The sequence below is a fragment of the Bubalus bubalis genome, chromosome 1 (assembly GCF_019923935.1).
Source record: "Bubalus bubalis isolate 160015118507 breed Murrah chromosome 1, NDDB_SH_1, whole genome shotgun sequence".
NCBI classification, from domain to species: domain Eukaryota; kingdom Metazoa; phylum Chordata; class Mammalia; order Artiodactyla; family Bovidae; genus Bubalus; species Bubalus bubalis.
The window spans coordinates 67,638,585-67,896,405 of NC_059157.1; the positions used below are offsets into that span (position 1 = coordinate 67,638,585).

The window sequence follows — 257,821 nt, forward strand, 5'->3', positions numbered from 1 at the left end:
AACCAGTTACAATGGGAGTATTCACTCCATATAAATTTGAAAATGCTAATATAAGGACCTTTTGCCCCATGGAAATCCAGTTGTTAACTACTTTTCACCATATTACCAATTATGACTGGCATAAGCCTTTGGAATAATAGTCTAATTTTCTTTTTTTGCAAATCAGCATACAATAATCTGTTCAAGTTCTCACAGTGAATTAATAGCAGAATTAGTACTATAATCTTGTTCTCTGAATCTTAGGCCAAGAGCTTTTAACTTTAACACTTTGCCAGGGAAATTATCTGCTGCTTGTTTTAAATCCCCAAACTCTTGACCTATGTGTCAAGTTCAGGATGAAGCCACAGGTGAAAGGATGCCTATTTGATCAATTCTGTCAATATTTACTGTCAAATAAAGCAGGAATTAATCACAATTATCTATTTATACTGGGAAAACTTGCTTTAGATTGGGCTTCCCCCAGGTTTTTCAGACGGTAAAGAATCTGCTCGCAATGTGGGAGACCTGGGTTCAATCCCTGGGTTGGGAAGATCCCCTGGAGAAGGGAATGGCAACCCATTCCAGTATTCTTGCCTGGAGAATTCCATGGACAGAGGAGCCTGACAGGCTCCAGTCCATGGGGTCACAAGGAGTCAGACACGACTGAGAGGTTAACACTTCCTACACTGTATCTGACCCAGGGAATGTGTGATTTCAGAACTCCAGTCCCTTTTCTATTTTCTGCTAATGATTTCTCACAGGATGTTGACTCTGTCTTATATTTTAAAGAACTGTAATTCTTCCTGCGTGCAGCTGCATCTTAGTTGGGAAAGAATCTCTCTGCTTTCTGATCACCATTATAATCCCTTCCAATCTCTCTAGAAGCTACCAGGGATTCTCGTTTTCATGGTTCAGTTGCTAAGTCATGCCTGACTCTTTGCAGCCCCAAGGACTGCAGCACACTAGGCTTCTCTGCTACCAGGGAGATACATATATATATATATTTTTTTTTCTTTTTCCTTTTCAATCTTTCTATTATTCTCAATCACAATCCTGGCCAACAAGGGAATTTAATTTCTAGACTTTTCTTCAAGGCTCTGTGATTTGGAGGTTTACCTTCTATCAAGTTTCACCATTAAAAATTGAAGTGTACACAAAAGTAACATTTTTCTTGTTGCTGTTAAGACTCAGTTTTCCAGGTATTTCCCCAATGCTGATCTGATAGACCTGGCATGGGACAAGGATGACACATTTTGTAAAGCTACCAAGATGGTGTGATCACTCACCTAGAGCCAGACACCCTGAAATGTGAAGTCAAGTGGGCCTTAGGAAGCATCACTATGAACAAAGCTAGTGGAGGTGATGGCATTCCAGTTGAGCTATTGCAAATCCTAAAACAGATGATGCTGTTAAAGTGCTGTACTCAATATGCCAGCAAATTTGGAAAATTCAGCAGTGGCCACAGGACTGGAAAATGTCAGTTTTCATTCCAGTCCCAAAGAAAGGCAATGCCAAAGAATGCTCAAACTACTGCACAATTGCACTCATCTCACACACTAGTAAAGTAATGCTCAAAATTCTCCAAGCCAGGCTTCAACAGTATGTGAACTTCCAGATGTTCAAGCTGGATTTAGAAAAGGCATAGGAACCAGAGATCAAATTGCCAACATCCATTGGATCATCAAGAAAGCAAGAGAGTTTCATAAAAACATCACTTCTGCTTTATTGACTATGCCAAAGCTTTTGACTGTGTGGATCACAACAAACTATGGAAAATTCTCCAAGAGATGGGAATACCAGGCCACCTGACCTGCCTCCTGAGAAATCTGTATGCAGATCAAGAAGCAGCAGTTAAGAAAGCTATGGTACATATACACAATGGAGTATTACTCAGCCATTAAAAAGAATACATTTGAATCAGTTCTAATGAGGTGGATGAAACTGGAGCCTATTATACAGAGTGAAGTAAGCCAGAAAGAAAAGCACCAATACAGTATACTAACGCATATATATGGAATTTAGAAAGATGGTAACAATAACCCTGTGTACGAGACAGCAAAAGAGACACTGATGTATAGAACAGTCTTATGGACTCTGTGGAAGAGGGAGAGGGTGGGAAGATTTGGGAGAATGGCATTGAAACATGTAAAATATCATGTATGAAACGAGTTGCCAGTCCAGGTTCGATGCACGATACTGGATGCTTGGGGCTGGTGCACTGGGACAACCCAGAGGGATGGTATGGGGAGGGAGGAGGGAGGAGGGTTCAGGATGGGGAACATATGTATACCTGTGGCAGATTCATTTTGATATTTGGAAAAACTAATACAATTATGTAAAGTTTAAAAATAAAATAAAATTTTAAAAAAACTCATAAAAAAAAAAAAGAAGCAACAGTTATAACTGGACATGAAATAACAGACCTATTCCAAATTGTGAAAGGATTAGGTCAAGGCTGTATATTGTCACTCTGCTTATTTTCACTTATATGCAGAGTACATCATGAGAAACGCTGGGCTGGAAGAAGCACAAGCTAGAATCATTTGTTGGGAGAAATATCAATAACCTCAGATATGCAGATGACACCACCTTTATGGCGGAAAGTGAAGAAGAACTAAAGAGCTTCTTGATGAAAGTGAAAGAGGAGAGTGAAAAAATTGGCTCAAAACTCAACATTCAGAAAAGTAAGATCATGGCATCCAGTCCCATCACTTCATGGCAAATAGATAGGGAAACAATGGAAACAGTGAGAGACTTTATTTTGGGGGGCTCCAAAATCACTGCAGATAGTGACTGCAGCTATGAAATTAAAAGACACTTGGTCCTTGGAAGAAAAGCTATGACCAGACTAGACAGAATATTAAAACAGAGGTATTACTTTATCAGCAAAGGTTCATCTTGTCAAAGCTATGGATTTTCCAGTAGTCATATATGGATGTGAGAGTTGGACTATAAAGAAAGCTAAGTGCCGAAGAATCAATGCTTATGAGCTGTGATGTTGGAGAAGACTCTTGAGAGTCCCTTGGACTGCTAGGAGACCCAACTAGTCCATCCTAAAGGAAATCAGTCCTGAATATTCATTGGAAGGACTGATGTTGAAGCTGAAACTCTAATACTTTGGCCATCTGATGTGAAGAACTGACTCATTGGAAAATACCCTGAACCTGGGAAAGATCGAAGGCAGGAGGAGAAGGGGATGACAGAATATGAGATGGTTGGATGGCATCACCGACACAATGGTCATGAGTTTGAACAGGCTCAGGGAGCTGGTGATGGACAGGGAAGCTTGGCGTGCTGCAGTCCATGGGGTCGCAGAGAGTTGGACACAACTGAGCAACTGAACTGAACTGAAGCCCTCCAGGTGATTCTGACAAAGGTGGTCAAAGATTTACTCCTTAGGAAACTCTGCCTTTTAGGTACTCCGCAGTAGATGGTTCCAAGATGGATAAGCAGATAGCTCACATAAACGGAGAAGTCTGAGTCACCATGAAGTGAACCAGATATTTGGACCTTCTATCATCTCACTTTATACCAAGTCTCAGTGTAGAAAGGATGAAGTGTGTACACAAATGGAAGTTTGACAGTTCGATCTGTAATGAGGAATTAAGATTTGCATGGTTTTCCAATATATTTAAACTAGAAGTAAAGAAAAAATGACTTGAGAAAAGGAAGTCTTTGAAATAATAAAAAATGACTTTCCTAGTTGTCTTTCATGTTGATTTTCATGTCTATTTCTTATATGTTATTTTATTAGTCTATAATTCTAATTAACTTCTAGAGTTTCAATTAAAATTGAGTGAAAATACTCATTTCAATGAAAACCTAAAGAACAATAGTTTTTTTTTAATATTTACTTATAATGTAAATAATATAGATATTTTTTAATCTTTAGTAATTTAATACACTTCCACTATGCTTTATTTAGCTTAGTTAAGTCAATACTTTTTCACTTTGAATCTAATAAGTACTTGAAGTCTTTAAGTCCTCAGATGACACTATGATAATAATAATATCAATAAGTATTGCATTTTTGTATGAAACACCTGACCTGTCTGGTAGATACGTGGACAAAAATAAATTATAAGCATAAGCTATGCATTGTTGTTGTTTAGTTACTAAGTTGTGTCTGATTCTTTTACAATTCTGGGGACTGTAGCACTCCAGGGTCCTCTGCGCATGGGATTTTCCCTGGCACGAATATTGGAATGGGTTGCCATTTCCTTCTCCAGGGGATCTTCCTGACCCAGGGATCAAACCTGCACATTCTGCTTGGCAGGTAGACTCTCTACTTGGTACAAAGTGAAGTGATATAAATTATAAATATCTGGCTCACTTCTGTAGAACACTTCTCTACACTGAGCCACCAGGGAAACCCAAAGTTGTGGATATTCTTCAGCTGTTCAAAAGGTGTCAGCCTTTCAAAAGGTATCACACACTTGGTGAAGCTAAATATTCTTATTATGTAATCTGAAAAATGAAAATGATTGTTAATGAACCAACAAATCTAAATATTAGAACATATGAAACCACAAAATAAAGTAAGTTGGTAGATTAGGTCACTCATTTTAAACACCCCTTTATAGGTGCTTCCCAAGTGGCTCAGTGGTAAAGAATCTCCCTACCAAAGCAGGAGATACAGGGGTTGGGAAGATCTCGATGGGCATGAGTTTGAGCAAGCTCCGGGAGTTGGTGATGGGCAGGGAAGCCTGAGGCGCAGCAGTCAATGGGGTGGCAGAGTAGGACACAACGGGACGACTGAACCGAACTGAATACTGTATCTAAGTGCCTCCTACAGGCCGTGGTAGTGACTGCTACTGTATAAATAGCCCCTGGACAAGTTAGTCCGGGCCTCTCAGCATTTCTGACAGAAAGCTCCTTGAGCACAGGTATTCCTTTTCTAGTACTGTATCGAGCACCTCATCAGAGACCGTCCATAAATATTCAGGAAATAACGAGAACATATAAAGGGGAGTCAACTATGGCATCCCCCAGGGGTGCTAAAGGCCCAAGTCTTGTTTACTTATGACTTCAACCAGAGTAAAATTGCTCTGTATAATTTCCATTTAAGTAAATTTATTTATTTAAGACATTTATTGAGAGTTTTGGGTTTCCATAGAATTGCAAAGGTAACTAAGACTTGCTCCCTCTCTTGAGGTATTTGACAAGCTGGTGTACTGACTAATGTAGCAGAAAATTACATCAGGATTATCTACTGAGGGAAAATACCTGGCCTTTTAGATGCAGTAAATTAGATGATGCTGCAGTGGCCACAACATTTACTTCAGGCCTATTTCAACTCAGACTACCCCAGATCATTTGCAACCATACCCGGAATTCTTTCCTCCTTAGGCATTCTACCACAAAGCTTGGGATAATTCCCTACTCCAGAATATCTAGAGTTGGTGAAAACATTCAACACCTTTCTACAAGCAACTTTCTATTCTCCCTAGATGCAGGTTCAGGATTGGCCAGACCTAATTGATATAAAAGCACTATTCCTTTTAATCCTTTAAGACAGGTTATATATCATTTGATGGTCAGGAGCTGCATTTGAAATAATGGTCACATGTATTTGGCTATATGCCCAGAAATTTGGGCACTACCAGAGATGCGTGTTGCAATAATGACCCCTTCCTGGCCATGGATTCTAATCGCAAGTGTCTGTAACATAATCTGAACATAGGTCAAAAGATTTCTGGGTGAAGTTTTCATAGGGTAATTTTCTTTTCCTGGCCATGATCAAAACTTTCCAATTGTACCTAACTGCTGCTGCTGCCGCCAAGTCACTTCAGTCGTGTCCGACTCCACGCGACCCCATAGACAGCAGCCCACCAGGCTCCCCGTCCCTGGGATTTTCAAGGCAAGAACACTGGAGTGGGTTGCCATTGCCTTCTCCAATGCATGAAAGCTAAGAGTGAAAGTGAAGTCACTCAGTTGTGTCCGACTCCCAGCAACCCCATGGACCGCAGCCTACCAGGCTCCTCCTTCCATGGGATTTTCCAGGCAAAAGTACTGGAATTGAATGCCATTGCCTTCTCCGTTGTACCTAACTAGAGAATATGATTTTTGAGTGATCAAGGTTTAAGTAAGTTTTAAGATCATTACTAACAAAACACATATCACCTGTGACCTAAACTTAGTTGAGACCTATAATTCTTCCAGGTAAGAAACGAGTTTGCAAACTTATTTTAACTGCTAGGAACTTTACAACAAAGTTTTTTAATATTAAATTTGAAATTAGATGGATAGAGTAGTAATTCTTAGTAGGAACTGCTTGGCTAACTCTGTGTCTCACAGAAAATTTATACCCTAATTTTTAGCTTTTGGCTAATGTTTATTCTATGAGTGAGATATAAGTTCTGTTTTTATAAGGGCCCATATTGAATGGTAGAAACGGCCATGGGAGGGTCCAATTCTTATTGACCCTTTGCATACTTTATGTAAGCTGAAATATAACTTGAGATAAAGTGACAAAATATTAGGAAAGAGAGAGAGTTTAATGTATAATGTTACCTTCTGCAAGAAATAGAGTATTTACCCTGTTTTTATAATCATGCAAAGAACCAACACAGGTGTTTCTAAATGATGTTTAGTTCAACAAAGAATGTGTTCCTTTAATAGCGAGAGCCATATTTTTGTCTTACGCTGGCTCACTACACATTTAAAATTGACATACATTGGAGCACTTCAAATTCATATCTTCATTTCAACCATTCATTTAGTAGGTCAAATCATCATTATATTTCACCAGTATGGTGGATTTTAATTCATTTAACATTTTAATCTTTCATCAGTTTTTCATTTAAGAGGATTTCACAGCATATATGGGATTTGTATAAATTTGTGTGCAGTAAATTTATTCTTTTAACAGTTTTATTCTTTCATCAGAAATTCATTTAAATGGATTCCACTATATATCACTTCTACTTCCAGTGCAGCTTTAGGTCAGGCTGTAATTGATGCAAAAGCAATGAGGTATTAAAAGAGATAGGAAATATCTGAAATTGGAAAGAGTTCAAGAAGTGGCCCATTGTAAGAGCATTACACTCCTCAGATAAAGTGGGGAGGGAGAATAATACAGCATTTTGATCTGAAGCCTTGCATGCTTTATAATTTCAATTCTCAACAAAGTCAAAAAGATCTATTTTATCTAAGCCTGTGTCTTTAAAGCGAAATTAACTGCTCCAGTGCTCTAAAACAGCCCCCATATGGCCATGTGAATGTGTGTGCTTGTCTTTACCATCCATTTGAATTAATGGCACCACTTCTTTCAGTGAACATTCTATCTCTTCCCTCCCCTCTGCCGACATTCATTAAATGACATCCAAGTGATAAACATTAATATAATAAATACAGTAGCTATGAAAATAACCCAGGGAAGAGGGGCATTCTATCATGTTTTCATATAGAAGTAGATGAAAATCACCAGTAGTGCATTATAGTTGGTGACAGAAAACTGCAGTATGAGAGATGCCTTTACCCAAGAACAGAGGTGCTAGTGTTTGCTTTGTGTGCATCAGGAAAGTAGAAGGTGACCTTGAGAAAAGTCCTCCTTGCTCTCCAGATCTCTGCAAAGGGAGTGACTGCTTTTATGATGCCTGTTTTAAGAGGGCATTGGTGTCAATTGGTGAGTGCTAGAGAAGATGCTAGAGAAATGATATTGGTGCAAATCAACATTTACTTGAATTTGCTAATGTCTCTTTAAGAAGACCATGCCCCAGGAAGAAATGTTCTCACCAAACTCACACACACATAATGGTAGTTTTGAGAGATAGTGTATGTATTTACCAACCCTATTGGGATAATTATTTCACATTTATGTGTGTGTGTGTGTGTGTGTGTGTTAAGTCGCTCAGTTGTGTCTGACTCTTTGAGATCCCATAGACTGTAGCCCAACAGGCTCCTTTGTCCATGTAATTCTCCAGGCAAGAATACTGGAGTGGGTAGCCTATCCCTTCTCCAGGGGATCTTCCTGACGCAGGGATCAAACCCAGGTCTCGTGCATTGAAGGGAGATTGTTAACCATCTGAGCTACCAGTATCAAATCACACTGTATACCTTAAACTTATACAATGTTATATGTCAATCATATCTCAGTAAAGCTGGGGTGTGTAGAAAAAAAGAAAGAAGGAAGGAAGGAAGGAAAGGAAGGAAAAAAGAAAACAAGGAAGAAAGAGGAGAGAGGGATATATCTTGCGATATTGTTGTTTTCAATATCCTCCTCTATGAGACTGACATCAACTTCTGTCTTCTGGTTTATTGACTCTGTGAATTGTCACGTCAAATGCCCAATTAATGTTTATAAAATTGAATTGAACTGTACTGAATTGAAAGAAAAAATTTTAAATACTGGGAAAGATGATCCAACTCCATCATCCTCTCTCTCCCATCCCCCCACAAACTCATAGCATAATCCAGAGTTAGAAATATGAAATCAGTTTAGTTTATCACACTGTTCATAGTGCGTGTCCATTTTCTGCATCTGGTTAGGGAGAGAATATAATTGAGAGAAAAAAGATTGCTCTCAGACTAAGTGTCTAAATTAGTTATTTCTAATGAGATTGATGATTGGTCATGAAAGATTGCAGGAGGGTTGTGGGAGAGTCATACCTCCACTTTAATATCATGTCAAGCTTTCTTGTGCCTCCTCTTATAAAATTATGGAAGGCTCAGTCCTGATCCATTTATAGATCTATGGCAGTTTTCATATAGGAGTTTATGAGTGAGTTGGGGGCAATCCCTGGATTTCTCTGTAGGTTCAATGTATCTGTCATGAGTTCTAGATCCCACAGGGCATCCTAGAATGGGCTGAAATATAGAAAGTCTAGAATATTTCCACTTATGCTTAGAGAAAAGCTTCATTTTTCTACAATGGTCTAGGGGAGAAAAGGAGAAGGTAAGGGACACATTTATTTTTCTCTCCAAGATTTCCAGCACTTCAGTGGATTGCATGCTGGAAAGTTCAGTCAACAGTTTTTGCAGGTCCATTTGGGTGAAGCTTCTTGTCCTCCAAAGGATATCTTATATGAAGTGAAATTGCTCAGTCATGTCCAACTCTACAATCCCATGAACTGTAGCCTACCAGGCTCCTCCGTCCATGGAATTTTCCAGGCAAGAGTACTGGAGTGGTCGCCATTTTCTTCTCCAGGGGATCTTCCCGACCCAGGGATCAAACCCAGGTCTCCCGCATTGCAGGCAGATGGTTTACTGTCTGAGCCACCAGAGAAGCCCATCTTATGTACCAGGAAGTTTATTACAGTAATGTGAAAGCCTCTTGCATGTGTGCATGTGGCACTAAGTCGCTTCAGTCCTGTCCAACTCTTTGCCACCCTATGGACTGTACCCTGCCAGACTCCTCTGTCCATGGGATTCTCCAGGCAAGAACACTGAAGTGGGTTGCCATGCCTTCCTCCAGGGGAACCTTTCCAACCCAGGGATCCAGCCCATGTCTCTTAGGTCTCCTGCCTTGGCAGGCGGGTTCTTTACCACTTGTGCCACCTGGGAAGCCTGAAAGCATCTTACTGAAGGCTAATTTTATTTGGATATAACTTATCAACCTGGCTGTCAAACTACAAGTGGAAAGGTGAATTTCATTGTCTGGACAATTTTATAGCCTTTCAAATGATAATTTCCTGAATTTTTATGCAGACATATATTGATGGAAATGAACAGATATTGAAAAGAGTAGAGCCACAAGCCACACCACAGAACTGAGGATGAAAATTATCTTCCTGCTTGTCTCTCCTCTCTTGCTATTTTTGTAATGCATCAAAGCTTTCTTTCAAATGCAAAATATGAAGCTGAGCTCTTATTTATCTAACTGATCTTGCATACGTGTTTCCTTTAGCTTTGGCTGCTCTTTGGACCAGCAACCTCCTGCCAGCAATTTCTTATCAGTATGTTCATCTAGATGATTTTCTAGTTATTACTCTTCTGTTTAATATTGGTAAGATCTGGACTTAATACTTGAGTAATTTGGTTCAGGAAGAACTAAAAAAGTCTGCAAATCTGTAATCATCAATTAGTTACACAAAGTCTGAGCCCCACAATATATTAGACTATTTGAGCACTGTTGAGTATGTTAATAAACACATAAAGAACTCTCTCTAAATCTTCATTTTAAACTCATGTCTGCATGGAATATCTTTTCCCATCCCTTTACTTTCAACCTGCCTAGGTTGTTTCAGAAGTGAATATCTTATAGACAGTATATATTTGGGTCATGCTTTTCTCTCTGCTCCACCAATTCTTTCTTCTAATTGCTGTACTTAGATCAATTATATTACAGGTTATTTTTGATATGATAGGGCTTAAGTCTTCCATGGAGAAGGAAATGGCAACCCACTCCAGTGTTCTTGCCTGGAGAATCCCAGGGATGGGGGAGCCTGGTGGGCTGCCGTCTATGGGGTCACACAGAGTCGGACACGACTGAAGCGACTTAGCAGCAGCAGCAGCAAGTCTTCCATATTACTTGTTTGCTGTTTTTGTTTCTCTCTGTTTTCCATCTCTCTCTTTTTTCTTGCCTTCTGTGAGTTACTTGACCATTTTTTTAGGATACCACTTTGACTTTTAATGACTTTGAATATATGTCTTTATATCATTTTCTTAGTGATCATTCTAGATGTTATAATATACATATGTAAGCTATTAACAGTGTACTAGTCTTCAAGTTTTACTACTTCCAGTGAGGTATAGAAATATTGTTTTCGTTTCAGTCTCTTAATCCTCCAACTTTGACTCTATATATTAAATATAGGGTCTTTGCTTCAGTGATCAAACGTTATTTTTTTAAAATTATGCTGAGGAAAATAGTCTTACCATATTTTTGCCCTTTGCTTTGTTTATCTTTCTCTTCTGGAATTCCTAATCTCATCTCGTCATTTTCATTCTATTTAGAAATCTCTTCAGCCATTCTTTAAAGGTACTTCTGCTCATTAATAAATTCTTTTAAATCTCCTCTGTCTGAAAATGACTTTATTTTCTCTTCATACTCAAAGGATATAGTTGAGGTTAACAGTTCTTTTCTTTAAGTGATTGAAAAATGTCATTTAACTTCTTCCCAGCCTCTATGGTTTCAGATGAGAAAAATATCTGTAGTCTCCCCATAAATAATATGTTGTTTGGCTACTTTTTCTGTGTTTGCTTTCAAAGTTTTGTCAAAAATAAATAAAACCTTAATTTTAATATATCTTGGTATAGACCTTTTTGAGTTTATTCTTTTTATATTTGAAATTTGCTCAGCTTCTTGAATCTATAGTTTATTTCTTCCATCAAATTTAGGAAGATTTTAATCATTATTTCTTCAAATATTTCTTCAGCTCTATTCTCTTTCTCCTCTTCTTCTGGGACTCTGATGACATAAATATTTGATCTTTTATTATTGTCCCACAAATTTATCAGGATTTATATGTGTGTGTATGTGTGTAGTCTGTTTTGTCTGTTGTTCAGATTAGCTTATTCTATCCTCAAGTTTGGAGAAGGCAATGGCACCCCACTCCAGTACTGTTGCCTGGAAAATCCCATGGACAGAGGAGCCTAGTAGGCTGCAGTCCATGAGATCGCTAAGAGTTGGACACGACTGAGTGACTTCACTTTGACTTTTCACTTTCATGCATTGGAGAAGGAAATGGCAACCCACTCGAGTGTTTACTGAATTTTTCCTTTGTCATACTCATTCTGCTATTGAGCCCCTCCATTGAATTTTTAATTTGTTATTGTATTCTTCATTTCCACAATTTCCATTTGGTCTTTTTAATTTTTGATGAAATTTTACTTTTTTCCTGCTGTTTCGAGGGCATTCATAATTGCTTATAGAAGCATTTTTATGTTGACTATGGTAAAATCCTTGTCAGATAATTCCAGTATCCTATTTATCTTAGTGTTGTCATCTGATGTCTTTTCTCATTAAAGTTGTGATTTTTCTGTTTTTTGTTATGGCAAATGATTTTCAAATGTCTCCTGGAAATTTTCATTATTATTTTGAGATATTCTGGGTCCTAATGAAGTTTTCTGCTTTATCAGTCATCCTTATCATGTCTGCTGTCATCTGTGGTTTTCTTTATCTTATGTCTTATTCTCAGGTTTATCATGTAGCACAAGACCTACATTTTGTGGGCTATAGTTGCACTGCCAGTTTAGTTTTCTGAATGTTTTTAGTCTATTTAATCTCTTTGGTTTGCTTAGTGCCATTTGGTATCCTCATGATTCTTTTTGATACCAGCTACCATATCAACCACCCAGAGTCTTTAGGGGAGAGAAGGGAGACTCTTGCTCACGGGATTGAGAAATTTCCATGTGTCTCCTACTGTTGGCAGGAATCCCACTCAATCCTTGCTTGAAAAGACTGCCTTGTGACTTTGAGCTTGGGTGTAGGGGAGAGTCGTAGCCATAGGGGCAGAGAACAATTCTCCAGGTGAATTGTTTCTGGTGGTACACTTTTTCAATCTGGCGAAGGAATCAACATACCTGAACCATGTTCATCTCTTAGGTTAGGAATCAGCAGAAGCTAGATCTAGTTTACCTTCTGCTGGAGCAGTAAGGGGCAGGAGGATGTGAGAAGATCTTAGGCCTCTGTGTTGTCTATTCATCCCTGGGGTCTCTAGCTAGCCTATCTTCTCTTTCCCTTTCAGGGTTCCCTGTTGGATAATTTTCAGAGTTTTAACCTGTATTTAGTAAGGAGGAAGAAAGAATGATGTCTTACATCATCTTGTTTCCCTTTTGCATTTTTAAGTGAACATATATTTTGAGGACTTCCCTGAGGGCTCAACAGTAAAGAACATGCCCGAAAATGCAGGAGACACAGGCTCAATCCCAGGTTGGGAAGATTCCTTGGAGGAAGAAATGGTAACCCACTCCAGTATTCTTGCCTGGGAAATCCCACAGACATAGGAGTCTAGTGGGCTACAGTCCATGGGGTTGCAAAAGAGTCAGACATGACTTAGGGACAGCAACAACAATGTTTTTTGAAAATATATTTTGATAAGTAAGATGTAATCTTCTATGTTGTCATTATAAATCCCTGGGCTTTTATATACTTTTGTGTGATTGTTGTTCAGTCGTGTCCAACTCTTTGAGACCCCATGGACTGGGGCCCACCAAGTTCCACTATCCATGGAATTCTCCTGGCAAGAACACTGGAGTGGGTTGCCAAATCTTTCTCTAAGGGATCTTCCTGATTCAGGGACCAAACCCAGGTGTCCCACACTATAGGCAGATTGTTTACCGTTTGAACCTAGGGCTCTTTATGTACTTAGTAACTTTATTAAATATGAAGAATAAATTTATTAGAAAAAAATAAGAGGAAAACCAAAAATGTGTAGTGATTTCCTTCTGATTGATAAGATTATGAGTCACTCTTATTTTCTTCTCTATTATTTTTTGTATTTTCTACTTTCTTAAATCTATGTACAATATTGTTTATTAAGAAACTGTTATTGATCAAAGAAGAAAAAAGATGCATGAGAACAAGACATGTATTAAGCATGGCTAGACTATAAATCACTAAAGAATAGTAGAAATAATAGTATCAACATTTTTTATTTCTAGGAAGTGGATTCATGGCTTTCTATGCATCAATGCATACTGGATAACATCATCAGAATTCTCATTAACAGTTCAAAAAGATAATAGACCTCTAAAATCACAATGAAAGTAGTCCTAGAAAGCAATGGGAAAGGGTGGTTATTTTAATAAATGGTGTTGGGTCAACTGACTATCCTTCCATAGGAAAACGCACATATCTCAACTCATATCTCTCACTACACATAAAAGTCAACTCTAGATGATCTACAGATCTGCATATAAAAGGGAAAACGATAAATCTTTTGGAAGAAGCATAGGAAAATATCTTCATTTTCCTAAAATATGGAAATATTTCCTAAATATATCTTAAGAATCAATAACCATAAAAGAAAAATTATTAAACTTTTAAGAATGTCCATAAAACTACCATTTAGAGAATATCAATCTGTAGATTGGGAGAAAATACTTGTGAATCAATAAGAAAAATACAGAAAACCCAAACAAAAAAATAAGCAGGTATCCAGAAAAGAGGATGTCAAAATGACCAATAAATGTATGGTAGAATATTAAGCTTTTTTAGGTTTTAGAAAAATGCAAATTAAAATCACAGTTAGTACAACTGCATTCTCACCAGAATAGCTGAAGTAAAAAACACACAATATCAAATATTGGTGTGAATATAGAGTTAATAAACTCTTGTATATTGCTGGAGGGAGTGTCCATTCATACAACAATTTGGAAAATATTTGACTCTTCTTATTTAAGTTGAACATGGATATATCCTATCCCAACAGTTTTAATCTCATTTATATATTCAAGAGAAATAGTTACATATATTCACTGCAAGATATATAAAAACTTTTATTACAGCTCTACACAAATAACTTCAAACTGGAAACTAACCAAATATCCATCAATTGTAGAATTAATAAATACACTATAGTTAATCAGACAGTGGAATCCAATACTACAGTGTGAATGAGTAAACTACAATTATAGCCACAGTATGGATGTCCTGCATAAATATGGCGTTAAGTGTAAGAAGCCATACACAAAAATGTATACACTCTCTGATTACATTCGGTAATGTTTGCAAACAGATCAAACTTATTTATAGTGTCAGAGGTCTGGATAGTGATCCTTTGAAGGAGAAAGTACCTAGAAGAGGAAACAAAAGTGGTTGCTCTGAGATGTTATTAATGTTCCATTTATTGATTTAGATTCTGGTCATATAAGTGTACTTAAATATGTGAAAATCAATTGAGCTTACATTTACATTTTGTGTTCTCTTTTGTATATGTTATTTAATAAAAGTATGACTATATTTTCACATATAATAGAATTTTAATAAAGATAAAACCAAATAAAACACCTGTATGTTAGATAGGATTTGCAATCAATTTTAGTTTTTTATGAAATTCTTGCTTCGCGAAGCCACAGAAACAGAGGGGACAAAATGAAGAGGTAGAAACTGGTGACAGATGTTCTTCACTCTCTTAGCCACTACCCTGGGGTGAGACAATCAGTGACTTAGGAAACATATCTTATGCTTCTTCTCCTTTACTTTGAATGGTCTCAAAATAAAATCTATCTTGTCTAATATTGGTATAGCTACTCTGACTTTCTTTTACTTGCTGTTCACCTTGGACATCTTTTTTCCATCCATTCATTTTGGTCTATTTTTGTCTTTGAACCTAAAGCATATCTCTTGTAGACAGCTGTGCTGTGCATTGTGCGTGCATGCTTAGTTGCTCAGTCGTGTCTGACTCTGTGCAACCCCATGGACTGTGGGGCTCCTCTGTCCATGAGGATTGTCAGGGCAAGAATACTGCTGTCCTCTGGGGAATCTTCCCAACCCAGGGATTGAACCCAGGTCTCTCGCATTGCAAGTGGATTCTCTACTGTCTGAGCCACCAGCGAAATTCAAGAATATTGGAGTGGGCAGCCTATCCATTCTCCAGGGGATCTTCCCAACCTAGGAATTGAACTGTGGTCTCCTGCATTGCAGGCAGATTTTTTATCAGCTGAGCTACCAGGGAAATCTGTTATGCATTGTAACAAGCTACTAAAGGTTAGAGGCATGAGAATCAACATTGGCATTTGTGGGAATTGTTCTAAGAACACTTTGCCATTTTAATCCAGTTTAATTTCTTTATGGTTATTAACAAAAAGGGGAATATATAAAGAACTTCAATCCACAGCCTTCCTATCCCTTTTTATGAGTTTTTAAAATGAGGTTTTATGAGCTTTTTTTCTTTATTGTTCTACATGGATCAAAGTTACTGCCTAGGATCCTTTAATTTCAGTCTGAAGTATTCCCTGTGGTATTTCTTCTGGCAGTAGTAAATTATCTCAGCTTTTACTTATCTGGGAATGTCTTATTTTTAAAATTATTTCTAACTGGAGGATAATTGCTTTATATGCCATACATCAACATGGATCAGTCATAGGTATACATATGTCACCTCCCTCTTGAACCTCCCTCCTACCCCTCAGTTCAGTTCAGTTCAGTTCAGTCACTCAGTCGTGTCTGACTCTTTGCAACCCCATGAATCACAGAATGCTAGGCCTCCCTGTCCATCACCAACTCCCAGAGTTCACTCAAACTCATGTCCATCGAGTTGGTGATTCCATCCAGCCATCTCATCCTCTGTTGTCCCCTTCTCCTCCCTGCCCCCAATCCCTCCCAGCATCAGAGTCTTTTCCAATGAGTCAACTCTTCGCATGAGGTGGTCAAAGTACTGGGGTTTCAGCTTTAGCATCATTCCTTCCAAAGAAATTTCAGGGCTGATCTCCTTTAGAAAAGACTGGTTGGATCTCCTTGCACTCCAAGGGACTCTCAAGAGTTTTCTCCAACACCACAGTTCAAAAGCATTAATTCTTCGGCGCTCAGCCTTCTTCACAGTCCAACTCTCACATCCATACATGACCACTGGAAAAACCATAGCCTTGAACTGACAGACCTTTGTTGGCAAAGTAATGTCTCTGCTTTTGAATATGCTATCTAGGTTGGTCATAACTTTCCTTCCAAGGAGTAAGCGTATTTTAATTTCATGGCTGTAGCCACCATCTGCAGTGATTTTGGAGTCTGACACTGTTTCCACTGTTTCCCCATCTATTTCCCATGAAGTGATGGGACCGGATACCATGATCTTTGTTTTCTGAATGTTGAGCTTTAAGCCAACTTTTTTACTCCCCACTTTCATTTTCATCAAGAAGCTTTTGAGTTCCTCTTCACTTTCTGCCATAAGGGTGGTGTCATCTGCATATCTGAGGTTATTGATATTTCTCCCGGCAATCTTGAGTCCAGCTTGTGTTTCTTCCAGTCCAGCATTTCTCATCATGTACTCAGCATATAAGTTAAATAATCAGGGTGACAATATACAGCCTTGACACTCCATCCCATACCTCTTGGTTGTTACAGAGCACTGGGTTGAGCTCCCTGCATCATACAGAAAGTGGGAATGTCTTATTTTTAAAGGGTAGTTTTGTTGGATATAGAATTCTTGGTTGATAGTATTTTTCTTTTGCACTTTGAATATGTCAATTCATAGCTTTCTGGCCTTAATGGCTTCTGACAAGAAGTTAGCTGCTAATTTAATGAAGATCTCTTATACACATTGAGTTATTTCTTTCTTGTTGCTTCAAAAATCTCTTTGGCTTTCAACAATTTGATTATTCTATATCTTGATGTGTATGTCTAATATTGTCAATGATACTTGTGTTGACTTTACTGATTTTACTGGGGAAATTAAGCCTGTTACCAACAGTCCCAATTCTTTTAACAAGTCTCTCAAATATTAACCTTGTATTCTATTTGACCTATGTACATATGTACATTTGAATCTTTCCTAAATGACATCTAACCACAATGGACTGACCACAACTCTTGCCCCTGAATGAAGGTCAATCCCTCTGATTTTTCACCTATCACCTGAATTACCCTCTTCATAGGGTTAGGACTGATTTTATCTGCTCTTTTTTTACAATAAGATGTTCTCTAAAGTGTTCTCTGATGGTGATTTAGTGGCTAAGTCATGTCAAACTCTTGTGACCCCATGGACTGTAACATACCTGGTGTCTCAATAGGCTATAATTACATTGTGGAATAGGTGACAATGTACCACAGTAGTAAAGAGATGTGAACTAGGAAGAAGGACAGGGCCATCTGCTTTTGTTCTTCACTGACTGTTCTTCCTTCCCTCTCTTCTTACCGATGACAAAGTTCCTATAGTCCATATTTTGGTGAACTATCTTTCAAAATAGCTGTATCAAGTGATACATTCAACTTTAACTCTCTCATTTGGAAAAAGATTGAACATAGTAAGATAGAGATATAAGACTTTGAGCTTATCTGGGCATCAAGAATTGCTATTGGTCTGGAAGAGTGTATGTGTGTTATATGTATTTATACTACAGTAGGTCATCTAATTGGAGAAGGCAATGGCACCCCACTCCAGTACTCTTGCCTGGAAAATTCCATGGATGGAGCAGCCTGGTAGGCTTCAGTCCATGGGGTCACTGAGGGTCGGACACGACTAAGCGATTTCATTTTCCACTTTCATGCGTTGGAGAAGGAAATGGAAACCCACTCCAGTGTTCTTGCCTGGAGAATCCCAGAGACAGGGAAGCCTGGTGGGCTGCCGTCTATGGGGTCACACAGAGTCAGACACGACTGAACCAACTTAGCAGTAGCAGCAGCAGGTCATCTAATATGACTGCATACATCTTCTTACCTTCCTGTGGTTAGTGAAATGTTTTGTTGCCAAAACTATTATCTTTAAACAGTTCTAGTTCATAAGCTTGACACATATTTTAGGTACTATCATAACTGGCTGGAAGGTCTACTCATGATTGCAATAGGTCATTGCAAAAATGACAGATCTGCCTTTATAACATTGGTGTTTGCCCTGAGATTAATGTAACATATAAAAATATAAGCAAAAACAAGCACTTCTTATAGCATCTTCTAATCCTTCATTGGATTGATATTTTGGATCATTACATTGATAAAGATGTGGATAAACTGAAAATGAAAATGAAATTGAAAAGAGCAATAAAGGTGATTAAAGATGTGAAAACAGACCTTATGTGTAAATATTAAAGGAATAGTGCATATTTAGTTTAGAGATGAAGAACTCAAGGGAAGTCTTGAGCACTGCTTTAAAATTTATTAAAGATTTTAGGAGGAGCACACCTAACAGTTATGATTTTCTGTTCATGGAGGACAAAATGAGAAAACAGATTGAACTCCTTACTTTTTATTATTATTATTTTACTTTCTGATTAACCACCTAACTAGATATTAATGTAATTCATTTCCCATTACCTAAATCACTCCCTGGCAGTAATTTGGACCCTAAGGGTTGTACATTAATTTTTTTTCAGAGCCCAGGGACACCATTTAGTACTCCTGAGCAGTGGCTCTATGTACTAAATAGTATAGGGCGACCTGAAACTGGCTCACTGATCACTTAGTTATAGATCAAAACCTGACTTTAAGAGATCATCTGGCCCAGGATCCTTGGGGGTATAATGCATCATAGACAACATAGGTTTTTTTTTTTCTTTTCTCTTCTTGAAGCTTTCCAGGAATGGACACTCCATAACCTTTCTTATCACTGAGAAAGAAACACATACACATACTCTAATTGACACATAAATTCATTACATACATTTACTGTTCATGAGAAAACAGCATGTTAAATGCTGATGGTGAGAGAATGGAGAGTGGAAGGAGATGAAAAACAATAGAATCCATTGCTTCTTCTAAAAAATGAGCACCTTAATAAATAATGAATGCAGAGGACATGATTTATGAAGGTGTAAGTCAAATATGTCCATTTTGAAGGAGATCAGCCCTGGGATTTCTTTGGAAGGAATGATGCTAAAGCTGAAACTCCAGTACTTTGGCCACCTCATGCGAAGAGTTGACTCATTGGAAAAGACTCTGATGCTGGGAGGGATTGGAAGCAGGTGGAGAAGGGGACAACAGAGGATGAGATGGCTGCATGGCATCGCTGACTTGATGGACGTGAGTCTGAGTGAACTCCGGGAGTTGGCGATGGACAGGGAGGCCTGGTGTGCTGCAATTCATGGGGCCGCAAAGAGTCAGACATGATTGAGTGACTGAACTGAACTAAACTGAACTGAAGTCAAATTTGTAGTTCTTTTCACTGATCCCAATTTACCTAGAAACTTTAATTCATAATTAGTTAAAAATCACAGTTACAAGCTATGCCTACATTACATATCTTTTCAAACTGGCCAAAAGGGCAGATTAAAGTTTAAATAATGAAAATAACTAGGTTATCTTGATTAGAAGTAGAGCTTTAAAGAAACTTGGCAGATTCTCCTGAAGAGTTGAACCATGGTATCTTATTTTATTAAATCATTAATACTTCTTTTTTTTCCAATAAGGTGAATGTGTAATTAATTTATGGTTCAAGAGGGGAATGAGTCCTAGTGAATTTTGATATCTTTAATCATACATCATTTTTTTAAAATTAAAATGATACTCAGAATCGTTTGTACCATGATTTGAAAAATCACTCTTCTGTACCGTCACTATTTCTTCTATTTATGATTGAATGTAGGTGGTATCTATAATTCCAAATTTCTGTTTTGGGAGTTTCACCTGCAGGCTGATCTGCCATCTCAGTATGTCAGAGAACCTGTTCCCAGCTTGCCACACTCCATTTCTTTCTGAAAGTCAAGAAATTTGATTTTTATAATGAGGTGTAAATCCTAGAAAAAGGTTGTCTATAAAAGACTTCAACAGATATAAGAACAGGTGTATGAGTATGCCAGTGGTGCTGTAGGCTGAAAAGGAATGTGAGAATTCAGGACACCATCAGAGATTGAGAGAATGTCAGTTTACGTGTGTGTCTTATCTCTATGTTCAGTGTACAGTGACAGTGAAAATTAACAGTGGTATATTTCATGTTTGGATCAATATCTCCTATGATTGTCAATGACAGAGGCATGGCATAATATACATGATAATCTTTGACATCCTCCTGTGACTTTCCACAAAGCATGAAGAAGAAGGTAGGGGAATATTTCCCCTTCATACTCACCCAACACTTGAGGATAATTATAGCATGACATCACTGTAAGGACCATAGACACACAAAACAGAAAAGGAGAGTTTGAAATTGTGGCAAAAAGAAAGTAAGCTTTATTGAAATGAAAAATTTGTCTTAACTGACAGAGAAGGGTTTCATTTTAGAATTTAAGTGTAGTATTGATACTCTTGGTATTTAGTCAGCTTCTTATTTTATTACTATCTTTGAACACTTTTTTCATATTTATATCTCAGATGATTATTAGAAAGAAACTTAACAAATGGCATGTATCCCTATTTAGGGTTCTTGTTCTTCCTTCTTCCCTAGCCCTAGGGAATTGTTATAGGTATTACTGGTCTAGCCAAGGCTATGGTTTTTCCAACAGTCATGTATGGATGTGAAAGTTGGACTATAAAGAAAGCTGAGCACAGAAGAATTGATGCTTTTGAACTGTGGTGTTGTAGAAGATTCTTGAGAGTCACTTGGACTTCAAGGAGATCCAACCAGTCCATCCTAAAGAAATCAGTCCTGAATGTTCATTGAAAGGACTGATGTTGAAGCTGAAGCTCCAATATTTTGGCTACCTGATGTGAAGAGCTGACTGATTGGAAAAGACCCTGATGCTGGGAAAAATTAAAGGCAAGAGGAGAAGGGGACAACAGAGGGTGAGATGGTTGGATGGCATCACTGACTCAATGGACATGAGTTTGAGTAAACTCCAGGAGTTGGTAATGGACAGGGAGGCCTGGCATGTTGCAGTCCATGGGGTCACAAAGATTCGGACATGACTGAGCGACTGAATTGAACTGAACTGAATAACTGGATTAGCATCTATATGTCAGGGTAAACCTGAATGCTCTTATCTTTAATTTACCAATCAAGTAAATTGTCACATTTATTCATAAAATAAAAGTGGCATGATACATAATGTTACAGCTATATAATTCCAAAAACCAGATCAAATTTTGGTCCAAAATACATATTCAGATTTTTGTGAGCAAAATATGAAACACTCACATGGAATCATAAATTCTAGTTAAATAACCAGATATTTTGCTTATGTGATACCAAACATCCAGTTACATCATTTCAGAAATATCCAGCTAACTGATTAGGTGTTTCTATACTGCATGCAGATATTTGGCAATATTTATTGATGTATTTGCTCATGAAGCAATCACACAGAGGTGTGCAATCCTTTGTCATCTGAGATGAGTTTGGGTAGTTAGAGGGACATAGGCCTTGGAAAATTATATGCATTTTCTTTTTCCATTATATGTCTTATATGTTTGCAATTATTCTTTAACCATCATCAAGTTTTAATATTAATATCTTATTAGTCAAGATTATGGCTGGGTGCAGGAAGTGGGTATGAATCATGAATATAAAATGATCTTCTATCAGGCTTATATCACCCCTTGGACAAATTTCAAGTCCATTGGCTCAGATGCTGTATCAATAATTTGACTTTTAAAACAATTTGAGAAACTCTAATCTTGCTGACGAGGCTTATAATGATGATTCACAAGGAAGACCTATTTGTTTTTCTATATTTGCTTGTTTGCACATCATTCCTCCTGCTGGATTAGTGAGCAGAAGGAATTGTAAAACCACAGGGGAACAGTTTAAATGGGATAATGCAGACATTACAGAATGATTAACAGTGATTTCACAAAAGTGGAAGGTAAGCTGCTCACTTTTATGGAATGAAACAAATGTGTTTGGAATGATTAACAAAATAAGGCAACAACAACAAAAAAGGAAAAATGTAGCCACTCAATTCTATTTGGGTAACAAACCATATGAAATATAAATGCAAATTCTATCCCAATTCACGTACATTATTAAGTGTTAAACCTCAGTTAGACTGTGGCAGACAAGCCGCACAGAACATAAAAACCACAGTGCTTAAATGTCAGCCATCCCACTCAGCTAAAAGGCAGTTTATATGATGTGTACTTTTCTTGAATTTTCTTATAAGCCAGCATAACACAGTGCTTATCAATAGCATTTGAATAATGTCTAGACTGTCTTCCGCAGCTAATAAGTCAATCAAAACACTTCAACCCTGAAAGCTTCCAATTATCTTATAAAATAAAGAAAATTCATTCACTCATTCATTTCACGTATCTGTTGTTGTTGTTCACCTGGTAAGTCATATCCGAGTCTGCGAACCCATGGACTGCAGCACGGCGGGCTTCCCCATCCTTCACAGTCTCCCAGAGTTTGCTCAAACTTAGGTCCTTTGAGTCTGTGATGCTATCTAACTGTTTCATCCTTTGTTGCCCCCTTTTCTTCCTGACCTGAATCTTTTCCAACATCAGGGTCTTTTCTAAAGAGTCAGCTCTTCACAGCAGGTGGCCAAAGTATGTTTAACCTCTGTTTTAGGGAGAGCACTATCTTTAGTGCTGAGAGAAATGCAGAAAAATATACATAAAATTTTGTCCTGCAGAAGGTGGGCAATGACATGTCTATTTAAAATAAGTTTATTGCTATCCAGAGGTACTTGTTTTGTCTGTTGCTTAGACTAAGTTGGAACCAGCTTTAATTTCTAGAATGCTGCTCCTGCAACTTTCTGAAGCATCTTTCATTATCATCCAGCTGCCCTTTCTTCTTTACCTCCTTGTACCTGCTCAGGGGTGGATGGACCAAAAAACTTTGAAAACACTGTCTCTACATCTCTCTAGCACAGCACCTCACTCAGGTCAGCTTTGTTCCATCTTTACTGCATTCTGATCCATGGATCTGAAGAACACAGGAGAATACTCTGGAGCTTTGGTAATATGAGAAGGGTTCATTCCTAGGAGGGTTTAGGATTGTCTTTAAACCTTAAATCCTTGCTTAAAAAATGTAGTCCATAGACCAGTAGTATGGGCATCACTTGAAAGCCTCTTACAAAAGCAGTATCTGAGGTTGCACTGAGATGTAATTAATCAGAATCTTCATTCATACAACTTGAGGTGTGAGCAATGATAAACTATCAAAAGATAAAGGAATTGAAAGAGCTCTCTTTTACATTCTTTTTTAATTTAATTTTTATTGGAATATATTTGATTTACAATGTGTTAGTTTCAAGTGTATAGCAAAGTGATTCAACTATACATATATACACATACTAATATAGTCATTTTCAGAATCTTAGATTATTACAGAGTATTGAGTAGAATTCCCTGTGCTATATGTTCTTAATTTGGGTTCAGATTAATTAGGGCACATTAATCAGAATATGGTTTAATGAAGTCTTATTTTCAAAACAATGCAGGCAATTTAGGATAAGGATTGTATCTCTCCAGAAATTATTATATGTATCTCGGATTATATTTGTTTCCTAAATGCCCAGACCAATGATGACATACACTAAATAGATTTATGTTTAATAAGTTTATGTGGCCTGCACAGCATCAAATATAGAGCTATCTCTATACACAGTATATACTATTGACTACATATAAATGCCTCCTTGCAGTCAATATGTAATATTTATTAAGCTCTACAACTATTCCCTTTGCCAGAAACTGGAACTAAATAATGAAAAGAGATTTTCCTTGCTTTTAGGGTGTTTATAGTCCAGTTTGTGGGCAGTTACAGAAATATGCTGTCATATAAAGATACATAAAGTATAATAGGAAGATAATCTAATATTACTGGAACATACCAATAATGGCTTTGCAGAAACAGTATTTGAATTGAAACTTGATAGATGAGTAAGTACTTAAAGTCAAAAAAGTTGGAGAGCATTCTAGACAAAGGAATCCAGGTGTAAGAGAATTATAGGATAAACTTCTGGTATTTATGCAGAAAGGGTGAGAAGGGACACAAGATTGCACAGAAAGACAATGGCCTGGACAAGCAAACCCTTGCATGACTTACCATCAGGTCTGATTATAACTGAGCAGACAATGTGAGAGCCATTGAAAAATTTTGGAACAGAATGTGACATGATCAGATGTATATTTTAGAAAGCGTGGGAAGTGAAGAGGATGGCTTGCAATCAGAGTTACAGAAACATATTAGGAGAAAATAGCAATAGCCTACTTTAGAAAAGATAAGAACATGAACTGTGACAATGAAAAGAGACAGAGGAAAGGAAAAGAACTTCTCTCAGGCAGCATAATGGTGAGGAGGACTATAAAGTTGCCTGTATTTATTCAACTTTGGCAAAGTCAAAGTGAATTGCTCTTGGCAGAATTATTTTCAATGCTGGAATGAGTAATTCCTCATCATTTTCATAAAGTAAAAAGAATTAATGGTCTTCTGAGGATCAAATTTATGTGTGGTCTAGGAATTCAGAGGATAATATCAAGAATTTCAGAATCAACAGAAAATGGGGATACCTAGAGTTGACTCATTGGAAAAGACCCTGATGCTGGGAGGGATTGGGGGCAGGAGGAGAAGGTGACGACAGAGGATGAAATGGCTGGATGGCATCACCGACTCGATGCACATGAGTTTGGGTGAACTCTGGGAATTGATGATGGACAGGGAGGCTTGGCGTGCTGCAATTCATGGGGTTGCAAAGAGTTGGACACCACTGAGCAATTGAACTGAGCTGAACTGAACTGAGGGTACTTTTTATGAAAATCTGGGCAGAGACATTATCTTGGCATGCACTGTCAAGACCAGTCCACAATAGTAGAACATTGGCTGTTATGACTGATTTATTTCCTTTGCAAAAAATGCAAATATGAAAAAAATTTTCCTCAAATGTAGGTAGGTTCCGTTATTGCTTATATGATATGATTTAAGGAGTAACTTCAAAAGCCTTGCCTGCCTGTTTCCTTACTTGCATCCCAAATTCTCATCATTGTAGAAGAACCAGGTATTTGGAGTAAGAAGTTGTCCATGTCAGGAGAAAACACTTAAAATATTCCCATGCTGTTGAGACACAGTAGAGGATCAGGAAATGTGAACACAGATTTCCTGTGGAATTACAGAACTGTACCTGAGTATCAGAGGTCATTACTCTGTATTTCCAGTTACAGTGTGGTTTAAATAGAGGGCAGTAGAGTACATCATGAGAAACGCTGCACTGGATGAAACACAATCTGGAATCAAGATGGCCAGGAGAAATATCAATAACCTCAGATAATGCAGATGACACCACCCTTATGACAGAAAGTGAAGAAGAAATAAACAGCCTCTTGATGAAAGTGAAAGAGGAGAGTGAAAAAGTTGGCTTAAAGCTCAACATTCAGAAAACTAAGATCATGGCATCTGGTCCCATCACTTCATGGCAAATAGATGGGGAAACAGTGGCTGACTTTATTTTGTGGGGCTCCAAAATCACTGCAGATGGTGATTGCAGCCATGAAATAAAAAGACGCTACTCATTGGAAGGAAAGTTATGACCAACCTAGACAGCATATTAAAAAGCAGAGACATTACTTTGCCAACAAAGGTCTGTCTAGTCAAGGCCATGATTTTTCCAGTGGTCATGTATGGATGTGAGATTTGGACTATAAAGAAAGCTGAGCACAGAATTGATGCTTCTGAACTGTGGTGTTGGACAAGACTCTTGAGAGTCCCTTGGACTGCAAGGAGATCCAACCAGTCCATCCTAAAGGAGATCAGTCCTGGGTGTTCATTGGAAGGACTGATATTGAAGCTGAAACTCCAATACATTGGGCACCTGATGCAAAGAGCTGACTCATTTGAAAAGACCCTGAAGCTGGGAAAGATTGAGGGCAGGAGGAGAAGGGGACGACAGAGGATGAGATTGTTGGATGGCATCACCTACTCGATGGGCATGGGTTTGAGTAGACTCCGGGAGTTGGTGATGGACAGGGAGGTCTGGCATGCTGCAGACATGGGGTCGCAAGAAAGATGGCCTTTTCATTATAGGGGATTGGAATGCAAAAGTAGGAAGTCAAGAAACACCAGGGGTAACAGGCAAAATGGCCTTGGAATACAGAATGAAACAGAACAAAGGCTAATAGAGTTTTGCCAAGAGAACGCACTGGTCATAGCAAACACCCTCTTCCAACAACACAAGAGAAGATTCTCCACATGGACATCACCAGATGGTCAACACCGAAATCAGATTGATTATATTCTTTGCAGCCAAAGATGGAGAAGCGCTATACAGTCAGCAAAAACAAGACTGGGAGCTGACTGTGGCTCAGACCATGAACTCCTTATTGCCAAATTCAGGCTTAAATTGAAGAAAGTGGGAAAACAACTAGACCATTCAGGTATGACCTAAGTCAAATCCTTTATGATTATACAGTGGAAGTGAGAAATAGATTTAAGGGACTAGATCTGATCGATAGAGTGCCTGATGAACTATGGACGGAGGTTCATGACATTGTACAGGAGACAGGGATCAAGACCATCCCCATGGAAAAGAAATGCAAAAAAGCAAAATGGCTGTCTGGGGAGGCCTTACAAATAGCTGTGAAAAGAAGAGAAGTGAAAAGCAAAGGAGAAAAAGAAAGATATAAGCATCTGAATGCAGAGTTCCAAAGAATAGCAAGGAGCGATAAGAAAGCCTTCCTCAGCAATCAATGCAAAGAAATAGAAGAAAACAACAGAATGGGAAAGACTAGAGATCTCTTCAAGAAAATTACAGATACCAAGGGAACATTTCATGCAAAAATGGGCTTGATAAAGGACAGAAATGGTGTGGGCCTAACAGAAGCACAAGATATTAAGAAGACGTGGGAGGAATACACAGAACTGTACAAAAAAGATCTTCATGACCCAGATAATCACGATGGTGTGATCACTCACCTAGAGCCAGATATCCTGGAATGTGAAGTCAAGTGGGCCTTAGAAAGCATCATTATGAACAAAGCTAGTGGAGGTGATGGAATTCCAGTTGAGCTCTTTCAAATCCTGAAAGATGATACTGTGAAAGTGCTGCACTCAATATACCAGCAAATTTGGAAAACTCAGCAGTGGCCACAGGACAATAAAAAGTCAGTTTTCATTCCAATCCCAAAGAAAGGCAATGCCAAAGAATGCTCAAACTACCGCACAATTGCACTCATCTCACACACTAGTAAAGTAATGCTCAAAATTCTCCAAGCCAGGCTTCAGCAATATGTGAACCATGAACTTCCAGATGTTCACGCTGGTTTTAGAAAAGGCAGAGGAACCAGAGATCAAATTGCCAACATTGGCTGGATCATGGAAAAAGCAAGAGAGTTCCAGAAAAACATCTATTTCTGCTTTCTTGACTATGCCAAAGCCTTTGGCTGTGTGGATCACCAGAAACTGTGGAAAATTCTGAAAGAGATGGGAATACTAGACCACCTGACGTACCTCTTGAGAAACCTATATGCAGGTCAGGAAGCAATAGTTAGAGCTGGACACGGAACAATAGACTGGTTCCAAATAGGAAAAGGAATATGTCGAGGCTGTATATTGTCTCCCTGCTTATTTAACTTATATGCAGAGTACATCATGAGAAATGCTGGGCTAGAGGAAGCACAAGCTGGAGTCAAGATTGCCGGGAGAAATATCAATAACCTCAGATATGCAGATGACACCACCCTTATGGCAGAAAGTGAAGAGGAACTAAAAAGCCTCTTGATGAAAGTGAAAGTGGAGAGTGAAAAATTTGGCTTAAATCTCAACATTCAGAAAACGAAGATCATGGCATCTGGTCCCACCACTTCATGGGAAATAGATGGGGAAACAGTGGAAACAGTGGCTGACTTTATTTGGGGGCTCCAAAATCACTGCAGATGGTGACTGCAGCCATGAAATTAAAAGATGCTTACTCCTTGAAGGAAAGTTATGACCAACCTACATAACATATTCAAAAGCAGAGACATTACTTTGCCAACAAAGCTCTGTCTAGTCAAGGCTATGGTTTTTCCAGTGTCATGTATGGATGTGAGAGTTGGACTGTGAAGAAAGCTGAGCACCGAAGAATTGATGCTTTTGAATTGTGGTGTTGGAGAAGACTCTTTAGAGTCCCTTAGACTTCAAGGAGATTCAACCAGTCCATTCTGAAGATCAGTACTGGGTGTTCTCTGGAAGGAATGATGCTAAAGCTGAAACTCCAGTACTTGGCCACCTCATGTGAAGAGTTGACTCATTTGAAACGACTCTGATCCTGGGAGGGATTGGGGGCAGGAGGAGAAGGGGACGACAGAGGATGAGATGGTTGGATGGCATCACTGACTCAATGGATGTGAATTTGAGTGAAGGCCAGGAGTTGGTGATGGACAGGGAGGCCTAGCGTGCTGCAATTCATGGCGTTGCAAAGAGTCGGACACGACTGAGTGACTGAACTGAACTGAACTGAGCGACCGAACTGAACTGAGTCAGACTATGGCTTAACGAGATCTAACTCAGATTTTCTCAAATATTAATGTCCTTTCAAATATCTGAGAATCTTATTAAAATGCAGACTCTGATTCAGTAAGTTTGAGATGGGATCTATCTCAACAAGAGATGTGTTTTCTGAAAGCTCCCAGTGATGTCATGTTGCAAACACTGGCTTAAAACAAAACTCCAGGAAGTGAGGAGTAAAGGTGACTGGAAGTTAAAAAATCAATTACCTCCCAGAACCCTGAAGGAATGAGACACAGGGTGGGTAATCCTGAATGTGGTGAGGGTCGTGTGGGTAGAAGGAGTTATTTGCCTTCATACTGCCTTCTCATAAAGAATACCTCTGAATACCACTCATTTATATTCCCTGGTGGCTCAGACATAAAGAATCTTCCTTCAATGCAGACTTGGGTTCGATCCCTGGGTTGGGAAGATCCCTGGGGAAGGGAACGTCTAGCCACTCCAGTCCTCTTGCGTGGAGAATTCCATATACAGTCCTTGGGGTTGCAGAGTCAGACACGACTGAGTGACTAATATTTTCATATGGCAAAGAGAAGCTGGTTCCTTTGAGTGATGCTTTATTTCTATAAATATTGCTAACAAGTTATACAGGGCATCCTTGCCACCAAGCACTCACAGAAGTCTTCACTTTTCTGAGGGTAGGGTCTGAAAACAGATAACCTTGCTATCATTAGTTTATAAGAAAAATGCCTCAAGATTATTTAAAGAGGATCTGCAGCCAGATTGACAAATCCATAAACTGGAAGAAAATAAAAATAGAGAGAAACTATTTATAGAAGTAAGACAGAGAGCTGGGGGTGATTTAATAGAATTCTTACCTCAAATATTCTACACCACTTACTGCATATCTTCAGCTGAACTTGCTTTTGTTTTTTTGGAAAATCTAAATAATTGCTCACATTTTCCACTTCATATAGACATATCCTGATTGTAATTAGAAGAAGAAATGCATCTGGCGAATATAATCCGAAGCAAAAAGCTGAAGTGAAGACATTAGATCCAGGTGACAACACACTTAAAGGTGCAATTAAAAGATTGTCTCTGGCTATATTTATCATTGTCACTTCTAGCATAAAAAGTACTGGTTATTTTTAATGAAAGATTAGAATTTTCCTAAATGTTGACACTTTGAACAGCCACAATGCTAACAAACGGAAATTTTACCTGGCTTGAATTCAGCCTATAAAAAAACTCCTTTTCATTTCGCGTAACAGCCACTTGATCTGTATCAGCTTATTTAGTTATTTTACATTTTAAATAAATACAAAATATGTGACCAAGTAATATTACCAGGCTTTGAAAATTAGTCCCATGGCTGTTCGTGCTGTATAGCCATTCTCTGAACTTGTTTCAGACAGACAGTCATGGTATAAAAAGGATTAAAACTGTTTTTTGTATCCTCAACTTTATCAGGGATAACACATAAATCTCCATCATTTATACAGCATAGAGAGTTCTAAAGCATTAGTTTATCTGGCTTACACATTATAAAAGCTAGAAAGTATATATATTTTAAACCAATCACCTAATACAACCATAATGCAAAAAGTTGCATTGCAAGTTTAGTACAGTTCCTGCTAAATGAATAAAATAGAGCATGCTCCCAGAAAAGCTGGTGTCAATAAATAAATAACAATAAAAATAAATAACAATAAAACTTCATCCAAAGGCGTTAAAAATGTTTTGGGGGAAGCATATTGCTTTGCAAGAAAGGTGCTATCTTTGATGTGTAAATATTTTCATTTTTCTTCTTTGCATTGGATGAACTACATAGGGCACTGGCTTTTGCAAGAAAAAAGTTGTTAACAGATGCTTTAGTCATATAGATATAAATAAAACATTGATTACATGTTCCTGGAGTTATTTCACCATCTCTTATCGTTTGTCCAGAAGAACTGCTTTGAAAAGTTGAGTTCAAACAGGGCTTTCAGAGTTGGCCTCAGGCAGATTCAAGAAGGAAGGATTCCTGTTCAATAACTTGCAATGCTTCTCCATGTTTTCTCTCCTCTGTACTGTCTTTTTAGCCCTCAGTGTATGTCTAGGATAGGGAATCTACTTTTTTTTATTTCTTGCACAAAATCGGAAGTTTTGTGATGCGACAGGAAAAGTGATTGCTGACATCCTTATAATAAGCTAGTTAACAGAATACATTTCCTAAAACCAAATAAATACCTAATAAATTTACTACATTTTTCAAATATAATTGATTATCATTTCTGGACAATTGATTATAATTCATTTTTATGTATTACTAGTAAATTTATTTATTTATTTTTACAGCTTATAACACAACTTTTATTAGAAAAGTTATACATAACATAGCATCAACTATTTTCAAGAACAATATTAGTAATTTTATACTGCTAGTAAATTTATATTGCTAGAAAAACTGTAATTTTAAGGAAGTGTTTTTCAAAGTCTGGTTTAAATGTTTGCAATACAAACACAGAAGTTCAATGTACAAGATGAAAATAAGTCTCTATAATTTGTAAAATACATGACATGTGATAACAGAAAAATAAAATTAGGTAAGATGAATCTCAGTGATTGATGCAAAGAAATAGAGCAAAACAATAGAATAGGAAAGACTAGAGATCTCTTCAAGAAAATTAGAGATACCAAGGGAAATTTTCATGCAAAGGTGGGCACAATAAAGGACAGAAACAGTGTGGACCTAACAGAAGCAGAAGATATTAAGAAAAGGTGGTAAAAATGCACAGAAGAACTATACAAAAAAGATATTAATGACACAGATAAACACGATGGTGTGATCATTCTCCTATAGCCAAACATCCTGGAATGTGAAGTCAAGTGGGCCTTAGGAAGCCTCAGTATGAACAGAGCTAGTGGAGGTGATGGAATTCCAGTTGAGCTATTTCAAATCCTAAAAGATGATGCTGTTAAAGTTCTGCACTCAATATGCCAGCAATTTTGGAAAATTCAACACTGGCCACAGGACTGGAAAAGGCCAGCTTTCATTCCAATCTCAAAGAAAGGCAATAAAAAAGAATGTTCAAACTACCACACAACTGCACTCATCTCACATGCTAGCAAGTTAATGCTCAAAATTGTTCAAGCAAGGCTTCAAGAGTATGTGAACCGTGAACCTCCAGATGTTCAAGCTGGATTTACAAAAGGCAGAGGAACCAGAGATCAAATTGCCAACATCCACTGGATCACCAAAAAAGCAAGAGAGTTCCAGAAAAACATCACTTCTGCTTTATTGACTGTGTCAAAGCCTTTGACTGCGTGGATCACAACAAACTGGAAAATTCTTCAAGAGATGGGAGTATCAGACCACCTGACCTGCCTCTTGAGAAACCTATATGCAGGTCAAGAAACAACAGTTAGAATTGGACCAGGAGCAATGGACTGGTTCCTGGTTGGGAAAGGAGTAGGTCAAGGCTGTATATTGTCACCCTGCTTATTTAACTTATATCCAGACTACATCATGTAAAATGCTGGCCTGGGGATGAAGCATAAGCTGGGATCAAGATTGCCGGGAGAAATATCAGTAATTTCAGATATGCAGATGACACCACCTTAATGGCAGAAAATGAAGAGGAACTGAAGAGCCTCTTGATGAAAGTGAAAGAGAAGAATGAAAAAGCTGGCTTAAAACTCAGCATTTAAAAAATGAAGATCATGGCATCTGGCCCCATCACTTCATGTCAAATAGATGGGGAAACAATGGAAAGAGTGGCAGACTTGAATTTCTTGGGCTCCAAAATCACTGCAGATGGTGACTGCAGCCATGAAATTAAAAGACACTTGCTCCTTGGAAGAAAATCTGTGACAAACCTACACGACATATTAAAAAGCAGAGACATTACTTTGACAACAAAAGTCTGTACAGTCAAAGCTATAGTTTTTCCAGTAGTCATGTATGGATGTGAGAGTTGGACCATAAAGAAAGCTCACCGCTGAGAATTGATGCTTTTGAACTATGGTGTTGGAGAAGACTCTTGAGAGTCCCTTGGACTGCAAGGAGGTCAAACCAGTCAATCCTAAAGGAAACCAACTCTGAATATTTGTTGGAAGGACTGATGCTAAACCTGAAGCTCCAATTCTTTGGCCACCTGATGCAAAGAACTGACTCATTAGAAAAGACCCTGATGCTGGGAAAGATTGAAGGCAGGAGGAGAAGGGGACGACAGAGGATGAGATGGTTGGAGTCCATCACCGACTCAATGGACATGAGTTTGAGCAGCCTCCAGGAGTTGGTGATGGACAGAAAAGCCTGGCGTCCATGGGGTCTCAAAGAGTCAGACACGACTGAATGACTGAATTAAACTGAACTGAAGATGAATGTTTCTCCACCTCTAGTTTTCTCTTTTTGTTTCTCTCTTTTCCACCCTTTCTTCTTCCACTGTATTTGAAACCCTTAATGTATCAAAAAGACGAGAAACAAAAAGAAAACCAGATAAATTCAAAAATAGTCAAAAGAAAGTTGAATTTTACAAGAAATATCCATTGAGGGAACTGACCAGTGATAGCAATGATTTTAGGTGACTGCATTTTGGATACGACTGTGGATTCTAAGAATTAGGTAAAAATCTTCTTGACTTTGAATCACTTGCCAGCTCATTTGATACGGAGATGTTTGATCCCAGCTGAATAAGCTTTTGAATAAGACCTTTGAATAAGCCTTAGGAATTGGGCTTTTATCAGCATTTTAAACAAGTCCCTCTGATATTTTTATATACATCATGGTCTGAAAACCTCTGCATGATTGGATTCTTGAATCAATTGGACTTGTGTGCTTGATAGTCACAGTATCTAAGGCTGATGGTCTTCTTTTTCTTGTGTTGTAGAAGTGCAAAAATGTCATGATGCTTTAAAAAGTATCTGTTGAAATTATTTGTCTTTGAAGAACAAGAAAGGTACAACTCAGCTCTCAACCAAGGGTTCTTAATTTCATGAATGTGTCCCTGTTGTTTTGTGGTAGTCTTTAAATCAACTATCAAGTAATAAATTCTAAAACAAACAAACAAAAAAACCCCCACCAATATGCTGACAAATGAGGCTAAGTTTATTTACCTACTAGACTAAAGTCTTCCCTGGTGGCTCAGATGGTAAAGAATCCACCTGCAATGCGGGAGACCAGCATTTGATCCCTGGGTTAGGAAGATCTCCTGAAAGAGGGCATGGCAACTCACTCCAGTATTTTTGCCTGGAGAATCCCAATGGACAGAGGAGGCTGGCAGGCTATAGTCCATGGGATCTCAAAGAGTAAGACATGACTGAGTGATTAAGCAGAGCACAGACTAAGGGAGAACAATACCTTATTGGGTCTTTGAAGTGTCTTAAGAAGCCAAATGTTAGGACAGGATATTTACAGGGTTTGGAGTCTGAGTCTTAGGGTAGGTGATACATGGTGGGGAACTGTTTGGTCCCTGCTAACATTTATGACATAAAAGTTTAACTTTGGTGGACTTAAAAGGACAGGGCCTTGAAGTGAATCTTGCTAAGTTAATTGAAATTAAGTTAATTTTTTTAAAAACCTGTAAATATTGACCTTTTCTAGTGCAGTAGTCTAATAAACTTAGCTTTGCTTGATCAACACATTTTTCTGGTGATCTTTTGGGAAGCCAAAATTCAACACTACTTAACAATCAATAAATCATTTATTACTTTCTGGATATAATAGAATGCAATTAATTTCTGTTGCCTGAAATTAAAAATTACAAACTGTCTAATGTAGTATAATAAATGCTCATGGAATAAATTTCTGGAGGGCAAAAAAATGTCATATTGGGGGCTAACATTAAATAATGTAGAGTATAAGGAAATAGAATTACTACTTTGTGCCATCTCTTGTCTCTCAGTTTCTAGCATATTGTCTTAATAAAAGTGAATCTCTGATATTTATTTTTTGACAATGGTCGTCATGCTAATTTCATGAGGTCCATACCTTTTAAATAAAATCCTGCAGTTTATGCTGTTTTAGTATCACCTATTTGAATCCTCTTTACATTTCAGTAGAAGACAGTCTATGATTCCTAAGTAAGGTCATTAGCATCTTGGTGCAGGTCTGCCCTTGGGAATTTGTTGCAGAGGCAACTCTTAACCAATAACTGAGGAACATGGAGGATCATTGGCCAGGGTGATTCCAAGTTTGTCAAGGTGCTGAATTTTAGTCATCCAATATGGTTACTGGCTTAATAATGCACTTTCACTGTTGCCTTCCCTCTATCTCTTCTCCATCCCCCTCTTGTATGAAGAATGTGTGCATGCATGCATGCTAAGTCACTTCATTCATGTTTGATTCTGTGACCCCATGGATCATAGCCCTCCAGGCTACTCTGTCCATGGGATTCTCCAGGCAAGAATACTAGAGTGGGTTGCCGTTTCCTCTTCCAGAGCATCTTCCCAACCCAGGGATCAAACCTGTGTCTCTTATGTCTCCTGCATTGGCAGGCAGGGTCTTTACCACTGATGCCAGCTGGGAAACCCTGTGTGAGAAAAGTTATGCACAAAAATTATGTTCCTCAAACATGTCTGATAATGGCCATAATTTAGTTAAAATTTTTTGTTTGCAGGTAATAGAAATTGATTTTGCCCTGCAGTGTCTAACTAAGAGGGGTCTACTGCTAGGTTACTAGTTTTGACTCCTCACATTGCCAACAGGTGGTGGTGGTGGTTTAGTCACTAAGTCATGTCCAACTCTTCACGACCCCATTGACTGTAGCCCGCCAAGCTCCTCTCTCCATGGGATTTTCCAGGTAAGAATATTGGAGTGGGTTGCCATTTCCTTCTCCAGGGGGTCTTCCTGACCCCGGGATCAAACCCAGGTCTCCTGCATTGCAGACAGATTCTTTACCATCTATCTGAGCAACAGAAGTACCTGTTAATCAAGCAAGCTAAGTTTGTACATAATCCTTGCCTTAGGATCTGCTCCTGGAGAGAAGCCAAATGAGACATAGACTTCATAGGAAAGCATGTTATCTTCATCCTTTCATGGTAAAACAGTTCCTTGAATTTCACCAGAGACAACTTTTGGTAAAGAGTCAGTGAGAATGTTCACTCCCTGGCAAGATGATGTCTAATTTGTCTTTCTCTATTTAGTGCCCAGTACAATGCACATCACAGAATAGGTAATCAATAAATGTCTACTGAATGAATCACCATGGTCTACATAGCCTGGTTGCAGAGTATGATAATTCCAGAAATCTGAAACTCTCAGGAGACTGGAGTTGAACTATTCTGAGGATGAGAAAGGCATGTATTGAAAAAGTGTTTTAGCCAGTCCGTACCACATAACCAGGACCGATGCTCAGGCAACATGCATGTGGATGGCCGGCCCAGTTGTCCATGGTGGTTGTAAATCATTATTTTCCATTTTAAAGCTTCTTTTGTCCATACTGATTGGTGCATGTCCATGTTCTCCTCCTTTTAAAATATTTTCACATTATCCATGTTCAGAACTATTTTGTCTAACTCCTTTATTTCATATGTGCTTGGATCTGGCTCTTGAGATCTGAAGAGAATGCTCTTATATTCTTGCATGTTTCTTTTCTTAATGTCTTTTCTCTCCAGCTCATTAGCATTTCAAAGAAAGACACTGTCTTGGCCAAAATCATTGCTTATTTCTAAAGTACATATACCTGATCATGCATCCATACAAATATTTATCTTTTGCCTCAGGAATTATTTTTCTTATCATCACTGATTGCATTGGTCTAGTGCCAGTCTACTGCATGGCCGGTTAGACAGCATTAAATATTAATTTTGGTTGATGCTGTAGAACATTAGTTGTGATAGCCTGGACAGTTTTAAGTCAGTGCTTAAAACCAATCAATCAGAAAATGATATTTTAGTAGCTACTATAGGTAAAGCACTATGAAAATGGCCAAGGAGATCTACCAAAATTTTGGCAATGATCTCTGCCTTCTAAATATATACAATTCCAATCCAAGTGTGAACACAGTACTTATGTAGTTCCACACAAGTGAGTTAACCCTTGTGTCTCATTTACTCCTATGTAAAGTGAAGATAATAACTACTGTGCAGATTTGATGTAAACTTTCAAATACATTGCTGTGGTTTAGTTGCTAAGTTGTGTCCGACTCTTTGCAGCCCCATGGACTATAGCCCACCAGGCTCCTTTGTGCATGGAATTTTCCAGGCAAGGACACTGGAGTGGCATGCCATTTTCTTCTCCATGGGTACTTGCAGACCCAGGGATTGAACTCAGGTCTCCTGTGTTGCAGGTGGTCTCCTGCATTGCAGGTGGATTCCCTACCAACTGAACCACCAAGGAAGCTCAATAAATGACCTTTAACACTTGGTGGTGGTTTAGTCACTAAGTTGTGTCTGACTCTTCTGACCCCATGGACTGTAGCTGACAAGGTTCCTCTGTCCCTAGAATTTTCACATAATAAACTCAAAAATGGCAACTGTGATAATCACTGGTCTTATTGCAAAGTTCAGATGTCAAACACAAGTAACACTTTAAAATATCACCTGGTAGGTATCAAAAGGCAAGGTAATTTTCCACATGCACACCATCTAAGCACTGTTAATTCAGGGGAGGCAGCCATTCTGAATTGGAGAAACCTGGGGAATCATGTTGGAGTTAAATGGAATTAGAATTAAGTCTTGAAAAAGGGGTAGATGTTGACCAAACCTACTCACAATCTTAAGATTGGACTGTGCAGGGTGGGCCAGGGTGCCTGGGAAAGGTGACCTAACCACACTGTATTAGGCTTCCAGGCTCAATTAGGCTTCCAGGCTGGGGTCAAGGGCAAAATGAGCCTGTGACTCCTGTCCTTCACCATGAAGAGATAAGATTGAGGAAGTTATAATTAGGTTATAACCATAGTGTAATGAAAGTAAAAAAGAAGATTGTAATGGACTCAGTTGTTAGAGGAAACGAACAGGGTGGAGGCAGAGGCTGGGAACTTCGCTGATGAGACCATAGCTTATTCATAGGTGAGGTGAGCATGCACACCATCTACTGAGTTGGCCAAAGAGTTGATTCGTATCTTTATACAGGATATGGAAAAATGTGAACCAACTTTCAGCCAACCCAATACTTCCTGAGAATCAATATTTCTTTGTACTCATTCTTCCTGGAGTAAGCATGTTTAGGGTGATCAAAAAAATGATAAAATCACTTGCCTTCTTATTTTTTTTATTTTAAAATAAGGTTTTACATCATACCTATTATACAAATGAAGAATTTTTTTCCAATTCTTTTGCCCATTTCATGTTGAAGTTTCTTTTTTTTCTACCTTAATTGTAGTTATTAATACAACAGTATTATAAGTTATTCTTTCATGGATTAGAGAAAATGTGAGATATTTTCTATTTTTTTGTTTGTTTTAAAATTGGCCATATTTTTAGGAAAAATACTCACAAAGTCTACTCCTTAAAAGGAAATTTTAGAAATGAGAGTGATGTAAGACAGCAAATATGTTCTAGAATTATTCTTAAAATTGTGCTATGCAGAGATGAAGGTGTTAACTTTAGTCCTCAGGTCCATTTTTCTCTTACCAGGCAAAGATGCCTCCACTGAATTATAGGTATGAGAGCCACTATCTCCCAGAAGCACCTTGAAAAAGAGATGTCTAATCTCAATAATGTGACTTTTTTGCATTAAATAAATCCTCCATGTTCAGTAATTCTTAGTTCTTAAGGAGAAAATGTCGTATCCCTCTCTCCTTCACCTCTTCTGAAGAAGAAAAGAATCTCAAATAAATTTGAATTTTACTAGCCATAATTAATTTTATTTCTTCCTATTTGATATTTCTCATCATATTGTGTGTATGTGTGTGTATGCGTGTGTGTGTGTACACATGAGTGTGTGTATGTGTGGAAATCCATTTTACTTGCCAAATGTTTACCATAAAAACTATTTTCCTTTATATTGAGTCTTTCTCCATTTCTTATAACTAAGTATATGTGTATTTTAAAAGCAGCTTAATAAGCCTTGTTTAATTAGTACACCTCTGAGGCAATACTTGGACAACGCTTGAGAAAGTATTTAACTTGGATGCTGCAGGGCCCAAGAGGGGGGATTTCCTGGTAGTTCAGTGGTAAGGACTGCACACTCTCTCTGTCCTATATGGGAGTTCAGTTGCTGGTCAGGGAACTAAGATCCCCAGGCATGGTGACTAAAAAAAAAAAAGAAAGAAAGTTTCAGACCCAGGAGGCTCTTCACTTCTACAGATGAGCTACACTAGAGGGGCATCCTGAAGCGGCTTTATTTTCTCCTAAAAGATATGTTCTCTACACTTTCAACTACACTAACAATAACGTGCATTTGCAGGAAAATTTCTGGCCAAATCTGTATTTGGTATCAGTGCTGCTTCTTCTACATTATGATTTATGAAATGTGGTTAAATGATTATATAGAATGCTCATTTGAGCAATAGGAAGGATAAGGATAATTCTTTTTTCTGTAAATTTGACTGCAGATGACTTTCTCTTCATCCAAACCAGTATATCCACACCTCCCCACCCCCAAGCACACAATCTCTTCAATGAAACAGAAACAAATATCGACTAAAAATAGAACAGTAAAATTATATGTTCACATTAGTGCTCCTAACCAGTGTACTACTGAGTGACAGTAAGGTTTTATTTTATCTATTTACATTTTTACTGTTGGGGAGAAGCATACAGTTCACCCACGTATATACACAGCAGTAATGTAAAAAGTTAAATATTACTAAATATTTAAAACACAGGAGTTTTTCAGATGCAAGTCTTATATGAATGGCATACACCTTATCTCATATTCTAAAATTATTTAGTTTGAGAAATCCTAAAATAAGTTTCCCTAGACTCAGAATTTTAGGGTTGGAAGTGATCATTAGTATTATTTAGCCTAACTCTCTGTATTAGAATAAAGATCTACAGGAATAACTAGGACTTGGTTCTCATTAAGGATAGAGACAAAACTGGTATCCATGTCTTTCACAAATTTTAAAGTGGTCATTATTTCCCTTTAATTACTGTCAGAAGAATATCCTCTTATAATGCTAACTTTCCTCATGAAAGTGAAAGTAAAGTGAAGTCGCTCAGTCGTGTCCGACTCTTCACGACCCCATGGACTGTAGCCTATCAGTCTCCTCCGTCCATGGGATTTTCCAGGCAAGAGTGCTGGAGTGGATTGCCATTTGCTTCTCCAGGGGATCTTCCTGACCCAGGAATCGAACCCGGGTCTCCCGAACTTTCCTTATAAACACTGTATTATAAAATCTTAAATATTAACACTAAAGGCTTTGACAAATTGACATGGTTGCCCTTGCCTGTACTGTGTGTCATTCTGGTGCTTAGTAGCTGAATATTAGCTCTGCATGGTGACTGTTGATGAAGATTTCTGCATGTTTCCTGACAAGCTATTTGCCTAGAAATACAGCTAAGAATGATGCTTTTTTTACTTATGGTGTTGTGTTATTATGCCAAGTTTCCAGTGGGGTCATCTCTGAATTCAAATGCCTTTCTTAGACCAGTCAGCTCAGCTCTCGCTGGATATTTTCTTGTCCCTTACCTAATTGACATGAGCTGCGCCTTGTTACTTCATCCTATTAGACCCACGGGCTATTTCAGCTTATAAAAGTCATGTCTTATCGTAACTGGTTTTGGCTAATTTATAGCCATCTGAAAATGAATTAGAGAACAGATTCACCAAAGACCATATCTATACCTTGCTGCTTAGTCGCTCAGTCATGTCTGTGGACGCATGGACTGTAGTCTGCCAGGCTCCTCTGGTCATGGGATTTCCCAGGCAAAAACACTGAGTGGGGTGCCATTTCCTACTCCAAGGGATCTTCCCAAAACAGGATTGAACCTGCATCTCTTGAGTCTCCTGCATTGGCAGGCAGAGTCTATCCTGTGACCAATATTCAATTGATTTAGCCGAATGGGTGAAAAATCAGTGCAGTTAGTTGTGGAGCTTTTTTGAATGAAGCAACTGATTAATTTATTGTGTCACTTTTCAATAACTGTGCTGGATTTTTAATAAAATAATATTGTCTAAAGGTCTAATATAGGTGGAATGCTACTAGAATTTTGGCTGCTAGGAAAATCCCATGGATGGAGGAGCCTGGTAGGCTGCAGTCCATGGGGTCGCTAAGAGTCGGACACAACTGAACGGCTTCACTTTCACTTTTCACTTTCATGCATTGGAGAAGGAAATGGCAACCTGCTCCAGTGTTCTTGCCTGGAGAATCCCAGGAACGGTGGAGCCTGATGGGCTGCCGTCTATGGGGTTGCACAGAGTCGGACATGACTGAAGCAACTTAGCAGCAGCAGCAGCAGCAGGATCAGAAACAACCACAGTAAAGCTCCTTGGGAATGACCTCTAGGGCTTTTACACTCACCTGCTGATAGTTTGATTTAAATCACATTTCCTCAATCTGTTGGTGAGTACAGTATGCCATTTAGGACTGGATGAAGAAATGGATTTTCTTCTCATATTGTGTCTATTTCCTCCTCCAGCCTAGCAATTTTGTGAATGTAAAAGAAAAAGAATATTTTTCTAGCTTTTAGAACTTGGTGTTGGAAAGTTTTTCTTAGTAAGGTTTAATAATTTTCAACAGAGGCTACATGGTGGACAGAAAACTGTGACTGGCATGAAAGAAAAGAAGCCGCTCTTTTAAATAATGAATAGCTGCTAAAAGGTGTCGTGCATTAGAGTGGGGGGCGGGGGAGAAGACCAGATTTAATCAGAGGATTCAGGAAGGAGGGTTGATGAGGGAGATTAATCAAACGAGTGCATGGTCATAGAAGGGACAGGATCAGATGATTCACTCACAAAAAATGAGGCAAAGCAGAGGAAGAGTGGGGGCAGGGCGACATGGTGAAGAAAGTCACATATGCGGTGGTAGTAAGATGTCAAACCTCATTAAAGAAGTTGTCCAAAACCTCTCTAATGAGCCGGAAGCAATGTGCGACTCACCTGGTTAGAGGCTTTTTTGCACAAATTCAAACTCAGGCCAGGTTGCTCAATGGGTCTTCAGAGAAATTATGAACACTGAAGTGAATCCTAGCCAAGGAGAGCTGTGTTAACAGACTCTCCCCAACCACACCACTTTAGCGGTGGAGACAGAGATAGATGGCTTACCTCTCTGAGGTTAATATTGAGTTGGCTTCCCCTTTATGTTACCACTAATAATTGCAACAGTAGATATCGGGGCTGGAAAAACAAAAAATAAGAACAGCAACAAACAACGCAACACAGTGTGCCTGAAATGTCAAGATCAAGCGAGGCTGGGGGCCAGATATCGGCAAGCAGGGGAAGGATTTGATGGAAATCTGTCTCCCTCTGCCAAAAGACTTAGCTACACTGAGCCACCTAAGCCATCTGTATAAGCAGAATGACCTTGGCAGAAGTGGAACACATTATTTGTTCCCATGGAAGAAGGGTGTGTGTGTGTGTGTGTGTTTTCATCTGGTGTCATGGTCTAGTACAGAGGTGTCCTCACTTTTCCTGCCAAAAACTCTGAGATGAAGGTTGGGAAGTTTTTTCAAGTTTTTTATCTACATTTGTCCTCCATGAAGGCTTTCAAATGAATGAATTTTTAAAGTCATCAGACCTCAATATTTTTTCCTTCCTCCAATTATAAGTAGTAGGAACTATCTTCTTTTTTTTTTTTTTTTAACTTTACATAATTGTATTAGTTTTGCCAAATATCAAAATGAATCTGCCACAGGTATACATGTGTTCCCCATCCTGAACCCTCCTCCCTCCTCCGTCCCCATTCCATCCCTCTGGGTCGTCCCAGTGCACCAGCCCCAAGCATCTAGTATCGTGCATCGAACCTGGACTGGCAACTCATTTCATGCATGATGTTTTACATGTTTCAATGCCATTCTCCCAAATCTTCCCACCCTCTCCCTCTCCCACAGAGTCCATAAGACTGTCCTATACATCAGTGTCTCTTTTGCTGTCTTGTACACAGGGTTATTGTTACCATCTTTCTAAATTCCATATATATGCATTAGTATACTGTATTGGTGTTTTTCTTTCTGGCTTACTTCACTCTGTATAATAGGCTCCAATTTCATCCACTTCATTAGAACTGATTCAAATGTATTCTTTTTAATGGCTGAGTAATACTCCATTGTGTATATGTACCACAGCTTTCTTATCCATTCATCTGCTGATGGACATCTAGGTTGCTTCCATGTCCTGGCTATTATAAACAGTGCTGCGATGAACATTGGGGTACATGTGTCTCTCTTCTGCAATCATCCTTTTGGTTATGCCACTTAAAAGAACGCCTAGCTTTCATTTGCATTAAAATACAATGTTCTGTCTGGCTTTCTTCATCCATCCTGTGCTTCACTGCTCTGATTTGGCCTTGTACACTGCTCTCCCCTCTTCTCTGCAGCTGAACATAAACTATTTTCCATCCTGCTTCCTTTATTATTTTCTTTCTTGAAGATTTGCAATTGTCCTCACCTAAAACATCACCCCCACCCCTTTCCATGAAACCAGGTCACCTATTTCTGTCCAAATTTAATTTTTAAAACTTTATTCTGTCTTCTCTTGTGTGTATATATGTTTCTGATACTTAAAAAAATTCACATTTATGTCATGCTCTTCTCCACCAATAGTTTGTAAGTTCCTAAGGATAGGAACACAATATTCTTTATTTTTTTTTTTATTATCATAGTGCAGGACTTATCAGTGTCATTGACTACCAGTCCCATTTACACCTAGCAAATACCATGCTCCTTGGCTGTCCCCTCAAGCTTGGGTAGACTATATCACTTTGAACTCAGATTAATCTTTTACATTTGCTGTTTCTTCAGGTCTCCATCTCAAGTTTTAACATGTCTCACGTCTTAACAAAAGCATACTGTGGATGGATTCAGGTAACCAGGGCATGCTTGGAAAATTGAGAATATGTAAGATAAGAGGCAAATTCACAATTCTCTCATCTCCCATTTACCCAACAGATGCCTGACTCTGCATTTATGTCCAAAATATTAGAGTCTTACTTATTCACATATTCATCAGCAGCAGGTGTGTCTATTATTGTATTTCCAGAAATATCACTTTTCTATTTCATTATGTTGTCTAATTTATAATATGGTATTATGTCTCCAGTCTCTTAGTTACTTATTGATGACAATTAAACCAAAAACACATTTTTTTAACAAATATTTTCAAACCAAAAATAAAGAGAGAAAAGGCATCATGTAGATGTCATCTTCTACATAAGCCTCACTTAAGTCCTAGCCATGATCTTGTTACTTGCCGTGAGAGCCAGACCAAGTAGTAAAAGAGCTCTGAGAACAGTGAGTGAAGTTCACATAGACCTTTAAATTTGAAGAATTTCGGTCTAAACATATACTTGTGTTTATGTACAATATTCACTTCTTTTCAGGATGTCTCAAACTGACCCCAGACAACTTTTCTTGTGGATGCCTGCCCTCCAGGACTCGTATTAGTCATTGAATTGCTCTTCTATCACTCAGTCTCTCAGGGTGTGAGCCTGACTCTGAGATCATTGTACTAATTTAAAATACTTGGAAACTGGCAAAAAGACAGAGTTGAGGATACATTGACTGCATCCTGGTTTCAGGAGGACTCACGTTTTCCATTGTGCTGAAAATGTCAAGTTTTTCCCTTCAACACTTTTCTAAACAACTCTCTCCAATCAAAAGTCTCAATAGCAAAATAAAAAATGAAAAAATAATGAATAGTTGAGAGAGTTAAGGAGGCATGATGAGAATACTGCTCTGAAGTTTTATCACATTTCTGGCCAGGAAAAGAACGCTATACAGTACTACTGAGATCTCTGTGTCATGTGAGTGAGACTGCTTGTAGGAGAGCCTTGGGAAGTATTCCTGGGGCTGGAAAATTTGGATAAAATAATGAAGAAAAATGGCAAATTGATCCAGGCTATTATTTGTATTTCTAATTTGAATATTATGTAAAGCTGTTTCCCTCAGACTCAGGAGGAGCTTATTAAAAATGGCCCACAGGCCAGTGGGGCAGCCTCCTCTGGGGACAATACTCAGGGAATCCACCTTCTTAACAAGACATCCTAAATGACTCTCATGCTCAGCAAAGTTTAAGGGCCAAATATACATAAAAGTGAAGTGAAAGTCGCTCAGCCATGTCCGACTCATTGCGACCCCATGGACTATACAGTCCATGGACTCTTCTCCAGGCCAGAATACTGGACTGGGTAGCCTTTCCCTTCTCCAGGGGATCTTAGTAAGGAAAAATATTCATTGAGTGCTCACATAAGAAACAAATCGCCAGTCCAGGTTCGATGCAGGATACAGGAAGCTTGGGGCTGGTGCAGTGGGATGACCCACAGGGATGGTATGGGGAGGGAGGTGGGAGGGGGGTTCAGGATGGGAAACACGTGTACACCTGTGGCGGATTCATGTTGATGTATGACAAATCCAATACAATATTGTAAAGTAAAAAATAATAATAATAATAATTTTTTAAAAAAGGAAAAATATTCATTGAGTGCTATGTGCTGTATTAGATATTAAAATAAAAGAGTCAATAAACCAAATCACTTCAAGAATTTCCGAAAGCAAATTATGACACCAAAGAAAGTGAACAGAGTTATGTGCTCCTATAGAATTTCCAAAATTTAAGGACTGAGTTTTTAAGTAGCTTACTTTTAGCTACTTTAAACAGAAACAAATTTTCTTATCAATTGAAATAATCTAAATAATTTATGTAACATGTTCTTAAAATGTTTTAGCTGTTACAATCAGAACATTTGGAAAACTTATTGGTCTAAGCCACTCTAGGATGTTTTGGCAGAACCAGGGGGCAAAGCAAGTTCCTTAACTCTTTAGTTTCTTTATCTTAAAAATAAATGGTAGTTTATTTATTAATAGTCTGCCTGGCCCTCTTTCTATGATTCATCAAGTTCTCCATGCATCACATTTCAAGAAGGGAACTGAAGTCTTCATTTCGCAGGAAGAGAGGCCACAGAAGGAGGAGCCTTGTATGAGTCGCTCACGGATGTTGGAGCAGGGATCTCAGCAGGGCCCCTTAGAGCCTGTGAGGAGTCAGAGCATCCGTTTGAGGGTGCCCAGTTCTATCTGTGTCTTGGTGTGTGAGATGGTAACACATCGTCTGGTTTCTCTGTGATTGAGTTTCCTCATGTTAGGGGTGGAAATAGTAATGATAACGTTCTCACTGTATCATTATTACCCAGGGGATGGGCAGACATGTTTAAGTCACAGGGTGGGTATTCCATAGGTTTCTTTATGCACTATGAAGATGTGGCTTATTCACTGCCTTACTTTACCTTCTCGAACAAGCACATTCAGGGCTCATGATGTTCCAGTAACTGATTGGAGAGCTTCACTTTCATAGTAACTCTTAATCCTTATAATAAGCCTCCATGGAACTATTACCATCCTATTATACACATAAGGAATCGACGTTACATAACCTGTCTCCCATGGTCACCCAGATAGCAAGCCAGGCGGCAGTCTGGGTGCACAGCCTGTGCTGTCAATCTTTGTTCTGAGAGCCTACATGGAAGGTCAGAGAATAAGACATGGGTGGCGGGGGTGGTGGGGGGGGAGGTGGTGGGAACACACAATATTGTTTGTTAAAGACAGCATAAATTTGGTGTGTGTGCGTAGTCTCTCAGGCATGTCTGACTCTGCCCATGTCAGCCGTGTCTGACTCTTACAGCCCATGGACTGTAGCCCGCCAGGCTCCTCTGTTCATGGGATTCTCCAGGCAAGACTACTGGAGTGGGTAGCCATTCCCTCCTCCAGGGGATATTCCCAACCCAGGGATTGAACCCAGATCTCCTGCATTGCAGGTGGATTCTTTACCATCTGAACCACCAGGGAAGCCCAAAATTTGGTGCAGCAAACAGATATTATCATAGCACAGTAGAACATCTAAAATGATGTGTTAACTTAAAAAAACATCCAACTGTTGAGGCGTTCTTTTGAAAAGCCTTTATTCTGGCATTGGGAATGTTCACAAGGCCTTTAAAATCTTCACATCATTCCCTCACAGGCACACCAGTGGGCAAGGGCATGCTGAATTTTGCAATAAGAGTTGCAACATTTCTTAACCATCCTCTTTCCCACATCTTCCTATCACACATCTCATAGGAATAGTAACTCACGAGGAACGTTTCCCCTGATCTATTTAGAACTATCAAAACTCTCCCCAGCTCAGCAGAACCACGTTCCACTGGCAACTTCAGGATGCTGGCTATTCTCTTTGTTATTAAATCATTGCACTTGGCCTCTTTTCCCATGGTGGATTCATGTCAATGTATGGCAAAGCCAATACAATATTGTAAAGTAATTAGCCTCCAAAAAATAAATAAATAAATAAATTAAAAAAAAATGAAAATCCTTTTTACATGGGCTAAGAGTAAAAGTTTAACATGTTGTGGGGATAAATTTCATTACAGAAATAATCACTACAGAATAATAATCACGAATAATCATTTCCTTCTTACCTGGTTTATTTCACTCTAGTGCCTCCAATCTTGACTGTGAGGCTAGGTTTTCTTTAAACAGGATATTTTATAAAACAACAAAATGATTCATTAAGAATAACAATGGACTGGGAACTAAAACTTAAGATATAATAAAATTCAGCATAATTTTTGCAATAAACTGAATGATAGGTATGTATAATATTAATTTCCAATCTTGCCTTGTGAGTAGATTTATTTAGTTAATTAGAAGAAAAGAATTCTGCTCAGGGTTGATTTCAGTGGTTACATTTTTCTACTGCTCAAATTCTGCCAAACTTCTTAGGTAACAGGAGATTTTGCCCTGGGAGGTTTCTTCCATACTTCAAATTCCTTTTGCTACAAGTAGACAATTCTCTGCCTTTGCTTATATAATTGTTCAGAGTGTACTTTAAGTAGAAGTTCTATCTTTTATGTTTCTAAAGGGGTTCACTCAGCATCAAGCTCTGCCAAATGCATGCTCTTAATTACTTCTTGCCTGAGGGACCATTTCCCTTGGTTGAAACATGACTGGGAAGCTTTCTGCTTCCCTGAATTCTCCCTCTTCTTACTCAGCTGACTTTATGTTCTTTCACTCAGGGAACTTTGACTGAACACCTACTCACACCACACACTGTTGGGCATAGAGGTTACCAACACAAATGTTAATAAAAGACAACTTCTGTTCTCTGGAAGCTCACCCTTTATAGAGGGACAGATGTGTAAACAGACACCTATGATCTTATTTGATCAACGCTATGATAGAGATTTGCTTAGGTACCATGACAACCTACAAGGAAGATAACTCATAAAATACTAGCAAAGTGAGACAGAGAAGACTTCAGAGAAAAAGTGACCTGTAAATCATGTCTTCAAAAGGAAGCTGAAGTTATATTATGAGTGATGAAAGAGCAGGGTACCCTGAAAGGAAAAGCAGCACATGCAAAGACAACCCAAAACAAGTTGGTGTGGTTGGGCATGAAGTGTGCAGGAGAGCTGGGGACATTGGGAGAGCAGAGGACATCAGGACTGTGTCATGAGGGGCCTTTCCCTCTATACTAAGGTTCTTGGCTTTGTTCTGAAGATATTCATTACAATGCCTCACTGCACAGAAACCATTGATGGATCATTTTCTAGTGACAAAATTTATCCCAAAAGATATAAAGAATGCTCTGAGATACATATGGTGATGGACTTAGTAGTTCTTGGTTTCCTAAGGCAACAAAATCAATCATTTCTTTATTTCTAACTTAAAGCATATAGTTTTGTTTTTTTTAAATGTTAATAACCAGGAGCTGGATTATATAATAAGTAAGTGTAAGTAGTATGAGAAAATAACCAAATTCAAATTTGCCACTAATTTGTAGCTCAGTGCCCAACTCTGAGAACAAGAACAAGTTACCATATCTGGTTCTAAAGCCTGAGAATAATATTTTATTAAGAAAACTTTTTCTGCCTTCCCTCCTTATTTCCCTCCCTCCCTACCTCTAATCTTTCCTCTGTCTCTCTCTCTCTGTCAGTCAGTTCAGTTGCTCAGTCGTATCCAGCTCTGTGTGATCCCATGGGCTGTAGCATGCCAGGCCTCCCTGTCCATCACCAACTCCTGGAGTTTACTCAAACTCATATCCATTGAGTCAGTGATGCCATCCAACCATCTCATCCTCTGTCGTACCCTTCTCCTCCTGCCCCCAATCCTTCCCAGCATCAGAGTCTTTTCCAATGAGTCAGCTCTTCACATCAGGTGGCCAAAATATTGGAGTTTCAGCTTCAGCATCATTCCTTCCAGTGAATATTCAGGACTGATCTCCTCTATAATGGACTGGACAGATCTCCTTGCAGTCCAAGGGACTCTCAAGAGTCTTCTACAACACCACAGTTCAGAAGCATCAATTCTTTGGCACTCAGCTTTCTTCACAGTCCAACTCTCACATCCATACATGACCACTGGAAAATCCATAGCCCTGACTAGATGAACTTTGTTGGCAAAATGATGTCTCTGCCTTTTAATATGCTGTCTAGGTTGGTTATATCTTTTCTTACAAGGAGCAAGCATCTTTTAATTTCATGGCTGCAGTCACCATCTACAGTGATTTTTGAGCCCCCCAAAATAAAGTCTGACACTGTTTCCACTGTTTCTCCATCTATTTGCCAGGAAGTGATGGGACTAGATGCCATGATCTTCGTTTTCTGAATGTTGAGGTTTAAGCCAACTTTTTCACTCTCCACTTTCACTTTCATCAAGAGGCTTTTGAGTTCCTCTTCACTTTCTGCCATAAGGGTGGTGTCATCTGCATATCTGAGGTTACTGATATTTCTCCCGGAAATCTTGATTCCAGCTTGTGTTTCTTCCAGTCCACCGTTTCTCATGATGTACTCTGCTTATAAGTTAAATAAGAAGAGTGACAATATACAGCCTTGACATACTCCTTTTCCTATTTGGAACCAGTCTGTTGTTCCATGTCCAGTTCTAACTGTTGCTTCCTGACTTGCATACAGATTTCTCAAGAGGCAGGTCAGGTGGTCTGTTCTCTCTCTCTCTCAATTTTGCACTCTCTGAGAGTACAAGCACTGTGTGCAAGAAGCAGGTGAGGCAGGGTGCCACAGGCAATAAGGGAAGAAGATGCGCTATGAAGGAAGCTAAAGACATCTGTAAGTCACTTGTAGCAGGTGCCGTCAGAGCCTCACCCACATCCTTTGTGCCTCAATCAGTTCATTGTGCTCTAGTGCAGATTTTGAGCTATGACTGAGGCTTGGGTGCATCTGTAGAGGGTCATTCTGCTCACTCTAGCGGACTAGACATGCCAAGGAAAGTGAGGCTCTCTTCAAGGAGCAGACTGACTGGAGGTGATGTGCACCCACCCCCACAAACCTCACCCTCCAGTGGGATAGCTCTGAGACATGAGTTTTGCTGCATTGCCCCATGTATTCCAACAGGATTAAACTCCAGTCCCCCTGCCTTCCTGTCTCTGCATGAGTTCCCACTCTCTTACTGGTATTCCTTGTATTCCCAAATCAGCTATCATCATGTGAACCCTTATGTCAGGCTCTGCCACTGGGGAATTTCCAGCCAAGGCACATGATGATAAGAAGTGCTAGGAAGGAGTCCAAAGGTTTTAGATAAAAGTAATGTTGAGATATCACACTCACAGCCAGGGACCACAGGAGGTAGAATTGGAAGAAAGTAGGGGCAACAAGACTCTTGATGAGAAGATTGCTAGAGTCTAAGGGAAGATTGTAAAGGCAGAATTAGGGCACCCAAGAGTTGGAGGGTGGAGACCAATGTGGAGACACTGGGCAGGTGTTACAGCAGTAGATGGGGAGAGAGTAGACTCAAGGCTTTGGAGGAGACTGATAGGGATTGGTCAGAGGAATAGCAGAAGGCTAGGAGAAAGAGTTGTCCATTCTAGGAGGGAAGAAGCAACCAACTGTGCCAGGAGCTATGCAGAGATGGCATTGCGGTGGTTCCACTGGATTGGGAATTTGAATCATTAATGATCTTCCACAAATCCCTGTTCATAGGATGATGATGACAGAATTCTGTTTGTAGCAGATAAAAGAACAGTGGAGCTGACCAAGTGATTATAAACCAATCTTCAGAGGAATTCGGCTATAAAAATAAGGAAAAGAGAGTGGTGGTTAATGAGAAGAGGTTTAAGGTCAGAGAGGGTATTTTTAAAATTTTTATTGGAATATAGTTGCTTTAAAACATTGTGCTAGTTTTTGCTATACAACAAAGTGAATCAGCTATAGATTTACATATATGCCCTCTTTTTTTGATTTCTTTCCTATTTAGGTCACCACAGAGCATTAAGTGGAGTTCCCTGTGCTATACAGGAGGTTCTCATTAGTAATCTATTTTATACATAGCAGTGTGTATATGCCAATCCCAGTCTCCCAATTTATCCCACCCCACCTTTCTTCCCTTGGTATTTGTTCTTTATGTCTGTGTCTCTATTTCTGCCTTGCAAATGGGTTCATCTGTACCTTTTTCTAGATTCCACACATATGCTTTAATATATGATATTTACTTTTCTCTTTCTGACTTCACTCTGACCATCTCAAGGTCCATCCTTGTCTCTGCAAATGGCACACTTTCATTCCTTCTATGGCTGAGTAATAATCCATGGTATATAGATATATATAGCAAATCTTCTTTATTCATTCCTCTGTTTTTAAAGGCAGGGGCAGCTTACCCTGATGCATGGACTGCAATGATAGAACAAACACAGGTGAAAGGGCTGAAAGTATATCAGTTAGCAGTGTAAGGTCTTTGCTTTGGAAGAGATGGTGCGGAGAGGGTGAATCAAGAACATAGAAGGAGATTAACCTCACATTGCCAAGTTAAAGAGAAATTGTTTACATGCCAGACACCTCAGGGGATGAAGGAAGTCAGGAAGCTGTTCTAAGACGGATGTCAGTTGTGAAATCTCCTCTTTTAACTGTTCTGATGGATTCCTGAAAGCTCATGCTCATGAAGAAAGTCACAGTGCTTGTTGCCAATGCAACGCTGTGTCTTCATCTGAGTGCTACAGAAACAGAAGGTGAATATAACCAAGGATTGAGAGTGAGGGAAGAAAGGAGTCAATTTGGCAAATGGAACTGTAAAGTTTATGGTGCTAGTGATTTTCAAACATTTTCAGAAGCAATGGAGAGAAGAATGAAAAGAAAATGAGTTTATTTTTTTCTAAAATGCATTTTTTTTCCTTGCTAACATCATCTAAATTTCTGTATTTTGGAAGTATAAAGACTGCACCGTGTGTGTGGATTAGTACTACTCATCACCCTAGCAGTAAACAAGTAGATGAATGCTCTAAGTTTTAATAGTGTAGGTTGCTACTTTACGTCAACTTACTAAGTTCTCTAAATTCTAAGTGTGTACGTGAGCACTTTTAACATCCACTCCTTCCCACCAAAAGAAAAAGAAAAGAGCTCTCAATATATATCCTAAATATAGCTCTGCATGACCTCTGTCTGCCATGTACAGACTTAGTGGGTTTTAGGTTTTCAGATCTTCTTTTTTGGTGTCTAATTTCCTAAAGTCCAAGACGGCTGTCTGGGGGCCTGAGAGCCAAGATGATGAACATGCAGATATCCAGGAAATGGTTTTCTTACAGCAACAGCTCTATTCAGCTCTGAGCATGTCCTCATTCTTGCCTAATGGTAGAGTTTCATAAATTGCAATTAGCGCTAAATTCAGACATATCCTTTCTTGCTGATGGGGGTGGTTAAGGTTAACTTCTTTAGCCTGCTTTAATTTAAAACAGGCCAGATCTAATTAAAGTCATCTCCAGATTCCAGTCGTTTGACATTTTAACTGTGTATTCTGTAGAAAAACAAAGTGTACAGATATTTTGCGTATTACAGCAATGGAAAATATTAAAATCTTTTTGTTAGCATTCAAAGAAGATTTGTTTTTGTTTCTAGACAGTAATACTTTCTATTTTAGTCATTGTTTCCTCATCAGTCTGTGAAAAGAAAGCATTTTGTCTCCTCTTAAAGTTGGGGTTTTTAGCTGCTGCTGCTGCTGCTAAGTCGCTCAGTCGTGTCCGACTCTTCATGACCCCATGGATGCAACCTACCAGGTTCCTCCTCCACGGGATTTTCCAGGCAGGAGTACTGGAGTGGGGTGCAATTGCTACTTTCCCACAAACTAAACCAGAGTGCCCTTGACTGACTGACTTCTTTCTCTTAGTATCTGCTTGGCTAAAGTTCGGGTTTCCTAAACTTGGTTAAATCCCAGTGGTCCAAGTAAGATAGAAGACTAAACAATTAACCACTTAATCTAAACCGTGTTAACAGTCAATCTAAGTAAGTCTAACATCCAACACTTTCACCTCCTGAACTATTGATGGAGACAAATCTATAAAGCAGCATATTGATGATGAAACAGTGCTGAGATGAGTCATTTAGGACACAAAGTAGACAGTTTAATTTCTAACAAAAAGTATTTGGAACCACTCTGGATGACTTATATTAGTCTTGTCCAATGGCTAAGATGGTAATTTTTAGTCATATCCAGCTTGCACTTCTGTAATGTTGTTTAATTATATGACATTCTCTTTTGCTTTTATAGTCTACATAGTTTTGCACTTTAGTAAATGACTTTCACCAAACACATACAGGCCACTTTGTTTTTAAATTACTTTTCTTCAAGTTAACTAAAAATCCTCTGATTTGCCATAAAGGCAGTTTTGGAAGTCATTGCATTAGAAATAGAGAACTGTAAGAAATCCCAGGGAACTTCTGGTCCTGACTCTTAGAGATAGGAAGCCTGAGGCCAAGAGAGGCAAAGTGAACTACCTAAACTCAAACAGCTTGTTACCAGTTGTGGCAGACCAATTGCAACATGGTTGTAATTGTTCTTGCCACTTGGCATCCACATCCATTGCCATATGACTTCTCAGCTGCTTCCATTAAAAGGAGGCATCTACTTGCCCACACACTGAATCTGTGCTTGCATTGTAACTTCCTTTGGCTAAGGGAAGGCAGGAGAAATAAAGAGGCCCATTCTGCTGCAATAGATAACCAATACATAGTTTGTTCTAGTTTACTTTAAAAAAGAATGCCCAGAGTGTTCTAGAAAATCAGCAGTAGTCAGATTTTTTTCTGAACTTCCACTTTCAGGTACTTTGCAAATTTTCAAATATTTGATTTCTTTGCTTGTATATTGTGTCATTTCTTTTAGATCTTCTGTCTCACGAGGCTTTCTAAATATGTTCTTCTCTGATTGTCAGTTTTTAGGAACATCTTTGGGTGAGGTGGAATTTTTGATGGTTCTACTGGGCCTTATGCTGTGGCACATTTTAATCCACTTACAGCTTCCAGCACATTTACTTTTGGCAGACAGCTGATGCCGTCAGCTATGTCCATAGTAGCAGGAAAATTGCAGCAAGTGAGTAACTCTTAGTATGAATTAAAAAAAAAAAAAAAACACTTGAACTAAGGGGGAGGTCAATTTTCTGTGTTTGATAAATTTCAGTTCTTTGTTACCTGGAGCCATGTGTATTAGCATAAGACTTTATCATGTTTGAGGCCCAAATAGAATCATGTTATCTGAAAGCTTCTATCTGTTTTGGATGATGTACTAATTCTTGGGCTTCCCAGGTGGCTCAGTGGTAAAGAACCGCCAGCCAATGCAGGAGATATAAGAGACGCAGATTCAATCCCTGGGTCAGGAGGGCATGGCAGAATTGCCTGGAGAATCCCATGGACAGAGGAGCCTGGCGGGCTACAGCCCATAGGGTCACAAAGAGTCTAACACAACTGAAGCGACCTAGCATGCACACACACACTCATTCTTACGGGGGGGGGGGGGGTGGGGGAGAAAGGAGAAGTATGACATAATAGAATTACTATTGAACTTTATGATTAGAAATGTGAATTCAGATTCTAGACCATCCACCTATTAGATGTGTCACTTAGAACAAATAACTTAATTTCGCTTAATAAATTTCTTTATTTTAAATTTCCAATGTACTTAGAGTTTTTTGTTCATTTGTTTTTTGAGGATAAGGTGAAGCATGTAAAGCATTTCTTAAACTGAAAACTCTAATCTCTTCTTCTGAACTCTATGCATTTTCCATTACTTATTGGACATTCTAGGTTGGATGTCCCACAACTAAAATCTCTGTTTCCAGATTGTCTACTGAAGTTTTCATTTTCTCTAGACTTCTCTAGTTCTGCCCAACAAATACTAAGAGTTAACCAATTGTCCAGGTTTTAAATCTCAAAATAAGTTTTTGATGCCTCTCTCTCATTTATACCTTATAAGGCATTCACTTACATATGAGTTTATGCACCCAGAAGATACTTACTAATCACTCACTCTCTTTCTGTTGCTGCACATCCTCCTCCTTTCAGCCCCATCCCTGTGTTTCAAACCAGTTCTTGTTGCTCTATTTCAAACTCTGCTCCTCAGGATTTGGCATCCTTCTTGGATCTCTCAGCCTAGACCTTGACCAGATTTGATTGATTTCTCTTAATCCTCTCACCAGTCCCAGGGTCTCTTGTCTCTGGCAAGAAGAATATTCTGTTTCTAGTCTGTGTCCCTTAGGACAAACAATAGTCAACCCCAATAGTCAGCTAATTCAGTTTGTTCCCATCTTAGGTCCTTCAGTCTATTTTTAAGAGCATGAGATTGAGAACCTGGAAAGAAGTTTAAACTTCATCTTGGACACTATCTAGCTATGACCTTATGAAAGACTTTTAACCTCCCTCTCTCTGTCCTTATTTGTAAAAATAGGCTGGTTATTTGTCAAATAACCATTAATTCAATTTGTTCCCATCCTCATCTCCCCTTTTGGAAGAAGAGAATCAGACACTCACACTGAGCATGTTACCTAATTGTAATAAATCTCTCCTCACTTATAAAATAAGAGGATACTGGCTGCAAACTACCTCACCAGATCTTGTGAAATAAGATGCACATATGACTGGTGCAGAAGAAGCACGTGAAACCTAAGAGTTCTTCCCAAAGACCTGGATATAACTGTACAACACTAAATGCAACACTCCCCATCCTGCTGACAGTTTAAAATAGAAGTATCTTAGACTCTAATCGGGCTCCTCTGGTGGCTCAGAAGGAGCCTGCAATGCAGGAAATCTGGGTTCAGTCCCTGGGTTGGGAAGATCTCCTGGAGGAGGAAATGTCTACCCACTCCAGTATTCCTACCTGGAGAATTCCATGGACAGAGGAGCCTAGTGGGCTACAGACCACAGGGTCGCAAAGATTCACACAACTAAGAGACTAACATCTTCACTTGGCTTCCCAGGTGGTGCTAGTGGTGGAGAACCACCTGCCAATGCCGGAGGCATAGGAGACATGGAAGCAGTAGAGAATGACATGTTTCATGCAGATTGTGTATAAAGTATGGGAGGCAGTGCAGGTAGAGAACAAAGTGAAAAGGTGAAACGCATGAAGTAAGGTTACGCAACGAAGCCAAGCAGGTAGTGACTTGTAAGAAATTAAGAGACACGAACTGGTGAAAACAGGGCAAAAGAATGTTTTAGGTATAAAAAATTACATGGGGAAATGCCTAAGAGCAAAACGAAGTGTGACGTGGGGCCACTGACATGATGAAATGGAGACGATGGCTTGCAGGGTAAGATTGTGGTGCCAGTTTTTCAGTAGACTTCAATTCTTGCCCTAGTAACAGAGAAATATATGTGATCCAATCTTTCCAACGTTATCCAAATTTTATTTCCCCCAAACCCCCATGCCTTTTGTGTTGTTGTTAAAGTATCAGATTAGAAACTTAATAAATTTGTAAATCCTTTGATAATGTATTAAACATGATCTCTAAACCCACTTTCAGATGCATTATTTCAAACATGAAATAATATTTGTGGAAGAAAAAACTGGCTGCATTTAAGCAATGATCCTTCCAAGGGATGTTTCCTGTGTTTTATTTATGAACATCAATTGCCTTCCTTTTCTGTGTGAATTGGGCTAGAAAATCACAAATGCAAGAAGAGGTTTTGGGTTTGTCAAATTCAGGACCTGCCTATTTTACAAATAAGAAACAGAGAGAGAGGTTAAATGTCTCTCACAAGGTCATAGCTAAACAGTGCCCAAGATGAAACTTAAACTTCTTTCCAGGTTTTCAATCTCATGCTCTTAAAAATAGATGGAAGGACTTAAGATAGCCAAGATGACATCAGAGACAAAGGGTAAAGCTGGAGTACATCCACCACCAGATAGCAAGACTTGCTCTAAAGCTATAGTAATTTAAAAAAGCACAAAATTGGCACAAAGGTCAACCAATGGAATAAGATGGGATTCCAGAAACATATCCACTTGGAAACACCCCTTGATATGTTGTTGTTTAGTTGCTAAGTTGTGTCCGACTCCTTTCCAACCTCATGGACTGTAGATGGACCAGCTTCTCTGTCCATGGGATTTCCCAGGTAAGAATCCTGGAGTGGGTTGCCTTTTCCTTCTCCAGGGGATCTTCCTGACCCAGGTATCGAACCCACGTCTCCTGCTTGGCAGCTGGATTCTTTACCACCAGCTGACCTAGGAAGGCCAGCCACCTGGCCACCTAGGAAGGCCACCTAGGAAGGCCTACATTTTTTTTTTTTTTTTTTGTATTTTTTTTTTCAAGTGAACCAAGGTTTTGTTCCTTTTCTCCTCTTTTTTTTTTTTATTTTTTTTTTAATTTTATTTTATTTTTAAACTTTACAATATTTGTTTGTATTTGAATTATATATTTGTATTTGAATTACCATCCTCAGTTAAGAATTTAAAGTAAGATTTGAATAAACATTTCTCAGTGTTGAAAAGGCTAAGAAACATGAAAAGGAGTTCAATGTCATTAAAAGCACATTTAAAACACATATTCCAGAACAGCTAAAATTAAGAAGCTAAATTATAGCTCAATTTTTTAAAGTTGTACATGATGTTATTTCCTGAAACAAATAATTTATCATTAAGAAATCATACAGAAAAAAAAAAAAAGAAATCATGCAGAAAAATTTGCCTTGTTTCTTGTAGGCTAATAAAGTACTTCAAGCATCTGCTCTTGTCATCTCACCACCATAGCTCCCAACCCACCAGATAATGCTGATATTTAAGACACCCGACACTCTACATAGCTGGAGGGGACAGGTCTGGGATCACAAGTCCCTTGAGGCCCTGCCTGGTGGCCTGGAGGCATATCAGTATTTTTGGTTTGGCCAACTCCATGAAAATGCACACTGTTTTAGCATCATTAAACAAAGCATTGGCATAAACGCAGATACAGTCTGAGGTTGTCTGGATAATGGGACATAAAGCCTACATAAGCAAAAGGAGGAATTCAACGAGCATACTGACAGCCCTTTTGTGGCACATATTTTCCTTGATACTAAATTTGTACCAAAAGCAAAGAGATTAACAGTAAACAACAGTGTGTACTTCCGAGAGTCATGAAGTCTTATGAAGGAAAAGCATTTCAATTTAGTTGGATAAAAGGCCATATTCCAGAGTCATCAGCATCATGCAGTTCACACAGAGAGCTATTTGGGGCTAGTGACCAAGACCTTCTCTTGAAATCTCTTGGGTAGAAGATACTAGTTATATTTGCTATTATCAATCTATAACTTTGCTACTAAAGTGTTTAAAAAAATTATCAATGGAAAAAAACTGACAATTTTATTTGTATTCATAGAGCATCCTTTTAAATTAAATACATTTTCCCCATTCATTTTAGTATTGTCAGATATTTTAAAACTCTAATTTATTCCAGTTTGCTCACAAAGTTTAAAGTTATCTTTCATTCCTAGCAGTTTTCTACAAGAGTTTGGAAAAAGATGCAAGAGACTTGAGATTATTCAATTCCATGCCATATGCTTTACTGATGAAATTGAGGGACAGAGATATCATTTATGGATTTTTCTGCCCCTGGAATGTGAAGTCAAATGGGCCTTAGGAAGCATCACTATGAACAACGCTAGTGGAGGTGATGGAATTCCAGTTGAACTATTTCAAATCCTGAAAGATGATGCTGTGAAAGTGCTGCATTCAATATGCCAGCAAATTTGGAAAACTCAGCAGTGGCCACAGGACTAAAATAGATCAGTTTTCATTCCAATCCCAAAGAAAGGCAATGCCAAAGAATGCTCAAACTACTGCACAATTGCACTCATTTCACACGCTAGTAAAATAATGCTCAAAATTCTCCAAGCCAGGCTTCAGCAATACGTGAACCATGAACTTCCTGATGTTCAAGCTGGTTTTAGAAAAGGCAGAGGAACCAGAGATCAAATTGCCAACATCTGTTGGATCATCGAAAAAGCAAGAGAGTTCCAGAAAACATCTATTTCTGCTTTCTTGACTATGCCAAAGCCTTTGACTGTGTGGATCACCAGAAACTGTGGAAAATTCTGAAAGAGATGGGAATGCCAGACCATCTGACCTGCTTCTTGAGAAACCTATATGCAGGTCAGGAAGCAACAGTTAGAACTGGACATGGGACAACAGACTGGTTCCAAATAGGAAAAGGAGTACATCAAGGCTGTATACTGTTGCTCTGTTATTTAACTTCTATGCAGAGTACATCATGAGAAACGCTTGTCTGGAAGAAGCACAAGCTGGAATCAAGATTGCCAGGAGAAATATCAATAACCTCAGATATGCAGATGACACCACCCTTATGGCAGAAAGTGAAGAAGAACTGAAGAGCCTTTTGATGAAGGTGAAAGTGGAGAGTGAAAAAGTTGGCTTAAAGCTCAACATTCAGAAAATGAAGATCATGGCATCTGGTCCCATCACTTCATGGCAAATAGATGGGGAAACAGTGGCTCACTTTATTTTTGAGGGCTCCAAAACCACTGCAGATGGTGACTGAAGCCATGAAATTAAAAGATGCTTACTCCTTGGAAGGAAAGTTATGACCAACCTAGATAGCATATTGAAAAGCAGAGACATTACTTTGTCAACAAAGTTCCATCTATCTAGTCAAGGCTATGGTTTTTCCAGTGTTCATGTATGGATGTGAGAGTTGGACTATAATGAAAGCTGAACACTGAAGAATTGATGCTTTTGAACTATGGTGTTGGAGAAGACTCTTGAGAGTCCCTTGGGCTGCAAGGAAATCCAACCAGTCCATCCTAAAGGAAATCAGTCCTGAATATTCATTGGAAGGACTGATGCTGAAGCTGAAACTTCGGTAATTTGGGCACCTTATGAGAAGAGCTGACTCATTTGAAAAGACCCTGATGCTGGGAAAGATTGAGGGCAGGAGGAGAAGGGGACGACAAAGGATGAGATGGTTGGATTGCATCACTGACTCAATGGACATGGATTTGGGTGAACTCCGGGAGTTGGTGATGGATAGGGAGGCCTGGCGTGCTGCAGTTCATGGAGTTGCAAAGAGTTGCACACGACTGAGCAACTGAACTGAACTGAACCCCTGGAATACCTTTTAAGCAACATTTTTCTTCTCTACCATATCTGCAAATAGCTACTTTCTAAAACGAATCTCTTAAACTTCCTAAAAGTTTATTTTTATAAAATTCTACTTTGGTTTCAGGAAACACTGAAAATCTTTACCAGACAAAGCTAGAAATTTCATAATTTCAAAACCAACATATTCCTGTAAACTCTTATTTAACAAATATGGTGCTCCTTAGCTGTCCCTTAGCTGGGACTCTCAAGGAGGAGAAAAGGACAAACTTTTTTTTTTTCCTACATTTTTGTCTTAATCAATATAACAATGTACTTACTTGAGGACAGGTTTCTCCTTAACAAGAACCACCTGACTAATCTTGTTAAGACATATATTGTGGGTGTGGGTCTGGTAAAACATTTCTATTGTTAATCCTAATCTTGTTAATTTAAGATATATGCTGTGGGAGTGGGTTTGGCTAAAGTATATAAGGCCTGGATAAGACTAGTGAGGGGGGCACTCTCCTCACTCTTCTGATGTCTAGGTCAGAAGCTTTCTCTGAACCTTTTTCACTGTAATAAAACTTCTGCCACACAAAAGCTCTGAGTGATCAGCCTTAGTCCCTGATCCCATAGCTAAATGTTTTTCTTCAGGGATCATGGATTCGACATCGTTCACCATAAGCTATCATCTTGGGGGCTTGTCCGGGATCTTCAGGACAAGGTAAGAACAATCAGAGCTCTAGCCTCTCTGCTTTCTCAGTATACACATTTTCTGCTTTATTTTACTAACTCTATGGTGTGCCAGTGTGTGTGTGAGTTATTGATAGCCTATGGGTGAAGTGTGTAGACTGAACTTTCCTTCTTTGGTCAGCTTTTCCTGGTCTCTTTGACCATTCTGTTAAAAACAAGGGCTTCCCTTGTGGCTCAACTGGTAAAGAATCCACCTGCAATATGGGAGACCTGGGTTCGATTCCTGGGTTGGGAAGATCTCCTGGAGAAGGGAAAGGCTACCCATTCCAGTATCGTGGCCTGGAGAATTCCAAGTATAGTCCATGGGTTCGCAAAGAGTCTGACAGGACAGTGACTTTCACTTTCAACTTTCAACATCTTTGACCATTCCGTAACTGTCTGGGGAATTAGAACTACTAACCTCATCTGTCATATCATAGACTTTTGAGGGAATTTTGATCCATACCATTACTGTGTACTTTTACTTAGACCCCAAGGTTGGGCTTCCCTGGTGACTCAGAGGGTAAAGAAACTGCCTTTAATGCCAGAGACCTGGGTTCAATCCCTGGGCTAGGAAGATCCCCTGGAGGAGGAAATGGCAACCCACTCCACTATTATTTATTGCCTGGAGAATCCCATGGATAAAGGAACCTGGCAGGCTACAGTCCATGAGGTCGCAAATAGTAGGACATGCCTGAGCAGCAAACACTATAACTGTCCTTCAAAATCAGTCCATGAAAGTTAAGATACTTATTGTCTCTCCTAAGAATATACGTACTGTAAGAGTACCCACCCCCTTTTCTGACTCCCTCTTTTTCCCTCTTCCTTTCCCTTTCTCTTTTCCTCCCTTTTCCTTTGATGGCTTAAAAATGGGAGAACAATGTTATCTGGGTGAATAAATTAATAGATATGATGGTAATCCTGTCTATGGATAATTTCCAAAATGATACATACTTTATGTTCTACTACTCTAATTACGCTTCTTCAAAATCCATGACTTTATTCCTGTCCTTTGTTTATGAAATTTTAGAAATGGACTTGAAACAATAGATGATTATTTATTGAGTTAAGACATTCCTTTTCAATGAAAAGAGTGGATAATTTATAATTATTTCGATTTAACTTAAGGAAGTACCACTTGGGGATAAGGTGGGGTCTCAGAATTGTCTGTACTATAATTTCATGCAGTAAATTTGAATATAAGTATTAGATTTACCTCTATGTAATTTGAAATTTTCCTCTCTCTCACTCTAACTTCACCATATTTTTCTGCTCTGAAATATCCACCTTGAGTGTCATGAGCTAGAGGAGTTTTAGATATCTTTCAGATCAGAGTTTCCCAACTGTTTTGTAGTGAGCTGCTGATACATTAAGAATGGTTACATATATGTTAATATAACACCTCCTTGGAACTGGAAGTGATCAATGGAAACTTAAGGAAACATCCATTTTTGGGTGTGTGTTCTTTAATGTGAAAAATGTTAAGAAAGACTTAGTCTATAGGTTTTGTTTGTAGATTAAGAGGCTAAAAAATCCTCTAAGTTTGGGAGACTTTGTCAGGGAGCTCCTTATTTCTAAAGCTAGGTATAAAATTATCCAGATCTTGTGGCTTCTGCTGTGATGTGTTTTGACCATGACACAGCCCTCCTTCCTTCTCTTTTAGTTTGACAGTGAAATTTAGTGGCCGCTCTTGGTACACACTGCAATTCAAAGAGGTGACCAAACTAATTCACAATAGCATCTGCTGAATTCTTCTTGCAATTCACTTTACATACATTGGTATCAATTTATGTATGCTTCCCTGGTAGCTCAACAGTAAAGAATTTGCCTGCAATGCAGGAGCTACAGAAGATATGGGTTTGAGTTCTGGGCTGGGAAGACCCCTTGGAGGAAGGCATAACAACCCACTGCAGTATTCTTGCCTGGAGAATCCCGTGCACAGAGAAGACTGGCCGACTACAGTCCTGCTGCTGCTGCTGCTATGTCGCTTCAGTTGTGTCCGACTCTGTGCGACCCCAGAGACGGCAGCCCACCAGGCTCCACCATCCCTGGGATTCTCCAGGCAAGAACACTGGAGTGGGGTGCCATTTCCTTCTCCAATGCATGAAAGTGAAAGTGAAAGTGAAGTCGCTCAGTCGTGTCCGACTCTTAGCGACCCCATGGACTGCAGTCTACCAGGCTCCTCCGTCCATGAGATTTTCCAGGCAAGAGTACTGGAGTGGGGTGCCATTGAAGGGTTGCAAATAATCAGACATGACTGAAGTGACTTATCACACATGAATCAATTTAAATAAACAGACTTTAAGAAAGATTCTTTCATCACTTTTTTTTTTAATAGAAGTGGAAATTGACATTCAGAGAAGTTAAGTGACTTGTCAAAGATTTCATAGTAAGTTACTGAATTCAAATTCAGGTCTGTCTGGTTCCAAACTTATGTCCTTTGCATACTATCGTGATAACTACCTGTTGGAATGAAAAGTAATTATCAACTTACAGAGTATAGAAATTCTATCTTCAGAGGAAATAGATAAAAAACAGTTTTTTTTCAGCATTTGAGAAAAGAAGAATGTGAGGTGAGGCAATAGAAGGGTTTGCTGTCCCCATCAGGACCTATTCTGCTCTTTGAATTAGCCGTGACTTTTGGGTAGTATCTTCATGTAACATAAAACACCTCAGAGACCTTTTTCCGAAAAAAAAAAAAAAAAAGGATATTTTATTGTTTTGATTGCTTCTAAAAGATATAGGTTAGGAGAACTTCAAGTTGAGGGGAAAAGTACAGAAAGAAAAGTTTTAAAGCAAAAAGAAAATATGAATGTGATATATTTTATAGCACCTAATTTTTGCAAAAGTTAATAGCAAGGAAGAAAAAGAGAAATAGAAAAAGATAGAGACAGAGAGAGTCAGACAAACAGAGGAATTAGTAGGGAGATTAAAGAAACTTGCCAGACATGACAACCAAATGTGACATGTGGTCCTCGTTTGTGTCTTGACTCAAATGGAGCAAATGAAAATTATTACTATTTTTTTAAAAAGATCATTGGGGAATTTAATTATGGAAAGTGCTTTGGCTATCTTGTCACATGACAAACCACCCCAGAACTTCGTGGCTTAAAAAAACCCAGTAATTTATTTCCTTACAATTTTGTAACTCGGTCAGCTCTCTTGAGGGACAGCTCTCTGCTCCATCTGGCGTAGTTAAAGTGGCTCGCCAGGGACTTGGGCCTTACTCCCCAGACGGCCTTGGTCACAGGGCTAGCATATTGGTGCTGCCTGCTAGCTTGAAGAGCAGTTGGGGTTTTCACAGGAGTCTTCAGTGTTGCTTCATGCAGGTCTCTCATGTGCTATTTGAGCTCCCTCACAATAAAACAGCTGCGTTCAAAGAAGGCAGGGGGAGTTGGCAGCCTCCTAAAGACAAGGCTTAGATCTAGCACAATGATGCTGCTGCCATGTTCTATGTATCAAGTTCCAGCCTCAGCTCATAATCAAGAGAAGAGACTCTCTCTTTCCAAGGCAGGTGTGACACAAGGAGTATCTGAAGTTATCGTGGAATAATTTTTAGGTGTAGCAATAGCCCTTAGATTATCTAAGAAAATGTCAAAAAAACATTTTAGAGACACAAAGTGAAGGTATGTAGGAGTGAAATGACATTATGTCTGGGGTTTAAAACACTTTGGCAGGAAAGAAAAATGAGAAGGATAAAACAGGGCATCTTGATGGATTTTTGCACATAGATGATGGAAATATGAAGGGATTATTGAACTCTACTTTTGAGGATGTGTGAAAATTTCATAATGAAATTTTAAAAATATTGGCACTTGAATTAGTGTTATAGCTTCTAAAAGAGACCTTAAGGAAGAGGCTCAAAGTCCTAGTTTCATCTGGTTTTGATTAAATTTTAATATTATATCTTTTCAAAATATACCTTAAATAATACTCCCCAAAAGTACTAACTTGAGAAAGCATGCAGAAATAGTATAACTTACAGGGATGCCAAGGCTCTAGGGAGAAGCATAAAAAAAGCAGCCAAACACAGAGGGCTACTTGACACTCGTGCCTATGGTGTCTGATGCCTTCATCTAAAAGTGTGAGAGCTTCATGCTTTGAGCTTGTGCATCCACATTCAGATCTTGAAGGGAAGGGCAAGGGAACTGTGGCCTGTGGCCATGACTCTGACCTCACTGATTCTCTGCATCAGTTCAGTTCAGTTCAGTTCCTCAGTCATGTCCAACTCTTTGCGACCCCATGAACCACAGCACGCTAGGCCTCCCTGTCCATCACCAACTCCCGGAGTTTACTCAAACCCATGTCCATTGAGTCAGTGATACCATCCAACCATCTCATCCTCTTCGTCCCCTTCTCCTCCTGCCCTCAATCTTTCCCAGCATCAGGGTCTTTTCTAATGAGTCAGCTCTTTGCATCAGGTGGCCAAAATATTGGAGTTTCAGCTTCAACATCAGTCCTTCCAATGAACACCCAGGACTGATCTCCTTTTGGATGGACTGGTTGGATCTCCTTGCAGTCCAAGGGACTCTTAAGAGTCTTCTCCAACACCACAGTTCAAAAACATTAATTCTTCGGTGTTCAGCTTTCTTTATAGTCCAACTCTCACATCCATATATGCCTACTGGGAAAACCATAGCCTTGACTGGATGGACCTTTGTTGACAAAGTAAGGTCTCGGCTTTTTAATATGCTGTCTAGGTTGGTCATGGCTTTCTTTCCAAGGAATAAGCATCTTTTAATTTCATGGCTGCAATCACCATCTGCAGTGATTTTGGAGCCCAGAAAAATAAAGTTGGCCACTGTTTCCCCTGTTTCCCCATCTATTCCCCATGAAGTGATGGGATCGGATGCCATGATCTTAGTTTTCTTAATGTTGAGCTTTAAGCTAACTTTTTCACTCTCCTCTTTCACTTTCATCAAGAGGCTCTTTCATTCTTCTTCACTTTCTGCTGTAAGGGTGGTGTCATCTGCATACATGAGGTTATTGATATTTCTCCCTGCAATCTTGATTTCAGCCTGTGCTTCTTCCAGCCCAGCGTTTCTCATGATGTATTCTGCATATAAGTTAAATAAGCAAGGTGACAATATACAGCCTATATACAGCCTTGACATACTCCTTTTCCTATTTGGAACCAGTCTGTTGTTTTATGTCCAGTTCTAACTGTTGCTTTCTGACTTGCATACAGGTTTCTCAAGAGGCAGGTCAGATGGTCTGGTATTCCCATCTCTTTCAGAATTTTCCACAGTTTCTGGTGATCCACACAGTCAAAGGCAATGCTCTGCATCAGTGCCAACAATTGTGAATCAACAGACCAACACTTATATGAGAAGAATAGTTCTTAGTCATGAGTAAGCAGTCTGTCCTGTAGTCTATTACATGGAACTCAAAGTATTCTTAGATAATAACACTCTAAAGTAGAAGTTTACCATGCAACTCTCCAGGTATTTCTAATTAAAGGACAAGGGACAGCTGTAGATGCCATTTCCAGTGGGGAACCAGAAATAAATATAATTTAAAGGAAAAATAAGTTCAAGGCCAGCTGAAATAAAAGCATATTTGCAAGATCTAAATTTAACTTTGCAAGAATTCTACTTTTGGGTAAACAGTCAAAAGAATTGACATCAGGGATGCATACAGATTCGTGTATGCTCATATTCAAAGCAGCATTGTTTGCAATAGATACAAGGTAAAAGTAACCAAAGTGTCCATCAACATAAATGAATAAACAAATTGTGATACATACATCTTGGGGTGTGGGGAGGAGGGATAAATTGGGAGATGGGATTGACATATACACACATACATAAAATAGATAACTAACAAAGACCTACTATATACCACAGGGAACTCTACTTAATACTCCGTAGTGGCCTATATGGGAAAAGAATCTAAAAAAGTGGATATATGCATATGTATAACTGATTCAGTCTTCTGCATACCTGAAACTAAGACAGCAATGTTAGTTGATCAGTTGTGCCCAACTCTTTGCAACCCATGAACTGTAGCATACCAGGTTCCTCTTTCCACTGGATTTTCCAGGCAAGAATACTTGAGTGGTTTGCCATTTCCTTCTCCAGGGGATCTTCCCACCCCAGGGATTGAACCCGGGTCTCCTGCCTTGCAGGCAGATTCTTTACCAACTGAGCTACCAAGGAAGCCCTTGTAAATCAACTATACTCTGATAAAAACAAATGAATGAATGAACAAATACATGAATTAATCATCCCCATTTCTGTTGAAAAAATGTGGTACATCCATCCAATGAATATTCAGTTCAGTTCAGTTCAGTCACTCAGTCGTGTCTGACTCTTTGCAACCCCATGAATCACAGCACGCCAGGCCTCCCTGTCCATCATCAACTCCTGGAGTTCACTCAAACTCATGTCCATCGAGTCAGGGATGCCATCCAGCCATCTCATCCTCTATCATTCCCTTCTCCTCCTGCCCCCAGTCCCTCTCAGCATCAGGGTCTTTTCCAATGAATCAACTCTTCACATGAAGTGGCCAAAGTATTGGGGTTTCAGCTTCAGCATCATTCCTTCCAATGAACACCCAGGACTGATATCCTTTAGGATGGACCGGTTGGATCTCCTTGCAGTCCAAGGGACTCTCAATTACACTAAAAAAAATTTCTGATACATGCATTATGCTAGGTGAATGAAGCTAATTACAAAAGGTAAATAGTGCATGATTTCACTTAAATGAGGTACCTGCTGCTGCTGCTAAGTCGCTTCAGTCATGTCCGACTCTGTTCAACGCCATAGACGGCAGCCCACCAGGCTCCCCTGTCCCTGGGATTCTTCAGGCAAAAATACTGGAGTGGATTGCCATTTCCTTCTCCAATGCATGAAAGTGAAAAGTGAAAGTGAAGTCGTTCAGTCATGTCCAACTCTTAGCGACCCCATGGACTGCAGCCCATCAGGCTCCTCCATCCATGGGATTTTCCAGGCAAGAGTACTGGAGTGGGGTGCCATTGCCCTCTCCGAAATGAGGTATGTAGAATAGTGAAATTCACAGAAACAAAAAGTAGAATGGTGGTTAACAGGGGCTGGGGGGAGGAAGGAATGGAGGAGAGTTAGTGTTTAATGGGTACAGAATTTCAGTTTTATAAGATGGAATTGTTCTGGAGATGGATGGCTGTGATGGTTGCCCAATAACACGAGTATACCCAATGCCACAAAACTGTACACTTAAAAATGGTTAAAATGGGAAACTTTAAATCATGCATAATTTACCATCATAAAAAGAGTAAGGGATCCAACATTATTTTAATCAGTGGAAGAGGAAGAAGACATGGGTGATGGGGCGCACCTGGTACTGAGCTTTGAACCAGTTCTTGCAAGGGAAGAGGCTGCTTTCACGTCAGAGAATGCTATTTTCTCCAGGGCGTGCTTCATATTTTTAACTCAAATAGGCCTGTGGTTGTTTCCACTGCATTTTTCTTCCAGATTTTAGGAATATTATTGTCACCATTGAAATCTGTTTACAAAGATCATGGTTAGTCTCATTCTCTCCTTTTATTAGTCAGGGCTCCTCATTAATTTAGAAAATTGTTTGTTCAACAAAGACCTATTTCATTTGATAATGGTCTGTGAATCCCTGGGATTATGGCAAGGATTTTACTCTGGAGTAATCTCCCGGGAGCACTGTCCAAACAGCTGTGAAGCCAAGAGAGAGCACTGCGACAAGGAGTGGAAACTGACCAAAATGAATCTTTTCTGCTTTTCGCTGGTAAGATTTTTAATACATGTACCATTTATATCCTCATTTTTATTCTATTGTCTGGAACTAGGGTCTACCCTAAATCCCCTAAGTGGTGATATTTTAGGATACATTGTAGGATTTCATAAGAAAGTCAATGCCAGAAAAATAAGGAAACATTTTCATTAAATAACTTTAGCCAACTGTGTGCAGAGGCAAGTAATTTACAAAAGCAGCATATATTTATCTATAACAATGATTAATTACTTAACAATTTGATATTGAATTTCTAAGTGTGAGATGTATATAGTCTTTTTGAGGAACTATTTTCTTCTTTTCATTATTGAGCACAAGAGTTTTTATTTTGCAAAATATGCTGCATTGGGCTTACTGGTTTTGCTTTGGGACATTCTGAGTAATCAAAATTCCTCCTTTATTGTTTGAGTAATGGATTCAGTTCAATGTTGGTTTGGTTAAACCCACCATGGAGGCAGGTTTCTGAGTTATACAGCCCTGTAAATGCAAGGTACAATAGATTAATCCAGTCCTGCAGATGTGCTCATTCAAGGGAGTAGGCAGCTCTCAAATTCTTTTTTACATTATGGCTTTTTTTTTTTTCCTTTTAGCCTGAAGTGGATCAGTGGAAGTTAGCAGGTAGTCATAGATCTGGAAATATTTTAAAACTCTAACCTGCAGTTGTGACCATCTGCCAATGCTAAAAATGGATTTCAAAAATAATTTTATTCATTTCTATCTGTGTTTACAGCAGGGTATTATGCCTATTCATTGGTTTTTCAAGATGTCAATGGGAGATCCCTGTCATTTGAGGAAATAAAATGGTTTACTTTGATGTTTGTTTTCTTTCCAAATTGCAAAGAAGATTAACATAAGTGCTAGAGATGGTGCTGACATAGTTGTAATACCTAAACAGGAGGCATTTTAAGCCAAGATAAGGGATTTAATCTTAGAGCATCTTGAAAAATAAAATGCAATTGTGAGTTGTGGCAGGCTGAATCATCGAGTTCAGCTTGCCTATATACTCCTAATTTACAAAATAACCGCCAGTGCTCAACTTTGCTTTGTGCCATATAAATCTGACTAGAGAAATCCCATTTCAGGTGATTTAAGTGGTATTATGCATTTGCTTCTAGTTGCTCTAAAAGAGCTGTATGTGGTTTACAGGAATATACTTCCCATGGAAATAGGCAGTGTAGCGGCAGAGCCGCCCGTGTTCTGAAATCACGCTGAATGGTGCTATAAGCAGTATGCTAATGTTTCTATAACATAGCAGAGCTCAGCATAGCATGGCATATGCTTTGTAATCCTGCTAGTCAAGACATAAAACCATATAATGAGTGTGATTGTCTTTCTCTGTAATATAGGGAAGGTGGCACGCCCTCAAAAAGGATTGCTTCAAAGACGTGCCTCATGTACTCAGTTTGACTGCCAACTCTTTTCCATCTCTTTAAGCCAGGCTTGTTTAGAAACGTATTAGCTTAGGTTTAACCATCATTAACACTGACTTATTGTGGGTAAGCATTCCGAAGTTTATATGAGGTTAAAAGTAATTGCTATAATAAGAAAATGTCCACAAGGTACTTGGTTAAAAAAAAAAAATCAAAACTATTTTAGATATTTTTATTCCTTCTTGGGGAATAAATAAATAAGGTTATTTAGCATATGGGCTCCTAATCAGGGTGTTGTGACACCCTACCATGCTGTTATGAGCTGTGAAAAGGGGGTGGGGTCATAGTTTTTGCCAGGAATTGGTGTGTAATTCAAAACACATTTTATCTGTGCCTATAGGAATGTGAACACATGGGGCACAGCATTTTAAAGAAGAAATTAAAAACTACTGATTTAGTGGAGAGATTGCAGAATTTAAAAATGGAAGTGTAAATAAACATATTGACCTTTAAATCTTTAAGAAATAGGTGATGCTAAATAATAAGCATCGCATAAAGATTAGCATTAGGAAAGTCAATGAATGAGTTAAACATTCTCTTAAGTGTAGGGGGAAATTGTAAATCTTTTAGTAAATGGGGTTTTTAAGAGAAATATAAAGCCAAACTTAATGAACTACCCATTTTTAACCAAGGATACTATAAATAATCCATTAAAGGTGATTGCTATTATTTTGGATCTATAAACTCCAAATGGGGTCTCTTTTTCAAAAGGGAGTCAGGAATATCCTTTTATGTGGGCCACTCTGAATCCAGAAATTTTTTTAGAGTTTTACATGGTGATAAGGCTTTTAGAAAACCTGCTCATTAGAAGCAGGATGATTTTTTTGTTGAGCTCATCATAGAGTTATTGAGTTTAGCTTGACTTTGTAACCCAGTAAGGTTACAAATCAATTTCCCATGCACCATTTCTTCAGTGATTTGAAATGCTGCCCCTATCTTTATTTGGTTTATATATTTTATCCCATTGGTATATCGCCATCCTTTTCTTTTTGACTGTTCTACATACCTATTAAGGTAATTCTAATGCCCAGCAGATATCTTACTCCTAAGAATGTCCTCTTCTTGTTCATCTTCAAAATGTGGACTTTTTAAATCTTTGCTTCTATAAATATACTGAATCATATTATCAAGTTATACAAAAGATTTTATGGGATTTTGATTAAAATAAATTTAAATTTTACATCTTTAGAGGAAATTGACTTCATTCTGAGGTTGAGTTCTCTCATCCACAAACATGTATAACTCTCCTCTTATTCTAATCTTTCATGGCCTTTAAAGATATTTTATAATTTTCTCTAAAAAATTCCTGTACATCTTTGCTAACTTTATTGCTAGTGGTCTAAGAAATTTTGGTTGCTATTGTGATTTTTTTCCTAATTTGTTTTTGCTGATTTATAGATGTGCTATTGATTTTCAAATATTGATATGGCAAGGAAGTAGTGGTGGTTTAGTTGCTAAGTCGTGTCTGACTCTTGCAATCCAATGGACTATAGTCTGCCAAGCTCCTCTGTCCATGGATTCTCCAGGCAAGAATACTGGAATGGGTTGCCATTTCCTTCTCCAGAGGATCTTCCCGACCCAGGAATTGAACCTTGGTCTTCCTGCTTCTAATAATCTATGTTTTTTTCTAGTACTTTTTATGTAGATAATCTGTAAATTTTCCTCTTCTGTAGCAATTATACCGTTCTCAGCTTCTGTCTCCCTCTCTCTCCTATAACATTGACAAATAAAAATACTACATGGCAGGCAGCCTAGTCTTGCTTCTAACATTCATGTAATTACTTCTAATTGAGTCTTCCTGAGGTTTTTGATAAATAACCCTAATGAGGTTGAGGAAGTCCTGTCTTTTCCCAATTTGCTGAAATTTTATCAAGGATGAATAATAAATTGTTTAAAGCCTTAAAATATTTATTGAAGTGATAAAAAATTTTTAAGCATGTTACACTATATTTAAATGTTGAAATATCCTTGTATTCCTGTAATTGACCATGGTGAATTTTTAAATACATTATTAAATTTAATTTTGCTAACATTACATTTAGGAGTTCTTAAAACTATAAGTAAAATTGGTCCCTAGTTTTCTTGATTGGCAAGAAAAATCTCTCACTTTATTTTGCTAGAATTCCTGATAATCTGATGTTGTAATGCCTCAATATGTCCTCCACATATTTACCTGCATGATTCATGGGTTTTCTGTTTATTTTTGTATACACTCTGGGTGAACTCGTCAGCATTTTCTAATTCTTTTGAGATGTCTAGAGTTCATCCCAATTTTTGATTACTTAATACAAATGTCTGTGGTTATATTATTTTCAATACTTAATTGTTTTATTTTTTGTTTCTTCCTGTTTTGGTTTCATCATAGGTTAATTATTTTAATAGTAAAATTCCTTTTTTATTTAGCTCATGTGAAGATGATAAATGTTCTTTTTAAATTATTTTTCACCTGTTTTATGATTTTACATTAATGCAATGGGATGGAAATGGAAATGGCTTTATTCTCAGACTGTCAGTTCAGTTGACTTTTTCTCAGCTTTTGATCCCTACATGTGTTTTGGCCGGTGCTGGAGCATAACTCTCATCTCTCTCTCTGAGTGTCTCCGAGTGTCTCGGTCTCTGTCTTTCCCTCTCCTCTGCCTCTCACCTCCATCCTCCTCTCTCTCTTTTCTCTCCTTCCTGGCCTCTTTACCTTCCTCCATCTAGCTGTGAGGCAAAAATCTCCAGTCTTTCTGAGGCCCCAGTTTAGAAACAAGGTTTACATTGCTGGTCCAGGTATCTCATCCCAGGGTGATTCTTGGTTTATTACTGATCCAGTCACTGAATCAGTTGGCAGCTTGTCTCTGATCCCAGTTTGCTGGCTGCACTGAGTTTTACTTTTCTGGCCTATGGCTTCCTAGAAGCAACAGCCTCAGCAGCTTTGGGAAGGAGATTTTTTCTGCCTCCTCCTTTCATTTGTCAGCCTCCTGTGGGTGCTGCGACAGCCCCTGGATTTCATCAGGTGCTTGCTTAATGCGGAGGAGCACCGTCACACATGATACTACAAGATCCAAGATCCATCAGTGCTGCCTGTTTGTGGGCAGACGCTTAACAGGTTCAAAGCTTAACCTCCAATCACCGCTTTGTGATTCTGTTAGGCTTTCAACTTTCCTACATGTTTAGGTATTTAGAGCACACATGTCTTAGGACTTAACCTAGGTCTTTTAAATTTTCCCGATAATTCATTTGGAGCTCAAGTTGCTTGAATTATGGAACTGTAGCACAGAGCTTATTGGTTGAAATTTCTAAAGGTAGACAATGTGAATACAATTCAATTTTTATTTTGTTTGAATCTTAACAAAATGCATTTTTAAAGATGAGAACATTTTTAAAATTTTTTTTATTTTTTTACTTTACAATATTGTTTTGGTTTTGCCATACATCAACATGCATCCGCCACAGGTGTACACATGTTCCCCATCCCGAACCCCCTCCACCTCCCTCCCCGTACTAACCCTCTGGGTCATCCCAGTGCACCAGCCCCAAGCTTCCTGTATCCTGCATCGAACCTGGACTGGCAAGTAAAGTAAGCCAGAAAGATGAGAACATTTGTTGTACAATACTACAATTTCTCACTCATTGTTTCAAGCAAGAAAGCTTTTTTTGTAATCCAGCAGATATTTATATTGATGACATCATTATCAGCATCACCAGTTACTATCACTAGAAATTTTCAGTATATTGAGTATATACCTCTCTCCCTTAAGACTGTCTCCAGCTGATGCCACACAATACAATTTAATCTTAAAAGGAAAAAAATCTAACAAGTTAATTAGTAAGTTTGCTTCCCAAATACAAAGAAGCATAGAGTTCACAATAGTGTTACATGTAGATTCATACATTTTAAAATTCATTATTCCAAAAAAAAAGGATAAAAACAAGTGAATAATATAACTTATTAATATAAATACTTTAAACATAAATGTTAATGCCTTTATTGTACCTGTGAGATATTTTTGCTATTTCAAAGCATACACTGTATTTAATTTTATTCCGATTTCTTCTTTTAAGGTGAATGAAACTGCAACTTTACAGTTGAGGAAGCTGAAGTACAACAGATTGTGTTTCTTATACAAGGACATAGTACTAATTGGTACTCCCATCAGAGGGATGCATATAACTAAAAACTATGACCTGACAGCCAGTGAAGTTTATTGGTGTCCAAAGAGGTCTTTTCTTACCTAGAACTTTATGTTCTCATCATGCTTCTTGAGAAACTGCCTCATTTGGGGCTTCCTTCATGGCTCAGACAGTAAAGAATCTGCCTGCAATGCAGGAGACCTGTGTTTGGTCCTGGGGTCAGGAAGATTCCCCTGGAGAAGGAAATGGCTACCCACTCCAATATCCTTGCTTGGAGATTTCCATGAACAGAGAAGCCTGGCAGACATCTGTGGGCTTGCAAAGAGTCGGGCACAACTGAGCAACTAACCCTTTCATTTTCACCAACACTTAGAGTTTTATTTTGATTCCTGGATCTCTAGTGAGTGCTGAGAATGCCTCTCTTTGCCGTCTTGCTCACTGTTGAACACTGGCATACCATAAAGTATAATCCCAGTGCAAAGGATCATTTAGATAGGGTACTATATAAAGGTGGGTAGATGGTTAGACAACTTTCCAAATGAAAATTATCATTTTGTTATTCCTTAACTCAGAAATGTCTCTACTGCAGGAAGGCTCTATGGACAGCTTATATGAGCCAGTCCCAGAGCAACAAGCTCACCAAGACAGGAGCTCGGGTAGAACTGATTCTTTTTTCTCACGCTCTGAGGAGAGTGGAAGATCACACAGCAGTCTCTTCACGGTGAGTGAAACTTGAGTGAATCACTTCTTTTCTATTGTATATGTAGAATCACTTCCTTAAAGAAGCATGTTAATATGGCAAAAAACCCTGTTTTCTGAAACTTCTTCATTTACTTTTAATTTCTACTTTTCATTGTTTTGTCTTACATGATTTTGGCTTATTAATATGAGTTACCACTTACAAAGTATGTATTAGATGATCATGTAGCTAAAATTATTTAATCAAAAGCAAACTTATGGCAAAGAAGTAATTGTATTGCTTTCTAGATGATAAAATTGCAGGAGAGAAATACAACATTACTTGTTAAAGTCTATAAACCATTTAGTGTTAAAGCTAGCAATTAAATACACATATGTATATGTCCACATCAGCAGTTTACTGGTAAACCATGTCTTCGGGATGAGTGGGGAGAACCTGAGATTTGTAGCATTTGCCAATTCCCATGGTTCGAATGGTCCTACTATGGTTGACTTCAAGCTGTCAATGGTTTAATAACAGGCTTACAATACCTGAATATTTAATTATTTATTCTTTCTAGCACCAACTTCAGCACACCACTCACTGCTTTAAAATCTGTGCTGCTTCTTTACTAAGCTGCTGCTTAAATTTATGGACACACACCACTAACTTACAAAATGTTGAGTATTATTAGGAAGCAAAGGCAAACAGTTTTGTGAATTATATTTATAATTACCAGAGGCAGAGAGTTCTCCATGCTCTGCAAAATTAGCCCTGTTCCTGTTTTACAGTGCAGGCAGTTTTCTTAGTCAATTGTGCTGTAATTAAATTAATCCCATTCTAATAAACTTATTTTGTTTCTACTTTGACTTAGGACGATATAAAAAGTCCTATGTCTGCAGCAAATAACGAAATTTTCTATACTTACAGATGTAGAAGTCACCTCTTACCTTTGTAATCACACATTTCCTCAATAACAGCAACAAAAAATAATATCAACTATTATTTACTCAGTGCTTTCTTCTTGTCAGGGACTGTACTGGATGATGTTTTATATGAAATTATTTGTGCTGGTCCTCACAGTAACATTATAGAAGTTTAGAAATGTTGAGAAAGGCTAAATAACTTTCCCAGTTAAAGAGAGGATGAGAAAAGATTAGATTAAAATACCTTCCAATGTTACACCAACCTGCAGAGCTACCTATTTTATTCGTTGGGGACATTGGAAACTTATTTTCCCAGCTTACCGAATGTTTCTGTTTCCCAGAAGCCTAGATCAACTAAAGGCTAATATACTATTATGCGTGTGTGCCTAGTTGCTCAGTCCTGTCTGACCCTTTTGTGGCCCCATGGACTGTAGCCCACCAGGCTCCTCTGTCCATGGGATTTTCCAGGCCAAAATACTGAAGTGGTCTGCCATTTCCTCTAATAAACAAGTTCAATAATAAGTCTCAGTAAGTAAATATAATTTTAAAAATTCAGTGCAGTGGAAACTCTGCTCTGTACCCTTTTCAATATCCTTAAAATATTGATGTTGACAGATATGCAAGGCTATGGTTTTTCCAGTAGTCATGTATGGATGTGAGAGTTGGACTGTGAAGAAGGCTGAGCACCGAAGAATTGATGCTTTTGAACTGTGGTGTCGGAGAACACTCTTGAGAGTCCCTTGGACTGCAAGGTGATCCAACCAGTCCATCCTAAAGGAGATCAGTCCTGGGTGTTCTTTGGAAGGACTAATGCTAAAGCTGAAACTCCAATACTTTGGCCACCTCATGCGAAGAGTTGACTCATTGGAAAAGACTCTGATGCTGGGAGGGATTGGGGGCAGGAGGAGAAGGGAACGACAGAGGATGAGATGGCTGGATGGCATCACTGACTCGATGGACATGAGTCTGAGTGAACTCCAGGAGTTGGTGATGGACAGGGAGGCCTGGCGTGCTGCGATTCATGGGGTCGCAAAGAGTCGGACACGACTGAACTGAGCTGAACTGAACTGAAGATAAGTTTAAGAGGAAGCAGCAGTATTTTTACATCTCAATGTGAGAGAGAGAGACCATTTACATGGTGAATGTCAATTGACACTGCAAAATGTAAGCATTTTTTTCTCTATAATTAAAAAGAAAAGGTGAATAGGATTAAAAGATTCAAGATATTTCCTTAAATGTATGAACTTAATAAGTATGCAAGAAAGATAAACAAGTTCATGGTCAACTAGTTTACTAAGATTGTTATCAAACTTTATTTACACTGAAAAAGTAGATGAAAATAAAACATGATTTGAATTGCTACAGCTCTCTTTCCTTTTTCTTTCTCTTTCTCTTTTATACAGTATATATATGTGAAAGTGGAAGTGGAAATGAAAGTGAAAGTCACTCAGTTGTGTCCGACTCTTTGCGACCCCATGCACTATACAGTCCATGGAATTCTCTAGGCCACAATCCTGGAATGGGCAGCCTTTCCCTTCTCCAGGGGATCTTCCCAACCCAGGGATTGAACCCAGATCTCCCACATTGCAGGCAGATTCTTTACTAGCTGAGTCATATATATACATATATTTCCGTATATATACAATTAAATACTTAGGTAAATGTATACATTTTATATATGCGTATACAATAAATATATATGTATCACAATTTAATTTTTAAATATATGCATATATATCAACATAATTGTTTATATGTATATAAATATCCACTTGTGTTAAATCACTTCCATTGTGTCCAACTCTTTGCAACCCTATGGACTGTAGCCCGCCAGGCTCCTCTGTCCATGGAATTCTCCAGGCAAGAACACTGGAGTGGGTTGTCATGCCCTCCTCAAGGGATCTTTCAGACCCAGAGATTGAACCAGTGTCTCTTATGTTTCCTGCATTGACAGGCAGGTTCTTTACCACTAGCGCCACCTGGGAAGCCAGTATATGAATGTATATGTGCATATATGGAGAAGGAAATGGCAACCCACTCCAGTATTCTTGCCTAGAGAATTCCATGGACAGAGGAGCCTGGTGGGCTACAATCCATGGAGTCACAAAAAGTTGAACACAACTGAGCAACTCACACATGCTTATGTGTATGTATACACACAGTCACACTGAAAACTGGTTCAATTATTGATTCCACTATTCAATTGTTGAATTACACCAATTGTGTCAGATTATTATGGACACCTATTTTATTCCTGATGAAAATGTTTCCATAGCTTGGATAAAACAAAATTAGTCTTTTAATCATGAAATTTAGTGATTTTAGAACTTTCCTGACTTTCCATCTGAGTTTCTGAAGAACAGAGCCTTTTTTTCTCCTACTATTCTCCTTTTTTTTTTTTTTTTCTAATTCAAGGGGAAAAATATTTGGACCAGTCATAATAGTATTGAAAATAGATGCTTCTTTATGGATTAATGTTCTGAAAATACTATGAAAAGGCATCTAAACTTAATGAAATTATTCCTCAACTCTGAGAGTCCTCAGCCCAAATGTGTTTGTAATTTTCCTGTAGGGGAGAGGTACTCTCAAACTTAAACACTTTACACCCAACCCAACAGCATACATAGTTAGAGTGGAAATTTATAGTTCATACTAAAAATAATGTCATTTGCCACATGAATTGAAAAGAAAAACAAAATGAGAGAAGAATCCTAGGCCTCTAGGTTTCTCTTAATCTATTTTATTTATGCATATTTATTAGAAGTGAGAAGTTTTTTGAAGGTTGTAAGATGTTCCAGGGCCCCCAAAGAGAAGATCAGGTGTAGACCAACCGCATAATTAGAGAGATGTTTAAGGGAAAAAAACGAATGTTGGGATTTTTAAATGAAGAACATCAAAAATATCCAGTTTACATTTTAATTGAATTTCTAGGAGGGATTGGTAATGGAGAGCTAAATAGTCTAAAGAAGAACTGATTTTAAATGAGACTTTACTAAATTTTATAAAGATAATAATAAGTGGTTCATTTATAATATATAGCAAAGCCAGAGAGTTTTGGAGGGCTACTACCAAAAAAAGATTAACAATAATAATAATAGCTAAAAAGTTTGATAGAGTGAATAATCATGCAGCTAAGCAAATATGCTGAAAGAAAATAGACTAACATACTAGCCTAGCTAAAGACTGATTACTTTATTACGTTAGTTAAAATGTCGGTTGTTACTGCTTGATTCTGTACCGATTTTAGCACCACTTTATTATGTCTTAAGCTAATAAATGATCTTGAATTAGAAAAAAAAGTGAGAACATAAAATGTTTGTACCTCTGCCAGTTTGGGGTTAACAAGATCAAGCCTGAATTATCAAGCTTGCCATCTATATTGATTGAAAAAAGCCAATAATTGTCAGTTTCCCACTTCATTTTGTATCTCATAAATTAAGCCGGTAAGATATTTAAGCCTTTTCAAGTGTTAGTGTGTTAGTCGCTCAGTTGTGTTCGACTCTTTGTGATCTCAGGAACTGGGACCCACCAGGCTCCTCTGTCTTGGAATTCTCCAGGGAAGGATACTGGAGTGGGCAGCCATTCCCTTCTCCAGGGGGTCTTGAATATTGGTAAGCTAAATGACTGGATCAGTGAAAATTCATTAGTCACGCTAAAGAAAGTCTTAATTATGGAGAATGTATGATGCAGAGTCATACATGAGCTTTGGAGGTAGGCAGATGTAAATCCTCATTCTAACTTTGCACTTACTAGCTATTTGACTTGTAAAAGCTATTAAAATTCCCTAGACCTCAATGTCCTCCTCTGTAGAATGAGGACAACAGTCCTCGGTATGGATTCAGCCTAGTTCATTTTCAGAGAAGAGCATCCTGGCTTTCCACTGAGTACTCATGTTAGAATGACAGATGTCTTACAATAGATCTGTGACAAGAACTGCTGGTCTGGGTAGCCTGTATGTGTACTGCCCACGAGCTAAGAACAGTTTTTACAGTAAAATAATTAAGTATACCCATTGTAAAGGGAAAGTGTTGGTCGCTCAGTTGTGTCCAACTCCTTGTGGCCCCATGAACTGTAACCCGCCAGGCTCCTCTGTCCATGGGGTTTCCCAGGGAAGGATTCTAGAGTGGGTAGCTGTTCCCTTCTCCAGGTGATCTTCCCGACCCAGGGATCAAACCTGGGTCTCCTGCATTGCAGGCAGATTCTTTAGTGTCTGGGCTACTAGGGGAGCCCATAAGTGGGCTACAACTATTTCCCCTTACCCTCAGCCCTGCAGCAATTCTACTGTCTGATGTCAGATGAGAAGGGCCATTCCTTTAATTTTTAAACACTGATAAATAAATTATCTCAAATATCTATCTAGTAAGAGTTGGGATAATTGTCACTGTTGAATTTTATCAGCTAATTGCTTCTAATTAATTTTTTAGCACTTATTTTGTGTGAGGCACTGTTAGAGTCAGTTGGCATATATTAGTGAATAAAATTGTCAAAGATTAAAAAAATAAATAAAAACAAAAGTAAAGAAGACCATACCATAGAAACTGTATGTGGCCCATAGAGCCCAAGCTATTTACATCTGACAGTCCATGGAAAAAGTTTGCTGATTTAGCAAGCAACATTTTTAAAAAGAAAAACAGGTAGAAATTAATTTAATAATATTGTATTTGCTGCTGCTGCTGCTGCTAAGTCGCTTCAGTCGTGTCCAACTCTGTGCGACCCCATAGATGGCAGCCCACCAGGCTTCCCCGTCCCTGGGATTCTCCAGGCAAGAACACTGGAGTGGGTTGCCATTTCCTTCTCCAGTGCATGAAAGTGAAAAGTGAAAGTGAAGTCGCTCAGTCGTGTCCAACTCTTCACGACCCCATGGACTGCAGCCCACCAGGCTCCTCTGTCCATGGGATTTTCCAGGCAAGAGTACTGGGGTGGGGTGCCATTGCCTTCTCTGAATATTGTACTTAAGTATATGTAAAAGATTATTGCTTCAATCTTTCAACTTGTAATTATTATGAAAAGTTAATGAGATATTTTATATTCACATAGATTTTGAAATAAGATGTGTATCTTATACATCTCAATTTTGATGCTAAAATTTCAGTGGTTAAAGTGAATCCTGCTCCTAATGAAACAATAAAACTTGTGTATTTTTGAGCCAGCTTTGATTTCAAATTTTAAATTAAATTAAAATTTAGGTCCTCAGTCAGACTAGCCATATACCAATTGCTCAGTAGCCACATACAGTCAGAATGGCTACTGTATTGGACAGCGTAGAATTAGAGGCTTGAAATTGCTGGTAATGTTGAGGTATCCAAGTAACCAAATAATATTAACTCCCCACTTTACTTCAGGAAATACAAAGTATAAAAATACTTGATGATAAACAGTTATATACTTTTAAGAGACAAGACTATAGGGAATAAGTGTATTAACCAGCGAGGAGGCTGAGATTAGTGATGTGTCTGAAATGGATGGAGTCAAGACTGCAGTTCTGACTTCCCAAATACTAATCTTGTTCTTTGGCCTCTCTGTCCAAGCATGTGTGTGTGTGTGTATGTTTTGCATGTCTAGGCAAGACAGTAGGCAAGAGAGTAGGAGAGGCTGAGTGGGAGAATATGTTTTGGGGAGATGAGAAGTGAAGAGGTGGGGAAGACAGAAAGATAAAGAATCCAACCTTGTTATATACACTGAATATAATCTAATATATATGACATGGCAGAGAGAACTTGAGATGGGCAATGAAGTTAATAAACTTGAGTTTCATTCCTGCTCCCCAGGCAGCTGATAACTCTGTATCCTTGAAAATGTTATTGAACTTCTCTGACCCTAAGTTTTCTGAGCAATAGAATATGGATAAAGATGTCTGTCTCTTGGTTTGTAGTGAGGATCAAATGTTATAACACACGTTAAGCACCTGGCATAATGTATGTTAATGTTCATTTTGCTTCCTTCTACAACCCATCACACCAGGGCAGAGTGATCCTTTAATTTAATATCCTTGATTAAATGACTTTAAGTCAAACTCTCACTTGAGCTTGGATGTCGTTTTAAAATAACTGCTCAAAAAATTTGTAATCAACACTGCTTACCTAAAAGCATTGATTTTTTTACCAGGCTGGACAGGAAGAAGCAACAGGATTTATTGTTGATGTGCATTAGAAAACCCAAGATTTTAATCTCCACAAATTGCCTCAAATCATGAACAACCGGTTTGAGTGCCATGTTTGACATTCATTCCGAGATTTCCCTCCATGTGTAAATAATAGTAAACAAGAAAATCTATCACAGTGATTCTTATTATCTTAATTTATATTTCAGGTGTTTCTTTGGTCCATTTTAAGTTAAATATTTTTTAAATGCAAGTTTATTTATTTCTTTATTTTTATGTTCTTACTCATCAACATTCAGCACTGATAAAATGCACTGGAGAAATCAATTAAATTGCTCCCAGCTACCAGATGTTAATGAGAGTGTAATATAGCAGATTCAAACAGAGTTTTAAAGACAAAGGATACGATGCATGTCTAACAGTTGGTTAGAGCTCAGCACTAATGAGGCCAAGGTCGAGGGTTTAATCCCCTCTTGGCCAGTTAGTTTTGCTCTGTTCCATAGCCACTGGCAGGATCCATGACCCAGCCTGCCATCTTGGCCATGCATGCCATTGATCATTAAGGAATCTGGGTTAGAGGATGAGGTGGCACCATTACCCACCACAGGAAGATTCACTGAAGGGAAGAACAACCCAGCTGAACAATAGTTTATCTGCCCATGAAGATTTTACTTCCCTATAATCAGTCTTCAGGCCACTAGCGCAATTCTCAACTTTCAACTTGGCAGAATTTATGGGGCAATGGGTGGGCTTCCCTGATAGCTCAGTTGGTAAAGAATCTACCTGCAATGCAGGAGACCCCCAGTTCGATTCCTGGGTCAGGAAGATCTCCTGGAGAAGGGATAGGCTACGCACTCCAGTATTCTGACCTGGAGAATTCCATAGACTGTATAGTCCATGGGGTCACAAGAGTCAGACATGACTGAGCAACTTTCACTATGGGGCAATGGTAAGGGCATTAAGAGAGAAAACTGAGTTCTTGCCTTGGCTTTGTTTTTAAATAGCACTGAATAATCATTACATAATCTGACTCTTCATTGCCACCTCTATAAAATAATAGGATTAGACTAGATATTCTCCAAGTCCCCTTGCTGCTGGTTCCATGGGTACGTTTTAATATTTTTTTTGAAGGAAGGGTTTTTTTAAGATAAAACACTATTATTTTCCTTCTGAAACTGAAGGCAGACTTTTAAGATGGCCTTTAATAAACCCTACTGAAAAAATCAGGGTTCTGTAGAGAAACAGAACTAATAGGATGTGGATATATAAAAAGAGAAATTTATTTTAAGGACTTGGCCAGTAGGGAGGCTGGCAGGTCTGAAATTTGGAGGGCAAGCCAGCCAGCTTAAGACTCAGGGAAGGTCTGATGTTATAACGAGTTGAAAGGTAGTCTAGAGGCAAAACCCCTCTTCCTCGGGGCTTACAGTCTTTTCTTCTTAAGACCTTCAACTGTTGAGGTGAGGTCCAGCCACATAATACAAAGTAATGTGCTTTCAGTTCAGTTCAGTTCAGTCACTCAGTCGTGTCCGACTCTTTGTGACCCCATGAATCGCAGCACGCCAGGCCTCCCTGTCCATCACCAACTCCCGGAGTTCACTCAGACTCACGTCCATCGAGTCAGTGATGCCATCCAGCCATCTCATCCTCTGTCGTTCCCTTCTCCTCCTGCCCCCAATCCCTCCCAGCATCAGAGTCTTTTCCAATGAGTCAACTCTTCGCATGAGGTGGCCAAAGTACTGGAGTTTCAGCTTTAGCATCATTCCTTCCAAAGAAATCCCAGGGCTGATCTCCTTCAGAATGGACTGGTTGGATCTCCTTGCAGTCCAAGGGACTCTCAAGAGTCTTCTCCAACACCACATTTCAAAAGCATCAATTCTTCGGCACTCAACCTTCTTCACAGTCCAACTCTCACATCCATTCATGACCACAGGAAAAACCATAGCCTTGACTAGATGGACCTTTGTTGGCAAAGTAATGTCTGTGCTTTTGAATATCCTGTCTAGGTTGGTCATAACTTTCCAATCAAGGCGTAAGCGTCTTTAAATTTCATGGCTGCAGTCACCATCTGCAGTGATTTTGAAGCCCCCAAAAATAAAGTCTGACACTATTTCCACTGTTTCCCCATCTATTTCCCATGAAGTGATGGGACCAGATGCCATGATCTTCGTTTACTGAATGTTGAGCTTTAAGCCAACTTTTTCACTCTCCTCTTTCACTTTCATCAAGAGGCTTTTGAGTTCCTCTTCACTTTCTGCCATAAGGGTGGTGTCATCTGCATATCTGAGGTTATTGATATTTCTCCCAGCAATCTTGATTCCAGCTTGTGTTTCTTCCAGTCCAGCGTTTCTCATGATGTACTCTGCATAGAAGTTAAATAAGCAGGGTGACAATATACAGCCTCGACATACTCCTTTTCCTCTTTGGAACCAGTCTGTTGTTCTCTGTCCAGTTCTAACTGTTTCTTCCTGACTTGCATACAGATTTCTCAAGAGGCAGATCAGGTAGTCTGGTATTCCCATCTCTTTCAGAATTTTCCACAGTTTCTGGTGATCCACACAGTCAAAGGCTTTGGCATAGTCAAGAAAGCAGAAATAGATGTTTTTCTGGAACTCTGTTGCTTTTTCCATGATCCAGCGGATGTTGGCAATTTGATCTCTGGTTCCTCTGCCTTTTCTAAAACCAGCTTGAACATCAGGAAGTTCACGGTTCATGTATTGCTGAAGCCTGTCTTGGAGAATTTTGAGCATTACTTTACGAGCTTTAAGATGAGGGCAATTGTGCGGTAGTTTGAGCATTCTTTGGCATTGCCTTTCTTTGGGATTGGAATGAAAACTTACCTTTTCCAGTCCTGTGGCCACTGCTGAGTTTTCCAAATTTGCTGGCATATTGAGTGCAGCACTTTCACAGCATCATCTTTTAGGATTTGAAAGAGCTCAACTGGAATTCCATCACCTCCACTAGCTTTGTTCATAGTGATGCTCTCTAAGGCCCACTTGACTTCACATTCCAGGATGTCTGGCTCTAGGTCAGTGATCACACCATCATGATTATCTGGGTCGTGAAGATCTTTTTTGTACAGTTCTTCTGTGTATTCTTGCCATCTCTTAATATCTTCTGCTTCTGTTAGGTCCATACCATTTCTGTCCTTTATCGAGCCCATCTTTGCATGAAATGTTCCCTTGGTATCTCTAATTTTCTTGAATAGATCTCTAGTCTTTCCCATTCTGTTGTTTTCCTCTATTTCTTTGCATTGATTGCTGAAGAAGGCTTTCTTATCTCTTCTTGCTCTTCTTTGGAACTCTGCAATCTGCTTTACTCAAAGTCTATTTCAATGTTAATTTCATTGGTGTTTGACCAAGTGTCGGGTTCTGTGGCCTAGCCAAATTGACCTACAGAATTCACCTTCGTTTGCTTTCTGGTATTTATGTGTTTATGTAAGACTCACCTTTCTTTGTGTGTGACTTGATTCCAGCAGAATTTGGCAAAGGTGATAGAAAGTCACATCTATGATTAAGTTATGAAAGACTATAACGTCTGTCTTACAGGCCGACTCTCTCCATTGCTTTCTTGCTTGCACATTACAGTGAAGCCAGATCCCATCTAGAAGGGGCCCGTGTGGCCAGAAACCCAGAGCAGCATTCAGCCTACAATCGGCAAGGAGCAGGGCCTTCATTTCAACAATCTATAGAAAACAATGCTGTCAACAATTGCTGAGAGAGCTTGGAGGAGGATTCTCTTCCCAGCTAAGCCTTTAGATGAGACCTCAGACTTTTGGGCCAATAGCTTGAATGCAAGCCTGAATCAGAGGACCCACATAGGCTGTGCTCATATTCCTGACACAAAGAACTTGTGAAATAAAACATGTGTACTGTTTTAAGGCATTGCATTTTGAAGTAATATATTGTATAGTAATAGATAACTGCTGCTAAGTCGATTCAGTTGTGTCCGACTCTGTGCGACCCCATAGATGGCAGCCCAGCAGGCTCCCCCGTCCCTGGGATTCTCCAGGCAAGAACACTGGAGTGGGTTGCCATTCCTTCTCCAATGCATGAAAGTGAAAGGTGAAAGTGAAGTCAAACTAATGCAGGTCTAAAATTAACTTGATAAGTTATCGGTCAGAGTTCTTTGCAGATAACCAAAATCCAAGTCAGCTCATTTAAACAGAAAGAAATGGATTGCAGGCTTAAAAATTCTCCAAATTGTTGGGAGGTTGAAGACAGATCCTCTAGCTGAGTTTGAAGAAATGACTGAGAAGCAAACTTGCCATCCCAAAGACAGCCACTGCTTCCAGCATCATCCATCGTAAGTGGTGAAATCAAGATGCCACTATCGTAGCAGCAGGCTTCATAACTACACTATCTCTGCTGAGATTTGAGATAATAAAAATGGATGCCCACCTTGTCTTTTCTCTCGTGTTAGTCAGTTTTGAATCAGTGTCTTCAGTTGGTTCATGTGATGAATAGGACTTAAGACACACATCTTACCCTAGTAACAAAAGGATTCTTCTTTCTTTCTCTACTTCTTCCCTTCCTTATCTCTTTGCCTCCTTTGCTTCTCCTTCTCTCTCTCTCTCTTCCTCCTCCTTCTCCTGCCTCCTTCTTCTTCTACACATTGATTTTAGGATTAGTGAATGACAGATGTTGGCTACAGCAGGAAATATATATATCAAAAATATCTACAGATGACATGAAACACCATGTAATTAAATGCTGCATTATAAGTATAAAGCCCAACTTCTACAATAATTCTCAGAAGGAATTTCAAAAAAAAAATAATACAATAGGAGCACAAAATGTGCGAGTCAAACATAAAAGTCCCAGCTTTTATTTTATTTATTTATTTATTTTTTAGGACCAACACTTATGGCCTCATTTTATTTTTTTTTAATTTTTTTTAAATTTTATTTTATTTTTAAACTTTACATAATTGTATTAGTTTTGCCAAATTTTAAATTTACCAGCTATGTGATCTCAGACAAGTCCTTTAAACCCAATTTCTTCTCCTATAAAATAAACTTCTTGTTACTTTAACTCATCATTTGAAGATAAAAGGTGACAACCCAGTTAACATTATTAGTGCAGTGGTGGGCACAAAATAGATGATCAATAGTAAGCATTATCACTAAGAACATGATTGTGGTTTGTGGTTTAATGGTGCAAGTTCAGTGGAGAAGGTAAAATTTAAGCTGGGCTTGAAAAGGAAAAGCTAGGGTTAAAAATGGTGAAGGGAAAGTAAGTAATAGATTACCCCTGCACCCTGTCTTAGCATCTTCCACAAAAGGCCTTAAAAAGCACTTAGAGCTGAGTGTCTTATAAACGGATACATGAACACACTGAAATGTGACATGTCATCTTAGAATAGGTGAGTAATGAAGTCAAGGTAGGTAACTCCCAGGTTGGTATTCTAACCATTCAACTGCATTTCTTACTTGCCTCCAAACTACTGAAATTGGGAATTTTTTTGTTCTGTCTCCATATTAGCATCAGCATTGACATAGCTATTAATAACATAGACACTAAAGGAAGAAAATGAGATTAACAAAGACATCCTATCAGCCAGGCCTTCATCAAACTATGAACAAGAGGAATCAGTGTCAAAACAATGCATGTAATCCTTTTCTTGATTTCTAGATTGTGAAATGACTCATAACAAGTTGACATATAAAACACAGATCAGCTTCATTAAAAACACTGCACTTTTCTTTCATTTTTATTTTTTATTCATTATATCTACGGTCACATATCACTATTCTTCTGCCACCATTTCGTATGTGAACCATTTCTGATGGTTTTAAATAGTTTCCTCCTGTAAATAGAGACGTATATTAAACTAAAATGAAATCAATAGATTAAGGTTAATTATTCCCTATTCTCTTTTTTATTTCCTAAGCTCAGGATACAATTACTAATTGAATCGAATGAAAGCCATGTTATCCCTTTAATCATGTTTTAAAGAATAGGCTGTAAAGCAAAAAAGCCCATTCCCATTTTAATTTTCTCTTAAAAGCTTCTGTCATCCCTATTGACTTTGGATTGAAATATTGTAGAAAAGGAAACATGGATTGTTTCTACTGGAAGAGTTTTTCAAGTTCTTGTTCACCAACCTTCATGTTATAGGTGTAGAGACTGAAGTTCTGAGAAGGTTCTTAGTAGCAGACCTGGGAAATCAGGGCTTCCCAGGCAACTGAGTTGGTAAAGAATCTGCCTGCAATGCAGGAGATCCCGGTTCGCTTCCTGGGTTGGGAAGATACTCTGGAGCAGGGATCGGCTACCCACTTCAGTATTCTTGGGCTTTGCTGGTGGCTCAGACAGTAAAGAATCTGCCTGCAATGCAGGAGACCTGGGTTTGGGAAGATCCCCTGGAGGAGGGCAGCCAGCAACCCACTCTACTATTCTTGCCTGGAGAATTCCAATGGACAGAGGAACCTGGAGGGCTGCAGTCCATGGGATTGTAAAGAATCAGACATGACTGAGCAACTAAGCACACACACCCACTGGGAAATCAAGCCAGGTTCTGGAGTGCCAGTCCAGTGCTTTTTCATTGTAAGAATGGAGCTTGATATTTTTACCCATTTATTTCCTATCACACTTTTCACAGGTTTGTTCTTGTTCCATTTGGGGCTATGAGGAATAAATAAGAATGATATAAGTGGCAGGCAACATGAAATTTAAACAGTACTTGTCTTTCTCCTTTCTAAAGCCTTCAGTTCAGACTCAGTTGTGTCCGACTCTTTGCAACCCCATGAACCATAGCACGCCAGGTCTCGCTGTCCATCACCAACTCCTGGAGTCCACCCAAACCCATGTACATTGAGCTGGTAATGCCATCCAGCCATCTCATCCTCTGTCGTCCCCTTCTCCTCCTGCCTTCAATTTTTCCCAGCATCAGGGTCTTCTCAAATGAGTCAGCTCTTCGCATCAGGTTGCCAGAGTATTGGAGTTTCAGCTTCAACATCAGTCCTTCTGATGAACACCCAGGGCTGATCTCCTTCAGAATGAACTGGTTGGATCTCCTTGCAGTCCAAGGGACTCACAAGAGTCTTCTCCAACACCACCATTCAAAAGCATCAATTCTTCTGTGCTCAGCTTTCTTCACAGTTCAACTCTCACATTCATACACGACTACTGGAAATCATAGCCTTTACTAGATGGACCTTAGTTGAAAAAGTAACGTCTTTGCTTTTTAATATGCTGTCTAGGTTGGTCATAACTTTCCTTCCAAGGAGCAAGTGTCTTTTAATTTCATGGCTGCAATCACCATCTGCAGTGATTTTGAGGCCCCCAAAATAAAGTGAGCCACTGTTTCCACTGTTTCCAAATCTATTTGCCAAGAAGTGATGGGACCGGATGCCATGATCTTAGTTTTATGAATGTTGAGCTTTAAGCCAGCTTTTTCACTCTCCTCTTTCACTTTCATCAAGAGGCTCTTTAGTTCTTCTTCACTTTCTGCCATAAGGGTGGTGTCATCTGCATATCTGAGGTTATTGATATTTCTCCCAGCAATCTTGATTCCAGCTTGTGCTTCCTCCAGCCCAGCGTTTCTCATGATGTACTCTGCATATAAATTAAATAAGCAGGGTGACAATATACAGCCTTGACATACTCCTTTTCTTATTTGGAGTCAGTCTGTTGTTCCATGTCCAGCTCTAACTGTTGCTTCCTGACCCACATACAGATTTCTCAAGAGGCAGGTCAGGTGGTCTGGCATTCCCATCTCTTTCAGAATTTTCCACAGTTTCTGGTGATCCACACAGTCAAAGGCTTTGGCATAGTCAAGAAAGCAGAAATAGATGTTTTTCTGGAACTCTCTTGCTTTTTCCATGATCCAGCGGATGTTGGCAATTTGATCTCTGGTTCCTCTGCCTTTTCTAAAACCAGCTTGAACATCTGGAAGTTCACAGTTCATGTATTGCTGAAGCCTGTCTTGGAGAATTTTGAGCATTACTTTACTAGTGTGTGAGATGAGTGCAATTGTGTGGTATTTTGAGCATTCTTTGGCATTGCCTTTCTTTGGGATTGGAATGAAAACTGACCTTTTCCAGTCCTGTGGCCACTGCTGAGTTTTCCAAATTTGCTGGCATATTGAGTGCAGCACTTTCACAGCATCATCTTTCAGGATTTGAAAGAGCTCAACTGGAATTCCATCACCTCCACTAGCTTTGTTCATAGTGATGCTTTCTAAGGCCCACTTGACTTCACATTTCAGGATGTCTGGCTCTAAGTGAGTGTGAGTGATCACACCATCGTGATTATCTGAGTCATGAAGATGTTTTTTGTACAGTTCTTCTGTGTATTCTTACCACCTCTTGCTTAATATCTTCTGCTTCTATTAGGTCCATACCATTTCTGTCCTTTATTGTGCCCATCTTTGCATAAGATATTCCCTTGGTATCTCTAATTTTCTTGAAGAGATCTCTAGTCTTTCCCATTCTATTGTTTTCCTCTATTTCTTTGCACCAATCACTGAAAAAGGCTTTTTTATCTCTCCTTGCTATTCTTTGGAAGTCTGCATTCAAATGACTATATCTTTCTTTTTCTCCTTTGCTTTTCACTTCTTTTCTTTTCACAGCTATTTGTAAGGCCTCCTCAGACAGCCATTTTGCTTTTTTGCATTTCTTTTCTTGGGGATGGTCTTGATTCCTGTCTCCTGTTCAATGTCACAGACCTCTGTCCATAGTTCATCAGGTACTCTGTCTATCAGAGCAAGTCCCTGAAATCTATTTCTCACTTCCATTGTATTTAGGTCATACCTGAATGGTCTAGTGGTTTTCCCTACTTTATTCAATTTAAGTCTGAATTTGGCAATAAGGAGCTCATGATCTGAGCCACAGTCAGCTCCTGGTCTTGTTTTTGCTGACTGTATAGAGCCTCTCCATCTTTGGCTGCAAAGAATATTATCAGTCTGATTTTGGTGTTGACCATCTGGTGATGTCCATGTGTAGAGTCTTCTCTTGTGTTATTGGAAGAGGGTGTTTTCTATGACCAGTGCGTTCTCTTGGCAGAACTCTATTAGCCTTTGCCCTGCTTCATTCCATATTCCAAGGCCAAATTTGCCTATTATTCCAGGTGTTTCTTGACTTCCTACTTTTGCATTCCAGTCCCCTATAATGAAAAGGACATCTTTTTTGCATGTTAGTTTTAGAAGGTCTTGTAGGTCTTCATAGAACCATTCAACTTCAGCTTCTTCAGCGTCACTGGTTGGGGCATAGACTTGGATTACTGTGATATTGAATGGTTTGCCTTGGAAACGAACAGAGATCATCCTGTCATTTTTGAGATTCCATCCAAGTACTGCATTTCGGACTCTTGTTGACTATGAGGGCTGCTCCATTTCTTCTAAGGGATTTCTGCCCACAGTAGTAGATATAATGGTCATCTGAGTTAAATTCACCCATTCCAGTCCATTTTAGATCGCTGATTCCTAGAATATCGATGTTCACTCTTGTCATTTCCTGTTTGACCACTTCCAATTTGCCTTGATTCATGAACCTAACATTCCAGGTTACTATGCAATATTGCTCTTTACAGCATCGGACCTTGTTTCTATCTAAAGACTTGTGTAAATATAATTTCATGAATCACAACACATCTAAGGATACTTAAGTAAGCTACCAGGTGGCTGCCCCAGTGGAGAAGACCCAGGTTAGATCTCTGGGCCAGGAAAATCTCCTAGAGAAGGGAATGGCTACCCACCCTAGTATTCTTGCTGGAAAATTCCACAGACAGAGGAGCCTGGAAAATTGCATTCCATGGGGTTGCAAAGAGTCAGACACAGCTGAGCTACTAACACTTTCACTTCAAGGAAGTTCTAATAATAAACAAAAGCAAGTTCTAAAAAATGGTACAAATGAACTTATTTAGAAAACAGAAACAGACTCACAGACTTAGAGAACCAACTTACGGTTACCAGGGAGAAAGGTGGGTGGGGGAGAAATAGACTGGGAATTTGGGATTGACACATTACGCATAGTTATCTTTAAAATAAGATGTCTTTCTATGAAAAAAAAAAAATCTGGAAAAGAACCTTTTTGAAAAGGAAGAATCTTTTGTAATGCAAATAACCATCTTCTAAGTAACCTATTTCACCACCCTGGATGTTTATAGCACTGTGAGAGGAGTTTGTTAGTTCAGGATTGATAGAAAGCTCACTTAGCTCACCAGTAGACAAATGGCCAAGTTCTACGCAGTTTACCAGCCCTGTCCCTGATGGATTAGACATAGTACCCATGCATTCTCCAGGTGCTGCAAGTTCTAAGATCTGCCCTGAGATGATGAGCCTTGTGGGGATACCATACACCACCTGCTTCTCTTGACGAAATCAGAATTCATTAGCACATAGGATTATTACTCTTTGATAGGAGCTACATGGGCTGGCAAGAAAGTCTACTTTTCACATCAGAATGAACTGATGTTGCTTCTGCTTCTTCTTCTTGAATGCATTCTCGTGGGGGGATAAAATCTGTTTTCCCTGAGAACTATAGGTTTATTATAGTCATATACAGTAGGGGCTCCAATGTGAAGTCTGGCATCTAAATTCAATGATTCCTGAAGTGCCGGTTTTTAATTAAATGTGCCATCATAAATTACTGGGCATTCTTTGATGATTATAATGATGGCATTCACAAAATGATTAGTGCATTTAAAACACATCAATCTACTATTCATACACTTGTCTTCAAATAAAACTACATATTCATTCTATATAAAACAGATAACCAATAAGGACCTACTGTATAGCACAGGGAACTATCCTTAATATTTCATTATAACCTATAAGGGAAAAGAATCTGAAAAAGAGTACATGCTATGTGTCTAAAATGAAATACAACTGAATCATTGTGCTGCACACCTAAAACTAATACATTTTAAGTCAACTGTATTTCAATTAAAAAAAGAATCCAACCCAATCAGACAATTGGCAGAAGACCTGAATGGACATTGCGCTAAAGAAGACATAAGGATGGTCAAAAAATACATGAAAATATGCTCCACATCATTAATTATTAGAGAAATTCAAATCAAAACTACAATGAGATATGACTTCACACTTATCAGAGTACGTGCATGCATGCTCAGTCATGTCCAACTCCTTTGCTACCCCATGGGCTGTAGCCCACCAGGCTCCTCTGTCCATGGAATTTTCCAGGCAAGAATACTGGAGTGGGTTGCTGTTTCCTCCTTCAGGGGATCTTGCCAACCCAGGGATCAAACCTGCATCTTTTGCATCTCCTTCATTGCCAGGCAGATTCTTTACTACTGTGCCACCTGGGAAGCCCCAGTCAGAAAACATTAAAAAAATAAATGCTAAAGAATGAATAGAGAAAATGGAACCCTCCTACACTGTTGGTAGGACTCTAAATTGGTAGAGTAACTATGGAAAACAGTATGGAGGTTTGTTTAAAAACTAAAAATAGAGCTACCATATAATCCAGCAATCCCACTTCTGGACAAATACCCGGAGAAAACCGTAATCTGAAAGGATACATGCACCCCAATGTTCATTGGAGCACTATTTACAATAGCCAGGACATGGAAGCAACCTAAATATCCATCGCCAGATTAATGGGTGAAGAAGATATGGTATATATATACAATGGGATATTGCTTGTCCATGAAAAGGAATGAAATAATGCCATTTGCAGCAACATGGATGGACCTAGAAATTGTTATACAGAGTAAAGTAAGTCATAAAGAGAAACAAAAATACTGTATAATACTGTTTATATATGGAAGCTAGAAAAATGCTACAGATGAACTATTTGCAAAGCAAGAATGCAGTAGATATAGATGTAGAAAATAAACATGTCTACCAAAGGGGATGAGATAAATTGGGAGACTAGGATGCACTACTCTAAAATAGATAACTAATGAAAACCTACTGTACAGTACAGGGAACTCTGCTCCATGGTGACCTAAATGGGAAGGAAATGTAAAAAAGAGTGGATATATGTATAACTTTGCTATACAGCAGAAAGTAGCATAACATTGTAAAGCAACTATATTCCACCAAAAATTAATTAAAAGGTTATGTGCAAAAATACTAAATTATTCATATTATTGCTTTGTTAAGAATATTTTTTCTGAGTTTTCTGTTTAATAGTGGCATATGAAAAGTGAAAGTGAAAGTCACTTAGTTATATCCGACTCTTTGTGACCCCATGGACTGTAGCCTGCCAGGCTCTCCTGTCCATGGAATTTTCCAGGCAAGAATATAGGTGTGAGCAACCATTCCTTTCTCCAGGGAATATTTCAAACCCATGGATCAAACGCAGATCTCCTGCATTGTAAGCAGATTCTTTACCATCTGAGCCACCAGGGAAGCCCAGTAGTGGCACATAGCATTATATTTTCTCTTCTTTTTCACAATCACTCTCCCTTCTGGCCAACAGTGTTCATTTATGGGATCTCTGATCTAGATGAAGGGTAGATTTTGTATCTGTGTAGTCCCAGGTGGCGCTAGTGGTAAAGAATCCACCTGCCAATGCAGTAGACTTAGAGATGTGAGTTTGATCCCTGAGTCACAAAGATCCCCTGGAGGAGGGCATGGCAACCCACTCCAACATCTTTGACTGGAGAATCCCATGGACAGAGGACCCTGGTAGGCTACAGTCCATAGAGTCTCAAAGAATCTGAGATAAGTGAAGTGACTTTGCATGCATGCATGCATAGAAGTAGTATTGTGTACTCATCAAGGCATCAGGCATAAAATCTCAGTTTTACCACTTACTAGTTATGTGACCTTATGCAATTTAACTGCTTTGTTCCTCAGTTTATTCATCTGTACATTGAAGATGATTATAACAATATAAACCTCACAAGATTGTTGAGAGGATTAAATGAATTACTACATATAAAGCATTTGAAACTATGCCTGATAATCCATGAGTATTCTGCCATTATTATTCTGATAATGTGTTAATCAAGAAATTAGAAAAAACAATAGCAGCTTGCTTTAACCTACTGGGCTCAGACTAGCTATAGTTACTAACATTTTCTTTGTGGTGTTGTCTATTCAATAATTTAGGAGACTTCTTCATGTGATTTTTCTCCACATGTTTGTAATCAGGTATAGAGGCAGCATGGAAGAACTCATGGGTTGCAGGCCTCCTTCACAGGGAGATGGTTTGTTATCCAGCACAAAAAACTCCTCCTTGTTTTCAGAACAGAGCTGAAAGCTGGCTACATATTTTTTCATCTCTCTGGTGACTTTCAATGCACTGCAAAATTAACCCACTTTATAAGCATCATAAGCATCCTCTTTGCTAGATGCCTTTTAGAATTTTTTTAAAGGAACTTCTGTGAATTTCCATGTCTTTTTTTGAACATCTGTGGGACCTTTATTGAAGCCTAAAAGGCTAAGAAATGTCCAGACATAGGGTCATTCAGTTTGGATGCAGCAATCTTGGAATAATGGTATTTTGATATTAAAATCATTTTAATTATGCAAGTGAATTAGCTTTATTCTTGCAAGAGAATGAGTTGAAATAAAAGAAATTGGGTTAGCTTATTTTAATAAGAAGTTATGGCACCCCACTCCAGTACTCTTGCCTGGAAAATCCCATGGACGGAGGCGCCTGGTAGGCTGCAGTCCATGAGGTCGCTAAGAGTCGGACACGACTGAGCGACTTCACTTTCACTTTTCACTTTCATGCATTGGAGAAGGAAATGGCAACCCACTCCAGTGTTCTTGCCTTGAGAATCCCAGGGACGGGGGAGCCTAGTGGGCTGCCGTCTATGGGGTCGTACAGAGCCGGACACGACTGAAGTGACTTAGAAGTATATGTATGTATACAACTATGTGTGTATCATATTTATGTTCGACTCCTGCCTCAATATCGGAATTCTATGTAACCGTTAATGAATAATTAATCTAACAAGAAATAACATCAGTAAGTACCTTCATTGGTTTGGAGATTTTATAAAGGCTGGCTCATTTAATCTTCAAAATTAGAAAAATCATGAAATCCAACAGGACCCTCCTGCTGAGAGCAGTAGTCATTGATTATTGCTTTTGAGAGAAGAACCAGTTGCAATACCTTTTTGACTCTAAAAGAGTGTATGGTACATAATAGATGCTCAATTAATGTTTGTTAAATCAACTGTGGATATATGAATGAATGAATTACATTATTTTAAGGAATATATGGGAGCGATGAAAATGCCTAGCGTTTAACCAAGGCAAACACTGTATGTGTGACCCTAGACAAGTCAGTTTACCATCTGGGACCTCAATTTATTCATCTGCAAATCAAAGGTCAGATCTCATCAACTCTTCAGTCTTAAAAACTCACCATGGGATTTACACCATCATTTACTGTCAATCAATATTCTCTGTGCAGAAATACTTTTCACATTTCCATTAGCTTGGCAACAACAAGTCCTGACATATTCACTTCATTTTTCCTTTTGACTTTGTGATTTGAAAGTAAGATTTAAAAACCAATAATGCAAGAAACATGCACATATTAGATTCAACCCCAAAGGACAGTCTCAACCCCACAGTATGAGACTAGATAGATGGCAGTTGGTATCCAAAATTTCTGTATTCTTTTAAAAGGCATCTTCTCTTTTTTCATTTCAGATTGTTTTTAAATTTTCCCTAATTTGATCTAGTTTCATAGTTATGTGAAAGCGCTTTGCTCCTAGAGCTTACCCTCTTCTACTTGAAAAATAACACAGCTTGGACATACTTTTTTAGTTTCTACCAGCCCATTCATAATAATTTGTCTACATTTCATTTTTTTATTTTCCTAAAAATTGCCAGGGGTAAAAATTAAATTAAGCTACAAATTCCCTAATGAATGAAAGATAAGACTAATGATTAGTACTTGACTGAAGGGATAATAAAGGCTAATAGGAGCATGCTTTACCTGGTATTTATGGCAAGTGTCAAATTAATGGAGTAGACAGAATGACTTCATTGACTCTCTGAAGTGGTATTTTCCTTTTGTAGTTCAGAGTATCACACACACACAGACACACACACAGATATAGTTCTGAAAATAAAGCTGTGTGTAGTGCCTCTAGACTTGCCCCTCCAGGAGTAAAGCCCCTAGGGTCTGAACTCCAAAGCACGTGACAGTCAGCTTACGTAAGCACACTGTTTGGTACAAGCAGTACTAAGAATTGCTTAACCGGTTCAGTAGTCATTTATTACTAAGCAACACCCAGGGAACAGACGTCTTCTGCTAAGTTAGGTGTGCCCTGTTTGAGTAATCCTTTTCCTTCATATCATCACACTTGAAAGCACATTTCATGTGCTTCGCTCTCCTACTCTCTTGTAGGACGCAGGTTCCCTAAGAAGCACCACATTAGCTCTTTCATTTTGGTAGAGATTCCAAAGAAATTCCAGCTCAAAATCTTTTTCAAAGTAGTCAGTAAAAGAAAACTCTTTAGTAAAAGATCCCCAAACCTAAGCTGATTCATTACAAGCAAAAATTGGATGACCTGGATTCCAGTAAAACAGAATAAAGGTGACAGTCTCTAGACAATATTTGTTTTAAAAATTACCAGTATCCAAGTATGGTTACATGAAATTTTTTCAATCTTGGTCCAGATACCTCTAAACCTCATCTCTTAATGTAACTGTGTCCCTTTCACCACATCAGTAGCCATGTATATTTAACCAGCTTTGTGTAGGATTGAAATCTGATTATATTAACTTAGCCAAGGCTTCACCCAGGTGAAGCAGGAGACTCTGCTTTGAATAATATGCCCTCTTCCCCCAATTTAAACACTTGGAGCTCAGTTGCACACAAGTTTTGTGTCATCTGGAATTAATCTCTTTGGTAGCAAAAAAACAGTGAATTATTGATACAATAAGTGGATTCAAAAAGAATACGTTTCAAGTGATAACAAATACGAAAGATATTTAACATTTCTTATCTTTCTTGTTTCAAATCCATCTTTGGTATTGGTTAACTCTAAACCAGACACCATTTCTCAACATACTCAAAAGAGACAGAATTATTCTGAAGAGAACAAGATTTGCGATCTGAAGAGATTTATCTACACTCATATATACAAATTAATGTGACTCTGGGACAATGGATTCAGATTTTTGAGACACAATTGACCCAAACTGCATGCTTATGGGGATGGGAAGTTTGGTCCTTCCTAGCTAAATTCCAAATATATATGATAAGAATATATCATATATATGATGGCCACACAAAGATGGGTGGCCATCCCCTTTCCTGATGACCCTCACAAAGCTGGTGTGTCTGCTGATTGTGAGGGAGAAGACATAATGAGCTTCTGAGCTGAGGGTCAGAGGCATTTAGACCAAGACTGAATTTCATAAAAAGACCATGGATAGAGATTGATTACTTTTAGGACACATGATAACAAAGCATAGAGAATCAAAGGAGTGATCAATCTGACCACTAACTCCTCAAGTTTCTGTTGCTATTCCAACTCACATCAGGGCTTGGTTTATGACTCCCTCATCTTTACTTCTGGCCCAGCTCTCTTCTACAAGACTGTCCTCTGGGTGATCCATAGGCATCTTAATTTGGCAAAAGTAGTTCAAGTTTGGGGACTGACTGTTTCAGCAGATGGGTTTTCAGTTCTACTCAACAACTTGAAATAGGTAATTCAAATTGTCCTTGAAGTTAAATCTTGATAAAAACATAATAAGGGTTTGAGGAAGGGCCCCCTCAGTTACTATGTAGGGGAAAGCTTATCCTGGATTTTACAGTACTCAGGCTCTCAAGCATTGCAATAATAAAACCAATTGTGAGTAAAATCTGCAAAAAACACTATGCCATATACTTGAAACAAATGTCATACTGTAAATCAAGCACACTTTAATTTTTTAAAAAAGTACTTTCTTTCTTCTGATTTTTGTTCACCACTCCTTTCAGCCTTAGCTTCTATGTTTTTCTCCTTATATGGAATATTGGTCCCCAAATTCTTTACTATAAAAATTCCTACCACACCAAAAAAATTATTCAGAACATGATCTGCTGCCTATCATATAACATGCGTTCAAAAAACACTTTGGACACCAAATACATAAATGGTTTTAGGATGAAGGACTGGATAAATGATAAAGAGAAAATCTGAAGAGAGTTCTTAAAGGTGCCTAGAAGCAGTTTAAGCCCTTTCAAAGATGGATGGTGAAAGACATGTTGACATTGTCTTCTGCCAGGGTGTAAAGGATATAACATCAGCTTCTCTGAAGAAAAAGGCTGGATGAATCACAGGTGTATTTCAGCACACTTGGGGTTTTGTGGTAAGCTACTGTCCATCTTTCTCAAAAGAAGAGAATGTAATTAACATACTCGTATATATCTTTCCTTGTGGTCTTGAAGGGTTGATGGAGGATATAAAGTTGAGGTTACAAGGATTTAACTACAGATTTTTGTTTTAAGGATTTGCTTGTTAACTTTCAATGGTTTACAATAAGGTAAACATGTATCAAAGTTACAAATAGAGAAAAAAGTAAAAACCAGAACCATGATTATACTAAATATATTTAAAAATACAGTCATTTTAGTAGGAAAAGGCAAAGTGAACTCCATTTGGATTATACTCAAAGATAAACTATCCTTGAATTATCTTTTTTATTTCTTACAGTATTATTTTATTTTACTTTTTATTTTATTTTACAGGAAGTTTCTAATTTTGAGAATGGGAAAACAAAAAGAAAGTAAGTCAAATTTACTTTGAAAACTTTATGTTCTCTTAGTTCTATAATGTTGAATGGAATATTTTAGTGGGTTTCCTGTCAAAGTGCTTTTTAAAAATCGTCACTTACCAATCTAGGTATGTATACTTTACTCTGCTACCATTTATATTTATGCTGATGCATAGGAAACTGGTGTTGTGACATTGCTGTAGACAAGGATGCAAAAATTAAATTTTCAGAAGAAGAAACGTGTCTAAACTAGGTTCAGATTAAAGTGGAAGCCTACTCGAAAACATGTTTCTATTGGTGACCTATTAATCTTCTGGAGTTCTTCTAATCCAAATAAAAATGTGTTTGCAAAGAGATTTGGGTTATTTAGGTCAGGCTTGGCTTTATATTCAGTACATCAAGCTGCCAGAGGATGCGACACACACATGTTGCATAAGGTAATTGGATTTTTAACTAATAAGCAGGAAATACATAGCAGCAGGAAGTTGGTTTATGTGGAAATTTCCAGATTGGTTGCTGATGATACAGAAGAACAACTTCCTTGCACCCCGGAATGGTCTGAGACTAAATTGTCAATATGTGAACTTCTTCTGGATGTAGTCTTTTTCGACAGCTCTTACCAGCCCCCAAACCTCCCTTTGCCCCCACCTCCACCCACAAAGCACTTTGTGCTTTCATAGTCTTTCCTCCCTTTCTTGCTAAAAGCTTTCTCCCAGTAAGGATATAAAATGCATCCATAGTAAGTAGGTAATTGCATGATTAACAGCTTAGAGCACCTGCCAGGGTAGTTGTATTTTAGCCATAGTTAGCTACTTAAACTACATCAGTGGCATTTTAAGCATGAGTAGGAATAAAGAAGGGTTTTTTTAATCAGGACTCTATCAGTCTTAAAAGTCGCCCCTCCTATGTAACTGTTTATTCTATCCACGGATAAGGAACTCGCTAATCCCAAATCAAATACTTACACAAAATTGCAGCTTTTGGTTTATGATGCTTCTACAGATTAGATGATACCCAAACATGGAGGGGCAGAGGCAGGATAAATGAGAGGGAAAGCACCTGATGACGACTAAACTAGGATTTTTCAAACATAAGCCAAATCAATTAACATGCTTTGCAAATTCCTACCAGTTAAACTTGAAAACTTTATTCAGTCCCTCAATTCTTTTGCCCATCACTCCCCTAAAAAGAATAATCCCTTTTGTCATTATGCACCTACTTCACTTTATAATATTATACGTAGCTTTTTTCAGAACACTTGCTACTTCCCAAGAGATATCCTGAATAAGTATTTTGCAGTAAAAAATTAAAACAAAACAAAATAAAATGGTTAAGAAAAAAGAAACACTGTATATGGAAGAGTTTGCTTACAAACCTGAGCTTAAAAAAGGTGAATAATGGAAAACACCCCAGTTATAACAAAATTGTTTATACATACACAATATGCTTATGTTCACCGAAGGTGTAAATTGACTAACACAATCAAGTATCAATTTATAGTCAATCTTATTTCATTTCTACCCACCTGACTCACCATTCCCACCACCCACACTGGGGTTTTTATAAAGCATTTCTTAGACATACAATTTCATGTTCCACTATATCATTAAAAAAACAAGAATTATTTTTAAAAGCATAACCACAACATCACATTTAGGAAAAAACATAACTACTGCACTAGAACAAAATAAGAAAAATAATCAAATATCACCAAGTCTAGAGTCAGTGTTAAAATGTGTCTGGTAGCCTCAAGTGCTTTTTTAAATAGTAGCTGGTTTATTTGAATCGTGATCCAAAGAAGACTCATGCATTGCACTTTGTTCATGTTTCTCAATTTATAGGTCTCTCCTCCCATTTATTTGTTGAAAAAACTGAATTGTTCTTTCTGAGGAATTTTTTATAGTTTTGAATTTTACTGATTGCATCCTGTGTGTGTGTGTGTGTTTTAAACACATGTTCTCTGTTCTGTTTACTGTAAATTTTTAGTTAGATCTCCAGGCTTGATAAGATTAAAGTTTCATAAGGCTTGATAAGATCCAAGTTATTTCTGTCTATGTATTTATTTTTAAAGTAGGTCATCAGTGACTTTATACTTCCTGTTGCATTACATGGGAAGCTCATATATCGGCTTGTCTCTATTTTTATGACTGTAAAGTTGCTTATTGGGTTCAGATGGTATCAGACTGGTCCATCCAGCACAAGTTGCCCATCAGCCTTTCAATTAAAAACTTTAATTAGAATCGACAATTATTGCACACATTTATTGTTTTATTGGGCTTTCCTGGTGTCTCAGAGGGTAAAGTGTCTGCCTGCAATGCAGGAGACCTGAGTTCGATCCCTGGGTCAGGAAGGTCCCTGGAGAAGGAAATGGCAACCTGCTCCAGTAACCTTGCTTGGAAAATCCCACGAACAGAGGAGTTTAGTAGGCTACAGTCCATGGGGTCGCAAAGAGTTGGACATGACTGAGCGACTTCATTTTTCATTGTTTTATTAGGGATTGTACAGTGGTTGTATTCAAATTGCAGTATTTTTCTGTATTTATTGAATATAGTTATTTTTAGAAGAACTATTTGATTATTTTGAGGTACACTCATATAGAATGGCCCACTGTTTTCTTTTTGCAGGGTTGGGAGTGCTGAGATTTGTGAATGTTTCTTTATATTGCATGAAAATTTCCAATCCAAGATTATACTTTGATTAACTACACTTTGTCATCTAGGCTCAGGAAAATTCAGGTCCAAATGCAAAACTTACTTAGAGGTAGAATTTATTTCTGCTCACCATGGCTTTACACTCATGTCTAAGTGATCTAATTTCTATTTCACTTAAAACATAATTTATTAAATCTAGACTTAAATATCTGTTTCTTTTATTCTTCTAGGTCAATCCGGAGATCTATGTCTGAAAGTAAAGTATTTGGTTAGTAATTCATAAGATTACTCATGCACATGATACATTCTATTTCTCTAACAGTGACTTTCTTCTGTTAATGCCATAAAGTAACTGAAATTGATGAATGAAAGACAAATTGATTTGTCTTTGAATTATATAGAAGAGATTTAAAAAAGAAATGTAGTTTTATTCTAATTTTAAATGGCTATGACAAATAACAATAGAATGGGAAAGACTAGAGATCGCTTCAAGAAAAATAGTGATACCAAGGGAACATTTCATGACAAGGTGGGCACAATAAAGGACAAAAACAGTATGGACCTAACAGAAGCAGAAAATAATAAGAAGTGGCAAGAATACAAAGAAGAACTATACAAAAAAAAAATTAATGACCCAGATATTCACGATGGTGTGATCACTCACCCAGAGCCAGACATCCTGGAATGTGAAGGCAAGTGGGCCTTAGGAAGCATCACTATGAACAAAGCTAGTAAAGGGAATGGAATCCCAGTTGAACTATTTCAAATTCTAAAAGATGATGCTGTGAAAGTGTTGCACTCAATATGCTAGCAAATTTGGAAAAATCAGCAGTGGCCACAGGACTGGAAAAGGACAGTTTTCATTACAATCCCAAAAAGGCAATGTCAAAGAATGTTCAAACTACCACACAATTACACTCATCTCACATGCTAGCAAAGTAATGTTCAAAATTCTCCAAGCTAGGCTTCAACAGTACATGAACCGAGAAATTCCAGATGTTCAAACTGGATTTAGAAAAGGCAGAGGAACCATAAATCAAATTGCCAACATCCGTTGGATCATAGAAAAAGCAAGAAAGTTCCATAAAAGTATCTACTTCTGCTTTATTGAATACACCAAAGCCTTTGACTGTATGGATCACAACAAACTGGGAAATTTTTCAAGAGATAGGAATCAGTTTAGTTCAGTCTCTCAGTCGTGTTCGACTCTTTGTGACCCCATGAATTGCAGCACGCCAGGCCTCCCTGTCCATCACCAACTCCTGGAGTTCACTCAAACTCATGTCCATCAAGTCGGTGATGTCATCCAGCCATCTCATCCTCTGTCGTCCCCTTATTCTCCTGCCACCAATCCCTCCCAGCATCAGAGTCTTTTCCAATGAGTCAACTCTTCGCATGAGGTGGCCAAAGTATTGGAGTTTCAGCTTTAGCATCAGTCCTTCCAAAGAACACCCAGGACTGATCCCCTTTACAATGGACTGGTTGGATCTCCTTGCAGTCCAAGGGACTCTCAAGAGTTCTCCAACACCACAGTTCAAAAGCATCAATTCTTCGGCACTCAGCCTTCTTCACAGTCCAACTCTCACATTCATACATGACTAACGGAAAAACCATAGACTTAACTAGACGGACCTTTGTTGGCAAAGTAATATCTCTGCTTTTGAATATGCGATCTAGGTTGGTCATAACTTTCCTTCCAAGGAGTGTCTTTTAATTTCATGGCTGCAGTCACCATCTGCAGTGATTTTGGAGCCCAGAAAAATAAATCTGACACTGTTTCCACTGTTTATCCATCTATTTCCCATGAAGTGATGGGACCGGATGCCATGATCTTAGTTTTCTGAATGTTGAGCTTTAAGCCAACTTTTTCACTCTCCTCTTTCACTTTCATCAAGAGGATTTTTAGTTCCTCTTCACTTTCTGCCATAAGGGTGGTGTCATCTGCATATCTGAGTTATTGATATTTCTCCCAGCAATCTTGATTCCAGCTTGTGCTTCCTCCAGCCCAGAGTTTCTCATGATGTACTCTGCATAGAACTTAAATAAGCAGGGCGACAATATACAGCCTTGACATACTGCTTTTCCTATTTGGAACCAGTCTGTTGTTCCATGTCCAGTTCTAACTGTTGCTTCCTGACCTGCATACAGGTTTCTCAAGAGGCAGGTCAGGTGGTCTGGTATTCCCATCTCTTTCAGAATTTTCCACAGTTTATTGTGATCCACACAGTCAAAGGCTTTGGCATAGTCAATAAAGCAGAAATAGATGTTTTTCTGGAACTCTCTTGCTTTTTCCATGATCCAGTCAATGTTGGCAATTTGATCTCTGGTTCCTTTGTCTTTTTTAAAACCAGCTTGAACATCTGGAAGTTCACAGTTCATGTATTGCTGAAGCCTGACTTGGAGCATTTTGAGCATTACTTTACTAGTGTGTGAGATGAGTGCAAGTGTGTGGTAGTTTGAGCATTCTTTGGAATTGCCTTGCTTTGGAATTGGAATGAAAACTGACCTTTTCCAATCCTGTGGCCACTGCTGAGTTTTCCAAATTTGCTGGCATATTGAGTGCAGCACTTTCGCAGCATCGATTTGAAATAGCTCCACTGGAATTCCATCACCTCCACTAGCTTTGTTCGTAGTGATGCTTTCTAAGGCCCACTTAACTTCACATTCCAGGATGTCTGGCTCTAGGTGAGTGATCACACCATCATGATTATCTTGGTCGTGAAGATCTTTTTTGTACAGTTCTTCTGTGTATTCTTGCCACCTCTTCTTAAAATCTTTTGCTTCTGTTAGGTCCATATAATTTCTGTCCTTTATTGAGCCCATCTTTGCATGATATGTTCCCTTGGTATCTCTAATTTTCTTGAAGAGACCTCTAGTCTTTCCTATTCTATTGTTTCCCTCTATTTCTTTGCATTGATTGCTGAGGAAGGCTTTCTTATCTCTCCTTGCTATTCTTTGGAACTCTGCATCCAGATGCTTATATCTTTCCTTTTCTCCTTTGCTTTTTGCTTCTCTTCTTTTCACAGCTATTTGTAAGGCCTCCCCAGGCAGCCATTTTGCTTTTTTGCATTTCCTTTCCATGGGGATGGTCTTGATCCCTGTCTCCTGTACAATGTCACGAACCTCCATCCATAGTTCATCAGGCACTCTATCTATCAGATCTAGGCCCTTAAATCTATTTCTCACTTCCACTGTATAATCATAAGGGGTTTTATTTAGGTCATACCTGAATGGTCTAGTCGTTTTCCCTACTTTCTTCAATTTCAGTCTGAATTTGGCAATAAGGAGTTCCTGATCTGAGCCACAGTCAACTCCTGGTCTTGTTTTTGCTGACTGTATAGAGCTTCTCCATCTTACCTGCCTCCTGAAAAATCTCTATGAAGGTCAAGAAGCAAGAGTAAAACCAGACATGGAAGAATGGACTGGTTACAAACTGGGAAAAGAGTATTTCAAGACTGTGTGTTGTCACCCTGCTTATGTAATTTATATGCAGTGTACATCATGTGAATGTACGCTGGGCTGGATGAAGCACAGGCTGGAATCAAGATTGCAGGGAGAAATATCAGTAACCTCAAATATGCACATGACACCACCCTAATGGCAGAAAACGAAGAGGAACTGAACAGCCTCTTGATGAAAGTGAAAAAAGAGAGTGAACATGCTGGCTTGAAACCTCAATACTCAAAAAATTAAGATCATGGCATCCAGTCCCATCACTTCATGGCAAATAGATGGGGAAACAATGGCAACAGTGAGAGACTTTATTTTCTTGGGCTTCAAAATCACTGCAGATGCTGACTGCAGCCATGAAACTAAAAGACGTTTGTTCCTTGAAAGAAAAGCTATGACCAACCTAGACAGCATATTAAAAAGCAGAGACATTACTTTGCCAACAAAGGCTTGTCTAGTCAAATCTATGGTTTTCCCAGTAGTCATATATGGATGTGAGAGTCGGACCATAAAGAAAGCTGAGCACAAAAGAAATGATGCTTTTGAACTCTGGTGTTGGAGAAGACTCTTGAGAGTCCCTTGGGCTGCAAGGAGATCAAAGCCATCAATCCTAAAGGAAATCTGTCCTGAATATTCATTGGATGGATTGATGCTGAACCTGGAACTCTAATACTTTGGCCACCTGATGCAAAGAACTGACCCATTGGAAAAGTCTCTGATGCTAGGAAAGATTGAAGGCAGGAGGAGAAGGGGATAACAGAGGACGAGATGGTTGGATGGCATCACTGACTTGATGGACATGAATCTGAGAAAGCTCTGGGAGCTGGTGATGACAGGGAAGCCTGGCGTTCTGCAGTCCATGGGGCCGCAAAGAGTTGGACACAATTGAGCAACTGATCTGAACTGAAGACAAATAAACTATTGGCTTATTCAGAATAATTTCCTTTTATATTAAAAAAAAAACAACAACCTTTTATTGGCTGATTACCTTCCAGTTTCCCAACTTTAGCTTGGAGGGCCCATAGTCAAGGTGATCTCTTAGCTATATTTTCATAGCTAGGAATTTAGGAATGAAATAAACAATGGTTGAATTATAAAAGACTTATCATAGCATCTCAAGTACCAGCAATTTTCTTCAGTTTTTGTGGCTATAGTATACATAGTAATAACAGAAGCAATTGGTTTGTGTATTTTAATTCTAGTGCATGCTAAGTCGCTTCAGGCTCGTCCAATTCTTTGCAACCCTGTGGACTGTAGTCCGCCAGGCTCCTCTGTCCATGGGATTCTCCAGGCAAGAATACTGCAGTGGGTTGCCAGGCCCTCATCCGGGTGATCTCAACCCAGGGATCGAACCTGAGTCTCCTGGGACTCCTGCATTGCAGGCAGATTCTGAAGTAAAAATCTAATTATTTTTAGAAAGTTAATAGATGATGCTTCTCTTTGCCATTTAGATGATAGGGGGTCACTAGTTATAAAACATTTGTAGTGACAAGACAACTGGATTATTCACTCAATAACTCATTTTTTAATGGAGTTTTTCAGAGTGGTGGGAACACTTTCTCCCCAGCAGGGCTTAGGAGTTGGATCCTCAAACTCCAGTTTTCCTCTTTTGAAAGCCAGTTTCCTGGATAGGGTATGAAAAGTGCTCAGACCAAAGTGGTGATCATCTATGGACGCATCTACTAAGGCCATCTGCATTTTAATAGGGTCTGATCTTCCACCAGTGGTAATATCCACAGGAGCTGAGTTCTATCTCATTTGTCAAGGCCCTGTGAGCAGTAGTTGCTAAATATTTTGAATGTCAGCTCTGATTTGAATAGTGTATGGCCTGAAATAAAAGGAAGCAAGCCAACTTTTGTTTTCCATTTATATATGCCATTTTCACAGTGTTTGCAGTTTGTGCACACAAGGCTCTATAACATAATTTTTGATGATCCCTGCCTTCTCTGTAGTCAAATATCAAAGGAAATAGTGACTTTAAAAACAGCACAGCAAGAGAACTGACTTGTGGACACAGCACAGGGGATGGAGAGGGTGGGAAGAATTGGGAGAGTAGCATTGACCTATCTGTATATACTGCCACATGTAAAATAGATACCTAGTGGGAAACTGCTGTAGAATGCAGAGATCTTAGATGGGTGGGATGGGGGTGGGGCAGTAGGGAGGTCCAAGAGGGGTAGAATATGTGTATATGTATAGTTGATTCACTTCATCGTACAGCAGAAACAAGCACAACATTGTATAGCAATTACACTCTAATAAAAACCAGCCCAGTCTGCTGAGTTTGTGTAATACTTTGGTTGCATTATTTAAACTTTGCTTTATCAATGATGTGGTACAACATGTGGGATGATTAGTCTTTGTAAGCAGGTTAGAAGGGCTTCCAGGCTTCCCTGGTAGCTCAGCTGGTAAAGAATCTGCCTGCAATGCAGGAAACCTCAGTTGGATTCCTGGGTTGGGAAGATTCCATGAAGAAAGGTTAAGCTACCCACTCTAGTATTCTTGGGCTTCCCTGGTGGCTCAGATGGTAAAGAATCCTCCTGCAAATGCAGAAGACCTGGGTTCAATCCCTGGGTTGGGAAAATCCCATGGAGAAGGGAATGGCTACCCACTCCAGCATTCTGGCTGGAGAATTCCATGGACTGCAGAGTCCATGCGGTTGCAAAGAGTCAGACACGACTGAGCGACATTCACTAGAAGGGCTTCCAGTTCTTCATTCTGGTGCAGTTCAGTTCTTTACAGCATGTTTAGACCCTGCTCCAGGTGTTGGGAGAACAAAGCTAACACTTATAAGAAATTGATTGTTCTCCCAGTCAAGGGTCTTAGAGTTTCTTGAAATAGCTCAATGTTCTCTCGATACACTTCCTTAACCGTTTTGTTAAAAAGAATGAAGAATGTGGAGGATGGAGCTACTTTGATATATAAAAAATAAATGGTTAGTAATTCAAGAAAAATACTCCAAGAATAATGTAATCAAAAGTTATCAAGAGTATTTCAGTAGCAACCTTCTACCATCTAAGTGTAGGTCCTTATTTAGTTCATAGGAAAAAAAAGAGGGGGGGCCCACAGGACATTGGTTGTATTCATGAGGGACCAGAACTCTCCAGAATGGGCCACAACGCTTTCTTAACATATAACTTACCGTGTTACCCCGCGTGCTCAATTTGTTTTGATATCGAATTTCCTACACTTACTGGACAGATGTTACTGTGACTTCTAACCAATCTTCTGCTTTACTTTAGAGGGAAAAACTGTGAATGACACAATTTGGCAGGAACCCAGCAAATCTGAGACTGACTCCCACATCAGAAGACTCTGTCAGCTGAAAGGTAATTGCTAAATTTAGTTCCCGCTGACTTTGCATTTTCCCAAAGCAGTATAAAGGGCAAGTAAGAAAAATTTACATCTTTCTTCATTAAAATAAGCATTGCATTATAGTCTACTTAAGAAGGAAAAACTAAAAGAATAGAATTTGTATATTATTAATAGAATGTATACTTGTGTGTGTAAGTGGACAGACATGCAGAAGGGAAGTAGAATTTAATTAAGTTCCCTGTTGAAGCAAAGAATCAGTTACAAAAAATTTGAAATCCTTTAATGTCTAAAATAATGCAAAAATATATTAAAACTCAGCACATAGAAAAACCTTATAAAAATAACATTAATATATTAACCTTTGTGATTTTTAGATTTTCTTTAAATATTTAAGAGAAATATCCTTGACTATTAATGCAAAACTATGTCATTTTATTTTAAAAAAGTCTTAAGAAGAGCAAATTAGCAGCCAGGTGTAAAAAACTTTATTAATAATAAAAGATTTCATAATTAAAATTACTTAACTTTGGAAAGGTTATGAATAAAACAGAAACTCTTAAGAGTTCACAAAGATGGACAAGAACATAAAAAATTAATATCCTTAGTATTTTCCTTCAGTGTTACTGGAACAATAAATAATTGCTCATATTAGTTATTGATTATTTAACTATTTGTATTTTTAAATTTAATTTGAATTTTAAATTTAATTTTAAAAGATATTTTAATATTTGGGGACAAATATTTTTATAGTTAGGAGTTACATAGTATGATTGTTCAAATTTTGCCTTTTGAGTGCTGTGAAGGAGCTCATAGATTTACAAAGTAATCATTTATGAAAATAATCATTTTCCTTTGAACTGTTTCAATTTTATCCAAGATTGAATAATGTTCTAGTGAATAGTTTTGAGCTTAATTTCAATACTTACAGATTTCTCCATTATAAATAAATAAACAAGCGAAACATTTGGGGATTATTTTAGACATTTTTTAAAAATTATAAGATAGGCAATGTTTTACTTATATTGTGTTTGATTAAATTCTGTCTTTACCTCATGAATGTTAGTGGTATTCATTCACACTTAGGTTAGTTAATTAAACTTTCATCCACCCATCCATTCATTCATCCATCTCTGTAATAAGCACGTTACTTTTAGATTATTCCACATCAACCTATGAATAAAGAAGTTATAACTATATTATAGAATATTTTTGTTATAAATTTTTCCATAAACTTCAAATATTCTATTTTCTTAAACTTCCTTTCTGTAAAATGTTGTGGTGTTTGTTTTAAATTTATAGAACAGTCTTTTGGACTCTGTGGGAGAGGGAGAGGGTGGGATGATTTGGGAGAATGGCATTGAAACATGTATAATATCAAATATGAAACGAGTCGCTAGTCCAGGTTCGATGCACGATACTGGATGCTTGGGGCTGGTGCACTGGGACGACCCAGAGGGATGGTATGGGGAGGGAGAAGGGAGGAGGGTTCAGGATGGGAAACACGTGTATACCTGTGGCGGATTCATGTTGATATATGGCAAAACCAATACAATATTGTAAAGTTAAAAAATAAAATTAAATTAAAAAAAAATTAGCAGTCATAGGTAAGTAATTCTATTACAGTTATATTGACAAAGCAGCAAAAAATCTTGGCCAAAGGTGAGGTGTTTTCTGATTAGTGATCTTTTTGTCAGAAAACAAAAAGGAATGCCTTTACAGGCTTTTCCACTTTGATATTTCTCAGATTCTTAAGTGCTCCTGTGTTCAATCTGTCTGTGCACGCGCGCACACACGCATTCACGAATGTGCCTAAGAAGTTTAGTTGACATTTCAGCACTACCAGCTGAGTCATAGGACATCGCCCAGCGATTAATGCTGTGCTAGAAAGAGTCAGTGGCCTGAGACCAATGCTGTTGGTGCCATTGTAAACTGAAGGGAGAAATTTAGTAGGGTAGGATGAGCCACAAGTGTGGACTTGAATTTTATGGGTGTAGTAGCTTCCTTTGGAAGGCTCAGAATATTTCTAAGCAATTAGTGCCCTACATATCAACCTATAATATTTCTTTCTCATTTTAAACACTATTTTTTGCTGTTAATTGAATAATTACTTAAGAGTGGTTTATTGGGCCTGAGGATAGGCAGTCTGTGAGGTTTACTGAGATGAAGACAGGTAGGTACATCATTGCCAATATCCACAGCCCATGATTTTATTGAACACTAAAGATGAAATTGTAAAAATCATCTTTCAATAAAACAGAAGAAAATATGTAGGGAAATTGTAAGAGTGACATTAACATAAATAATATATTAAACTCCAAGAACGAAAAAAGTTCCATATCTCTCAATTTCAATTACAAAATGATGTTTCCACATGACACAAGTTATATTAACAGCAAAAATTTAGTCCTCTAGAGTATTGGGCCTGACAAAATACACTTCCACAGGTTATATTAATATTAAGCTAAGGATTTGTGCCTGGTATTTTAATCCATAAAGATATTCACATAACCCAAAAATATGCCTGTGTTATGTTGGTTAAGAAAAAAATTTATCACTATAAGTTAAGAGCTGGAAGCATTTTCAGTTGATGTGATCCATTTCCTTCTTCTAGGAATACTTTTATCTCAATCTGTATACGCGATACTGAGACAACATTTGTAAAACACATGTAGGCTAAATTGAATGCTCAGGACTTTACAACTGAAAGATTGGCATAACTTAGCCAATTAATTAAGGGAAATTAATCTGTAATTTTTTTTTCAGCACTCTAAACAGGCAGAATATTAGTAATATTCATTTTAGTAAATTAAGATCAATTTTTTAAAAATTTAAATATATTTTGGCCTTAATTTTATGGGGGAAAAAGCCTGAAAATAATTGACTTTTTGAAATCTATGCATTGGAATTTACCCAAGATCAAATTATGATTTAAGTAAAGACATTTTTTAAGAAGAGGGCTTTCATTATTGTGTACCAGAAAGTACAAAGAACAAAAACAAAGCCAAATTTTTAAAAAAGATAAAAGAAACAAAACATATTTGCAGATTTAGAGATTTTTTTCAAACAGTGTGATGTGGTATACTATACCATGAATGAAACAGAAAATATGTTTAAAAAAATGGTATATTTTGTTACAGTTTGTAAGAAGCTGGATACATTCAGGAAATACGGTTAGTAATGAAAGGAGAATTAACTCCACTCATACTACTGCAAAATTATTTTTAAAATGAATCCTTTTTACATATGATTTTGATGAGATTCATTATAAAAATCCCATTGGTAGAGACATTAGGACCTTCCAGTTTAACAGTGGAATTGCCATTTGCTTGAAATATTCTTTCCTGAATTGTAGTCAGTATCATTATTTGGCCAGCCTCTTCTGAGCAAGCATATAAATATTTTGGCTGAACTTCTCTGGATCTTATTAAGTCTTCTTCTTTACTGGCATGTTACCCTCATTTTCAAGATAGTAAATGCATATAGTCACAAGTGTATTTACCTTTCTATGTAATTTTCAGGAACCACAATTTGATTGAGATATTATTTCCCGAGAGCATGTGATTTAACTCAGATTAGACTGGACTATGTGAAGAATGACAGAAAGAAGCCTGATTTCACACCTGACTCTCTGTCTGTGTGCTATGTATGAATAAACTTCCAGAGCAAAGGTTTCCTGCCAAACCAGTCTCTTTTAAGGACGTCTATCTGAATTGAATGTGAACATTCTAAGATTTAGTGTTTTGTACAAAAGAATCTTGAAACCCCTTCCATTCTTTAGGAGAGTTCTTGCTAGGATTAGAGTTACCTATGGTCAGAAGTCTAATTTCCGTTAGAATCACCTAGAAGCTGAGTAGCTGCTACTACTAAGTCGCTTCAGTCGTGTCCGACTCTGTGTGACCCCACAGACGGAAGCCCACCAGGCTCCCGCATCCCTGGGATTGTCCAGGCAAGAACACTGGAGTGGGTTGCCATTTCCTTCTCCAATGCATGAAAGTGAAAAGTGAAAGGGAAGTTGCTCAGTTGTGTCCGACTCTTAGCGACCCCATGGACTATAGCCTACCAGGCTCCTCCATCCATGGGATTTTCCAGGCAGGAGTACTGGAGTGGGGTGCCATTGCCTTCTCCAAAGCTGAGTAGAGATATTGCTTTTTTAACCAAATCCATTTTTTTTTCTGCATCTGCATTTGAAGGGCAGTTGGAATGTGAATGTTTATGCTGAAAGATACATTCTTAAGTATACTGTCATTTTTGACCCACTGATGTAGTCCATGCATGTGCAGATATTCTACTGCTACAAACCAACCAACCCAAACCTTAATGACATAAAGCAAAATTTCATTAGACTCAAAGATTTTGCAAGTCAGGGATTCAGTCAAACTAGCACTTCATGGAGAAGACAATGGCACCCCACTCCAGTACTTTTGCCTAGAAAATCCCATGGACGGAGGAGCCTGGTAGGCTGCAGTCCATGGGATTTCGAAGAGTCAGACACGACTGAGCGACTTCACTTTCACTTTTCACTTTCATGCATTGGAGAAGGAAATGGCAACCCACTCCAGTGTTCTTGCCTGGAGAATCCCAGGGATGGGGGAGCCTGGTGGGCTGCCGTCTATGGGGTCCCACAGAGTCGGACACGACTGAAGCGACGCAGCAGCAGCAGCAGCAGCACTTCATGACATCTGAGGCTTCTTTTAGGAAGACTTAAATGACTGTTGTTGCTGTTGTTCAGTCCCTCAGTCATGTCTGACTCTTGGTGACCCTATGGACTGCAGCACACTAGGCTTCCCTGTCCTTCACGATCTCCCAGAGTTTGCTCAAACTCATGTCCATTGAGTTGATGACGCCATCCAACCATCTCATCCTCTGTCGCCCCCTTCTTCTCCTGCCCTCAATCCTTCCCAGCATCAGGGTCTTTTCCGAGGAGTTGGCTCTTCTCATTAGAAGGTCAAAGGATTGGAGTTTCAGCGCCATTCCTTCCAGTGAATATTCAGGGTTGATTTCCTTTAGAATTGACTGGTTTGATCTCCTTGCTGTCCAACGGATTCTCAAGAGTCTTCTCCAGCACTGCAATTGGAAGACATCAATTTTTCAGTGCTCAGCCTTCTTTTTGTTCCATTTCTCACATCCATACATGGCTACTTGAGGAGGACTTACATGTCTGATGGCCAGAATCATCTAGAGGTTTCTTCGCTTATGTGTTGGGTGCCTGTTTGGGATAACTGCAGGTTGGGCTCAGCTGGGACTATCACCTGAGAACCAATATGTGGCCTCTCCATGTAGCTCGAGCTTCTCCCAGGCTAAAGGCTGGGTCTCAAGAGGGAGAGACATCAGAGGGAGCTTCACATATCACACAAGGAAGTGTCTGGAGTGTGAGCATCACAGAAGATCCAGGTAGAAGCTGCCAGCTTCTTCTGACCCAGACTTGGAGGTCTGCATTCTCCTCTGACAAACAGATCATTATGGCCAGTTCAAGTTAATAGGAGAATTAAATTATGTTTCTTGGTGGAGGCATGCCAAGGTCACACTGCAGAATAACATATTGTTGTGGCTGTCTTTGGAAACTGTAACTTGCATATTACCTTATTCAGTTATTGCCTTTGTTGATACTTAGGACCAAATTGCTCTTATCTTTATAATTTTTTTTTTTTTTGGTAGGGTAACAGTTGGGAGTTAGGGCTTCCTAGGTGGCACTAGTGGTAAAGAATACACCTGCCAGTGCAGGAGACAAAAGAGATGTCATTTCCTTCCCTGGGGCAGGAAGATCCCCTGGAGAAGGGCATGGCAACCCATTCCAGTATTCTAGCCAGGAAAATCCCAAGAACAGAGGAGCCTGGCGGCCTGCAGTCCATAGGATCCCAAAGAGTCAGACATGACTGAAGCGACTTAGCATGCACAGATGCAACATATAGGAGATAACAAATACATAAAATGTATAAGATTACAAAACAAATAGCTAACCTTCATAAAATGCCATTGTCCCGGTGTCCCTTTCTTAGTTCAAAACCCTCAAATTCTCCTAATTTTTAAGCTGAGGCTACACATGGCTAGCTTTACAAATAAAATTACTTTAAGAAAAAGTTTGTTTAGGTCAGACAACATTTTCAAAATCAGGAAATTTCACCTTAAAATTCATATGTTTATACTTTCTTGAAAAACATGAGGGACAAATTGTCAATCCTGGGTCCAACATCTGAGGTGATTTCCGTTGAGAGAGCTGAGAACAATGGCTGCCCGTTAGCAATGGTGGACCTTCACCTCACCAAAGATCTCCGCATGTCTCCTTGTCAAAATTCACTTCATTTAGTTAAATTACTTATTTGCCTTCTGTAGGTATTTATATCTGCAACATTGGTCTAGGGGGTTATGTCCACATTTCTCTGCCTAGCACGCAAGGCCCATTACCATTTGGCCTTCCTCACCCACCCAGCCTCACCTCCTCCTGTACAGTATCCATAATTGCCTTCCGACGTGACCTATCTCAGTTTCTACTTTTAATTAAGCCTGTTGCTCTTATTCCACACTGTAGGTTAGTGTTGACAGCATTGCTGATGTGTCTGTAACTTGTATTTTTCTTCTGTGTTTCCAGACTAGCTCCATTCTTCAAGCCCACTGCGACCCTGCCTCTTCCATGAGTTCAGTGGGGCTTAGTGTTCTCTCCCCACAGTAGTGTCTGACTCACTCATTTACTGCCTCACACTGTATATAAGGGAGGTAAATCCAGTGTGCACATTTCTCACTCACACACTTCCAGATTCAAGAGTACAGGAATCCACCTTACTTTCTTTTCCTGCACTCAGAATAAGAATTATAGAGGGAGCTCTCCAAAATTCAGGTTAAAGGGATCTGAAAAAGAAAAGCAATGAAAAGAAATAAAGGAAGAGAGGAAAGAACATTTTTTTTCCAACTACAGAAACTTACAAGGCTGTAAAAACTCTGCTTCTACCTTCCTGACTCTGTGATGGAAGATCTTGCTTTGAAGAGCCAGATCACAAAAACAGCTCATTTTAAAATTTCAGTGTTTTCTGGAACCCTGTGGTGTGGTAACTTGGATGTAAAATATTAACTTATTGGTGTAAATAACTCTGAGACTGAGCTGTGAATTTACCTTAGCTTGTAACCATAGCTATAATGGGGATTTGGGGAAAAATTTGCTCCTATTTTCTGCATAGAGGATAGGCCTTGCCTGTCCCTTCCTCCCCTGAAGAATGTAAGAATGAAAAACAGTAGAAAATTGAAGTAGTGACTGGAAGTAAAACAGAGTAAAAGTGATAAAAGAAGTCACTGGACTGATTGCCAGGTGACTTCTGTGGGTCTCAGTATCCCCATCTGTAAACGAGCAGGTTTGGATTAAGTGATCCATGAAGTCCTGTCTTCTTTTAGCACACGGTGTATTTCAAATTTAAATAAATGGATCCCTTGTACAGGGCCTGAAAGGGAATGCTAGTCTTTTGAAAAGGTTTCATTTAGCTGCAAGCGAATGGATGACACATTCCAAAGCTTTTACCAAAGCAGGCAGAGAACAATTTCAGCATAAATAATTCATGTTGAGAAGACATAAGCTAATGAAGCTCAAAATGCCAGGGATGGAAAGCTGAGTTTAACAGAAACAAGTGAGGTGATAGTTTCATGAAATCATAGCATTTTGGAGTCAGAAGTGGTTTCGTAGCTTGGATGCTACTGTTTTATAAAATAGGATGGGGGGAAACTGAGTTCCAGAAAAATTTCATGACTTGCTCAAGGACACAACTGATCAGAGACATTCTTCATTTATATTTTGTTTAATTTCTATTTAAGTTTGACTTGTTTCTTATAAGAACACCATATCTTTAGGAAAGTAAATATTTATGATCTAGTCAATATAATGCCTTAATAGACTAAAGAAAAATATAAGTATTCAATTGCACTTAAACTTCTTAAATTGTGTAATTTCTGGTAATCTCCATATAACACCTCTTTTCATAGATCTAAATGAAGATGATTTTCTTTCGAGTCATAATGCACATACTCGTCAAGGAAAAAAACTACAACGTATTTCTTATCAGGTAATGTAAATAATCAACATTTATATAGCATTTTGTGAAAATCATCTTGTTATTGATGTGTACATCGTCTACAATACTTAGTCTTGTAGCTATTTGTATTTAGTTACTGCAGGATGTTTTGTAACTGATATGACTATGTCTCTGTGAATTGGACTACAAATGAAAAAAGTAAATGATGATGAGTTAATAAGCCACTTTGATTATGCAAAACACTATGCTCCACAGCCTTTTGATAAGTAACTCTGAACTTGGTAAATTAATATACTGGGATTTTCTCTGACAAGACCTGTGCTAAGTGCTTAGAACTATCTGGCAACCTTCAGTGAGGGGCATGTCCCTCATGTTCTGTGTTTGATATAAAAACATATTCTGTGATTTTTGACATATCCCTTTAAAGCTTGCACTAATTAGCCCCAGGAGTTCAAGCAATTAAGAATGTCTGAACCTTGGACCTTCCTAATAACAATAATATAACATTAATTACCAGTCAAATAATTATTATTCACCCTGTAAAAAAAAAATCATGTATGAGTCAATAGGGCCAACTCAGGCATCATGCTGATTTTTGATATTTTCCTGATAGCCACAGAGCTCTCTTTAACCATTCTGATAGTTTTATTAGAAAATTTAGAACTGACCTTCCTCAGTGCACTGGATTAATCAATAGGCAGAGGATATGTAGCATATGAATTAGGAAGGGTTGATTTGGTGAGGAAAGAGAACTCGAATTTCTAAAGCCCAGCCTGATTTCTGAGGCTGTCAGAAGCCCCTAGACAGTGGATCATAACTTTTGATCAAGTACAGTTTCTGCTGTTTGCTCTGATGCTGCCTGAGTCATGGAACTGTGCTCCCAAGAGGGCGGCTCTACCCAATTACACTTTACTGCAAAGTCCATCTACCAATGGGTTCTCCTGCCATGTGTGGTTGAGAGCTCCAAAAACAGAGCTCTGCTTGAATCTTAATTTGCCCTAGTAGGTACATGGTGGCCCTAGTGGTAAACAATCTGCCTGCCAATGCAGGAGATATAAAAGATGTGGGTTTGATCCCTGGGTCAGGAAGATCCCTTGGAGGAGAGAATGGCAATCCACTCCAGTGTTCTTGCCTGGAGAATCCCATGGACAGAGGAGCCTGCTGGGCTATAGTCCATGGAATCGCAGAGTCGGACACAACTGAAGTACAGTAGCAGCAGTAGCTACATGACCTTGGCAATTCACTTAATCTCTCTCTGCCTCAGTTTTCATCATCTGTAAAGTCAGTCTATAAAGCACCTGTATTTCCTGGCTGTCATGAGGATTACATGAGCTATTTCATTAAACCGCTTAGCTTCATGACTGGCATTTGGGAGATGTTTTTAAAAATTCAGTAGTTACCATAGACCTTCCTCTCTTCTTTTATTTTTTTCCTTCCTCCTCCTCTTGCTTTTTGCAGGAACTTAATGACACTGTCACAAGCACAGCTGGCAGATCATTTCTGAAACATGCAGTCTCATCCTCCCAAATTTAGATAAGACCTCAGATATAGTATCTTAGTGAAACATTATCTGATAGCCAGGAAAAAATAACTGGTTTACAGTAAGAGCTCCCCTGACATGCTTTATGCCCAGAGAAATTCTTCTTTAGGATTGTAGTAAAAAAAAAAAAAAAAAACAAACAAAAAAAACCCATCTCTTAAAAATAAGAAAATGATGTAGAATGTCCTTAGAAGAAAGGTTAAAGATAAATCCTTGCCCTGTAACACCAAACTTCTTGTACATTTTAATTGGCCTTCTAGAATGGTAACCATTCAAATGTACCATGTAGTTTATCACTAAAGATTAGTTGAGGAAATTCATACCCAGTGACAGACAGGCAGGAACTAGCTAATCTAGACACCTTCATTTGAGAGTTGGGGAGTGGTCTTATCTATCTTTAATATCCCCCTTCTTATTCATAACAGGCATTCAGTGGAGCTTAGTTAATTAAGAAACACATTTTCTGTATGACGGCATACTTCAGTATAATAGAGTATTATTAAATATTAAGTAGTACTATGCAAATTATTAATCTATTAACTCCTTGAGACTGAGGAAAAGTAGAATCAGTTTACTCTTTGAGAGATGAAGGAGAGAGGCAAACATTCTCTGGTGTGAAGGGAAAACTGACCTGTAGGTGGAATGGACTTTGCAGACTGTGACTTCTCATCATGTGAGCACATGACTTATGAGAGCAATGTTTCTCCAGGTGTGGCCTGGGGACCATCTGTATCAGACTCATTTAGGGTATTTGTTAAAAATGCAGATTTCTAAGCCACATCCCATTCCAAGTGAATTATCATGTCCAGGGTCCAGGAATCAGTATTTTTATGTGAATTTTCAGAGGAGGCTCAGGACATGAACCATGAGACTCTGGGAATCAGATGATTGATGAGCGCTTGCCTGTAGACTTGATGTCTCACCCATTTTTACTTTTTAAGCCCAAATTTGGCTCAGGTCGGGCCTGGGAAGACAAGGCCCTTTGGAAAACCAAAGTCGATATTTGTTCCATATTATAGGAATGATATGCATTTATTACAGACCTTTTTAGAACTATATAAGAGTAGAAAAGATTAAAATACTGAATACTATCTTAAAAAGGTAAATATTTTCATACCACTGGCCATTTTACTGAGTATCATTAACATGGGATAAAGTTCATAAGATGTAAAACATATTATAGTTATCATTACTGTACTTCATGCTTACAAAATATATTTTGTACAATAAAAAACATTCAAAATAAAAGACTTAAACATTAACTGAATTTCCAGTCAGAAAACACTCAACCAGACATGCTCCCTTCATGTTCTCAAAATGAGAAGATCTCAGACGTATTAAAAAGAAAGTACAAGGAACCAAGGGGCAGGAGTAGGGGGAAGATGTTTATGGAATGCTTTCCCCAATACTGACTTTGCTTCCTGAAGCTTTTTGTTTACTTGCCCTGGGATTAATTCTTTGGAGAACCAGGCTTGCAGAAGAAGTGCTAATGGGGAGAGTTTGAAGCAAAACCGACTGCCTGGTCCTTTGATCATTATAATGACCATAAAGAACATCACCGGGTAACTTGACTCCCAGCATTTATTTTTGTATCCTTGTTCTTGTTTGTTCTTTTCTGGCAGCATTCAGTTGATGGCTCAAACCTTTTGTAGCATATTGAAAAGGGTATAAAATATGCAGTAATACAGACTTTGGGCTAATATATTTTCAAAAATGTTTCATGCCTCATTTCTCACGTAAATTCTTTGGTTGCATTCAGCCTTCAGAGCATTATTCATATTCATGATAGAAAAGAAGGATAACATTTATTACTTTCGGTGCTAGTGATATTCAGCGCTGTCAAGCACCCCCCACAAAGGAATGCACCAGAACATTTTCTCCCTGAGCAACTTCAGGGAGAAATATTGAATTTAAAATTAATATTAAAATTAATATACTTTATATAAAATGCAGAAATATATTTATTTGTGTTATATAGACTTATAATAAATATATATTTATATTTTAATCAAAATAGATGTATTTTCCTTGAAACCCTAGGTTCCCTTCTGTGGCAGTTATTAAAGTACTAAAGGTTAGCTCATTCCACATCCTTTCAGTTTCTTTCTTGATGTTCTCTTCTATGCAGACTGTAAAGATAAGTATTTGAATTGTCAGCCTTCTCTGTAGTTAGGGGTGGTCATGAAACGCAATTCTGGCCAATGAGATGTAGTCAGAAATGCCTAGGGAGGGCTTTCTTTCTTTTTAAATTTTTAAATGTACTTTTTTATTGAGATAAAAGTCACATAATATAAAACAACTATTTTAACCATATTTAACTGTACAATTCGGTGATACTAAGCACATTCACTTTGTTATGCAACTCTCACAATCATTCATCTCCTGAATTTTCTCATTCCTAAGCTGAAACTGTCCCCATTAAACACTAAGTCCCCATTCCCCCTCCTCACCCTCCCACCCTCTACCCCCACCTCTGGCATCTACCATTGTATTTCCTGACTCTATGAATTTGACTGTTCGAAGGACCTTGTATATGTGGAATCAAATAGTATTTATCTTCACTTACTGACTTTCTCTGGTAGCTCAGATGGTAAAGTGTCTCCCTACAATGCGGGAGACCGAGTTCAATACCTGGAAGATCTCCTGGAGAAGGAAATAGCAACCTGCTCCAGTACTCTTGCCTGGAAAATCCCATGGACAGAGGAGCCTGGTAGGCTACAGTCCATGGGGTCGCAAAGAGGTGGACATGACTGAGCAACTTCACTTTCACTTTTCACTGTATATTGGAAAGTATTTTTAAGGTTAACTTAATATATGTCCTACAAACAGATCTAACTTTCTCCCCCCACCCCGTGCAATACAGTAGGTTCTCATCAGTTATCTACTTTATACATATCAGTATATATATGTCAATCCCAACCTCCATTTATCCCTTCCCCATCCTCCCTTGGTATTCCTACATTTGTTTTCTGTATCTTTTTTGAAAAATATAAAAGCAAATCTTCATGATGAGACAGCTTTGTCCTTTGCCCTTCTTCCTCCCTGGAGCTGAGACTTGATTTCTGGTGAGCTAGCAACTGTCTTGCAACCATAAGGGCAAAGGCATGTGTTAAGGATGAAGAAGCAGGCTAATACATGGACTTTATTCATCAATGACATTCCTGAGTAACAGCATCAACACTGGGCCACCTATATCTGGACTTCTTATTGTGTAGAAATGTAAGTCCCATACTTGTTTAAGCCACTATTCTTGTGTTTTCTAGTCCTCAAAGCTGAGTATATTCCTAACTGATAGACTTTGTTTTTAAAACTGTTACTTCTGTTAATGCTGAATCCTAATTGACTTAAGATATTAGACCAAACTGTGCTCATAGAGTTGGATGACGTCTAGACTCAGCTCTGATTGTACAATTAGATTAGCCTCCTTTTAATTCTCAAGCAGTGTAAGCAACACCTAGAGTTGAGTTAGTCATTTAGTCTGTAAAATGAAAATGAGATTAATAACAAAAAAATCAATTGACTGCATACAGTTCGTTGACTACATGTATAATTAACACTGCATCCAATACAGCCACCATTGCTGGGAAAGCTATATAGATTAGATCAAGGTAAAATGGCTTTTTGGTGAGTTTTACTGAGGTCATGGCGCCAGGTGAGTAGAGAAAAACTTTAAGGTTATGCTATGATCTCGTTAACAAGCAGCAGAGGCAGGTCTCTTATTAGGTTTCATCAGACAAATTTTTTGTGGTTCTAAGCAAAATCCTGAGCAAATCATAAGGCAGGGGCGGGGGGTGGTGGAAAGAGGCCCAAATGACAGACTGTTTAAATAGTACCTGCACGTGTCAGTTAAAAAATAGTCTTTATGTATGATGTGATCATTTAAAGATAATCTACTAATGCTGTGTATTGCTCTTATTTTTAAGTACTTTCTTCTCTATACCATTAGCTACTGTATTAGTTATCTGTAGTCGCTCAGTTATGTTTGACTCTTTGGGACCCTATGGACTATAGCCTGCCAGGCTCCTCTGTCCATAGGATTCTCCAAGCAAGAATACTTTCCATTTCCTTCTTCAGGGGATCTTATCATACCAGGAATTTAAATTTGTAGGTCCTCCGTCTCCTGCACTGCAGGCGGATTTTTTACCCACTGAGCCAGAAAAGGCCAGTTATCTGTTGCTACATAACAAACTACCCCTAAATCAGGGTCTTAAAACAACAAACTTTTATTATATCACAGTTTCTGTGAGTTAGGCGTTTGGGAGTGCTCGCGACCGAGCCGACTTCACTTTCACTTTTCACTTTCACGCAATGGAGAAAGAAATGGCAACCCACTCCAGTATTCTTGCCTGGAGAATCCCAGGAACGGCAGAGCCTGGTGGGCTGCTGTCTATGGGGTCGCACAGAGTCGGACACGACTGAAGCGACTTAGCAGCAGCAGCAGCAGCAAGCTGGGTGAGTCTATCTCAGGGTCTCTCCTGAAGTTGCAATTAAAATGAAATCTGCCTATCGCTGAACAAACTGCTTCCAAACTCCCTCTCATGGCTGCAGTCAGGGGCCTCAGCTCCTTGCGGGGGCGGGGGGCAGGGGTGGTTGGAGCAATCAGTCTCTCATCAGGTTAGCCTTTGGGGCTGCTTGAATGTCTGCAGCATGGAATTTGGCTTCCCCCAGAGTGTTATCCAAGAAACAGAGTAAGAAGGAAACCGAAGTGCCTTCTAAGATCGATTCTCAGAAGTCATGCACCATCATGTCCACCTTATTTTATTTGTTGAGAGCAAATTATTAAATCCAACTCAAACTAAAGGGAGGAACATTGTGACCCATCTCTTGAAGAGAGCAGTAAAAACAATTTGTGGGCATATTTTAAAAGCACCAGAGCTACCCTAATAATATTTTGAAGCTGTAAGTGGACAGGTGAAAGAGGATTTCTGTATCCCATGAGTGAGATTACAACTCATTTAGCAAATAGTGTATAGAACTCTATTTTGAAGTGAGAATAGAATATAACTTCTTTTTTAAAAATGTAAGACTTTAAAGAGTGACTTTAATTGGTATTCAAAGAACATGGAATGTTATGAAATACACATCTTTGTCACTGGTAAATTAAAATCAGACTAGATATTGTATCAGTATCCAGTTATACTTTACCTGTCTCTAGATCTATCTATCTATTGTCCCTTTTAAAGCAAGGAAAAGAGCTTAAATGACTCTCATTTTAACTTTAGTTTATTCACAGAAAAGGAAATAACTAGTAGTAACAAATGGGAGAGGGAGAGGGTGGGATGATTTGGGAGAGTGGCATTGAAACATGTATAATATCATATATGGAACGAGTCGCCAGTCCAGGTTCGATGCACGATATGGATGCTTGGGGCTGGTGCACTGGGACGACCCAGAGGGATGGTATGGGGAGGGAGGAGGGTTCAGGATGGGGAACACGTGTATACCTGTGGCAGATTCATATTGATATATGGCAAAACCAATACAATATTGTAAAGTTAAAAAAAAAATATGAACAAGCTATCTTATCTAGCCAAGTTCTAATTCTAAATACCTGAGGGCGTTTTCACTTCTTGATCATTTCAAAAGGTTGATAGGAATTATTTGGGTATTTCTCAGTATTATTTCAATGTTTAAAAGAATTGTATAATTTTAAAAATGGATAGTAAACACATCCTGGTAATTTAAACTGTGCCAAGCTAGTTGATGTCTTTAAAATGAAACACAAAGCTGAAAACGTGAGCCTAATTCTTTAAAACTCTGTGGGCTCCCCAGGAGGCACTGTAAAGAACCCCCCTGCTAATGAAGGAGACACAAGAAACTCTGGTTTGGTCCCTGGCTTGGGAAGAGCCCTTGAAGAAGGGCATGGCAACCCACTACAGTATTCTCGCCTGGAGAATTCCATGAACAGAGGAGACTGGTGGACTACAGTCCATGGGGTTATAAAGAGTTGGGTATGACTGAAATGACCTAGCACGCACACACTCTGCACTCAGTGGCAGAATAAAATCCAGTCCCTCAGCACTGGTTTCAGTCACTTCAGCTACACTGTCGGTTTCCACTTTTTGCCTTTTGGTCCTAGAGTAGACCTTGTGGGACTTCTGCCTAGCTTTGAACTGTGTAGTAACCAAACTTGCTTTGCTGTTACTTGAGTCATAGCTCTTGACTTTGGACTTGTTTAAACTCTCTATGCTTCAGTTCCCTTATGTGTAAAATGATGAAAGAAAAACTTCTTATGATTGTTAAAGATATTAAATAGCGCAGTACATGTATACTACCCCTAAAAATGTTCAATGAACATTTATGTCCTCTCCCTAAACTCCTCTTAATCTGACAGAAAGACTGAAATTCATGTCTATTTTCTGTTATAAACTTGATCCACTGCCTTTTGCTGCAGTCTTGTGGTGTCCCAGACAAAAATTGTTTTTAATACCAGGGACCAAACCTGTGTTTGATTGGGTGGTGCTAGTGGTAAAGAACCTGCCAGTGTAGGAGACACAGAGACGCAGGTTCGATCCCTGGGTCGGGAAGATCCCCTGGAGGAGGGCATGGCAACCCACTCCATTCTTCACTGGAGACTCCCATGGACTGGAGCCCACCTGGCTCCTCTGTCCATTTGATTGCAAAGAGTCAGACATGACTGAAGCATGCATGAACATACATATTCATCTTTGTACACATGTATGTGGAGATGAAATTATGGTGAAACATAAATTAGTGTACTTTGATAATATGATAATCATGGTCGAGAAAATGAATCCTTTCCCAATTATGCTGATACCTTTGTACAGTGTTTTTTTTTTAAAGAATGTCCATCACCAGCTCCTGGAGTTCACTCAGACTCACTTCCATCGAGTCAGTGATGCCATAGGACCCAGCAATCCCACTCCTAGGCATATACCCTGAAGAAACCAAAATTGAAAGAGACACATGTATCCCATTGTTCATTGCAGCACTGTTTACAATAACTAGAACATGGAACCAACCTAGATGTCCATCAAAAAATGAATGGATAAAGAAGTTGTGGTATATATACACAATGGAATATTAGCCATAAAAAGGAACACATTTGAGTCAGTTCCAATGAGGTGTATGAACCTAGAATCTATTATACAGAGTGAAGTGAGTCAGAAAGAGAAAGATACAGTAGATACAGTATTCTAACACATATATATGGAATCTAGAAAAATGGTACTGAATAATTTATTTACAGGATAGCAATGGAGAAACAGACATAGAGAATAAGCTTATGGACATGAGGAGAGGAGAGGAGAGGGTGAGATGTATAGAAAAAGTAACATGGAAACTTACATAACCATATGTAAAATAGATAGCCAATGGGAATGTGCTGTATGGCTCAAGAAACTCATACAGGGGCTCTGTACCAACCTAGAGGGGTGGAATGGGGAGGGAGATTTGAGGGAGGATCAAAAGGGAGGGGATGTATGTATACCTATGGCTGATTCATGTTGAGGTTTGACAGAAAACAGCAAAATTCTATAAAGTAATTATCCTTCAATAAAAAATAATTTTTAAAAAATCAAAAAAAAAAAAAAGAATGTCAACATCAACCTTTTTTTTAACATTAAAGAGGGTGAGCTTTGAATACTGAAGTCCATCTCTCTGTCAAAGACACATTAGGCCTACTGTGTTCTATTTAAGTGGTTTTTCTATCTCTTTTCCCAAAATGTTAATGCCACAAGCACTGTGTTCTATAGTTCTTTGTTACATTGGTTTTCAGCTGCCACATGGAAATGTTTTTAGGGAACATAAAATGACTTGTCCTTATTGAGAAATTTCCTGACCCAAGAGAAACATAAAGCATTTCCTTCAAAGAAGGATGAGTTTTTCATATAAAAAAAGTCCTTAAAATTTAGCAATTTCTCCTAGGGCATGGAAAATATTTTAGTGTTATAAAGTATAACTGGCATCCTTTGTATGCCGGTTCTCTCTTATGACACTGAAATCTTCAGATCACATGAACCACCTTCCTTTCCTGGTTGAGCTATTGCTAAACAAAGGTTCAGGGAAAGAAAATGTTTTATAGCAGGTGTGGAAAATCTCCAGGACACTCATGTACAGCAGCAAGTCTTGAAGTATTACGGGCTTGAGTAGACTGTAAGTCCTTTTTGAAGTTCTTTTTCTAGATTGGGAAGGCTGTAAGATAAATTATACAACTTTATTTAATCATTATTTCTCAGAATGCAATATAAGCTTTCAGATTCTATGGAATGTAACCATCTACAAAAAAATCATGTTTCTTTATATAGGTACAATACAGTGAAAGCGAAAGTTTCTCAGTCATGTCTGACTCTTTGCCAATGACTATATAGTCCATGGAATTCTCTGGGCCAGAATATTAGAGTATTTTCCAGCATTTTCTTTTTTTTTTTTTTTTTGCCTTTCCTTTCTCTAGGGTATCTTCCCAATCCAGGGATTGAACCAGGGTCTCCTGCATTGCAGGAGGATTCTTTACCAACTGAGCTATGAGAGAAGCCCAGTTTCAAGATATCTCCATTCATGGCCCTCTCTTCCCAAAGATAATTAACATATTAACATTGAAGTTTCAATAATAATCTTCTTAATAGAGATTCTTGCTTAAGGAATATAGTTATGCTAGATAGGAAGAGGTGATAAAAAATAACTACTTAAATATTCTATTCCCTCAAAAAATTACTGTACCTTACCTTTGCTGTTTTCCATGCCTTCTAAGTTTTTAATGACTAGTTAAAATAGCAAAGAGCTGTGGGGAAAAAACAACTGAATCTCAATGAATACTGGAAGGACCTCCCAGATGAAAAGAAGGCTATGTGTTTGGGAGGAGTAAGAAATAATTAGAAACAGAAGCGAAAGAACTAGATCAAAAGACCTGGCGCTACCACTGACTTTGCTCTTAAGCTATTAAATTCATATTTCTGTGCCTCAGTTTTCTCACTCTTAAATGTGTTGGACTAAATGAATACAAAAACTTCTTCTTTTTTGATATTTATTTATTTATTTGGTTGTATTTGGGTCTTAGTTGCAGCATGCAGGACTTTGATTGTGTCATAAAGGATCTTTCTTGCAGTGCGAAGACTCTATTTGCAGACACGGGCTCAGTAGTTACAGTGCCCAGGCTTAGTTGCTCTGCAGCATGTGGGATCTTAGTTCCTAGACTAGAGATTGAACCCCTATCCCTTGCATTACAAAGTGGATTCTTACCCACTGGACCACCAGAGAAGTCCTCAAAATCTTCTTCAAAAGCTAATCATCCACAATTAATAAGAGCCCAATCCCATTTTTTCCTTGATACTCTTCTGAGGTCCAAGAGTTTATATAAGGTAACAAAAGGGATACTTCTATAATCTATTTCAGCATCAACTTATTTCAGCATCAACAATTTCCTGTGTTCCAGCTCCTCATTTTGTAGATGCATAGGGAAGTGAAGTGGCTTGCTCAAGTGCACGTGGCTGGTCAAAAAGCAGAGCATTGCAACAGAGCAGCCACTTATCTGCAGACCAAGTCTAGTCCTATTAAACTAGGTTTTCCAGACATTTTCATTTATGTGTTGTTTATGTTAAATTATAACGCCTACATACAACAGGTGTATTTTTTCTATGTAATTCCCTATACCCATAAGTCCTTATATTGCTAGGAATTCAACAGGTGCTTAATAAAAATTTATTAATTTGTATGCGTGTATGCTATGTCACTTCAGTCATATCCAATTTTTTCAACCCTGTGGACTGTAGTCCACTAGGCTCCTCTCTCCTCGGGATTCTCCAGGCAAGAATACTGGAGTGGGTTGACCTTTCCTCCTCCAACGGATCTTCCCAACTCAGGGATTGAACCTGAGTCTCTTATGTCTTCTGCATTGGCAGGTAGGATCTTTACACTCATGCCACCTGGAAGTCCATTAATTTGTATGCTGATTCTTAAATTTCTTATTCACATTTTTTGGTCATTTTGAGGTTAACCCCTCAAAAATATTTTTATGATGAGTTTCAGAAACTTCTTCAAAATTTCAAAGCAGAGGATACTATGTGGATGTAAGAAAGATATTGTTTCTGCAGCCTTTCCCCTTAAACCAACACAACCCCATTTGCATCTCTGACTTGTGTAATCCTGGCAGCTTCCAGCTGACTTGGCAGCGCCTCCACAGTAAAAGACTGACCCCAGCCTGTGGGTCAATAAGCAAAGAACATTTTTGGCTCTTCATACAGAAATGGGGAGAGATGGCCATGAACTGGTAACTTCCGTGATCCTTGGGAAATAGAGCTTAGCTGGCACATTATTCCAGGATCAGAATTATGCCTCCCCAAATCTGCTTGAGGGGAGGAGGAAATGAACACTATTAGTGTTCATTTCATTTTAACTTCTATCACAGAAATAATATGTTTTGTAATTGTAAGGAGGAGGAGTCAGAAACCTGTATTAGAACTTGAGTAACTGATTTATCTTTATATAGTGGGAGAAGACTGTTACATAAAGGGCTATATTAGACATGGTAAATTACACTGCTTAGCTGTTCAAATGCCTGCATTTCCTTTCCCCATCTTACCCAGTGCAATCTTTCTCTCCTGTGAATAACCATCACATTTTATTTGTATCTTTCATATGACATGCCTTTTCCTCCAGATGTGTTTTTGACCAGCTCTTCAGTTCTCATGTATTGAGCATGTTAAAGACCCAGGTTGAGATGTACAAAAAAACTCTGGAACTCCAAAGATCACACCTTTCTGTGGAGGAGACAGACACAAAAACTTAGATGACTGGTTTTCAAAATCACTCCTAGTAAGAAATGAGCATCACAAGACAGACAGACTGTTTTATTCTCTTTTGCATCTCCCACAGGTTAGTGAAAGTGAAAGTTGCTCAGTCATGTCCAATTCTTTGAGACCCCATGATCTATACAGTCCATGGACTTCTGCAGTACAGAATACTGGAGTGGGTAGCCTTTCCTTTCTCCAGGGGATCTTCCCAACCCAGGAATAGAACCCAGGTCTCCTGCATGGCAGGCAGATTCTTTACCAGCTGAGCTGTAAGGGAAGCCCAAGAATACTGGACTGGTTAGCCTAGCCCTTCTCCAGAGGATCTTCCTGACCCAGGAATTGAACTGGGGTCTCCTGCATTGCAGGTGGATTCTTTACCAACTGAGCTATCAGGGAAACCTCTCCCATAGGTTAGATGTTCAGTAAATGTGTGTTGAATGAATAAATAAATACCTTTTAAACATTCTAGGAGAATATATTCCATTTCATTAATGAATGTATTCAACTGCCTATTCATTCAATGACATTTTTATTGTGCTCAACACTATTTTAAATGCTGATACTATTAGTGTTCATTTAACTTCTATCACAGAAATAATACTTTTTGTACTCTAACCGGAGAAGGCAATGGCAACCCACTCCAGTACTCTTGCCTGGAAAATCCCATGGACAGAGGAGCCTGGTAGGCTGCAGTCCATGGGGTCGCAAAGAGTCGGACATGACTGAGCGACTTCACTTTCACTTTTCACTTTCATGCATTGGAGAAGGCAATGGCAACCCACTCCAGTGTTCTTGCCTGGAGAATTCCAGGGACAGCGGAGCCTGGTGGGCTGCTGTCTATGGGGTCGCACAGAGTCGGACACGACTGAAGTGACTTAGCAGCAGCAGCAGCAAGTACTCTAACATCAACTTGGCAATTTTTCCACTAATTATTTCTTCAATCAATATTTCATTTCCATAAATGAATTATTTTCAAACTGTCTTTTTAGTTAGTTGCAGTTCCAAGGAAGCAGTAAAATAGGCCTCTAAAAGAAAACTTGTTTATTTTCATGTGTTTGGATTGATCGATCCTAGTTAATAATCCTCTTGGTTTTATTGCTCTCCAATGAGTTACTAAATGTTAATTGATCATTGGACCTTACAAATTATCCTTTTAGAGTTTATTTTAGGTCATAAATAGAGAGTAATCACTTTCATATAAAAGACAATGGGGATCTAGTTTTGGCAGAAATAGATTTGATTTAAAAGAACCTGTATTTGTAAATGATAGAATGTCTCCCAATTATAGAAGTAATATATCTTCATTGTATAAAACATGGAAAATTCAAGGTATATAAAGAATAAAGGAGCCACTTAAGTGGTATTTACACTTTTTATACAAAGTTGCATTCTGATTTTTCCCTTAAGAGTGTTTTGTGAGCATTAAAATAACTCTTCTGCAAAGTCTTAAGAACTTGTAAATCTTGTAACTAAGTGAAGAGTCATAAGACTACAAAACAGAGAAACTGTCAATGCAAAATACATGAAAATACTTGAAGTTTCACTTCAGGGTGCTCATTACAGCTTTCTTTTAAAATAAACCAAGAAAATATTTTTTTAAAAACCTCTGTTTCCTCTCTTGAAGAAATTTTGTGATATACATATCAGGTGATCTGGCTTTTTCCATTTGAAAACTTGCTAAAGAGTTCACTAGAAAGGAAACTTTTTCTAAATCAGAAATTAAGAACAAAAAAAGAACAATAGGAAATTACTTTTCTTCAAGGTATATCATGTTATTTTCCAACTTCCTTTTCCTTAGCAGGGAGAGAACATAATTCAAACAGTTAAATGATTTGGATTTATTTAGCCTCCAAAAGCCCAAATTTCTCCTGTGTACAAGTAAGGGGATACAATAGGAAGAGATTTAAATTCCTTTGGAGCAAAATATACATACAAAAGAGAACATATGTGTGTATGCCTATGAAATATTAGATATTCATATATATTATATATAAAGATATATAAAAGAAGATATAATATATATGTATATATATTTGGATAGGCCTATAAATTTAAGTGTGTACCTGATACTTATCCTCTATATTGGAGAACCATATTTAACTTATAAATCAAAAGCTGGAATTTGGTTGATCTTAAATTCGATTGTCAACACCAGATAACTAATAATTATGTTGGCTCCTAAAATTCTTGTGAGATAGAACATTGGATTAAAAATCAGAATACTTCATTCTCATCCTAGCTCTGTTATTAATGAATTATCTTTCCCTGGATAAGCCACTTAACTTCTCTGGGTTTTCTCATTTTTTAAATAGGCTGGTAGACTAGATGTTCAGTAAGTTCCATCCTGGCCCATAAAATATGATTGTAGGACTAATCTAGTTCAATAATTCATTGATGCTATTTTCTAAAAATTATTCTGTCATACTAATAGTCAAGCAAAGTGTCAGAAAATGAGGTGCATTTAATCTAACACTTGTAACAAAAATTTTACATTATTTAAGGAATGTGAGCCAAGTGAACTAAAAGATATGCACATTTATATATAAAAGATATAGTATGTGTGTGCTCAGTTGCTTCAGCCATGTCCAACTGCTTTCGACGCTATGGACTGTAGCCAGGCTCCTCTGTCCATGGGAATCTCCAGGCAAGAATACTGGAGTGGATTGCCATGCCCTCCTCCAGGGGGATCTTCCCAACTCAGGGATCGAACCCAACAGCTCCTGTGTCTCCTGCATTGCAGGTGGATTCTTTTCCCAGGGAGTCACTTAGGAAGCCCGAAAGATATAGCATATACATATTAAAATATATGTATGAAATATTTAATTTATATTCACATATAATTACTGTCTTGATGGAGAAAAACAGTAAGTAAATTAAATACAATATTTTTAAAATTTCCTCTAAGTTCTTGATTCCTCATTCTGTTTTTTGCATTATTCATTACATTTTGAAGAAATAGGTAGATTTTACAAAATCAAATCTTCATCCATTTACTCATCATGTTATTATTTTAACTACTTCATATGGAGTACTAACTGTCAATATTACAGATAGTAAGGATGCTGCATGATACCTATACAGAAGGATATGGTTCCTGCCGTCCTTCAGTTTAGAGCCTGTTGAAGAAGAAAGACATTTAGCCAATGATGACACAATTATATAATCCTGAAATTGCAGTGAAAGATAAGAAGAAGAAGAATGGGGACCTAATTTGGACTTGGGAGTCGGGATCAATCTCTGGGGAATAAAAAATGACATTAGACTGAGGTTCCAGGGGTGAGTAGGAAGGAATTAATCAGGTCAAGAGAAGGAGAATGAGCATTCAAGGTAAAGGAACAGCAGATATAAAATACTTGAGAAAAGAGAATTGTGTAGTTTAGGAACCTAGAGGTCTGCACCTTGTGAGCCAGAGGGGACCCTAAAGACTTGGCCCTCATAGATCCAGTTAAGTATTATAGACCTTATTAAGAGAATATTTGGGATTTCTGAAGTAATTTAAGATAGTAATATCACCAGATTTACATTTTTCAGAGAGAACTCTAACATTATATTATAAATCAACTGAAGGGGTGTGTGTGTGCATGCTAAGTTGCTTCAGTTGTGTCCAACTCTGTGCGACTCTATGGACTATAGCCCACCAGGCTCCTCTGTACATGGGATTCTCAAGGCAAGAAGAACGGAGTGGGTTGCCAGGCCCTCCTTTAGGGGATCTTCCTGACCCAGGGATCACACCCATGTCTCCTGCATTGCAGGTGGTCTCTTTACCAACCAAGCCACCAGGGAAGCCCACAACTAAAGGGGGGTGGGTACAAAGACTAAAAGAAAACCAGCTGGAGACTTGCCAATAGTTTCAATAAGAGATAATTAAACGAGGGTGAGAACAATGGAAATGGATAAAGGAAAGAGATTCAAGATACATTTTTGAGAATAAACCAACCTCAGTAATGGGATAAATATAAGTAAACAGAGGAGAGGTAAATAAGAAAGGTGATAATCCGATTTATGGAACGTGCAAAAGGATGGATGAAGATGGTATTCAGGGAGTTGAAGAAGACCAGATGAGAAACAGATCTGGAGGAGGCTAGAGAACAGTCATGATCATGCTTATAAATCATTTAAAATGGAAATTTGGATATGTGAGTGTGAAGCTCTGAAGAAAGTCCTACAAAAATAAATTGTGAATCATCAGCATACACTTTCTATTAAAAGCCACGTGTGTGTGTTTGTGTGTGTGTGTGTAGTTGAGAAAAAACGATGCAATATCATATGAAAATCCAGAGCTAGTTCTAAAGGAATTTAATTTTGAGAGAAAAAGAGGTGTCAGCATATAAGAGAACAGCCAAAAAAGGTGCAAGGAAATCCAGGAACATGATGTCACAGAAGCCAAGCAAAAACGATGTTGCCTGAAGGTCATCGTGGTCAATATTGCTGAATATCAGGTAGTAATGAGTTTGTGGAGTTCATTGGACCACAAAAGCAATTTAAATGCAATAGTAGAGACAAAAGTTGATTGATGAGTACATGAGGTGGGTTGAAAGGATGAGAAATTAAAAAGATTTTAAAGAAAGCATATAGTTAACTTTTTTGAGAAGCATGCCTAGGAAAGGGAGTAGAGAGTGGTATATAAAAGATGGTGAATTAAAGATGGATGAGATCAGAACACCTTTAAAGGCTACTGGGAAACATCTTTTAAAAAAGAAGATGATCAAAATTCAATAAAGAGGGAAGATGAACGAAAATATAAACCAAGTTGTGTCATTCCTCTGGTTAGACTAAAATACATATTCCCCAGCCTGTTCTAAAAAAGCTTCCTAGTTAAATCTCTGGCTTTATCTTGTGCCATTCTTCCCTTCCCTCATTTCCTTTTTCATACACTAAGAATTCTCCCATGACTTCCAGTTTACAACCTTTGCACAATCTGCATCCTCTTCCAGGAATTCTCTTCCCTCTGCTATTTCCCCGGCTCACTCTTTTCCATAATTCAAGTCTCAGCTGAGATGTTGTTCCTGAATATCCACTGAATCCAAAATGATCTCCAAATTTTCACATCTGGTTCCTTCTTTTCATTCAAACCTCCTTTTGTTTCCTCAGTGAAACCCTTCTGATCACCTACTGTAAATTAGTAACACCCCTATCCCCAAGCCATCACCCTGAGAATTCTTGCCACAGCACTTCTTATGCCACATTTTACTGTTCATGTACTTGTTTATATGTTAATGGCATGTCACTTCTCTCTAGAATATAGGCTCTGTGAAAGCAGGGATCCCATCTTACTTGCTCCATGCCATATCTCCAGAATGTATGATAGTGCTTGGCATACGTAGGTGCTCAATAAAAGTTTGCTGAATGGCAAGTTTAATTTACAGGTCAGTCTTCTTAGAAAACATCTAGAAATTAAAAGCCACATTATTAAAATTTTAATCAAATTCAGTACAGATATACAAGTGATTTATTGGAAGATTGTAGTGAATAACATTATTTAAAATATTATAGATAATTTATTTTAATAGATGATCTTAATGATTCCATATCTCACACTAATATTAACTCTAACTTTCATCCATCAGGTATATATGCTATCTAATAGCAGGAGAAGTTTTCTCAGAAATACTTTGCATTTAGAAAGTAGCCAGACTAATATAATAAATTTATTATGGATAATCCATTTCATAGATAAAACACATATATGAAATCAAGAATGCATTTATATTTACAAACATTTATTGCCATGCACAAAAACGAATGAAATGTAATAACTCAAAAATGAGTGAGTGAATAAAGATAAAAAAGTTAACAACACTGTGCTTTTAAAAAGCTATGTTAGAGTATGAACAAAATAATAAGGGGTCTGTTTGGTTGAACACCTCTAGGCCATGGATCTCTCTCATTTGAATTTAGACACTATTCAAATGCTTCCATTTCTCCTAAGCGCAATTGTTAACATAGAATTCAGTTACCATGGTATCTTAACATTTTTCCCCAAATCAAGTGTAAGTCTTTTTCACAAAGAAGGAGGAGAGAAAAGTTTGTTTTTGATGCCAGTGTTTCAATGGAGACATTAGGCTTTGTCTGTGGGAGGACTAGGTTGCCGTAAGAAAATAAGTACAACAACAAATAAAAATATTGTGCTCAGTGGTTGTGCCATGCCAGCTCATTACTCCAGCTCATTTCTGGAAGGGACCAAAGATTAGAAAATGCCTCTTCCTGAGTTGTAGTAGACCTATAAAACCAAGTGGGCTTCCCTGGTGGCTCAGCGCTAAAGAATCTGCCTGCAATGAGGGAGGCAAGAAATGGGGCTTCCATCCCTGGGTCAGGAATATCTCCTGGAGGAGGGCATGGCAACCTACTCCAGTATTCTTGCCTGGAGAATCCCATGGACAAAGGAGTCTGGCAGGCTACAATCCATAGGGTCATAAAGAGTCAGACACGACTGAAGTGACTGAATAGCAGCCGCAGCATAAAACTGAGCAACTCAGAAAGTACTGAAAAGGAATACTAGGGAAAATAATACAAAGAAAAAATAGCAACAGAAATTGTGGTGAGCTGAGCATGACCTTTGGAAAAAGAAGAAAGATTTTGCATATCTAAGAAAATCTCATCACAGTCCTCTCTGAAAAATTAAGAGGATTCAGTATTTTCTTTCATTTACTTAATGCAAATAGGTACGGCTTTCTCTGACAAAACATCACGGTTCTTACTTAGGTACTATTATGCAGAGACAGAACATCAAGTTTATGTTGGTTGTTCAAAGTCATTCTTAAAGATCAAGAATAAGAACTAAATTTAATAATTGGAAATATTTGCATGCCAGAGATCTTTTTCTTCCAAACATTTCTTTGGGCTTATAGTCTGTGTCAAAGGATGGGAAGCACTGTTATAAATGTGTCTCATCCAAACATTAATGAGGAAGCAAATCATTCGCCTTTTGAAAATTGCAGTATCTATTTGGATGTCATTTATCAGCTGTCCGATGGAAAGAAATGAGGGAGAAGCAGGCAGAGAAATATTTCTGAATCCTGAGTTTTCTGGATGAAAACGATGTATTCCTCTATGTATTACTTCTTATCTTGTTAATACAACAGAATGCAACTATTTTACCCACTAGTATAGCATTTAGCACGTAAAGTATTAATTGCCAAAATATTTTGAAGTCTTTAAGAGAGCAGTATTTTAAAAATAGTAAGTAAAATCAGTGTAAATACAAATTAATCAACATTAAACTAGTGACAAATATTTGTGCATCTTCCAAAACACTTTGTCTTTAAAGCAATGTTAATTCTTTTATACATTTTTTCCCCACAATAAGCCAATGACGTGTATATGCTAAAACATAATATAGAATATGATGCCTGTTTTTTCTTTTCTCATTGTGTATCTTCTAGAAAACAAGAGGCTATTTTTTAAAAAAAGTATATTGTTTGAAAATATTTTAGTAGAAGTTAAATGCTGTTTTACCAGAAATTTCTAAGGAAAAATGAAGAAAATTTGAATAATGCTTTTTTTTTTTTTTTTTTGAACACCATCAGTCTATTCCAACTTACGTAAATAGCACCTTTCAATTTCTGGTTCCATCTATGTTATGCTACAAAAGGCTTGTTCTTTTCCACCATTTCACATTGAGCAGAGGTACCTCCTTTATAGATGGCTCTGGATTCAATCCATTTTGCTACATTTTGATGTAAAAAGAAAAGAAATGGTAAAAAAATAAAGTTCTGCTTTATTATGACTGGCCAGCTGTAATGCACTTTATAAATTTGAACCTCCAAAGTGTGATGCCATTTCAAGATATTGCTTCAATTGTCTCAGTACAGGTTAAGGTCACATTATGAATTTCCCTACATTTATGACCTCGACATGTTTTATATATTTTTTTTGTGGAGATTTTTCTTTACCCTGAGCTATGTTTGTGCTAGTCTGTAAAATCAGGTGATGACCCAGTGGAATCCATAGGGACATTAAAGAGATTGCAGAAACTGGTTTGGACCAAGAAAGCAAGAGTGCCCAGTCTGAATGAGATGAAACCTACATCAATAAACCTCCGTAAGTAAGAACTTAATGATCTCATTATTTACCTATTTTATATATCGTATCAGTAGTGTATATGTGTCCATCTAATCTCTCAGTTTCTTTCCCCGTGCCCTGCCTTCCCCCTTGGTATCCATATATTTATTCTCAACATGTGTCTATTTCTGCTTTTCAATGAATGGGAAGGAAGTCCAAAAGGGAGAAGATATGTGTATATGTATGTCTGATTCACTTTGCTATACAATAGAAACTAACATACCATTGTAAAGCAACTATATTCCAATAAAAATAATTTAAAAACCTCAATGAGCTGATAAAAAATGTCTTGAGGAAGAATTCAGATAGTATATATTAATGAAGAATATTTTGATAAGGTCTTAAAATAATTATTAAATATTGAGGCCTTTTTCTTATTGCCAAGGTATTTGTGAAACAAATATCCTCACACTGTTTCTGAATTTCACTTTGTATCTGTGCCACTCCATCTCTCTTCTTCAGAACCAGACTCGGGGTAGAGTAAGAGAAAGCTATGGGTAAAGCTCAGCAAGATAAGGACCAGCATTGTCCAATTTTTGCATTCCTTGGCCTCACAAAGCAGCTCAATTCAGTTTTGATGTGAATGCCACTGGCAGGTCATGCAACTTTGATTTTCATTTATTTATTTACAAGAATGCCCTATTAATCATAATCTTGTGTTTACACTCACTAAACATTTGAACTTAAATAGAGTCAATGAATGGTGTAATTTACTAAGGGTTATATATATTTCTATTTCCTATAAATTTTTATACATTACCAAAAATCTCATCACACCTTACAGTACATGTAAATATAGGTCTTACTGATCAACTTTATGGGTCCAAAGATATACCATTCTCTGTTTTCTCAGTCTTGTTCTCTCTTTTCCAAAATATTTCACTATGAGAAACACATCATGCATAAATCTCTTTGCAGATTGATATTAAATTAGAGAATTTTAGGTTATCAAGAGAACTTCAGAAAATCTCTACTGAGATTTCATTCTTTTAATTAAGACAAAAATCTGATTTGCTTCTTTATATGTCTTCTTGTACGTGTGACCTCAAAAAATTTAAAAAAATACTTAAGAATAAAAATACACCATATCATGCTTATAAAATATGAGGATGTTTTTTAATTTGTTATTTTTCTAAAGTATCTTTCAGTATAGTATTTCCACATGGATTCCAGTCAAACTGGCTTTAATCTTTATACACAACTTCAAAAAAAAGTTAGGTAAATCCGTTTTTACAAAACAAATCACTTAATATACCAAAGACATACTCTTTAAAGAAATGCTAATTTAAAATTATTTTGTAAAATTATATGACTTCCTGGTTTAACCTGTGATGTTCATTCATTTCTATTATATAAAGGGAATTATAATAGTCATAATTTCTACATGTGCAAAATTATTTGACAGACTTACCTCTTTAACCTATTTTTCTTTATCATTCAGAAGATGAAGATGAAACATTGATTTCCTGTATGAAATTAGCCAAAAGCCAAGAAAAAAAAGTTAATGTTAATACAAGGGGGAAGGAAGGAATGGAAATTAGACTGGATTCTATTTCTGCATCATTGGCTAGATCCAGTGCTTCAGATGGATGCAGCTTGGCAGAAATGCTATCCCATAATGAAGGTGAAGTTCAGTTGTGGAACAACTGGAAACCTTTTCCAGAAAACCCGTTGTGGACATACGTTGATTTCCAAATTGACCAGACTGGACTGTGGGGCAATTGTTTCCACTGCAATCACCACCCCCGTCTCAAGTCTTCTTGTACAGATATGGATCTCCCACACTCATGGGTAAGTTTGTAAAAGGACGGAAATGTATCATCTTATCTGAATGTTTGTACTGTAGGAAAGAAACAGATAACAAAGGTGCTAATCAGTCAAATTTACCAGTCTCTGGAAAGTTACCAGAGTTAGAGCTGTCTTTCCAGAAAGCAATGCAACTCTAGTGATTTCTGTTATCATGTTGCTATTGCATATATTCCATTGGGTTCAAATAAACTACTGCATAGCTCAAACAGTAAAGAATCTGCCTGCAATGCTAGAGAAGCAGATTTATCCCTGGGTCTGGAAGATCCCCCTTTAGAAGGGCATGGCAACCCACTCCAGTATTCTTGCCTGGAGAATTCCATGGACAGATAAGTCTGGCAGATTACAGTCCATGAGGTCGCAGAGAGTTGGACACGACTGAGCGACTAACACAATGTTTTCCAGAGATTTCTTTTTAACTAAAAGAAGATAAAGGATGTTGATTCAGATCAAGATGTTGTTTGCTGAATTATCTAAATTATTGCTGTTGTGTTGAAGTTTCACTGATAATTAATACATGAAAGAGTTGCTCAGTGGCTCAGATGGTAAAGAATCCCACTAATTTAAATGAGCATTTTCTGTGGGCCTGCTATTCTCCTAAGTACATCACATGTATTATTTCATTTAAATCTCACAACCTTATAATGTAGGGAGTGGTGTTCTAAAATTAATTCTTTCCTGTTTTACAATTGAGAAAGATGAGGTATAAAAAAGTAACAGGTATAATATCACAAATCTAACAATTTGTGAAGCCAAAATCTAGAACCTCCACAGTCCTATGCTACAGATCCTGATTTTAGCTAATATATTATAGTGTTTCCCATGTACTAAACTAATGGTATATGGCACACAAGAAAGAGCAATGATCTGGAGTTAGAGAAATCTGGGCTTGAATTCAAGTTCTGCTACTTGGGCAAATTACTGAAACCTTTTAAGCTTAATATTCTCAATTGTAAAATGGAAGGTGCTCGGTAGTTCAGTGATGTCAGACTCTTTGTGATCCCATAGACTGTAGCCCCCCAGGATCTTCTGTCTATGGAATGTTCCAGGCAAGAATACTAGAGTGGGTTGCCATGCCCTACTCCAGGGGGTAATAGAGAAACTAAAATTATATAGCATAGATATTCTAAGATTTAAGAGTGTGAATTTTTTTTTTTTTTTTACAGATGAGTTACTCATCTGCCTGGTATATTCCTCTTTCCTTTAAAACCATCATCCTAACCCGTAATACTTAGATCAAATACTTTGTCCTCTAGAAAGCTTGCCTGGGTCATACCAGATAGGAGCAATCTCTTTTTCCTTTGAACTTCCAGATTACTTAAGGGTATTCTTCTTTCATTGTATAGGCATTAAATCTACATTAGCATCACAATATTAGACACTGGGGACACAGAGCCAAATAATACATGCATTGGCCCTATCTTCATGGAGCTTATCACACTCCATCCTGTAGCAGGACGAGCTGGGCATTAGTTTACTTGCTATAAATAATTTATGTTTATATTCTCCCTAGTCTCTAGAATGTTGCTGTTTGCAATTCTTTGAGACCCCATGGACTGTAGCCCGCCAGGCTCCTCTGTCCATGGAATGTTCCAAGCAAGAATACTAGACTGGGTTGCCATTTTCTACTCCAGGGGCTAACAGGGAAACTGAAATTAGTCCAACTCTTTGTAACCCCATCGACTATAGCCTGCCAGGCTCCTCTGTCCATGGAATGTTCCAGGCAAGAAAACTAGAACGGGTTGCCATTTCCTACTTCTGGGGGTAATAGAGAAACTAAAATTATGTGGTTTCACTCACGTTCAACTCTTTGTGACCCTATGTCTGTATGTAGCCCATCAGGCTCCTCTGTCCATGGGATTTCCCAGGCAAGAATACTAGAGTGGGTTGCCATTTCCTTCTTAGGGGATCTGCCTAACTCAGGGATAGAACCTATGTCTCCTGCATTGGCAGGTGATTCTTTACCACCAAGTCACCAGGGAAGCAGAATATCATGGGCACTCAAATATTTGAGTAACATTTGCTGACTAAATGAATAGAAGTTTTAGAAACCAATAGACTTTGTTACCATAGACCTAGAGAAAAAAATTACTTCTTCATTGTCTACCTGTTCTGTATTAACGCAGTCATTGCTGTTGTTCAGCGCTAAGTTGAGGGACTGCAACATGCCAGGCTTCCCTATCCTTACTACCTCCCAGAGTTTGCTCAAATGCATGTCTGTTGAGTTGGTGATGCTATCCAGAGCATGGTGGCTCATCCTCTGCCACCCTCTTCTCCTTTTGCCTTCTATCTTTCCCAGCATCAAGTCGTCTCCAGTGAGTCAGCTCTTTGCCTCAGGTGGCCAAAGTATTGGAGTTTCAGCTTCAGCATCAGTCTTTTCAATGAATATTCAGGGTTGATTTCCTTTAGGATTGACTGGTTTGATCATCTTGCAGTCCAGGAGACTCTCAAGAGTCTTCTTCAGCACCACAATTTGAAAGCATCATATATGAACTCTATTATCATGTATGTATATGAGTGTTTATGGATGTGTGTGTTGGTTTCGGTGTGTATGCATAGTAATGTTTTTCTTTGACTTAGGTAATTTTGTCTATTTTAGTACATAGCTAAGGTAAATAAATAAGTTTTATCTGTAGAAAGTCAAACATATCTGCAGAATGCTCAGAATTTCAGCATTTGTAACAGGAAAACCTCAGTGGACTTGGACAGAGGGTTCAAGAACATGTTAGAGTTAAATTGGTTTGGTAAATTTAATGAAACCACTTGCACTCAGGGATTTGAGACATAGAGTAAAAGAAGTTGAATGAAGGCAAAGTATTATTTTTATATTTTACATATATATTCTATAATAATAGCAAGTAAAACTATCTAGTTTCATTTTAGCATATCTAATATTTTTCTGTAATAATTGCAGGGCTCTTATTTGAGTTATACTCACTTTCATTCTAGGCAAGATACAGAAGGCAGGTAGTGTCAAGGAAAAAGCCTTCTCAAATGAGCGTTACATCAATGACAGGTAGTCAGTAGTGACCAGATTTTTTTTTCTAAATGTACCAACATATGCAGATTCGTTGGAGCAGGGCCTAAACCCCACATTTTGGGGGAAATAAAACTAATCCACAAATTAGTTTCATGATCTCAGAAATCTCAACAATAATCGATTCCTGTGCCTTTGATCTCATCATTGTATCAGTTTTGAGGCAGCCTGAAATTGGCTTGTCTTCAGACAGTCCTCATTCTTCCAGATACATCCCTGCTAACCAACTTAAGGCTCAAACTCTCAATTCTAGTTCTTCTAGAGCTGGGTGTAAATGCCAACTCTGACATCACTAGCAGAGTGAGATTGGGCAAACTCCTTACTCTCTTTAATGAACAAATTTCAGTTCTGTATTGGTTTCAGATCCTACTCATTGCTTTTCCTCTGAGTGACTTTTTGCATACTGAAAGCACTCATTTGTAAAACAAGGTTATCAAGGTCTACTACACAAGGGATATTGGGATGATTAAATGAAATGGTGTCAGGACTCTGTCAATAGCAGGTAATATTTATACCCAAATCAGAGTCCAGAGCTTGTGCTGGGCTCAGAAAGTAGCAATATTTTACTCAGTTGAAATACCATAAACAAGCTGAATCCAGACAGGGAAATATATTCTTTGTGAAGAACTCTTCACAAAAGTCAAGAGGGGGAGAATGAGACATACAGATATTTAATGTGTGGTTTAGTTGTTTGTAAGGTCTATGGGATCTGAGGAGTGAGGAGAGAGATGTGATTATAGAATTGCTAGAAAATGAGAAAGACAAAAGATGAGATTTATGAAAGCAAATATCCCACAAGAGAAATGTGAAAGGAAAAGCTATATAAGGATGCCAGTCTTTTCTAATATCCGCAATGAGTGGTGTTGAGAGGGAATTCAGATGCATCTTAAGAAAGATATCAATGAACGCAACCAAAAATAATATTGAAACCAAGTGTTTACAATCAACTTACAAGAAGAGTGATTGAAGAGTACTTATGAAATCCTGTATGCTAAAAACTTGAAACATAACAAAAGAGAAGAATGAGCCATAGGCTTGGTGGGAATAAGGACAAGAAAGAATAAAGTTTGCATGTTCCAAAGGTGATGAGGCCTTCCTTTAATCTTATATTTTAAAAAATAATCAATAGCAGCTAATATATTTTTCCAAATCTGGGGTTATTTTCCAGATTTTTGAGAATAAACAGTTTTTCAGATTAAGAAATGGAAATAATCTTGACACGAAAAAGGGGAACAGATATCCATTTTTCACTTTAAGTATCTAAAATGTTTTGCAATCTATTTTATAAAAATAGTGTAATATATTTAAAAATGATAATAACAAATGTTTTCAGGAAGAAGGAACGCCAAAGGCCTCAGAGAATACAACAGCAACCCACACACAAAAGAATCAAAATGTAGTATAGATGGAAAAATGAGAATGAGAAACAAAATATTTCATAGAGGTCAAAGAAAAATTAGTGAAGTTTATATATAAAATCTCAGGAAAATAAGAGAAAATAAAAAAAATCTCTACTTAAAGCATCTTTATATGTGTAAGAAGAGAATGAGATGAGTGAAGCTAGAAGGTCTTATTGGAGTGTTACATGAACCCTTCAAAATTGCACCAAAAGAGAGTGTGGAAAGTGGAAGATTCTTTACTGAACCATTTCAGTGAGAGGAACAGAATGTGTGCTAACATTAACCTAGAAGTAAAGGAGCAAAGATTTTACATTAATCTTCTAATTCAAATAGGGAGTACTGCTGCTGCTAAGTTGCTTCAGTCATGTCTGACTCTGTGTGACCCCATAGACGGCAGCCCACCAGGCTCCCCGTCCCTGGGATTCTCCAGGCCAGAACACTGGAGTGGGCTGCCATTTCCTTCTCCAATGCATGAAAGTGAAAAGTGAAAGTGAAGTCGCTCAGTTGTGTCCGACTCTGTGCAACCTCATAGATGGCAGACCACCAGGCTCCTCCGTCCATGGGATTTTCCAGGCAAGAGTACTGGAGTGGGGTGCCATTGCCTTCTCCATAGGGAGTACTAGGTGCTCTAATTATTGACATGGGAAAATGTTCTTTGGTCATACAGTCCCACCGCTAAGTGATTTCAGAGTTTCAATACTCTCCCTCCAAAACTACTGCACTATGGGAGAAACACAGTCTGTGCCCATCTTCTACTTTTGTCTTCCTAGTCTCAACCTTGGCAAACTCTCCATCTCTCTGATGCTAGCCTACCTCTTTCAATCAATGTGACACATCATTACCAGATTAATCTACCAGATTAATTTACTTGACTAATCTACCTGATTAATGCTGCCTGGATAATGATTCTGAGGCTCAAACCTAATAATATTACTGCTCCCCTTACAAACCTTTAAGTGTCTCATCAACACTTACAGGGTCAAAAGCAAACTCATTGACGTAATCTGCCTTCTAACTAGATCCTCACAAGTCTCCTTCACACACACACACACACACACACACACACACACACACTCTATTAGCAAAGTTATACTATCATTTTGCTAAATCCAGATTTTTCCCCATCTTTATCGCTTTATTTATACTGTTTTCCCATTTGTATCTTCTTTTCTTCTCTATTTGATCAATAGTATGGAAGTATAAAAAATATATATGGTCAAGTTAGAATTCATGGTGTACACTTTGAAGGAAGAAATGTGTGAAAAGGAATGAGGACTGAGAGGACCAGTAAAAAGAGAATAAGGAGGGGCATAGTTTAGGAAAAAAGAAAAGTTAATTTCATAGATTGTATTATCATTTTCTCTGTACATAGTGATGTTAGACTCCTGACAAAAAGTCTCTGTGGTACCACGGATGAGGGTATTAATATTTTTACAGGTTCAGTGTATGATAGACCAAGATGACTGCTCCCATATCCACCCAGAGGAAAACAGGCTCTGAGCCATCAATGCATAATTCCTCATAGTTTAATGCCCTTGTGTCCAACTCTAACAGCAAAAGCTATTTGTTAGAACAGCTTTAAACTTTTATTTGTTTACCTTGGATTTATGGTGGTATGGAAAGAGAACAGGTTTTAATTAATAGATTTGGACAACTTGTGAAAAGGAAGGCAGAGTAAATGATAATTTGGACTGAGAAACTGAAAAGGAAAAAAGGGAAAATGGGATAGAAAAGTACCAAAAGATATTTATACCTACTACACTTTGTGCTGAAATTAATTAACTTGAGAGTCAAGATAATAAAAATAATTTTAAGGCCCTAAATTAACAAGAAAAAATAATGATGAATATTTTATGTGAAAAAATTTAAATTATAGCCAATATAATGTTTGAAGGAAGGAGAATTAATATTTACTCAAGAGAAGAATTTGAAAAACAGAAGATGCCGCAACAGTTTGTTCATTCATTCATTTATTCATTCATCCATGTATTCACTCATTTAGCTAACTCATATCAAGTGCCTCCTAAGCCGCTTAGGCTCTAAATGTGTGTGTGGTGGGGGAGGGGGGGGTGGGTGGGCTGGGAAATCTACCATTTCATATCTGTAATGAGAGTTTGAAAGTAAAACTGAAAGTTGCTCAGTTGTGTCCGACTCTTTGCAACACCATGGAATAGCCCCAGAATTCTTCAGGCCAGAATACTGGAGTGGGTAGACTTTCCATTCTCCAGGGGATATTCACAACCCAGGTATCGAATCCAGGTCTCCTGCATTGCAGGTGGATTCTTTACCAGCTGAGCCACCAAGGAAGCCCATTGAGAGTTTACAGGGTCTTATTTAAAAAAGGTAAAAAAGAAAAACAATCACAATTCTTTGTATAAAAATTCACAAAGATGGGAAACATACAGTAGTAATTGTACATAAAATAATCCTGGAAAAGATCCAGCCAGATGTGCAAGCACATTTACATGAAAAAAAGAGAGTTCATAGAAGAAACACTTAAATTATGAGATATTATAATAGTGCAAGATATCAGATTTATGGAAATTATTTAGGCTGAATTTGAAGAGAGTAAATTGTAAATGTTTATGAAATGTTTAAATGTCTTTTATAATAAAACCCTGTATAATGAATATAAAAATAAAATGAGAAAATATAATTGCTCTCTAAGTGTAAAATTGTATTCTAGAAGTCCAGGATAACTAGAGGTATCATTAAACTAGACTTTTGAATCTGAGCAATGTAGAATGCAAACGAATCTAATTATTTGGGTTGGTGTTTGGCTTTTCTCGATTTTACAAACCTTCTGAGTATCAGTGAAAACAACAGATCTGTGCCAGTCCTAGAACTGTTATAGAAACCAAGAATCTCTCTTTTTCATGAATGGCCTTAAGGTTTTGCCTCACTTTTCTCTGTGTTGTTGTTGTTTTTCCTTTGTGCTTGTTTATTCAAGTGCATCGGAGAAGGCAATGGCACCCCACTCCAGTACTCTTGCCTGGAAAATCCCACAGACGGAGGAGGCTGGTAGGCTGCAGTCCATGGGGTTGCTAAGATTTGGACACGACTGAGCGACTTCACTTTTACTTTTCACTTTCATGCATTGGAGAAGGAAATGGCAACCCACTCCAGTGTTCTTGCCTGGAGAATCCCAGGGACGGCAGAGCCTGGTGGGCTGCCATCTATGGGGTCACACAGAGTCGGACACGACTGAAGCGACTTAGCAGCAGCAGCAGCATTCAAGTGCATCAAATTAAGGAGAAAGTTGAACTGGTACACTCCATAATAAAATCTCTCTAAAGTCATCATAAAATGTTTGTAATTTACAATAGCTCTTATGATAATGATATAGGATCCATGATAATCAATTATAACTACATTTTGGCTTCTACAATCAAGATGAAATTTGTTTCTCTGGATTCTCAAATAGACAAAGGCGGACAACAAATATCAGTCTGAAGGGGACCCATTTATGCTTATTGACCATGGGAGACCTTAAGCTCCTCCTTCCTGAGAGTTTAACTCTTCTGCATGTTTTAGCATAATAAAGACAATCTAAAGCTGGACCTTGACCCTTGCAAAGAGAGAGGTGTAAATGTTAGGACATTTTATATAATGAGCCTTGAAGAATGTTCCAAGTATTGGTAGAATTTTTTCTGTGCCAGAGAAACAAGCTCATAATTCAAATATTGCTAAGTAAGCTAAAGACCATGCCTTATTTTGAATGCACAGCCAGGTGTGTCAGAAGTTATGTTGTACATCAAAGGAGCACAGGTTGGAGCCAGGAAAGTCAATTATGAACTGACTGCTGTCACTTACTGGCATCTCTCTGGATCAGGCTGCTTAATCTCCATGGTCTTCTGCATCTTCATCTTCAGAAAGAGGGCCATTAATGATCTTAAAGGCCCTTTTCTATCTTCAGTATTTGGATTATGAGGGGACACCAAGAAAGGTATATCCTATGTGCAGAAAGAGATTAGTACAAGTTTGTCTTTCAGCTTTTTCAAATTAGCTCTCTTTTCACTTTTCAGATGTCCATTGTTGACCTTATTTCTATAATTTTTTTTTTACATAAGCTATTTTAGGTTTCGGTTTTTACTGTTCTTTGTTTTCCTGACCAACTGCACTTCCTCTGTCCTGGGTACTTCCTCATATTCTGAACTAGCAACCATGTATGTGAATACAGACTTTACTTGAGTTACAGCCAGATTCCTCTGATTATGAAAACTTCTTCATGAACCAAAATGCCTATTTTCTATTCTCAGGAACTAAGAAGGCTTCTGTCACTCAAAAACTGTTTCTTAAAGTCCTTTTGAGTGTCATTTCAAAAGACAAAATCCTGCTTTGACAAATGGGTGGGTGAAGTTTAAACAGGATTGTGAGGCGGGGGCAGAAGAGCAGGGGGCTTTGTGGTATAGAGAGTGCTGGGCTGAAATGAGACAGCCTCTTCTGCTGCCATCAGTCATCACACACACACACACACACACACACACACTAGGTGCCACCTTTCAGATCTTGTTCTGATCCTGTGTTGTTGTTCAGTCGCTAAGTTGTGTCTGACTCTTTGCAACCCCATGGACTGCAGCACACCAGGCTTCCCTGTCCTTCACTATCTCCCAGAGTTTGCTCAGATGCATGCCCATTGAGTCAGTGATGCTATCCAACCATCTCATCCTCTGCCACCCTCTTCTCGTTCTGCCCCCAGTCTCTTCCAGCATCAGGCTTCTTTTCTAATGAGTTGGCTCTTCACATCAGGTGGCCAAAGTAGATATGTCTAGTCATGTAGACATGTCTATACAATGACAACCATGGTCTCCATTGACTTATCACTTGACTCTATTTCAAGCGTTTCTTGTATCTTTGTGTTACGATTCAGTTAGGTGGTATTATTACTCCCATTTTAATGGTAAAAGAGATTAAATCATTTATGGAAAGTAACAGTAGCTTGCAGAACTATATTTTAAGACCAAATCTGTCAGCATCTAACGTTTTCTGCAAAAATCATGGCTTTGTAACTTTCGAGCTTAAGCTAGTAGTGTATCTAGACTTTTTTTTTTTTTCTTCACAGTGGTAATTATTTTTTTTTAATTTTATTTTATTTTTAAATTTTACATAATTGTATTAGTTTTGCCAAATATCAAAATGAATCCGCCACAGGTATACATGTGTTCCCCATCCTGAACCCTCCTCCCTCCTCCCTCCCCATACCATAGACTTCTTAATCTGTGAAAAACGAAGACGTTAGTTCCTACCTTGCAGTATAAAATGAGATGATATAAAATTTAGCGAAATGATTTGACATAAATGAAATGATTCAACATAGGGGCCTAATTGCTGAAATAAAGTTCCTGTTTTTGAGATGCAATATAACTTTTCTCACATTTCATTTTTAAAAAGTACTTTCTAGGGAAAGCATTTATTTATTTGGGCTGTGCTCAGTCTTCATTGTTGTGCACGAGCTCTCACTAGTTTGGTAAGTGGGAGCTACTTTTCCATGTGGTGCTCAGGTTTCTCACTGTGGTGGCTTCTCTTGTTGCAGCACATGGGCTCTAGGCATGTGGGCTCAGCTATGGCTCCCAGGCTCCAGAGCTTGGACTCAATAGCTGTGGCACGTGGACTTAGTTGCCCCACAGCATGTGGAATCTTAGTTCCCTGAACAGGGATCGAACATGTATCCCCTGTATTGTCAGACAGATTCTTATCCACTGGACCACTGGGGAAGTCCCTCACATTTCATTTTATACTAGCTTTGTTACTAGGAAAAAATATTCTTTCATCCTAGAAATGGTGAAATTGAGACACATGAAGATTCAGTGGATTACCTGGAGTCCCATGGCAGATGATGGGAGAGGTGGTACTACATAAACCTCCTAACTCTCAATCCAGGCTTTTCCTATCACTAAGTTGTCTTTAAATGGTTCCACAGAAAGAAAAATAAACATGGTGGCAAAGAGGAGCTGTACATGGTAGAAACTACAAGTCTTGGAGCCAAATAAGCCTGGTCTTAAACTCTGGCATCACTGCTTACAGTTCTTATGTCTGCTGCTGCTGCTGCTAAGTCGCTTCAGTCATGTTTGACAGTGCAACCCCATAGACGGCAGCCCACCAGGCTCCCCTGTTCCTGGGATTCTCCAGGCAAGAACACTGGAGTGGGTTGCCATTTCCTTCTCCAATGCATGAAAGTGAAGAGTGAAAGTGAAGTTGCTCAGTCGTGTACGACTCTTCGCGACCCCATGGACTGCAGTCTACCAGGCTCCTCCATCCATGGGATTTTCCAGGAAAGAGTACTGGAGTGGGGTGCCATTGCCTTCTGCAATTGCTAAATTACTTGATATCTCTGAGTTTCAGTTTTTTATCCAGATAGATACAATGAAGATTTTTTTGTGGAGTACTTGCAAAGAATTGGATGTAGAGCATTTAATTATACCTGACACACAGTTGGAACTTGATGAAGAAGAGCTACTATTTCTAGTGACAATTACTACTCTTTAATTATAATACAAATTATAATTATGTGTTTATAATTATTTACCTTTCATTCAGTGAAAAACATTATGTTTATGATACATCAGTTCTTGCTCGGGGCTGCAGGGCCACAAAGACAACCAAGACACATACCTGATGTTGGAGTCTCTCCATCAGTAGTTCTCAGCAATTTCGTATCATATGCAATAATGTTACAGTAAATGCACATTTACTAGTTTTCACAAATTTTTAAGATTTGTAAATATAGCTTGCCCTATTTTCTTCTTATAGATAAGAAAGCCAGAACTGCCTAGCTCTGCTAGCGTGAAACCACTGCTTATAGCTCCCCAGAAGTATGTGACCCCAGGCTTGTGAATCTCTGAGACATGTAGACAAAAAGGAAGTGGGACTCAGTGTACACGTACTGGGCTCTCCATGGCCCTTTTCTGACTCCCCAGATTATCACTGCATCAGCATATCAGCAGCATCTTATGGATGTAAAATGATTTTAGCTTTTTAAAACTCCTTTCATATATTTTTCCATAATCATATCACTTATGCATGTCATATTTTATTTTAGAGTCAGAATATAACTCTCAGATATAACACACCTTTTTCCTAAGAGAATGAAAAATGATGGAAAGAAATCATGTCCCCTGTCTTTCCTGGGAAGTTGTAAAGCAACTGGTTGAATTCACTCTTAAAACCCTTATGAATATTCAGTGTAAGATCTTTATGCATCTCATGGTTCCTAGCTATTAAATACAACCACATTGATGAATAATTAGATTAGAAATACGCCCTATTTGCCATTCATCTCAAGCTCAACCCAAACTGAAGCCCTCATCTCACCGATTGAAAGAGATTTTCAGCCAGGGCACAAAATAGGTTAAAGTCAGGAACTTATTTATTTATTCACTCAACAGTTTGTTTTGAAGTATTTACAGTGTGCCAGATAAGGAAGATAAAATGTTGAGCAGAACAAACACTGCCATCCTCATAGTCCAATGAGAGACAAAAATAGAAATAACCACACAAATAAGAATGATAACTTTGATGAAATCTGTGAGCACCACATGGCTCTATGGGAAGCCTGTAATATGTAAATTTGATCTGGGCAAGGTGTCAGGAAACACTTTCAGGAGTGATGATGTTTGAGCTTCAATCTGATGTCAAAAGCAGGAGTGAACTAGCCAAAAAGAGGCTAGTTATGAGAGTTAGAGGCTAGAGTGAGAGTTAGCATGACTGGGAGAGAAAGCAAGGAGATGAAGTGCAAGGCAGTTCTGAAGAACTGAGGAAGGACCAGACGGACCCCTTACGGCCTCATAAGTTATGCAGAATTTTGTTGTCCATCTCCTAAAAGCAATGGGAAGCTATGCAAGGAATGTTTTAAGCTAATGGTTTGGGGGTTTTGTCTGTTTCTTGTTTATTTGTTGAGGTATCCCCTGGAGAAGGAAATGGCACCCCACTCCAGTACTCTTGCCTGGAGAATCCCATGGACTGAGGAGCCTGGTAGGCTACACTCCATGGGGTCGCAAAGAGCCGGACATGACTGAGCGACTTCACTTCCCTTCATGAGATATATGCTTAAATTGACAAGATTGCTTTCCATACAGTAATGAAATAGATTGGAAGGGAAAAATCGATGCCAGAAGATGGTGCCTTGAACTATAATGGGTAGAAAGAAGAGATGAACAGTTCTCAGGCTCACAGACTTGTGTCTCCAGAGTACGCACTTCTCCAAAGGAAAGAAATGCCAGTTTTGAAAGTCATCTTTTGTGATGCAAATAGAAAAGCCCCTTTTGCTTTAGGACAGATGGTCACAGATGACAGTGGAGACGTGATCCAGCGGTGTCAGTGCACCTTGCAAATCTGTCTTTTCATTTTTAAAACTTAGAAATTCATAACCACCACAATGCCTTAATGGAATCATTACCAGTGGATGAGGAAATGTCATCCATTTGCCTCCTTTGACTCCACTTGGACATAGGCCATTGTTTCTACAAAGAGTGGCTTGGAGCCATGTAAGGTTTCAAGAGAAATTGGCCTTTCAGAGGGGCATAGGAATAGATAATGCATATTGCCACCGTAAAATCTCTAATGAATATTAAGGGTGGCTTTCATTTGTGGTGATTGAAATGAACTCATAAATTCTCTCTCTAGGATGCGGGAATTTTTCCTCCCTGTGGAGAGATTTAATGGATTTGTGGCATTCTGAATGATTTGGCAAGAAATCAGAGGTAGCTGCGCACTCACCCGCAAAGGGCATTTAGTTTCTTGCCTAGGATAGTCACCACCACAAAATATTTTCTGTAGGAACCCAGAATGATTGATGCAACCTACCGTAAGTCACGACAAGGTGTCAACTGAAAAACTGGAAAAAAAAAAAAAAAGTGGTTAAAGACACCGCAGCTTTAAAAACAAATTTGACTTTCAGAGAAGGGTTATTTCCTTTTAGAAAAAAAGAAAAAAGTGAGACCTGCCACCTGCAAGAAATTTAGATCAGTTGTTTGTGGCGAGGGACATCATATTTTGAGACAAACTGAGCGCTCCTACTGCTCTCTGTATGGAGTAGATTAAACTGTTCCCACACAGTGACAAATGCATTGCAAAGAGCCGCAACAGAAATACAGTAAGTTGCAGCAGTTAATGGTACAACTTCCAGTTAAAACAATAGTCTTAGGATTTCTCTTGCCAGTCCCCATTTTATGTGTGATATTTTTTGATAAATTAATTTTTCACATTTGCAGAATCAATATCTTTCAAAGGTTCACAGTGAAAAGAATTGGAAGCAAGAGTTCTAGGGATCTTTGTAGTTACATGGGCCTGGGTTAGAAAAACCTACTCTGAAAAGTGCAAAGGTAATCTATGAAAGCAGCGCTGCTGCTGCTGCTAAGTCGCTTTAGTCGTGTCCGCGGGGTTCATATTAAAAATAGCATCCGCTCTAAGTTTTCTGTGTACTTGGAAAGAAAATGGAGGAAAAACCCAAAGCAGCAATTACCCAAAAGCATTCAGATTTTACGATGGAACGTGGCAGAGAAACTCTTTTTCAGAGAAAATAACTTTTAATTCTCTTGAATGCTAGACTTTCAATTCTTGAAGTAAAAAAGAGTTCTGGGTAATTTTGTTCTATTGGAGGAGTTTATTCCTTTGTGGGATGAATCCATGATCATACTTTCATGAGTTAAGACATTATGAAAGAAGTTAATAACTCCAATGCCCTGTGTTCTATTTATATGAAGAAATTATGACTTTGATTTAAAACACTGGATTCCTTTTTTATTGTTTAGCTGTGCTGCATGGCATGTAGGATCTTAGTGACCCCACCAGGGATCGAACTCATGTTTCCTGCAATGGCAGCATGGAGTCTTAACCACTCGGCCAGCAGGGACGTCCCTAAGACGCTGCATTCCTTTCTGACACAGGAAAGCAAAACATGGTTCACTGGAGAAATTCTTCTGTGTGTAGACTTGCTCTCAGTAGGCTTCCCTTGGATGGGAAACTTCTTCATTTGAGAAGTTTCTAGGTTGGAGGATAAGTCAGATAGTATAGCTTACAGTTTCTTTAGCTGTAAAACAAATGAATAATACTGATAATCACTAAGATCTCTTCCAGGGATAAATATTCATGACTCAACTCTGTGAAGGAATAAGTAACAGTAGTGAATTATATTAACACATTATCTGGGCAATAGGACCTGATTCCCATGAAAGTATTCCCAAACTCAAAGTCTTACATTTTATTTTGTAAAATGGTGAACCCCTATTATTATCTAATTTTACAATAAATAGGCAAGAGAAAATGTGTAGTGTTCTTTAAACTTGGATGTCTTACTGCTTGGATGTGCAAGGTTGATATAGTTCTATTTAGGAGGGGGTCTGGGGGAATTCATTCTAGATGAGAATTAGGGGGCTTTGGAAGCCTGAAGATTTGAAGGAGAGGAAAGATATTGAAAGAAATGTCTGATGATTCTACATAAATCAATCTGTTTTCAAATTTGGCTAGAGTATTTTATTCCAAATCTATTTATCAGTGTATGGCTTCATGAACCAACTATATCAGATTCACCTAAGGTATTTGTTACCAAGGTTTGCCTGGTCCAGATTTACTGAATCAGAATTTTTAGAATCAACATTCTTTGGCAAGCTCTTTAGATGATATTTTTATGTGCACCAAAGTTTGAGAATTATGTCTACAGAGTTCCTTGTTCCCTGATTTTTCAGTTCCATCTTCACCAGTCCAGGAAGTCTTCTGGAGAAGCTCTCATATGCATATCACTTTCAGAAGTTATTTATTACCATAAGCACAACAATCCCATGAAGCAGATAATTCAGTGTTCCAAATGAGGTAGTAAAGGATAGGAACAGTATGGACCTAACAGAAGCAGAAGATTTTAAGAAGAGGTGGCAAGAATACACAGAACTATACAGAAAAGATCTTCATGACCCAGATAACCACAACGGTGTGATCACTCACCTAGAGTGAGACATCTTGGACTACGAAGTCAAGTGGACCTTAGGAAGCATCACTACAAAAAAATCTAGTGGAGATAATGGAATTCCAGCTGAGCTATTTCAAATCCTAAAAGATGATTCTGTGAAAGTGCTGCACTCGATACGCCAGCAAATCTGGAAAACGCAGCAGTGGCCACAGAACTAGAAAAGACCAGTTTTCATTCTAATCCCAAAGAAGGCCAATGCCAAAGAATGTTCAAACTACTGCACAATTGCACTCATTTCACATGCTAACAAATTAATGCTCAAAATTCTCCAAGCAAGGCTTCAACTTCCAGATGAACTTCCAGATGTTCAAGCTGGATTTAGAAAAGGCAGTGGAACCAGAAATCAAATTGCCAACATCCATTGTATCATAGAAAAAGAAAGAGGATTCTATAAAAACATACTTCTGCTTGACTACACTAAAGCCTTTGACTGTGTGGATCACAACAAATGGGGAAATTCTTAAAGGAATGGTGAATGCCAGACCACCTTACCTGCCTCCTGTGAAACCTATATCCATGTCAAGAAACAAGTTAGAACCAGACATGTAACAGTGGACTGGTTCCAAATTGGGAAAGGAGTACGTCAAGGCTGTATATTGTCACCCTGCTTATTTAACTTATATGCAGAGTACATCTTGTGAAATGCCAGACTGGATGAAGCACAAGCTGGAATCAAGATTGCTGGGAGAAATATCAATAACCTCAAATGATACCACCTTTATGGCAGAAAGCGAAGAGGAACTAAAGGGCCTCTTGGTGAAAGTGAAAATGGAGCGTTTAAAATTCAACATTCAAAAAACTAAAATCCAGGCATCCAGTCCCATTACTTCATGGTATATAGATGGGGAAACAGTGGAAACAGTGACAAACTTTATTTCTTGGGGCTCCAAAATCACTGAAAATGGTGACTGCAGCCACGAAATTAAAAGACGCTTGCTCATTGGAAGAAAATCTATGACAAACCTGTGTATTTCAATACACAGTGTATTGAAAAGCTGAAACATTACTTTGCTGACAAAAGTCCATCTAGTCAAAGGTATGGTTTTTCCATTAATCATGTATGGATGTGAGAGTTGGGACCATAAAGAAGGCTGAGTGACCAAGAATTGATGCTTTTGCACTGTGGTGTTGGAGAAGACTCTTCAGAGTCCCTTAGACTGCAAGGATATCAAACCAATTCATCCTAAAGGAAATCAATCCTGAATATTCATTAGAAGGACTGATGCTGAAGCTGAAGCTCCAATACTATGGCCACATGATGCAAAGAGCCAACTCATTAGAACAGTCCCTGATGCTGAGAAAAATTGAAAGTAGGAGGAGAAGGGGACGACAGAGGACGAGGTGGTTGGACGGCATCACTGACTCAATGAATATGAGTTTGAGCAAGCTCCAGGAGATAGTGAAGGACAAGGAAGCATGATGTGCTGCAGTCCATGGGGTCACAAAGAGTCAGACATGACTGAGTGACTGACCAACAGCTAATGAGGTAATAGGACTTGGAGGATTGAGGAAGTTGCCCAAGCTGTGTTTCAGGGTCAAACTGGGTTTTCAGTCTTCCAAATCCCATTTCTGTAAGATAGTCAAATTACCGTGGGACCTCACACTGAGAACACAGCAAAGGAATGCACTGGGCAGCCCTAGGGATTTCTCAGTACTAAAGACTCCCATGATCAGCCTGTATGAAAGTGTACAAGGCCTCTAATGGGGGCAGCTGACATTTCCCCAGAGACGGTTTTGTGCTTTCCAAACTGATTTGGTTGAAATTCCAGTTTAAGAGTATTTGGAACTTTTGATATATCAGAGAGTAGAAAAATTCCAGACAGAGGGTATAACAAATGACCAGGCCTCTTATATATTTTCCAGATTTTATAAAATGCTTTTGAATATAAGTAGCTTCTATGATAATAACATAACTATTATTTATTTTTGTAACTTTCTAAATAGAATCTGATTTTCTCTACTGGGTAATTGTTGTGTTCTTTCTAGTTTAATATCCAAGCTGGGTAAAAATCATTCGCCTTACTCATTTGTGAAATTTTCCCCAATTTATTAGTGATGCTGATTTTTTATGCTCCCATTCATCAGTCGTCTCGTCTGCCAACTCCTCCTTTATATAGATGTATTGGACTGTCTTTCTGTAGTTCCAGTGGCATGGAACTCTGCCAACATTTCTGTGTGACCTAAGGCCCCTAACACAGGGTTCTACCCAACTGCTGAGGAGCAAAATCCATCCGTTCTGTCAGAGGGTCAAAGAAATGTCCAGTTTTGCTAATTACACAGCCCATTTACTTTAGTAATGGTTTCCAATATCACTTGGTCAGGATCTTTAAATCCTGGAGTGTTTGAACCAAATTAATAGGTTTGCATGGGATCTTGAGGTGGTCTGTGTGTGTATATGCATGTGTGTGTCTGTGTTTCTTTGCATCAGATAACACCAACATTACTCAAAAAGAAATAGTGAAAAGGTTTCATTTGAGTCACTGTGGCCAACCTTCCTCTGCCTTTATCTTTATTCTAAACCTACTTTTAAGTGGCATTATATGGTGGTAGCCAGATATAACGCAGTAAGATTTTTTTTTTCTTTAATGTTCCTTCAAATGTCAGAATAGGTTTGGGAAATGAAAATTGTTGGTGTGAAATGATAACGAAGCTGATAATCTTGAAATATTTATGTTAAAAGGCTTTTTGAAATTGAGTACTTAGGTTCTGTAATGTGCTTTTACTGACAGTCTATAACCCTTGGATATCCTTTATTCACCACAGTTAGAAAATTTGATGCCTATATTTATTGTGCATTAATTCAGTTCAGATGAAAGTAGGAAAGAGTCTCCTTTGAATAAAATGCAAGCTGAATTTAAACTCAACCAAAGGAACCACAGTACAAGTGTGGTTACTCCCAAAGAGTTGCCAGCCATCATCCTGGTCTTTGTATCTGGGCAAATTGTGGGAAAGGTGAGCTTTCGTCTTTACCAGTAACAAAAGCAGAACTAACAAGAACTCCAGTCTGCATATATGGAAATGGGAGTGAATAAGCTGTGATATTTCTCTGTTCTTTCCACTGTCTACATTTCTGCCCCCTCCCCAACCCACTGGCAAATGTACATTACTTTGCCTTTTGAAATGAAACTGGTCAACAATCACCCAATCAAACCAATATTTCTTAACCCCCCAGTATCCACAGAAGAAGTTTTCATTTTTTGTGTGGCTAGCATTGTACTCACCATGATGTTCAGAAGTTTCTGCAACACTGTAAAAGAGGAAGGCCATTCAACTTTAAAGGGAGAAATCTTGAGTTTAAATTTGGAATCCATAGTATACACAGGCACATTACTGTCTGAGTCCCAGTTGCTTCTTCTGTGTAGTGGGAAAAATATAGCCTTTCTCCCAGACTTATCATTAGGATGGCAAGAGATATTTTGTGTAAAGGTGTTTAGCTCTCCACCTGGCATATAGATGGTGACCAAGAGCCCCAAGAGTCAAGTTTAAGAGGAAAGAAATACATTTTTAGAAAGCTGTACCTCAAAGCCAGGGTGGCGATTACAGATTCAGGTGTAAATGAAGTATTTTGTTAGGCTCATTGACCTGCTTTTGAACTTTACTACTGTCTAAACTTTTCAGTATTGCTCCCAGAGTAGATAGATGTTAACTTTATCCATAGATGATAAATAGTTGAAATATTTACTGTATATTTCCAAGGTGTCTGTATGGTATGCACACTCAGTTGCTACGTTTTGTACACCTCTTTGCGACCTCATGCGCTGTAGCCTACCAAGCTCCACTGTCCATGGGATTTCCCAGGCAAGAATACTGGAGTCAGTTGCCATTTCTTCTGCCAAGAAATCTTCCTGACCCAGGGATCGAACCAGAGTCTCCTGAATTGGCAGGCAGGTTCTTTACCACTGAGTCATCTGGGAAGATCGTCTATATAGTATATATAAATCAAAATTTGTTTTATTCTCTGCTTTACATGCTCTGTGGTGTGTCCATTACCCCCACTGAATATCAGTTGTTCCCCAGTCCCTTTTCCATCCCTTTGAAGCCTGTGCATCATGTGGTAAGTATGTGTTTACTACAATGTCTCCTCCTGGGTTGATTTTGAGTCACCCTTGTCTGCTCTCAGTTTCTTTCTTTGACTGCTCCTGAAATATACTCCTTTGAGTTCTTAGGAGGAAGTGACAGTGTAGTGAGACTTTGGAAAAGAATAACAAAATACAAAGTGAGAAAAGGGAAGAGATCAGAAGAAGGGAAGGTGGCCCATTCCCTAGCTCTAAAGCTAACATTTGTATTTACAGCTGCCTGCTAAAGAAATAAGTGGGGTTGCTTTTGGCTTGCTGTTTTCTCCCTTAATTTGCTTGTGAATTTTATTCTACATAAAGGGTTTGTCTGCATGGTAGAGTGGAGTCAGAGAGGCTGGAGTTCAATTCTTGACTATTTGTCAGTTTTCTGACTTTAGGTAAGGGAGCTGCTTTGTATCTCCATTTCTTCTTTGTAAAATAGGAGATAATAACACTTTATATAGCTGTTAACAGGCTTGAGTGAGATGATCTGTAGTAGCATATCAATAAATGTTTGTTCATTTTCCTCTTCCAAAATCTATCTTCTTCTCATCTCATTCTATACTTTAATAACAAACTAGACTGAATATATGAGCATGGAAAATGTTGGCTCTTCAACTATAAACTATATCCATATAACTCTTCTTTGAAGTAATATTTTGGAGGCATCTAAGTTCCTATCTTTGATGATCTGATTTTAAATCAAGGCATGAGTCCAAATAATACATGCAAATCAAAAACTTTTTAAAGTGGAGATAATTTCCAATGCTAGGCAACAAAGCAGGAACTAAAACACGGTGTTTGGAGAAAGGAATTTAAAAAAAATGAATGAATGCCATTGGAAAAGTATACTTAAATCAGTAACCTATGTAGACATAGGGAACTTTTGGCTTACTTTTGTTACCACTCTTAAATGTGCTTGTATTAGTTATTCAGTCTTGTCCTATTTTAAAAATTCTACCACTATGGGTGCTGAGACACATCAATCACAGAGAGATAAGGCCCTCTTCTGTCAATATACACGTTCACTGCTGCTGCTGCTAAGTCGCTTCAGTCGTGTCCGACTCTGTGCGACCCCATAGACGGCAGCCCACCAGGCTCCCCCGTCCCTGGGATTCTCCAGGCAAGAACACTGGAGAGGGTTGCCATTTCCTTCTCCAATGCTTGAAAGTGAAAAGTGAAAGTGAAGTTGCTCAGTCATGTCCAACCCTCAGCGACCCCATGGACTGCAGCCTTCCAGGCTCCTCCGTCCATGGGATTCTCCAGGCAAGAGTACTGGAGTGGGGTGCCATTGCCTTCTCCAATACACATTCACAACTGCTCCCAAATATTTTATATCTGTCCTCTCCTGTTTTGCAGGGTAAACAGGAGATACAATACAATGTAAGGCCTCTAATCTCTCTAAAACGTCATTTTATATGAAACACTAACAGAGAACTCTTGCTGTTTGTGTATCCATGGCTTAATAAGTGGGCAAGAAGGTCACACGATGGTAGTTCAACACTACATCTCATGACAAATGACAGATAAAGAGGCCAGTGGCTCCCTTAGGTCCAGTACTGCCCTTAGCTGCTTCCTTAAACCAAAATTCTTCATCTCTCTAAGCCTTAACTTTCCCAAGTGAATCATATGATTTTTACATATCAGTGTCCAAGACATCTGAGCATTAATTTATTATACAAGTTTTTCATGTTTCTTTAGTACTCTGTGTTTGATAATCTCACTGATTTTTACATTTGTTATATTGCAACCTTCGTATTTTTTAAAATGAAATGATACTAAATTGCTTCATCAATATAATATGATTAGAAGCATACAGTTTACATTTTGAATTATGCAATGTAATATTTTGTAACATTATCAGTTATGGTTTTCAGCGAATGAGATGAAAGATACATGGAGATGGTTTATATTCATTAGTTTATCTACTTATCTATGCAAGGATGACATGTGTCTCAGGAGGTTATAAGGAAACTACAGAATGTGAATCAGAATGCCGTACCAGGATCTTGTTCGTTAGTGAATTCTGTGACTTCAGTAAAAATAGATCCCTTGTAAAGTATGTGTGTGTGCATTTATGTTGCCTGAAACACAGAAAACACACTCAAGACTTCTGTATTTATTTTAGGATCTATTCAAACTAGCCAAGATTAGAAACAGACACTAGTCAAGTTTAGAAACAGCTAAAGAGTATATGACCTTGCAAGTGTACGTGTCATCGGTTTGAACGCCACTTACTCCAATTAGAGAGAAGTTGCTTGCTTGCGTCAAAGCTGCCGATTACTGCAGTCCATGACACTTCTAGGAAATACCTCAACAGAAATAACAGCTGTAATCCAGCATCCTTAGTATTGATCTTAGTGATAGTATGCTTCTTAACAAGTTTTTTTGCTGGGGAACAGACATTTCAAGATGTGGATATAAACCAGATTCTGCAATTAAGATAAAGAACAAGAAAAACAATTCTGAGAAAACTTATAACGGCTTGCTACTGGAAAATTAATTTTATTCGTATCATGGTTCTAAGATTTTTTTAACAATTTTTAAATCAAGATCTCAATGTCAACATCATTTTAAGTGTCCAATTATATCATCATTTTTCATTGTGACATTCCCATCACTAAGTAAAGTTATCTGGTAGGATTGAATTTCAAAATATACCCATTTCTTTATCCAGGTGACATTATGCAGACAGGAGAGCTCTAATATAATATCTTGGACCAAACTGAGTGGAGAAGGATGTTCTTTTCTCCATCCTTTGTGTTTGTCTCATAGACGAGGACATTCTGAGGAACTGTAGGAGATACTGAGAAATAAGCTTTGGAAACTTTGCAGATTCTCTCCATCCCCCATCTATGCTCCACACTTCAGCTGGAACCTTTTATCTAACACACAAGTCTGGTCAAGTTGCTCTCTTGCTTTGACAGCAGTTCTTTAGTAGTTTCCATTCCCTATAGATCATAATCCCATTACATTCAAATCTACACTATTTATTTAATATGATGTATCAGTTTCCTAGGGCTTCCCTGGTAGCTCAGATGGTAAAGAATCTTCCTGCAATGCAGGAGACCTGGGTTCTATCCCTGGGTTGGAAAGATCCCCTAGAGGAGGGCATGGCAACCCACCCCAGCATTCTTGCCTGGAAATCCCATGGACAGAGTAGTCTGGCATGCTACAGCCCATGGGGTCACAAAGAGTTGGACACAACTGAGCAACTAACACTTTTACTTTTCACTTACTTTTCATCAGTTTCTAAGGGCTTCAATAATCCAATACATATCTGTATTTAAAACCATATTTATTATCTCACGTTTCTGGAGTTTAGTCCAAAATCAAAGTATTAACAGGGCCATGATGTCTCAGAAAACTTTATGGGAAGATTCTTAAGATTCTTCTGGATTCTAGTAGCTCCAGGTGTTCCGTGGCTTGTGGCAGCATACTTCCAATGTCTGCTTCCACCTTCAAGTGGCTATCTTCTCCCTGTGAGTTTCTAGGTATATGTGTCTGTGTCCAAATTCCATTTTCTTTTAAGGACACCTGTCATGTTAGATCAAGGGGTCATTCTAATCAAGGATGACCTCACTTGAACTAATGATGTCTACAACAACCCTATTGCCAAATAAGGTCACATTATGAGACCCTGAGGGTTAGGACCTTACCGCATCTTTTTGGAAAGATATGATTCAACCCATTACATGTGATCTCCAAGTCCTTCACAGTCTGGCCTTAAGCAACCTGCCTGCCCCATTATCTGTCTTTCACCTTGTTAGGCGTAACTGCTCTCTGTGGTGAATTACCCCTCCCTCCCAGACCATACCAGACCTTCTCAGGCCTTTCACCCACTCATATACTCTTCTTCTTGGTGGAATGCCCCTGGATTTCCCCTGGTATGCCTGGCCAATTCCTATTTCACTCACTATTACTCAAGTCCACTTTAGGATTTTACCTCCTTAGTAAAATGTTTCCTTATTCAGTCATATTAGCAATTTGCCCTCTATGCTTTCTCTGCTCGTGCCTCTTGGGTTGATACAGAACATATTATATTGAATTCTCAGTTTGTTGGTCTGTCTTCCCACTGAACTGGTAACTCTCAGAAGGTAATGCCCTTGACATTCCATCTTCGGACACCTGGTAGAGCGCCAGGCCCACAGCAGACATTCAAGACATATTTGTTCAACAAATAAGATACTTGCTTAACATATCTTGGAATACAACAAGAATGATGAGAGGAGCCGTAGAAGTGATATTTTATGCCTGTGGGGCATGCAGGTCCCACTCAGTCCTCTCTGAGTCTGTTTGATGGAGGGATTCTGCCAAATCTCTCCCCCAGGGCAAGACAGTGAGTCACAGGAAAGGCCTTAAAGCATGCAGAGGTTTCCTAAGCTTGTGGTGGCCAGAGGTGTGCTGGCTTAAAGATTAACACCAGACTTCTAGTTTCCAAATTGGGACCTTCTAAAGGTGATACTGAGTGAATTGTATTCACCTGCTGATTTTCAGCAGAGGAGATGACCTTTGCAGGCTGAAATAAAGAAGTTGGCTCTGCACGAACCATATGACATACTTACCCATTACGTTAGAGCTAAAAAAAAAAAAAAAATACACATTTCCCCCTAAGTATTTATCATTTTACAAAGAAAGTTTCTTTTCTCTTTCAGAGGAGAAGTGTTAGTTTTCTAAAGTATCATCTCTACAAAGATGAGTCAAGCTTTAATATTTAGAGAATTATAGAGCCAGGTTTGTAGTGGAGATAGGACCAATATAATTTCATTCAATAGTAAAGGAGCTATTTCACTCCAGTGAATCTTGTGCAGGGAAGTTCCTAGGCTCAGGATTAAATGTCCTAGAATCAGGAGCTGAGTTGGTAGAAAAGAAAATGCAGTTGCCCATGTGCATAAAATCAGGATAAGAACTTCATAGGAAAGCTGTTAGGATAAAAAGTTATGTTCAAATATGTTCAACATTAAGAAAGAATGTTATATAAATCAATAATAGATCATTATCATCATTAGTAAGGTATGTGGACATATCTCATTGAGTTCTCCATAAAAGAGAAAGAATTTTGTGAAAGTGGTTTATAGTCTGTATGTTTCAAAATTTTTGCAAGATATTTTCTCTGATAATCTGAGTTAAACATATATTCTGCCTGGCATAATCTCTTTTGGTTTTGAAGGAGTATTAATTCTGAGTTTGATCCTGACATTTGTCAATCCAAAAAAATAGCCTAAATTGTGCAGACCAAGTTGGTGATGGACAGGGAGACCTGGCGTGCTGCGATTCATGGGGTCGCAGAGTCAGACATGACCGAGCGACTGAACTGAACTGAACTGATAGAGCTGACTTACTCATCTTTTCATCAAATACTTCCTGACCTCTTTCTGTGCCAGATACTACACCAGTGCTAGCAACAGAGCTGGCTTCTGCCTTCTAGGTCACTAAAACAAACAAACAAATAAAAGAGGTTAAAAAACAACTTCAATTACCTATGTGCATTTAGTTGGAGAAGGCCCTCTAAGGAGGTGACATGGAGGCTAATACCTCCTGATACCTGACATGGAGCTGGTCAGGTGAAAATGAACAGAAGAGCACTTCAAACACAAGAGAGGACTTGACCAGAAGCCCAAGATGGAAAAGAACTGAACCATGTCCAAGCACAAAGAGAAGACCAGTGTGAGTGGATCAGGGAAAGAAAGGAGACTGGTATGCACAGGCCAAGGCCAGAGATGTCCAGGCCTTTCTGTTCGTGAGAAAGACTACAGAGCTTGTTTTCAAAGTGCAATTACAAATCCACAAAAAATGTTATCACCAAATCTAAGTGAAAGCAGAACTGAATTCTTCTGTAGAAATTTCCCTTGGTTGGTGGCTGAGGATAAACAGCATATTCAAATATCATCCAGCATGTGATGATGAGAGAACTGCAGGTTAGACTAGTCATTACGCATGTATCAGCTTTGGAAATCAGTGGCCAGACATGGTATCAACAAGTTGGGTCACACTGTGACCACAATCTAGGATGAAAGTAAGACTTGAAAGCCTGGGGATCTACTGCTTTTCTGCCTTTGCATTTGAAGGAGAACGGATGAAAGTAGCATTAGCTGAGGTCTTTTTCTGTATCAGGAATTTTATACATGTTGTCTCATTTAATCTCAACAATAATCTCATGAGGAAACATTATTTTCCCCTTTTACCCATCAGGAAATTCAAAATTGGAGAAGTCAAATGTTGCGCTCTAGTTTATATAGCTTGACTGGACTCAAAGCTATGTCAGTCTTCTAAAGTCCACAAGCTGTCATCACATCACATGCCTCCATGGATGAGTGACAGGTAGAAAAGTGGACCCCCAAGCCAGACTTGCTCAGCAGAGGTCTAGGAACCAGAGGCTGTGATTGCTTTCGAGGTTGCTTATGGTGGTTGGAATCCCATGCCCTTAAAAATCAAACAAAGAATTCTCTCTCTTTCCAAAGAGATATCAGGTTTCAATTAACCAGTTAGTTTTCTTAGGTTGCAGGGCATCGATGTTAACGAAATTATTTGCTTCACCATACTACTTGATTGACAAAGAAAAACAGACTTTTCTTTCATTTCTCACAAGTATAATTGCAAAAGTTATGGAAAGTTTTCTTATTCAAGAAGAGAATGGAATTGAATTGTGGGTAATACACTTGTAAACTCCTGTAAATGATCACTTGATTTCTCCCTTCCCAGAAATGACAATACAAATGCTTTAAAATTAGAATGCAGAAAGATTTCTGAGGACCTGGTGCCTTGCTGTGGCTTCACACTTTAGGTAGAAACCTCAGTCTATGTGTTGGGTAAGGGAGGGCAGTGTGTACTATTTATAACATACTTGGTTTCCTAAGACCTTCTACCATTACTTTTGAATTAAAAGGTAAAAATGGAATTCCATTTAAATAAAACACATGTATACATGCATACACACACGTATATATACTTTATAAATATATATATATGCATATATATGATGTGTGTGTACATATATAATATTATGAAATTTGATTTTGCTATAGTAGACATTAAAAACATTCACCATAATCATGTTCCACTCCATTTCTTTTGTAATTAAACTGATATGCAATTAAAGTATTTTATCTCATAATTATAGTCAGAGTTGAAGAGATGATCACATTAGGGGTTTTGGTTGTATAAGTAAGAGGCTAGACAGCTACTAACATTTACAGCTTTACAGTTTTAACATAGCTTCAAATGTTAAGGAATGAAAAATATTCTGATCACTCTTGAATCTGCTATAAATTTTTCTGGCAAGTGTAAGTAGAAAGGAAAAAAGTAATTTTGTACTTCCTATTTAAGAATAGATTTCTGAAGAAAGGAAGCTCTTATATATCTCTCCAGGAATATTTTATTAATTACATTTTTTTTCAGTAGTTAGAGGAAATCATGGTCTATTGATCAGCATAGTCTACCTTCCTCCTGTGCTTCTGTGGAAAAAATTACAAATTAAGCAGAGGACTTTTTTGGCTTTAGAAGTACTTTTAAGCCTACACTTTTAAACTAAATGAAAGACTTTTTAAAATTCTACAATGCTTTATAATTTTCAAAAGTTTAACACACACAAATTTTGTATAATTCTATGATAATCCTTTTTATTCTTCTACACCTATATTGCCACTTCCTCCCTCCTTCTCAACACTGGTAACCACTAGTTTATTTTCTGTATTTGTGAGTCTGTTTCTTCTTTTTTTTTTAAATTGCCCATTGTACTTTTTAGATTCCACATATAAGTGATATCATACAGTATTTGTCTTCCTCTGTCTGATGCATTTCACTTAGCATAATGCCTTCCAAGTCCATCCATGTTGTTAAACAGGGCAAAATTTTATTCTTTACTACAGCTGAGTAGTAGTCCATCAGGCATACTTACTACATCTTCTTTATTCATTCATCTGTTGATGGACACTTGTATTGCGTGCATACCTTGGCAACTGTAAATAATGCTTCTATGAACATTGGAGTGCATATATATCTTTTTGAATCGGTGTTTTTACTTTTTTTCAGATATATACCCAGGAATAGAGTTGCTGGGTCGTATGGTGGTTCTGCTTTTAGATTTTGAGACATTTCCATACTGTTTTCCATAGTAGCCGTACCAGTTTACATTCCCACATGCAGGATAAGAGGTTTCCCTTTTCTTCGCATCCTCTCCCTCATCTGTTATTTATGTTCTTTATTAATAGCAATTCTGACAGGTGTGAGGAGATGTCTCTTTTTGGGTTTGAACCTTATTTCCTTGATGATTAGTGATATTGAGCATTTTTCATGTGCCTTTTGTTCATCTGCATTTCCTCTTTGGAAATATGTCTATTCAGCTCTTTCACCCATCTTTAAATTGGGTTCTTTGGATTTTGTTTGCTGTTGAGTTGTATGAGTTGTTTATATGTGTTGGATATTAATCCTTTATCAGTTATATTCTTTTAAAATATCTTATCCCATTCAGTGGATATTTGTTTTGTTGATGATTTCTTTTGCTGTGCAAAAACTTTTAAGTTTAATTAGGTCCTATTTACTTTTGCTTTTGTTTCCTTTACTCTAGGAGATAGACCCCCAAAATAGAACTGTGATTTATGTCAAAGAATGCTTTGCCTATGTTACTTCTAGGAGTTTTGCAGTATTTGATCTTACACTTAGATCTTTAATCTATTTTGAGTTTATTTATGTAGATAGTGTTAGGAAATGTTCTAAATTCATTCTTTTACATGTATTTGTCCAGTTTTCCCAGCACCATTTATTGAAGAGACTATCTTTTCTTCACTTTATAATCCTGCCTTCTTTGTTATCAGTTAATTGACCATAAGTGTGTGGATTTATTTCTGGGCTCTTGGTTCTGTTTAATTGATCTATGTATCTGTTTTTGTGCTGATACCATCCTGTTTTGCTTACTGTAGCTTTTCAGTATTGTCTGAAGTCAGAGTATGATTCCTCCAGCTCCATTCTTCTTTCTCAGGATTATTTTGGCTACTCAGTCTTTTGTGTTTCCATACAAAATTTTAAATTATTTGTTCTAGTCCAGTGAAAAACATGATGGATATTTTGATAGGAATTGTATTGGATAGATGGATTGCTTTGGATAGCGTGGTCATTATAACAATATTAATTCCTCCAATCCAATCTCTATATCGTTGGATATATCTTTCCATGTGTTCATGTCATCTCCAATTTCTTTCAGCACTGTTTTATAGTTTTCTGAGTATGGGTCTTTTCCTTCCTTAGGTAGATTTACCCCCAGGTATTTTATCCTTTTTGACACAATGGTAAACGGAGTTGTTTCCTTAATTTCTCTTCCCAATAGTTTATTGTTAGTGTATAGAAATGCAACGGACTTTTGTATATTAATTTTGTATCTTGCGACTTTACTAAATTCATTGATGAGCTCTGGTAGTATTCTGGTGGCATCTTTAAGCTTTTCTACATATTGGATCAAGTCATCTGCAAACAGGGACAGTTTCACTTTTTCTTTTACAATTTGGATTCCTTTTATTTCCTTTTTTTCTTTTATTGCTGTGGCTAACACTTGCAAACTATGTTGAATAAAAGTGGCTATGTTGAATAAAAGTGGTGAGAGTGGACATACTTATCTTATACCTGATCTTAGAGAAAAACAGGGAATTTTAATAGTACATGTACTATGCTCAGATAATTAATTTAAAAATATTTTTGTGCAAAGTAAATTCAATTTATTCAGTCAGTATTATATATTATGAACAGAATTTCATTTTAGCCTAATAAGATATGATTCAAGAAGTACTAGATTATATTCTTAGTTTAAAAATTGCTTTGAAGATTTTCAATAAAACATTTGTTAATTGTTTTAGACTATAAATAATGAAAAAGTAAATTATTTTCACAGGATACTGTGTTTCTGTGCTTGTGAGAAGAATCTACAAATATGGAGAGAACACAGTTATTTAAATGTGAGAATGGATTTCTATTGAAAGATTTCATATTTGTTCCTGCCTTCTTCCTACTGTGTAATGCAGTAGCCATGTTTTATATCAATCTTAAAAGTTATAAATTTGAAGTGGCAGGACAGGGATCAGCTTTATGTAATTAGCTACATGCTCCATGTAATTAGGAATTTAGCAAGTAAGATAGAGACACACATTTTTTTAAGGGCAGAATGAAGAAGAGAGTTAGAGATGATCAAAATATGAATAGTTGGAAAAACTAGACTCTGCTTAAATATAGCATATAATCCATAAATATCTACCAAAAAGATGCAAGCTCATTAAGACAAAGGCATTTGATAAAAGAATAGATTAGATGCCAACTAATGTTTGTGATGATGGAGGGTGAATGGAGGATTGGAGAAAGTCAATCTCAGAACCTGCAGGAAAGGATGCTGCAAGGAAGTGAGTCCATGTGCACCAAAGAGCCCCTCAGAGCGTCAGCATTTGAAGCCTGCAAGGAAGCTCCCCTACTCCCCCAGAGTTCACTCAGGACATGGGAAGATTATTAATAGAATAATCCTGATGATCTCAGAGAACAAAATTCCAGAACCTGTCATCTAGGGTCTTCTGATAATATGGCCTGATTTTTATATGATGCTCTTAGCAATGTATCAATAGCCAAAAATCACTAGACATTTGAAGAAAGCCTCAAAGGTGAAAGCCAGAGGTCAAAGCAAACAGAAGAAAGAAATCAGAAAGAAACGAAGACAACAAAAGGAACAGAAGGAAATTATAAAATGGTAATCAATCACCTCAGAAAGATAAGAGAATATATTCCATTTATTTAGTTAGTTCTTAGTGTTTAGTATATGCCAGTCACTTTTCTACTAACTTTATAATGGTTTGTTATTTAATCCTCATAGCAATTCCTTTGAGGTAGCAACTACTGTCCATTTTAAAGAAAGGTTAAGTATAGTATAGTTGGTTAAGTATAGCCAAGGACATCTTAGAAAATTGCAGAACCATGATTTGAACCCAAGTAGTCATCAGCCCTGGGATTTCTTTGGAAGGAATGATGCTAAAGCTGAAACTCCAGTACTTTGGCCACCTCATGTGAAGAGTTGACTCATTGGAAAAGACTCTGATGCTGGGAGGGATTGGGGGCAGGAGGAGAAGGGGACGACAGAGGATGAGATGGCTGGATGGCATCCCTGACTCGATGGACATGAGTCGCAGTGAACTCTGGGAGTTGGTGATGGACAGAGAGGCCTGGTGTGCTGCGATTCATGGGGTCACAAAGAGTCGGACACGACTGAGCGACTGATCTGATCTGATCTGAGTCAAGCCTGGAAGGCTGCAGTTCATAGGGTCACTGAGGGTCGGACACGACTGAGCGACTTCACTTTCACTTTTCACTTTCCTGCATTGGAGAAGGAAATGGCAACCCACTCCAGTGTTCTTGCCTGGAGAATCCCAGGGACGGGGGAGCCTGGTGGGCTGCCGTCTATGGGGTCGCACAAAGTTGGACACAACTGTAGTGACTTAGCAGTAGTAATTGAATTTCCTAGAGAGTTAAAAAAAAAAAAAAAAAGGAAGAAGAAGGAGAAGAAGGAAACAGAAATATATCAGAATGAGAATATCAATCAGGGTTTCTAACATTGTCTTATTAAAATTTCCAGAAAGAGAGAACAGAGAAAGAGATGAACCATTTATTAATGAAATAGACCTTAAGGTTGTGTTTTCCCAGTTTGAAGAGCCATTGAGTGAGCAGTACAGGGAATGAAACAGTAATGTATATTAAGACATATACTATGACATTTTAAGGCATACCAAAGATAAAAGGAATAATATGTATATATTCTTTCTATGGTGGGGGCAAGACGGTTAGGAGAAGTCCATCTATAATAAACCAGGAATCAAAATAGCGTTAGACTTCTCAACAACAACTTTGGAAGCTAGATGACAATGGAGAGGCCTTCTAAATTCTAAGGAAGAATGAAGCTAGAATACCAACTCAAAATTGTGTTCGAATGTGAAGGATCTACAAGGTCCTAAAGCATTTCCTTTAAGGAGCTATGTTTCTATAAATGAAAGAGTAGACAAAAAAGATGATGTGAGACTGAGGTCAAAGAGAATCCAAACCAAGAGGTGGTTGAGAATTTCTGTTTCAGCCTTAGGATTGCATCCTTAGAGAACAATCAAACCCCACTGAACGAAGGAAAAAATAAAATTTAAATGTTTGGTCATTTACAATTATAAATATGGTGAGTAAACTTCAATGTTCAAAATAAATCAGTTGATTAATTTGTTGTGGGCATTAATTTGGGATATATTACCCATTATAAACTCCAAAAATAAACAACAAAGGGAACACAAAACACTATACCTAATTTTACTTATTAATTTACAATATTTACAAAATGATAATAACTATTGATTTAACTAAATAATTAAAAGGAAGTTGGGAAGTGAAAGGAGTACAAAATCCTCAAGGACAAAACAGGAACCAATAGATAATGTCTAATACATAAATCAAGAAACTATGAGCCTATCTTATAGAAAAAAATTAATTTAACTAATGAGAAAAATTGTTTTAATAGTAGAGGGATCATACAAAGAATTGAAATAAGTCTGGGAAAAATAAAAGGATGTGACAGGGAGCTTCTTTTTTTTTTTTTAGGGTAAGCATTTTCATTTCTACAAAATATGAAATGACATTTTGAAGTGTAAAACGGAAACTATAGAAATGTGAAGATTATGACCATAATTTGGGTGTGATATTGAGGCAAGCAAAAACTAATGAGTTGAAATGTCAAAGGTTAAGAGAATAATAAATAATTTTTAGAAACATAAAGTGAGTTTCTATAGCTCCAGATCAAGGAGGAAATAGAATACATTTATTATAGTAACTGGAGATCAATTTATAGATGGATACCTTATCAAAAGCCATCATAAGGGAACTTCAGAACCTAGGAAATTTCATAACATGAAGACAAATCTAATCTGTGCTCCTACCTCGATTTTAATAATTGTGAAATTAGAGAAAATGATTTTAATGACAGCATTGGGGGGCTTTTGATTCTTCTTAGAGGCACACAAAGTAGCTTGGCTTGGGGAAGGACCTTGAAAAGCTAGAAGGTTTGTCCATGTGATGTTAAGTCTTAATTGAAGAAGAGGGCTTTAGACTAGTTACATGCTTCCTGGTTTCACATTTTATACACACCTAAAGATTGAGAGCCCCTTGGACTGCAAGGAGATCCAACCAGTCCATTCTAAAGGAAATCAGTCCTGGGTGTTCTTTGGAGGGAATGATGCTAAAACTGAAACTCCAGTTCTTTGGCCACCTCATGCGAAGAGTTGACTCATTGGAAAAGACTCTCATACTGGGAGGGATTGGGGGCAGGAGGAGAAGGGGACAACAGAGGATGAGATGGCTGGATGGCATCACCGACTCGATGGACGTGAGTCTGAGTGAACTCCGGGAGTTGGTGATGGACAGGGAGGCCTGGCATGCTGTGATTCATGGGGTCGCAAAGAGTCGGACACGACTGAGCGACTGAACTGAACTGAACTGAAAGGTTGAAACACTTTCCAATCAGTAGCTCAGCTTTACTCTCTCCCACCCTCAAATAAATCACTCCTATTTTATGTCAGGTCTTTAGGTATAACTATGGTACAGAGTGATGTTTATGAAGTAGGATTTTGGATTGAATCCTGACTCCACCACTTCCTAGCTATGCAAACTGGACATGTTACCTAACCTCACCTGGAAGTTGGGAATGATAATGTTAGTACCAGCTTATAGAGATTTTTTGAGAGTTACATGGGAAATATGAATGAAGCACAGAGCACAATGCCAAGCATATAATAAGCATTCAAAATGATAACTATCATTATTATAGTTAACTTTGAGAATGACTTCATGAATATTAAACCTTTAATCATAAAGGTATGAAATTTTGTTTTATCATTACTTATTGTGGCAACCACTTAGAAAATATATGTTTATAATTTGTTGAATAACCTAAGTAATTTCCATATAAGAGCTTCCCAGGTGGCTCAGTGATAATCTGTCTGCCAAGCAGGAGACATGGGTTCAGTCCCGGGGTTGGGAAATTCCCCTGGAGAAGGAAATGGCAATCCACCCCAGTATTCTTGCCTGGAAAATCCCTTGGACAGAGGAGCCTGGTGAGCTACAGTCCATAGGGTTGCAAAAGAGTAGGACACAATTTAGCGACTAAACAACAACAACAAATTTGCATATATTTTAAACTTAATCATATCCCCTAATTGTTTTAGTCACTGATGACTGGTCCTCCTCATTTTTTTTTACTGAATCTCCTCTTATATTGTTTCAAACATCTTGTCATGCATAGATGTGACCTAAGATGTTCTCTGTCTGTTTCAAAACAGTTTTTTTTCCTGTATGATTCTTTAGGTTCACCATGCATCTCAGACTGTTAATCTTCTTCGTTTATCTCACGTCTCTATTTCTCCTACAGCTAAGATAGTGAGATAATGCACATTATCTCTTTAGAAATTTAAAATAAGAAATATTGTCACAGGGCCAAGTCCTCTCCCAAGAGGCTTCCCAAGATACCTAGGGTGCAACCAGCAACTCTCCTCTATCAGAAACATAATGTTTTGAGCACACCAAGAGTGGACCCTTTGGGATAAACACCCTTTGGGATAACCTTGTGGGATTAACCACCATGACTTTTTTAATATTTATAGTGAGAAACAGCAACTGCAGAGTTTCAGGGACTTGTCCTTATGAACAATGCATTCTCTTTCTGCTGACGGGAATTAATCTGAATCTGAATTTGATTTGAATTTGATTATTACATCTTAGCAATCTGCCAGTAAATATTTTTTGGACTGCTGAAACAACTCTTTTATGTCTCACTTTACTTTCTCATCAAATACACCGCAATAGCTGTCATTAATTTGCAATTTCTTTACAATTTTGACTTACCTACTATGACGCAGAGGTTGTAATTGACATACATGCCACAAAGTCCCAGCCTTTTTTCACCTTGCCTGGGTTAAGACCATTAAGGTAATGTGTGAAAACAAAGCACCAAGACTTTGCTCTTTTGCAATTTCCCTGTTTCAGAATATTTCTTAAGCAACATGTGGTTTAGTTCAGTCATGATAGGAAATTTTTGTGCTCTGTACTGACTTTCTACCTCATTCCTGCTCTATATACCTTTGACTTAAGAACTTGCTGTATCACTCTGGGTGAGTCATTAAACATTTCCATGGATCCAGAATTCCACAAAATAGAAGATAATTGGTCACAACATTCGTTACTGTGTCAACTGAGGTTTTTTTGAGGGCTAAGGTGTTTAATACAGATTGTAACAGAACCTCAAATGTCAAATATGTCTTTTAGTCTTTAGAAAACATTTTTTCTTGAGTAGAAGAGAAGGTTGGAAAATTGCTTCTCCCATATTTAATTCTGAGGATCAAGTTCCAGTATTATTTACATTTTGAATATTTCTTAGAGTCTTGATGATGGTAAAATGCCTAGAGATCATAAAAGTAAGATTTTCTTCAGGTCCAATCCCTGGGTTGCAAAGGTCCCCTGGAGAAGGAAATGGCAATGCATTCCAGTATTCTTGTACTGGAAAATCCCATGGACAGAGGGGACTGGCAGGCTACAGTCCACGGGACTGCAAAGAGTTGGGCACAACTGAGCACAGTGCACAAGCTGCTAGAATGCAGCACTTTTAAAAACTGCCAGTCCAGGTTCGATGCACGATACTGGATGCTTGGGGCTGGTGCACTGGGACGACCCAGAGGGATGGTATGGGGAGGGAGGAGGGAGGAGGGTTCAGGATGGGGAACACATGTATACGTGTGGCGGATTCATTTTGATATTTGGCAAAACTAATACAATTATGTAAAGTTTAAAAATAAAATTAAAAAAAACCAATTCAAATGTTTACCAATGGGAAATAAATTATATAAAACAAAGTGTACAAAAAAAAATAAAAAATAAAAACTGCATATAGTCCAGCTATGGTCACCATGAATGCGACTATTCTCTACTCTTTAGTTATCACTGTAGAAATATAATCTATAGAAAACAGTATCCCAAGCAAAACTATTCAAAAGCTTCTGCGTCTTTAAGATCCATGAACATTTCTTGATATAAAACGACTTTTACGTAAGTAATTCTTTATTGGCATTTCCTTTTATTCTCACCAAAACCCTAACATGTAGTAAGCACATTATCATTCCCATGTTATTGACCGAACTCCGCAATTGAGTTAAATTTCTATTCACAGATGAAAAAATGGGGGCACAGAGGTTCCAAGTGTTTCAATAAGAAATACATTTTTTCATGACTTTCAGTTTCTGAAGTTGTTGTTGGTTTGTTTTTTTTTTTTTTTTTTACTTAGATCACTTCTTTAACTTAAGCACCAACAGAAAGTTTGAAAAGAAGCATAGTTCTAGGGAATTACCCAACTTCAGAGTACTCAGGTTCTTTAGTGTCATACTCTGTCACTATTTGGAAAATACCAGCCTGATAACTCTTGAAAAATATAAACCTGCTCTTAATATCCAGTAGAAGAAGCATAATATCTTAACAAGTGTATTCCTTCAATTCTGTTACAGAACATAAACTATATTTTAGCTTCTCAGGTGGCTTGATATATTATCAGACAGCACAGAACAGACAATTTAATATTTGGTAAATGAATCAGTGAAATTTGAACACTAGAACTGGGTTTTGGGGAGGAGGGGCTTAGAGGTATGAGTAAAGACTGAGAAATAAGGTCAGTTGATTTTTCACGTAGAAAAGCTGCTCATTAAGAATATGGTACCACTGTTTTTCAACCCAGGGGTTTTATAAACAAAATCTAGGTTCATTCCCTTAACAAGCTGGTTTTAATAGAAGTGGAGTTTCAGAGATTTTACAAATCTCCCTTTGGTAAATCCCTAATTAATAAGAAAGCTTGAACTTCTTGCTTTTACTTTCCAGGCTATGTTGGTTTTGACATTATAATAAAAAAATGCTAAATCCTTTAGTTTGATGGGGAAATTCTTTCTAAGTCATATTAGCTCTACTCCAGGACTAATAAATAAGGACTTGGGATGCTTCATTTGAAGGTACCATTGATCCACTGGATCACCACTCTATTAGCAATTATCAACATATGGCAATGCAGTTTGTAGCAGAAAGACATCTGGTTAATTGAGGGTTCTGTTTAATTCATTTCCTTATTAATCAGGAATTTACAACATAAGGAGCCTCCCTGGTGGCTCAGATGGTAAAATCGTCTGCTTACAATGCTGGAGACCAGGTTTGATCCCTGAGTTGGGGAAGATCCCCTAGAGAAGGAAATGGCAACCCACTCCAGTACTCTTGCCTAGAAAATTCCATGGCTGGAGGAAACTTGTAGGCTATAGTCCATGGGGTCAAAAAGAGTCAGATACAACTGAGCTACTTCACTTTCACTTTACAGCCTAGTAATGTGTTCACAAAGTAACAATATGCATAATAATTTACTTCTGGATTCATATTCCTATTTATATGAATTTCATCCATACTGTTTTTTAAAATGTGCATATATGCTTTAAATAGGATTCAGTTCAGTTCAGTTGCTCAGTCGTGTCTGACTCTTTGCGACCCCATGAATCACAGCACGCCAGGCCTCCCTGTCTATCAACAACTACCGGAGTCCACCCAAACCCATGTCCATCGAGTCGGTGATGCCATCCAGCCATCTCATCCTCTGTCGTCCCCTTCTCCTCCTGACCCTAATCCCGCCCAGCATCAGGGTCTTTTCCAATGAGTCAACTCTTCGCATGTGGTGGCCAAAATATTGGAGTGTCAGCTTTAGCATCAGTCCTTCCAATGAATACCCAGGACTGACCTGCTTTAGGATGGACTGGTTGGATCTCCTTGCAGTCCAAGGGACTCTCAAGAGTCTTCTCCAACACCACAGTTCAAAAACATCAATTCTTTGGCACTCAGCTTTCTTCACAGTCCAACTCTCATATCCATACATGACCACAGGAAAAACCATAGCCTTGACTAGATGGACCTTTGTTGGCAAAGTAATGTAAAGTAATGTCTCTGCTTTTGAATATGCTATCTAGGTTGGTCATAACTTTCCTTCCAAGGAGTAAGCGTCTTTATGGCCGCAATCACCATCTGCAGTGATTTTGGAGCCCCTCAAAGTTAAGCCTGACACTGTTTCCACTGTTTCCCCATCTATTTCCCATGAAGTGATGGGACCAGATGCCATGATCTGCGTTTTCTGAATGTTGAGCTTTAAGCCAACTTTTGCACTCTCCTCTTTCAGTTTCATCAAGAGGCTTTTTAGTTTTTCTTCACTTTCTGCCATAAGGGTGGTGTCATCTGCATATCTGAGGTTATTGATATTTCTCCCAGCAACCTTGATTCCAGCTTGTGCTTCCTCCAGCCCAGTGTTTCTTATGATGTACTCTGCATATAAGTTAAATAAGCAGGGTGACAATATACAGCCTTGACGTACTCCTTTTCCTGTTTGGAACCAGTCTGTTGTCCCATGTCCAGTTCTAATTGTTGCTTCCTGACCTGCATACAGGTTTCTTAAGAGGCAGGTCAGGTGGTCTGGTATTCCCATCTCTTTCAGAATTTTCCACAATTTATTGTGATCCACACAGTCAAATGCTTTGCGATAGTCAATAAAGCAGAAATAGTTGTTTTTTTGGAACTCTCTTTAGTATTGTTTAAAATCTAGCTTATTACATCTTCCAATAAGGTTTACATGGGAATGCAAAGTTGACTACCCTGAGTATTCTCTTCATTTTTTACATACTATAAAGTTCACATCTCAAGTTTTGTTTCATTTATTAGCTCAGATGTTTTCTTCTCTCTACTTATCTCTACCTATCTCTCTACCTATCTCTCTATCTCATGGAATGTGTTACAGATTTTTATTTTTTTATAAACTGAAAAAATGTGTTATTTTGAAATATTCATGGCCCTTATAACTGCAGGCATGCTGATGTGTGAGGTTGTTAGGGATCTACCTCATAGAATATAGCAAGAACAGAATGTTAAAAGTTACCAAAGAATTACTGTTAAAAAAAAAAAAAAACTTACCCATGTAGATGTGAGGTCATATCCGGACCAAAAAGAGGAAGTGGCAGGTTACTAGATTCAAACTTCTCTGCAGCTGTACACATTAGAGAGCACACTGCTGACAGTCTTCAGTCATTTCTGTAACACCAGAAAGTGCACTCATTCGGAGTAGTGTGAATTCAAAATGCTGAAGAGAAAACCATCCAATGCTTCAGAGAAGGAAAAACATCAAAAGCCTAAGGTATGGTGATTTCATACATAGTCAAACAAAACCAAACTATTTAATAGAATGCACACAGAGACACATGGTTTTTATCTGCCCGTAAGAAATCAGTTCAACCATATGGTTGAAAGCTTCATGGCAAATATGGGAAAAACTGAATCGAACATTAGCTGTTAAATGATAGCTGACAATTATTGTCTATGTAATTTTATCTTATAGGGCATATTTGATTATTTACAACTGTAACTGAACTCTGAGCTCATACTGTCAGCTCCATGGAAATCATTTTGGTGATCTCTGAAAGACTGATATTATGAAATCTTTGTGTATATTCTTTTTTTAATATAAATTTATTTATTTTAATTGGAGGCTAATTACTTTACATTATTGTATGTTCTTAATAACTATAAAGGTGGCAAAGTCTATTTAATAATCTACCAAGTGCATTTTATTTCTTACAGTCTCAACTTTTCATAATGCATTTTGAGAAGGTTACAAAATGGAGATGTTTTGATTGAATATTTATGTTTCTCATTTCTTCAGACTAAAATATGATAGTTTATTATAGAGGCTATTGTTATTACTTTCTCTCTTGAACTAGCTCCACTACTTGAGAGAGGATTGGGTTGTTTGGGAAACATCAAAACTCCATAATGTATAGATTTGTTGAACTGATTCTATTTGAAATGTTATTCTATTCTTTGTCTTGAAAATAATTGCTAATGACTACTTAAAAAAAAGGTATGAGATAACAAAGTTTGGATTCTATTGTATGACTCTAAATTAGTTTCATTAGTATCATAAAGGAAAATATCTCTGAAATACTGGTGTCAGTGAATTTTTCCAAAACCTATACATTTTTTTTTAGTTTCTTAGGTAAACATTTTAAATATGCATGTAAATAAACAATAACTGAGGTCAAATGTCTTTTTTAGAGGACATTTATTCCAATAATTATCTATTATTGGAATTTATTTGCTTGGTACCTTCCAGACAGAAAGGAATTGGTAATTGATTGTGAACTTTTGAATTGTCATGGCATTGAACAATAGTCAATATTTTATATTTTATAACTCTTTGCAAGTTACCACAAAACTTCTCTGAAGGAAACTAAAAATAAATGATTTCTGATATTTGGAAACTGAGAATAAATGATTTTCAATATTAATTTTTTCTGACAAAAAGGCCTGATAAAGGATAGGCAAACATTTCTACTTAAATATAGCTGGATAACATATCATGATTTCTGTCTTTTCCCCTAGTAGAATAAAAATGCAAATGCAAGGTAATATTTCCCAAAGAGTACAACAAGCATTGCTTACCTTTCTATTTAAGATTAATTTTATACAAAATTTGCTTGATTAAATGCAACCAATATTGAGTTGACAAAACTAGGTTTTAGGGAAATTAATTCACAAAAATTAATTCAAAGCAGTGGTTTTCATCCAAGTATTTACAGTTTAAAGTTAGAGTACCTCATAAGAACCCTATTATGTAGTGAGCTGTTATCATATTTATGTCATAGAATAACTTTCAAAATGATATTTTAGTCTATGATTATCTTTTGCCTTAATTGCAGGGGCTATTGTAATAGAAGTAGAATATTGTTCATATTACTGAGTTTCTTACTCATAAAAGTAAAAATATATTTGATAAAGTATATATCTGAGAGCAAAATATATCACAGAAAATAGTCACATTGGAAACATTTTTTGTTGTGAGTGGATTCCTGTTTTCTTTAGATGGATGGTTTCATTTTATATGAATTTAAAGAGATATGTGAATGTATATGAAAAAGTATTGTTCATACATTCCAGCTAAATCCTTTCCTTTTAATATGGAGTTAATATTTTTTTCCAATTATTATAATTCTGTCTTAGAAATAACTTTGCTTTAATTCATATTTATTTTACTGGGTAATTTTCTTTATGTATTTTATGGAAAAAAAGCCAAATCCAGATGAGATGCTGGAGATTCCTACAAATAAATGACTAGTAGAATGAGGATTTCAAATCCTTCATTGACTAGAAGGGAATATAGGGCCTGTGTTTAGAAAGATAGAATAGAACCATCAAGAAACCAGTCTGAAATATAGGGAATTACTGTCTACATGGATTAACTGCATCCAGACAACCATGCACATCTCCTGACCCAGAAACGTACACTTTGTGCTGCAGCTTTTAGCATACATACTCAGTCGTGTCTGACTTTGCGACCCTGTGGCCTGTAGCCTGCCCGGCTCCTCTGGCCCTGGGATTTTTTCAGGCAAGAATACTGGAGTGGGTTTCCTTTTCCTCCTCCAGAGGATCTTCCCAACCCAGGGATCAAAGCTTGTCTCCTACACTGGCAGGCTGATTCTTTACCACTGAGCTATCTGGGAAGCCCCCTTGTGCTGTATTCTTTCAAAATTTCTGAGAGAGATTTCCTTGTTTTTCAGTTGTAAGTGCTAAAGTAGGTAAGAAGCAACCACATTAAAAATGAGGAAACTATTATTTAGTCACGCAGTTCATGTTAACTCCTGTGGCTTATAGTCCAGGTGACCTAATGTGCTGCTGGGCTTACTTGCTCAGCTGTGTCCAACTCTTTGTGACCCCATGGACTGTAGCCCACCAGGCTCCTCTGTCCATGGGGATTCTCCAGGCAAGTATACTGGAGTGGGTTGCCATTTCCTTCCCCAGGGGATCATTCTGACCCAGGGATGGAACCCCCATCTCCTGCATTGGCAGGTGAATTATTTACCCACTGGGCCATAAGGGAAACCCCTATACCCAATTCAAATCATGAATGCATATTATACCAAACACTGCTCCTTAAATATGAATTATGAAGCTGTTCATCTGAAATGGAAATAATGGAGAAGGACTTTGTTATTAGTATTTTAAAATATATTTTAAAATATGTCCTATGGTTGTAAGATGGTTCAAAACATCCATGGACATATAATACAGCAATGGGTTTTATGAGCTTATATTTTGAACTGTGGTGTTGGAGAAGACTCCTGAGAGTCCCTTGGACTGCAAGGAGATCCAACCAGTCCATTCTGAAGGAGATCAGCCCTGGGTATTCTTTGGAGGGAATGATGCTAAAGCTGAAACTCCAGTACTTTGGCCACCTCATGCGAAAAGTTGACTCACTGGAAAAGACTCTGATGCTGGGAGGGATTGGGGGCAGGAGGAGAAGGGGATGACAGAGGATGAGATGGCTGGATGGCATCACCGACTCAATGGACATGAGTTTGAGTGAACTCCAGGAGATGGTGATGGACAGGGAGACCTTGCGTGCTGCGATACATGGGGTCGCAAAGAGTTGGACACGACTGAGCGACTGAACTGAACTGAACTGATACAAAATAATTTATTATTTTCTTATGAGACTTATCAATGTCCATATATCAAAAAAAATCAAAACATATCAAAGTACAGTTTCACCATCTATAATTTATTAGTATGTCTTCTTTTTCATCCTTTATTTCTCTATTTCTCCAGTTTTGGTATGAACTCCTTTCTTCAAATAGTTCATAAATAGAACCAATTGCATTCACATGTGTTATAACAGATTCATATTGTAGGTTAAGAAGGAGAAACCAGAAATATTCCATAAGTGAAACTGTTATAATTCATGTCTCACAACTCTCTTTGTGTGTGTGTGTGCTCACGTGCGTGTGCGCTCAGTTACTCAGTCTTGTCTGACTCTTTGTGATCCCATGGACTATAGCCTGCAAGGCTCCTCTGTCCATGGAATTTTCCAGGCAAGAATATTGGAGTGGTACCATTTCCTACTTCAAGGGAACTCTTTATGGGGCATGCTGCTGCTAAGTCACTTCAGTCGTGTCCAACTCTGTGTGACCCCATAGATGGCAGCCCACTAGGCTCCTCTGTCCCTGGGATTCTCCAGGCAAGAACACTGGAGTGGGTTGCCATTTCCTTCTCCAGTGCATGAAAGTGAAAAGTGAAAGTGAAGTTTCTCAGTCTTGCCTGACTCTTAGCGACCCCATGGACTGCAGCCTACCAGGCTCCTCCATCCATGGGATTTTCCAGGCAAGAGTACTGGAGCGGTTTGCCATTGCCTTCTCCGTTATGGAGCATAAGTAAATACAAATTAAGAAAGACATTTGATACATTTCTTTTTGATAAATGATTGAGTATTCTACATTTAGGTTAGTCAGTCCAAAATAGCCTTGCTTAACATATTAGATAGGTACTGTACTTTCCTTTTTGAATTTTGTTTTTACCTTCTCATCACTAGTATCCACTATTTATTGTGATGTAAAAAAAATTAAGCACATCTAGGACTCAGAGTTCAAAATATATGATCTCAGTGAAGTGAAGTGAAAGTCACTCAGCCTTGTCTGACTCTTTGTGATTCCATGGATTATACAGTCCATGCAATTCTCCAGGCCACAATACTGGAGTGGGTAGCCTTTCCTTTCTCCAGGGGATCTTCCCAACCCAGGGATCAAACCCAGGTCTCCCACAGTCCAGGCAGATTCTTTACCAGCTGAGCCACTAGGGAAGCCCAAGAATACTGGAGTGTGTAGCCTATCCCTTCTCCAGTGGCTCTTCCTGAACCAGGAATCAAACCAGGGTCTCCTGCAGTGCAAGCGGATTCTTTACCAACTGAGCTATCAAGGAAACTCATGATCTCATTACACTCTATAAGTGCTTAAATTATAGAATGAGATTTTCCTTAACTATTTTTTCTAACTGAACTGTGCTAGTTTGCTATATTTATTATGGGGTTATTACATACCAGTGACTGTGTTTAGAACTTTTTGTACATTAATTTATTTAATATTTGTAACATTTCTGTGACAGAATATCTCTTTTTAGTCTTGTAGATGAGAAGGTATAGAGAAGGTTAATAAACTTAGAGATACACAGAAAAAAGCAAAACTGTGTAGTGTGAAATACATATGTCAATTTCTGGTACTCCCTCATTATTATGGCACATTTACAAGCTTAGAGACTGTAGATATTATTAATATTTCTGTCTTAATTACCAGCTGAATTTTAAGGAAAGCTAGGACAATATATCTTTAAGAGCTTCTGTAAGTTCGAAAGGAATTTAGAGGTTCTCCATTCCTGTCTCTAATTAAATGCAAGAATTCCACCTGTCAAATTCCTCCAGATGCCCACCCAAGCTTTAAAACTTTAAATTGTAAAATAACCATAGGAACAACTTTGCTAGTATTCAAGTGCTCAGATTGTCAAAAATATCATGATCTAGTATTGAGATAAGTAAAAACATGTATTTCCCTCCTAAATCTAGTATAATACCTTTAATGAAGTAGGCTCTTAATAAGTATTTGTAAAAGGAATGAATTTTCTTGATTTCCTGTATGCAACCTGGTTCAAATATGAAAACTGACCAGTACTATGTATTTTCATTATTCTTGTTTGCAAGTCTATTAGTGTGTACGTAAGAAGTTTGTATGTCTGTGTGTAAATACATGTAATTCATTTCTAAGTTTTATTTAAGTTTTAAGAAAGACTCCAATATGTTGTGCAAGAATCCCTAGAGTGTCCCATTGTTACATACCAAGTAGACCACTGTTCCAGGTCAGGAAATATGGTAGAAACTTTGAAAATAGAAAAGGAGTAGACCCCACAAAGACTCTGACACTGTAATTAGAACAAGTTGACCTCTATTTGGCTGGGATTAATGATCTGTGTTCATAAATTTTAACTGAGGTTTTTCTTTTAGTAAAGGAGGTTCAAATACCACGGTTATTTTAAAGGAAAACATTGGAATAATGGCAGTTCTGGAAATAGTGCTTTTTTTTTTTTTTTTTTTTTTTACCATATTTTAAAATCTAAAGTGCATACTAAATGAGACACCATTAGTGTCACAGACGCTAATTTTCACTAGCAATGACTGAAGTGGCATTCTTTCCCATTTGCATTTGATCCTAGCAATGATGAGAGGTGATGAGTTGATTATGAGTTGTTTTCACCGCACTGCCCGCTGTGCAAATTTATGCTCCTAGACAAGGATGACATAGTTGTGGCATTAAAGAGTTTTCTTCATTGCTTTTCCTATCAAGACTGTTAAGATATATTTTTAACTCTTATCTAACCAAGTATAAGAAAAAAGGTGAAGTGTTTATTTGAACTGGTGCTTACTTTAGACCAAGTAATTACACAAGGGGCTTATGGAACTCCTTCCCCTAACCTTCAATTTACAGAAAAGAAAACGGCCCTGTAGATGTGAAAAGTTTTGCCCAAGATAGCATAGCTGGCAAAAAAAAAAAAAAAAAAGTTTATTTGAGAGTATACAAGACAACTTTTTTTATTCTAAATCTGGGGGTTTCCCATCTGCTCCTTCTTTTTGCAGCTTTCCAATTGGCCCTGGTGGTAAAGAACCCACCTCACAATGCAGAAGACATTAAGAGACATGAGTTTGATCCCTGGATGGGGAAGTTACCCTGGAGGAGGAAATGGCAACCCACTCCAGTATTCTTGCCTAGGGAATCCCATGGACAGAGGAGCCTGGCGGCTACAGTCCATAGGGTTGGTCCATAGGATTGCAAAGAGTCAGATATTACTGAAGTGACTTAGCATGCATGCACTTCTTTTTGCATCAGCATCTGATGCAAAATTTTCAGATATAATTTTTCAGTATAATTTTCAGATTTTAATTTATGTATTTTCAGTTAAACATTTTGGATTTTGAAAGAACGTGATTCCAAGTAAGGTATGCAATATACAATGTAGGTAATACTTTAAATCCATTTATTCCATTAAAAAATGGTGGGTATAAATAAATGTTTATTTTTACTTTTGGTTATTATTTCTCTGTGCAACTAAGAAATCTCTCAAAATGTTCTCTTCAATTATGTATTTAGTTAGTATTTATACCATATTTGTTTTCTAATTAATATTTAAAGTAAATTATAATGCAAACCTAAAAACAAATAGCATAAATCAGAAGAAGACAGAGGATAGACCATGGTAAAAAGTATCACTGAGCCACCAAGATTGGCTTGAAGGTGGTTCTAAGTACTTGCCACTTATTGTGGTCCTACAGACCAGCAATATTGGCATTCTAGAAGTTTGTTAGAAAAACACTGTCTGGCCTACCCCAAGCCTATTAAATCAGAATATACATTGTAGTGAGATAACCAGAAGTTCTGTAAGATCTTTAAAGTTTGGAAATGATGTCTATATTGATGGCTTTTAGCCTAGGTTGCCCGTTTGAATCACTGAAGAGTTTTAAGAAATACCGATTATTGGGTTCCATCTTCAAATATTCTGATTTACCTAATGTGGAATGTGCCATCAAGAATGTTTAAGGTTTTCCAATCTGGAGATATTTTTTTCTACTAATCTCTTCAAAAGACTTAGAACTGAATTCATTTTTTCTTTATTTCATTCATTTTTCAAAGCTGTATATATCTATTGAGTGTTTGGGAATACAGTGGTGAATAAAACAAAGATTCATGTCCTCATAGGATTTATATTTATTAGAAATGACAGACAATAAATGAGATAAATATGTTAAATACAAAGTGTGCTAAGTAATGATAAGTGCTAAGAAGAGAAGGAAGAATATGAAATATTTGGGACTAGGGAAGACTTGGTGAAAATGGGACATCTGAAAAGGATATGAAGGAAATGAAAAGCTGGCCATGACACTGAATAAGGAAATCTTATTCTAGGCCACAGGAAGAGCAAGATCAAAATTCTGAAGGTGGGAGTGAGTGTCCCTGGTGTATTTGAGAAACAATAAATCAGAATATACAAAGGGAAGAGCAGTCACAAAGAGTTGGATGAAGAAGGTCCTCTAGGTCATTATAAGGATTTTAGCTGGTATTAAAAGATTTTGAGAAGGACAGAGAAAAATCTGGCTTACATGTTAGTGGGATAATTCTTGCTTTTGTGTTTCACATACACTGAAGAAAGTGAGGGAGGAAGCAGGGAAAAGAGACCCTTTAGGAAGCTATTACAGAAATCAGGAAAGGATAATGGTGACTCACACAAGAGAAGTGGTAGGTTGGGTGTTGAGAATATGTTGAATTGGAGATCTATTTGTACATACTGTAAACTTTTGGAGGTATAAAAAATGAATTTACACATGGGCTCTAATGGTAGTAAACAGAAAGGCTGCCACTGTCCTGCCCTGTTCTTGCTTCTAGCTCGTGTTCACACATCAAGGAAAAATGCCCTTATCCCTCTCTTCATAGCCACCAGACACTTAGGCGCATATGGATATCCCACTTCCCAAAAGTTTCTACATCTTTCCTCAAAACACAATTTTCTGTTGGATTTGATTTTCCTTTCTAGGGCACCTTGAATCAGAATACAGGAACTAATAATTTGCTTATCTCACCTTGTTTAATTGTTTGATAGTGGTAAATAATTTTAGGCTTGAAAAATTATCTTCAAGCAAAGTATCAATTCACTCTAGCCTTCCCATTTTATTGAATATGAATCTGTAATCAAGTTTTATGCAAGCAAGTAGCAAAGGTTGAGTAACAAATAGACTGGCTATCCTTGAAAAAACCCACTGTGCCCAGATGGTATATAGAAAGTTCTGGAAATAAATGGTTGAGAGAAATGATGGAAGTGTAGACTCCCCTTGGAAATACAGGTATTATATCCTACTACTGCTGCTAAGTCACTTCAATCATGTCCGACTCTGTGCGACCCCAGAGATGGCAGCCCACCAGGCTCCCCCGTCCCTGGGATTCTCCAGGCCAGAACACTGGAGTGGGCTGCCATTTCCTTCTCTAATGCATGAAAGTGAAAAGTGAAAGTGAAGTCGTTCAGTCATGTCCAACTCTTCTCGACCCCATGGACTGCAGCCCACCAGGCTTCTCTGTCCGTGGGATTTTCCAGGCAAGAGTACCGGAGTGGGGTACCATTGCCTTCTCCATTATATCGTACAGGAAGGTACAAAGTCATTACCTTGACTACCAATGCACTGGATTTGCTAAAAATCAATTTAATGAAACACTTATCTCTTTAATCTTTCCTTGCCTTGCTAAGGAGACAAATGGCTTCATTATCCCTGAAGACTGTGTGTGTGTGCAGTGTGTGTGTGTGTGTGTGTGTGTGTTACAATGGAATTAAGCCCATGCTCCAAACATCTAAGTTTCCAAATTTAGCATTCCCAAACTGATTCATTTCTCTTTCTTTCCAGTGTTAAGGATTTAGGTGAACTTTTAGAAACAAGACATTTTTAATTAGCTTCTTAGGAGAGAACAAAAACGTCCTCCATTAAGAACTGATTAATAAGAATAGAAGAGAGTTTTAAGTTGTCTGGTGGTGATTCTTCTAAAGATAGCCATTTGTCAACACAGCTGGTCGTGTCCCATTTCTCCCCTCATTTAAAAAGCTTTGGAAGTTTTCACCTGGTTTGTGTTAGTTTTCTAAGGCTTCCATAATAAAATACCATAGGCTAGGTGGCTTAGAGAACAGCCATTTATTTTCTCACAGTTTTGGTGGTTCAAAGTTCAAGATCAAGGTGAGGCAGAACTGGTTTTCTTTGAGGGTCATAAGGGAAGAATCTGTTCTAGGCTTCTTTTAGGCCAGCTGTTGGCCGCTACTTGCTTCGCCTTCAGTGTCTCTGTGTACATAACCTCGTGTCTCTCTTTGTGTATCCAGATCTCATCTTTGAAAGGCTCTGAACACTCTTATACGTTCCTGTTTGTGCTTTCCTTAGCCTAGAATGCCTTTGTTCATCGCAACTCATGAACTTAAATCTCTATTTTAATACCTTTTCCTCAAGGAAGCCTCCAAGAGTTAACCCAAGGCAGTGCATAAAGAGAACATTCTGGCAGAGCAGGAGGGAATATGAACTAAAGTCTTTTAGATCAGGGTTGAGGTACTATGTAACTATGAGATGTTGAACATTTTACTAAACATCTTTTGGGCTTCATGTGCTTATCTGAAGAAGAGGGGGTGTTAAAGCACATCACAGAAGATTGATAAGAAAATTAAATAAATTACCATGTGTAAATTTCCTAGCATAATGTCCGTGTTTGATTAATAATCTCTCCCTCCTTTCTAGTTTAATAGAACTTGTTCCACTATTGTTTCTTTTACCATAGTTTATTCTAATATGTCCTCCCAAATGGAGTTACCATCTTACCAAATGGATAAGAACAAGGAATGTATCTTATCCATACCTGTAGCTCTGCAATTTCTGTTGAGGAACAAAGGGTGTTGAACTCTGTCTAACTTTCAGACTCCATGTGCTTTCAGTTATACTTTGACTACCATCAAAAATATTTATAATATGGAATATAGTCATGATTTCTCAATATATGCACAATACTTGTAAAATGACTAATGGATAATATGAGTCATCTAAAGTAGTACTCTACTTCAAGACATAGTTTGTAAATGGGTCACTGGTAAAGATCTGGGCAACACCCACATAAAACAAAGTAACCATTCTTAGAATCAGAATGTAATGAGACAAAACAGTAATCAAAAGTTGTAATGTAATCTGTCTGAAGCGGGGGAAGAAACATTTGCAAAGAGTGTTGCTTCCAGGGTGCTTAGAAAGGAGTGGGAGAATAGAATTTACCATTGAGTCTGCAGAATAATGCATAGCAGCAGAAGCAAATATTCCATTAGGCTCAGCAGACTTGCTCACTTAGGTGAACTATATATTTCAGGCTATTATAACTTTGTGTCTCTAGCTCTTAATACAACCTAATACAACTTTTCTTTGTCTCTGCTATCCTAATCAAACAAACTTCCAACAATGATTTTGTGTTCCACGTCTCTAGGGGACACAACTCTTTGATTAGTCAACAAGAATATACATTCTTCTTGGCAGTTGAATTTCTCATAACTAATCAACTCCTGATATTGCTAATTTTGGTATCCTATCAGTTTAGTTTATGAGTAAGTACCCCTGCAACCCCTCAGTCATTTATTTTTGAAAGCTTGAAGTTCTTGTACCTGTCAATGTGACAGTTTGACATTGGCCATGGGGACCAAACCAAGGCACTGGCTTCTTGGAAAGACTGGCCTAAGTTGCCCACTGGCCCCGCCTTTTCTCTATATACATAAAATAAAGACAACTAAATAATGAAATTTCTTTTCTATACATTTCATAATTTTAACAATTTAAATTCCTGGAATCAGATTCAAGACAGATTTTCCTTTAGCAGTAGAACAGTACATAGTGATATGATATTAGTCTGGATATTAAATTTTTTTCTGAATACCACATGGTTTTACTGAGTAACTTTGATTTTTTTAATTACGAGTAATAGAGAAATAACTCAATATATAAAGGTTGTAATGCTTATATTATTTATATTTTTAGCTGTTATTTAGTCATCATCTTTTCTAAACTAAGCTGTCTACAAGTTTCATGCCATCTACTTTAAAACTACAAATATCTCACTATAATTATTTACCAATTTTAATGTACCCACTACCAATGAAACAAAGGGTAACAATTTTTTAAATAAAATTCTTTCAAAGATAGATGTTTTGCAGTTATCAGAACATATAGTGTAGGTTTAGGAATTATCATGTACTGAGTTCATTTCTGCCACTACTATGACTTTCCAACACCACTATTTATCTCTTAGTAGACTGAAATATTTTTATAGCCAAATCCAAATATGATGAAAGGAAAATAAATGTAATTGACAGTGAAGAAATTATAGAACCTAAATGTCTCTTCTAAATATCCTAGCATGAACTTACAGCTATTTTTTTCTACCTATTCTTTTCCTGTTTGGGATTACACACTGTATATTTGCCCCACATAAACATGTCTGTTCTTACTAAGAAAAAAAACGTTTAAATCCCTAAGCATAGTGTCAGCAGGTGCCGCCTGAGATGGGAATGTTTATAAGCTTTATGATATTAACTGCAGCACTCAACCTCAGGTGGCATAAAGCATGCAAAAAAGAACTTTCTGTCAGTTTTATTATTTCTAAAAAGGTTCCCCTTGAAGCAGAAGAGTGACCTTGCTCTGCTGGGCTGACATATGCCACTGGATTAATGGTCGAGCTCTGCTGGAGGGAAGCTCACAGAAACATTACAACTCCAGAAGCTGGGCTGGCGGTGACCATTAATCAGGGGGACCAAAATCATGCATCAAACACACTCATTTAAAAGTAGTAAAAATGACTTAAAAAAAAAAACTTTTCGAGAATTAGCTTATTGTTTGTCATTACTTGTGTTCAAGGAGATCCCTGCATGACTAAAATATCTCCTGGGGAGAACTTTAGAAAGGTTATTATGTACCCAGAGGCCAAGTGAATGTGGTGGAAACTGAAGACTAATGGAGGTAAAGGAGAGTTTTTGTTTCAGAGAATTTGATGGGAAAGTTTATTGAATGGATTCTATTTTCCCAGCTTAATTTTCACACATTGATTTAACTGTGATTTTAAAGCAGTGGTTACTATGACTGTTTGCCTCTTGATGACTTTATTTTATTTTACAAAGTGGAGTAATTGGATTTAGTGGCAAAAACATTTGACTAGTAAATTTGGTTAGGAAATTTCTCAGGAACCTAAAGTTTGGGTCAACACTGCTGCTACTGCTGCTAAGTCGCTTCAGTCATGTCCGACTCTGTGTGACCCGATGGACTGTAGCCCACCAGGCTCCCCTGTCCCTGGGATTCTCCAGGCAAGAACACTGGAGCGGGTTGCCATTACCTTCTCCAATGCATGAAGGTGAAAAGTGAAAGTGAAGTCGCTCAGTCGTGTCCGACTCTTAGCGACCCCATGGACTGCAGCCTACCAGGCTCCTCCATCCATGGGCTTTTCCAGGCAAGAGTTACTGGAGTGGGGTGCCATCCCCTTGGACTTAAGGGTACTGTACATTCTTCCACCACATGTTAACTAGTAAAATATTTCACAACTTTTTCTCTGATTACTGAAAAGGAAAAAGACTTAAATCTAAATCCTTGAAAGAGAATGTTCAATTTAGCTAATAAAAAGTTATCTTGCTTTTTAAGAATTTCTTTGATGATAAAGTTGAATAAGCATAACTTTTATGCTTTCAATAGTTTGTCTTCTAGATTAATGATACTGATATCATTTCATTGGTAGGTAAAACAAAGAGTAGATTAGTATATTTGATCATTAAGATTATGATCAATATAATAAGGCTTTCCCTAATTATTACTTCAAAGTTATTCTTCTCCTAAATAACTATTGGATTCTTTAACCATGATATTCAATATTATTTCTTTGTTAGCCATATGCTACTCTGGATAATTATTTATGCAAAATTATTTATTTGCTTTCAAAGATTATAAGATTAAAATAACTGACAATGAAGTGACCATAGTTAAAATATTATTTATTATTTGTCTATAAGTAGAAAAATCTAATATGTACACAATAGAAAGTTAATTTCTAAATTTATGGGAGGATTTTACATCTTTCTTATAACTGGAAAATTTGAATCAATTTTTTTACACCCTATTCTATCAAGGTGCCTAGCAAAAAAAATTAGTAATGGAAATTTTCTCACACAGAAAACACTTATCACTAAGTAGGGATGATAAATACATAAAATATATTACCTGTAACTCCTCATCCTCTTCCCACCATCTTCCCTAAAACACATACCATCTTCTGTAAACTTGGTAGACACGGTTATCATGACCTCTAATTCCAAGCCTGAAAATACCTTCAGAATGCTTCTCAACATAGCCTTATCCAGGAAGGTCCTAACAAACCATCCATGCTGCTGCAAAAAAACTTCCTGCCAATTTTGGTTTGGAAAGATAGTCCATCCAGAAAAAGGGAAATCCTAGTAATGCATTCTTGTGAACATACAACACTTTTCTAATGTCCCCAAGTGATTATGTTCAAGTAAAGAGTTCAGACATATTAGACATATTGTTTGTCATCCTTTGCTCCTTTTAACACACAGTGGGAGGTTCAATGTGTTCTAATACTTTATCTTCATTTTAGCAATTATTGTCTTCCGACTTGGCAATGTCTAAATTGTTCCTCAGTCAATAACTATACAATCTCTTAGAGTAAATAATATTTGAAGATGTTTAAGCAAACTCAAATTGTATTGATTTCAGCTAATTTCATGTCCAAAATCTGAGATCATGTTAATGTATCTTTTTTTAGACTATCAATAATATAGGCATAGACTTATGCATACAAAATGCCTTTTGCGTATTAAGTAGTCAGTGCAAATATAAATAATGATGAATATAAATTTCCAAGCTGACATCTAGTATACATTATTAATTTATTGTGTGTGTGAATATAATCTGCTTTTAGGAATTGCTTCTATATTTGTATGCCATTCATTTGAAAATGGCTCTGTTTAGTTCTTTTCAATAGAAATCGATTGATAGCACCAATAGAGTGTAAATTCTTCCAGGATAGATTCTTAACTCATTCATATAGACAACCCTGACTCTAAGCACAAAGATTAGCCATAGAAGTCACGTAGTATATTTACACGAAAGTTCATCATGTAGAAACATTATGCTATTTAATTAAACATCAGCAAGTCATTTTCTTTGACTATAACATGTTATAATTTGCTTTTGTATAACTGGAAAATGTATGTTTTTTGTCATTTAACTTGAAGAGAAACGTGTGAAATTTCTCATCTGCTGTGGTTTTCTCAAGCCTCCCAACTGTAGGATTTTCTCTTTCGGTCCTACATCACTTAAGACCAGGGGCAATCAGTGTGTGCTAAAATGATGCAGGGTTGGTAAGTGGTCTCATATAGAAGGTGTGACTTGATCGAGATCTTGAAGAATGGGCTGGATTTGAGTAGGAGGAAGAAAAGTGGAAGAACATTCCTTGAGAGAAAAATAGCATGAGAACAGCTTAGAAACATAATTGAATGTGTCCACATTGGCCAGCAAGGAGTGTCAGTTCTGCTTAATCAGATTGCCTAGCATTGCCCGATCCCATGAGGAATCATGAGTGTACAACATGCTAAGTTAGGGCTTCCTAATAACTAAAGAAGTGTCACTTAAACTCTCTGAGCTTCAGTTTTGCTTATCTGTAAACTGGAAAAATCAAGAACTACCTCAAAGGAGAGTTGTATTTGTTTAATGAAATGATTATGGATAAATCACTTGGCATAAAGCAAGCTCTCAGTGGCCATCATAACAATGTGGAGCAAGCTTTACTTTTTGAGAAGAATGGAATGATAAGAACTGGTACTTTAGGAGTCCAGTGGTATGATTTTAGGTGATTGGAGAGTCAAGAGTTGGGACTAAGGGGCTGAAAGCTATTTCGTTGATGCAGGAATGACATATTTGTGTGGTGGCAAGTGGTGCTAGTGGTAAAGAACCTGCCTGCCAATGCAGGAGATATAAGAGATGCGAGTACAATCCCTGGATCTGGACGATCCCCTGGAGGAGGACATGGCAACACATTCCAGTATTCTTGCCTGGAGAATCCCATGGACAGAGGAGCCTGGCAGGCTACAGTCCATAGGGTCTCAAACAGTCGGACATGACTGAAGCAACTTAGAATGCACACACACAAGTGCAAGTCAAACTAGTCAATGGTAAAGGAAATCAACTCTGAATTTTCATTGGAAGGATGCTGAAGCTGAAACTCCAGTACTTTGGCCACCCGATGTGAAGAGCCGACACATTGGAAAAGATCCTGATGCTGGGAAAGATTGAGGGCAGGAGGAGAAGGGAGCGACAGAAGATGAGAGGGTTGGATGGCATCACTGACTCAATGGACATGAGTTTGAGCAAATTCTGGAAGATGGTAAAGGACAGGGAAATCTGGCATGCTTCAGTCCATAGGGTGGCAAAGAATTGGACACCACTCAATGACTGAACAACAATGAGAATAAATGCCTACAACAGAGATTTGGGGAAAGATTGAGCAGATGTGGAGGCTGAAAGAACGTGTGTGTGGTATATTACATTATTTTGCATTATGTGGCCAAACTCCCCAAAGAGAGAAATGAGCAAATATGGGTTTCCAACAGTCTAGGTGCAAGGTTCAAAAGGCAGAATCAACACAGATCCTCAGGGGTAAGAGGACATAAGTAGAGGGAGATTTTTGTTCACACATATGCCTTCCAGCCTGAAGACAGGCAGAGAAGCTACTGTAAACTAAAGCAGCTGCAAAAGTGGATACCCTAGGGAAATTGATTTCCAAGAAAGGTCATAATGAAACAATTCTTGGGGAGGGGGGAGTGGTCAATAGGGACATTTAGTGTACTTGTTTATGGGTTTACCAATTAGAAAGAGAGAAGGAATAGAAAATAAGTTCTATAATAATGATGCAGGAGTGAGTAAGTCAAGCAGAAGTTTTACAGTAGGAAAAATGAGGAGCTGAGACATTTAAGATAACCTGATCATGGTCACATTTTCTAAAGTTTTCCATTTCCTTTGTATTCTATATGGTTTTGAAAGAGTTGGTAATATGAAGTGACAACTTTTGTTGTGTTATGCTTTTTACCTGAAAAGTCATATAAGATATATCAATATTATTTAAGAATTCCTTTCTGACAAAAGAGTATCTTAATTTTTATTCAATTTCTAAAAGTGCAGCATAACTTACAGTCAATGTATCCAATGCAAATCATGAGATATGGTAATAAGTAATTCAGGGATATGATTGAGAATTCTGAAAGTTTGAGTTCTTTTTATTTATGAAACTTGTTTTGTTACATTAAATAGACTGTTATGATAACCACTTTTACAGGTATGGCTCATTCTACGATGATTTTTTTTTTGTTTTTAGTTATGGTTTCCTTTAGGTAATCTTCTTTGAGGTAGTTTCAATTTGCTGAAAACATCTCTCGGCACATCAACTTCTGAAAATAAAGCTTTAGCATGGAAATTTTGACACAACTTTAAAACACTATGGTGGAGTCAGAATCTGCACTTCCTTTAGATGGTCTGTGCAGTTGATAACGAAAGATACTAAACCAAAGAGATCAAATAGACCAACTTTTGTTCTAAGAATCCAGATGTAAAAATATTTAGAGCTTTGATACATATTTGAGCACTGAGTTGCCTTTACTTGGGGTTAATGTTACTGTTGAAGGTCACGTTTCACACTCTGCTTGTCTTTCAGCCTTCGGGCGCCTGGCACCCAAACAACTGTCTTCCATCATCACCACATGATAGTGTAATTATTTAACACTGAGGCAATCCTAACAGATTATTTTAAGTGAGTTAAACTTGTTTCACACTCTTCAAAAGACCTCAGCACCTGAATTAGTGAGAACAATTAGATCCTGGAATGCCTTTGGATAAAGGCTGACAAGCTTATTGAGATTGGGCATATTATAGAATATTCATACAAGCACGTGCTGAAACATAATTCTGAACTTTAAAAGCATATCACCAATGAAGGCTGTATGTGCAATATTTAGATGATGTGAGAACTCATTGGCACAGTGCGTGTAATTCTTATTTGCCAGTGTATTTCGAAATGCTGCGGATGTCTGACTCACATATGCAAATTTTTTCTTTGAAATAGACTGTGAAACTTTTCCGCTGATGCCTTACCCAAATATTAAGTCATCTTGGAGATAAGATTTTACTTGAAGATCCCAGAAGTTGGAGAGTGCTTAAAAAATGAAAAAAAGGGTTCAGTTCTTTTGGTTTTGTTCAAAAGGTTGATTTACATTCCAAAAGAGAGACTCCCTAATTCTTCTTCATGTTGATAAATTTAGGATGGTCATTGTTTTAAGAAACTAATTCAGTGCTATCTATCAAGCTAAGTTTATATACTTTTCATCCAGCTTAGTAGCAAGTTTCTTTGAAAACAGAAAACAGGATTAAAACGTTGTAATTGAATGATATAATAGAGAGTACAGTAGGATGGAAAACTGGAAAAAAATATTTTTTTTTGCAAATTCTGGTTCCCATGACAATTTCCTAATTGAGAAGGGCTCTATGATTTTCAAGAACACTACATGCTTCATATGAAGACACATTCTATAATGATTAGAATTGTTATACAAAACAAGAGAAGAAGTGAGGCTAACGAATCTATTCTTAAGTTCTTATATATTGTTCATTGCATTGTGTAGGGACACACACAAACACAAAACACACAAATGTGTTTAAACACCCCAAATGCCATTTTTTGTTGTTGTCCAGTCACTAAGTCATGTCTGACTCTTTTGAAATGTAGCCCACCAGGCTCCTCTGTCCACGGGATATCCCAGGCAAGAATACTGAAATGGGTTGCTGTTTCCTTCTCCAGGGGATCTTTCTGACCCAGCGATCCAACCTGCATCTTTTGGCAGGTGAATTCTTGATCACTGAGCCACCAGGGAAGCCCAAGTGCCACTTATTCATCTCTATTTTTGTGTACACCAAGTAGACTATATGAAAGAGGGTAATCTGTACTACGTAATCAGAGAGTCTTTAAAAGATAACACAATACACATTTATATTGAAACATTTGTTGTACTAAAATAAATTTAGAAACCAAAACTTTATTTTCTCCTTAAATGTGTCCATACCTCTAAACAAACATGACCTTAGCGATGTTAATGATATCTTTAAAAATTGGTTCCTTAGAAAGTTATGTAACCATTAACTTTTAAGACTATCTATTAAAGAACAGTTTTGGGTTCACAGCAAATTGAGAGAAAGATACAATTTTCCTGAGTGCCCCCCTTATCCCCATACCTTATTAACTTTTGTAAATTATTTTTTGGCTTTTATATAGGTACCTTTGGTTCTTTTATTAACCCAACATTTTATTTGGATAATTTGAAGCATATGTAAACACAGTTTAGTACAATCTACCCCATGTATGCATCACCTAATTAATCATTAAATAACAAGAGGTCAATGTCTTCTTTATGTCCATATACTTCCTGCCCCTCACTAGATTATTTTGAATTACAAAAAAAAATATTTCCTTAATAACATCATATGGCTACTTATTTAAAATTTTCCTCAGTTGTCTCCTGGATATTTTTGCTAAAATACTTTACGCGATCGATACCTAAATACAATCCATGGATTGTACAGTATTTAATTGATATAATTCTTAAAGATTCTTAATTTATACTTTCCTTCTCCTCCTTTCTTTCTTTCTATTGACTGGTTGAAGAAATCAGGTTATCTGTCCTATAGATTTTCTCATTGCCTAAACTTTTCTGATTGACATCATATTGCTGGTGTCCTTTGGTATGCTCCTCTGTCTTATTTGTTGTGACCTGCTAGTTAGATCCAGAAGCTTGGTGTGATTGCACTTTTTTTTTTTAAGAACATTTCATTAATGACATTAGATGCTTCCATGATGAAGCACGTGTTCTGGTTCATTCCTTTTGTGATTTTAGTAGCCACTGACGATCGTTGCCTAGACCCATTATTGCACTGCCATCTATAATGTCACTTCGCTCCATTTTAGCCCCAGTCACTTGTCTCGTTCACTTTTTAAAATTTCCTATGTATTTAGTTTCTGTCTCCTCCTACAGTGATACTATTGCATGGATAGATAAATAGGTTGTCTGATGTGTGTGCTCAGTCATGTCCAACTCTTTGCGACCCCATTGACTGTAGCTTGCCAGGCTCCTCTGTCCATGGAATTTTCCAGGCAAGAATACTGGAGTGGATTGCCATTTCCTACTTCGGGGGATCTTTCCAACCCAGGGATGGAACCCTTGTCTCTTGTGTCTCCTGCATTGACAGGTGGATTCTTTACCACGTTCCACCTGGGAAGTCCCATTATTGCATTAGGGACTTACAAAATGGTACTTTTGTAATTTCATCACTTAATTGATTAGCTAGATTATACACACACATATACATGGAGAGAAAAAATTTCCCTAATTAAGTATCTTGTTACTCTAAAATATGTTTCATACAAGAAGGACAGATTAAATATTTGTCTTTCCTTTTATTTGTCAGTTTTCATAATCTGGATGCAACATTTCAAAAGTAACAGCTGGTGTTTTTCTTTTGAGTTAGCATCATTATGAACTCATGAATTCAGACATATATATTTCAGTGTACCTCAGTTATTATTCTTACTGATACTCCACTTGTCCCATATTTGGATACAATTTATCACAGGGACAATATTTTTAACATGGCCATTCTGTTTTGTTGTGTTTGTTCATTTGTTTTGGATTTTTAGATTCCACATGTAAGTGAAATCATACAATATTTGTCTTTCTGTGTCTGACTTATTTCAGTTTAAAAAATACCCATTAGGTCCATCCACATTGTTGCAGATGGCAAGATTTCCTTCTTTTTTATTTCAGTGTGTGTGTGTGTGTGTGTATTTGTATACCACCTCTTCTTTACCCATCAATGTATGAATATGTACTTAGGTTACTTCCATATCTTGGTTATTATAAATAATGCTGCAATGAACAAAGGGACACATGTATCTTTTCAAATTAGAGTTTATGTTTACTTTAGATTAATGCCCAGGAGTGAAATTGCTGGATTGTATAATAGTTTTATTTTTAAATTTTTTGAGGAACCTCCTTACTGTTTTCCAATGTGGCTGCACCGGTTTACAATCCCACCAAAAGTGCACAATGGTTCCCTGTTCTCCCCATCTTTGCCAAAACTTGTTATTTGCTGTCTTTTGACAATAGTCATTTGACATTATCAAATGTCAAATGGTTTTGATTTGCATTTCCCTGATGATTAGTGATATTGAGAAGCTTTTCCTGTGCTGCTGTTGGCCATCTGTATGTCTTCTTTGGAAAAATATCTACTCGGGTCCTCTTTCCATTTTTTTAATTGGGTTTCTAGGAGGGGAGTTGATGCTGACTTTTATGACTCCTTTGTATATTTCTGATATTAATCACTTTTTGGATACGTCATTTGCAAATATCTTCTCCTGTTCAGTATACAGCCTTTTTGTATTGTTGATGATTTCCTTTGCTATGAAAAAGCTTTTTAGATTTATGTAGTCCCATTTATTTTTGTTTTGTTTCCCTTGTAGGAGGAGGAGGCATATCCAAAAAAATATGTTGCTAAGATCAATGTCAAAGAATATTCTGCCTATGATTTCATCTAGTAGTTTTAAGGTTTCAGGTCTTACATCTAAGTCTATAATCTGTTTTGAGTTTAGTTTGTTATGCACTGTGACAAAATAATCCAAATTCATTCTTCTGCATACAGCTTTCCAGTTTACCAATGCCATTTGTTGAAGTAGCTGTCTGTTCTTCATTGTATATGCTTGCTCCTTTCGTTGTAGAATTGACCATTTAGTGTGGTGTACTTTGGGCTCTCTATTCTGTTACATGAATCTATGTGCTTGTTTTTGTGTCTATACCATACTATTTTGACTACTGTAGCTGTGTAGTATAGTTTCAAATCAGCCAGTGTGATTACTCCAATTTTGTTCTTCTTTCTCACGATTGCTTTCACTATTTAAGGTCTTTTGTGTTTCTATGCAATTTTTAGAATTATTTGTGAACTCATGCAGGTCTGTAAAAAATACCTTTAATATTTTGATAGGGATTGCACTGAATTCACAGATTGCCTTGGGTAATAGGGTAATTTTTGCAATATTAATTCTTCCAATATATGAGCATGGTATATCTATTTGTAAGAGTCCTTTTCAGTTTCTTTCATGAGTGTCTAACAGTTTTTTGAGTACATGTCTTTTACCTCCATAGTCAGGTTGATTTCTAGGTACTTTTCTTGGATGCAGTTGTAAATGGGATTGGAAAACTGGTTAAAATTTGTCATTTTTGTTGTTCTTTAAACCATCAAATTACTGTTTTTTATTAGTTGCTTAAAATATTTCCTCTCTCTAAGCCATCAATTCAAAATAAAATTAGATTAATTATTTTTATTTGGAATTTTTAGGGATTGCCTTTATTTTTATTTAAATTTGTTTATAAATAGTTTTAAAGTCAAATCTATGAAACAAGGCGTATTTAGAAAATGTTTTTTCTCTTTTCTTTTTCTTTGCTTATTTTACCCAATTTCTCTAAGAAAGAAAATACATATTTGCCTGTATTGAAACATACAGATGTAGTTCCACTCTTAGATAAAAAGCAGTTTATTATGTACATTTTTCCATGTTTGACTTTTATCATACACACTATATCCTGGGATCATTTCACATCAGGTAAGAGATATATTTCTGGTTTTTGCAGATGTACACATTTCTACTATTTGAATTTACCATATACTATTCAATCAGTCCTCTCCTGGTGAACATTGAGGTTTATAGCTTTTCTATAAAAAATTTCCATTGAATGTGGATGTGCAAATCAATTTATATTCAAGTGTATCTGTTATAGTTGTCTAGAAATGAAATTTTGGGTCAAAGGTCAATTGCATGTAATTTTGTTAGTTTTTCCAAATTATCTTACACAGGTGTGTCATTTTACAAACATATCTAATTGGATAAGGAAATACTATACAGATTTATAGTTGAAGACTAAATATAATCTAATGCCAACAGAAGCAAATAATTATCTAAAATATGAATTGCTTTTTTATTTAAGTTACTCTTTTGTTGATATCTATTTGTTTATATAATAGCTCTGTCTTGATAGGAGCTTTGTTACAAAATAATATTTGCCAAGTCTAATCCTCTATAATTATACACTGCAAAATTATCAGTATTGAAATATATTCTCATTTGTAAAGGACTATCATCTATGAAACCAGCTTACCTCCACATGATTCACCTTTTCATTAGAAAGTTAACAAGAGTAGAAATTACACATTTGTTCATTATCCATACCTCATAGTAGACATTAGTCTTTTTTCATCATAAGCCATAGCCTATACATTATGAAACCATCTCAGAAAGTCACTTTCTGACAAGAGAATAATGAAATTGTAAAAACATTATTTTAAATACTTAGATTTGCTTCTTAAGGGTTTCTTAGCATGGATTGATATTTTACTCCTCTGGCTTGAATCTGTTGAGTGATTTGTAATGAGATGACTGACAAAACCCAAAGTAATAGTTCTGAAAACCACTACTTCTCAATCTGCTTCTATTGATATAATGAGGGGAGAATTAATTTTAAAAGGTGGTGACTATTGATTACTTAATGGCAGAAGATACTGTGGAGAAGTGCTGAGGTGAGCCTATCCTGTGCCCCTCTGGGCAACCTGACCCATTATCCAGTGGTGGATAACACATTGTAACCTTCATTAATATTTAATAGGCAGGGCATAGACTGGTTATAGGCTACAAAAGTGCCTGAAGCACAGGCTCCAATAGGCCATAAGAATGCTTCAAGTATATAAAAAAGTAACAGCTTTCTCTGTGTTCAGATTGTTTATAAGCAGAACAAGAACACACTCAATTCCGTTTCGCGATTTCCGGGCAATGATGGCCTGGCAGAAATGCCTACGAGGCAAGTTGAAGTGATTAATGCTCTCGGAAATCATTCTAGGTCCGTAAGCCCTGCATGAAAAGATTGTATTTTCCAGAGTAGTTTTCAGTTTCAGTCCTTCTTTTTCTCTCCTCTTGCCACAAGCCGAAGGGCTTCTTCAGCAAGGGTAGCAAGTCAGCAAAAGGCGTTAATTGTGTCTAACACAGCCACCATCCTTGGGGTGGTGTTCCGTATCACAGTGTCTATCAAGCTCACCCCTTGTCACATGCCAGGATCTTTTTATATAAACTCATTTAAAAGAGAAACAAGGAGTTTTAAAGATAGCTAGTAGGAAGATCTGAGAATAAGAGTGCTTGCAAGGACTAAGTACCTTTGAAGCCGTCTTGAACTAAAATGGTCTGTGACTTTTAAAGGACATACAAAGTTTTACAGATTACTGACTCCCATTTTTAACTTTTCTAATTATCAGGTTATTTTTCAGTACCACAGCCTATTTTGAAAATATTATAAGCTTGAAATGAAATGAAGTTCTTAAGATAGAACATATATAAAGTCTGTAATGTCCGATATCCACCATCTCAAACAATATATAAAATTAAATAGTGAGAAAATAGCAATTTTTGATTCCATGACTAAAGATTTTTAAAAAATGTCTTTAGAAGAATCATTTACTTTGTAGTAATCAGGAATTGCTTATAATTACCTGCCTAGAATGAGTTACATAAGAATAAAAATTTAGCCTTGTAGGCAAAAAGTATCCAAGAGAACAAGGTTTCTATTAACATATTGAGCTTTCTCTCAAAACCAGTGAACGAAATTGATCTAGAGGTCTCATTGTAATTTCATGTTAAATGTGTAAAAATTCAGTTTTACCCCCAACCTAAGACTATGCATACCTAAATGCTCTTTTCAATTTATTAATAGGTCTGTGTATATCTGCCTTCTCTTTCTGAAATCTAGTAGAGAGTTTCAAATTATCAAGGGTCAGCATTGGGAAATGCATTTGCATTAGTTTTTTGACAAATATGATCATTATGAGGCACAATGGTTAATCTACTCAAATGCTTGCTTTTGGTTTTCTGTTTTGTTGTTTTCTATTAGTTGCCTGGTTGTCTAGCAACACATGTCATTCTTAAAAGCAAAATTAACACTATAAGTCCAAAATAATTTAATAGATTTTCTACAAGGTGCTTAACACTATATCATAAACATAAAAGACATTTTATGAAGTGTAAATATTAGAATGTTAATAACACACCATCAGCACCTTTAGATATTCCAGAAAGAAGAGTCTTTTTAATCCTGTATTCACAAGAGACTTGGGCTTATTAAGTCATAATCTAATATATTTAGCAGTTTTATCAATGAAAGTCACAAATCCTGTTTCTTTTGCTTTTTCTTTCCTATTTTACAGCGCAGCAGCAGTTTTGGGAACTTCGATCGCTTTTGGAATAATTCCACAGCAAAACCAGAGGATTCGACTGGGGTTAGTATTCCATTCCATTTTTATGAGTGTTATACAAAGCATTATGAAAAATTATGAAGTCAGTATAACTTTTGCAAATTACAGTAAGCAAAAGATATATATTTAAAAACCATAGCCTTGCATACGTTTTTGTGACAAATGAACAATTATTTAGTACCTAGCACCATGCTGGGCATTAAGAGTAAAAAGCTATCTAAGAAACCTTAGAGATGTTTGGGAAGGCAGAACATCAATTTAAGAAGAGAATTATAATTTAAAGTAACACATATGAAATGACATACATGTTAAATTTTAAGTAAGTTATAATTGTTTAAATTTAGGAAGTGATTAAATGGCTTCATTGGAAATTAGTTAAGGAGAGCATAGGCTGCTCTGCTCATTTACACTTTCACACCTTTGTACACATTGAAATGGTGGTGACCATTTAACCATGAAATCAGCGGTGACCATTCCATGAGTGTGTTCATGCTAAGTCACTTCAGTCGTGTCTGACTCTTTGCAACCCTATGGACTATAGCCCACCAGGCTCCTCTGTCCATAAGATTCTCCAGGCAAGAATATTGGAGTGGGTTGTCATTTCCTCTTCCAGTGGACCTTCCTGACCCAGGGATCTAACCCATGTCTCTTATGTCTCCTGCATTGCAGGTAGATTCTTTACCACTAGTGCCTCTCGGGAAGCTCCATATACATTTACAAACCATGAACACCTTAAAATGTAGCTTAAGAAAAGCTTCCTATAAGCTTATTGACATCATCATCATCACTACATTTAATTGAGCACTTGCAGGAAGTAAGCACAACATTAAGCACTTTACCTACCTGTAAGTAGGAAATATTATTATTTTTATTTTATCATTGAAGAAATATGTTTGAACAAAATTACTTCTAAATCATACATGTCATAAATGACAAAGGCAGAAAGCGAGATCTTGTCCAAAGTTTGCTATTCTGTTATACTATCTCATAAGTCATGGGCCAACTGTAAAAACTGATTAAAGAAGGAATAACAACTAATAAAATAGTAGAGAGGAGGAATACATACTGAGAAAAGTGAAAGTATATATTTATCATTGAACCTGATTTATTTATTCATGTGGTAGATTTGTTTTAAATCAATAGGCTTTAGATATTATTCACATCTTATTCATTCTAGATATTGCATTATTATTTTTTACAAAGAATTTTCTTTATCATGTCTAATTTCTCAGAATATCTTTCAGATTCCTATATTGTATCTATCTATATTATCTTTAAATATGTTTATTTCAGCAATGGATATTCTAGACAAAAGTAGAAAGAAAATGACATCTATTACTTCTTTATAAATACCTCTGTTAACACATATATATGTACATGTGTGCATACTATATCCCTTTATATGTATATATACATTACATATATCTTATTTTATTCACCTATTCATTTATATATATAAACTTATGAATAAACCTTTATACCTACATGGATATAAATATATGAAATTGTATGTAGCTTTATGGTCTATCAACACTTACATAATTGTAAATAATACAATGCAAATAGTGAGAAACCCTATACAATTTTTACAAATAGTGAGAAGCCTTATACAACACAAATAGTGAGAACCCAAATGTTTTTCTTTTACAAATGGTATACAGTGAGAAGACCTATATAATGTTTTTAGCATGAGGGATTTCCTGTCGATCTTTTCTTAAGTCTTTATTTTATATCGAAGTGTAGGTGATTAACACTGTTGTGTCAGCTTCAGATGCAGGGCAAAGTGACTCACTTATACACGTATTAGTATCTTTTTTTTTTTTCAAATTATTTTCCTATTTAGACTGTTATAGAGGAGAATTCCCTGTGCTATACAGTAGGTCCTTGTTGGTTACCTATTTTAAATATAACAGTGTGTTCATGTCAGCCCCAAACTCCCATATTGTATAATCCTATACTTTCTATAATCCTACGTAGGTATATTTACTGTTACTAAGTTTTTATTCTAGAGTTGACCTATAAAAGTTGCTCAGGCTCATTCAAACTTACTGATTAGTAGTGGTGGCCTAGCAATTTGTGAGAGAATTTAATGAACTCGATAAAGCAGTTTGTACATTTTTTAGCAAACCGTCATTCACTCATTCAGTAAATGTGTGTTGAGCATCTACTGGAGTATCTCCCTTAGGTGCTCAGAAAGTACTGTTACAATACAGGTGAAAATCCTTACTTCATGAAGCCTAGAGTCTAGGGGGAGACAGACTTTAAAACAACAACAACAACAAAACCCATAAATAAGTATATACATAAACTGAGATTCAGGCTATGAAAGAGAAAAGCACATAAAAATATTGAAATTAAATATATGTCAACATAGTCTCCTCAAAGCTTCTGTAAATAATTATGGAAAAGCCTGAAATTAAAAATACTTATGGCACTTTTTTGAAACTTAGGCAATGGTAAGTTAACACAGATAGTAATAAACTAATATATTTTCTTATTTTAGTTTATAACTTTACAATGAAGATAGAAAAAGTTTAAGTAAAGAGAAAATAAAAAGCCTAACACTAAAATTTTTAAGTAGTTCCAAGTTGTATTTTATTCAGCGCTTTCAAATTAAGCAAAGAATCTTTGCCTTTATAACCCTGAATGTAGACATTAATAAAGTGCAATGAGGACTTAAATTGGCTGTCCGTTCATATTTATCATAGGCAATTGGGGGTAAGACGTGAAGTAAAACATAATATTTATTAACAATGATGTTAACTATGTGGTTACACCTTCATATTAAAATATTCAAGTTCACTAAACAGACGTTTCCCATGATTTTTTATATTCAAGGAATGACTGGCCACCCACCTATTAGAGATGGTGGACAGTACTAGACTAGATGACCTTCAAGGGTCCTTTCTTGCAAATCTGGGATATTATGTATATGTCATCCAAAAATGTCCTCCAAGGGGAAAACAATGCCAAAGTTCTACCTAAGAAGTTCTATTTATTAAAAAGCTATTGAGGGTCAGTTATGTTCTTGGAAATATTTAGATGCTTAGGATGAATAAAGCAGATTAAGTCTCAAGTCTCATGGAGCATATATCATAGTGGGAGATGCAGGCAGTAAAATATAAAGGACAAACAAATATATTATTGGATACTGTTAAGTGCTTAGAAGAAGAATAAATCATAGTAAACATACAGGGAGCGTGGACACGTGTGGGCTATTGCAAATGGGGTGATCAGTCAGAAAATTTCTCTTCCATTACTTGGCATGTGGGCGGAAACCTGGACGAATGAAGGAAGACATTTGTAGATATCTGGTGGAAGCCAATGGCTGAAACAAGCACAAACATTGGTGGGAATATGAAAGAGAAAGGGCAGAGGGACTAGTGTGGCAGTACTCAGTTACAGTTGTTTCAAATGTTAGCATGTATCAAAGTCACTTGTAGAGTTTGTTAAAACACAAATTGGCCCCAAGTGATTCTGTTGCTACTGGTCTTAGAACCACATTTTGAGAATCATTCCTATAGTGAACAAGAAAAATTTGAGAAGTAGCAAGGGGTGAGATGGTTTGAATTCTTTATCTCATATACACTCTATATAATGTAATATATATATTATATTATGGGCTTCCTTAGTGGCTCAGTGGCAAAGTATCTGCCCACCAGTACAGGAGATGTGGATTCAATCCCTGGGTAGGAAGATCCCCTGGAGAAGGAAATGGCAAACCACTTCAGTATTCTTGCCTGGGAAATCCCAGGCACAGAGGAGACTGGGGGACCACAGTCTATGGAGTACAAAAGAATCAGACACAACCTAGTGACTAAATAACAACAATATTATATTGCAATATGTATTATAATAATTGCATTATATCACATTATATTATGTTGTTATAGAGACTTGTGAGCTGTGAACATTGTTTTATTCTGAGTTAGATGAGAAATCACTGGTTTAACAAAATTCTTAATAGGCAAAAATCAGAAGCAGTCTAAATAGAGATTTGATTAGTATGTGGAATACATAAAGATCTCTGTTCTAATGGCTGGAACAAGTTCATAATTAATGTTACTTGAGAATGTTGGAAATGTGCACGTATTCATAACCTATAAGATGGAAAAACTGCAGTTTCTCTGTGGATTTAATTAACTCCAAAATTTAAAAAATAACCATGACCATTTCAATTTATAAGAAGCAAGAAGGTATGTTAGTACCTGTTCAGCATGGATAGATGCTGCAGCCTTTCTAAGGCCTCCAAAAAATATCTCTCATCTAAGTAGATATTCACTTATCATGCTTGGCATTTTTTTCCTATTTTGTCCATCTCATAAACAGGAAGGACTAAAGTAATTTTACTATACAGCTATTAAAATATAGCTAAAATTATCTTTAATAATATCAGATGTGAAGCTCACGTCTTTCGATAACAAGTTTTACTTTCTGAGTCTGTAATACAGGTAACCAGAGCTAGACAATTTTAAAAACATGCATTATTTTCATTTTGTTTGAAATTTTGAACACTGCTACACAGAATGTACAGGAAGCCCACAAATTTGGAATCTTCTAATGATGTTTTCAGATCAATGTTTTTCATTGCTTCATTATTTTGTCTTTTGTAAACAATTATAACTAGGTACACGAAGGGGAACCCATAAATGAAAGTGGAGAACAAAACAAAACTTCACATAATGGAGCAAGTTTAGGTAAAAAAATGAGAGCTATTTCCTGGACAATGAAGAAAAAAGTGGGCAAAAAGTACATCAAAGCCCTTTCTGAAGAAAAGGTAAGCGTCCTCTGTTAATCGTTTGTATTTTTCTATTAATGTATTTCTTAAAATATAGAACAGGTTCTTCTAGATATAGAAATACTTGGTAGCTTATGAAGGATTTCAATAACTTTTTTCCTCGATAATTTTGCCCAGAAGTTGGGTGGAAGACAGTATTATTGTTCACATTTTAATAGAGGAAACAAGAGGCTCAGAAAAATGCCGCATGTTGTATGTGAGGAACAGAGATCATTTATGTTGGAACAAACAGTAATACTTCATTTCTTTTCATTAGCAAATGATACTCTGTTTTATAGATAGGCTTCATTTTGTTGATCGTTTCATCAGTTGGTGAACATGTGGGTTGTTTTCACTTGGGGGCTATATTAAATATTGCTGCCATGAATGTCTTTGTTCAAGATTGTATGTGGAAAAATTCTTCATTTCTCTTGGTTACATGGTAACTCTGTCTGATACTTTGAGAAACTGGCAAAGTATCTCCTAAAGAAATTACATCATTTTACAGTCCCACTACCAGTGTGCAAGAGTTCCAATTTCTCCACATGCTTGTCAACACTTGTTACTGTCTGTCTTTTTTATGTTAGCCTTTCATAATGGGTAGGAAGAGAATTATTGTACTTTGATTTGCACTTCCCTGGTGGCTTATGATGTTGAGAAACTTTTCATGTGCTTATTGGCCATTTGCATATCTTCTTTTGAAAAATGTTTATTCAAATATTTTACCTGTTTTTCTAATTAGGTTGTCTTTTTATTGTTGACTTTTATGATTTTTAAAACAATATATTATGATACAAATCCTTTATGAGATATGTGATTTGCAATATGATATACTTTCTCACATTTGTGGATCGTATTTTCACTTTCCTGATGGTATCGTTTACAGCACATATGATTATAATTTTGAGTAGCCCAATTTATTTTTTCTATCATCAGTTGTGCTTTTAGTGTTATATCTAAGAAACCATTGCTTGATCTAAGGTTACAAAGATTTACTCCTGTGTTTTCCTCTAAGAGTTTTATACTTGTAGCTATTAAAATTTGGTGTATCGTCCATTAATTTTTCTACATGGTGTGTGGTAGGAGTCCAACTTCATTCATTTGAATGTGGATATTCAGTTATCCCAACGCTTCTTATTGAAAAGACAATTATTTCCCCATTGTATTGCCTTGGCATCTTTGTTGAAAAATCAACTGATCATAAATATATGGATTTATTTATGGGCTCAGTTCTATTCTGTTGATCTATATGTCTTATAGCTAGTCTGTTTTTAACCCACTTCAACAGGATTTCTCTCCCCAGTACTCCATTAAAACAATAGAATGGTCACAGTCAGTATTAACCTCTGTGTTGCCAAATCAAATGGTCACCTTTCTTTCTTCTTACATACGTCTCAGCTGTGTCTGATGCAAGTGATGACTTCATTACATATGAAACATTCTCTTTTACGATTGCTTTGGGCATTCTTGTTTTCCTTCTTTCTCGTAGTTTCCTGTCTTGGCTATGCTTTCTTTCCTGTCCTTCTAAATATTGAGTCTTCCTGAGGCTTGTTCCCAGATGCTTTACTCAGTTTAGTCTTTCTAAGTGATCTCATTTTGTCTCATGACTTTGTTTTTCACAATTACATCTCTAGCTATGATCTCTTTGCTTATCTGTTATACAACCAGTTGCTTATTTGATATTATCACTTAGATGCATAATAGATATGTAGAACTTGATATCCCTAAAATGGAATTACTGACTCTCTATGCTGTACAAAGAGTTTGTTTCTTGTCCAGTCTTCCAAGTAAAAGCAAAACTGTACTAATGGTAGATGTTGGAAAGAAAGGAAGGGGAAGAGAGAGAAAGAAGGAGAAGGAAAGAAAAAAAGAAAAAAGCCTATCAGTTCAGTTCAGTTCAGTTCAGTCGTGTCCGACTCTTTGCGACCCCATGAATCGCAGCACGCCGGGCCTCCCTGTCCATCACCAACTCCCGGAGATCACCCAAAATTCATTCTTTCTCCCACTCTTCATAGCAATTAATCATCATATCCTTCTAGTTTTAACCCCAAAGCATATCTAAAAACTCTTAACATCTCCATGTAAGTTATTCCTGCTTTAAATTAAGTAAACGACCTCTCTTGCCTAGATTACCTAATCGGTTTCCTTTCTTTCACTCTTTCCTCCATAAAAGCCACTCTCCACATGAAAGCCAGAAAGATATTTGAAAAGTCAAGTTCAGAAATTAAAATTTTACAGTACCAGTTAAAATTTTACAGTACCAAGATGCATTCCCTTACTATGATGTGTTCATTACAGTCCTCTGAGAAGTAGACCCCAAGAAAGGAATAGACACACCAAAGACTTGGAGAAAATGCCTGTGAAGGATAAAGAAGAGAAAGAAAAAATGAGCAAGAAAATCCTTTAGAATAAAATGCAAGTCTGATAACTATAAAAGGAGACAAAGAAAGAAGAAGGATCATTCAAATCTCACACTTCAGCACTGTTTTAAGAAAGCTTTGGCCAGATTGATAGGAAGTCCTCGAACCCAAGGTTTTCATTCAAGAAGCCCCACATCCTACCAGCCTGGACTCAAATGGTAGCCCCACTACTTAAGTCATTGGTACATGGCTTCCTCGCGAACACACTGGTGAATACAGAGGGCCAGTAGTTAGGGATGTCAGTAAAGAAGAGTCCCACAGCAAGAGATCTGAGTATCTGAAGGGTCCAACAGCAAGAGATTTGCATGGTCACTTCAAGTGGCTTAAGAAGTTCCTTCTGATCTGGCTCCAGTCTACTTCTCTGAGCTCATACCCTAAATACTCTCCTTGCTCTCACTCAGCTCCAGCTATACTGGCCTTGTTGTTTTCCTCTGCATGTGTGCATGTCCAGTTGCTTCAGTCATGTCTGACTCTGCAACCCCGTGGACTGTAGCCTACCTGGCTCCATTGTCCATGGGATTTTCCAGGCAAGAATACTGGAATGGGTTGCCATTTCCTCCTCCAGCGGATCTTCCTGACCAGGAGATGAAACTGTCTGCCTGCACCTCCTGCTTTGCAGGTGGATTCTTTACCTGCTAGCCCCCTGGAAAACCCTTTCCTCTGCATAACTCAAGTTAATTCTTTGTTTAGCTATTTTGTTCCTGCTATTTCTTTTGAGTTGGATACTATCTCCAAATCTTCATATAAATCACATCATCTTATCATTCAGATCAATAATGCTGACTCTGTTACCATTTGGAGGAGGTCTTTGGTGGTCCCTCTAAATCAGTCAACCTTCCTCCAAACCTAATCTGAATAGCTAAACCTTTCACTTCTTCCAGTTTTATTTCCTCCATAGCACTTATTCTCTGAAATTGTCTTGTTCATTTTGTTTACACAAACCTCCCCAAAGAGTACACATGCACACACATGGATGCACACATGTGCGTGGATGCACACACGTGCGTGCATGCACACACACACAGCCTAAGAATGTACCTAAAATGTACCTTATTAAAGGTAGGACCCTGAATCTTGTTTACCATGGTATCCTCAGTTCCCCCAAACAATGCCAGTTGCTTAGAAGATGTTCTACAGGCTTGTACTGAATGATTGAACAAATAAATAAAGGAATGGATAAAAGCAGAGAATCAAACTAAGCATATATCATATGTTTATTCTGAAGTTTTATCAATGTTTAGAAATGCTAAAAATGAGGAATATTGAATTATATTTTAATGAGTATTAAGAAATTCATAGGTTTTGTTGAAACTATCTAAATATGGAAAACATTTGAGGTGTTTTCAAGCAGATGTAATTTCTTTTGAGATTGTGTGTCTTTCCTAATTTTATGCAAGATTTGCTTTTCACTTGACTAGGTGGCAAGCACCGTATGAGATTTGTAAAGCTTCTTAGATAAGCTTTGCTTTAGAATTGCAAAGTGTGCATGTTTTATTCATATCTAGTGATCTGGTAGGGTGCAAATAACTGACATGAAGCAACTATGCAGAGTTTAAACTTGTAATATCAGATCTCAAAGGATTAGTAATGGTGGTAAACAGATGATAAGAAGAACATGAAGAAACAAAAGCACTTTAACAGATAAAGCACAAATGTTAATAAACCTAACATTTCTGATTAAATAGTCTCGGTATGATATTCATTCTAATTACAAAAAAAACTGGATAATTTCAGTTAAATTCCAAAATGTGGACTGTTTCAGCTAAATAATTTTTCCAAGAATACCAAAAAACGTTTTGCTAGAAATTGAGCTAAGGATTAATGACACTCATATTTGATGCTGATGTATTCCTAAGTATTTTGTTGCTAAAGTATTGTCTTGCTTGCTAAATCAATGCACACAGTGAAAGTCTCCAAGGAAATCAGTTCTTTGTACTTAACTTCTGATATGATTTTCTGAAGGATGAGGAGGATGGAGAGGATACCCTCCCATACCGGAACAGTGACCCCACGCTTGGAACCCACATTGAGAAGATCTCCCTCAAAACCAGTGACTCCTTGGACAGTCTCTACAGTGGGCAGAGCTCATCAAGTAAGGCTATAGAAAAGTGACAAGATGGGAGATCTGGGTTGAGTAACTAAAAACAACGAATTTATTTCTCTCAGGCTTGTGAAAATAGCAACAAGCTTCCAGCTATTTGATTAGCATGTTGAATCTATGGAATTGCTAGTATTTAAAATAATACATAGTATATTAGGATTATGGAATGCTTTGAAAATTTTAGCACTGTGGTCAGCAGGGCTCTTGGGATAGGCCTTAAATAGATCACATTGGGTGATTAAATCTGAATCCTACAATATAGTATCCTGGAGAGAACTAGCATTATTTTGAATCCAGGTTTTTTAAAAGAATTGAAATATTCAGAAAACTAAAATCCTGTTCTCTGCCTTTTTTCCTTCCCTTTCTCCATACCCCACTTACTCCTTCCTTTCCTCTTCTCTTCCTTTCTTTATCCCTTCTGTCTTCCTACCTCTCCCTCTTCCCTGTGTTTCTTTCTTTTTCTTTCATTTTTTTTCCATTTTTTATTTATTTCTTCCCTATCCTCCCCCTCTCACTGTTTCCTTCCTTTCCTTTTTTTTTGTCTGGAATATTCTGAAAAGAACAGGACATTGGCATCAATTCTAGGTATCCATCCAGCATTAGTGAGTAAAAAGTGAAGTGGTATATAAATACTAAATAGTAGAAATATCACCAATTAGGTAGGGCTTCCCAGGTGGTGCTAGTGGTAAAGAACCCACCTGCCAATGCAGGAGACATAAGAGACGCAGGTTTGATCCCTGGTCGGGAAGATCCCCCTGGAGGAGGAAATGGCAACCCATTCCAGTATTCTTGCCTGGAGAATCCCATGGACAGAGGGGCCTGGGGGGCTATCGTTCATAGGGTTCCTAAGAGTCATACACAAACGAGAGACTGAGCACATATCAATTAGGTGACAAAAAGGAATCAGCATGTGTTCAATAAGAATTTTCTAAAAAAATATCATTTCTAACAAAGAAGTCACTCAGGCTTCAGTCATATGTCCTGCTACAATATTTTAATGAAACTACCGATACTACAAGATGCCTTGTAAATTTTTTATATGTACACTGTTTTATATCTTTTGAATCTTTTCATGGCTTGTAAATGGTTTTTTGCAAAGTTTTTTTTTCCATTCCATTCTAAATCAGCTGCTTCTGTTATTTGAAGATGGATCACAAAGACCAGATATTGAAAATATCCTGAATTTTATTCCTGCTTGCCTATTGGCTGTAGAATAGCTATTTTGTGAAGTAAAAGCTAATACAGAATCATTTGAAGGGTATATTTTGCATGTGTGAAATTCAGATTTCATTAGTATTCATTTCTGCTGGAAGTTTTAAAATTCAAAATTGTGGGTGCCAAATGTGGGTAGAATTTTATTAACTTTAATATACCATGAAAAGCCAGGGACTGAAGTAGTCATGGAAGAGAGGATAAGGGAAATGGGAGTCCACTTAGCCATTATCAAACACAGCTTAATATCTGTGACTAGATGCAACTCACTTTTTTTTTTTACACCAGTCCATATAAAAAATGAGGGCTTCCCTGGTGGCTCGGACAGTAAAGAATCTGCCTGCGATGCAGAGACCTGGGTTTGATCCCTGGGTTGGAAAGATCCCCTGGAGGAGGGAATGGCAACCCACTCCAGTATTCTTGCCTGGAGAATTCCATGGGAAGAGGAGTCTGGCAGGCTATAGTCCATGGGGTTGCCAAGAGTTAGACACGACTGAGTGACTTTCATTATATAAAAAATGAAGCATCCCTAGGGATCTTTATCTTATTTCTATACTTATTTGAATGAATGGTAGAGATACTGGGCCTGCTCCCTCATGAAACAGAGCACCAAAGGACCACACTATAGGAAAAAGAGAGGTGACGACTGAGAGTGGTAGGGAGACTCAGAGTAACCACCCCAGTGAACCATTCTTGCCCCTAGGCAGCAAATGTGGAATCTGTCCCCCCCCCCCCCCCCCATGAGGTTCAAGATCAGAAAGGAAGAGGACCAGAGAACAAGGTTTTGGAGCCGTTTTAATTGCCCAGTTTAGAACACTTTTGAACCATTTAGGAGTATAGATATTCTAACACACTTCCTCCTTCCCTGTCATTCACACTACAAAAATGCTACCTTTTATACATAGAGGTGTTGTCTCAGAATGGCTTTTGGTACACAGTAGGAAGTCTGAAATACCATTTTTGCTACATCATAGTAAGTTGTAGGAAAATTTGTGGCTTATGCTCTGACCATTCCTGATCAATAGCGCACAAAAATCAAATTGTTATTATAGGTTTCTGTGTTTGTTTACATGTACAAAATTCATTATCTGCCTTGTACAGGGCATTAAGGCTATATGCTTCCTGCCTCTTTAGCAAGCAGCCAGTGCTCAAAGCACTGTGCTACTGGATCAGATCACAGAGGCTGAAGTAAGAGAGAGCTTGAATTGGTGGTTGAGGAAAGAAGGATCAGGTTGACTGAATAAAGATCAGAAATGGCTCAGGACAGAAGTCACTGATGGAGAAGGACTGGGAGGAAAAATAAGCAGTCAGTCACTTAGAACCCCCGCAGGAGGCTGGCATCCAATTGTTCAGCATTGTTTCTGCTTCGTTATGTCCAGGTGACGGTTCAGAATGTTATGAACCTTCAAAGAGAACTGTAAATGTCTGCTTTGCTTTCATCAGGTGGAATAACAAGCTGTTCAGATGGTACAAGTAACCGGGACAGCTTTCGACTCGATGATGACGGCCCCTACTCTGGACCATTCTGTGGCCGTGCCCGAGTACACACCGATTTCACACCAAGCCCCTATGACACCGATTCCCTCAAAATCAAGGTGTGTGCATTCTGTATGGTTTGTCTATGGCTGGGTGTATGATCTCTTTCAGGAAGTACAAGTATGGGGAACTAGGGATGAGTGTATCTTCCCAACAGGAGAAATGAGGACTGGTTTACTGTGGCAGGAATTCAAACAACAAACAAGAGGTAAGGTAGGGCGATCAGTCTTTCGAGGCTATTCACAAAAGTTGTGTTTTGTAGATAATGCAGAATGATAGCCTTTTTAAATTAATTTATTTTTTATTGAAGGATAATTGCTTTATAGGACACTCGATGACATGAATCAAAGCAAGATCCTCTATGACCCACCTCCTAGAATCATAGCCTTTTAAGGGAGAAGGAACTGTCTACATTTTTTCTGACTAGCAAAAGCCTCACAAGTTACTAGAAGTGCCTAGTTGTACTTGATATTTGTTGGAGTAAAAATAATGAACCCGAGGAGACAGAGAGAAAATGGAAATATCAGGCAAGAGTCCAGGAGAGTAAAGGCCTTAGGAACCAGAGTTGGTCAGGCAATTTCAATACTTGAGTCAGTACTTGCAAATGCCATGAGTAACCTGACAATTTTCTCTCAGTGATATTTCCTCTTGAATTCCCTTTTCTTTGCTGTTGCCTTCTATATTCATTTTCTTTTGCTGTAAGGGCTTCAAACAACACAAATGTATTATTATTTCACAGTTCTAGAGGTCTTACATGTGGGCTCAATTGGGTGGTCTTTTTAAGGTCTCATTGGGCTGAAATCAAGGTGTCAGCTGAAGCTGTGATCTTATCTGAGACTCAGGGTCCATTTTCATGCTCACCAGCTGTTGGCATAATTCAGTTCTTTTTGCTTATAGCACTGATTTTCTGCTTTCCTAAGGGATATTAACTGGGAGCCATTCTCAGTCCCCTGAGGTTGCCAGCCATGATTTTCTTTAACATGGCAGTTCACTCCTTCAAGAGCTATAGCAGACAAGCTCACCCATGCTTCAGATCCCTTTATTTTAAGAGGTCCTACCTGATTAAGTCAGAAATATCCAGATAACTTCTTTTTAATTCCCAAATTAATAAATTTTGGGTATTAATTATGTTTGCATAGCCCCTCCTGTCATATAACATAATCACAGGTTTGAAATTCATCATGTTCATACTTTTGTTTATACTCAAGGGGAGGAGGTGTTACAATAGTACAAACAGAGGAAGATTTAGTGGTAAAATACTTTATAGGTGTTAGATTATTCATTTTAGTGACACAAAGTCGCTATAGCTAAAGGGTAGAAATTATTAATTTTCTATACTGTCAATACTGTCAAATAGCTGTGAAAAGAAGGGAAGCGAAAGCAAGGGAGAAAAGGAAAGACATACCCATTTGAATGCAGAGTTCGAAGGAATAGCAACGAGAGATAAGAAAGCCTTCCTAAGCGATCAATGCAAAGAAATAGAGGAAAACAACAGAATGGGAAAGACTAGAGATCTCTTCAAGAAAATTAGAGATACCAAGGGAACATTTCATGCAAAGATGGACACAATAAAGGACAGAAATGGTATGGACCTAACAGAAGCAGAGGCTATTAAGAAGAGGTGGCAGGAATACACAGAAGAACTGTACAAAAAAGATCTTCATGACCCAGATAATCACAATGGTGCGATCACTCACCTAGAACCAGACATCCTGGAATGTGAAGTTAAGTGGACCTTAGGAAGCATCTATATGAACAAAGCTAGTGGAGATGATGGAATTCCAGTTGAGCTATTTCAAATCCTGAAAGATGATGCTATGAAAGTGCTACACTCAATATGCCAGCAAATTTGGAAAACTCAGCAGTGGCCACAGGACTGGAAAAGGTCAGTTTTCATTCCAATCCCAAAGAAAGGCAATGCCAAAGAATGCTCAAACTACTGCACAATTGCACTCATCTCACACGGTAGTAAAGTAATGCTCAAAATTCTCCAAGCCAGGCTTCAGCAATACGTGAACCGTGAACTTCCAGATGGTCAAGGTGGTTTTAGAAAAGGCAGAGGAACAAGAGATCAAATAGTCAACATCTGCTGGATCATCGAAAAAGCAAGAGAGTTCCAGAAAAATATCTATTTCCGCTTTATTGACTATGCCAAAGCCTTTGACTGTGTGGATCACAATAAACTGTGGAAAATTCTGAAAGAGATGGGAATACCAGACCACCTGACCTGCCTCCTGAGAAATCTGTATGCAGGTCAGGAAGCAACAGTTAGAACTGGACATGGAACAACAGACTGGTTCCAAGTAGGAAAAGGAGTACGTCAAGGCTGTGTGTCACCCTGCTTATTTAACTTCTATGCAGAGCACATCATGAGAAACGCTGGGCTGTAGGAAGCACAAGCTGGAATCAAGATTGCCGGGAGAGATATCAATAACCTCAAATATGCAGATGACACCACCCTTATGGCAGAAAGCGAAGAAGAACTAAAGAGCCTCTTGATGAAAGGGAAGAGGAGAGTGAAAAAGTTGGCTTAAAGCTCAACATTCAGAAAATGAAGATCATGGCATCTGGTCCCATCACTTCATGTGAAATAGATGGGGAAACAGTGAAAACAGTATCAGACTTAATTTTGGGGGCCTCCAAAATCACTGCAGATGGTGATTGCAGCCATGAAATTAAAAGACGCTTACTCCTTGGAAGAAAAGTTATGACCAACCTAGACAGCATATTAAAAAAGCAGAGACATTACTTTGCCAACAAAGTTCCATCTGGTCAAGGCTATGGTTTTTCCAGTGGTCATGTATGGATGTGAGAGTTGGTTTATAAAGAAAGCTGAGCACCGAAGAATTGATGCTTTTGAACTGTGGTGTTGGAGAAGGCCTTGAGAGTCCCTTGGACTGCAAGAAGATCCAACCAGTCCATCCTAAATGAGTTCAGTCCTGGGTGTTCATTGGAAGGACTGATGTTGAAGCTGAAACTCCCATACTTTGGCCACCTGATGCAAAGAGCTGACTCATTGGGAAAGACCCTGATGCTGGGAAAGATTGAGGGCAGAAGGAGAAGGGGATGACAGAGGATGAGATGGTTGGATGGCATCACTGACTCAATGGACATGGGTTTGGGTAGACTCCAGGAGTTGGTGATGGACAGGAAGGCCTGGCATGTTGTGGTTCATGTGGTCACAAAGATTCGGACACAAGTGAGTGACTGAACTGAACTGATACTGTCAATACCAAACCAATGTTAACCATAAATATTATAAACTATGAAGTGTCAATATTATTATTGCACATTCAAGGCACTCAGCTCTTCTCTTTATCCCTTTTAAGATATCAAATCAGAATAACCTCAGCTGGAGAATGAGGAAAACATTTCTTTCCACAGTTAGCTCCTTACTTGTTTCTATGAAATGATTTGAAGTCTAAGTCCAAGTCTTGGGGAAAGGAGGATTATAGCCAAGTAACCATTGTGGAGGGAGGGCAGCAGAAGGGAATACATTGAAAACATTTTGATTCAGGATAGATTTCATATTTCCCTATAATGCCATGCAGCACACTACCCCTAGTGCTGCTTAAGGGGACATTTGTGGAGCTCTTGTAGGACACAATAAAAATCCCACAGACACCACGGGATAATGGATACTATTGTCCCCAGCCAGGGTCTTATCCGAAATGAAGTTGGATTTTTGCCTGTAGCCTGTGGGCTTACTGTAATGTATTTTTACAAGTTTAAAGGATAATAAGAAGGGTGCAGCATAAGAGTATAATACTTTGAGATAACCCCCTAGAGCTTCTGGGGATTTTCTAGGTCTGCTTAACTGATGTCGTCTAGCCTAGGATTTGATTCCCTATAGTTAATGGCAGGAAAAACTAGATGAGCAACTCATAGGATCAGAATGTCAAATTGTCAATAAATTGGAAAGACCTGATCTTTTAATCACATTTGATTCTACTTTTACAAATACAATTTGTATATTAGATGGCAGAATGCACATTCAAGAGCAGCAGAAAAAAATATTTTTAGTAGCAGATTTAATGCTTTGTTTGATGGTAGACCTCTAAAATGGCAAAAATGTCAGAATCTATAATGTAATCTCTAAGGTAGACAGCTAAAAGTCTTAAAGGAGTAATTATGACTCTTAAATGTAGACACTGTATTTACATAGAAATCAACTTTCCTTACCAAAAAAAAAATACCCCTGTGAAGTTTTTTGCGCTTAACAATTACTCCTGCAGTCTTAGTCTTAGAGGTGAATAAAGAGACAGACCAATTATTCTATCTGTCCCAATGCATTCCATTCATATTTTAAACTATTGCTGTGAAACTCAATCCAAGTATTAATTAAATAACTACTAGTTGATTAAGTATTAATCTAGAATAAATAGCATAATTTATCCTTAGTACATATATAATTTTGTTACATATTTTATATGTACAAAGTTCTGAACATTTTCATTATTTTAGATGGATGCAATACTTTAGATAGATTCATTTCACAAAGTATATGAATTTTTCTGATGAACTAGAAACATAGACAGAGCCATAGACTTCTCTCTCTTCCCCTTCCCAACTTGGGAGCCCCTCCAGGGATGATGCTGCATGTGTATTATTTTGACAGGATAAATAAAAAGTGCATCATTTTTTAATTCAAGCAACTTAGGCTTGAGTTCTGGTGCTGTGAGTTCCTGAGAAATTAATGCTTGCATTTCTCTTTCCATAATATTTAGAGTAATAATTATACCTAGCATATAGGTTGAAGAGATGTATTATGGACATAAAAGAGCTTAATGTATGCAAAATGTTTTGTAAACTACAGGATGCTCTACAAATGTAAGCTGAAAAATTGATATGATTCCAAAAGCATAAACACATCATCAAATACAGTTAGGAGTTTTTCTCAAGCATGTTGGAGTTTTCTTCAACATTACTAGCAAATAGCTTCCTTAAACTTTTCAAAGAAATTTCTTCTTAGATTTATTTCTAACTCTAGATCTCTTTAATGGCATGCCCTCATTCTAATTTTCAATGATTCCAGTTTTTTTTTTTTTTTTCTACCAATTGTCATAGCATCAGAGTTCTCTGAAATCTAACTTATATTTCTTTGTCTTTAGAAAGGAGATATCATAGACATTATCTGCAAAACGCCAATGGGGATGTGGACAGGAATGTTGAACAATAAGGTGGGAAACTTCAAATTCATTTATGTGGATGTCATATCAGAAGAAGCAGCCCCCAAGAAAATGAAGACACAAAGAAGGAGTGGAGTGGAAAAGCCTGAGACTCTGCAGGAGTTCTTAGAGAGGATTCACCTTCAGGTTAGCAAACCCATGGCCTGTTTGATTTTGATGGCATACAGTTGGAATAACTGAGAAGAATGGATCAGTGTTTGTATTGCTAAAAAAAAAATACATGATTTACAGCAAGAGAAAATCTGTTTTCCAAGGACAGCTCTTATTTACCCATAACCACTTCTTTATGCATGGACAGGTCTTGATATAACATCACTTAGACTAAATTCTAATGATATTTAGCATTCACAGTAGAAATTGGGCTTCCCCAATGGCTCAGCTTGTAAATAATCTGCCTGCAATGCAGGAGACACTATAAGACACAGGAGACTCCTGTTCGACCCCTGGGTCGGGAAGATCCCCTGTAGCAACCCACTCCAGTACTCTGGCCTGAAAAATCCCATGCAATGAGAAGCCTGGCAGGGTATATAGTCCAAAGGGTCGCAAATAGCCGAACATAACTGAGCAATTAAACATGCATGTCGCACCTAGAAATTAGAACAAGAAAGTGCAGTGGAAAGTGAAATACACTTGGAGGAATAAAAGACTCAGAGAAAACATGGTAATGAGAATGATAAAGAGAATATAAAGAGTGAAGGTAAAAATTCAAAGAATTGAAAGGAAGAATGAAAAGAAAATATATTTCCTACAGAGCAGAGATCAAAAACAACTCAACAGAAGGTAACCAAATTTGCTTTTAAAGAAATTTGTTAGAAAACAATGATCATTAAGCCCCCATAACGATTGTGTTAGGGAAACTGTCATCTATATTTATAATCCAGTTATTTTCTTGTTATATTAGAGAAATTTTTATGAAGTATTTTTGTGTTGTTAAATGGCATGTACATCCACTATGCCTAGCCTCACTAAATTTACCATTTTGCAATCTACTTCTAAAAATAACACAGCAGTATTTTGACAGTTTTCAAAATTCATCATCAAGAAAATAACCAATTAATCTTTCCTTAACTGTTTTTCCTGAATTACCTAGTTGTATTCCTATCTGTAGACACACTACATAGACATTTAAATATTAGTATTCAATTCAGTTCAGTTCAGTTCAGTCGCTCAGTCGTGTCCGACTCTTTGCGACCCCATGAACTGCTGCATGCCAGGCCTCCCTGTCCATCACCAACTCCCGGAGTTCACTCAGACTCATGTCCATCGAATCAGTGATGCCATCCAACCGTCTCATCCTCTGTCGTCCCCTTCTCCTCCTGCCCCCAATCCCTCCCAGCATCAGAGTCTTTTCCATTGAGTCAACTCTTCACATGAGGTAGCCAAAGTACTGGAGTTTCAGCTTTAGCATCGTTCCTTCCAAAGAAATCCCAGGGCTAATCTCCTTCAGAATGGACTGGTTGGATCTCCGTGCAGTCCACGAGACTCTCAAGAGTCTTCTCCAACACCACAGTTCAAAAGCAAATTGGTGCCCTCCAAATGGTATACTCCTTGGAGGAGGCACATGTTTGAATCCTACTTCAGCTACTTGTTTGTTCTGTGACCTATGAAAAAACCAAGGTCTGAGGAAGTGAAACTTACTCAAGAACTCTCAGTTAGTTACATCAGACTGGGATTTTTTTTTTTCCTGTTCTGATTCTGTGATCCTTCTAGGATACATTATTTTAAAACAGAATCGCTACTCTTTCTTTCCTTTTTCTAAATAAATAAAGGGCTAGTAATAAGTTCTTTCTGATTACTTAAAACTTTTATATCCTCTTATTCAATTTTAGTAACTAAAATAAGGATACTGGATTAATGATCAAGTAAAATGGGAGGAATATTTGAAGAAGTTGAAAAGCATTTAAATTCACTTTGCATTTTTATTCTGTTACAGAGAACAGAGGTTACATAAATAACATACAGACTTTGAAATCAGAAGCTTATGAATTTTAAACTAATATATATTAATGCAAATGATGGAAAAAATATACATGCTAAGAAAAGGAAACAATACTTTCCCCTACCACAGTGTTCTAATGCTTAATAAAAGCTTTTAATTAAATAGAAAGTCTGGAACGCCCTAGGTTTATAAAATACCTTTCAACCAAAATGTTAGGTATACTTATATAAATTGTATCTGTTTCAAACGCCTTTTTTGACCTGCCCCAAGAAGTTAATGAAGGTAGATAATTTTGCGATCAAGCAAACAGGAAGAGATGCAGTCCAGAAATATTATTATAATATACTTTATGAGAGGCATTTTATTGATAGACTTAAAAAAAAAAAAAAACACTAGCTTTGTCAATTTTGCTATTTGAGAAGTGAAAATGTGCCAGATGGGATGAGTGATCCAGCTATTTAATTGATCCATGATTTAGCATTGCATTGCTTAAGGTAATCATTTCTTCTTTACATTTGTCCTTCCAGAAGGTGAGAAATATACAACATGCCTTTTAAAGGTCCTGTGTTCATCTGTAGAAAACTAGTACAAATAAAATAAAATTAAGCAAAAGTTCTGTTGGCACCTTTTGGTTCCCATGCATTGTTTCCATGCATTTCTATACTTTTTAAAAATCTAAAAATAACTAAAAGTAAAATGTTTGCATCAGAGTAGTTTATATTGTACAAAGTTTTTTCTTCCCCACAGGAATATACTTCAACACTTTTGCTCAATGGTTACGAGACCCTAGAAGATTTAAAGGATATAAAAGAGAGTCATCTCATTGAATTAAACATTAAAAACCCAGAAGACAGGATGAGGTTACTGTCAGCTGCTGAAAATCTCCTTGATGAAGAAAGTAAGTATGTGTAGCTACTCTTCTCCCTCACTGAGAATCAAAGGTTAATGTAAATAGTAAAATAATTAAAAACAAATTCCCAGTTTTATTTACTGAGAATCATATAAAGCATTCTTTCCAATAAAAAAAAGTGTTTTCTTATACATTTAGAAACAACAACTCTGGTCAAATCTATAAATAGAAAGAGGACCTTTACTTTTTTTTCTTTTTCTTTTTTTTTTTTTTTTTTTTGCTGCTTACTGGATCCAGAAAATGAAAGGGCTTTACTGGGTACTTCATTTAGATTCTGCAGACCTATTAATTTACACACAAGAGGATGTCCGCATTCCCTAAGACTGGGGGAGTCAGAGACAAATATTTAGTGACAGCCTGAGCCATTAGCGAGAACTGTCATAGGCAACTGCTGCAGAACTGCACAGAGAGAGCATGGCTCTGAGCTAATGAGCCTTTGCACCACACAAGGAAATTCATTTCATTACCATATAGTCACATTTTGTACGTGTTTATAGGATTCTTTCAAAATGCTATAATAGCTTGCAAAAATATTCAGCACTTACTTTTATTATCTGAGGTGGTTGTCTCTGTATTTTTAAGTATAAACTAAAGATGGAGTAACACAAGCAGATTCACTTGAATATTGATTGGCCACACCAATTGCGTTTATAAAGATAAGCTAGCCTTTGTTTTCACAACTGCCCAATCTGACCATTATTCTTACCAAATCTGACTGGGCTCCCTAAACCCTGAGCTCTGCTGCTGCTGCTGCTAAGTCACTTCAGTCGTGTCCGACTCTGTGTGACCCCATAGACGGCAGCCTACCAGGTTCCGCCGTCCCTGGGATTCTCCAGGCAAGAACACTGGAGTGGGTTGCCATTTCCTTCTCCAATGCATGAAAGTGAAAAGTGAAAGTCAAGTCGCTCAGTCGTGTCTGACTCTTAGCGACCCCATGGACTGCAGCCCACCAGGCTCCTCCGTCCATAGGATTTTCCAGGCAAGAGTACTGGAGTGGAATGCCATTGCCTTCTCCAAAAACCCTGAGCTCAGGGAGTGCCAAACTCTGTCAGGAGTATTTCATTAGAAAAAAAAGGGGGATGGTATCTAATTCTAAAGATGAAAAAGAACTTATATCCCCTAATCCAACCTTCTCTTTACAAAGTAATATGAATAATAACAATAATTCTTTTTTTGAACATGTTCTCTAAAACTTTGAGCCAGGGTCTTTACACTTACTATCTTCTTTAAAGCTGTCCACAACTCTCCAAGTTGGTATCATCCCTATTTTTATAATGAGAAATGAGAAGATAAGAAACTTGCCCAAGTTTATGCACCTGGTGAATTAGGAAGCTAGGACCAGTGTTTGTGATGTTGTTAGACTTTCTTATACTGCAATTAATAGCCCAGATTGAGAGTCAAGAGAAAAGTTCTACATAGGACCCAGGCCTCCTGATGGTCCCCTCGTGAGCTTTCCTTTATTCTCCCTCATATGTCTCACGAAATGGCAGTGTTGAACCGCACATATTTATTATACATGGGCCTTTTGTCTAGTAAGAATTAATTTACTTTATAGAAACAGTACCTTATTGAATCCTTACTTGCTCTCTTGAGCTCGCAAATGTCCTCATCCTTTTCAAGGAGTTTTCACATGCACCACTAATTTGACACCCATAGAACTGATTTCATCCTTTAGGCTTAGGAGTTTGTATGCCTTCTTTGAAGTTGTGGCAGCTAGGAGATGCAGAAGAGAAAGGAATCAGGTCACAGAGGCAAACCAGGGTCAGACTTAAAAAAGGAACCTATTTACAAGCCAAAACAAAACTGATCAGTGTAAACTGGTCTAGGAATCCTTTCACATCTTGTCATTTCAAAACATGGATCCTCACTATGCAATATTATACTAAGAAATGGATTCTGTCTTGAAAGTGATGATTTTCAGTATCATTATCAGTACTCTCCCAAACAAGCTGATACTGAAATAGAGGGAGGAAAAACAGTATTTTTTGAACACTTGCAAATAATTGCTTTTCTTCTACAATAACATCCATGTAGCTATTTTGCCCATTTTATAGATGAGAAAATATTTCGGAGATGAATTTCAAAGAGGCCAAACAGCTATATTAGTAGTAGAGTTGGAGTTTTAATTAACGGCAATCTACTCCAAAAAACAAGTTCTTAAAAAATAATTAAAAAAAAAAAAACCAAGTTCTTTCTTCCACACATACAAACCAGTAAATATGAATAGAATAATGACTATTTGAAAATGCAAGCTTTCTACTGTTTTGTCGACTTCCCCAAGAACTTTAGTTCACTTGTCCATCTCAGAAAGTGGAAGTTAATATTTAAGTGAGAAAGGAAGTTTTGTAACAGCATGACAGCCTTAAAGGTTCAAAGGCTTGTATAGCTACATTGAAACAGGATTTGTGAATGGAATGGGCCAGAGAGGCTTGGTAAACAGGGCTTTAAGTCATGAAAGTGCACTCAGCAGAGACCCACAGAGGGACGATCAGTCCAGTCCAAAGGCCTGGGCCATGTAAGGTATCCACTTAATTTCTTTATTCTGCTTTCCACATCACCCATGTACCTTCTCTGTTAACAAAAGTACAACAATTTATAGATGATATCATCTTAGAGCTAGGTATAATTTTAAAAACCATCTGACTCAAATTCTTCCTTTACAAGATGAGGAAACTAGAACTGGAGTAGCCTTCTCAAGGTCACATATCTAGAACCCAGTCTCCTAAACCTATCAGAAACACATTCTACTATGCCCTGGTCTCTGAAAACAAAAGACAATCTCTCCAAACTATGATGTGACTTTCCATGTCTGATATAAAAAGCGTAAAAATTCCCTGAATTATTTCTCTTTAGAAAACAGTACCTGAAGGTCACTAGAGGTTGACCATTTAATAATATCCAGTAATGTACAAACATACCCATACAGAGCCAAATTCTAGGAAATGAAAAATGGAAAAAATGCGGATTCAACCAGTGTTTGTTCTCAACACACAACCCTGAGACTTTTCCTCTTTTAATCTTATGGTCTAAAATAGTATTAGAATATACATGTCAAAAAGATGCATATTGCATGTTAGGCTATTCTGACTGAAAGCTATTTATCTTATATGAAACTGCTTTGCTCAAGAAATAAAGAAGAATGACTTCTATTTGTTGATAAGATGGTGAGTTCTGATGATTCGGCACCATGCTGCTGCATGCTTATTTTTATCTATTCTCTACTCTGTGAATCATATCTTCTACAACCATGCTAAAGATTAAATGCACAACCTTCATGTACCTTGAATGATAAAGACCTTGAATATATGGTTGTTTAAAAATGAGACATTATTAAAAACAAATGCATGTCACAGTCATAGGTTTAAAATAGCTTTTTTTTCTTATGTGGAAGAACGGGGTATGCAAATTGAACAGGATTTTATGTATGCATTTTATTTTGATCATTGAATAATGTCAGTTTGGGGAATGTCAATAAATTCCTCGCTAAATTTAGCATTTCATTGCTATTTACGTTGGAAAGTTTTGCTTTGCTTTTCATTCAGTATAAAAATTGAGCAGAGTGGGCACCAGTTCTGATCACAGGAGTGAAAGCTCTGAGATAATGTAGAAAAGACTCCACAAACTCCAATGTGAGCCTTTAATACATTTAGAGGGACCAAAGGGTGGGGAATGGGACAGGAACAAACAGAAATCTAGACTTAGAACAAGCAGTTTCCCTTTTCTCTTAGGCCAAAATGCTGTACAAGACAGCATTGTACCCTCTTTGACCTTGAAAATGTTAATTGGATTAAACTTTTTTAGGTCACTGCTTGACAGGAGGTAAAGACAGTTCTCCAACAAACTGACAGGAGGGCTGAGTGGTGTTAGGACTGATCGTTGCATGACCTCTAGAGCAGAATAGCAACTTTGGGTTCCACAATTCCAAGCAAGACTAGCATAGAGAGATTCTGAATTTCTTCTCACGACACATTAGAACTGAGCAGAATCAGGCTACTGGCTCCTTCAGCTGGGAGTCTCAATGAGGTTAGAAGGAGAAGAAAAATTAGGGCAACTACTTGGCTCTTGAGGGAGCCAATGAGTGGAATCTGTTTATTTTGTGCACTTTAGAGTTTCTCTATTTATCATCTGAATTTTAAAATAGTTTGTTTACTTTGAATAAATATTCCCAGCAAGGAAAAAAGAGGATAGAGAATATGTGTGTGTGTATTTTTCCATAAACACAACCTTCAAGACCCCTTTGCCTTGCTGAGAAATGCCTCTTTAAAATAATAAGATAGTTAACTGCTATTTGTAGTAAATATTTTCTTTTTATTCGGAACTCATTTCTCTTTTCCTATGCTGACATGCACTTTGATGTGTCTTAAAAGTGTGTCTGTGAGAATGTGTACAATCCTCCTCGGGGAAAATAGGTGATGGAAATATCTTGCTCTCCCTATAGCCCAGGGATAATTAAAATTTAAATTGAAAACAAAAACAACCTCATAACAGAATAAGCAAACTCTATCGGAACCTGTATATAACATATCGGAGGTATTACCTGCACCCTTTGTTCACAGTACTCAGTGAGGAGGAAGGGGGAAGGGTGGCTTGTGTGCCAGGCCCTTGGCACCAGCTGTGGTCACAGCAGCCCCACATTGCTCAACTATCCCCGCTTGTGCCTTCCTGCCTGCCTACCTGCCCACGACGATGCAGGGCAAATGGCAAAGCCCAGCCAGGAGCCTGGAACATGAGCTGCCAGCAGGGGAGCTTTGCAGCGATGCCAAGCAGCAGTCCAGCAGTTGGCCTGACAGTGTGCCAGGGTTGCCTGGTGCCTTAGCCCCTGACATGTGTGCCTGTTGTTTCCAACCCACTTGCCATATGATTTGGATTGAGATTCAAGAAACATGCAGCTTTTAAGAAAATACATGCTATCTCCGCAGACAGAGTAGAGGAGGCACATGGGCATTTTGCTTTCATGTATTTATAAATATGCATTTAATATCTATTTCTAGTCATAGCCATTTTGCTTCATGTAAAATTTCTTCAAATTTTTTTTAGTTTTATCCCCTAAAATTTAAATTATGATAGATGCCATATTCCATATACTACAAAGAACAAAAAAATGAAATAAAAACATTATACTTCAGAGTACCATCTCCAGAGAAAACAGTTCATAGAATTTTCACCTCAGTCATTTAGAGAACTTGTAACATCTGTACATGTAGGGCATTCCTGTACTTGTCTTTATATTGCACTGTGATTGTGTGCTGGGCATGGCTTTGTAGTGATTACCCTGGTCAAACCAGACACAAGCCTCTGTCACCGTGTGCCTTCCCAAAGCCCCTAGTGTCACGCTTGGCATTGAATCCATAGTTAACAAATGCTTGTGGAAAGCATATATGTTGAATGAGAGAATGAAGAGAACTGCAAATAGTAAGCATAACTTTTTTTTTCCTGGTTATAAAGTTTAGGGTCCCCTGCAATCCCACTTTACACATAAAAGTTTTTGTAACAGGCAGCTGGGTGTTGGAATGTGTTGTTAAGATTCATTTCATGCATACATTAGCCATGTGTGCAGGTAAGGGTGAAAGTGTGTGAGTAGATTTCTAAAAATGTACAAAACTATCAAAGTTTAAAATAGGTATACCTGTGGCGGATTCATGTTGATATATGGCAAAACCAATACAATACTGTAAAGTTAAAAAATAAATATAAAAAAAAATAAGTATACTTTTGAATCTAGAAATTCCAAGTTTTAGGAATTTGATTAACTTCTACAATGCGTAAAAATACTAGTTAAAACTAAAAACTACTAGGAGTTTTAGTTCAAAACCAGAACTAATATGAACTTCTATTAGTAATTAATTTGTTATAAATAAGATATAGGCAAACAGGATAAGATATAGGCAAAACCAGGATGAAGATATCAGGAGAATGAAATACAGACTGACATGAAAAGATGCCCAATACATAGTAAATGGTAGATTAGTAATATGTAACATAAACCTGTTTTGCTAAATATAATAAATTTTAAAATAATGAAATTAAGTTATCATTTCACCATGTCAAGTAAACAGGATTAAATTAAATGTTAAGAAATGTGATATTGATTTCCTAAGACCCCTAATGAAGCAGTATGATAATAGTTTTTTATATTATTTGGTCATCATCAAAATAGTCTAATAGGACAACAATTCAACCAAGGGTAGATACTTCCTGGGACCAATGCCTTTCATGGGGATGTGTGCTTGAGGAAGTGGTAGCCTGACGTGAGGTCCCCATTGGTGCAGAGCAATTAGATCTCAAGTGAGTGTGACTCTGTGCCACTGAAGGAGCCTGCACAGTGAGCAGCTGTTGTGAGTGTAAGTGAAAAGACATACTCTCCAGAACACAGCTCATTAGAGACGTGACTATGATGCTTGAATGCAGAGAGAGGTTAGCAAACAGAGGGAGAGTCGTTTCAACTCTATATTCTCTCGTGGCCTCAGGAAAGCAGTCACTGGTTGGTTTCCCATGAAGAGATTCTTGTATTCACTTTGTTCTTGTTGTTTTTTTCAAAAGGTGGACTAGTACTCAAATAAAATAAATACCAAATATTCACTAAATAGAAAATTAAAATGTTCAGGTAATTTAAGGACATGCTTAAGATGAAATCAGAAATAAGTAGGTTATGCCGTATTTTCCAGTGAATGTTCCCCTCCATGGACAATGCTATCTCTGGCCAAATAAATATAGCCACAGTGAGCTGGAGAACGCTTGAGTCTAGGTTTGAGGAACTGATATGGAGCTACAAATGAGGCTGAGATTTTGAGCCATCTTAAAATGCTTCCCTTGTGTCTCAGATGGTAAAGAATCTGCCTGCAGTGCAGGAGACCTCGGGTCAATCCCTGGGTCAGGAAGATGCCCTGGAGAAGGGAATGGCTACCCAGTCCAGTATTCTTGCCTGGGAAATCCCAGGGACAGAGGAGCCTGGTGGGCTAGGGTCCACGGTGTCACAAAAGTGTCTGACACAACTTAGCGGCTAAACAACAAAGGTGCATAAGCCTCGTTTTTCCTCTCTGAAGATGGTACTGGACTAGAGAAAATAGAGGAGGATAATACAAAGGCCCAAGAGCTGTCTTCATTTAAATTTCAACAAAATTTCTTACTTGATTTTCTTTAGTTCATATTTCCTTTAATTAACCTAAATATTGCATTCTTTTTATTAAATACATTGTTTATTGAGCACTTTCATTGCTCAGCTATTTTCCTATGCCCTCTGGATTGCATTACTTGATAGTACATGGTATAAAGGACAGAAGGTTCATGTTTAAGGCAAACAAGATAATAAAGTCAAAATCTGAAATATTTGAGTAAAGAAAACTAGGAAAGTCAAGCAAAAACTAGTAGTTTACATTTTTTATTAAATCTTCAACTTTCTAATATGTGAATATAGGACAGATTTTTCTCTTCAGGGCATGATAACTTTTTCCCAGAATTAGGACCTAGTTTGATTTCCTTAAAGCTTTCTTCACTTTTAGTATAATTGAGATTGCCAATACTTAATTAAATGTCACAACTCAATATAATTATTTTATGAATAATTATATTAGCTGACTTATATTCTAATCGCCACGTCACTTTTTATCTCCATTGATCACTACCTTATGTTGAACCATGGGCTCTATACAATTCCATAAGAATTTTGGTAAGAAATGAAATATTTTAATATTCAAATTAGTTCTTTATGACAAAATATCTTCTAAATAATTTTTTCTTAAAATGATCATTTTATTTTCACTACATAGAGTGCAGAACTGTTTGGAGCTGCTTTCTGTACTCCTTTATGCCTGATGTTAGTTGGTAGCAATAAGATATATCCTTTTTCAGATTATTTACTAATTCTTCAGTATACTCAGATTTTCAAATGTACAGCTTTCAGGATATTTGCAAACCATTCAGGGCTTTATTAAAAAATGGTACCATTTTAATGTTTTGTTCTTTATTAAAATAAAATACAAAACATTGTAAACAATCTCAGAAATATAGAACTCTAAAATTCTAACACTTTCATGTGTGAATTATATGATGTCCATTATGTTTTTATATAATTTTAAAAGTATAACAATTGTATATGCTAATTATTTAACTTCATGTAGTATCAGAAATGTTTTTGTATAAAAAGATGCATCCGGATATCCTAAGGAAAGTCTGTAATTTTATAGTCAAACTGATTCTTATTCCAATGTGTTACTTACCTGGTTAGCTCAGATGATTGGACCATGGGACAAAACTGATGAAGGATATAGTTTCAATTTCTAGGTAGGTCAGTTAGCTTTACTCTGCTTCATGACCACATGAAGAGACTAAATGACTTAGAAAGAACATGTGAATGTATTAGTGTGAATTCATTTCCCCTGCTGGAAAAACTACCCATAGGATAAGACCTAGGCTTATGCCAATCCTTAAGTCATTTGTGTCAAGATGAAAAAAACAAAACAAAAAAACAAGAGGAAAATCTTGACCCTCCAAATACAAAAACTGAATGCTAGATAGCTTTCCTTTCCATCATATAACTTAATGGCCTGCCTTTTCTTTTTATAGTTACAGTTGAGGGGCTCCAGCTGATCACCTGCCTGAAAATATTGCAAACCTGGTGGGAAGCTTTTGAGGAGGCACAGTCATGTTTTCATTTCACTAGGAAATCATTTAGCAAATTACTGCTGTTCTGTAAATTACTGTGCTGCATAACTTCCATACTGAGAAACTATTTCCCTTTTCCATAAAAATTGCAGATGAAAGGTTTCTACAATAAATAACCTGTATTTAAAATGAACCATTCCTAGAATATGGAGAATGTGATACAGCATTTCTCAGGTGGAAACAAAAACAGATACATTTTATCACTAATATTAAAAATGGCATATTCTCTGTTTAAAGTTAGATTTATTGTTTCTTTACTTTGTTGCCCTTTGGGGTGAACATATAGACCTCTCTGAGGATGAAATAACAACCTAAGTACTTATTTTTTGGAAAGGAAAAGAGCTAATTTTAGAAATCAGGGTTCTTTAGGCCTAAGTTTTATATCTTGAAGAGTCCCACAATCAGTAGTCAACCTAAACAGAGTACAGTGTTGGAAGTAGTTATTATGCTAAGTCGCTTTTAGGATGGCAGTCTGAAGAAGAGATCTCAGTTCTTTCAATTTTGTGTTGAGGTAATAAGCCCAAATATATTTCCCCTATATTTCTGGGGAAATATGGTCTTATCCCCACCGCCATTCTGATGAAGAGGATCACGCTCTTAATATGGTGATCACTGCTGATGTGGCAGGAAGCACTGCAAAAAGGCTAATTCCTCTGGTCTTTTCCAGAAACACTTGGATAATGGAACACAGAGCCAGTTCTATCATTTCAGTGGCAATAAGACAAAAAAGCAAAGGAAGAGGAGAAGGTTTTTCCTTAAAGACTGAGGTCCCATTTCAGTGCTGCCTTTTCACAAAAGAAGGGTTTGGAACCACAAGTGAATGACTGATACTTATCAAGACTAGTCAAGATTAAGTAGATTCCCCTAAAGCTAAAAGGCTTATAACTAATAAAGACAAAATGCTTCACAATAGCCAACATTTTAAAACAATAATCACAAAAGGTTCATATTAAGTTGAAGCTCCTTATACCAAGAACTAGTTATAACATCACTAGGCTTAAATTTCTGATAATTGAGCCCACCGTTAAAGTTGTGGCAAATGTGGAGAAGATTCAGAAGACTAGCATAAATGTGGTTTCATTGTGGCGAATAAAAACTTTGAAAAAAAGGTTAAAAGAACTGTTATGATTCATTTTGAAAATGAGTAGACTAAGAAATTGTTTTTATCATTTTTTCCAACTTTTCTCAACCTATGTTTCCCATATAAAACCGCAGAATATGGAAATAATTTAAGTGACTCTTTGCTCCATTCCTCCATGAAAGGGGCATAAGGAGTACCATTATAGATACATTGAGGAGAACTTAATTCACTAGATACAAGGATGCTAGGCTCAATTCTCTCTTGTAATGGAGGGTGATAGCAATTAGATATTCAGTGGACCATAAACGAATGTTGACAATTTATCAGAAGCCTTTAAAATGCATTTAAAAGCAGGAGAAATGTAGACAAGATAAAGCGTGGATTAGTTGAGTCAACTGAGGAAAATTACACCAGTACACAATTTCCTTCTTCCAAGGATTTTGAAGTTTGGATCTACTTTCTTCTCATTGGAATGAGATGAAATGCATAGCCTCTGAAGGCAGAGATCTTAAACTACCCTGAAATGTATGTTCTTCCAATGTAGGGCTATTCCAATGTCCAAAGTAGAGCAGTCTCAGGTTTAGAAGGGGAAATAGCAAGACATGCTCATATAGCTGAGACATGGTGGCTTAAGATCCATCTCCTCTCCTCAGGAAAGAAAGAAACTTTGCATTGACAAAGAGAATACTTAGGCTAAAAATTCTTGAGAAGAGTAAAACTATAGGGCTCCTTAGGTTCTTTAGAAAGATCTTTCATTACATCTCTGATATTATTTTTTACCCAAAATGACAATGCCTGTTGTATTAAGAATACTGGTTTGATGACACAGGATTACCACCCTGAATATATATAATTGTCATTCAGAAATATAAACAAAGATGTAGCAGACTACAAAAAGCAGATTCAATAGATACAATGCTATACTATCTAAAAGCAACCTGAGGAATTCCCTGGCAGTCCAATGGGTAGGACTTAGCACTTTTCACTGCTATGCCCTGGGATCAATCCCTGGTTGGGGAAATAAGACCTCATAAGCCATGGGGCACAGCCAAAAAATAAAAGCAATGTCTGCTTTTATGTCTACTTTTCTGATGAATTCAAACATAGGAGAATTTTATGTTTTCCAAACATGGAAATTATTAGTTAAATTCCAAGTTATTGAAATTCTATTGTATATTATTTCTCGCATTGATCTTTTATTCATTAATCAACATTATCATGATTCTCAAATTGTTCGCAAAAATGACTATTGAGTAGGATTGTACATTTAAACTACAAATGACTTCTTCTGATGTTACTTTAAGGAGTATTTGGACAAGGCATCAGTCACACTGTGGCTACAATCTGCTTTCTTTGGCAACTTATCATCAGTGTAAAAGGAGAGTCCATATTGATTTTCACTTCTGTAAGCAGTTCACATGAATTCTGTGAAACTCCAAGTGAGCAATGTAGGGCAAACTTTATCTTCTAAGGAAATAGTGGCTCGAATATTTGAGAGCAAACATCTCATTCATGATGAACAAATACATCATTTACTTACAGAAGTTTCCACTGTAATGAAGTTGAAACAGCTAAAATAACTTGAAGATGAATGAATATGTGAACAAAACTTTTCTTGGCTTTGCCTAACCAGTTCTCTCTTTTCCATTTACAGCTATTCAAGAGCAAGAAAGTGAATCCATGCCCCTCTCCTTAAGCCCAGACATCTTAAATAAGTCACAGTTAGATGACTGCCCAAGGGACTCTGGTTGTTACATCTCATCAGAAAATTCAGATAATGGTAAAGAAGACCTGGAGTCTGAAAATCTGTCTGACATGGTACAGAAGATTACCATCAGAGAGCCAAGTGACTGAATATACATTATCAACTCTGTATCTACAGATGTGTTCTATTTTAACTCTTCTTGAGCTAAAAAATCAAATAGGAGAGGAAAAGAAGTGTTTGCAGATACTACCTGAAGTTAAAATGTTTTAACGGGAATAATTGTAAATAAAAACCCATATCTCTAACATTCCCAGTTATTGTAAATAATATGTATATTTATGTTTTTAAATGCTAAAATGTTAATATTTCACTTCCCTGTATCAGAAGAAGGATAATGTAAGTTTGGGGTATGTTTATTTAGCTTTATTTTATAAGTGCAAAAGTGATTCTGCAAAAAGACTCTCCCTTCTTTTATAGATGCCTGTTTTCAATTTGTTTATATTGTTGAGTGAATAGTAACAGAGCATGTCTGTTTAATTGTCCAAGCAGCATTTATACCCCTTTTTATAATTACTGGGAAAGTGTGAGTTAGTATTGGAGACATTTTACCCTAATCCACAGTGGAGTTTTAGTAATTATTTTTTTGTTGATTTCTTCACTGTTTTCTGTATGAAAGTATAGATAAAAACATATTGTCAATTCTGATTTAGTAAAACTAATTTTAATAATTGTACAGATTTCTCGTTTTTAAGTGTAAATATTTTTAATTTTGAAATACCCTAATTTTAATGATAAAAAACTGTATGCATTTGGTGTTCTCCAGACTGTTGTTAAAGTATATGTCACCTTAGAACTTCAGACAAAAAAATTTCTACCAGATAAGATTTTATTGTCAGCATATATACTTATAAAACATATATGTGTGTGTGAAGTCTCTCAGTCGTGTCCGACTCTTTGCGACCCCGTGGACTGTAGCCCTCCAGGCTCCTCTATCCATGGGATTCTTCAGGCAAGAATACTGGAGTGGGTTGCCATTTCCTTCTCCAGGGGATCTTCCCAACCCAGGGATCGAACCCGGGTCTCCTGCATTACAGGCAGATGCTTTATCCTCTGAGCCACCAGGGAAGCCATCACCTTACCTCAGTCTCTTTCCTGAACTTCACATCTGTTTTGGCCAACTTCCTGAATAATTGTATGTATCAGCTCAGGCTGCCCTAACAAAACACTATAGACTGGGTGACTTAAACAATAGAAACATTTCTCACAGTTTGGGAAGCTAGAAATCCGAGATCAAGTTGCCAGCATGTTGAGTTCTGCTGAGATCTCTCTTCCTAGCCTGTCTTCTTGCTGTATTCTCACAAGGCAGAGAGAGACAGCAGGCTCTCATTGTCCCATAATGATGTCCTCACCCTCGTGACATAATCTAAACCTATCTCCCAAAGACCCCATCTTCAAATACCATACTATGGGGTTTAGAGCTTCAACATATGAATTTGAGGGGATGGGGAAGGCACAATCCACTATGTGATTTAACACAAAAAGTAAATCACATATTTTCAGCTTAAAAATGTGTGATGGCTTTTCATTGTCTCTAGTATAGTATTTAAACCTTCCAGGATATATAAAATCCTCCCCAACAAATTTTAACCTACCCTATGAGTCATATCTTTCCTCTCTCACCTCTCACTCTATACTCTCCAGCCAAAGCAATACACTGGCAGTGTCCTGAATTCACTATTCCCTTTTTGACTTTTCTTACATTATTTACTTTCCTGGAGTGGCTCCTTCTATTTTCTATATCCAGAAGCCTCCCTCTGTTTTCTGTCTTGAGACTCACCACCAAAATCACTTATTCTGTGAAGCCTTCCATGATTCCCTTTGGTGTTCTTCTCTTTGTGTTTCCATAGCAATTTTTGTCTCTGTTGGTTAAAACACTTATCATCTTATACTTTATTTATTATGATACTTGCCCTTCCATGACACGGTGATCTCCTTGTGACAGAGATTATTTTCTTTAGTCTTTTTAATTGCTGGTATAAAACCAGGTACAGAGTGGGCATTTAGGAGTTGTTTGCTGGAGTGCATTAAGTATAATTATTATTCCCATACACATTCCATATCTACATTTAAATCAATCTGTTCAATCTATGAGCTTCCCAGGTGGCACAGTGGTAAAGAATCTGCCTGCCATTGCAGGAGATGCGAGAGACGTGGGTTCATTCCCTCGATAGGGAAGATCCCCTGGAGGAGGAAATGGCAACCTTTTTGAGTATCTTGGCTGGAAAATTCCATGGACAGAGGAGCCTGGTGGGCTATAGTCCATGGGGTTGCAAAAGAGCTGGACACGACTAAGCACACCACCATCTCACCATAGCCTCTCCACTGGAACCAGCTGAATCTTTCAGTATAGAAAGGCTGTAAAACTTTTACATGTTCTGGAATTCAATGATTATTCTGGTCCCAGGGAGAGCCTATGGTTTACAGACTCAAGTTTGTTGTGACAGAATGCATGGTCAGAGAAATTTTATTTCAGATAAATGGATAAAATCTTTACAATACTGTTTGAAAAGAGCAAAAATTAGATTATTTAAATCCTGGTTCCCCACCTCACCCCCAACACACACACACACACACACACACACACACCATCCTTCACCCCCAACACACACACACACACACACACACACCATTCTATTGCTTATATAAACAGGAATATACCTTCACCATGAAGTATTTTATCATAATTTTTTTTAAATCAACTCAACTAAGAAAATAATTCATTAAAAAATAAGATAACTTTTGAAAGTCCTAAAATGCCAGGCAGCTAAAGATTTTCAGGTCTTAGATAACATCCAACTCACTGAGGTTAGCCAAGTGCCTTGCAACTTCCTGACTGAGGCCAAACTGATGACATTTCATGTTGAGAAACTTCCGTTACAGGCATAAGTTCTGAGAAAATAACATGATGAAATTTTAGATACTCCATCACCCCACACATGCACTTCCATCCCCACCCACCCCGCCACCGCCAATAAAGAAAATTGTATAACTAATCAGCAGGCAGACTTCAAGCACTCCTTCATAAAGTGGGAAGTCGTGCTAAAATTATGTAGAGGTTGAAAGCAAAATGAATAGGGACTAAATATAGGCAAAAGAACAGCAGTTTCTAAATTCGACCAGGTTTTGTGGCTATGGAAATAAGATAGAAGCAACCTTCACTTTATGCTACGTCCTGTCCTAACACTGAATCCATCTCCTCACACCCAGTGTTGACCTCAACACATCAACTGGAGATCCTGGTTTGAGGACTGTGTGACTTTGGGCAGGTCACTTATCCTCTGAGCTTCGTTTTGTTCCCATTGCAAAATATACACGATTGTTGTACTAATATTCCATAGCATTTTGTTGATTAAATGAGACAATGTGTGCAAAACACTCAGCACAAGGCATGCAGTATGTGCATAAAAACTGGTGCCTGAACATCAAATCAAGGCTGTGCGCACGCTCCTACAACACTGGCATGGTCTTGTAGAGATCTGAAACCCTTCAGACACAAATGCCTGAGGGCTAAGACAGCTGTGTTCTCCAGCATCAAGGAGAGAGTCAGCTGATTCAACAGACCTTCACAGCCAAAGACCATTCTGTCATGACAGAATATTTCTTTGTTTACTCCTGTTAGTTAAGGAAGAGGTTTTATTGCATTTAGCTCTGATTCTTCACTCTTGTCACATGATAGGAATAATCATTTAAGGATAAATGACTAAATATAGAAATGAATGCCCATATTAAATCAATAAAAGATTTGGGATTATGGCTGCACCTCGGGCCTTGGTGTATACAGTATAGGTCACAGCTGAGTGTGATATAGCCAACAGAAAAGCCCTTGTAGAAAGACATGCTGAAAATAAGGCATATATTTTTAAATTTTTATGGTGCATGCATGTGTGCTAAGTTGCTTCAGTTGTGTCTGACCCTTTGTGACACCATGGACTGTAGCCTGCCAGACTCCTCTGTCCATGGGATTTCTCCAGGCAATGATGCTGGAGTGGGTTGCCATACCCTCCTCCAGGGGATCTTCCCGACCCAGGGATCGAATTCGCATCTCTTATGTCTCCCGCATTGGCAGGCAGGCTCTCTACCACTAGTGCTACCTGGACATTTAGGCAAATGATCTACCCTGGGAAACAAAGTGCAGAGGGAGAGGCTAGCAGGAAAATATTTTCATTACTTCACATTTCTTACTCCATCATGCAAATTTCTCACATATACAGTATAGCAATGTGTCCACGTGATGTTATAAATTAAGAAACCATGACAAAAGAACCTATAGAGAATAACATTAGAATGTTCAGACATTTCCTTTGACTTCTGGAGTCCCTGGTGAGCACTAGCGCAAAGCACTGTTTCTTCATATAGTGCTAGTTGCTCAGTCATGTCTGACTCTTCACGACCCCATGAACTGTAGCCCGCCATGCTCCTCTGTCCATGGAATTCTCCAGGCAAGAGTACTGGAGTGGATTGCCATTTCCTTGTCCAGGGCATCTTCCCAACCCAGGGATCAAACCTGGGTCTCCTGCATTGTAGGAGGATTCCTTACTGTCTGAGCCACCAGGGAAGTCCCTGTTTCTTCACAGGGAGAGGTGAAATCCTGCTGCACAGGCCAGCAGGATGATATTCTTCTCTGAGTTCGTGGGCACTTGGCAGGAATCATTCTATTTGCAGAGTAAAATGGGGTGAAATCACTTCCGGCACAATTTGTCCATATAGATTATACTTGTTTGCAATTCATCAGCTCCTTCTCTCCTTTACATCCGTATGTAATGTAAATGATCATTTTTCTCTGAAGCTTCATAATGATGCACAGCTCAAAAAAGTGATAGAATCAGCTAAAAGGGAGCAGATGGAAGTTTTTTCCCCAATATGCATATTCATAAAAAAATAGAGAACTCAACAAAAGGAGATACAGAAGTACTTGTACCCAGGGGCTGCAGAGACTTGTATACAATAGTAAGTTGGTTTTCTGCCACTATTCATTCTTGAAACCTTTACTCATTCATTCCTGCAGAAATGACTGAAAATGCTCTGGGGGAAAAAAAAATCTGTCTTTCTGTGTAACAACATATATATTTCCCTTTAGACTTTTATTGCACCTTAGAATCCATGATTCAGGAAGAAATGGTTAAATATTTTACTAGAGAAATATAATTAGAAGCAAACTATGGAAAGGAGAGGAACAAAGCAAACAAGCTTAGAACTGGGAAGAAGTGTGACTATTCTGTGCTATATATAAGAACTCTCAAGACTTTAGGGACAACCCCTCAAAATTAAGAGGCTTCCAAATCTGTCAGCTTCCAAATCAATAGTGAATGAACTCAAGCATGAGAGTCTTGAGCTGGGGGAGGAAGGCACGGACCAATTAACCAGTTGTGTGTGCAAACTTAGGGTCCCACTTCAGCACCTGCTGGGTATGCCTGGCTCCCCAGAATAGGAGTAGCCCCTAGCCTTCTCTCCAAGAGATCTTGAAATATCTTTGGAGGGTAAAAACACCAGAGGAGAAAGGTCTAGAAGGAATCTTGCCCTGGATATTACATATCCATCTTCACAGCAGCAAAGGAGGGATGCACCACCTTAGACCAAACCCTGGTCAGGCCAGCTCTCTGGTGGCCATGGAGTCCATGCCAGGCACAGGGATCATGATAGTTGAGGTGCTGCGAACCAGCTGCCCTGATTGGAGAATGTGTAGCTCTGGATCACCTTTCTGGGCCACTCCAAGAGCCTCTTTCTGTTCTCCATCCCATGGCCTTCTATTCCTCTCACCAGGTGGGCATCATGGTGGTATCAATCAGCCTCTTCACCAAGTGGCTCAACCTCCTCTTCAAGTGGTTTCTTTTTGGAGACAGGCCCTTTTGGTGGGTGAGTGTGATACCTAGCTTGGCTTATTGACCTTCCTGCTGGCAATCAGCTTGTCCTGGGTCTTCCTGGTAGCATATTTCCCTCACCAGGGCTTGACTGGCCTAATAACTGGTGCTGTCCTGGGCTGGCTGATGCCCCCTGCGTGCCCATAGAGTGGAAGCTAAGCTCCTATGGTTGCCCTCACTGGGTACCAGCCATGTCTATTGACTCTCTTTACACTGGGCCTGGATCTTTCTTGGTCCATTAACCTAGTCTCTAAGTGGTATAAACGGCCCAAGTGGGTACACTTGGACAGCCAGCCCTTTGTCTCCCTGAACCTGGGTCTGGGCATCACCCTGAACTCTCCCTGCCATGCCCAGGTATGGTGGGTACACCTGGGATGTGGCCAGAAGCTAGCTTGCCTTGCATTGGCCACGGGGCTGCTGGGTCCTTGGCCTGGCTGGGCTACCCTCATCAGATCAGCCTTCTCTACATCCACAAGCACACTCTCTGGCCACACCTGTTCATGGCCCTCGTGTCCTGACTGGTGCGCACCTTCAGTGCCCAAAGTGCCGCCTATCTGCTCTTCCTACTCTAGGCCCTCTTACTGCCACCTTCTCTCTCATGAAGCCAACACTCCATGACCTCCATTCTCCCCGAGGAAGCCCTGGCCACTTCCAGGCCCCACCAGACTCTGCTCCCATTGAATTTTTTACTTTTCCCACACCTTGTCTCAGTCCCCATAAAGGGCGTTCTCTCTCCCAAGGGAAGGAGGCCTTCTCTCCCAAATATCCAAAGAGCAAAGGCAACGGCAAAACCAATAGGTTCCTGGAACATTGTGAGGGGCTCAGAGTAACCCCAAGAAAGCCCTTCCAACTTCTGAAAAAAAAAAAAAAAAGGAAAAGAGAGAAGGCCAACAATGTAAAAAAATGAAGACCTTGGAGTTCCTTTAGTGGTACAGACAACAGATATTTAGAAGCACACTGTCATACCAAAAGGTATAGGAATGTTCAGAATAAAGTTCAGAACTGTCTGGATGGCAAGTAGCTATGTGTTTTCTTAAAATATCTGATTACTCAGAGGCAAGGTAGTTCATGCTTATGTACTGGGGAAGCAGCACTAGTACTAGAAATTTTGTTAAGATATATAGTATCAGGTGATATGGTGAAAGAAACTAACCATACAAGGAATGCTTTAGGAAAAGAAACATAAGAAAAGCATTCAAAGAGAGGTTATGGTTTTGGTCACATAACTAAACAAGTGGTATTCCTACTGAAATGAGATGTTTCTGACTCCCTGTATCACCCCCACTCTCTGTATGTGAAGCCCTGGTATCCACTCAGGGAAGCCAGTCTGTGGGGACCATATTCTTAATCTGTGTTTTCAGGTTCCTGTTTGGCTCAATGAATGGAAAGTCCCATCAGGAAGACTGAAGGGAGAGAAAGGAGGGAAGTCAGGGTGTTTTTTCTCTGCATGAGATCATCTTGTGCCGGCCGTCTCCCTTAATCAAAGGTCAATAAACCCTCAGAGGTGACTTTTTGTAATGACTCCCTTTCCTTCAAGTCCTGGTAGTTGCTCCTTTCTCTCATCTCCTAAGGCCTGTATTTAACAGCAGCTGTTAGCTTTCACTACCCGCATGGCCACAAATGGTTCCCCTACTCTCCACTCTGCCCACGTGTTTGTAATTAGTCCCTTTATAAAGAAGACTTTTTTGAATTGTCCTAATGCTACTGTGCCATCTGTTTCCTCTTGGGAGATGGGCAAGTGCACTGATCCACTACCATCGCTCTCAGTTCCAGTTACTTAGGTCATGTTCTTAAGTCCAGTGAGCCCTCCTCCGTGGCTCTACATTTCCATGGTCACAGGTCATTTCTATTTCACTACCAACCTCCATCCCTGCTGAAATCAAATAGTTTCAAGGTAAAGCATTTCCACTAACACTACCAAAACTCATGGCCTTTATTCTTTCAATTCCTCATTCATCTGTTTCAGGGGGCCCACCACTATATTTCTCCTTTTCCCAAGCAACTAAGAATCCTTGGTATTGGGGTGACTGGCAGTATATACATGGAAATTTTCATGGTGCTGTTCAGGCCAACCTAACTGCAAGGAACTCATATTCTATCCTTTTATAACAACGGAGTCCACAGTCCATTTTGTGAGGAAACATAGGGTCATTTCTATTAGGACAATATACCATCTACTCTGGTGGCTCAGATAGTAAAGCGCCTGCCTGCAATGTGGGAGACCTGGGTTCGATCCCTGGGTCAGGAAGATCCCCTGGAGAAGGAAATGGCAACCCACTCCAGTACTCTTGCCTGGAAAATTCCATGGATGGAGGAGCCTGGTAAGCTACAGTCCATGGGATCACAAAGAGTCAGACATGACCAACAACTTCACCAAAAAATATTAAAAAAATCTACCCCATTAATACCCATCCACCAACTAAGTAATAGAATAGAATGAAGCTAGTGCATATTTTAGTTGCTTGCCACTTAATCAGAAGTACATGACATTAATATCATTTTTTTAATAACTGTGACAACACATAGCTACTGAAACTTTACTAGCAACTTTTCATTTCTAAAATTCTATATGTTATATTTCATCTACAGTATCATTCACCAATGTGGGTCTCTCATACACTAAGCCTTAGGCTGCAATCTCCAAAGAGAGTTATAGTAAAATATAGATGCCTAGATAATTTGCATGATTAATGAAAATATGTTTTAGAATATTAAACATTTAAGATGTTAGCATTTAGTAGGCTTTCAGACAGAAGTTAAAAGACTATTAGAATGACTGATGAATTGCTACAGTACATTAGCCCTCAGAACAGGGAATGTGCTAGAGGACATTTATGTAACTTCTTAGCATTTTTTTTTCTCCCTTTTCCCCTTTTCCAACTAAGCTGTCCTATTGTGACCTTGGTCCAATTGTAAATGTCCAAGCATAGAATCTGGCAAAGTTCTGAAGACTTGAAAATTATGTGGTGCACTGGGACGTCCCAGGGGAAGGGTGTGGGGAGTGGGGAGGGAGGGGGGTTCAGGATGGGGGGCACGGGTGTACCTATGGCGGATTCATTTCGATGTTTGGCGGAGCTAATACAATATTGTAAAGTTTAAAAATAAAATAAAATTTAAAAAAAAAAGAAAATTATGTGGAACGCTATCAACAGAGAGAAAGAAGGGAGTTGTATGAGCCAGGGCTTCATTCATAATATCTGACATATAGTAGGAGATGAATAAAATGTGGTGAAGGAATACAACATCCTTTTTTCCTGGTGCTGAGGGTCTTAGCTCAACACAGAGGGAAAATGAAACAGAAAATTCCTCCCTGGTTAGTGACAAGGTCACTGACAGTTTAGCTGTTCATAACTAGGGAATGTAGACACACTTATTCTCTCCAGTTGTTAGGAACTGTGTTTCAAAATGAAACTCCATATCCTGATGTCTTTCTGGAGCCTTTTATCTTTGATTGCTGCAGAGCTTATCAGCACCTATTTGGTCATTTATTTCCTCCTCTTGTTATACTTAGAGATGAAATATACCAGAAAGGACTGTCAAGGAAGTGTTTATATCCCTTCTGGGTAAAAAGTAAAATACCATTGAAAAGGTAGGACCACAAGAAATACCAGAATAAATTCTAAAGGTAGGAGCAATAAACTGCTTAATGGCCTTGCTGTGGGGGAGACAATTAACATTACTTTAATTTATGTGAGGTATTATCATGAAGTTATGAGCTCCCTCTCTGAGCTCTACTTGCCAAAGCCTACTTCTTTAGGCAGCATTTTTCCTTAAAGTGTTATTTAGTTTATAATTCTCTATACAGCATCCTCATTCCTTTGTCAGTGAGCATAGAGAAAAGTACACCATTTTACATCAGCCAGCATCGCACTACATAGTCATTAATACAAGAGTAAACAGAGCAAATGGAGCAGGCTGAATAACTGCCCCCAAGAACAGAAGATCCTAATCCATAGAAACTCGTAAGCGTTACTTTATTTGGGGAAAAGTGAAAAAAGGAAGTCGCTCAGTCGTGTCCAACCCTTTGCGACCCCATGGACTGTAGCCTATGGAATTTTCCAGGCAAGAGTACTGTAGTGGGTTGCCATTTCCTTCTCCAGGGGATCTTCCTGACCCAGGGATCAAACCCAGGTCTCTTGCAGGCAGAGGCTTTACCTCTGAGCCACCAGGGAATCCCTATTTAGGGAAAGGGTCTTTGCAAATGTGATTAAGCTAAGGATCTCGAGACAGGGAGATTATCCGGGATGATCTGAGTGGGCCCTAAACGCAATCACAAGTGTCCTTGTAAAAGAGAGGAAGGAGATATGACACACAAAGAGAAGGCAACGTGAAGACACAGAACGGATTTGAGGATGCTGGCTTTGATGGCTGGATGTGTCCACAAGCCAAGGAATGTCAGAAGGTATCAGAAGCTGGAAGAGACAAGGAATGGATTTTCCTTTAGACCCTCCAAATGAAGTGTGACCCTGCAGATATGCTTTGGATTTTGGTTCAGTGATATTGTCCTGGGCTTTTGCCCTTGAGAACTAGGAGAAATTTTTGTTGTTTTAAGTTATGGATTTTGTGTTATAGTCACAGGAAACTAATACAGTAAATAAACCAGATTTAGCCTTAAACAAAAGGATAGTGACACCTATCCATGGTCATTACTAGTAGACCATGGGAAAAACTATATTATTAGCAGCAAGTTTAATACCAAAGTATACCAACATATAAATCCTTTGAAAACTATATATACATACATATATATATATATATTATTCTTTACTTACACATGTGTTGTGTGAATGTATTCAAGCAAACCATTTTTTTTAAATAGGACAAAAATCTCCTTCAATAAAATAATTAACTTCTGAATATGACATGCATGCTCAGTCACTAAGTCATGTCCAACTCTTTGCAAGGTCATGGACTGTAACCCGCCAGGGTGCTCTGTTCACCGGATTGTCCAGGCAAGAATACTAGAGTGGGTTGCCATTTCCTCCTCTGGGGATCCTCCTGATTAAGGGATTAAACACAAGTCTCCTGCATCTCCTGCATTCGCAGGCAGATTCTTTACCACTGAGACACCTGGAAAACCCCTGAATATGACAGTTAAGTATTTGCTATTTTTACCCTTAAGATGTTTTAGGATCTCACTTTTTAAGAATATGCTTTCTTTCATCCCAATGTGGAACATAGCTGCTATGGACTTAAGAGCATAATGCAAGTTTAAATGTTCTCACAAATCAAAAACATCTTGATTTTGGTTTTATTAAGAACAGAAATTTCCTTTAAGCCTTGGAAATATTTATTTTGCTGAAAGAAAAATGACATTTTTTATAATGATTTATTTCTTAGTTTATTCATTAAATATTTACTAAACATGTTCTAGATTCTGGAAACTCTAGTAGAGTTCTGGAAACTCTACTCAGCTCTGGGAATAAACAGTAAGATGAATGGCAACAGCTTCTATTCTGAAAGAGTTAAGAGTTCAGTGTTCTCTTTTGGCAAATGTGTAAATGAATAAATACCTATGAAAAGCGATATGCTAGAATAGCAATACAGGTAAGTGGTGTGGAAGTAGGGTTTAAAAATAAGTAATTCATTTCAGAATCAAATGGCTCGATATGCTTGAGAACAGTTAAATGGTATCTAGGTATATGCAGTAGAAAAAAATTTAACACATTACATTGGAAAAGTTTCTTATTCCTTATTTTGATGCCAAATACTTGGGTCATTTGTAGTCAAAATCATATTCAGTGTTGTAGTAGATAAGATTCAATATTTTTAGATTCTGGAAAACAGAATTAGCAAACTATAGTAATTTTCTCATAGTTTCAAAAACAACTTCTTGTCCAATAAAGGTTGCTTAATTAAAACTTACCCAACTGAAACGCCCATTTATCTGAAACAAATGTTTGTGCTATAGACATCAACCAACTCTTCACATGAGTAGCTAACAATAAACAATGGAATGATGCTCGATGAATATCAATTAAAACAAATTGCTCCCAATAAACTTTGTCCTAAGAGAAAATACATCCTGCCTATGCATGTTTTCACATGCGCTAGTGTATGTGTGCGTGCATACACACACACACACACATACACAAAGCTTTGCCATTGTAACTCGTCTTCTTTAAAAGGCCGATTAGCATTAACTTCATCGTAAAGACTGTATCTTCATTTTAGCATTGAACCTAGTTCTAATCTCTGATTAACATGAATTTCAAGTAGGACTAGCTACATAATGGGAGATGGCCAGAGCGCTTAGAATATTGGCCCAGTGCAAAACGAAAATGCAAGGCCCCTTGTTCGAAATTACTAAGAATTTTAAGGCAGCAATGCAGTACAGTAGTACAATCACTCAGTCATGTCCAACTCTTTGCAACCCCACGGATGGTAGCCTACCAGGCTCCGCCATCCATGGGATTTTCCAGGCAAGAATACTGGAGTGGGCTGCCATTTCCTTCTCCAGCAGAACTTCCCAACCCAGGGATCGAACCCAGGTCTCCCTCATTGCAGACAGATGCTTTACCATCTGAGCCACCAGGGAAGCAATGGCAGAGGATTAATCTGAATGTGGGGCCTTTGTGAAAACAGAGTTCTATGCAACAATACAGGTTACATGCCCATAAAGCCAGCCCTGGTTTCAGGTATTCCTTGTCAATAGTCTCTGTTTGCATTCTCCCAAGGACCATACTACAGGTGATGAAAATGAAAATAACCTGCCTAAAGTCACATTATGATCAAATAGTCTTTGCACCAGCCTATATTAACTATGAAGGCATTGTTGGAAATCCATTAAAATTCTATTATGATCAAAGTTTTCCATGCTTACTTGATTTTGCTTTTATCTGTTCTATCCAGCCTTACTCATATAATCCATAAGGCAGAGAAAAGGCCATGTGTTCACCAAGCTGTGCCTATTAGGCTCTTAGGCGTATCATGAGCCCTCTTGCATTCAATTCAGTCCATGTGACCGGTTCCGAGTAAAATTAGGCCTTGCACCATAAGATCTTCTTTGAGCTTCATCTTCTCCCCTCATTAGGTTTTCCAGACTCTTTCTGTGCTTCCCTACCCCTTTAGCTATATGCTGCTGTTGCTGCTGCTGCTAAGTCGCTTCAGTCATGTCCGACTCTGTGCGACCCAATAGACAGCAGCCCACCAGGCTCCCCTGCCCCTGGGATTCTCCAGGCAAGAACACTGGAATGGGTTGCCATTTCCTTCTCCAATGCATGAAAGTGAAAAGTGAAAGTAAAATAACTCAGTCGTGTCTGACTTTTAGTGACCCCATGGACTGCAGCCTACCAGGCTCCTCCGTCCATGGGATTTTCCAGGCAAGACTACTGGAGTGGGGTGCCATTGCCTTCTCTGCTTTAGCTATATACCTGAAAGCAATTAACTCTGAATTGTGGAGACTATAGGAAAAGTCTGAACCACTGAGTTGTACTTGGAGAGAGCCATTGAGGAATGCTGCTTTGGTCTGTGTTCAGTTCAGTTCAGTTCAGTCGCTCAGTGGTGTCCGACTCTTTGCGACCCCATGAATTGCAGCACGCCAGGCCTTCCTGTTCATCACCAACTCCCGGAGTTCACTCAAATTCATGTCCACTGAGTCAGTGATGGCATCCAGCCATCTCATCCTCTGTCGTCCCCTTCTCCTCTTGCCCCCAATCCCTCCCAGCATCAGAGTCTTTTCCAATGAGTCAACTCTTCCCATGAGGTGGCCAAGGTACTGCAGTTTCAGCTTCAGCATCATTCCTTCCAAAGAACACCCAGGGCTGATCTCCTTTAGAATGGACTGGTTGGATCTCCTTGCAGTCCAAGGGACTCTCCAAGAGTCTTCTCCAACACCACAGTTTCAAAAGCATCAATTTTTCGGCTCTCAGGTTTCCTCACAGTCCAACTCCCACATCCATACATGACCACTGGAAAAACCATAGCCTTGACTAGACGGACCTTTGTTGGCAAAGTAATGTCTCTGCTTTTCAATATGCTGTCTAGGGTAGTCATAACTTTCCTTCCAAGGAGTAAGCATCTTTTAATTTCATGGCTGCAGTCACCATCTGCAGTGATTATGGTGCCCAAAAATATAAAGTCTGACACTGTTTCCACTGTTTCCCCATCTATTTCCCATGAAGTGATGGGACCAGATGCCATGATCTTAGTTTTCTAAATGTTGAGCTTTAAGCCAACTTTTTCACTCTCCTCTTTCACTTTCATCGAAAGATGAGCTCGATAAAGGACAGAAATGGTATGGACCTAACAGAAGCAGAAGATATTAAGAAGAGGTGGCAAGAATACACAGAAGAACTGTACAAAAAAGATCTTCACGACCAAGATAATCATGATGGTGTGATCACTCACCTAGAGCCAGACATCCTGGAATGTGAAGTCAAGTGGGCCTTAGAAAGCATCACTACAAACAAAGCTAGTGGAGGTGATGGAATTCCAGTTGAGCTATTCCAAATCCTGAAAGATGATGCTGTGAAAGTGCTGCACTCAATATGCCAGCAAATTAGGAAAACTCAGCAGTGGCCACAGGACTGGAAAGGGTCAGTTTTCATTCCAATCCCAAAGCAAGGCAATGCCAAAGAATGCTCAAACTACTGCACAATTGCACTCATCTCACATGCTAGTAAAGTAATGCTCAAAATTCTCCAAGCCAGGCTTCAGCAATACGTGAACTGTGAACTTCCAGATGTTCAAACTGGATTTAGAAAAGGCAGAGAAACCAGAGATTAAATTGCCAACATCTGCTGGATCATGGAAAAGCAATAGAGTTCCAGAAAAACATCTATTTCTGCTTTATTGACTATGCCAAAGCCTTTGACTGTGTGGATCACAATAAACTGTGGAAAATTCTGAAAGAGATGGGAATACCAGACCACCTGACCTGCCTCTTGAGAAACCTCTATGCAGGTCAGGAAGCAACAGTTAGAACTGGACATGGTCTGTGTTAGAGTGCCACATAAAATACTATCTTAAGCCACTTATGTTCCCCTGGGGAGACCCAGGTGGCACAGTGGTAAAGAATTCATCTGCTAGCTAACATAGGAAACACAGGAGGTGTGAGTTCGATCCCTGAGTCAGAAAGATCCCCTGGAGTAGGAAATGGCAACCCATTCCAGTATTCTTGTCTGGAAAATTCCATGGACAGAGGAACCTGGTAGACTATAGTCCCTGGGGTCACAGAGTTGGACATGATTGACTACACATGCATGCATGCATTCCCTTAATATTCTATGTTTGAGAGTATAATATTCTGAGGCAGGGAGCATAGTACCCAGAGCTGTATCAAGTCCTTTAAGAGATTCTGATACAACTTTTGAAAACCATTGCTAATGTCATCTTTTCGGCGGGTTGTAAGTCAGTGTGTTATTCGTATTATCTTTTGAGGTTGTTTGCCTGCCTGCCCTGTGCCATTGTGTCTGACTCTTTGCGACTTCATGAACTGTAGTCCACCAGGCTCCTCTGTCCATGGAATTTTCCAGGCAAGAATACTGGAGTGGGTTGTGAAGTCGCTTAGATTCTCATAATAGCATACATTTATAATTTTCAAAGGACTTCTTAGGTGGCACTAGTGGTAAAGAACTCACTTGCCAATGCAGAAGATGCAAAAGACTCGGGTTAGATCCCTGGGTCAGGAAGATCCCCTGGAGGAGAGCATGGCAACCCACTCCAGTATTCTCGCCTGGAGAATCCTATGGACAGTGGAGCCTGGTGGGCTACAGTCCCTAGCTGCAAAGAATCGGACACTAGTGAAGCAACTTAGCACATGTAATTTTCAAGCATCTTTCCTATATATTTTTAGAGGATTCTAAATGAATTATCAGGGATAGAATGACCAATAACAACAATGACCCTTTGCCAAACATCCCCGCAAACCTCATAAATCATCACTGTCTGCTGGTAGACTTACAGACCTCAGAAATTCAAATTACTCTGAAATAGACACCCTGGAATCAGGCTGAGGCAAGAATCTGGGAACACTGTTCTCAGGAAACTCAGAGCCTGGTATTATTGTTAGGGACAAGCGGAGATGGCCAAGGTGCTTAGAATAATAGCAAGTGTTCTTTTCCCTTTGGCTGCAGAATGTCAGTATTTATGGGAAAAAGTCGATCAAGTACTTACTGGATCTGCTTAATCAAGCATAATTGTCACCACGTGACTGGCAGTTATTGGAAGCGCCTGTATGATATGGTGCCAGAACCAGTATGCAAAGATCTACCTATACTGTAGATAATAAGAGGAAAAATTACTTTTCCTCAGCACAGGAAATCAACATGAAGCAATTAAGAACACAGGTTTCTCAAATATGAGAGATTTAGCATCAGACTTAGTTTCAGGACTTATCTGCTTCAATTCTTAGGCATCTAAGCTTTAATTTATTCCAATGTACCAAACAAAAACCAAAAAGATGTTAATGCTTTGCAGAGGCAGAGTTGTAGCTTAAACAAGTAAAGACACCTGGCATGATTTCTACAACATTTTACTTCTGTCAGTTTCACTATTTGTGTCAGTGATATTGTTTTTAATAATAGTAATACTTTAAGAATTAAGAATGTAGAAGTACTCTTGCTGGGCACTCTCAAGTTTATACCATAAAGAATACCCTTAAACATCCTTCCTGACCACTCTAAAACGTAGAAATTATTTTTCCAGACGTTTTCCAGACACAGTGCCAAGCATTCATAATTACCTATTTCCCCTAGCAGCTAGACTTATATTCCAAATAAAACTTCAGTTGTCCAAACACTCTAAAGTTGTAAGAAATAATTCATTAAATATTTATGAAATATTGAACTATCATATCCATACCAAAAGAGTTTAATGAGAGAAATTATGTCTTTATCCTAAATCTTAAAAAGGACTCTGTGGACCCCAATTTATATAGTTTTTCACAGTGTTTCTTTTATACAGCCTTTATAAATGTTGTATTTACTATACTTTCAGAGTTCTAGGACAGGTTCCCCTGAACAAACCCCACAAGTTCTTTAAAATCTAGGCTAATTACATAAATTTAAGGATTATAAGTACATTTCTGCCCCCATGAGTCAGGCAACACATAAATTTTTATTAATAAAATATACTATCTTTTTTCAATAATTAAATAGCCAACATATTTTAATGTGTACTGAAATGTTGATAAAGAACAAATTCAGTTATCCAATAAATTTATTTTAGATGAACTAAAGGCAATTTAAATCTTGAACATCCTACATCTGCATAAGATCACAGACTAAACTGTATGACAGTAACTAAAAGACCTAAATATTTTTAGAGTAGTTAAATTATTATAAAAGGAAAACAGCTATTTCTGCATTAAGATTATTTCATAAATTGCTGTTGTTTGATCAAAAACCAACTCTCTGCAACCCCATGGACAGTAACACAGCAGACTTCCCTGTCATTATCTCCTAGAGTTTGCTCAAACTCATGCCATTGAGTCAGTGATGCCATCCAGTTATCTCATCCTCTGTCACCCTCTTTTACTTTTGTCCTCAGTCCTTCCCTGCATCAGGGTCGTTACCAGTGAGTTAGCTCTTTGTATCAGGTGGCCAAAGGATTGGAGTTTCAGCTTCAGTATCAGTCTGTCCAGTGAATATTCAGGGTTGATTTCCATTAGGATTGACTGCTTTGATCTCCTTGCAGTCCAAGGGACTCTCAAGAGTCTTCTCCAGCACCACAGTTTAAAAGCATCAATTTTTCAGCTCTCAGCCTTTTTTATGGTCCAACTCTCACATCTATACATGACTACTAGAGAAATCATAGCTTTGACTGCACAGATCTTTGTGGGCAAACTGATGTCTCTGCTTTTTAATATGCTGTCTAGGTTTGTCATAGGTTTTCTTCCAAGGAGCAAGTGTCTTTTAATTTCATGGCTACAGTCACCATCTGCAGTGATTTTGGAGACCAAGATAATAAAATTTGTCACTGTTTCCACTTTGTCCCCATCTATTTGCCATAAAGTGATGGGACCAGATGCCATGATCTTAGTTTTTTGAATGTTGAGTTTTAAGCCAGCTTTTTCACTTCTCCTCTTTTACCTTCATCCTTAGGTTCTTTAGTTCCTCTTCACTTTCTACCTTTAAAGACATATCCTCTGCATATCTGAGGTTGTTGATATTTCTCTCAGTATTCTTGATCCCATCTTATGAGTCATCCAGACTGGCATGTTGTGTGATGTACTCTGCATGTAAGTTACATAAGCAGGGTAGCAATATACAGACTTGATGTACTCCTTTCCCAATTTGGAACCAGTGTGTTTGTACCACGTCCAGTTCTAACTGTTGCTTCTTGTCCTGCATGTAAGTTTCTCAGGAGACAGGTATGGTGGTCTGGTATTCCCATTATTTTAAGACTTTTCCACAATTTCTTGTGATCCATACAGTCAAAGGCTTTTGCACAGACAAGGAAGCAGAAGTAGATTTTATTTTGGAATTCCCTTGCTTTTTCTATGATGCAGCAGTTGTTGGCAATTTGATCTCTGGTTCCTATGCCTTTTCCTTTTTCATGAATTGGGAGTTCAATAAATAAACTTACACTTGCAATGGGAAATGTGTCTATAGACCTACCTGTAAGATTCCAGAAAATATTAACTGATTACTTTCTGGATAAGTAAAACTCTGTTAAACTCTTGGAATACAGAATTGTAAGATACGTGGTCTTTGCTTTCAATAAATCTGTAATCTGGCTGGGGAGTACCAGCCAGATACCAAAGACTAAAATAGCATAACAGCCCTGTAACAAAAGGCCAAACCTACAGGACAGAGTGGTAGCTGTAGAGTTCAGAGAGGAAGGCATCCCTAAGACTATAAGATTTGGACACTTACCTTCTAAACTGAGATATTCTGATTCTCAATTTATAGTTTCAGAGGGAAAGGGGAAACTACACATAAATATACTAGGTAGCTGTGTAGTCCCCACTTTCACTGCATTAAAACTTTAAATTGAATACATAAATTCAGAATATATCAAATTGTAATAAATACGATCATATACTAGCTAAGCTATTTTTGAAGTAACAACTACTTAGCTGTATACAATATGATTTATGGGAGGTACTGTCAATTAGAAATCAAATAACCACTAATTACACCAGAATGAGTTTCAGTTTACAACAGAAGATCAATGATTCATTTCTATATACCCTTTTTGTTGAGTTTTGTGGAAAACTGCTTACTTTTTAGTAATTAGGAAATTTTCAGCCTATACAATTTTTTTCATAAGGTTTTAAAAATTATGTTGTATAACTTACTCAGTGATTAGTTACAGGGCCCTGTTAGATGATAGGTGATAGGGATATTTAGAGGCCAAAAATATATTCTAGACCTTTAGGGACTTATCATTTAACTGGGAAGTCAGGACTTATATGCAATATAATAATACAAAGATACAATGTGGCCAAAGGATTTTGTTGAACTAGGTGTCTCAATGTATATAATATTCCCAAACCAAAAAGGAATCGATTCCATTCTTCACTGACTCTGTGAACATCGGAATGATGCTGATATTCCCTTCTCTGATTTCAAATTCCCCAAATTTCTATTATCTGCAATAATATAAGACAGGGGTGAAATCCTGGGAGAAAAGAATTTATAAACATTAGTAACTTGAGTATCATAAATAACCATTTTCCAAAAATTGCATACCAAGTACTTTAATGCTGATGGTCAAGAAGAGGGAGTCCTGTTTTCATGGAATCATAGATATCAGAGATGGAGAGGTCCTGGAGAGGATCTATGCCAATGTAACCACATTGTAGAAAAGATCTGAGGCCTAGAAGGGTGAAGAGATATATCCATGGTCACACCTGTTCACAAATAAGAAGAATTCAGATTTGCACTGTGATCTTCTGGAATTAAGTCCACTCTCCTTCCTTCATACTATTCTGCTTCACCCTAAGTGAAACACAGGTCACTGGACAAAGTTGGATATTTAACATAATACTGCTATTTGAAGTTATGGCTTATCAGTACCAAGCAACTTCTCTAGTACTTGCAAACCCTCTGAAATGTGTGTTTCCTAAATAAGATATGGTCCCTAAGTAGAAAGAAAATAGAATCACTAGCCCAGATATCATTGATCTTAGTAACAGAAAAATTAAATATATATATATATATCAGCAATATAATGTTTGTCTTTTAGAATCCTTGTGAGTGTGCTATGCCAGAATAAAAGGGTTTATGAGCTACAGGAGGCTTTAAAATTTTTCCCACCACTTCATGCAAAATACTAGATCTATGCTAGCCAATTTAAAGCAATAGCATACTTCCTATACGGTGTTTTGAACACCATCAGAGCCTGTGAAACAACATTTTGATTAGCAAAGTGAAGATGAATCACAATTACTGGCAAACAGTTGTGTTACAGTTTTACTCAAACCAAGAACAATTGGTTGAAAAGAGGTGAGGCATCAAGAAGAAAAACTCATTCTACACACTGCATTCTGATTAGGCTCCTGTGTCCCTGCATTTAAGACCCATGCTTTCCCCAGGATTCCTCATGGCCCAATGATAATTACAAAGGTATGGTAATTGAAGGCCCTAAATCAAACCTGCAGAGTAGATCTGCTGTCACCGCAAGAATCATTTCATTGCAAGCTGGCAGGAAGGATGTGCTAGCCTTTCAACTGGCAGAGCAGGCCTCTTGGCTGGCACAGCAACCAGCTCTGCCTTAAATCTTCCTGAGCTACGCCCTGTTAGAGTAATTTGGCTAATTGAAAATGTCTGTCTTTGGAGAAATCTTTCATAACATTACTGTCATTTGCAGGTTGCAAAGGAAGATCTCTAGAGCTGCAGTGCTGCCTGGCTACCTACAAAGTCCCCAGTGATGAAGGTCTCATCCAACGAGTCCACTTAGACAACAGGCCATCCAATGACCTGCCAGTCATCCTCTCGTGCCAAAAGGCAAAAGTGAGCAGTGTCTTGAGTGGATATGTAGCCTCTAAAAGCAGACAGTGTTGATGAAGGATTCCCAGGTCCCTCTAGACAGTTCCAGTTATCTCAAGCACTGTGGAACTGGAATATCCCCAAAGGAAAATTTGCCAATCATTCTCAATGGGCTTCCCTGGTGGCTCAGATGGTAAAGAATCCTCCTGCAATGCAGGAGACCCAGGTTTGATTCCTGGGTCAGGAAGATCCCCAAGAGAAGGGAATGGCTACCCATTCCAGTATTCTTGCCTAGAAAATCCCATGGACAGAGGAGCCTGGTGGGCTACACTCCATGGGGTCACAAAGAGTCAGACATGACTGAGCAACTAACACATTCAATTTTAACTCTAAAAATAAAGTTATGGCACAGGCCACTTGGGAGTAATAAGCAGGGGGAGTTTAAAATAGAAAGCCTAGAGATAAATCCATGCACATATGGACACCTTATCTTTGACAAAGGAGGCAAGAATATACAATGGATTAAAGACAATCTCTTTAACAAGTGGTGCTGGGAAAACTGGTCAACCACTTGTAAAAGAATGAAACTAGAGCACTTTCTAACACCATACACAAAAATAAACTCAAAATGGATTAAAGATCTAAACCTAAGACCAGAAACTATAAAACTCCTAGAGGAGAACATAGGCAAAACACTTTCCGACATACATCACAGCAGCATCCTCTGTGACCCACCTCCCAGAATATTGGAAATAAAAGCAAAAATAAACAAATGGGACCTAATTAAACTTAAAACCTTCTGCACAACAAAAGAAACTATAAGCAAGGTGAAAAGACAGCCTTCAGAATGGGAGAAAAAAAATAGCAAATGAAGCAACTGACAAACAACTAATCTCAAAAATATACAAGCAACTCCTACAGCTCAATTCCAGAAAAATAAATGACCCAGTCAAAAAATGGGCCAAAGAACTAAATAGACATTTCTCCAAAGAAGACATACAGATGGCTAACAAACACATGAAAAGATGCTCAACATCACTCATTATCAGAGAAATGCAAATCAAAACCACTCTGAGGTACCATTTCACACCAGTCAGAATGGCTGCGATCCAAAAGTCTACAAGCAATAAATGCTGCAGAGGGTGTGGAGAAAAGGGAACCCTCTTATACTGTTGGTGGGAATGCAAACTAGTACAGCCACTATGGAGAACAGTGTGGAGATTCTTTAAAAAACTGGAAATAGAACTGCCTTATGATCCAGCAATCCCACTGCTGGGCATACATACTGAGGAAACCAGAATTGAAAGAGACACGTGTACCCCAGTGTTCATCGCAGCACTCTTACAATAGCCAGGACATGGAAGCAACCTAAAAGTCCATCAGCAGATGAATGGATAAGAAAGCCATGGTACATATACACAATGGAGTATTACTCAGCCATTAAAAAGAATACCTTTGAATCAGTTCTAATGAGGTGGATGAAACTGGAGCCTATTATACAGAGTGAAGTAAGCCAGAAAGAAAAACACCAATACAGTATACTATATATGGAATTTAGAAAGATGGTAACAATAACCCTGTATACGAGACAGCAAAAGAGACACTGATGTATAGAACAATCTTTTGGACCCTGTGGGAGAGGGAGAGGGTGGGATGATTTGGGAGAATGGCATTGAAATACGTATAATATCATATATGGAATGAGTCGCCAGTCCAGGTTCGATGCACAATACTGGATGCTTGGGGCTGGTGCACTGGGACGACCCAGAGGGATGATATGGGGAGGGAGGAGGGAGGAGGGTTCAGGATGGGGAACACATGTATACCTGTGGTGGATTCATTTCGATATTTGGCAAAACCAATACAATATTGTAAAGTTTAAAAATAAAATAAAATTTAAAATAAATAAATAAATAAAATCAAAGCAAAAAATTCTTTCACAATTCTTTCACAATTTTGGCAGAGACCACAGATGAGACACCATGTGTTGAAAGTTCTATGGAAAACAATTTTTAATAAAGTCACAATAAACATGATTTTGTTTTTAAGTATTCTTATTTCCTCATCATTTCATCTTTAAAAAACAGAACCAGTTTTCCTTAACTTTCAAAGCATTAATCTATTAGAAAATGTGCAAGGTTTCAATTCTTACCTTGAAATGAGAGGTTAAATTTCATTCTGACTATGTCTATCCAAATAATTATACCAAAATATATCAGTGGATTTGACAAAACAAGCTGAGAGAATTGGTGGGACAAAGAAATCAGTCTCTGAGGAGAAAAATCAGTTTTGCTGTGTTCTTCTTTTCCAGCCCAGTTCAGCCTTAATTGGCCTCCAGTTCCCCACTTTCCCTGTGTCTCTTAGTCCCTTATCTAATCCTGGTCTCATTATGTTCTGTTGGTCTCACCAATCTTCCTGCTTCCAATGACTTGCTCTCATTTCCCCTGTTCACCTCTTCCCTGAATACCACCTGGTTTATTTCCAGACTGCCTTTCTCCTTGCAGCTTATTGTTTCAAAGTCTCCTTAGCCACCAAAACCCAGAAATTACAAACCCTTACAAATATTTCAGGCAGAACAATCAATCTAAGAGCCCCCAAAACACAGACCTAATCTTTGGGATCTGATGTCATGATAGATGTGCCTCTCCTCAAAGCTCATTGCTAAGGGATCTTACAACATGCCTTGATAAGTGTTCTATTATATGTTCTGGGATGAGTTCATCTGTTTAAAAGTATTCCCCAGCTCAGAAGAGCTACCTTCCAAAGTTTATTTGTAAGTCAATCCTTTGGAATTCTAGATGTCTTTTCTAACCCAAACTATCTTACAAAGATCCTTTGGAATTTTAGATGTCTTTTCTAATGTAAACTATCTTACACAGATTGGTTTAGTTCCAGATCAATCCGACCCCACAAAGTGTATGAAAAATAATACTGAATGAAAAGATATTGGAGGCCTATTTGGTTATAGAAAGGTTCATATAGTAAAAGCCATGATTTTTGTCATGTATGGATGTAAGAGTTG

At 37.9% G+C, this 257,821-nt stretch overlaps 1 protein-coding gene, 1 non-coding gene and 1 pseudogene across 4 annotated transcripts; 2 read left to right on the forward strand and 1 right to left on the reverse strand.

Moving 5' to 3' along the window:
* The first annotated feature begins 68,588 nt into the window (after positions 1 to 68,588).
* SAMSN1 (SAM domain, SH3 domain and nuclear localization signals 1) lies at positions 68,589 to 234,936 on the forward strand. Of its 3 annotated transcripts, XM_025282316.3 has the most exons (15): positions 68,589 to 68,627; positions 74,769 to 74,900; positions 99,499 to 99,536; positions 102,406 to 102,443; positions 108,868 to 108,954; positions 116,903 to 116,982; positions 137,154 to 137,280; positions 138,743 to 139,092; positions 202,427 to 202,498; positions 207,102 to 207,251; positions 211,634 to 211,763; positions 214,428 to 214,579; positions 219,632 to 219,835; positions 222,396 to 222,546; positions 233,955 to 234,936. In XM_025282316.3, the coding sequence occupies exons 1-15, from the start codon at positions 68,604 to 68,606 to the stop codon at positions 234,152 to 234,154; spliced, it is 1,935 nt and encodes a 644-aa protein (XP_025138101.3). In that variant the 5' UTR covers positions 68,589 to 68,603; the 3' UTR covers positions 234,155 to 234,936. The 3 variants fall into 3 exon arrangements, with proteins under 3 accessions (XP_025138101.3, XP_045021001.1, XP_006078342.1); XM_045165066.1 differs by lacking the exons at positions 68,589 to 68,627; positions 102,406 to 102,443 and having other exon boundaries at positions 74,776 to 74,900; XM_006078280.4 differs by lacking the exons at positions 68,589 to 68,627; positions 74,769 to 74,900; positions 99,499 to 99,536; ... (3 more) ...; positions 137,154 to 137,280; positions 138,743 to 139,092 and adding an exon at positions 177,649 to 177,802.
* A 122-nt stretch (positions 234,937 to 235,058) lies between these two features.
* TRNAY-GUA lies at positions 235,059 to 235,130 on the reverse strand. The gene has a single exon. It is a non-coding gene; the product is annotated as a tRNA-Tyr (tRNA).
* A 3,949-nt stretch (positions 235,131 to 239,079) lies between these two features.
* On the forward strand, positions 239,080 to 242,022 carry LOC112583988 (annotated as a pseudogene).
* Positions 242,023 to 257,821: the final 15,799 nt, after the last annotated feature.

Coding starts and splice junctions, on each gene's coding strand:
- SAMSN1 (XM_025282316.3), top strand. CDS start 68,604: ATGAATCTTTTCTGCTTTTCGCTG. Junction 68,628..74,768: donor ATCTTTTCTGCTTTTCGCTG/GTAAGATTTTTA, acceptor TCTCTACTGCAG/GAAGGCTCTATGGACAGCTT. Junction 222,547..233,954: donor AAATCTCCTTGATGAAGAAA/GTAAGTATGTGT, acceptor TTCCATTTACAG/CTATTCAAGAGCAAGAAAGT.